Source organism: Puma concolor, chromosome B4 (genome assembly GCF_028749965.1).
Source record: "Puma concolor isolate L17-30 chromosome B4, mPumCon1.1.hap2, whole genome shotgun sequence".
Lineage (NCBI taxonomy): Eukaryota > Metazoa > Chordata > Mammalia > Carnivora > Felidae > Puma > Puma concolor.
In genome coordinates this window covers 25,686,037-25,973,983 of record NC_141673.1, presented here as the reverse complement: position 1 = coordinate 25,973,983, position 287,947 = coordinate 25,686,037, and the positions used below count along the sequence as shown (strand labels likewise).

Below are 287,947 nucleotides of genomic sequence, written 5' to 3'. Positions count from 1 at the left end.
TGGAGGTTCTTTCTTTGGGGACCTCAGTTTCCCCATCTAAAATGATTGGCTCAGGCTACTTCAGAAATTGTAGCGCAAAGATTCTTAATTTTTTTTAATGTTTATTTATTTTTGACACAGAGAGAGACAGAGCATGAACGGAGGAGGGGCAGAGAGAGAGGGAGACACAGAATCCTAAGCAGGCTCCAGGCTCTGAGCTGTCAGCACAAAGCCCGACGCGGGGCTCGAACCTACAGACTGTGAGATCAAGACCTAAGCCGAAGTCGGGCGCTCAACCGACTGAGCCACCCAGGCGCCCCATCTAGCGCCAAGATTCTTTAGAAACAAAATACCAATAACGAATTCAATATTGAGCACAAATGATATTGAGTACATTCAATACTAAGTACATATACTAGCGTTGTGTCGTTGTGTAAGCAGGGGAGCGAGGAGAAGGTATAGAAAAGTATAAGGTTAAATCTGCTCTCAAGAATTTAGTTGAAAAGTTAAAATTCGAAACGTAAACACTTAAAATATATTAGAAAACTAAATCGTGCATGAGACTTAAAATTGTTAATTAATGAGGCGCCTGGGTGGCTCAGTCGGTTGGGCGTCCGACTTCGGCTCAGGTCACGATCTCGTGGTCCGTGAGTTCGAGCCCCGCGTCGGGCTCTGGGCTGACAGCTCAGAGCCTGGAGCCTGTTTCAGATTCTGTGTCTCCCTCTCTCTCTGCCCCTACCCCATTCATGCTCTGTCTCTGTCTCAAAAATAAATAAACGTTAAAAAAAATTGTTAAATAATAAAGAAGGATATTTAATGAATATTATTTATAATTTTCCAGTGCTGATTTTATGATTTTACATAATATGCTTTTAAACCTGTATTCCCATCAACTAACATTCTCCTTGATTCTCAACTATTTGAGATGAGAAATTCAGTACATGGGCACTTCCTTCACCTCTTCTCATTCTTTCCTCTTCCAGAATCTAGTCTGCCATATCATTTCTTTAAAAAGGTCAAGGTTTGTAAGATTTACATTCAAATCTGTAACTGCAAGCTTTCATAATTGTCTATAAGAATTAAAAAATTGAAACAATATTATTTCTTGAAAAGACCAAGTAACATGACTAGACCCAGAGAAGGGATTTAATTATATGCTATTAAATCTTCAACCTCAAAGCAGAAACTTCCAAATATCAGGATCAGATTTTTTTAGATTCCATCAATTCCTCAAAATCATGTCACATTTGAATTTGTTCAGCTGTGACTTTTCATGCACTTTTTTTTTTTCAGAAAAATTCCATGTGATACATTTCTATATACCTATGAGCTTTTTAAAAAACAATCATGGGGGCGCCTGGGTGGCGCAGTCGGTTAAGCGTCCGACTTCAACCAGGTCACGATCTCGCGGTCCGTGAGTTCGAGCCCCGTGTCGGGCTCTGGGCTGATGGCTCAGAGAGCCTGTTTCCGATTCTGTGTCTCCCTCTCTCTCTGCCCCTCCCCCGTTCATGCTCTGTCTCTCTCTGTCCCAAAAATAAATAAACGTTGAAAAAAAATTTTTTTTTAAATAAAAAATAAAAAAAAATCAAAAAAAATCATGGCCAGTTGGGGGGGTTGGAACCATAATCATCTGGGTGCACCTGGGTGGCTGTTGAGGGTGGGACTTCAGCTCAGGTCACCATCTCACAGTTAATGAGTTAGAGCCTACATCGGGCTTGATGCTGTCAGTGCAGAACCCACTTCAGATCCTCTGTCCCCCCCTCTGCACCTCCTCCACTCACACTCTCTCAAAAATGAATAAGCATTTATAAAAATAAATAACCATCTTACCATTATCTCACCTCAAGAAGTTAATAATTTTTATATAATCAAATATCCTCTGAGGAGTGTTTATATTTCAGCAATTGTTTCATAATATGTATTTTTAAAGATGTTATTTTTTAAGTAATCTCTACATCCAATATGGGCCTTGAACTCACAACCCCAAGATCATGAGTTGCCTGCTCCACTGACTGATTCAGTCAGGCTCCCCTACAATATTTTTACTTTGTCCAAATAAGGTCCATATATTGTAGCATCTTTTTTTTTCTTTTGTGTCAAAAAACACAGCATAAAATGGATTACCTTAACCATTCTTTTTTTTTTTTTTTTTGAGAAAGGGTGGGGAGGGGAAGAAAGAGAGGAGGACAGAGGATTGAAACCCTCTCTGTGCTGACAGCAGAGAGCCCTGTGTGGGGCTTGAACTCATGAACCGTGAGCTCATGAGCTGAGCCGAAGTCAGATGCTTAACTGACTAAGCCACCCAGGTGCCCTTTGACCCTTCTTAAGTGTACTGTACTTATGCTTACATACAGTTAACACTATACGCACATTGTTGTTCAGCAGATCTCTAGAAACTTTGCATCTTGCAAAACTGAAACTCTGTGTGCATTGAACAACTCCCCTTTCCCTCTATCTCCAACTCCCAGCAACCACCATTCTATCTTCTGTTTCTGAAAGTTTGGTCACTTCAGATCCCTGCTATAAGTAGAATCATGTAGTACTCGTCTTTCTGCAGCTAGCTTATTTTACTGAGCAAAACGTCCTTAAATTTAATCCATGTTGTAGCATATGTCAGGATTTCCTTCTTTTTAAAGGCTGAATAATATTCTATTGCATGTACATATCACACTTTCTTTATCCATTCATCTTTTGATGGACATTTCAGGTTACTTCTATTGCTTGGCTAATGTAGATAATGCTGCGATAAACATAGGAGTACAAATATCTCTTCCAGATTCTGTTTTCCAGTCTTTTGGATGGATCCCCAGCATACTACGTGTGTTTTCTGCTCTATACCTAGGGAGACCTTCCCTAGGGTTTCTTGCTTCTTCAAATCTTGGCTCTGTCACTTACTAGCTATACTGGGCAAGTTGCTTAGCTTCTCTAAGCCCTACTTTACTCATTTGTAAAATGGGATTAATAATATTGCCTATATTATGGGATCATTGTGAGGATTAAATAAGAGCAGGCACATAAAATACTTAACCCAGTGGCTGGTATTATTATAAGTACTCAACAAACATTAGTTTGATAAATTACTTTTAAAAAAATTTTTTAGACACAGCACGTGAGCAGAGAAGAAGGGCAGAGGCAGAGAAGGAGAGAATCTTAACTAGGCTTCACACTGAGTGAGGAGCTCGATAAGGGGCTCGATTTCACAACTGCGAGATAATGACCTGAGCTGAAATCAAGAGTTGGACACTTAACTGAGCCACCCAGGTACCCCTTGAGGCATTAAAAAAAAAAAAAAATGTATGTAGGAAATAAAATTTTCCTTTTGACTGATCATTTACTTGAACATAGAATTTTAGGCTCAAAATGAATTCTAGGACATGGAATTCTTGTAGAACCTTGGAAATACTGTTCCATTGCCTCCTAATATCTGGTATCACTGATAAAAGTCTTTCTGCCAATCTGATGCAGTGACGCTTGAACAACACAGGTCGGAGGTGCTGACCACCTCCCCTCCATGCAGTTGAAAATCCACATATAACTTTTGACTCCCTAAAAACTTAACTACTAATAACCTACTGTTGACTGGAAGCCTTACCGATAATATAAACAGCCAGTTAACACAAGCTTATATGTATTATATATTCTTACACTAAAGTAAGCTAGAGAAAAGAAAATATCAATAAAATCATAAAGAAAATACATTTACAGTACTGTAAAAAATTGGCATTTAGGGCGGCCGGGTGGCTCAGTTGAGTGTCTGAATTTGGCTCAGGTCATGAACTCATGGTTCATGGGTTCGTTCGATCCCCACATCGGGCTCTGTGCTGACAGCTTGGAGCCTGGAGCCTGCTTTAGATTCTGTGTCTCCTTCTCTCTCTCTGCCCCTCCCCTGCTCACACACTCTCTCTCTCTCTCTCTCTCAAAAATAAATATTAAAAAAAAATGTTTAATTGGCATTTAAATGGACCCTTGTAGTTTAAACCTGTGTTGTTCAAGGGTCAACAATTATTTATTCCTTTGCAAGAAACTTGTTTTTCAGATTTTTCTGTTTGTCTTTAAAGTTCTGAAATTTCTTGGGGTGCCTGGGTGGCTCAGTTGGTTGAGTGCCCAATTCTTGATTTCTACTCGGGTTGTGATCTCACAGTCCATGAGTTCAAGCCCCACATAGGGCTCAGTGCTGACAGTGCAGAATCTACCTTGGATTCTCTCTCTCTCCTTCTCTCTCTGTCCCCCCCCCCCCCCCGTGTGCACTTGTGCGCTGTCTCTCTCACTCTCTCTCTCCCTCTCTCAAAATAAGTAAATGAACATTTTTTTTTTTAAGTTCTGAAATTTCATGTAGATGTATCTTGGGCTTTTTCTGGTTGATCCTTGGTGGAATTCAACAGCATCTTTAAATTTGGAGATGTGTCATTGTTAGTTGTAGAAACTGTTCTTTTGATACTTTCCCCTATCCATTTCTGGAATCTGGATATTAGGTGACTATTTGTCCTTCTGGATTGATCTTTTATGTTTTAAATTTTTACCTGCATATTTTCCCTTTCTATGTCCGCATTTTACATTCTGAGCCACTCCTTCACCTTTATGTAGCAGTCCACTAATTTGTTCCTTATGTGGGTACAGTCAAGACTGTCTTGGGGCGCCTGGGTGGCTCAGTGGGTTGCGTCTGACTTCCGCTCAGGTCATGATCTCACGGTCCGTGGGTTCGAGCCCCGCGTCAGGCTCTGTGCTGACTGCTCAGGGCCTGGAGCCTGTTTCGGATTCTGTGTCTCCCTCTCTCTCTGACCCTCGTCCCGTCTCTCTCTCTCTCTGACCCTCCCTCTGTCTCTCTCTGTCTCAAAAATAAATAAACGTTAAATAAATAAAAACTTTAAAAAAAAAAAAAGACTGTCTTGGTAGATTTTTTTCCATTTCAACATTTTTGTATTTGATTTCAAGGACTCTTTCTTAATGTCTGATTGCTTTTTTTGTCTTAGTACCCTGTTCTGATTTTTGTCATTAGATTGATATTAGTTTTATTATTACAGAACCAAAGAAACCTGAAGAGATATGTAGAATCCATTCAAATAATACTTTCCTGCTCATGTGAACAAAAATATTGCCAAAACCCTTCATTCTGTTTTTAACAATCTAATTTGCTGTTTAGCCCTTCCATTTTTTTTTCTTTTTAAGAATTGAATACATTGAACATATGTACATGGTCAGGAGAATCATATAGGACTGCTTCCTTATGCAATTTCCAACTCCCAAAATCAATCTGGGAGTCATTTCAACCATTTAGCTGTCTATTTTGCTATTCACTAACATATTGCTAGATTACATTCTTACATTGTTTCTAGATTTTTAAAATTTTAGCTAGAAGATAAGAATTTAGGTCTTTGATAACACCACACACACACACACACACACACACACACACACACACCACATATATTCATGTTACATTCTCCCAATACAATTTACTGAATTTTCTGGTACGTATCTATTTAAGGGCCAATTTGTGCTTAACAATCTCTGAAGGACTTATTCCCCTCCTCTAGATACAGGAAATTGTAGAAATGTCTAAGAGTGCTTCATTTTTTCCCATTTAAGGACTTTTTCTATCAAATATTGTGAAATATACATATAAAACTGTCCAATCTTAAAGGTCTACAACCAAGCCTATGAGAACACTATATGTAATGGATTATTTTCCAAAAGTGGCCACAAAAAAAATTCTGGTTCCTTACACTGTTCCAGAATTTTGCCACTGTCTCATCAAGAGGTATAGTTTATTTTATCTCCCTCTGAACTTGAGAGGCCTTTGTGTCTGCCTCAATGAATAAAATGACACAGAAGCAATGAGGGTGGAACCCTCATGGATGAGATTAGTATCTCCAGAAGAGGTTCCAGAGAGATCCTTAGCCCCTTCCATTATGTGAGGACACTGTGAGAAGTCAGCAATCTGCAACCCGTGGCAAGAAGTCACTAGAACTTGACCAGACTGGCACCCAGATCTCGGACTTTAAGCCTCCAAAACTGTGAGAAATATATGTTTGTTGTTTATAAGCCACCTGTTGTTGAAAGCCAACCTCTGTGCTCCAGAGCCAAAGCATAACACAAAGACATAGTATGGGGACACAGAGGAACGATAGTTTATTACCTTGCCAGGCAAAGGAGGCTGCAGCTGGCTAATGCCTTCAAAAGTGCACACCTGCCCTTTATTATAGGAAAATATAAGATCTGGGCGGTTTTGAGAGGAATCTGGTACATGCTGCCAGCCACATTTGTCATGTCTTTAAGGTGGTTTCATGACCAGTGCTAGTGCTGGCCATCCGAGTCTCGTTACTAAGTATACATTGAGGTCAGCGAGATGCCAATACAGATACTGGGTTCCTGGAACAAAGGATTCTACAGAAAAACAAGTGAAAGGGAGGAGGAGGCTTCAAGAATGAGGAAGAGAAAAGTTTGTTCAGTTTAAAGTCAAGCCTTGCCTGGGACGCCTGGGTTGCTTAGTCGGTTAAGCATCCAACTCTTGATTTGGGCCCAGGTCATGATCTCACAGTTCGTGAGTTCCGGTTCTGTGCTGAAAGTGGGGAGCCTGGTTGGGATTCTCTTTCCCTCTCTCTTTGTCCCTCCCTCACTCACACATGCTCTCTCGTTCATTCTCTTTCTCTCAAAATAAATAAACTTTAAAGTCAAGCCCTGCTAAAGTGTTAGCATGTCCATCTTAATTTCCATCCATCTTTACATCTATAGTGGTTTCACACCCAGTCTGGTATTTTGTTACAGTAGCCCAAACAGAGGAAGACAAGCTAGGTCACAAGACTGTCTGGCTTTCCATCTATCTCTCCTCTTTCTGTCTCTCTCATCACTTGTGCCAATTGCCACATGGAAATTATCTTTCATTTCTCACAAAGAGAGGAGCCCATGTCTATAGCTGAGTAGTTTTCTTAGCCCTTCCCCCCCCCCACATAAGTTTAAAGGTTCAAAAGGTCTCTTTTGTACTGTTCTGTATCTTTTAGTCCAAAATGATACAATTGTTACAACTTCTTACAATTTATTTTTTTTATTACATTTATTTATTTTTAAATGTTTATTTTTGAGAGGGGGTGAGAGAGTGGTGGACGAACACAGAGAGAGGGAGACAGAGAATCCCAAGCAAGCTCCATGCTGTCAGCACGGAGCCCCATGCGGGGCTGGAACTCATGAACCATGAGATCATGACCTGAGCAGGAACCGAGTCAGAAGCTCAACAGACTGAACCACCCAGGTTCCCCCATTTATTTTTTTTTTAATTTAAATTTTAGTTAACATACAGTGCAATATTGTTTTTAGGAGCAGAATTCAGTGATTCATCACTTACATACAACACCCAGTGCTTATCACAAGTACCCTCCTTAGTATCCATCACCCATCTAGCCCATCTCCCACCAATCTCCCTCCAATAACTCATAGTTTGTTCTCTATTATTAAGAGTCCCTTGTGGTTTGTTTCCCTCTTTCCTGTTTTCTCCCCCCCTTCCCATATGTTCATCTGTCGTTTCTTAAATTCCACATATGAATGTAATCATATGGTATTTGTCTTTCCCTGATTGACTTATTTTGCTTAGCATTATATATTCTACCTCCATCCGTGTCATTGCAAATGGCAAGATTTCATTCTTCTTGATGGCTGAGTAATATTCTATTGTATATATTTATCCATTCATCAGTTGATGGACATTTGGGCTCTCTCCATAGTTTGGCTATTATTGATAATGCTGATAAAAACATTGGGGTGCATGTACTCCTTCGAATCTGTATTTTTTTAATCCTTTGGGTTAATATCTAATAGTGCAATTGCTGTAGTTCTATTTTTAGTTTCTTCAGGAAACATCACACTGTTCTCCAGAGTGGCTGCACCAGTTTGCATTCCCACCAACAGTGCAAGAGGGTTCCCTTTTCTCTGCATCCTCACCAAAACCTGTTGTTTGTGTTGTTAATTTCAGCCCTTCTGACAGGTGTGAGGCGATATCACATTGTGGTTTTAATTTGTATTTCCCTGATGATGAGTGATGTTGAGCATCTTTTCATGTGTCTGTTAACTATCTGGATGTCTTCTTTGGGAAAGTGTCTATTCATGTCTTTTGCCCATTTCTTAACTGGACTATTTGTTTTCTGGATGTTGAGTTTGATAAGTTCTTTAAAGATTTTGGATATTCTTTATCAAATATGTCGCTTGCAAATATCTTCTCCCATTTTGTTGGTTGCCTTTCAGTTTTATTGTTTCCTTCACTATGCAGACGCTTTTTATCTTGATGAAGTTCCAATAGTTCCTGTTTGCTTTTGTTTCCCTTACCTCGGCAATGTGTCTAATAAGAAGTTCCTGAGGCCGAGGTCAAAGAGGTTGCTGCCCATGTTCTCCCCTAGGATTTTCATGGTTTCATGTCTCACATATAGGTCTTTCATTCATTTTGAATTTATTTTTGTGTATGGTGTTAGCAAGTGGTCCAGTTTTTTTTTTTTTAATTTTTTTTTAACGTTTATTTATTTTTGAGACAGAGAGAGACAGAGCATGAACGGGGGAGGATCAGAGAGAGGGAGACACAGAATCTGAAACAGGCTCCAGGCTCTGAGCTGTCAGCACAGAGCCCGACGCGGGGCTCGAACTCACGGACTGTGAGATCATGACCTGAGCCGAAGTCGGCCGCTTAACCGACTGAGCCACCCAGGCACCCCACAAGTGGTCCAGTTTCATTCTTCTGCATGTCGCTGTCCAGTTTTCCCAACACCATTTTGTTGAAGAGACTTTTTTCCATTGGATATTCTTTCCTTTTTGTCAAAAATGAGTTGACCATATAGTTGTGGGTCCATTTCTGGGGTTTCTATTCCATTCCATTGATCTATGTGTCTGCTTTTGTGACAGTACCATACTATCTTGATGACTACAGCTTTGTGATATAGCTTGAAATCTGAAATCATGATGCCTCTAGTTTTTTCTTTTTCAGTGTTGCTTTGGCTATTTGGGGTCTTTTGTGGTTCCATACAGATTTTAGGATTGTTTGTTCTAGCTCTGGTGGTATTTAGAAAGAGATTGCATTAATTGTGTAGATTGCTTTGGGTAGTATACACATTTTAACAATGCTTGTTCTTCCAATCCATGACCATGGAATGCTTTTCCATTTCTTTGTGCCCTCTTCAATTTCTATAGTTTTCAGAATATAGATCTTTTACCTCTTTAGTGGAGTTTATTCCTAGGTATCTTATTGTTTCTTATGTATCAATTTATGAACAACTCTATGAGACAAAGACCCATCAGGAAATCTTGTCAAGATGGGCTCTTCTCTACACTGGGCTTCTGAGGCTGCTGAGCTATATCCTTTCTCAAGAATGGTTGCAACATTTCTGGTTCTGCATGCTCTTCCAGATGTTTGCCACTCCTGCACAACAGCCACTATCAACCTCCAGATGTGTGTGATTCCAAAAATTCCAACCCCTGCCCTTTGAGCTGACCCAGCTGTGACTGTAATGGAGCAGAAAAGTGGTCCATGCCAAGCTCTGACCTCATTGTAGATTCCTAAGCATAACAAGTATTTTAAATCACTAAGTTTGAGTGGTTTGTTACAAAGCAAGAGAATTAAACACTATTAATACTTTGAAAGCCCCTTGTATGTTCCTCCTTTGTATCTTCTTCCTAATCCTCTAGAAGTAACTAGTATTCTAAATTAAGTACTAATAGGGGTGCCTGGGTGGCTCAGTAGGTTAAGCAGCTGGCTCTTGGTTTCAACTCGGGTCATGATTTCACAGTCCGTGAGTTGGAGCCTTGCAGCAGGGTCTGGGCTGACAGCCAAAACCTGCTTGGGATTCTCTCTATCTGCCCCTCCGGTGCTTGTGTTCTCTCTCACTCTCAAAATAAATAAGCTTAAAAAAACTAAGTACTAATAATCCCTCACTTTTTATTGATTTTTAAAAAAGTTTTATTTAAGTAATCTCTACACCCAACATTGAGCTTGAACTGAGGACCCTAAGATCAAGAGTCACACGCTCTTCCAACTGAGCCAGCCAGGTGCCCTTCCTTTGTTTTTTAAGTTAATTTCACTACATATATCAGTAACTCTCAACAATGTTATTGTATTTACCTGTTTTCAATAAACAGGTTAAGTCATACTTTTGGGCTTACTTTTTTGTACATGACTTTTGGGATTCATTGACACTGGTATTTTGTTCCTTTTTGTGCGTTACATAATAGGCCATTGGGTGTTTGCACTGCAATTTACTTATTCATTCTCCTGTCAATGGGTATTTGGACAGTTTTTCTTTTTTTTTTTTTGCTTTTACAGTGCAGACGTGAAGACTTTAGTATGCCTCCTGGCACATGTACAAGAGCTTCTGTAGGGTAAATAAGCAGATATGTGCACATACTTTACAATGTAATGTAAATTTACTTTCTGGAGATGGTTATTATCAACAGACACTCCCATCTTCAACACACATTGTGTTGCTTCACATACTCTGCATGTGGTAATTCAACTTCAAATTCTATCATTCCAGTGTTTCTGCCTCTTTAACAGACTTTTAATCTCTTATTTCCCCTTCCCAAGCAGATGCTGCAAATCCTAGAGCATTCTGGAGGATGTGTGGTGCACATCAGGCTGCTCCTCAGCTTTCTCTACTGTAGGCTAAGTCAGCCTTCTCAGGTTTGCTAAAATGATCACCACTAATGTGTTTTCCAGCTTTCAAATTTTTGTGGCTTTCATTTATTTCTCTCCCATTATTTTTGTCTTTATGAGATAATGCCTTGAACAAACTTTTGGCTGTTTTAATGATGTCTAAGGGAGTTAGAATTAAATGTATGTGTTGGAGGCATGATCTTCCACCATGGATTTTTAAAATTTGTTTTTCATTTCTAAATATTGTTTTGGCTTGCTTTTATAATTTACTTGGTCTTTTTTGCTATTCCCTTTTCTTGCTTACTTTTTGGTCCTATTTTTTTTTTTTTCCCTTAAAACGTATCATAATTATAATCTGGATGTGACAATTTTAGTATCTCATACTGTCTTTCAGGATCTATGTGTGTTGCTTATCTCTGACTTGTTCAAGTGGCTTGTTTCCTTGTGTTTGGTAATTTTGTCATCTCATATATGGGTGAGCTTAATTAGGGGTGAGGTTCTAAATTACAGGTCAGCAAACTATGCCCCAAGGGCCAAGTTTGGTCCATTACCTGCTTTTTAAGTGTTCTACTACACTACAGCCAGGCCCATTCATTTATGGACTGTCTATAGCTGCTTTTGCACAATAGAGTTGACTAGTTGCTAGACACAGGATGGCCCACAAAGTAAAACAAATATTTACTTCCTGGCCCTTCACAAAAAAGTGTTGGCACACTTCTGATTGTGTTGGCACTTCTGATCTAAATTATGGATATTTTGGGGGGGGGGGCCTGGGTGGCTCAGTTAAACGTCCATTGTTGGCTCAGGTCATGATCTCGTGGTTGGGGAGTTCATGCCCCCATGTTGGGCTCTGTGCTGAAAGCTCAGAGCCTGGAGCCTGCTTCAGATTCTGTCTCCCTCTCTCTCTGCCCCTCCCCCACTCACACTCTGTCTCTGAAGAATAAATGTTAAAAAAAAAATTACGGATACTTTTTCCAGAAAAGATGTGTATTTGCTTCTGCCAGAACAGGGAGTGGGGTAGGGGGTGAGGGGCAGAACTCAGGACCTGCACCAACTTTAGACTTCTTTGAAAATTCATGTCAGACTCATGAGCCCAGCAACAGATCAAAGGCCTTCATGGTACCTACTGATTCCACTATATTGCTAGAAGCAGCAATATGGTATCTTCTCTGACTATATTGTTCTGATATTAAGACAGTAAGGATCTTTTTCATTTAAAGCGTGGATCCTTTCAACCTAGAGACACATATCCCTTCGTGGACCTTTTCTTGTATTATCTAATAATTGCCTTACCTCAGGCCTTTGTTTTCTTTAACTCTTGTTATAAAATGTTAGGCCTCCTGATTTGATTCTCTAATTTTATTTTTTCTTACTTTATCTTTTGGTTATACTTTCAGGGGGAGTTTCTCAAAAACTTTATCTTCCAACCCTTCTAATGAATCACTTTGGCTATCATTTTTAATTTCCAGGGACAGTTACTTGCCCCAAATTTCCCTTTTCTTTAATGTTTATTCATATTTGAGAGAAAAGAGAGTGTGAGCGGGGGAGGGGCAGAGAGAGAGGACACAGACCAAATTTCCCTTTTCAAAGCATCCTGTTCTCATTTAATGGATACAACATCTTTCAAAATATTACCTCTGGAGGTGGATGTTTTTCTTTAAAAATTTTTTTTAATGTTTATTTTTGAGAGAGAGAGACAGAGCATGAGCAGGGGAGGGGCAGAGACAGAGGAAGACACAAATCTGAACCAGGTTCCAGGCTCTGAGCTGTCAGCATAGAACTCACAAACAGTGAGATCATGACCTGAGCTGAAGTCAGATGCTTAACCAACTGAGCCACCCAGGCGCCCCTGGAGGTGGATATTTTTCTGATCCCTGGATTATATTTGCCTCCCTTGGGACCTAAGAATGTCTGTTCTTTTAGGTACTGGAGATTCTCCTCAATTATCTAGTGATCCTGGTTCTAAGTTCATATTTAATAGTAGGCACTAAAGACCTGAATAGAAACCCTACGTATATGTATGTATGTCTGTATATATGTGTGTGTATATATGTTTATATATATACATATATATAATTTGGAAATTAGTTGGCTTCACTGAAGAGTGATAAAGTAGCAAAGAGGCTTTTCATCAAGGTACAACCAAAAGTGAGTACCTGGAGATCTTTTCTCTAAGGGCAATTAATTTCTCTGAAGAAAAAAAATCCTGGCAGAGAAGCCTATTCCAATGGCCAGCATTGTGGGAACATGATTAGGGAGCCCATATTCAGAATGCAGATTTTCACTTAATCTGTATTTTCAACCCTTAATATAACTAATCCAAGCTGTTATCCCTGGTACCCTGGAAATCCTCGGCTCTTCCAGTTCATTTCTAAAGAGAATTAACCTCTACCTCCTGCTCAAAAAGCTGGAAGGACAAAAGTGGTCACTTGACCTGAGGGTAGAAAAAGATAATTCAATAATTCTGTACACAGACCTGCAACCAATCTTTTCTTTCTTTTTTTTTTTTAAATGTCCCAAGCATCATCTCTGAATATGAACACCAGTTCTTCCAGATACCGAGCATCTTTTCTGGCTACTGGCATCTTTCTCAGTGAACTGCCTTTTGCAGGCACTCTGATTAGAGCTTCCTTGATTCCGGCTCTGCTAATAAGTCAGTTAGTCTCTCTCTACCTCCATTTTGTTTTCTAAGAATTTACTGAATTTGCTTTCCTTTGATTTCTTGTTTCCTGTTTCATTTCTCATTGTGTGGTTACACTTTACACATTGTGTTATTTTACTAAGACTTCAGGAGAGAAAATAAATTAATAGTTAATCTGCAGTTTTAGCTGAAAGTCTTCAAACTGAGTTGTAAATAATCCTAAAATACTGGATATGGAAATGTTTTCCATGCATTTCCCTTCCTAGAAGTACTTTAATAAATTCTGTTAGAGATTTCTTAACAGAACAAACAAATGGATGACCAAACACTCTGAAATCAAATAAATCGACATTTTTAATGGTCACATTTTAATAGAGTTTTAAAAATACTTCCAAATATAACTACAAATTTATTCAGGAAAAATACCTGAAAGAAAAATGTATCTTAATTAACCATTAGTATATTATTTTAAAGAATTATTTTCCTGAATCCTTGGCTTATTTCAATGGGTTTATAAAGATATAAACCTACTGATTTTTCCATTTGAATATTTTATACTAAATGTAGTTTTTCCCAGTTGATAATTATAAATAAAACTGTTGATAAAAATTACATTTACAATAGGGGAAAAATTTTCCCTTAATAAGTTGGTAAAGACTGAAAGTTGATACTTTTAAACTTCTGATTTACTATAAAGTAACAATTAGTAAAATCCACATCCTCCCCTAAATTCAGCTTTTCTTCTGTTGCAAAAATCTTTATAAAAATGTACTCTGAGTGCAATAAAATCTCCATATTTTTAAAAAATCAACAAATAGATAAACCAAAATTCATTATGACAATCAGAGCAAGGAAAGATTTAACAGTTAATCAGGTTTGCTGAGGAAAACATTACTGTGGAAGGCATCCAGGGAGTCTAAAATGGTTTTGTTGTGGCAACAAGGCTTCAGGTTGATGTGCATACTCTTGTTAAAATAGCTTTCCCTCCTTTAGGGTGAAATATCAAATATCAGTGCATATTCCTTTACATGTTAAAAAACGTAAATTTTTGAAAATTACCAATTTGCTTTAAAATAATTGTTTAACTCACCTTGAAAACACAGATTGGCTATGAGAAATCCATTATTTAACAAATTGGGTATTTCTAAGGCCCTAAAAGAAACTGGCTAAAACTCACGGAAGGGTCAGGAAGTTATAATGCAGGTCAGGAAAGAGGGAGAGAAGTCAAATGCCATTTGTGGAATGGAAAAGCAATAATTTTAATATCCATTTGGAAATACTGAAACATTTGGGGCTCAGTCTCTACTACTTTAAAACATAGCAGTAAACCAAAAATATTAAAACATGAACCCTACCTCATTCTCAAAAACAATTTTCTGCTACATACATAAATAAAAAGTGCTTGTAACTAATAATATACAACACTAAAAAAAGTCTTGAGACATAAATGGCCTATGTCTCATTGCCAGCAATGAGAGTGGTATATGCTAAAGGTTCCATAATATTTACAAAAGACAAAAAAATATATATATTCAGTTATTATTTCCTATGGTTCTAATGTTACCATTATGTCACTGAGAATAAAAGAATCTTCTTTTACGTGGTAATTAAAACAGATTATATATTAAGAGTAAAATGCAAGGAAATCCTCCTTAGGTATTTCTGACAATTAAGTGTTTGTACTAGTTCATAATGAAAAATATGAATAGAACACAATTCTGGAAAAAAAAAGACTAATTTATTTGTTTTATAAGATAAAATATAATAAGAGATCTTAGTGTAGATGCCAAGAAGTGACAGCTTAAGGTGTCCTCTTAACCAAGAATAAATTCATAATATTTCTTATTCACTTAAATAAGGCAGGAAAGGAAATTTTGATTCCTGATACCTGCCCAGTCACTTCAAAAATTCTTAAGAAGTTAAAATAAAAACACCTTGGTTTTTGGTTACTCTTTAAAGTCAAAATTTCCAGATACCCTGGAAGTAACTAGTTTAATTTGGTGTCATTTTGTGTTCCAGGAAAGAACAGTAAGTTTACACTGATATCTCAGATTTCAAATGCTGTGACCAATTATTTGTGAGTTATAATCTGCAGGTTCCATTTTTAAAATATGTGGGATGACACTGTCAATTCGTACATTGCCAATGAGGCCTTTGAAAAACAATTCTTCAGTGATAGTAGCATTCATCAATCGCAAAGCTGGTAATCTAAGTAGTAGTCTGGACAACCTGAAAAATAAAGGGGAAGGAAAAAACAAGGGGTAAATAAAAAAGAGATTTAGTAGAAAACTAGGAGCAATTTCTGCATGTACCTGGTTGAAGTCTAATTTAATAAAGATCTAATTTTCACCAGTTAAAATAAAAACTTAAATAAAATAAAAACTTAAATAACTTAAAATAAAATAAACTTAAAATAAATAACTTAAAATAAAACTTAAAATAAAAACTTATTCTCGGGGTGCCTGGGTGGCTCAATTGGTTAAGTGTCCGACTTTAGCTCAAGTCATGATCTCACGGTTTGTGAGTTCGAGCCCCGCGTCAGGCTCTGTGCTGACAACTTGAAGCCTGCTTTGAATTCTGTATCTCCCTCTCTCTTCCCCATCCCTGCTCATGCTCTGTCCTCTTTCTCAAAAATGAATAAACATTAAAACAAAACAAAACTTAAGTATTCTCAAGCCTCAGAATACATGACAATCATCTGGCTATAAGTGCAGTCTGACAGACTTCACTGGAAAGCCTTGCTCTTAACTGCTACACTGTGTTGCCTCCACTTGGTCATATGGACCATGGAACTAAGTTATTAAAACACAGATCACATTATACATTTAAGGATGGCTTAGAAACTTGGGGCACCTGGGTGGCTTGGTGGGTTAAGCATCCAACTCTTGATCTCGGCTCAGGTCGTGATCTCACAGTTCGTGGGATTGAGCCCCACATTGGGCTCTGTGCTGACAGTACAGAGCCTGCTTGGTATTCTCTCTGTCTCTCCCTCTTTCTCTGCCCCTCCCCTCCATGTGCATATTCTCTCTCTCTCAAAATAAATAAATAAACTTAAAAAAAAAAGTGGCTTAGAAACTCAGTTGAGGTTATAAGAACAACAATATTTTGTGTTATCAGGACACATGGGGCTCAATGGTAATCAAAAAGACAAATGGAAATGGTAAAGCAGGCAACAGTTACTACTGGGAAGAGCACAGAATATGGAATCAAGACCACTGGGTTCAAATCTTAATTCACCTGCTCCCCTACCTCTGTGAATGTGTGTTAGCCATCTCTCGGTGTTATGATGAAGATTAATGAAATGATCCCTGCCAGTTTCTATGCTATTGAGGATCTTAAAGGCAGGCCCATACCTTGCATGAAGGCATATTATAAGTTGAAAACTGCTGCTAATTTATTATTATTTTTAAGTCTATTTTTGAGAGAGAGCATATGCATGTAAGTGGGGGAGGGGCAGAGAGAGAGGGAGAGAGAGAGAATCCCAAGCAGGCTCTGTGCTGTCAGCACAGAGCCCCATGTGTGGCTTGATCTCCTGACTGTGAGATCATGACCTGAACTGAAATCAAGAGTCAGACACTTAACTGACCAAACCACCCAGGTGCTCTGATAATTTATTATTTTTAAATAAATCAGAATGTAAGAAACTGAGAAAGAGTTCCAGCGATCAGTCAAAGCACCTGGAACCTAATGGAAGAGAGGTCAGCAAAAACTATATGTCAAAGAGGAGGAACAATTTAATTTGTATAATGAGGTATAAAACAAGTTTTGAAACATTAAAAAACTGAAAGCAATCACAACAAAACCTACAACAACAACAAAAACCATTCCAAAAAGCTTGGGTATGTTTATCCCGCTCATAGTCTAAGGTCTTGTACCCAAACATTTGAGACCAACTGAAACCAGGATTAAGTCACCTTCCTGTAGCCAATACTCTCCTCCTCAAATTACTCAGTTCCTGTTTATTCCCAACAGCTGAGCTGCAGCAATAAAGCTGGTAGGAAGCAGGGTAGGAAAACCGGTTAGATAAACTAAAGCTGATTTTCAAGGTGGAACTGGCTTATAAATCCATTACACACTATCTATAAAATGTTATTTTATTTTTTAAAAATGTCTATTTTTGAGAGACAGAGCACAAGTGGAAGAGGGGCAGAGAGAGAGGGAGACACAGACTCCGAAGCAAGCTCCAGGCTCTGAGCTGTCAGTAGAGTCTGATGTGGGGCTTGAACCCTGGACCGCAAGATCATGACCCGAGCTGAAGTTGGACACTTAACCAACTAAGCCACCCAGGCACCCCTGTAAAAAATTATTTTATGCAAAACATTCTTTTATTAGTTTGAAGCATGTAAAATTAAGACTAATATTAGTAAACACATTTATATAGCCCTTACTATAAATATATATACTATATATTATATTAAAAGATGTATACTATATATGTAACATACTATGTAGTAGGCACTGTCCTAGGCTATTTACATATATGAACTGATTCAACCACTATACCAATTGTAAAATGTGGGTACTGTCTACATTTAATAGAGAAACTGAAACACAAGTTGAATAACTTGCCCAAGGTCACACAGCTAGGGTCAAGAGTCAAACCCTGCCTGGTATTCTGGCTCTGAAAGCCATGTGCTTCACTACTGCTCTCCAAGATTGTTTCCTCTTCAAAAACGGAGTTGGATCTTCCAAAAATTTTTTTCAAAGGACGTTATCAAGAAATACCTTGGTAGAAATATCATAAACCAAATTTCTAAATTACCTATAAAATAGTCGAACGGTGTTTTTATTCATTCATTCCTATTTTTTCCCTTTTACTAATAAAATCCCTTATTTCAGTTGAAGAAAACAGAGTTTGGGCACTAGAGTTATACAACCTGGGTTCACAGACAGGCCCTGCCATTTATGTGTAACCTTGAGTAAGTTATTTAACCTCTCTCTTCAGTTTTCTTATAGCATTGTAAGAATTGTGTGAAATACTACCTGTTAATCACTCACAACAATGCACTATTGCTTTTAAAAGCATTAGCTATTTCAAAGGTCCATGGTGACCAAAACACTGAATTACTCTTGGGATGGAAAAAAAAAAATAACAGATTCACAAAAAATTTTAGGATGTATTTAATTAACTAATTTAACTTGTAGATACCTGTAGGTGTCATCTGGGTATGTTTTGGTTATATAATCTTGGAATTCCACATATGCCTTTTCCTGAAATTTCTCAATTTGTTCCATGTTTTCTAGGCCTGGATGATCTGAAACATCGAAGAATATATTGTTACCCTACTTTTAAATGCTCATTTAGTAAGGTACAGAGCGGGGCACCTGGGTGGCTCAGTCAGTTAAGTGTCTGACTCCTGGTTTTGGCTCAGGTCATGTTCTCAAGGTTTGTGAGTGTGAGCCCTACATCAGGCTCTGTGCTGACAGTGTGTAGAACCTGCTTAGGATTCTCTCTCTGCCCCTCCCGCATGTGCTCTCTCTCTCAAAATAAATTAAAAAAAAAAATATTGAGAATATTTAATAAAATAAAATTACATTGTATCAAATCTGTGTTCTCTCAAACTTAAGGAAAATGAAGGTGGCAAATTGGTTGTGATTAAAATGTAGATATATATTATTAACTTACGTGAAACATTATAAGAAACGGTTTAAAAAAAAAAAAAAGCTTTAATCATCTTATTGGAATCACTGAGTGTAAAAAGCAGGTTTTCTCAGATAATTTTATTATGATGCACAGGAACAGAAATACATACCAAAATAAAAAACAGAGTCTAAAAGAACAGTCACTTTTCCTTATTCAGAAATTGATCATTGAACTTACTGTCATTTTACCATATGTGAAAGCTACAAACTGTCAGGAAAACAGGAGACATTTTTCTACCTGTTGGTAACTCTAATCAGATGTTTAGAAGTTTAACCCATTAACAAAACAATACTCATCTTTCATTTGCCTATTAGCGATGCCTAGCAAAATATGCCAAAGAATTCAAATGCTGATGTGACCATAACTATGTCATTTCGATGATTTCTTCAACTTTCTCATACTTAGATAAATGTCTAACATCCATAAAATTCACTGATTTAAAGTGTATAATTCAATAGTTTTTAGTATATTCACAGTTAGGCAACCATCATCCCAAAACATTTAGAACACTTTAGATTTTTGTTACCCCAAAAGAAACTCTGTGCCTGTTAGTAGTCACTTTCCATGCTCCTCGCTCCTTAGTCCCTGGTAACCACCAATCTATTTTATGTCTCTACAGACTTGCTTATTCTAGACATTTCATAGAAATGGAATCATATAAAATGTGATCTTTTGTAACTGGCCTCTTTCACTTAGGATACTGTTTTCAACCATGGTGTAGCAGGTATCAGAATTTCATTCCTTTTAATGGTGCAATGATATTCTGCTGTATGTGGATATGTAGATGTTACATTTTGTTTATTCATTTGTTGATGGACACTTGGGCTGTTTCCACTTTAACTGCATCATTTTACATTCCCATCAGCAATGTATGAGGGTTCCCATTTCCCCATACCCCCAGCCACTGTATGGTAAATAAGAAGTAAATGTTTATGTAGTACCTGGACTGAAGAGTACTATTGCCTTCAGGTAGGCATATTCATATCCATCAATGCAGAGTTTAACCATGCTGTTGCAGAACTCCTGTAGTTTAAAGATGTGCTCCATCAATAATTTTCTTCTTTCTGTTGACATTTTATCTTTAATTAAAAACAAACAGACAAAAGCTTCTAGTTTTTGGCTAAAATGTATATCTATTTTTACCCAAGACATTTCCTTCTCAATAATTTCCAGTTTTGAATACAGCCAATCTATAAATGTTTAAAATTCTGTATCACTGCAAAGATGAAACTAATTAATGATCTTCAGATAGTGCTCATTCAAGAAAAAAACAAGCTGCTAGTAAACAAAACAAAAACCTCAACAAATTTAGTGTTTCCTTTCAAGATACATCTTTGAGAAGATAAGCTGTAAAGATAACCTCCTGAAAAACTGGCCTACAAGACTCAGATCTTGATAACAAGATTTAATTTAAGCTTAGAGTTTTTAAAAGTTACCAACACTACTAAAGTAGAAACAAATACTTAGCAAAAAACACTACCAAGACCAAAAGAAAAGTTGAATAGTTTTATAAGAACTTTTAAAATTTATAGTGTTTAAAACACATCTGATTAGTCAACCATAGCTTTAGTGAAAGTAGGCTGTGTATAACTCATTACAAATTCATGAGAAATGAATCAAGACCAGGAGTCCATAAGTAAGATAGGAATGTAGTGCTACCTTCTAGCAGGATCTACTGTTGATGACATTAAGGTGATTTTTCTGCCCTCAAACAGGAAATGGAAGATGACTTAAAAATAATGTATGGGAATGCAAGCTGCTGCAGCCACTCTGGAAAAGAGTATGGAGGTTCCTCAAAAAACTAAAAATAGAACTACCCTACGACCCAGCAATTGCACTACTAGGCATTTATCCATGGGATACAGGTGTGCTGTTTTGAAGGGACACATGCACCCCCATGTTTATAGCAGAACTATCAACAACAGCCAAAGTAGGGAAAGAGCCCAAATGTCCATCGATGGATGAATGGATAAAGAAAATGTGGCATATATATATACAATGGAGTATTACTCAGCAATCAAAAAGAATGAAATCTTGCCATTTGCAACTATGTGGATGGAACTGGAGGGTATTATGCTAAGTGAAATTAGTCAGGGAAAGACAAAAACCATATGACTTCACTCATATGAGGACTTTAAGAGACAAAACAGATGAACATAAGGGAGGGGAAACAAAAATAATATAAAAACAGGGAGGGGGACAAAACAGAAGAGACTCATAAATATGGAGAACAAACTGAGGGTTACTGGAGGGATTGTGGGAGGGGGGATGGGCTAAATAGGTAAGGGGCACTAAGGAATCTACTCCTGAAATCATTGTTGCACTATATGCTAATTTGGATGTAAATTTTAAAAACTAAAAAATAAAAATTAAAAAAAAAAAGTACACACACACAAAAGAGTTGGCACTCAAAAAAAATAACTAAATAAAAATAATGTAAAACATGCTAAGGAAATATCACATGACTCCCAATTTGTAAATTATTCCTGAATTCGAAAAGCAGTTCCTCCCATTTGAGGATGGGGCATGCTGGTGGTTAGTCACAAGCCAACCTGAAGTTAAACATTTGTAAATCAATGACTGCCTATCTCCTCAAATAAATGAAAGCTGTAATCATCTTGGCATCAAGAAAAGGAAAGAGAGTCAAGATTGTTCTGGGACTGTTTAAGTGAGAGAATATATCCCAATGAATAATTTTGTTGTGCTGATTTGAAAATATTTTTGGGTGATTAATGGATGAATTTATCAAAATGTAGAAATTATCTCAAGCAAAAAGGGGGCTGGTACCTAAAACATTAATCAGATATTTAACTTCTACTTTATAAAACTGATGCTCTCCCCTCCTCTTATCTCCTAGAAAAGGAAATAAATAAAATGCTCCTTACCTTGAAGGCTACCGTGAAGACAATTGACAAACGTTGCTAATATAGTTGCCACGTTCATCACTTGCCAGCACTGGGCAAGACCAAGAGTAAAAAGTTCATTCCAATACGCTTTCACCAAAGATATGCTATTTTCTTGCCTATTAAAACAAACACAACACATATCAGATATTAATATGTATTTTATAAACTTTACAACTGATTCATCTATTTAAAAATAAAATATTACTTAACTAAAATTATTCTAGAAGGACCAATTGGGCATGGACCTGGTCAATTCTGTCTTATATAATGAATAGCAACTGATGAGGAAGGCTTATAAATTTAAATATTAGCTAGCTTACTAATTAATCAGCCAGTTTATAAGAACAGTTGTAGGTAGTATTGCAAACTAAAAGTTAGGGCTTTAATCCCACATTTCATGGAAACAGATGGAATATAGATTATTTTTAAAAATATTAAAAGCAAAAGCATACATTTAAAAACTCTCCCAAGTTTTCTTTCGGTTTAAATTCAGGTAAGTGCTTTTTTTATGTAAGGGTAACTAGAATGATTTGATGATAGGTAAGCAACCAACTTCCTGGGAGAAATGGTTTGTTCTGTATGTTTCAGATAGGATATTAGTATTCCTATAAATGAGATACCTAGGGGTGCCTGCTCATGCTCTGTCTCTCTATTTAACAAAAATAAATAAATGTTAAAAAATTTTTTATTTTTAATTTAGTTTTATTTACTTAAAAACAAAATTTTTTTAGTATTTATTTATTTGTGAGAGAGAGACAGAGTGTGAGTGGGGGAGGAGCAGAGAGAGAGAGGGAGACGAAGAATCCGAAAGCAGGCTCCAGGCTCTGAACTGTCAGCACAGAGCCCGACGTGGGGCTCAAAGTCACAAACCACAAGATCATAACCTGAGCCAAAGTTGGACGCTTACTGACTGAGCCACCCAGGTGCCCCCCAACTGCAACTTTTTTTTAAAATGAGATAACGAGGATTTTACTAAGAATAATGAAAATAAGGTCCTTTCCTGAACTTCTGAATAAGAAATTTCAAGAGCATGAGAGAGTAGAAAAAAATATTGGAATAGAAGTCAACCAAGGTTTTTAAACCTACATCATCCACTGATTATCCATTTGAAATCTGGCTAATAAGATTCTCAGGTCTCAGCTGCTTAATTATATAAAATGAAGAGACACTGTATGTCCTATATACCCTGCTCAGTTACTACAAGATGCAAACTTAAGAGTTAGGTGAGTAGGGCATAAAATAAAGTATATGCCAGGTAGTATTCAAGGCACTGGAAAAATAGCAATACATAGGATGGATTAAGTCTGCCTCCACGAAAAAGATAAACATAGTAAAGAAATATTATTTCACATATTTTATATAAATATTATACACACATGCATATAGTTATACACACATTAAGTTAGTTTCAGGTAATAAAAATTCTCCATTACTATAATAGGATGATGCATCAAAAAATGGGGAGTGTTCAGATAAGGTGGCTAGAGAAGGTCTGTCTGAAGGGCTGACATGTGAGTAGAGAAAGCTGGGAAAGAACTTAAAAAACAAAAACATGTAGGGCAGTGCCAATTTGTTTTGCAAATCAAAATTTATCTGAAAGTGAAGTTTAAATAAAAAGAAAATCAGTATTTTCAAATGTCCATATAAAAAATGATGTAAAATTTCAATCTTAAAATCGAACAAAATAAAAGAGAACAAAATACTATTTTCATGTATCAGAAAACAAGGATAAAAATCCAGAATTGAGGAGGGTGTGAGAAAATAAGAATTCATTCTCACACAAGCACTGCTGATGTATTAACTGGCTCAACATCTTTTTGGGGGACAATTTAATAGTACCTATCTTTCAAAAAAATAGAACCTATTCTTCTATAGGTTCAGCAACCTCTTCGACTCAGCAACTCCTTTTGTAAGAACATATTTTACAGAACTACTCGAAGTAGGCAAAAGTATACATACAATGCAACAATGCTTATTGTAGCAGTGGATAGAATAACAAAGAAAACTAGCAAGAACCTAAATGTCTACTAATAAGGAATAAGTACGTAAATAATAAATCCTGTAAAAGGGAATACTAGGCAACCACTAAGAATAAATTTACATGTGTTGACATAGGAAGAAATCCATCATCTAAGTGTAAAAAGAAAGGCAAAGAATATGATATGTAAGTACGTATATGATTATTATTTCCGCACGGAAAAGATGCGGTAGGATGCCAAACTGTTAATATTGGGGTTAGTTATCTCTGGAGAATGAAATTTTACTTTATGTTTCTATATTCCAGTATTTATTTTTTTGTTCATTTATTGATTTTGAGAGAGGGAGAGAATCCCAACCTGACATGAGGCTTGATCTTGATCCCATGAACCATGACATTATGACCTGAGCTGAAATCAAGATTCTGATGCTTAACCAACAGAGCTACCCAGGCACCCCCTCAAGTTTTATCTTTATTTATTTTTTAAATATTTATTTTGTGAGAGAGTGCATGTGGGGGAGGGGCAGAAAGACAGGGAGAGAATCCCAAGCAGGCTCTGTGCTCTCAGCAGAGCCCAATAGGGGGGTTGATCCCACATGCCATGTGGAGTTGGGTGCTTAACTGACTGAGTCACCAAGTGTGCCTGACTCTGAAGATTCCAAGAGGAACAGTTAACCAAAGTAATTAGTGGACACAAGAAAGGAAAATGAATACAGCCAACAGACCAAAAAAAAAAAAAAAAAAAAATCAAAGCTCTTACTGGCCTGTGCTACACCTAGTACTAAGAAAGTACTTTGACATTGTCGTAGGAGATTCAGAGAAAAGGTTAAGGAGTAACTTTGTAGAGGGTGAGGAATAACAAAATTGTTTTGAATACCTTAAGGGAAAAATGATGAAAAGTGGCAATTGAGAAATAAGCCACATTATTTTGTTTCCAAAGGAAAAGTAAAAGAGCTAAATATGGAGATTAATTCTGCAAAGATATCTATATTTACATCTTCATCCAAAACAAAACCCAAAATATCCTTGTATAATAGTTAGCCATGCTTTTCAAATACGTTTTCAGAAAGTTCATTAGGAAAGGAAAACAGCAAGTCCTCTTTAAAAGGAAGGTTCCTGAAAGAACGATGGAAAATGAGCACTGATAATCTACTTTGCAGCAGTACTGCAAAGTACTGGGTCAGGTAATTTACATTCATCACTCTCAGCTAAGTAGCCTATCCAGCAAGAAAGCATTTCTGCTTCTAATTTACAGATGTAGAAATGGAGCTGTTAATTAAGTAGCAAAGCTAGCAGATAAATAAATCCAGCATTTGAACCCAGGTGTTCAAAGTCTATGTTTTTGTGTAATTCACAACAAATTTTAGCAAGTAAGATGCTAAAGTGCAATTTCACAGTAGACTCCCCATTTATAGCTAATATTTTGTGATGGTAAGGGCATGTTTGCTGTCAACTTTCTTCAGTTAAAAACAAATGATTATTATAATCACATAATAGTACCTATTTTCAAAACTTCTTTCTTTTGAAAAGCAAAAGGAGCTGGACAGAAGTAATTAATGTATCAGGTACACCGAAAGCAATGCCTGTGTTGATAAATAAAAACACTAGGTTGCATAACAGTAAGTGGGTCAACTTCTTTTACAAATAGGTAGAGGTACTTGTCTCTAACTATTGTATTATACTGTTAAGTTCATTAAAATATGTACATAGTACTCATAATTAGAGATCAGATCATCGTTTACACTATTTATTTTGATAAAGTAACAGGACTTTGGAAGTCACTTATGCCCGGGGCTAACATAACCATTTGTCTTCTTCACAAATAAACCCAAGGCATTGTACTTTACCTAGCAGCATTTGTTTGAAAGGAAGGCATGGTCCTTAGAGAAAAGTAGTCAGTGATAGGGCAATAGAGCTGGTTTTAAACCCCCAGCCATAGTAAACATTACTTTGTTTCAGTGGGATTTAAAAAGATTCAACTTTAAGGCTCAGCATTTAATGGAAGGTTTCTTGAGTTATTCAGCAAATAAAATCTCCTATAGCAAATAGTGATGGTTTAGAACTTTTGGTTATGTGACAAGAATCTAGGTAGACGGGACTGCTGACAAATCTTGCCAAGCGCCCATAACTGAACCTACTACTGTGTAGTCATCTAAATTATGCAGACAGAAGTGAAAAACAACTGAATTCCTGTAAGTTCTGAGACTTCAAATCTTGTAACAGAAAAGTAATATCCTTGTAAAGCATAAAGTACTATAAAATACAAACAGAATTAACCACCTACTGTTTAAGATTCTTGAAACTACTGTTCCCTTCCATTCAAGTAAGTTATCAACACAAACTCAACTTTTAGAAAATGATTAATGTTGCTTATCTGTTTCTGTCTGTATAATTAGGGCTTTGTTTCCAAATTTTGTGTCTATAAATAAAAATGCAACGAATGTCAGTTTCTAGGAGATTCAGAGTAGCGTTTATTACCACACAACAGGATTTTCCACCATTAGTACCTAGCCTTCTTCCATCTGATTAAATCAAATTACAAATTATCTAGATGTGTATAGTTAAGAGTTTCTGTAGCAATTAATGGCCTCAAATACTATACCAATGGTTAATTCTAATTGCAAGGAATCCTGTGGCTGTTACATTGAAACCAATTTTCAGTACAGGTCACAGGGAAATGTGGCTGCCAATATAAAATTGTATTATGATTGGAAATCTCAGGCTTTATTTTTGGTTTCTTTAACATTTGGAGAATGTTTCCATAGGATAATCAAACTTAATTTAACAGAAGTACTTAAGATCAACAGTGTTATAAGATCAATGGTGTTATGTGTAAATTTATATATTTTAATTTTTTGTTAAAAAAGACTGAAGTAATTCTGAAAACTCTGTTATTTTGAGAGAAAGGGCTAACAATAGTTTTAAAGGTTAACCATTTAAATCCGGCTTTCAATCTATGTAATTGTATTAGTTAAGTACTGTGATTTAACTTATGGTATATCCAACACTAAATTATAAACCAAATTATGGTGGGGTTTCTATGTATGCTTTTTTTTTTTTAAATCTTTATTTATTTTTGAGAGAGAGCTTGTGAGCAGGGGAGGAGCAGAGAGAGAGAGGGAGACACAGAATTGGAAGCAGGCTCCAGGCTCCAAGCTGTCAGCACAGAGCCCGACGCGGGGCTCAAACTCATGAGATGTGAGATCATGACCTGAGCTGAAGTTGAACGCCCAAACGACTGAGCCACCCAGGTGCCCCTCTATGTATGTTTTTTAAAGTCATGACTGAGATATGCTTCTTAGTTATATTAAAAAATATTCTTTAAGAATTAAGGATGGGAAGTCATTGCTCCTATTTGGCAAATGGGAGAACAGATGTATAGGATATGAAAGTGTATTGTTCACGAAATCATATTGGTGAGTAAGGTCCTGTGACTAGAAAAACACTTTTTTAACTATGAGCTTATTTTTCCATGGTCTCTTTGTCTCTTCATACTAGTTACTTTAAAGCAATCTAAATAAGCCTGGCAAATTTTAGGTAATATTGATGGAATACAGATTATTGATATGTTCCTCAGTGGTAGGTACTTCTAAATTATCAGAGTGGTACTATGGGGTTTACATTTTCTTCCCCTTCCCCACTTTTTGTAACCACAGTTGAAAAACAACTTTTTTCTACTTTTAAACATATACACTGTGTGCAAGTTTCAGCTCCTTATTAACATGCCTGAGATGAACACTAAACAGGGGGTGGGAGGGAAACAACAGCCCAAGACATACCTACAGCCTCACAATCTTCAGGTCAAAGATGGCCTATTTCAAATGCTGGCCATGATTTATCAGCTCCACTGCACACATTTCATTTGAATTATTAACTCAAATTATGAAACATGGATACCGTTCCTACATAAAAAATAATATAATACTAATTGCCATAATTTGTCATATAAATAACAAAACTTTAAGTTATAATGTTATATCATTTTCTTTCTTTAATGCAAATCCATCCAATAAAAAAGTTCTTGCTTAGTGTATATTTGTGCTATAAAACCACATTTATACTCAAGGACTTTAAAACACTTACCCTAGAGCCTGGAAGGAAGGAATCGAAAGTGCCCAATGCATTGATAAGAACAGCAGTCTGGAAGCAGACTCCCCAATGTAGTGCACATTCAGGTACTCAGGCATAGGAGAAGGCATGGTGAGCTAGCGTGAACAGGGACTGAGGTAAATGATCTTACGACAGTTCTAAATTATAATTTCTTTGAAAAATATAAACATATCACGTAAGTTTGATATAGTCACCAAAGGCAAATCTTGAAATAATCCAAGTCACTGAATTTTACAGCTAAAAACAGGATTTAGAATGAGTAGATCATAGCTGCTAACAAAGCAATATTTAGACAAGCAGAATCCTACTTAATATCAATCGTGATATTCTTCGGTTGTGTTTTTATTAAAAAAAAAATTATGTTTATTTTTAAAAAAAAATTTTTTTTTTTCAACGTTTATTTATTTTTGGGACAGAGAGAGACAGAGCATGAACGGGGGAGGAGCAGAGAGAGAGGGAGACACAGAATCGGAAACAGGCTCCAGGCTCTGAGCCATCAGCCCAGAGCCTGATGCGGGGCTCGAACTCACGGACCGCGAGATCGTGACCTGGCTGAAGTCGGACGCTTAACCGACTGCGCCACCCAGGCGCCCCTTTAATGTTTATTTTTGAGAGAGAGGGACAGAGTGTGAGCAGGGGAGGGGCAGAGAGAGGGAGACACAGAATCCCAAGCAGGCTTCAGGCTCTGAGCTATCAGCACAGAGCCTGACATCCTGACGTGGAGCTCGAACTCATGAACCGCAAGATCATGACCTGAGCAGAAGTCGGACGCTTAACTGACTAAGCCACCCAGGCGCCCTTCTGGTTGCGTTTTTAAAAGTTACTTTCTGTCTTGGTCTAACAATGTGCTTTTTTTTTTTTTCTCTTCCTTTATTAATAATGATATACCACAAATTCAGTTGAATGAGCAATCTTGTATGTTAAATATTCCTTTCATTCAGGCTGTGGGGAATAACAAATTTAAATCTTACACAATCAGGAGAATAATAAGTGAACTGGGCCTGCTGGTGCCATCTGGGCAGTGCCTACTCCCAGATAAAGGGCAAGCTGTGACTCGAATTCCATACACTGAAAACATATGTCAGTTTGGGCTAAAGACTGCCTGCTCTATTTTTCAAAGAGCAGGTTCTGTGTGAAATCTCCCCACTTAATAACTACAGGTAAAACAAAATGTGTCTGTGGCTATAATACAGTCAGTTTGTACTGCTGACCTCAGGTAGTGATTTTATTTTATTTTTTAAAGTTTATTTATTTATGAGAGAGAGAAAGAGAGCGAGTGAGAGTGCACGAGCAGGGGAGGGGCACAGAGAAGAGGGAGAGAGAGAATCCCACGCAGGCCCTGCACTGATAGTGCATGACCTGAGCCAAAGTCAGATGCTTAACCAACTGAGCCACCCAGGTGCCCCTCAGGTAGTTATTTTAAATGTACGCCAACTGTAGAAAATAAAGATCCCACATTAAAACACTTCTAGGGGCGCCTGGATGGCTCAGTCGGTTAGGCATCTGACTTCGGCTCAGGTCATGACCTCACGGTCTGTAAGTTCGAGCCCAGCGTCAGGCTCTGTGCTGGCAGCTCAGAGCCTGGAGCCTGCTTCAGATTCTGTGTCTCCCTCTCTCTCTGACCCTCCCCCATTCATGCTCTGTCTCTCTCTCTGTCTCAAAAATAAACGTTAAAAACACACACACATTTAAAACACTTCTAAAAGTATTTTTGAAAATCTTGTTAAAGAGCACTTTTGGGGCTCCTGGGTCACTCAGTTGAGTGTCTGACTCTTGATCTTGATTCAGGTCATGATCTCACGGTTTGTGGGTTCAAGCCCCACGTCAGGTTCCGTGCTGACAGTACAGAGAATGCTTGGGATTCACTCTCTCCCTCTCTCTCTGCTCCTTCCCCACTAGGGCTCTCTCAAAATAAACTTAGAAAAAAAAAGAGCACTTTCACTGCTATAAATGAAATGTAATTTCACCCATAAGAAACACTAACCTAAATTTCTATTACTAAGGAAAATCCTCTATGCTATAGACAGTCTACTCTGTAGACAATTAAAATTAGTGAGATAAACTGAGATGTAATAGCATTGAAAAAAAATACCTCACAGACATCTAAGTAGAAACAACTGTGAAACAGTCTCTAGATGACCCAATATATGTTAAAGAGAGAGGGACAGTGTGTGTGTGTGTGCACATACATACATATGTATATACACAAAGGACAGAAGGAAATCTACCACACACTTAACAGTGGCTACCTTGGCAGGGGTGGGGTAGGTGGATGTACCCATATGTATTTTTCTGGGGAATGGATATATAACTTTAATCAGATTCTCAAAGTTGTCTGTGATCACAAATGATCAAAAAGTTTTCATTAAAATGATATAAAAGTTCTCCATTTTTATAAAAATGTAAAAATATGAACTGCCTTTGTTTATTAGTATCAACAATTGTCTTACCTATTTATAAATGGTGCCAACTAATAAAACAAGAGAAATTAACAGTTGAAATTCTATGCATGGGAAGAATGAATTCATGTATGTATGTATGTATGCATGTCTGTCTGTCTGTATTTATTAAAAAAATATTTTAAAGTAATCTTTATACCCAACATGGGGCTCAAACTCACAACCTTGAGATCAAGAATTGCATGCTCCATTGACTGAGTCAGCCAGGAACCCCAAGAATATTTTTTAAATGCTTGAGAAATGTTTACTGGAGTAGTCAATTAAAATGCCATTATTTAAGACAATTCTTAAGAGAACTGTAGGCAAGCAGATATTAAACATTTTAAATGTAATTATTAGGATGCAACTGTTTCTACACATAAGTATATAAAACACAAACTGGGAACTATCATACCTTTTCAGAATTGCCCAAGGTGATTAGGGGGGGAAAAAGCCTGAAAGATTAGGGGAATTACCAATGATTACTAGTTTTAGGGGGGGAGGTGTAAGATGCAAAACAGTAATTGTTTAAACAAAACAAATAGATTAAAATCACTTTAAAAAAGGTAAAATAGTTACAGTATTAAAATTAGATATAAGGGCTAAAAGATACAGATGTACCTTGATTGATACAATAGTGGTGGTAATGTTGAGAATTTTCTGTGCTTTAATCAGAAAATTGAAATCATTTGCAATATAAACTAGAGGAATTCACTATTTAAAGTACTGCCATGTTGTGTCATAAAGAGAAGACATATCTTATATCTGTTTCACATACTTAATTTTCTTAAAGCAAGATATACCTCTAGCATTATGAATCAGTCAGTTATGGCTGAAGAAACAAGAATTTATTTGACAAGTCTTTTAAATTGCAAAGACAAAGATATCTTCCTCTATATAGAGAAGATAAGTTTCTACTACAAAGATGTTAAAGAGATTCCCAAAAATGCCTGTGAAATTTTAGGTTTATAAATGAATCATACACATTGAATTTATTCACATTTAATATATTGAGATGATTTTTAAAAGTGTTGACATCAACTAGGCTACTCATTTTAGAAGTTCCTTGTCTACAATTATCTTTCTAGTAGTTTCTGTAATTCTGATAATAGGCTAAATGATAGCTTTTAAATTTTTTTTTCAACGTTTTTTTATTTATTTTTGGGACAGAGAGAGACAGAGCATGAACGGGGGAGGGGCAGAGAGAGAGGGAGACACAGAATCGGAAACAGGCTCCAGGCTCTGAGCCATCAGCCCAGAGCCCGACGCGGGGCTCGAACTCCCGGACCGCGAGATTGTGACCTGGCTGAAGTCGGACGCTTAACCGACTGCGCCACCCAGGCGCCCCTAAATGATAGCTTTTAAAACATCGTTTGAATTGAGTTAGGAGATCTGAATTCTACTTCTCAGCAGTCACTAATTAGTTGTGTGACCCTGGATTACACATTATAATATTATAATTCAGCAACCACTCACTGAGATCTTGACAACCCCAAGATCAAGAGTCACATACTCTACCAAGTGAGCCAGCCAGGCACCCCAACTGAGATTTCATTGTGAGGTACGAAGTTAAGTGCTCAAGTCTCAATATAAGAATAAAATGGAAACAAAATGAGCTATAGAAAGGGCTAAAAAAGGGATGGCACGCCTAAGAAATGACAGGCAACAGAATCAGAATGTGGAACGTCCTAAAATGTCATGAGCTTGGCTCTCAAACGGGTAATGGGAAGCTAAAGAAGGCTTGCTGGGTAGCAGAGTAACATAACCGGATTGATTTTTAACACACATCACTTTGCTACCAGGGCACAGGACAAGATGAAGAGACTGGAAGCAGAAATATTACTGTAACAGTTTAAGTAAGAAATTTTAAAAGGCCTTGAAATATGGTGATAAAAATGAAGAGGAAGGGAGAAATTAAAACAAAAGAATAGTTAGGATTCAACTAGGGAATGGAGGGGAGTAGGATGGGGGGGAGAATGATGATGACTCCTAAACATCAAACATGGTGACCAGAAGGATTGTGATTTTCATACTGAGATGATACAGAGCAGAGAACAGTTTTGAAAATCACCTACCTCTGCCTCACACACTTATTTCTAACTGCAAATTCTATCCACCTTGATTCTTTGTGTAATCACAATGCAAGAATCAAGAATAAAGTACACGAGGGGCGCCTGGGTGGCTTGGTCGGTTGGGCGTCCGACTTCGGCTCAGGTCATGATCTCACAGTCTGTGAGTTCGAGCCCCGCGTTGGGCTCTGTGCTGACAGCTCAGAGCCTGGAGCCTGTTTCAGATTCTGTGTCTCCCTCTCTCTCTGCCCCTCCCCTGTTCATGCTCTGTCTCTCTCTGTCTCAAAAATAAATAAATGTGAAAAAAAAAAAAAAAGAATAAAGTACATGAAATCACACCAAAAACTGAGTTTAATAAAAATGTTAAATATTTCTATAGTCTTAGATTCTCTGGAACCAAAATCCAAGTTGCATTATTAGACTATTTCTCCTTTCTGTTTTGATTGCTTTGAATAAGACTCTGAAAACCTCCAAATCGTTTTTCATTCACAAAATGACAATAAAAATCCGAACCTTCACAAGGGACTGTGGTCAAATTTAACAACGCACACATAAAAGCACGCTGCAAACTACACAGTACATAAAAATGCAAGTCAGGAACAAAATGTTACTTAGCCCAGATATTAAGAGATTAAGTGAGTTTCTGATTACAGATGTCAGGTTTTGAAACTCATGACCATAAAACCTCAATGAGAAAGCCAACCATGACAAAGTGCTGAGCTGGGAAGTGTGGGAAAACGGAAAATCTGCAAACAAGACTTTCACAAAGTCTGCAAACAAGAATCAGAGAAAAAAGGAGCTGTTTTTTGTCTGGGGAGCAAGAAATTTCACAGTGCTTATTCTGAGGATACTGAGCACAGCAGGTCAAAAACTGCACAGAAAAAAAACCGATTCTGGAGAGAGGAAAAAAAAGTTCTAATTTGCCTAATTTGTCTGTCCATATCAAATATTTGAAAGAAAAATTTTGAGGACCAACAACAGTAAAAAAAGGACTACTTCTACATTTCTATAAACTTTTTCCTTGTAATCTTCCTCCTTTTACCCACCCTTTCTTCCCATTTAAATCCAAAGGTAGAAAATAAAACTAAGATGACAAAAGCAGGTATTTTATTTAGAATAAGAAAGAGCAATGGGGGGGGGGGGAGCTGGGTGGCTCAGTTGCTTAGGCATCAGATCCTTGATCTCAGCTCACTTCATTATCTCATGGTTTGTGAGATGGAGCTCCAAGTCAGGCTCTGTGCTGACAGCGTGGAGCCTGCTCTCTCTCTCAAAAAAAAAAAAAAAAAAAAAAAAAAAAAGAGCAATGTGGAAAAAATCAGTTTTGCTTTGCTCCACCTTTGTCCATAGCTCCTACCATAATTTTTTAAGGATAGCATTGATTATTCCTATTGTAATTTTTAATAGTCCCCATAAAAAGTTTTTGTTTACAGTACAAATAAAGCATTTCTAATTTTTTTCATATAGATTATCTTTGGTAAAATTTTACATGAAGATTGGTTTCACTGATGTTTTACTGATTATATAAAGTTACAGCAATTATTAAGTCACTGTGAGTTTTCTCTGTGGCTATTTCTAACCAAATCAAATTTTATAAATGTAAATTTTAAAATATGCAGTTTTAGCCAATGGTAGATTTTTGTTATTTCTACCAGTCACACAAACATTTATTTGATAACTGTGTATATTTTCATTAGAAATCCATGGAAATTTATAATCTACAGTAAAGTTGGTAGCAATTTCTTTCAGATATTCCAGGACTTGCTATGACTGCTTTAAATCACTTTGCATATGATTTTCTAACAGTACTCATAGCTAGTAAAGATAAAGAATGGTTAAAATGGAGGGATCAAAACATCAAGATCTTAATGTAGGGCCTCAATGGTTAGTATTGCTATAGCTGTAGTCCCAACATTATTTGCATGACAAATCAAACACTACAAAATTATTTTCTAACATTCTACATGTATTGTTTCCATCCTACATGTATTTAGGAGAGTAAAAAAGGAACTACAAATGTACCTCCTCCAAAATGGTTAAAAGCCAAAAGTTAAAATGTGTTAACTAATTTTTACCTTCTTAAAATAATACTGAAAGCTAGCTAATTGGGGCAATACATAATAATGGAGTTCTCTCTGGGTCTTACATATGGCTTTGCACTAAAGTAGTAGGAGGTGGGCACTGAACAAAACCAGGGTATTCAATACATCATGAATGACAATACTAGTGTTAACAACAACAGCAACATCCAAAATTTATGTCTAAATGTTCTAAAACCTAGCTCTTATAGACTTAAAATCATGAAACGATATTATAACCATGATTTATAAACAGGATGCTTTAATGAGCTATTATTTTATATAGTCAGATGTGTATGTTTTAGCTGCTATTCTGAATTTTATCAGGAATATTTCTGACTTTAAAAGCACAACAAATATACTTTGATTTTTGAAAGGAAGATTAAAATCAAAATGGTAACACAACATAAAAATTACATAAAAAATATATGGAAATACCCTGAAAGCTACGTGTGAATCGCTGAGAAGTGGCCCCTCTTTTTCGATGTAATTTATGTTTGAGTCTCCGGCAATTAGGTGTATGCTTCCTTCCATGCCTTCTACTGCGTTCTGACAGGCTGTGCTCTCTCCAGGATTCAATGCTTTTGCAAGAGTATCAAAAGCCCTGTAAGGAAACATCAGATCTGTGAGCTTGGCCAATCTCCACAATAAAATAAAAATTCTACATAAAATTCTGGAATTAAGATTTAGGCCTTAAAAAAATAGTTTAGAAAACAAACCTTTGGAGTAGCACTGAGTACTCTATTTCAGTGATAGCTATGACTGTCTCCAAAAGCAACAAATTAAACTTCAATATATATACTATGAAAAACTATATTAATGTATTGTCAGAGAACTAAAGTCTTTAAGAAATCTTACGTAATTATGAGGAAAAAACCTTATACTTTGGTCTAAAAATATGCTTTTATGTTATATGCTTTTATGTTATGTTATACATTTGACAGTACAAGATATTAGCCCGTTTACAGTACTTATAGAAGTTATTTAGAAAGAACAAGGGCAAGAACTTATGTCAACTTTACTATATTCTACACGACACAAAGTTAGATTTTATTTAAAAATTCGGAGAATATTTTAAAATTGTGTTAACACAGCTACATCTGAACTGTAAGAATTTGAGATTACGATGGCAAATAATGAACTAATGTTAGCAAATAATTACTTAAAATAGCCCTCCATATTTTTCAACGAGAGTCCTTTTAGAGTTTCTTAAGATTTCAGGTTCAACAAAGTACTTCTTGAGACTCTTAAGTGCAATTTCCTCAACATTTACATAACGAGCAGTGTAAAAAAGCCTGAAGAGATCTGGGTTCTACATCTCATGTATTAATATCAAGAGAATGAAAACCAGAATTCTGATACAAGTTTCCTGAAGCGTAACTTAAAATTGTAGTTTATTCAATGAAGTCATTTATTTATTTATTTTTAAGTAAGCTCCATGCCCAGCGTGGAGTTCAATGCAGGGCCTGAACTCACAACTCTGAGATCAAGACCTGAGTCACCCACGCACCCCTCAATCAAGTCTTTTAAATCTATTTTCATCATTAGAAAGTGGTGGGGAAAATGAACATGACTGCCTGGGGTAAGACAAATGTTTAAATACACAGAAAATAAAATAACTGAAATGTCAGACCCAGATTATCATCTTTAGTAAGAGAAAAATTCCTAAATTTTAGGATTACATTTCTAATCTTATAATATTCATTTACTGCTCATTATTTAGAATGCAACCTGCTAGATAACATTTTACACAGAATGTAGTTCATTCAGTTAAAACTTACTATGCTTTAAATTTTCTAAGTCTAATAGAAATATCTGTTTTCTGAAACTTCTGTAAACAGTATTCAACATAAAAATATTGTGGGGTGCCTGGGGAGCTCAGTCCATTAAATGCCCGACTCCCGTCTTCAGCTCAGGTCATGACCTCGTGGTTCGTGAGTCTGAGCCCCACATTGGGCTCCATGCTGACAGTGCGGAGCCTGCTTGGGATTCTCTCTCTCCTCTCTCTGCCTATCTCTTCCTCTCAAAATAAATAAATAGACTTGAAGAAAAACATAAAAATACTGTAAGAAATACTAATAATTAAGATCAAAACAGGGGCACCTGGGTGGCTCAGTCGGTTGGGCGTCCGACTTCGGCTCAGGTCATGATCTCGCGGTCCGTGAGTTCGAGCCCCGCATCGGGCTCTGGGCTGACAGCTCAGAGCCTGGAGCCTGTTTCAGATTCTGTGTCTCCCTCTCTCTCTGACCCTCCCCTGCTCATGCTCTGTCTCTCTCTGTCTCAAAAATAAATAAATGTTAAAAAAAAAAAAAAAAATGTTTTTAAAAGATCAAAACAGACCTTACCTTGAAACATCACCATTAGTCTGCATTTCTTGATGAAATTCACACAAAGAGGTATCACCATTACTTAAGCTTTCAATCATAGATATTTCATTACTATTCTGAGAAAGATCTTTACTTTTTCCAAGGTTTGCTAATGATGTAACCACACTGGCCAATGTACTTAAGTCTCCCTGACATGATTCAGCCTTAAAAAAACAAAAAACAAAAAACAAAAAAAAAAAAGATTAAAATCTGCAAACTGGTATTGGTGAACATTTGAGTCTGAAATACCCAATTCTAGATTATAAAGTGCCAAAAGTAAAGAACTCTAATTAAGATGAATGAAACCTAGAAAGTAAAACCAAAGAGCTTTGAGGTTTTAGAAACTTTTGAGGAAAATATAAATTTAAAAACATCAGGTACATTCCCTAGGAAATGTTTATACACAAAAATTACATTAAAACCAAAAACTGTACTTAATGACTAATCTATTCACATCAACAATCCTTTCCTCTGTAAAAGGATACTAGATGATCTTTTAAGTTCTTTTTAGTATTAAAATTCTGACAATTTCCAGAATTTAAACTATACAAACAAAAATTGTATAGAATGTATTAAAATTATTACTGAAAAGAGAAAAAAAAGTAAATGTATTATTGAACAGAATTCCTAGAATACCAACTATTACCAGCCACTTTGTTAAATGTGTTAAACACCAGGGACCAGGTAGGTGAAAAATCTCTTTACTAAGATAATATTGGCTTTTGGTATACATTGCATATTTTCCCATTTGTCTTTAGTTTTTATTTTTGTTAATGACGTATATATTCTTTATTCACTAATTAGCTATAATTATTTTGTCAAAAAGAATTTTCTTTCCTTAACTCTTTGACTATCCAGAGATATAATTTCTGTATGAAAAGCAGGTAAGTGCTTGATTGTTCTTCCTTTTATCAATTTTTAGAGCAATGAATCAATGCCCTTAGTAACCTCTAATGGTGACAGATGAATTTTAAGTATCATTTTAAATTCAGAGATTTTTATATATTTGCTATGTTTAAATGCATTATTTTTTCCAGTGTTCAAATTATCCCATCCTAACCTAATGAGAGTCCTTTCAATTGCCTTCTATGGCCTATTGACAGAATCCTTTAATGAAATTTTAATTCTTCTTTTATGGTTTTTAGTTTTAGTGTTTTAATCCTAAGAAAAGACAGGTTTCCTTGATGTTTCATGTTATATCAATTCTTTATGTAAAATTGATTTTGGTGAACAGAATGACACAATTTTTGTGTTCCCTAAATTAATGAATGGTCCCAGAATCATTCAGAGTAACCTAACAGTTGCAGAGTTCTTAAATGGTTACTACTCATATATGTATTTTATTTAAACCTCAAAACAACCCTGTGAAATAGGAATCATCATCCCTTTATTACAGACAAGAAGAATTATCCATGGTCACTCCAGTCTGATGGAGAAGACTATGCTCTAACCACTGTTCCAGGCTTCTTAGAACATAAGTAAAAAGAGTTAACATTTTTAAGTGTTTTTTCAACTAAAACTTCAACAATTATACATTCTCTTGTATTTCATTACATGTCTATCGAGCTAGATTTTTAAGTTTTTGCCACTGAAGACTCTTAGGCAATGTGAAAAGACCTCATCTTGTGACTTGCTGGTTTTGAGACTGCTTGTCAGAAACTTCTCACAGAAGGTTGTTATTACAATTTTAATACAAAGACATACAGAGAAGTAGTGTCTGGGCAAATAGTAATTTCTCAACAAAACTTAGTTCCCTTCTTCTCCTAAAAGAGTTAATCATGTCAGTGCAATGGTAACTACCATCCTAAGCTTGAATCATGTGCACAAGGCTAAGTGCAAAATATATGGTAAAAGGCCAAATCTCTCCAGTCAATAACAACATGCTACAAACCCCAACCTGTAAGGTCGACACTCCTATTGGCCCTATTTTACAGATGAGGAAGGAAAGTAAAACACTGAGAGGTCAAATAACTTGCCCAAGGTTATGCACCTACTAAGTGGCAGATGAAATTTGATTCTAGAGCTCAAGTATGAAGAGTGCCTTTAAAGTATCAAATAATAAAGGGGCCCCTAGGTGGCTCAGTCAGTTAAGCGTCTGACTTTGGCTTAGGTTCTGATCTCCTGGCTTGTAGGTTGGAGCCCGGGTGTTGGGAGTCTGTGCTGACAGCAGGGAGCCTGGAGCCTGCTACGTCCTGTCTCCCTCTCTCCGTGCCCCCTCCTGCGCTCAGGCCCTGAGCTCTCTCAAAAGTAAATGAATGTTTAAAAAAAAATTTTGAGGGGCGCCTGGGTGGCGCAGTCGGTTAAGCATCCGACTTCAGCCAGGTCACGATCTCGCGGTCCGGGAGTTCGAGCCCCGCGTCGGGCTCTGGGCTGACGGCTCAGAGCCTGGAGCCTGTTTCCAATTCTGTGTCTCCCTCTCTCTCTGCCCCTCCCCCGTTCATGCTCTGACTCTCTCTGTCCCAAAAATAAATAAACGTTGAAAAAAAAATTAAAAAAAAAAAAAAAATTTTGATACTTTTTAGTATCAAACAACAAATGTATGATAAATCTGGCCATAATTAGGATGACCAGATCACATTACAGGCTGAGAGAAATACTAGTCGTAGGCTCCCTAAAATCTGTTTATAGACATGAGTCTTCAGGAGAAATTTTTGATTTTTGTTCTCAGAAGGGTTTCTGAACACTACAGAAACTCTACGTGTTCCATCTAAATACACAAACTTTTTTTCCTTTAGACAGACCTCTTGCTCAATAAAGAGGCGTCCCAACCTCTAAGAGAACCCAGATAACTTAGATATATAATGAGTGCTCTTGGACTTCTATTCCTACTCTTGACTCAAGTCAATGTTTTGAATAACGCGTGCTAGAAATTTCCCTTTACTTGAAATATTTTAAGTATTTTGTTACTATAAAATCTATAGGGCAACATAAAAGGAATATTACGAATTTTGTACTTAATATAAATTATTCTTCTGAGGCTTTCTATTTCAAGGTGAAAGAAGCCTAGAAGACTTTTGTCTGTCACTCTCACATTGAAGCTGTACTTGTCCTCCTGGAATAATGAACATTTCTACTGATAGTTATTCGTATACGAGGACCCACAAAATGGAGGCCATACTGGTCACAAATCTAAACCCAAGTCAGCATGCACATATAGAAACACCTGTCAAGGAAACCTAACATACACCAATCACGATCTTGCAACTCTGCCAAGTTAGCTCTCCTCACCCTAGAAAACAAGACCCACTAGCCTTAGTAGGAAACCTTCAACTTCCTAGGCAATAAGGCCATTTCCACATTCTGCTTCTAATGCTCTGTAAAACTCATTCTTGTCCAAAATCCCTTGGCAAGAGTGCTCCACTGTTTATGAGGCACTGTGCTCTGCTGATCTATGGATTCTTTTGCCTTGAATAAAGGCATCAAACTTGTTCCTAAATTGTTTTAGTTTTGTCATTTGACACTATCAAATAGTTGATAATTTATGTTAAAAAAAAAAAAAATTTGTAATAGGGAATATTTAAGACCAGATCAACTGACCAAATTAATGGAAATTAAGAAAAGGAAAAAATATTAAAAGCTTAAAAAAAATTTAAGCTTTGAATTAATTGCACTACACACACCTTATCTGGTGTCATCAGCACAGTTGACTCAGTTTTTATTCCAGACTGGTGAATATTCACAAACATTCCTGAATCTAACAGTCCTGCTGACCTGTAACAAACAAGTATAAATTTTAGCCTTAGTTTCACTGGGAAGAAAAACAAATGACCAGCTACTTAATGTGGTTGTTTTGTGTGTGTGTGTGTGTGTGTGTGTGTTTGTTTGTTTGTTTTTTTTACTATACCTTGCAGTTTCACTATCTGTTACAAAAGTTGGAGTTGCAGCTAATGGGCTTCGAAGGTCTTTTCGGATGTAGATTTTTTCTGTTGAAGCGGCACAGTTGGAAGATTTTTCTCGAGATACTTCAATGGGTTTTCTTTCACACTGAACAGCTACAAAAATGCATTAAACTATTACATCACAATGCAGAATTTATAGGCAATTTTAAATGTAACCTTTAGGTCAGCAATTCTGCTCATGGGAGACAGTTACCATAACTGAACTCTAAAGACAATCATAATCTTTAGAAATTCTTTCCAAGCCCAACAAAGTTGCTTCAGAATAGTAATTTGCATCTCTCATTCTCTTTTCTCTTCCTGATACAGCTGTGGTAGAAATGTAGAGAAACTCTTATTTTTTAAAAGCTCACTGTCAAGAAGGAAAAACTGAAGTCAGGAGTCTCTCACCTATCTATATGAGAGTTAAAAATATTTAATTAAAAACAAGACTAATAGAGAGCCACAAAAGACTAAAATTAAATCTTATTTTAGTTAAGGGCAGGGAGATTTTTGAGAACTAATTCAACTGTTTAATCTTAATTTATAAAATATAGGTAATATATTTCACTTATTTATAGGAATTTTATTTCATAATACCTAAGAGACAGTATAATGTAGTTGTTAAATGTATATTTTCTGAGGGAAAAAACTGCCAAGATTCAGATCCAAGTTTTGCCACTTATTAGTTGTGTGACCTTGGGCAAGTTATTAAATCTGTTTACTCTGATCAAATGGAAAATGCGTAACAGTTGGTACGTACTGCAGAGAGTTCTGCTATGAGAATAAATAAGTTAACTCATATGTTATACACAGAGTTAGGCATGGTAGGAGCTCAATCAATATCAGCTATACCTTTTATCATTTTAGGAGTTTAATCAAAAGCTAGACTGGTATCTAGTTAGTTGTGCTTTTTTTTAAAAACACCGTATTCAAACATACATACATACATGCAAAGCGGATAGGAACTCAACATCTGTTGAACGAATAAATATTACATGCATATGTACACATTTCTATGTTGTTAGTTGGAAAACTGTAAATGAAAAAGCACATATATTTGACATACTGTGTTAATTTTGACATACTTCTAGTTTGCCTGAACCCTTAAAATTATTCTCTCCTTTAAAGCTAATACATACAGTCTTGTCTCATTCCAAACGCAATACATCTCTGTAACCTGCAGTATTGACAGCGATTTCGATGGTGTTTATTAATAATACAGTCCTTTGATCCTCGACATGAATAAACTAAATTTTTTCGGATGCTTCTTTTAAAAAATCCTTTGCAGCCTTCACAGGTTACTGCTCCATAATGACGCCCTAGAAACAAGATGTTTAAGAAAACACAAAAGTCACATATTTTAGAACAGAAATGGAAGTAAGCCCATTTCTTCCCTTTAAGTAACGATATATGTGATGAGACAGAGATTTTTGAGTTTCTGACATGAAAAAAAAATTTTAAGGAGTTACTAAACAGAATGAAACCACCATATTCTTTGATAAATATATTAACCAGTATGAATTTTTAATTTTGGTATTTTTTTAAGTTTATTTATTTTGAGAGAGAGAGAAAAGAGAGCATGAGTGGGGTAAAGGCAGAGAGAGAGAGGGAGAGAAAGAAAGCCAAGCAGGTTCCGCACTGTCAGTGCGGAGCCTGATGTGGGGCTTGAACCCACAAACCGTGAGATCATGACCTGAGCTGAAATCAAGAGTCAGATGCTTAACTGACTGAGCCACCCATATGCCCTATGAATTTTTATTTTGTAAGTAACCTTAACAACAGTATGGAAAATTTCACAAAGAAAAGAAGCAAAACCATCCATAACACCATGATATGTAAAAACTATTTTCACTTCTGAGTCACTTACAAATTATAATTCTCATATATTATATAAAGATATTTTATTCTGAAAACTATGCTCTAAAACAAGCACACTAAGTAGTATTTGAGCTAATCTCTTCTCATTGTGGGTTCCATTTTTTAAATTTCTGGAGAAATGTTATACTTTGATTAACCTACCATTTTATAAATGATTTCTTTGGCACAACATTTATTTATTTATTTATTTTATTTATTTTTGCAGAGAGAGAGAGTGAGAGAGCGAGGGAGCATGAGTAGGGGAGGGGCAGAGAGAGAGGGAGACACAGAATCTGAAACAGGCTCTAGCCTCTGAGCTGTCAACACAGAGCCCGATGAGGGGCTCGAACTCATGGACAGCGAGATCATGACCTAAGCCAAAGTCGGATGCTCAACCGACGGAGCTACCCAGGCGCCCCTGGCACGACATTTATTAAATTGAACATACTCTTGGGAAAAGGTGTAGTGGAGACTTTTGTAATGACGCTATGGAAAAGATCAAAGATTACAAAAAACAAATGAGGCCCTTAAAGTATATCCCACTGGCACATGGGTGCTTTCCTAGCATAAAGTAACAATAAACATAACTAAAATGACATAACCCTGATATTAGACTTGGAGAAATGTCCGCTCAGCTGTGCACAAAATTAAATAAAGGGTAACCAGAAATTTTTCATCTCAGTAATTCAAGTTACTCTCTATCCCTGGACTAGCAACAGGACTCAACAGGTAAGGTAACAACTTAACATTTATATTATTAAGGACCACAACTCATTTTTAAGCAATTCCTTTGACAAACCGGTTTTATATTTTTAAAAAATTCCACTTATTCATTCAGTTTACATTTTAAAGGAAAAACTGCTTTTCCTAATTCTTCAAAATATGCATTTTATGTCATTTCAAGACCAAGTCAAACTGCATTCAAGTGAAAAAAAACCTTAGGTGAATAAAAAACTTGGGGATAAAATCGGTTACATTTCATAGGCTTCAAATATGGACCATAACAATGACATCCTCTTGGGGCGCCTGGGTGACTCAGTCTGTTAAGTGTCCGACTTCAGTGCAGGTCATGATCTCTCCATTAGTGGGTTCAATGCCCACATCAGGCTCTGTGCTGACAGCTCAAAGCCTGGAGCCTGCTAAGTAAGGTTGTGTCTCCCTCTCTCTCTGCCCCTCCCCTGCTCAGCTCTGTCTCTCTCTCTCTCAATAGTAAACATTAAAAAAAAAAAAAAAATGACATGCTCTTTTTACTTTCAGAAGAAGAAACGTGGTAGTGTGGTAGTTACAACACAATATATATAGGTTATTTTTAAATGTTACCTGATGCTTTGTCTCCACATACTACGCAAAGATCAAAAACCTTATTTGGTCCTTGGTCTGGAGAAGAATTATCTGTTAAGAGCTAAAGAAAGCCCCCCAAAACAAAAAACAAAACAATAGTGTGTTAATAATGCTCATAAGTAAAAAGTAGAAGAATATTCAGTCTTAATTATTGCTTTCTTTCAAGTTATTCTGAAACTTTGAACTCTATTATACATACATATCAATTAAACTATTCTTATTTTTCTTTATGTAAGTAAAAATATCAATGTTATTAGACACAAAGATAAGAAGAATACCTTTTAAATTTACTCTATAACACTCTAATTTAACAGACTATTAAACACACAAATAAATGCAGGAGTATTTAACGTATCTTACCCATTAGGCACTTATTATTCATTCAACACATCAAATGATTGCAGAAGCTATCAGCCCCATCATGACATCTGTCTTTGAACAGCTCAGAAATTTCCCGTATGACTGACTAAAATAAGCTATAACAGCATAAAAAAGATAACTGATTTTTAATAAATAAATATTTATTTTGAGAGAGAGAAAGAGAAAGGGACAGAAAGAATCCCAAGGAGATTCCATGCTCTCAGCACAGAGTCGGATGTGGAGCTTGATCCCGTGAACCCTGAGATCATGACCTGAGCCAATATCATGAGTCAGATGCTTAACCAACTGAGCCACCCTGGTGCTGCTGAACCTTTAAATGGAAAAGGGGTTAAAGTTTTTGTTAAAGTATTTACTTATAATTATGGAAATATGATTGATTTATGAAATATAAAATTTTCATCAATGAGTTGTCTAGGATTAGGTGGAGTGGTTGACAGCATGGGTGGTGGAGTCTGGTAAATGGCAGAAGGTCAGTGAGACTGAGTGGGGAAGCCTTGGGCAAATTACAAACTCTCCTTAAATTATATACAGGGCTATATATCACTAGGTATAGCTACTATGATGCTGGCAAAGAAATACACTAGTCTCTTCTTTTAGATTTATTTTCTAGTATTTTCATCATTTTCTTTCAATCTTTTGGAATGTGAATGAATTAATTTAATCCCAAAAATGTGATAGGGCATTCCCTATGATAGTGGCATCATTCTTTTAAAAAAATTTCTTTAATGTTTATTTTTGAGAGAGAGAGAGAGAGAGAGAGACAGAGAGAGAGAGAGAGAGGGAGAGAGAATAAGTGGGGGAGGGGCAGAGAGAGAGGCAGACAGAGGATTCAAAGCAGGCTGGGCACTGACAGCAGAGAGCCCCATGTAGGGCTCAAACTCACAAACCGCGAGATCGTGACCTGAGCCAAAGTCGGATGCTTAACTAACTGGGCCACTCAAGTGCCCTGGCATTATTCCTTCTTATATCACTATAAAAATTAGTCTTCAACAGAAACGTAAGAAAAAACCTTCTGGTACTAGCTGTCCCTTGAAAACATCTATGAAAAGTATCACTCCTTTCCTTAATAGCACATCTACAGCAAATGGTGTTAATCTTTTATCCTCTATTATTCTTATGGGTAGAAGAAATATTGAGAGATTAAGGGACACTAGATCACTAGATCAGAAATCCAATCTTTTTGGCCCAGGGGGATTCTATCCTATACCTGTTTCTCTTTCTCTGCCCTGAGAGGTGCTCCATAAAGTAAGCAAAGTACCAATATTATCTTTTCTTCTGGAAACAGAATTTTTCTTTTATTTTAAGAGTAACTTTACAGTGGAGAAAAGTGACACACACTACTTCAGCCAGGTGGTCAAGATCAATGTCACCAGTTATCAAACATGATGATACTAAGTACACTTGATACAATGTGATGAAAATGGCACTCTGTGATCCTCCTTACCCAAACCAACAAGCCCAGTCTAACCATGAGATGTCGAAGTCCCATAGCAGGGTCACCTATAATATACCTGAACAGTATACCTCAAAACTGTCAAGGTCATCAAATACAAGAAAAGTTTGAGAGACTGTTACTGCTAACAGCAATCTAAGGAGACATGATGATTAAATGTAATATGGTATCCTGGAATCAAAAAGAATATTAGGTAAAAATTAGGGAAAGCTAAAAACATTTATGGATTTTAGTTAATTATCAAAATTAGTTCATTATCAAAATAAAGGTATCATATTAATATAAAATGTTAATAGGAGAAATTGTGTGTTGAGAGGTTATAAGAGAACCCTGTACTTCCTGATATTTCTTTAACTATTGGGGAGTCTGGGTGGCTCAGTTGGTTAAGCATCCGACTCTTGATTTCAGCTCAGGTCATGATCTTACAGTTGTGAGATGGAGCCCTGTACCCAGCATGGAGCCTGCTTAAGATTCTCTCTCTCCCTCTGCCCCTCCTTGCTTGTGTTCTCTTAAAAAAAAAAAAAAATCTGTTAACTATAAAACTTGTAAAAAATCAATTCTGTTAATAAGGAAAAAAAAAGGTATTCATAATGTTATAAACTTTTTGGGACTTCTGTCTTGTTGATAAAATAACTTCTTGTAAATCCCATCTATTTTTTACCTTAGCCATTCCTAAAATTAATACAGATGATGTAATAAGAAGAATAATAGAATCAGGCAAAATTTTGTATTTTATGAATTAGTTTCTCAATCCTAAAAGGAACTTTCCTTGATTAGGTTTTCAGCACAAAACATGGAATTCAATTTTAAGTGGGTACTCCACCAAAAAGTCTCCAAAGGCAAACTTAGGGGGTTGCTGAATTTGTATTCAATCATAGCAACCAGCAGTGAAAACATCTATATAACCACAGGTATGCATTGTATATAAGCCTTAACTGGCTCTTTGAAAAACAGTGCATAACTTGCAAAAATTAAAATGATGTGAAGTTAATCTAGACTACTGACTGACTTCCAGTGTTAAAGCAGACCATGAGGGTAAACCACCTGTTACATCAAGGAAGACATAGATGACAACCAAGGAGGCACAGTGACAAAGCTGCAGCCATAAAACCACCTTCTTGATCTGGCAGCTTGTTTGAGGCCTAGGCAGTGTGCTCCTGGGAAGTGCTGCTACCACAGAAGAGGCTCTTGATTTGGCAGTTTCCTAACCGAGCAGAAGCAGCAGGTCTCTTAGAAGCCAGTTCTGCAGCACATCCAAGTGGTTATTCTTGGAAACTGACCTAGAGCTGTTTCTTCAGCCTTCCCGACAATTCTATGAGTTCTCCATATCCTTTATTAAACCCCTCCCTGGACAAACTAGCCAGAGTGAATCTTGCTGTATGTAAGAGCCCTCCAAAATACACGGAAGGGAGGGTGTGTGAGGAAAAGTACAGTGGCATATAGGAGAGGGCAGTCACCACAGATAATGTGCACACCATGTAATTTTATGCAAGATTTTTTTTTCTATGGACCATGCAGGATATAAAGTCTTAACACCAGGACTTACACTTATGACATGCTTTTAATTCTTTCAAGTGTGATGAAGACACTGTAAAGTTATTTACCTGGAGATGTTGTGCAGACAGATCAGGAGTTGTAAAAAATAACTGATTAACACCTGCTGCATCTGGAGTAGTGAGGAATACTTTCCCTGGAGTGGAATCTTGCCTGGCCAGAATGACTTTGCTTGGAGTAGAGCCATCATGATTTGTCAGAATGAACTGCTTCCCTTGTGTATTATGATCAAGTGCTGTCACGATCTGGATTTTCTGGCCAGTTTGCTGCTCGGTAACAATCTAACACAACCATGTCATATCAGTAATCGATTCGACTTAATCTTTTTTTTTTTTTTTTTTTTTTAACTATAAGGACACAATTTTCTCCTACCTTCGGACAATGTTAGAAAAGTGTAACATTACTTATATATTCAATACATTACACATAGACACACACCTTTTAAACTAGCAATTCTACTCCCACAAAATCCTATCCTATAGAAAAACAAATGTGCAAATGAAGGTACAATCACTATTCTGATTCGTTCCTTCCTTCTCCTTCCCACCCACCTTCCATTTACACAAACCTATATTGGGTGCCTTCTATTTGCCAAGCACTATTTGTTCTGGTCCTGGAATACAGCAATAAATAAAACAAAACCTTTTTTTCTCATCAAGTTTTTATTTTAGTGAGGAAAGGCAGATAAAAAACAAGCAAATACTGTTGTCAGACAGTATTAAGTGCTATAAAGAATAGATAAAACAAGGTAGAGATGGTAAGAGTCACTGATAGAATAAAAGCCATGAGGAAATGACATTTTTGCACAGACCTAAGTGCAGTAACAGACCAAAGCTTAGGACTAGCTAGGGGTAATGCATCCCAGGTAGAGAAAAAGAAACATGAAAGAAGGCTGTGGGGCAGGAGGAGTGTATCTGAGGCAAGAGGCACTACAAGGGAGCTATGTGAGTGAAAGAGTGGCAGAAAGGATTATGGTAAAAGACAGGATGTGAGAGACAGCAGGAGCCAGATGGTATAGGGCTACACAGGGACTCCAAAGTCTGGATTTCCTCCTGTGTGAAATGGAGATCCACCTTCCTCTGGAAGGTCAGAGAGCAGAGTGGCAAGATCTTTTTCAAAGAGGGTGTTCTAGATTTAGTGTGTAGGCTAGCCTGTGAATGTTGAAGAGAAGAATACTCAGACACCGGCAATATCTGGAAATTATATATGGGCAGAGATGCTGGTGGGGAACAGGGTAGCAGCCAGGCCAGAGGAGAAAAATAATTGGATTTGGGATATTTTATGAAGGGAAATGTGACAGGATATGCCAACTGCCTGGATGTGGAATATGAGGAGAGAAGAGTAAAGGATGACTATCAAATTTTTGTCTGAGCACATGAGAGGACAGAAATGCCATCCACTTAGTTGGAGGAGTCTGGAGAAGTGCAAGTTCGTGACTAAAGAGAACTAGCCAGTGTTGAGGGCTTTGGTTGTTGAGCAAATATTTTACAGAGTAAACTCATTAAGGCAATTTAATCCCTTGATTCAAATTTAAAATGGCAAATTTGGTTTGTTTCCAACTTTTTCTCCATTTCCCTGAAATTATTTTCATCAAGATTCTTTTCTATGCAAAATTTACAACAAAATGCTGAATTACTAATCAGTTTTTGTCTAGGGCAGATTGTACTGACTATAGCTGCTGCCAACTCAAGTTTTCTTTGTTGACCGTTATTTCTAGCATGTCCTATTTTTCTGGGTATACTTTTCACCATTGTCAATTTTATTTTACACATAGATTATTTACACCAAGTCTAGTCTCCATCTTATCCTAACAATTTTTGCTATTTCCTTAAAAAAACTTTTTTTGGGGGGTGCTTGGGTGGCTCAGTCCGTTAAGTGGCCGACTTTGGCTCAGGTCATGATCTCTCTGTTCCGTGAGTTCCAGTCCCGCATTGGGCTCTGTGCTGACAGCTCAGAGCCTGGAGCCCGCTTCAGATTCTGTGTCTCCCTCTCTCTCTGCCCCTCCCCTGCTTGTGCTCTGTCTCTCTCACTCTCAAGAATAAATAATAAAACAAAAAAAAATTTTTTTTTTTTAAGAGAGAGAGACAGAGAAAGAACACAAGAGAGACAGAGAAAGTATGGGGTAGAGGGAGGGAGGGGGGAGGGAGACAGAGAGAGAGACAGAGAGAGAGAGAGAGAGAGAGAGAGAGAGAGAGAGAGAGAGAGAGAGAATCTTAAGCAGGCTCCACACTCAGTGCTGAGCCTGATGCAAGGCTCAATCACACAACCCTGGGATCGTGACCTGAGCTCAAATCAGACGCTCAACCAACTGAGCCACCCAATTTCCCCAAGAAACTGTATTAAGATCTATTGGTCTATCCTGCAATTTGAATGGATCCTTTACTTATCAGTAATTTTGTAACATCACACATTGGTCCACTGATTTATATACATCTTTTATATGTTGACATGTTTCATCATACAATATCATCACATGTCATGTAGCCTCTGGGGAAGAAAAGGTAACTAATGTTCCAGTATTATTATGAAAACAGTTTTGACCTTGCTGACTCTCTGAAAGAATCCCTAGATGATACTTTGAAAACCTCTGGGTTATGGTACCTCTTCCTAAGAAATAGGGCATAAGATCTGTTATTTGACATGGATCTCCTCCCACTGGTCCATTAAGACTGGCCTCAGATTCTGTACCTCCAAAAATATTCCATGACCAGATCTCCACAACCCTCTGTGACTCTTCATTAGCTGTTTTTCTTCTGTGCTCCCATAACACCGTATACAATAATCTATTACAGCCCTTACCACTGTATTGTGACTGTCAGATGATTCAGCTATCTCTTACTAGATTTAAAAATATCTTAATGTTGAGGGTATCTTTTATCTCTGTACCTCTAGAACCTAGCATATACATTTGATGTAAATAGGTTGATGGATCAGCAAATGAACTATAAATCACACATACCTCTCCCATTTGTTGTTCAATAATTTGATGTGCAATTTCTTCTATGGTTGCCATGTTCTAACTGCCAGAATGTCCTGCCAAGATAAAAAGACACTTTTCACAAAATAAAACATATTTACCGAAGAATTTACAAATGAAATCACATGCTGGTGCCTGGGTAGCTCAGTCGGTTAAGCATCAAAGACTCTTGATTTCCGTTCAGGTCATGATCTCACAGTCATGAGATCAAGCCCCTTAAGATTCTCTGCCCCTCCCCGGCGTGTGGTTCTCTCTCTCAAAAAAATAAACTAAAAACGCAACCCTCCCAAACAAATGAAATCACATGATAGCTAAGATCTGCTTCAAAATAATCCAGTTGGGGTGGGTGGTGGTAGGATGGAATAAACAAAACAAGGTTGGCCATGAACTGACAGTTGCTGAAAACTGTTGTTTATACAGGGGTTCATAACAGTATTCTCTGTTTTTATATATTTTGAAAATATCTACTTAGAAAAATCATTCAGGGTGACTGGGTTAAGTGTCCAACTCTTCATTCTCAGCTCAGGTCATGATCTCATGATTCATGAGATTGAGAACTGACTTGGGCTCTGCGCTGACAGTGTGGAGCCTGCTTGGGGATTCCTCTCTGTCCCTTACCTGTTTGCTCGTACATGCACATTCTCTCTCTCAAAATAACAAACTTAAAAAAAAAAAAAAGATTCAATACCAAACAATTTCACTTTTCAAAGATATTGAAGCCTAACCAGGACAACTCTACAAATCAGGAGTAGTTTATTAATTTAAATAAGGTAACCCTATCTGTAAACAAATACATCATGGTAACCACTTAACATACTCTTTTTACCAATACATTGTAATAACTGGCATTCGTTCAAAAGGAAAGAAGGTTTCTCTAGAATCTTGTAACTGTTCTTCATTAGTGGAAGTTTCTTATATATTAAGGTTAATTTGAATTTAATGTAAAACTTTCTCCAAATGGATCTGAGAGCCTGAAAGATCAGTGGGTTGACTCTGATTTTTGCTCTTTTTCTGTATCAGTAGATAAGAACACAAAAATTATTTCTCACTTTATCACATTATATAATGTCTGTCATAAATTCACTAATAGTCTACAATTATAAATAACATTAATTGCCAAATTATCTGAATTGTTTTTCTTTCAATTACTTTAAAAATTTTAAATGTTTTGGGGCGCCTGGGTGGCGCAGTCGGTTAAGCGTCCGACTTCAGCCAGGTCATGATCTCGCGGTCCGTGAGTTCGAGCCCCGCGTCGGGCTCTGGGCTGATGGCTCAGAGCCTGGAGCCTGTTTCCGATTCTGTGTCTCCCTCTCTCTCTGCCCCTCCCCCGTTCATGCTCTGTCTCTCTCTGTCCCAAAAATAAATAAACGTTGAAAAAATTTTAAATGTTTCAATTAGCTGTGCCAAAAGCAGTATTTAATATTTAGCTTCATTATTCAACTATCTCTTACTAGACTGAAAAGCAGTGGCCTCAACCATTCTGGGACCAACTGAGGAAACAGAGCTGCTCCTCAGGTTTGTGTCCTCTGGGGCCAGGGTAGCAGTGACAGCCCTGATGACCTCTGACCCATCTTTGAGGTCTTCCTTCCTTTTCCCTGAAGGATAACTTATGTTTAAAACTGAATAGCTCTACTGACCCATCCAGGAGAATCCCACAAGTTCGAGAGCTTTTCTTCATTTCATCCCATATATGTCCCCCTCGGTCCAAGCTGTCTACATTTCTGCTGATATAAAATTCTCAGAAATCTTGTTGCCTTCCTTGCAATTCATGGGGCTTTAGGCCATCAGATATAAGAGTCCTATACAGATCTCTCCCGAATAACCCCCATCTCTATTCCTGGCTTCTGTTGAGATGGCTGCCTGGATCCATAAATCACATGTCCCTAATTCTCTTTAGCAAATTGTTGGTTGTCCAGTCATACCCAAGAGAGTCTTTTAAGAACACACTTTCTCTTTTTTTGCAATATGGATAGGTTATTTTTCAATTCTTTAAGTCCTGATTCCATTTTTCTAAACAATTCCTTCTTCAATTTACCTCTTTCCTCTCACATTTTACTGTACGCAGCAAGGAGAAATGGCCATGTCTCTAACTAACACTTTGCTTAGAAATCTCCACAGATAAATAGCTTACAAGTTCTGCTTTCCACAGAACGCTGGAACACAAGGACAAGTTCTTTGCCCTTCATCATAAGGTTCATTTTCCTCTGGTTACCAAAACTGTAACATGTTCCTCATTTCTGAGCCCTCACCAGAAGCATTGTTAATGTCTATTATTTCTATCAACATTCTATTTATGAAAACTATATGTGTATCTCTAAGATGATGGCAGCTTTTTCCACAGTTCTCTTTTTTTCTGAACCCTCACCAAAACTGCCTTTGATATTCGTATTTCTATCAACGATCTCTTCAAAGCAATCTAGGCTTTTTCTAGCATGCATCTCAAAACTCTTCCAGCCTCTACCCATTTTCCAGTTCCAAATTTTTAGGTATTTGTTATAGCAGTACTCCACTTCCCAGTACCAAAATCTGCACTGGTTTGCTAGGGCTGACTTAACCAAGACTAACAGGGCTAATTTTGGCTGGGTGGTTCAAACAACAAAAATTAATTTTCTCACAATTCTGGAGGCTAGACATCTGAGACAAGCCGTCAGTAGAGTTGATTTTTTCTGAGACCTCTCTCCTTGTCTTCTCTTTGTCTCTTCACAAGTCTTCCTTTTGTTTGTGCCTGTGTTGTAATCTCTTTTAATAGGGACAACACTCATATTGGATTAGGGCCTACCCTAATGACCTCATTCTAACTCAATTACAAAGGCCTCATGGCCAAATATGGTCACATTCTGAGGTATTGGGGGCAGGACTTCAATATGAATTTTGGGGGGAGACAATCCAGCCCATAACACTTAGACACAAATCTAACAAGAAATGTGCATGCTATATGTAAGGAAAGCTTTAAAATGACACCTAGAGGGGCGCCTGGTGGCTCAGTCAGTTAACCATCTGACTTCAGCTCAGGCCATGATTTCAAAGTTGGTGGGTCCGAGCCCAGCTTCAGGCTCTATGCTGACAGCTTGGAGCCTGGAGCCTGGAGCCTGATTCAGATTCTGTGTCTGTCTGTCTGTCTGTCTGTCTGTCTCTGCCCCTTCCCTGCTTGCGCTGTGTCTTTTTCTCTTAAAAATAAACAAACATTAAAAAAATATATTAAAATGATACCTAGAGAGAGAAAAAACTAGCTGAAAGAACACAAAAGAAAATGTTTATAGTGACTATCTTCAGGGAGAACTGGAAGTTTGGGAACAGGGATGGAATGCAGACTTTTCAGTGAGTGTCTGTTCTTTTTAAGTTTTACTTATTATTATTATTATTTGAGTGAGAGAGCAAGCATGTGTGCTAACACAAGTGGGGAAGGGGAAGCGGGAGAGGGAGAGAGAGAATCTCAAGCAGGCTCCGTGCGCTGCACTGAGCAGGGCTCAATCTCAGGACTGTGAGATCATGACCAGAGCAGAAATCAAAGAGTCATACACTTAACTGACTGAACCCACCCAGGCACCCCAGTGTGTATTCCTTTCAAATTTTAAGTATTACCACAAAAAAATGAATTGTAAGTAGGAAAAAAAAAAAAAAAAAAAGCCAAACAGTTTAAAGGAATCTTGTCTAGAAATCCTAAAATCAAGCAGCATTATCGGCACATCAGACCCAAAGAAGCTAATTCATAATGAAAACTTACCATGATATCATGACCGGAGCCAAAATCAAGAGTCGGACACTCAACCGATTGAGCCACCCAGGTGCCACTAAATCAACTATTATTTTAGCCAAAAAGACCAAAGACTATGAGGGTATATGTGATACACATATATGCCTGGTATATATGCCTGTAAATGTTCATGCTTAATTGTATACTTTGTCATTAGCAGCGTTACAGGTAATACAATGTTAAAGGATTTGAATGCTGATACTCTTGAAACAGAATTCTTGAATACTGAATTCAGGGATATTTGGATTTTTTTTCTGTTTCAGAAGAAAAGAGCAGGAAATGGCAATGGATTCCTAATTTTTGGAGTTAAAAACTTCTAGGAGAATCTGACTAGGAGAATCTTCAGAAAAATATACACACACATATGTATTTGGTAGATTCCGATTTGTGATTCACCATATCAATTTTCTACTTCTTTCTATATAAACTCTCTGCATTACTGCAGTAGCCTAGAACCCTTATCTCCTACTGTTCTATAGATCCATATAATCCAAACTGGTTTGCAAAAGAATGCTTAGGGAAAGTTTTTAGAATACTTACCTCAGTGATCATACACCTTAATTTGTATGGAACGGAACACAAATGAGAGGAATTTAGGGAATAGATTTGACCAGAAAGGTGGAGTAAGAACAACTTTTTCCCTCTGGACCCTCTCCAACCAACCATATCTTCCACTGCAATCTCAAACTATTTACCTTATCCTACTTGTAAAGCCTGTTAGGTGTCTGTCAAGCTGGTTCATTAAGATTTAAGTCTAGAAAGGCACAGACACAGGATATAAAGTCAAATCCATAATCCCATTTTCCTTATTACTTACTTCTCTCATTAAACTATCCACTAATATAATACATCTTTATATGCAAATAAATCCATGAAATAATTCACGTACACCCTACAATCTTGTTGATCAAAAATTTTTTTTCCACCATTTACAAAAAGGATGCAGACTATCTAAATTAATTACATAATTACAAATCATATCCAAGTGTATTAAGTTTTACTAAAATTCAGAGATTCCCAGAGGTTAGTATTTTATTCACTCTGATAAACAAAAGTATTAGCAAGGGGGAAATGATGAAAATTAGTAAGAATTAAATAGTTATTTAGCATCAAAGCAAGGATTTATGACAATGTATTAGTCACTTTGGTTGTGATAAAAGCTCAACTACTGCTAGTTTAAGCAAAAAGGAAATGGCCGGGGGGGGGGGGGGGGGGGGGGGGGACAGGACAGACACTGCTAGGATCCAAGTGGAGCGGACCTTAGGAAAAACTGGAGTTAGTTTCCTGATGCTGTCAGGAATCTCCTTATCTCTATTTTTTTTTTTCCCCTTATTGCTGTCCTTATTCTCCCTATGTGGCTTCTTATTTTCTACTTTGTAGTAAAGCACCAGGAAAGTAAAAGTAGTCTTCTCTAATTTCAATTTTAAAATGCTGGTAATAGATTCTGATTGGGCCAGCTTAGGTTATATGCTTATCTCTGGAATTAATCACTGTAGGCGGGCCAGGAAGAAGGAAAGGAAGGCTAATATGATTCTAGCATTGGCAGCTTCTACTTTTGGAAGGTCTAGTTATCAAAAGATGAAGACTAGTTGGGGTGCCTGGGTGGCTCAGTCGGTTAGGCGTCTGACTTCGGCCCAGGTCATAATCCCGTACTTCGTGGGTCCAAGCCCTGTGTCAGGCTCTGTGCTGACAGCTCAGAGCCTGGAGCCTGCTTCCGATTCTGTGTCTCCCTCTCTCTCTCTGCTCCTCCCTCCTTGCACTCTGTCCCCGTTTCCCAAGAAATAAATACTAAATAAATAAATAAAATAAATAAATAAAGACTAGCATAGACATGGCTCCTGATAAAATCACCATGAGCCAGGCAACCACCTCAATTTGTTTCTACTACAGACACACAGAATTCTTCAACCAGAAGTCCACTGAACACTACACTACTCAAAACATTTAATTCAGCATTGACTCCAATTTTCTGTTGTCAGTTGGATAAATCCCAAAAAGGAGAAAGAATACTTACTCTAATAACATATTGTCAAAAGTTTTCCTTTCGGCTACTTCCAGATTAAAGTCCTTCTAATTTCTTGCTCTGTGAGTTCTTCAGTAAAAGACAAATTTAGTTTTATAGCCATTTCTTTTTTTTAATCTTAAAAAAAATGTTTTTAAGTTTATTCACTTTTGAGAGAGAGTATGAGTGGGGGAGAGGCAAAGTGAGAGGGAGACACAGAATCCCAAGCAGGCTCCGGGTTCTGAGCTATCAGTACAGAGTCAGATGTGGTGCTCAAACCCATAAACCGTGAAGATCATGACGGTTTCATGAGCTGAAGTTGGATGCTTAACTAAGCCACCCAAATGCCCCTATGGCCATATTGTTTTAAACAATCTCCAGAGTTTCTAGAGAATTCATAAAATTTTTGTTGAATTTTTTCCCAACATCCCCAATTTTTTTTTGTTTGTTTGTGTTAAGCTGGTAAAAAGGCATAAGGAGTGAGGGCAGGGCAGCCTTTGAATCCTTAATATTAAAAACGTGAGGCCTGGAGTCTTCAGGACTGGAGGGTGTTAGACTAATGAAACAAAAAGATAACAGGAGTTACCGGTTACCCTGATGTACTGATAAATGGAATCTTTCTGATGAGAGACTACTGACAGAGTTATGAAAAGAATCAAATTAGTTTTGGATTACCAGTCCAGATTTTATTCCCAGACTTATTTTTTTAAACAATTTTTTAAAGTTTATTTATTTATTTTTGATAGAACGAGAGTGAGCAAGGGAGGGACACAAAGAGACAGAGAGAGAATCCCAAGCAGGCTCTGCACTAACAGCATGGAGTCCACAAACTGTGATATGAATCAACAGTTGGATGTGTGGTGCCTGGGTGGCTCAGTCAGTTTAAGTGGCCGACTTCAGCTCAGGTCATGATCTCACCGTTTGTGAGTTTGACCCCACATTGGGCTGTGTGCTGACAGCTCAGAGCCTGGAACCTGCTTTGGATTCTGTGTCTTCCTCTCTCTCTGCCCCTCCCCCGCTCTCTCAGTCTCTATCAAAAATAAACATTAAGAATTTACGTAAGAAACAAAATTTTATTTACAACTGATTTTAACTATGCAAAAACACACAGGGACTAAAAAGAAACATTCTCATATGTTTAGGTGAGATTTACAGGCCACTTATTTTCTTCTGCTTTTTGAATGGGTATCTATGGTTGTAATCGGAAGCATTCTCTCATTTTTAGCCCATCGTACCTTGTGCCTATTTACCTTCTACAGCACCCTGTCCTTACTTGCATAGACGACCCATCTCTAATAGACTTCTAAGGAAAAGAACCGTAGTTTCCCTTGATTTCGGCTCAGGTCATGATCTCAAGCATTCATGAGTTCGAGCCCCACATTGGGCTCCACGTTGACAGTGCAGAGACTCCTTGGGATTCTCTATCTGACTCTCCCCACTCTCTCTCAGAATAAATAAATAAACTTAAAAAAAAATGGTAGCTTTCAATGAACTAATTTTTTCAGTGAACCTCTGGTATTTAACAGTGCCCAGTATTCACATCTAACTTCAGAAAGTATTTACTGAAACACATTTACCAGGCACTATGAGACTTTGGGACTCAACAGTGAACAAGCCTGAAAAGATCTCTGCCCCACAGAGCTTATATTTTAGTGAGAAAACAGATTTTAAAAAATTATCATGAACTAATGCTATGAAGCGAACTAGGAAAAAGTGATAAAGAGAAAAACAAACAAACAGGAGGAGGAAGTTTATATAGGTAATAGTGTCCTAGACCGCAAATCAATAGATCAGAGCTTCAATCCCATTATTACTATTTATTAAATGCGTTACTAAATGTCAGTCACTGTGAGGCTCAGTTTCCTCACAAATGAAATAGATTCAATACAATCTACTTTAAAACGCTGTAAAACGTCAGTGTCAGGGAAAATATCTATACCAATGGTTAACAGTTTCTTTAAAGGTAATAGGTATTTCCTGAAAGTTAGCTGAGTGAACAAAGTGCTCCATAAATGAACAAGAGGAGCTCAGAACCACTGCACTAGAGATGGAGTCTCTGGAAAAACCTTATCGAAGAGACATCCGAGTTAGGCACTGATGGTTAGGTTTGTTCACCAGCCCAAGGGACAAAGCAAGAAGCTTGAGGATGGGGTCTTCACTTCTCTAGAGCTAATTAACATACAAAAGACAAAACAGTCTTACATTTTTGGCCCTGATTGTTTTTTCAATTTACCACGATCTCACTTCAACTTATCTTCACCACAGAAGAAAGCAAAACATGAATGGTGCTATCCTTCTTCCATTCAGATTCAAAATTTTTAGTGTGTGCTCTCTGACTACATCAGAAACAGTTCATTCTCTCCTCACCAGCCCCACTACCATCAACTGAATGTTAGGCTGCTGTCATCCAAAGCACACTTTGTGCTGTGAGCCACTTATGGGTGGGGAAATTAATTTAGTAGGTCAGACTTTAAGTTAAATAGAAAACAGTGCATCAGATATAGTGACGGTAACAATGGTCTCAGGAAGACTTGATTTCAGTTTAATCTCTGAGTGTGCTGAGCTATGGAGCAAAATGTATTTCCTTCTGGGGGATGTGAAATTTGAAAATATGATATAAAACGATGATTTTTTTTCCTGTGGAGTAGATCTTTGAAAATTTTTGGAAGTTAAGGTTTCTCTCACCAGAAAACACATATTCACATTCACCCACACTACAAAGGAGTATGCTGAATTTCAAGGGGGTCATAAAACTTCAGTAGCCTAACGGCCTTCAAGTTAACCCTTCTGGTAAAATTGCAGCTACTGTTGAGTTTCCTGAACACATATTTAATATATGACTTTGGGGCGCCTGGGTGGCTCAGTCGGTTAAGCGTCCGGCTTCGGTTCAGGTCACGATCTCACAGTCCGTGAGTTTGAGCCCCGCGTCGGGCTCTGTGCTGACAGCTCTGAGCCTGGAGCCTGCTTCCGGTTCTGTGTCTCCCTCTCTCTCTGCCCCTCCCCTGCTCATGCTCTGCCTCTGTCTCAAAAATAAATAAAAACATTAAAAAAAATTAATATACATGACTTTGTGTACATTAGCCAAGAACCATCTTTGTGTAGATTTGAAGTGCCAATGAGGCATAAACTATCTGTGGGTCAGCACCTCTGACAAGCAGCAATATTAAATATCTCAAAGCTCACAGAACTGAAATATCCTTATTCTCCTGCTTCGGAACCATCAACGTCTCTTTAATGGCCAAAGGATGAAGTTTCGGTCCTTCTATTTTTTCAGTATTTATTACACCTCTGAAGCATGCCTGCCACTGTGGACGTAGAGGGTTCCTTTATAGTCTGACTTCCTCATCTTCCCACTTTAGCCCCTATCCTCCCAAGAGGGGCGTCTCTTCAAGTCAAAGTGGGATGTTCTTTGTACCCACCATTCCAAGTTCCTCTTCCCTCACTTAAATACCACCTGGCCTTTCAGACTCGGTTGAAATTTTTAAAAATCCAATCCTTTGAGATGGGTTCAGCATCGATTTTGAATGCTAAAGCTCTTAATTACAATTTACTAACAGACTTTTTTTAACTTCTGATATCATATTCAAAATTTATGTAAAGATGCATTTTCCCAGCGCTTTCATAAAAGATTTCCAGATTGCAAAGGGTACTACGAATCAAAAAAAAAAAGGTAATGATATTTATATTATCAATTCTTTATGCTGCTTCTTTTGTCTTTTCTATTCCCCAAGGGCAGGAATTAAACTCGTCGGGTGACAGAAACACCAACGGTACCATATCTTGGGAATGTTTGGTGCCTTTGATTTGTGTCTCCCTCAAAACCCTTCCAGAAGACTGAAATGCCTCTACCAAAAAAAAAAAAAAAAAAAAAAAAAGAAATTCGTTACATTTATATGCGATCCACCTTTTTTATAAGAATGGAATGATCTACCAACTGGGCACAAGCAAAATTTTAAAACTGTCATCGTGTACCAACCAACCATACAACAGACACTGATGAAAAATGATCAAAATCAAAGGCCTATTTAGAACATCCAGAGGAACAAAAGCCCCAAAGGCCTTAATTTCCAGTCTTTTTTGCTTTTCCTTCCCATTTATTTATTTTTTTAAAACAGGCCGACCTACTCAGTGAAGGTTACGAGACAACTTGGCAACAAAGGTTACGAGACAACCAACCTGGCGACATTTGTAATTGTAATCATAAAACGGCACGTGCGGGAGTCGGAGGCAGGGGTTCTCAACAAAAGAACTTAGAAGTTTAGACTCGCCCAGGGCAGTGAGGCCCCTGGACCGTTCCATTTTCCTCAAAAGATACGAGTCCAAAGACAGCGGCTGCTGTCGCCCGATTTGTCGTGAAAGTTGAGCAACCCGTTGCTCGTCCCGTGTAGGCACGAGAATTACTAAGCGTCCTCCTAAAGGAACGGAGGCCTCGGCTTGCGGGCGCTCGAGCCCCCGCTGCGACCCCCGGGCCCCGCCGCGCCGCGCGGCTCTCCAAGGCGGGGGGGAGCGGCGGCGCCAACGCCGAGACGGAAGCTTTTCCTGTAGGTGAAAGGTCAGAGGCGCCGCAGGAGGCGCCGCGGGAGAGGCTGCCGTGCTCGCCGGGCCGCTCGCGTACTTGCCTTTCGCGCCCCGACCCCGCTCCGGGCTCCGCGCTCCCGCGCCGCACCCCGGCCCCGGCTACTGCCTCAGCCTCCCGCAGGGACCCACACGTTCGGCCATTCTGCGCGCCCCGAGCCCAACCCGAACAGCCTGCCGCCGCGCTGCCGGGCGGGCCGGCCCTGCCGGCCGAGGTCAGCGGGCTGTCGGGGGAACAAGGGGTGCGTCCGTTGGCTGTTGGGAAGAAGGGACACCCCATCCACCCCCGTCCCAGGCGCGGCCACGGCTGCTTTTCTCCCCACCCGGGACTTCTTACCGGTGCTTCTCCGACGAGCTACGTCCCGCGTCGGGCTTAGACCGGACAGTCCCGTTGCGGTGGTTGCTTGGGGTTCCGGGAAGAGACAGGTTAGAGAAAGCTGAAAGGGATGGGGTAAAGAAAAGTGGGGGCAGGGAGCTTTCTGGGTTTGTGTATTTGGGGGGGGTCAGAGTTCGTGACCCCTCCCTCGGCTCTGCGGTGCGTGCTCCCATCCGCGCCTGCGCATTACTAGTGGAGCAGCAGTAAGGAGGTCGTGACGTTCCCTGGGTGGAGGAATGAGAAAACCGAGCCTCTGAAAGTCCACTGCCCTCTATCAGCTGGGAGGGAAACTGCCCCGCCAGAGCGGCCCTATCAGGGACCTTCCGAAATCGTGTGCCCTTAGCATCCCAGTTTGCCAAAGGCGGTCTTTAAAGGAAGTTTTGAGACTTTTCAGATTTGAGTAATACTAGATAACCTTATCAGTTTTAGGCGGTTAGAAACTTGTGGAAAATTGGACTCTGTTTTAGGGTATCTCTTACCTTAGACTAAAGTTTATTGGAAGAGTTAAGTCTGGATAGGTTCCAATAAAATATTTAAAATTCCCTTAAATAAAGGAAGCTAGGGTAGAATGCTCCACAGTAAGGCAGAGATTTACTATGAACTCTTGTGGGTAAATAGGTATAGTGGCTAAATGGGGCAAGAATTATCACTTAGAATGTAAACTTCTTGAAGGCTGGCTTTTTTGTTCGGTGGTGTATTTCCAAGCATTTAGGACAATAGCTGGTGGTCAATAAAGATTCATGAAACCAAGAGGCGTTGACAGAACATCATGACAGTGACCACCTGTGGCACTGAAGTGTGGCCGAAGAGCTGTCCTGTGTGTAAAGCACCGTATGGTTTGGACTTGAGAGAAAGGGTCTTTGAAATTTCTTTAGTACCGACCAACATTAGAAAAGCAGTCATGGGGGCGCCTGGGTGGCTCAGTCGGTTAAGCCTCCGGCTTCGGCTCAGGTCATGATCTCACGGTCCGTGGGTTCGAGTCCCGCGTGGGGCTCTGTGCTGACAGCTCAGAGCCTGGAGCCTGTTTCAGATTCTGTGTCTCCCTCTCTCTGACCCTCCCCCGTTCATGCTCTGTCTCTCTCTGTCTCAAAAATAAATAAACATTGGGGCGCCTGGGTGGCGCAGTCGGTTAAGCGTCCGACTTCAGCCGGGTCACGATCTCACGGTCCGTGGGTTCGAGCCCCGCGTCGGGCTCTGGGCAGATGGCTCAGAGCCTGGAGCCTGTTTCTGATTCTGTGTCTCCCTCTCTCTCTGCCCCTCCCCCGTTCATGCTCTGTCTCTCTCTGTCCCCAAAATAAATAAACGTTGAAAAAAAAAATTTAAAAAATAAATAAATAAATAAACATTAAAAAAATTTTAAAAAAAGCTCTTAGGTGTATAAAAATATATCAGATGGAATTAAAAATTTTTTGTTTAATATTTATTTTTGAGAGACAGAGAAAGATAGAGTGTGAGCAGGGGAGGGGCAGAGAGAGAGGGAGACAGAATCTGAAGCAGCTCCAGGCTCTGAGCTGTCGGCACAGAACCTGGCACAGGGCTGGAACTCACAAACCACGAGATCATGACCTGAGCTGCAGTCAGATGCTTAACCGAGCCTCCCAGGCATCCCTGGAATTTTTTTTTTTTTTTTAAACAAGAAAACAGGGGCACCTGGGTGACTCAGTCGGTTAAGTGTCCGACTCTTGATTTCAGCTCAGGTCATGATCTCACAGTCCATGAGTTCGAGTCCCGTGTGGGGCTCTGTGCTGACAACTCAGAGCCTGGAGCCTGCTTCGGATTCTGTCTCCCTCTCTCTCTGCCCCTCCCCTGCACATACTCTCTCTGTCTCAAAAATAAAAACATTAAAAAAAAAAATTAAAAAAAAAAAAGAAAAGAAAAGCAGTCATGGATTCAGGCCAGAAACCCAAGTCAGGAAAAACAAAAGTGCGCTGGGAAGAACATTTCCTCTATCATTTCCCTCTGGAACTAGGCGGCTGGACACAGAAAAATTCCCCAAGAAGAGGAATATGCTTCATGTCTCAGTCTCTGAAAACAGGTCTGTGTGGTTCATCTTTAAATATGTGACTCTAGGGGCGCCTGGGTGGCGCAGTCGGTTAAGCATCCGACTTCAGCCAGGTCACGATCTCGCGGTCCGTGAGTTCGAGCCTCACGTCGGGCTCTGGGCTGATGGCTCAGAGCCTGGAGCCTGTTTCCGATTCTGTGTCTCCCTCTCTCTCTGCCCCTCCCCCGTTCATGCTCTGTCTCTCTCTGTCCCAAAAATAAATAAACGTTGAAAAAAAAATTAAAAAAAAAATAAATAAATATGTGACTCTAAAAATACATATGGCTTAGGGGCGCCTGGGTGGCTCAGTCGGTTGGGCATCGGACTTCGGCTCAGGTCATGATCACACGGTCCGTGGGTTCGAGCCCCATGTCGGGCTCTGTGCTGACAGCTCAGAGCCTGGAGCCTGCTTCAGATTCTGTGCCTCCCTCTCTCTCTGCTCCTCCCCTGCTCATGCTCTCTCTCTGTCTCAAAAAAAAAAACAAAAAACAAAAAAACATAAAAAAATTAAAGGATTAAAAAAAAATACATATGGCTTAAAAGACATCATCACACCAAAAGTAGATACAGTAAATTTATTTTGTATAAATACATATTGACATTATTTACAATACTAATATTTATTTATAAGGGATCTATATGTGTACGATAAGATCAAACTATTACCACTTTAAGTAAAACATGTTTCTAGAAACTCATGTTATTTAAAAAAACAATATAGTATTTCAAGATTGGTTCTTAACATGCTACGACCGACTCATACAAAAGAGAAAGTTGTCCCTCTTTCTCTCCCCTCACCAAGGGAATTTGATATAGAGACTTCTTGAAAATTTTCTATTATATAATATCTTTAAAAAAATAAAATCCTACTAGAAATTATCTTTCTTATAAAAGGGAAAGTCATAGATGATTTTCCTTTACAGAATATTAAATGTGGGATAGGCCCCAGAACATTTGTATTTTGAAAGCACTTAAAAAAATAAAAACCAGAAGGGATCCATTTGGAGTAATTTAATTCACCAAACAAATGCTGAGTGTCCAGAGCACGCAAGGTACTCTGCCAGATGCTGAGGAGTCTCAAAATCTCAAGAATAGAATGTGATAGGCACCATAAAAAAGTGTGTTTCCTAGTTAAAAGGCTATAGAGGCATAGGAAAAGGAGAGACTAGATGTGGTCTGGAGGAATAGTGGGGGGGGGGGGATATGGGAGAGGACTAGGACCAACTGTTGCAAAAAGAAAAGTCTTGGATAAATAGGCAGAAGTGGGTTGGGAAGAGAATGAGAAGTAAACCTTATAAACAGAGAAGGGTTGGGGTGGGTTTAGCTGGAGTGTGTGATACCTGAGGAAAAATATTCTATGCCAAGCCACTGGAAAGCCATTGGAAGTTGCAAAGACCACGGATGAAACTAGGTTAGAGCTCCGCTTAGAAGACGGCTCTGGCAGAGTTGAAAATGGGACCATGAAAAGATGACACTGGAATTAGAGGAAGAGTTACTCTAATCATTGGGAAGAGGTAACAAGGACTTGAGCCAGGGTCTGTGCAATAAAAGTGATGAAGATGGAAAGGACCCAAGAGCAATAGCAGAGGGTCTTGTTGAGACTTAGAAGCAGATTCTAGAGCCTAGAATGGTGTTTTTCCATTACAGAAGAAGATAAACAGATCTGAATGAAAAGAAAATGAAGTCTTGTAAAGTTTAACATGCCTAAAAAGGACTCGTGTAGATGTCCAGCAGGTAGTTGCAAATATGGCCTTGCAGGGTGGGGGAAAAAGTAGGTCTAAGATCTGAGTTATAATGAGGCCATTGGGAGGGCTGTGTTTGAGTTGTAGATGACAAGAATCCAGTCCTCACATTCTGTGTATTTCAACAAATATTTTGTCTTAAAAGACACAGGATAGGTATTTTGTGAGGCCTAACAGGAGAAATAGGATTTATCTCTCTGAAAATCTCAATGACTACATTTGACTATGGTAGATCTCAGACTTCAAAAATGGGAGTGCAAATGGATGCATATTCCCAAGACATATCAACATATGTTGTAGTAACATTTACATTTTAACTAAATTTCTAAATAGCAGGCTTTCCCTATTTCCTGCCAACATCTGGCTAACAAAACTATACTGTGTGTATTTTTCTAATGTTTATTTATTTTTGAGAGAGAGACACAGAGTGTGAGCAGGGGAGGGGCAGAGAGAGAGGGAGACACAGAATCAGAAGCAGGCTCCAGGCTCTGAGCCATCAGCCCAGAGCCCGACGCGGGGCTCGAACTCACGGACTGCGAGATCATGACCTGGGCTGAAGTTGGATGCTTAACCAACTGAGCCACCCAGGTGCGCCAAAACTACACTTTAAAGTTATCTTCCTTGGGTGGAGCTAGAATGTATTATGCTAAATGAAATAAGTCAATCAAAGAAAGATAAATAACATATGATTTCATTCATATGTGGAATTTCAACGTTTATTTATTTTTGGGACAGAGAGAGACAGAGCATGAACAGGGGAGGGGCAGAGAGAGAGGGAGACACAGAATCGGAAACAGGCTCCAGGCTCCGAGCCATCAGCCCAGAGCCCGACGCGGGGCTCGAACTCACGGACCGCGAGATCGTGACCTGGCTGAAGTCGGACGCTTAACCGACTGCGCCACCCAGGCGCCCCCATATGTGGAATTTAAGAAACAAAACAGATGAACATATGGGAAGTGGGCAGGGGGATGGTGCAGGGAAGAGAAGAGAGGGAAACAAACCACAAGACTCTTAACAGAGAACAAACTGAGGGGAGGTGGGTGGGGGATAGGCTAGATGGGTGATTGGTATTAAGGGGGGCACTTGCTGTGATGAACACTGGGTGTTGTTTGTAAGTGGCGAATCACTGATTTCTATTCCTAACACCAATATTGCACTATATGTCACCTAAAATTTAAATTAAAAAAAATTATGTTATCTTCTTCATTTAGTTGTTTCATTACTGTTTTATATTAAACAGAGTTGCTCTGATGATCTCATTTTTAGGAATGCTACTACATACTCAAAGAATCAAGCTTTTGGTTGAAGAGAGAATTAAGTATCTTGGGCAGAGGGTAAATAGGAGGATACGGGGTACATTAGGGAACAGGGGAAAAGAGGTGGGAGAGAGGTTCAGAAATGTGGGATGATGCCCCAGATAACCTTTCTCATTTTTCTAGGACTCTGGTGGATCCTCTACATTTACAGCTTCACAGCTAAAGAGGAAGCTTGATTGAGGGGACACACTAAGAACACCAGCCTTCCCCCAGTTTAACCTGGCATTTCTTGCCTAGGTTACTTTTAGTGCCTTTTTGCTTAGCTTTACAAGTGTTCTTCTTTCTCCTCCTTATGAATAAAAGGAGAAACTTGAACAGAGTGTGATGGAAACACATGTATAATAAATACATGTTGGGATTTGGGCACTGTGTATATTTTCTCATAGAATGCACCAAATAATACCATTTTTTTCCTCTAAAATGTTAGCTATCAAGAGATATTTTTTTAAAGTAGCCTGACAACAAAATGTATATAATTAGGTTTCTCAGTTGATATTGAATGAGCCAGATTAAATAAATAATTGAGCAGCTTTAGTATGTTATGAAGGATTGATGAAGGGATAAGGGAATGTAATACTATTCCACATTTAAAATACCTTTTGGGGGGGGGGTGGTAATCTGATAGCTTCCTCAAAAAGCTATATGTATTTTATATTTTTCAAAACCCTCCATGGGGCTAAGCCAATAGGGAGTATAATCATACAGGAGTTTCACATACAATCAGAATTACTAGAAGTTTGTGCAGTTTTTTTGTATTTAGATTTATAACTGGTTCTTGAATGAGCCAGCTGTTGGAAGACAAAATAGCCTGGCTGGTATTTTTTAGATTCTGAGGTTTAAGTCAAACCTTGCAGTCAGAAGTTTGAGAGCTCAAGAGGAGGGGGGAAGAACTCCAAATAACTTGTCATGTGCAAAGTCCTAGACCCAAAGAAGCAGAAGGAAACACTTTATAAGGTATAACCTTGGTCTCTAAAAAGGATACACTAAAAACTGCAAGGATTTTAACATGGAAGCCTTATTTATGCTGTCTCGGTTAAAATTAGTGAGCTGCAAAGAAGTATTAGTTTACTTACTGTGACAGAAAGGCTGGGGAGACAGTGAGGATTGTGTGTGAGGGTGCAAGAGGGTTTAAAACGATTCCACAGCATGAAACAGCCAGAAAAAACTACAGCAGCCAACTCTAGATTTAGTAGAGACTCTGGTGCTGGAACAAACAACATTCAAAAGGCTTCAGAAAGGCACTCAGTAATTCTCTTGACGAATGTAAATATCACACCGAATTAGGAAATCCTTTATATAAAAGCAGTAAGGAAAATTCCTGTGCCCTTTAAGATAATTTGTATTTAAAGTTCAGTCAATAAGTGTAAATTATGAACATCAAGAATGACTTTAATCACTGTGTGAATTTCATTTTTCAAACTCTATTCATCAACAATTTTATGTACAAAGCAGTTCACGTTAGTAGTAAGTGCACCCGAATTATGAATATAATTCTTTCCTAATGAGGTGTGCATTGGCAACTGGTTACAGAAATAAAGGATTTGTTTTAATTACCAGGGAGGACATAACACAAAGTAGTATTAAATAACCTTTAAAAAATGAATACAATTTCAGTAAACACTGGCTTAGAATATGTGCTTTTTTTTTTGTTTGATATGGTAATTCCAGTTCATTTTTTAAAGCACAACATTATAGGAAATGGAACATTTAGATGCAACCACCACCACTGACGGGCTCAGAACACTTATAATAGCAAAGGATATTGTGGAATATGATGCTTACCATATTTTGCTTTAAAAAAATAATACAGTTATGTTTCTAGCTTTAAAAAAAGGATTAGACTTAATAGAAAGACCACAGAGTTAATTATTTGTATTCCTCTGCAAATGAAAACATCCTCTTTCCTACTACTCATAGCTCAGTTCAACGAAAACTTTCAGAATCTATCCCTTTGCTATAATTCCTTGATGATGTAACATTATCTCATGCCAAAAGAGGTATAACAGAAATACTCTAGATAATTTACTGGAATTTCATTTCACAGTTGCTGAGGTAGAAGTTGGCCACGTGTTTTTCCATTAAAAGATACAAAAATTCATCTAAGTTTATTGATTCAAAAACATACATTTTTTTTTCTATCAGCAGTTTTATAATAATTTCTAAACCAAACACTGCATGGAAATTTTCTCCTTGATGTGTATTTTTGTATTTACAAAGACTTATTACCTCAGGTGAGAATGTTACAATGAAACACTATAAACACATGGAGAAATCTGTGTCACAAACGGTTAATACAGTATACAGTATTAAGATAAGTTTTCTGGTTTCTAAAGAAAAGGTACTTTAGAATTCAGTGTGAGTCTCAGAAATAATTCTGACAATTAAGTAAACATCAAAATTTAATAAATAACACACATGAAAAACCAAACACTTAAAAAAAAACCCCTTATACCCAACAAAATAATTTCTAATATTTGATGAAGATTTTGGCTGGATTTTCTTGGCAGTGTTCATTTATATACAATCTTTGTACTGCATTTACTCCATTCTGATGAAATTCCACCACGTGAAATCACAGAAGAGATGAAACCAGTATCACTACAATATTGTGCCTTCCTGAAATGCTTCTATCCACCTATTGGTAAGAGAAATTTGTTAGAATTACAAAATGCAATCATCTGGTACACGTTAAGACAATATACATAATAGCTGTACCTGTGGATCCAATTACCCTGCCTGTATATTTAAGATCTTTCCTATACTATTGGGGTGCCTGGGTGGCTCAGTCAGTTGAGCAACCAACTTCGGCTTGGGTCATGATCTCGCATTTCGTCAGGCTCTGTGCTCACAGCTCAGAGCCTGGAGCCTGCTTTGGATTTTGTGTCTCCCTCTCTCTCTGCCCTTCTTCCGCTCACACTCTGTCTCTCTCAAGAATAAGTAAACAATTGGGAATGCAAGCTGGTGCAGCCCCTCTGGAAAACAGTATGGAGTTTCCTCAAAAAACTAACAATAGAACTACCCTATGACCCAGCAATTGCACTACTAGGCATTTATCCACGGGATTACAGGGGTGCTGTTTCGAAGGGAGACATGCACCCCCATGTTTATAGCAGCACTATCAGCAATAGCCAAAGTATGGAAAGAGCCCAAATATGTCCATCGATGGATGAATGGATAAAGAAAATGTGGTGTGTGTGTGTGTGTGTGTGTGTGTATATACACACATATATATACATATATACACACATATATGTGTGTATATATGTATACACACACACATATGTATACACATACATATATGTATATGTATACATATATACATATGTATATGTACACACATGTGTACATATACATATGTATATATGTATATGCATACATACATATATGTATGTATATACATACATACATATGTTTGATCAAAATATGTGTGTGTATATATGTATATACACACACACACATACATACATACAATGGAGTATTACTTGGCACTCAAAAAGAATGAAATCTTGCCATTTGCAACTACATGGATGGAAACTGGAGGGTATTATACTAAGTGAAATTAGTCAGAGAAAGACAAAAATCATATGACTTCACTCATGTGAGGACTTTAAGAGACAAAACAGACGAACATAAGGGAAGGGAAACAAAAATAATATAAAAACAGGGAGGGGGACAAAACATAAGAGACTCATAAATATGAAGAACAAACTGAGGGTTACTGGAGGGGTTGTGGGAGGGGGGATGGGCTAAATGGGTAAGGGGGACTAAGGAATCTACTCCTGAAATCATTGTTGCACTATATGCTAACTAATTTGGATGTAAATTTAAAAAATAAAAGAATAAAAAAAAGTAAAAAAAAATTTTTTTTAAAAGAAATAGACACTTAAATATAGAGAACAACCTGGGGGTTGGTTGAGGGGAGGTGGGTGGGGGGGGATGGGTTAAATGGGTGATGGGTATTAAGGAAAGCATATGTGATGAGCCCTGGGTATTGTATGTAAGTGATGAATCAACTAAATTCTACTACTGAAAGTAATATTACACTGTATGTGAATTAACTGAATTTAAATAAAAACTTGAAAAAAAAAGATCTTTCCTATACTAAACTAGAATTCTGTGTATATGGAATTATACTTTATGTGGTAATATGGCCCAAAATCTGGCCTGACTTCCTTCTCTCTTAACTCCCTGGGGATCCGTAATTGAAACCTATTTTAGTATTTTCAGTGAAAGAGAATCTATATCTGGTCTACTTCCAGTTGATCAAAATTTTGTATGCAATATAAAGTGTCTCAAAAAGAAAATGTGTCTCAGAGTTTCATAGAAGTCTTCCCAGCATTCATTAGTCTCAAAGTTTATCTGACAATACCCACAGTTTCAATTATTCAGAAGACACTTGGAGGTAGTCACTTTGTACCTCCCTAGGACTGTAATTACTTCTGTGAACATCTAAAATCACTCAGTTAATAGAAGCAGCCTATAACAGATATAGCTCAAATTTCAAGGACAGAATTTTCAAAAATTTAAATGCAAATGGCATGTTATATCATGATAAAGAAACTTTTAAAGAGTTAAAAATTTTCATTAAAATTAACACATTTTAATATTCTATACTATGCAAAAAAAACCCATTACATTAGTGACTTCAAAGAGAAACCTGTAATTTATCCTGTATTAATTCTCAATTACAAGAGGGCAGATTCCCTTTACTTAACTACATTCAATTGTCTTAAGGTTTTTCTACCTTGTTGACTTAATGATATAAACAAAAGATGTATATTCAAAAGCAATAATTTTTATCAGTTTGATGATGAATACAGATAAAAATCATGAGAAGTGTAATACCTAACAGAATATTAGAGCAATTACTCTTTTACCCAAGTAGTTTTTACAGAAAAAATAATGGTTAAGTGACAATTTTAAATATTCTTCAATTCAAAAAAATTTATTTATAGTAATAGATATACATAGTAGATGTCCTAACATAGACTGGAAAAAAGAAAAAAGTGTTCCAGAGTATTTGCAACATTGTACCTGATTAATATGCAAGAGCATATGCAATTCTGGTACATTAATTCTAACTGCATTAAGAAAAGATAAGCCTTGCTGAATTAAAGCATTCTTTTTTTTATCTGCATGCACCGTTTTAAGCCTATGGAGAAAACATAAGCACATCTTAGTGAAAACAAAAACATGTAACGTGTGAGACCAAAATAAAAATCAAGTGAAAGATTTGGTTAAAGGTTATCTGCTCTATTTTGTTTACAAAGGACCTGGGTTCCACAGAGGTATGCTTCTCTATGTCAAACCACATCACGACATCAAAACAAATGTTCTTGTTGGAATTTTGAAGAGATTGTTTAAAAACCTTTACCATCTAAAATGATATCCATTTCCTTTTACTCAGTTATTGGGAACAGCATGGGAGCCTCTTAATGTGTTTGACCTTTTTCCCAAAGAAGTAAGTTAGCAAGCAGCTGTTTAAACTCCTGCTGTTCCATGGCACAATTGAGTCACTGGATTGCCAAAGTCCTGGAATGTTTCAAGAGATGATCCTCACCCTCGCTGAAGGAGAGGTCAAATGCCTCGGCTTCCTTTCCTTGCAGCAGAGCAGTTTCATGCTGCTTCCTCAGAGGTCAGTATAGACAAAATATTTTGGACAGAACTACCTATTTTCTTTTCCCCTCTGCCTCCTGAAAATGTTCCAGATCCTCTTGCCCGTCCTTAAAACAATTCTAAAGAGTTTGAAAAATATGTTAAATCTTCCTAATTTGGATCTTGGATTTAAATTCTTAATGAAAGTAGGTTATTTTAAAATCAATCATGTAACAACTTGAAACTCATGTATAAAAGAAAAATATGCCTAAATTACTTACTTCTGAGCTGAGTGAGCATCATCTGCTTTGAACAAATAAAATAACATGTTTTTGTGCAGCAACTGGAACACTCTAGACTCTGAATTCTCATCTTTGACTTGAGTGACAGTGAATCCTAGTAAAGGCTGACTCTCCAAAGCTGCCACATCCTAATTTAAAAAGACACAAAGGGAGATGGGACTTTAAATGGACACAAAATTCAGATTTGCAAACTCTTAAAACTATACAGCTTTAATTTTATATGCACACTATATAGAAAACAATGATAATTCTAACAACTTACTTACTTTTCACTTATTCAACAATATTAAGATGTCCCCCCACCCCTGAAGCTACCCCATGAGCCAGACACTGTGCTAAACAGTTTTCCTTAGGTTCACACTCATCTAAGTTCACATATTTCCCCACAACCATGGGAAGCAATTATATTACTTTCATTTTATGGATGCAGAAAACAAGCTCAGAAAGAAAAGTGATTTACCCGGTCCCACTAAGGAAAAGCTTGGCTCTTAGAGCAGTGGTTTTTATAGCCAGCCAGGAATTGTTTCTAACCCAAACAAAGTCTATCTTATCGAAGTTTGAAGCCTGATCAATACAATCTGGGAATAGTCAAGGGACTGTCTTCCATGAGAGCTTGGCAGAAAGGGTAAGAACCTTTGCCTTTAATGAAGTTGTTAGTAGTCACATGACACCAAAAAAAGTTACATCTTAATACTATGGAAAATTCCTAACATTTTTTGAGTAAGAGCTCTAGGACATTGTTGACATTAAAGGTAACAGCAAAAAGAATCTCCCCCTCCAAAAGCAATGCAAAACAAAAAAAATACACAAAACGAATAGATCAAACAAATATTGTGATTATTTCTAATTGGCGTTATAAAACCAGACTCCCAAATAATTCATCTTTAGATTTCAGATCTTACCTCACTTGCAGCATATGTATACAGCACTTTATTTTTTATGACAAACCACAAGTGTTTCCAGGGTTTTTTATTGCCCTTTGATCTGTACAAATAGCCACTCATGGAAGAATCTTCTGTATTTGCTGATACCTAGTAAGTAAACCCCATACATAGTTTAATGGTTTTCAGACAGCAACAAAATGTAAAGTAACAAAACTGCTTTTGATCATTGGTGCTGAAAGCAATAACCATAATACTATAATGTTTCAGAATGAAATTGTTTACGTTCAAAGTCTGCTACTGTACAAATTGAATACTGCCATTACCATGGGCATAAAAACCCCTTTCGTTTAGAAGCAATTCCAGCATTCTGCTTGGTTTAATTGTGCTTCCACGTATGTATTTCTTTGTGGTGCCACCTGTGTTTTCCTGGTTCCCAGAAGAAGAAAAATAATTCTAAAGATCAGAAATGCTTTTTGAAAGCTGCATTTTTGGGAACCGTGTATGTTGTTCTTCGTATTTTGCAATGTTAGGGAAAATTACTTAAACCTTTAACTCTTTCTGAAATAGCTCTTTGGACTTATAAAAACTGTATTAGGGGCACCTGAGCGGCTCAGGTCATGATCTCACAATTTGTGAGATCGAGCCCCATGTCAGATTCTGCACAGACAGCACGGAGCTGGCTTAGGTTTTTCTCTCTCCCTCGCTCTCTGCCTCTCCCCCACCCAGACTCCCTCTCTCTCTTTCTCTCAAAATAAATAAATAATTAAAAAATAATAATAAAGTTTATATTAAACAATAATATTTGATCCTCCTCATAAAATTTGTAAGAAATTAATACAATTCATACACGATTAAAGGCAGACTTTAAAAATTCATAGAATCCACTTGTATTTGTTTTCTGTTGTCACATACAAATTACCACCAACTTAGTGGGTTAAAACAACATACATGTGTTGTCTCAGGAGTCCGGGCACAGCTTAGCTGGGATCTCTGTAGGGCCCCAGTCAAGGTGTTGGCCAGCACCAGAGTTCTCATCTGACAGCTGACGAGGGAAGGGTCTACTTCCAAGTGGATTCAGGTTTTTAGCAGTATTCATTTCCTTGAAGTTATGAAACTGAGGGCCCTGGCCTCTTGCTGGCTTTTGCCTGGGGCTCATCCTCATTTCCATGCCACACAAGCCTCCCAAGACAACTACTTACTTCTTCAAAGCCCACATGAGAGAAAGTCTCTAGAGCCCATCTACAGCAATATGGAGTCTTCCATAACATAACATAATCATGGGAGTGACATGCCATCATCTTCCCCATATTCTGTTGGTTCAGAGCAAGTCACAGGTCCTTGCCCCACACAATGGGGAGGAGACTGTACAAAAGTGTGACCATCAGAGGAAGGGATCATGGAACCACCTTAAAAGTCTGCTCACCATTCTACTAATAACACAATTCCTAAATTTGGTCTTATATTTCTCTCTTGTTCCTATGTTAAAAACAAAAGTTTCAACTGCCAGATTATAATCATTGAAACCTTACTACCTTTTGGCCTAGAGATTAAAACATTTTCATCCTTTTATGAAGCAAACTAAGTTTTGCTCAGACCAAAATTTGAGGATCAGAAACTGATCCTTAAAATCACCATAAATAATAGAATTTCCATTTACCTCTCTGTTAATACAGTTTTGTTTTTTAATGTTTATTTAATTTGAGAGAGCATGCATGCAAGCGGTGGAGGGGCAGAGAGAATCCCAAGCAGGCTCCATGGGATCTCACAAATTGTGAGATGTGACCTGAGCTGAAACCAAGCCACCCAGGTGTCCCAGCTAGTGGGAACTTTAATATTAAGTGCAAACAAATTTATATAAAAAAATAACATCCTTGTAGAAGATTACAAATAATTTTTTTTCAATTAGAATGTCTATGTTCAAATGAAATTTTGCTGGAAATGTAGTTATATTGGGATGCTACTATGTACTTAAGTGTTACTATCATTGCTCAAAATATTTTGTATGTTCCTTTTTTGGAATATTCTTAAATTAGTTTTTTAGCTATGAAAGAATACCAATCACAATCCTGAGTCGAGAATAGTCCTCTATTATCTTTTTAAAAATAAAATTGGTCTTAACCAAATTAATCATGTGATTCATAAAACTTTCCAACGAGATATATATATATATATATTTTTTTTTAAGTTTATTTATTTATTTTGAGAGAAAGAGAGAGAAAGACAGCACAAATGGGAGAAGGGCAGAGAGAAGGAGACACAGAATCCCAAGCAGGCTACTCAACATCAGTGCAGAGCCTGATACAGGGCTTGAACTCACGAACTCTGAGATCACGACCTGAGCCAAGATCAAGAGTTGGATGCTTAACCAAATGCACCACCCAGGCACCCCTGATTTGATTATTTAAAACATAAATCAAATCTAACTCAAGAGACATAGCCTGCCATTACTGAGGGTACTGAGAATCTGAATGTAATTCTAAAATAATGAGTTTCTGAAAATGTATTGAACATTTTTACTGGAATAAAAACACTTCCCAATCCTTAAAAAGTTAAACATAAAATTATCATGTGACCAAGCAATTCTACTCCTAGGTGTATAACTAAGACAAATGATATTTATAATAACCCAAAGGCAGAAACAACCCAGATGTCTATTAACAGATGAATGGATAAATTCTGACACATACATACAATGGAGTATTATTCAGATATAAAAAGAAACAAAGTACTGATAATGCTATATAACTTAGCTTCTAAAATATTGTACTAAGTGAAAATAGCCAGATACAAAAGGTCACATATTGTAGAATTCCTTTTTTTTTTTTAATGTTCATTCATTTTTGAGAGAGAGAGAGAGAGAGAGAGAGAGAGAGACAGAGCATGAGTGGGGAAGGGGAAGAGAGAGAGGGAGACACAGAATTCGAAGCAGGCTCCAGGCTCTGAAATGTCAGCACAGAGCCTGACGCGGGGCTCGAACTCACTAACTGTGAGATCATGACCTGAGCCGAAGTCGGACGCTCAACCGACTGAGCCACACAGGTGGCCCTGCAGGATTCCTTTTATATGAGATATCTAGAATAGGCATAGAGACAGAGAGCAGATTAGTGGTTACCAGAGAGGGTGGAGAGAAGGGACAAGGGGATTGATTATTTAATTGATACAGGGTGTTTTTATGGGGCGATGAAAAAATTTTGAAACTAGAGCAATATGGTGGTTGCACAATATCGTGAATACACTAAATATCAATGAATTGTATTGCTTTATTTTTTTAAAAAAAGATTTTATTTATTTTTAAAGTAAACTCTACATCCAATGTGGGGCTCAAACTTATGACCCCAAGATCAAGAGTTGCAGGCTCTACCGACTGAACCAGCCAGGTGCCCCTGAATTGTATACTTTAAATGGTTAATTATAAATTAGGTGAATTTCAACTCAATTACAGATAAAAAGACAAAAACTACAGCTTCCCAAGTACAACACTTGTACTTTTATAGCACTTAATCAGATAAATTAATTTTCCCAATTTGATTTCAAAGGAGCAAAGCAGTGGTTCTCAAACTTTAGCATACACCTGAATCACAGAGAATGCTTATTGAAATTTCTGATTCTGTAGACCTTGGGTGGGGCCTAAGAATATCCATTCCTAGTAAGTTTCCATGTGGTGCTGATGTGCTGCTCTGGAGGACACTTTGAGGACCAGTGGAGTAAAGGAAGAAATGGCTGCAGTCAGGAAGTAGAGGTTTGACAGCAGAAGGTCTGTTTGTATGGCTGGTTGGAAAGATACACAAAATGGGGTTGGAGTTAGGCTGGCTCTAGTCAAGAGCAGAAAGAGTTTTGCAACCAGTCCTGTAGAGTTTAGACTGACAAGGGGAGCAAGTGTAACAACTGTATCTGTAAATTGTGACATCAGCATGGAGAGGCAAACAGTTATTGAGAACTGAAAATTACTTCAGTTTGTTAAGAACCTTAAAGTTCTGAAAGTCAGTTTAGATTTAGGAACTGAGTGATGGAAAGGATAGTTGAGAGTACTAAATCCCCTTAACTAGGGTGGCTCAGTCAGTTGAGCATCTGACCTCAGCTCAGGTCACGATCACACAGTTCTTGAGTTCAAGCACAGAGCCCACTTTGGATCCTCTGTTTCCCCCTCTCTCTGCCCCTTTCCCGCTTGTGCTCTCTCTCTCTCAAAAGTAAATAAATATTAAAAAATAAATAAATCATCTTAAGTAGTTTAAGAAACTTGGCAATTAGAACTTTAAGTCCTAGTCTTACTATTTCATGAGATTGGCTATAAATCATTTCCTAGTGTTTTAACTGCCATGATGGAATACATTCCACTTTATATAAAGAACACAATCTTGGTCAAATTTTTAGAGTTGTCTGCTTCCACATTCCACAGAACACCTCCAGAGTATCCAAGGAAGAGAACAAAATTCAAAATTCTGCTGGCCAAAAAACTGGCCGGAAGTGGAACTAATTAATAAACTAATCAAAATGGTGATAGATATGTAGTGCTGTGTGTTACATGACACTGGCTGACTGAACACTTGAATTTGAGGAGATGGGATAGGATATTGGTGATGCCTGTGGATTACACCACTGGCAGTCTAACTGTGTAGACAGACTATCCTAACTTTTTAAAGTTTTCTTTTAAGTTGAAAGGAAAGACAATTTACTATCAGTGCAGCTGTATATAGCCAATGAATCCTTACAAATAACAAACTGTGCAGATCAGGAAATGCTAATAAAACACCCCAAATATTCTATAGACTCTTCCCTCTGGTAAGGGTTTTCCTCAAAGTAATTTTAAAAATTCACATGTGTCTAAATTATCTTTTACTTTCTATCATTGCTATAAAATGTTCTCCAAACCTTTCAACTGCCATTTTCTAAATGACTCAGGTCATATGGGAGACCAAGCAAGAGAGTGAGGCATCAGCCACATCCATCACCAGTATTAAAATGCCATGTCTTAATAGTAGTGGGAAATGACATCTTCCTTTATGAAAGAAAACAGTGTATTATATGCATATGAATAATTCAGCCTGTATCAGGTTGCAAGTTTAATGGAAACACTTACTTCCTTGAGAGCAGCTGGGATTTTTTTCTGTTTCCTCCCTGATGGAATACTATGTAAGACTGATGATAAGGCACTTGAAGGAGATTTGTGATTTCCAGGAGATCCAATCTTAGGAGAATGCTGGTGATCTAAAACAAATCAGATGCACTCATGTAGCCAATGGTAAGCATTTTGCAATTCAAGTTAATTCATATCAATAAACACTGTTGCATAAAATATCCATGGAAGGATACTTGAGAAACTGTGGACACTGAGACCCCTGGGAAAAAAAAGATGGCTGGCTGAAAGCTGAGTGGGAGAAAGACTTTCTACTGTCTAGGAATTTAAGCTTTTTCAGGTGTGAACCATGGTAAAGGAATACCCTTTTGTGCCTTCACAATTCTGAAACATGTTAATATACTACTTAATGTACTAACCATGTCAATGTACTAACTGAAATTAATTCTATAAATTTTCTTTAATGTTTACTTTTGAGAGAGAGAAACAGAGTGGGTATGGGGGAGTGGCAGAGAGAAAAGGAGACACAGAATCCCGAGCAGGCTCCAGGCTCTGAGCTGTCAGCACAGAGCCCAACACGGGGCTCAAACTCACAAACCGTGAGATCATGACCTGAGCCGAAGTTGGACACTTAACCAACTGAGCCACCTAGGTGCCCCCTAAACTAATTCCATAAACTTCTGAAAAAAAGCTCCTGACTTAAAAAAACCCCAACAACCTAAAAGCACTGTTTAGTATTGAGATATATGTTGAAATAAGAATATTATAATGAACAAAATGCTAGAAAGGGGGCTATAAGACAAGATAAGGAAGCCATTATATTTGACTGTAGAAGTTCAGTGAAAGCTGGGAAGAGAGTAAGATGTTTGAGTTGGCCATTAAGGTATAAGTATGAGTTTGCCAAGTCAAAAAGAGGAGGAAAAACACTCCCTGAAGGCAGCATAAGCAAAAGCAGAGGTATGAAATTAGATCATCTATTTGGAGAATAATAAAGCTGAGGAAAAAAAAAGGCTGGTTCTAAGGAACATGGACTGTTGTTTAAGTCATGGGAAATTAATGGTCTTTTAAGCTGGGAAGTGACATGAGCAGATTGAATTTAGGAAAAAAAAAGTCTGGCAGCAGGAAGGAAGAAGGATTTGCAGCAGAAAACCTGTTAGGAAACTATTACAGTAGACCAGATGAAAGATAGGGCTGAAATGAAGGACAACCTTTTTGCAATTTAGATCCTATAGGTTTCAGGAATTTAACCAAATCTCTCTTTTCAAAATGTAGACCTGAGCAGTCCTGCTAGCTGCATTCATCTTAACTGTGGGAACGGATACCTGCAAATAATGAGTAGGCAGATATGAGTTATCATTTTGTATTTGGTGAAAAGCTGAACATGTAGATATACCACAAAATCTCACCAAATCAGTCCAAGTGGTTAGAAATAAACTAACAAAGTGCCACCTAGTATATTTCCATAGAGAATTATTTTACAGATAGACAAAAATGATTTGTTAATGAGCAGGCAGTTGTAAAACTGAAAACTTCAAAATTACTTGAAAGTTAAAGTTCCCTTGTAACTGTTTTAATGCATTTCATCCTGTAATTGCATTTCTACAATTAGTATTCTAAGAGTTAAGAAAGCTTAATTGAATTAAGAAAGCAAAATTCTTTTTTTTTTAATTTTTAATTTTACTTTTGAGAGAAAGAGAAAGAGAGCGAGTACACATGCATGCACGGGTGTAGGTGGGGGAGGGGCAGAAAGAGAGAGGGAGACACAGAATCCGAAGCAGAATCCAGGCTCTGAGCTGTCAGCACAGAGCCCAGTGCGGGGCTCGAACCCACGAACGTGAGGTCATGACCTGCGCAGAAGACGCTCAACCAACTGAGCCACCCAGGTGTCCCAAGAAAGCAAAATTCTTAATATTTTGAGATGAGTATCACCAATCATCTTGCTCACTTGTCTAAGATGATTCTTTCGGAAGGTTGTTTGAAAGCATCTGGGAATAAAGGAATTTGTTAAATCTACTTATATATTACCTAGTTTCTGCAGTTCTTGGAAACAGTGTTCACATACTCTTGCTGGTTGATTTTTCAGGTAATCTAAACCATACTTATTTGATGAACAAGCTTGGCATACAATCTGAAAACACATTGGAATTATTTCATTTAGAATAACAGTATCAAACCATCTAGTTTGCTACAATTTATAATGCTGTCTACCTATAGTGTTTTCTAAACCTTTTCACAACCACTGACTCTCAATTACACCGCTATGGAGTTCAGGCCCGTAGTGAACTCACACACTGGAAGATGAAGAGGCCACAGATTATTATGACTGTGTGCTAAGTCCATAAAATAAAATGCTAACAGTGTTAACGTGTGCAAAATATTTGGAGCCATGTATGGCAAGCACTAAGTCCTCTGGTAGCCATATTTGTCATCATTGACATTGCCCCTGTCATCATTCCTGCTGTAACCACAATCATGTCTGCTGCACTTCTACCAAGCATTTGGCCCTGTACGAAATGCTCTCAAAACAGACCTTGTTTAATCTTCACGGTAACTGTCTGACGTCATTGCCATTTATGCTCATTTTACTAATGAGGCCATGAAGGTCTAGAAACGTCACTGGTGATAACCTCAATACTTAAAGTATCTCTATTAAATACTTAATACTTAAATAATATCTCTATTAAATACTTAGTATCTATGTAGTTTAAACAAATATCAGTAAATATGGGAGTCTATTTAACTGTGAATTTTATTTTAGTGAAAATTATCTATCATTGACGTTCTACAATAACCTTGGTAGACAGCGTAACGACTGACCTATGCCTAAATATTTAGAGAAAGTATCATCCATGATTCAGTATCTTTTTTCCCCCTGCCATGATTTACAAGAGGAAATATGCTTCCTCACTATGTACAGCCTGGAGCTATAAAAATTCACAACGGAGATGGGTGTCATCTTCTCCAACCTTTCCGCAGGCTCGGCAGTGGTGTCGTCGCCAGGTCAGAGTAAATTCACTTGTGCAGATCATACACATTGTGGCTCTGGTATCAGGGATCCAGATGGGAGCCTTTGATCCAAGAGGACTAACTTCCTCTTTATTTTCTGCATCAGCCTGGGGAAGAACAACTTTTCATTATCTCCATGCACATTGAGTGCTATAGATTCAAGTCTTTTTTTTTTTTTTTTTTTTTTTGGGCAATGCTGATGGAATTATCAAGGATGTGGGACAAATCATGGGCCATTATATTTTTCATGTTCTCAGGATATTAAGATTAGCTATATTCTAATAATCCTTTAATGCAAAATTAACTTAAAAAGACGTCTGTGGTAGTGCCATGACAGCTGATTAGTTTCTTCCTTAAATTATGTTATTTCCCAAATTTTTTACAATGAAGTTTTACAACCAGAAAAAATAAAATGTGCTGTGTGTTATCACAGACTTAGTTAGACATTAATAGGATATTTAGTTCTGAAGTTATACACACACATGTATCTTTCTGTGAAATGCATGTTGCTTTTCTAAACCCCTAGAAAAGTTTAAGGCAAAAACTGTTTGAAATGCACTGAAAAAAAAAAATAAGAAGGAAAAGACAATACCTCATCAAGACTCCTACTAGGACAGAATGTGATTCTTTTTTTGGCATACTCTTCTATTGACCTGGAAATCGCTTCTAGCCATTCATCCCTTTCTGTGGCAGAACTGTTGGGGGCAAAAGAAGGTTCCATCAACCAGATGTCAGCATTTATTCTTTGCCTTCTTCTTACTTCTTTTCCTTCTGCCATGGCGACAGATTCCACTACCCTCCAACAATGCTAGTGGCGGGCAGCAGCTCGGAGATTTTTTTGCACAAATAATCAGAGCAGGCATTACAGCACACATGGCATTTTACCAAACACAATGTTTTTTTTTTCCCCAATGTACTGCTTTATACTTTTGAAGTCTCTTAAATTTGGAAGTTTTTTTGCTGGCTTAAAAGCTAGTCATACAATTAATAATTAGGGTTATTTCCATAACCTGAGATATTATCCTAGAATTTAAAATTTTTCCAAGGAATCAAGTTTCAAATCCAAACTTACAGCATAGCATACTAGCTATTTTTAGGTTATTAATTACTAAAAATTTCTACAAAGGATACTGGAGTAAAGGAAACATGTATCTGGCATCATAAACAAATGTTTAGGAAGTGTTAACAAGGAAAATAACAACTGTAGTTGTTGTTAGGGCTCCCCTAAACTCTTCATGTTTTTTGTTTCTACCCTCAGGTCATCAGGAGCCACAGGATTCAAATCTAGACAGAAATGGGCCAAACAGGGGGAAAACTTGTTCAGAAAAAGGCATTCTCGTTCTGCTTTTTTTGCAACTACACCTCCTCCAAAAAACTCTGATGAGTGGCATTAGCACATTTAGTTTTGTATACTCAAGAGTGAGAGGCACATTTTAGGTAGTGCGTGTGTGTGTATACATAATAATCTCTCAAAATAAAATCTACCATTATAATGGGAATGGGACTGTGTAAGGAAATGTGTGTTTTAGAGAGGCATATGAAGTATGTATATAGGAGTAAAATGACCTGATATCTGCAATCTGCTTTGAAATACTTTAGGAAAAAAAATTTGTGGCAGAATCTGGATAAGATTTGAATCTGGGTGAGTGAATATGGAGTTTCATTGTATTATTCACTCTAATTTTAAGAATATTTGAGCTTTTAATTTAAAGTTTATTTATTTATTTTGAGAGGCAGTGCGCGCATGCACATGAAAGGCAGCAGGGGAAGGGCAGAGAGAGAGAGAGAGAGAGAGAGAGAGAGAGAGAGAGAGAATCCCAAGCAGGCATCGCCTGGCTCCATTTCACAAACTGAGATCATGGCCTGGGCCAAAATCAAGAGTCAGATGCTTAACTGACTGAGCCACCCACACGCCCCTAAATAATGTTTTTATAATTAAAAATCCCATTATGCAAATGGTATGAATGGGCATATTCTGTTGTATTTTGCTGAGCACAGAGCCAAGTCAAGGAGATACTAAAAAATCACTCACCTTCCCCATAATAATTATACTCAGAAATGTACCTTCCTACTAAATGGCTTAAGTGTCATTTAGAATATACACTCACGTGGTTATTAAAAAGTAGAAATCCACTTTTAAAAATAAAAATTTAAAACCAGTATAGTTCTCAAATTTTCATTATATATCAGGAATAAAATAAAATAGAATAGCTCTTATTTCTCTAATCCAAACAAAACTTGCCTCACTTACCTCTACTGCTCTACCATTACTGCCCCAGCTAGCTGCCATTTACTTAACGGTTACTACATGCCAGCCAACTGTGCTAAATGCTTTGCAAATGTCATTATATCTCACCCTCAGAGCTACCCCATGGACTATATTACTGGATCTTACACTCCTTGTCCCCAACCCCATCACTCCCACCAATCAGCATCATTTACAGATAAGCAGTCTGAGGATTTGAAATGTTAGGCAATTTTCTTTAGCCAACAACATGACTTGGTATCAGACCCAAGTGTGGCTAAAGATTGAACCCTTCACCACCATGCCATTCATCTCTGTTCTCTGAACTAAGTTCTGAAAATACATGCTCAAGCTTCCAAGGAAACATTCATAGAATCTTACTGTCCCTCCTTTTCTCTTCCCTTCCTCTACTTTTTAGTGGAAGAGGTAAGAGAAAGTAGAGAGGCAGATGGCTAATTTGAGCTTTGCCGTCTGATTTTTCTGGAGCCCTGGGAGCATGTGGAATGTGATTTGACTGTGCAAATCATATCACATATGCTGTTCTTTCATTTAATCATTCCTGGCTCTCTCTTGTGTGGGGATCTGCCAAAACAATGTTTACCAGCTCTTGATAACACATTTTTCACAGACCACACACATTTGTCTGCAGTACTGAGTAGAGACATTCTAGCCCTTCTTTTGTAACATGGTTAGCAGAAGAATCAGCATCTTCCTCAGTTAAACCAACTTAAAATGCAGTTAAACCAAGTATTCTTTTCTTTATGGAATGTGCCTATTACCTAGAAAGCAAATTTGTATTAAACAAGCACATTCTCCCATTGACTGGGATGAATTTCCAAAGGGAAAAACCTCCAATAGAAGAGATTTCAGGTATGTTAAGATCTTGCCATGCTATCTAGTACCTGTGTAACTGTGGAATGCTATTCCAGCGTCTAAAGTCCACATCACTTCATTTCAATTCATCTGAGTAGCATTTAGCAGGAGCCTGCTGAAGGCCAGGTACTAAGCTATGAACTTACATAGCATACAAAACACACACTTGTAAGGGCTCATATCTAATTAATTGAGTTGAGACATAAAAACAAGTAATTACCACATTATACAATAAAGGCAAAGTAGATGAGTAACATAGAAGCAGTAAACTACCTTATTCAGGTAGCAGGAAGGCTCTACAGAGGTGATGACTAAGTTAGGACTAGAAGAATTTAGGCGTCGACATAAACTCTGCAGTGTCTCTGTGCATCCTCATTTGCCCTCCTAGCTTTGCTTATCTTCTCTAAGCTGATGACTCCCAAATATATGCCAAGTCTGGGCCCCCTTCTGACCTCCAGATCCTTACAGACACTGTCTCATTGATGGCTCCGTCTTGATGATTGATAGGCACCTCACATTCAACATGCACTTCTGAAACTATATTCCTGATTGTTCCCCCAAAGCTGCTTTTCTCCCAGTGTTCCTTAACACAGGGAATGACACCACTATCCGACACAGTGTGCAAGCTGAAGACTCGCTCTTAATGCCTCTCTCTCTCAATCCCCATGTCCACTTAATCACTTTACTTCCCCTCCCAAACCATTCTCCACCCAGCAACCAACTTTTAAAAAGGCCAATCTGATCACATCAATCCCTAGTACAAACTTTTCAGTGGTTCATCATCCCCTAGTACAAGCTTTTCGGCTCAAGACCCAAATCCACAAGCTCTTTCCCCTGTCCCTCCAGGCTTACCTTTGATCACTCTCCCCCTCATTCTCTATTTTCATGCCATTCTGGTCTTTCAGTTCTTTGAATATGCCATGCCCCTTTCCACCTCAGCACCTTTGTACACATTACTCCTAATGAGAGCCTCCTTTCCCCTTTGCCTTGCTATCCAACTCCTACTTACCCTTCATAACTCGGTGGACACAGCAGGTCTTTCAGGAAGCTAACCTTGACTTCCCTTTCTCTACTAAAATTAGTTCAAGTTTCCTTGTTTTACAGCCTCATAGTATCTGGTAGTTTTCCTGTGCAATACTTAATCATAATAATAACTGATTGTGTTGACATTTTGTTAAGTGTATGTCTTCCCTAATGGACTGCAAGTTCAGGAAAGGAAGGGCCCTTTTAATTCTCCACTGTATCCTGATGCTTAAAACACTGCCTGGCCCAGGGAAGAGGCTCCATATTACTTGCTGAATGAGGGAATGAATTCCAGGCGGAAGCAGCTGCCTGTGCAAGGCAAAAGGATGTGAGGTAGGCTGGCATGCATGGAGAATATGTAGATCCATCTGGCAGAACATGCCATGTTTTGGTGGGGGTGGAGACAGGGAGAATGGATGGAAATCAGGCTGGTGAGGTAGACAGGAACCAGATCACAGGAGACCTTCTCAACTCCTTCCTACATGTTACAGAGTACCCAGCTCTCTGTGGTTGGGGGAACTCAGAAGAAGAGCATGGTACACTGGTGGCATTCAGTATGTGTCAGTTCTCCTTCCCCCAGGCCACCTTAATCCTTCCTTGGAAACTTACTTTCCCCTTACCTAGAACTTTCCAGTTTATCATTTCTCCTGCATAACCCACATTCAATCCATCAATAATCCTATTAACTCTGATTCTGAGCATTTCTACCATTCTAGTACAAGAAAGCATCATCTAGTTTCCTGCCTGGTCTCCCAACTTCTACACTAGACTATAATGGTTTATCTTCCACAAAGAAGCCTGTGTCCTCTTTTTAAAATATACATTAGATCATACCAACTCTTAGCTTAAGATACTCGGATGGTTTCCCATCACACTTAAAAATCCAATGACCTTATTAAGTTTTAAGATGCCCAAAGAAAGATTTACTATCATTTCCTGAACAATTTCATTTTTATTTATTTTTTAATGTTTATTTATTTTTGAGAGAGAGAGAAAGAGACAGAGTGTGAGCAGGGGAGGGGCAGAGAGAGAGGGAGACACAGAATCCGAAGCAGGCTCCAGACTCTGAGCTGTCAGCACAGAGCCTGATGTGGGGATCAAACTCAAGGGGCCTGAACTCACGAACCATGAGATCATGATCTGAGCCGAAGTCGGATGCTTAACCGACTGAGCCACATAGGCACCCCAACAATTTTTAATAAAATAGAATTTTGTTTTCACCAAAGCGTGTATGTGTATGTGTGTATTATATATATATATATATATATATATATATATATATATATATGCACATATATACATGTGCATATATATATGTATATATTTAATTTTAGAGAGAGAGCATGGGTACAAGTGGGAGGGAGGGGGTGGAGAGAAAGAATCTTAAAGCAGACTCCATGCTCAATGTGGAGGGAGCCTGATGTGCGGCTCAATTCCACGACCCTGGGATCAGGACCTGAACTAAAATCAAGAGGTGGATACTCAACCATCTGTCATCCAGGCACCCCAACCAAAGCAGATTTTTCCTTAGGATATTTAAGTGTAACTGAAAACTTGACTTTCCTGTAGGTAAAATTTCTCTGGATATTTGAAAATAAGTTTCTTGATTTTAAGAACCAGGCTTAAGTATTTGTCAGGAGCCTGTTGCATAGGGATGTGATGTTCTTTGCACTTTTGTTCAAACTCAAACTCAAACTCAAACTCAAAAACAAAAAAATCCCAAAAAAACAAAAGTCACAGTTCCAGGTGATCAAGAGTTTACCATCACTTTCCAAGTATTAATCTGGAGGATGCTTCAGGTACCACCTCCGCCCCAACACCCACCCTGAAACTGCTTGCTCTGGTGGGTAGCTGGGAAGCATGTCACAAAATCCTGGACAAACCCTCTCTCTCTTCTGTCTTCCTTAGATCTAGTGTCAGGCAGCAGTGGTCATTCCATCTCAGAAGGGTGACAATGACCCAGGGGGTTGTTCTTGTGGTCCTGATTATGGGAAGTCAGACATCTGGTCTGAATCTTTGATATCCATAGACATAGGCAGTAATATAATGGTTAAAAACATGATTTTCAGTGTCAGATATACCTAGGTTAAAATTTCAGCTTAACTGCTTATTAGTTCTATAATCTTGGATGTGTTATTTAACCTGAGTCTGCATTTTTCTCATCTGGAAGGTCAAGACAACAACACCTACTCCACTAGTTATAATGGAAATTAAAAGAGAAAATAAATATAAAAGTTTAGCATTGTGCCTGGTGTAGAGAAATAAATGGTTCCAGTTAGAACGCTCGCTGCTACTATCCAGATGCACCAGTGGAGCATGGCTGCTGGTGTCTCTTCCTGCACCAGCCAAATCCTGCCAAACATCCACTTCTGCCACTTGGCCAGTAACTCAGTAATGTACATGCACGAGTGATACAACTTCTGGTTTCCTTGGCACTTGATTTAAATAGTGGTTAATATTTTTTGATTTACACATAAGTCACTGCAGGTTCCAGTGTGAAACAATGTGGTATCATAAATAAACAACAACAGATTTAAAAGTAAAAAATTTTCATTTGTATTCTGCCCTTGCCAGTTATGTATTGTTTTTTTTTTTTAGTGTTTATTTATTTTTGAGACCGAGAGAGAGTGTGCGCGAGCAGAGCAGGAGTGGGGGAGGGGCAGAGAGAGGGAGACACAGAATCTGAAGCAGGCTCCAGGCTCTGAGCTGTCACCACAGAGCCTGATCTGGGGCTCGAACCCACAAACCTCGAGATCATGACCTGAGCTGAAGTCGGATGCTCAACCGACTGAGCCACCCAGGCGCCTCTCCAGCTATGTATTATTAAGACAACAATTGACTTTTTCTCTTAGTCTTCCTCATTTTTATGAGATGACATCCACCTCGTAGATTTGTTATGACCTTTCAATGTTATATGAAAACTTCCTAGTGAATTATAAAGCACTAGATGTCTTTAAAAACATTAGGTGCCATTGCAAAAAGATTTGAAGTATTCACTAAAATAAATAAATAAATAAATAAATAAATAAATAAATAAATAAATAAAAATTAGCAAGGCACTTTCAGCATTATTATTCTTTTCATAGGAACATTTTTATCTTTGTGCTTCTAACACATTATTAGATCACCTCTCAGACATTTTATCTACATGATAAACCAAAAGTAAACTGCATGGTTTTAGGGAAGAAAAAGAAATAAGCCTAGTAGTTAACCTAAATGTAAAAGCTATTGGAGATGTATGACTCTATAATACCAGCAAATGTTCATGTATACATGTTTTAAAATTTTACCTGGCTGAAAGGATAAAGGAACGTTCTACACTTTCAATCTTTAGTTCATTCTGATACGCTTCTTGGGTAGGTTTTCTGACCTGAAAGAAAGCAAGACAATTTGAGCAAACTCATCCTATTGCAAATCTCATCTCTGAAGCATAGCTAAAGTTGCTCAATGCTCTTGGTGCAGTCATCAACCACCAACCCTCATACCCAGCTTTATCTCCCCCTGCTGTCCCTCATCTACTCTGTGCACCAGACAGAGTTAGATACCTGCATATGCATAGGCCCAACTTTCCCACCTTCAGGCCTTGGCTCCCACCTTCAGGCCAGTATACTCGCCTCTACCTGGAATGCCTTCTCCACATCTCAGTATGGCCATACGTGACCTACTCTTTAAGGCTCTTGGCTCTTCCTCCAAAGACTTCTTCTCTGTTTCCTAGCTGCCACAAATTCCTCCACTGAGTCCCATCGAAAGTTGCACATTCTTTATTTTCTGAACTCCCCCATATTTTAATTATGCCTTCATTGGTTATTTGTACCCTTATAGGTATTTACGTATAGTGTATTATCTCACCTCTGGGTGAGGCAGAGACAAAAATCATGATTCACTTCATCTTTGTAGTTTTCACCAAACTTATTACCATGCTTTGTTTATAGTAGTTCTCAATAAATACCTTATGAATAAATTAATGTGTGAGTGAACAAATGACTACATAAATGAATAAATGAACATATAAACAGTAACACAGGGAGAGAGAAAAATTAAGGATGTGAAAAAGATGATTATCTTAGGGCTTCTTCTCTAAATATACTTGGGTTAAGAAAAGAAGTATCTTCTAACAGATACACAGACCTTCATTCCAGCCAATGAGAGCATGTTGTTCAGTTTATACATCCCAGACTGCACCGGTGTTGTATACAACAGGGCATCATTAAACTGAAAGCAGAAATATTTTACAGGGTCAAGTAAATAAACAAATTTCAGCTACAGAGACATTGGCAAGACACTGAAATAAAAAAGAAAACACTACTTTTTAATTAAAAGCTCTTTGAATAAAACACATAAGCGTGCTTATATAAACTATAACCACCCAGAATGCTTTATTAAAATTATTATTATTAAAATACAATTTCGGGGGTGTCTGGGTGGCTCAGTTGGCTGAGCATCCGACTTCAGCTCAGGTCATGATCTCACAGCTTGTGGGTTCGAGGCCCGCATCGGGCTCTGGCTTGGAGCCTGGAGCCTGCTTCAGATTCTGTGTCTCCCTCTCACTCTGCCCCTAACCCATTCCCATCCTGTCTCCATCTCTCTCAAAAATAAATAAACACTAAAAAAAAAAAAGACAATTTTGGGGCACCTGGGTGGCTCAGTAGGTTAAGCATCTGACTTTGGCTCAGGTCATGATCTCACAGTTTGTGAGTTCAAGCCTGGCATTGGATTGTCTGCTGTCAGCACAGAGCCCGCTTAGGATCTTCCCTGCCTCTCTCCTGCTCACTCTCTCTCTAAAATAAATAAACATAAAAAAAAAGAAAAAAGGTGGGGCGCTTGGTGGCTCAGCAGGTTGAGTGTCCAACTTCGGCTCAGGTCATAATCTCATGGTCTGTGGGCTCGAGCCCCACATCGCACTCTGCAAGCTGGGAGCTTGCTGTGGATTCTGTGTCTCCGTCTTTCTCTGCCCCTCCCCCACTCACACTCTGTCTCTCTCTCAAAAATAAATAATAAACATTAAAAAAGAATTTTAGGGGGCGCCTGGGTGGCTCAGTCGGTTGAGCGTCCGACTTCAGCTCAGGTCACGATCTCGCGGTCCGTGAGTTTGAGCCCCGCGTCAGGCTCTGGGCTGATGGCTCAGAGCCTGGAGCCTGCTTCCGATTCTGTGTCTCCCTCTCTCTCTGCCCCTACCCCGTTCATACTCTGTCTCTCTCTGTCTCAAAAATAAATAAACGTTAAAAAAAAAAAGATTAAAAAAAGAATTTTAGAAAGAAAAAAAATAGAAAAAAGGCATTTTCTAGAAAATGTACTCTTTTCAAGTTCTGTAACAGATACAATATTTTCTGAATTCTAAATCCCACTAAAGTATTACAATCTGACTAAATAATTGATTGAATCAATTTTCCACATTAGAAAGACATAAACTAAATTCAAAAAGGAAATAATTTCTGGTTATGCATGCATCACAAAAGACTTTGTTTCCTACATTTGAAATGCAAATAAGCAAGACAGTCAGTCAAAAATCCCACTAAAGCTATATGAATGTGTTAAGCTTATCTGTCATGTACAAATGTCTCCTTCCATTAGGCGATTATCCCTTCCTCCGGCTCATCAGAAACACACATGGCCACTTACCAGGAAAAACACTCGGGGCTGCATGACTTTCCGAGACAGCTTCATCAGAGTTCCCTCTTTCAGAAAAACCTGATTCATCCAAACAAATACGCATTTAATCCCACCATCATAACACAACTATGATAAATATCTAATTTGTTTTTCAACTTTCTTTACCCCGAATTTTTTTTGGGGGAACAGGGCTGGGTGGACATAGTTGCCATGTCACTTTTTACAGTTATGGTTTCTTTTTAAGCTGCTTAAGGAACTGGACAAGCCAGCAGAGTTTCATAAATCCAGTATTGGTCCCAGGGGTACTATGTGGTCTGAAATGTAACTGACTGAGCGTGTACTTGATCCTAAGGCATAGCCAACATCCTGACAATTGCACTTTGTAATTTTCCTGAACTCATTTCCTACGCCACTGTTGTGCTCTATGAGGAGCACCAAAATACCAATTTTCTCCCTCCCCTCTTAAAGATTTTAAATGAAATTGTCTTTAAAGCTGTGTGAGGTCAGTTAGTATTACACAATAAAATGATCCTATTTAATCAGATACTCTGTGGGGTTCCTTGCCTTTCTCCTAATTGAATTGAACTTCTTGTCACAGTGACTTAAATCATGAATGTTTTGAATGGATAGAATGAGCTTGGTTGATCCAGATTGAGTCAGTGAAGAGTAACAACAACAAATAAACCTATTTTCGTAACTGAAATGAAAAATAGCTACAAACAGTGTCTAAATACATTGTATTAAGTTTGCAAAAGGCAGTCTAAAAACACTTACTCGTCCAGGTTGCACTATTTCATGGTGTCCATTTAAGCTGTATTGAATTTGCATAAGTTTCTGAAAGTTGTCCTACAGAAAGAGAATGTATAGCATATGAAAGGCCTGGGCTTTTAGGTTCAATAGTATAACAGCTACTGACATCAAGACACTTACCCCTTGCTTCATGGTGTCATTGGCGTGGTTGGCTACCTCAATAACAACAGCAAGGGCATCTAAAATGTATAGGAACAGAAGGGACATCAGGTTATTCCAATGAATGGCAACATTAAGCAATTCCAGAGGGCCAGATAGCAAGTTTATAGCAGCAAACCCTGGAGGAGCTTGGGTCTGATGAGGGCAATACCAACGAAAAACAGTACTCATGAAGAAAAATGAGCCCAATACTCTAATGAGACATTATAGGCTGTATGTGTCAATAGTATAAATGTCAGGGTTGCTTTGTGCTAAGATTTGATTACCCTATTGAATGTTTACAAGGATAAGGAAAGGATTTCACCTGGAAGTTAAAGACCATTCCAGTATAAAGTGCCTTGGGAGAGAAGTACCGTGGCACAGGGGACAGGAAACCAGAACTATGAAAAGTAACGATTTAAGAGGTTCAGGGCTTCGCTGCCTTCTCTTGGTCTGATCCCAAGGGGAAAGAAATACCACAAAGAAGCATGTGAGGCTTTAGGAAATTACATGCACTATTTTGTGAGCTGAGTAATTTATCTGTGTTTATTCTTATTAACCCCTCGCCTTTAACAAAGTGTTTTTGAATGCTCTAGTCTTGTCATCTTCATAACTAGATATAAAGGGGAAAGTCTGCACTTTGTCTCCTTTTGGGCTATAGTTGTTCTTAAGACAGTAATGCTTCCCTACAGACATGGGGACATATGGAAAGACAATTTTTGGTTGTCACAGTGACTGGGAAGATCCACTGGCCTTTAGTGGGTAAGAGCCAGGGATGCTAAGCATCTTGCGAGACTAATTACAAGTTCATATAAAGAAGGTTATCCGAAATGACAGTAGCACTCCCACAGAGAAAAAATGGTAGAGTATTATTTATTTTATTTTATTTATTTTTGTTTCTTTTAATATGAAATTTATTGTCAAATTGGTTTCCATACAACACCCAGTGCTCATCCCAACAGGTGCCCATCTCAGTGCCCATCACCCGCTTTCCCCTCCCTCCCACTCCCCATCAACTCTCAGTTTATTCTCAGTTTTTAAGAGTCTCTTATGGTTTGCCTCCCTCTCTAACTTTTTTTCCCCCTTCCCCTCCCCCCTGGTCTTCTGTTAAGTTTCTCAGGATCCACATAAGAGTGAAAACATATGGTATCTGTCTTTCTCTGTATGACTTATTTCACTTAATGTAATACAAAAACTGGTAGAGTATTAGAGAGGGAAGTATGTCCCCCTGAGGCTGGTGTGGTAGTGGCAATAATCATCAACAAAAGAACTATAAAAAAGAAAAAAAAAGAAAAAAAGAAAAGATCAATTTCTGGCAAGAGGTTGAGGTTTTTTTGGTCCCATTACTGTAACCTACCAATAGATTCTCTTTCTGGTGTTAGCCTTAGAGGGTTCTACATTCTTCAAACATGTATTATTATCACCATTATCAAAGAAAAGCAGTACTTCCTTATAGATACCCCAGGCATTTATCAGAATTTACTGCACATGACACTCAGCACAGCAGACATTCAAGAGTGATCCCGGACACATTCCCTTCCTTCTGGCCCATGTGAATTCCCAGTGCGCAGGGAGAAAAGGTTTAGGATTTCACAAGTGGATACAATGATAAAACGGCTGCTATCTGGTCACCAGGCCTCCAAGCTCTACCTTCTCCTATCCATTTTGCAATTCTATTTTCCCCATGTCACCCCTTTAGGGATCCCTTTAACTTTTCTGCCAGCCTTCCAAAGGCATATTTGTCTCATTTTCTCTCACCTCTTGGGCAATCTCATCTACAACTTGTCACTGTTTTACTGCCATGCTTCTGGCCACACAGTGCACTTCACTGTTCACTGCTTCTTTGAACCTATGTCTTTGCTGAAGGGTGTAATTTCCTTTAAGCAAGCTCCTTCATCTCTGGTGCTATATTTGTTTTATCTGGAAAATGGAGCTAATAACTCACTTTCCTTGAAGGCAGGAGCCCTGGGAGAGATGTTTTGAGGCACTAGTCACTAAGTTGTGGCTAAAATTTTCATCTTCACGAGCCAGACTCTGGTCTGGAATGCCTGCTCTCCCTCTCGTCCACCCTTCAACTCATCTCCAGCCCCACTTCTCTCTAAGCAAAGCACTGTCTCTTCAATCTTTGCATCTTCCCCACTCTTTGAAATGATTCTGTACTGCTCACTACATCCTTACTTTAAATTTTTTTAATCTTTATTTTTGAGAGAGAGAGAGAGAGATAGTGTGTGAGTGGGGGAGGAGCAGAGAGAGAGGGAGACACAGAATTCGAAGCAGGCTCCAGGCTCTGAGCTGTCAGCACAGAGCCTGATGCGGGGCTTGAACCCACAAACCATGATATCATGACCTGAGCCGAAGCTGGACGCTCAACCGACTGAGCCACCCAGGCGCCCCACATCCTTACTTTAAAGCTATCTGTTTTGTTCTTTATCTGATGGGTATTACGGACTTTACTCTTCAACTAGATTACATGTTCACCTAAGACAAGAAGCACACCACATACTCCACTCCAAACTTTGCCTTTTTTTTTTAAAAGCACCTTTAAAAGCAAAACACTTGCAAAGAGAAGATGTTAGATTAGAAGTAAAATGATTAAGAGAATGAGTAAGAATCTCCACAAAATGGGATAAAAACCTATTCAGCTTTGTAATCTGAAAATGTTAAGGATGTATAAGAATTGTAATCAGAATTCATAAAATTAATGGAGTATGGACATGGACTTCAGATTAGAGCCAGGGATATACCTATGGCATTTGAAAGAGGTACTTTGGGGATAAATAGAAAGAAACACCAGTATCTGGAACAGAATTAATCCTTGTGTATGTGTGTGTGTATGTGTAAGAGAGAAACATACATACACATACACACACACACACACACACACTGTGGATTAATCTGTGAATATCAATGAGTCCCTTGTATTGTAATGGAAGTTTTCCTTTAAGTGCTACTAGGGGCGAGGGGTAGAAGGGTGGTAAGGCAATTGCCCAGCATCAAGCAGTCTTAGAATATGCTATTTTAGAATTTATCCCTGATTTGTGTAGTTGATCACTTCACAGAATCATGATTTTAAAGCCTGAAAGGACCTTGCAGATCAACTGGTTCAATCCCGGCTTTTCAAAGCAACAGACACATCTACAGAAGGTGAATTTTCCACTGGCATGGAGTGACTGAGCATAGAAGGAACCTTCCTTATTCTAGAACATGCGGGGTCCTCTCTCAGGAGGCCAGCTTCTGTGGCCAGCTATAATATAAGAACTTCTACAACATATAATACCACAAAAGTTATTTACCTTGAGTGTCTCTGAAATCTCCAGAGTCCTCTAGAAGATTTTTCAAATAATCTAGAAAAGGAAAAGGATTATAGTATTTAGTAAAATAAAGCACTAAGGAAAAAAGCATTTCATCTTTCTTATTCAATACTTTAGTCAGTTTTGTTGGTTAATATATGTGCTAGTTCAATGTGCACTAACTTAAAAAAAAATTTTTTTTTAATGTTTATTTCTGAGACAGAGAGAGACAGAGCACCTGTGGGGGAGGGGCAGAGAGAGAGGGAGACATAGAATCAGAAGCAGGCTCCAGGCTCTCAGCTGTCAGCACAGAGCCTGATGTGGGGCTTGAACTCACAAACCGTGAGATCATGACCTGAGCCAAAGTTGGTTGCTCAACTGACTGAGCCACCCAGGCGCCCCAATGTGCACTAACTTTCTAAAAATGTGAAAGAATAAAGCCCCAAGATGCATTTGAAATTAGAACACAGGCTCAGAGCTAGAAAATCAGGGGCCACACTGGTCATTTTCTTTTCTTTTTTAATGTTTATTTTATTTTGAGGAAGAGAGAGAGGGAAAGAGAGAGGGAGGGAGGGAGGGAGGGAGGGAGGGAGGGAGGGAGAGGGAGAGAACGAACCCCAAGCAGGCTCTGTGCTGATGTGCCCCACTGCGTGGGGCTCGATCTCATGGCCGTTTGACCACGACCTGAGCTGAAACTAAGAGACGCTTAAATGACTGAACCACCCAGGCATCCCCACACCCGTCATTTTCAAGATGAGGAATCAGGTTATGTAACAGGGTTTCACTGAAGTTACAACCTCTAGCTAAGACTAGAATCCAGGTTTCCTGATGCCCAGTTTAGCACTTTTACTCCAATACACATGAAATGCCTTAATCTCAAATCAGCTGTGTGTCCAGCACAAAATTCTAAGCATTAATAGACTGAATACCTAAGGGATTTGTCAATCTGAGAGTCTAACAATGCAGAGAACATCAGAGGAATACACTACATATGTCTAGAGCAGTGGTTCTCAAATGGGGGTGGAGTTTGCTTGCAAAGGGACATTTGGAAATGTCTGAAGACATTTCTGATTGTCACAACTGGGCAAAGGGGGTTCCATTGGCATCTAGTGACTAGAGGCCAGGGATGCTAAATATCCTACAAATGCACTGGACAGCCCCACAATAAATAATTATCTAAGCCAAAATGTCAATAGGGTTGTAGTTGAGAAACTCTGGTCTAAATGAAGATGTTTTTTAAATAAGCTATGTGGGTATACAGTTCTTATAATACAGAAAAAAAAATTAAGGCAATAGGTTATATTTTATAAGTCTTTAACACTAACAGATGTCATGGGATTTCAAGGTACTTCAATCTCTGTTGAGAAATGTTGGATGATTTCAATTATCTCTCAAAACAAATTCTTAAAAAACAAAACAAAAACAAAACCACACATACAAACCACCACCCCACCAAAAAAATTCTGTTCCCTGGAATTTAAATTCACCCCACTACATGGTCTCTATGGACTTTTGTGATTTTCTGTCTCGCTACTGCTTAACACAGGCCCTTTGTCCTTACCAAAGTCTGATTCTGCACAATGCTTGAATACTTCCCATGTGGTCCCTGGCTCCAAACTTTTGTCTCTAATGTTCCCTTCTACTGAATCCTTTTCTCTGTCTCTGCACATAAAAATTCTCCCATTCTTCAAGGTTCATCTTAAATTCCTCTTCTCTTACCAAACTTTCCATTTGAAAGAAATATTCTCTCCCTTTGAATAATGTATTACACAGTAGTTACTCACTTTATGCCTTTTATCATTTTCTCATTAGACTCAAAGCTCCTTGAGGGCAGGAGCCATATCTGATTCATCTTTCTATCCCTCATAGTACATAGCCTGGGTCTTTGAATACCAGAGACAAGAAATGCTTGATGAATAAAAATATAAATAATTTTTTTAAGACAGGATTATGTTTAGGAAAAAGGCAGTAAAGGCTGAAACCTTTGTTTCAACTCCTAGTGCCAGTGGGAGTTGAGAAAATAAAAAGAGGAAAGGCATATTAAGAGACTGAATGCATTTTTATCAGAATCAATCTCCATTCAGCAACATTATAGAACTGGTTAATTTCATCTCATGGATTTATGAAGTCATGCTCAAAGACACAAAGGGAAACCTGGATGTTAGTGTCAGCTTTTTTAATTCAATAGCTGACACAAACACACACACCCAATTGCTGAAACTCTGTACATCTTTGAAACAGTGATCCAAGAACTCGTATGAGTTTAGACATGTACACTATAAATACCCAGCTCTGGCAATAAGCCATGGGGAGATACTGTGTATGACGACATTAAGCTTCTATGCACCATCCCTAGCAATTTAGCTCTTAAAGTAATCCGAAAACAAGTTGGAGAGTATGGTACCAATCAAATAGATTTAAAAAACCCACAAAAACTAACAAAATGCACTTACTACACATTACACTTAGCCTCACCTGGAGATGAAAAATTAATCTCACTCTGACCCCACTCAGAATGCATTCCATTTATAAGCTGTGTTCAGTGGGCCCAAATATTTAACTTTCCTATGAGTAACAAGGCTGGGGAGAAAAACCTACTCTTCTTCTTACATCTTCTCAACACCTGGGCTATCGCATTAATCAAAAGTGATGTCCCTTAGAACCTCTAGTTAGTGTAAGAGTGTAGAAAAGCAAGCAGATTTATTTAAATATCAGATTCATGGCAAGTTCCTACTTTGTCTTCAATTTTTGTTCTTTAATACAAAAGTATGCCCAAACAAACAGAGACATTTCTCTAAACCAAGAGGGCTCACTGGAAGATGTCCGTATTAGGAAATCCTGACCTCCGAATCACAGGGCTGAGCTTGATAAGTTTGAGTTGCATTTTCTTTCCCTGAACTCAAGCTCAGCTGCTGTCCACCAACCTGAACTTGAGGCACAGAATGGAAATACACAAACTGGCTGAGCAGAAAACCCACCACTAGAATGCTGCAAAATCATGCTTTTAACCAAGGATGGAATGGAGTTAGGTTTACTTTCCTGGCCAACTAAAAAAACAAAACAAAACAAAAAAACCCTTAAATTTCAGCTTTCAAAATCCAGTTTTCCAAAACTGAATTTTCCAAATTCAACTTTCTCATGGATCCATCCATCCATCCATCTATATTTTCAGGGCACCATGTTGCAGTATATCATCTTCACAAGTTTTTTACCTTTTCAAAGAAGACCAGACCATGAATCCCCTTGGTTAAGAATCACCCAGTGCCTTAACTGCAAAATGAGAAGAATGTGGCTGTTCAGCCTCTGAGTCAGATGGGAGGAGCACTGAAACCACGAGCTGCCCTAGTGACTGTTATGACCCAGGTGAAACCCCAGAACAGAGACCAGACAGACACGCTTGTGTTAGTCACAGGGAATTCTTACTACGTACCATTTAGAACCTAGTAATCTGCATGAGCTTCATTAGAAACAATGAGAACAGAATAGTCATTTCAATTTGCCATGTTACACTTACAGTATCCCAAGATTTTCCTACTTTTGCCAAACCAAACTAGGCATTTAAAAAATTTTCATTAATAAAAATGCTTCAAATGCTGCTAAGGTTATTTATAACAAAGGAAAAAAAGTTGGTGCAGTGTGCACGGGCACCACAAAATGTACTTTCTGGCCACCAGGTGGCATCATTGATTAATAAAAGTTAATTAACCCCTATTATTACCATTAGAAGCACAAAATTAGCCAAAACCTAGCATGTACCTCAAGAGATATACAAGTTAACTTTGTTCTCATCTATGAAGCCCAGAGTGAAAGGATAAGGACACAACAAATACTATATGTTGTGAGAGGTCTACGTTTTCTGTATATATAAGCCTTATCACCCCCTGATTACCTAATCAAAAAATAATCAACTTAAAGCAGAAAACTGTTCAGAAGTACACTTAACCTTTCCTAAAAATGAGTCACTTGTGGGATTGGGATTCTGGGACATTTTAATTCAACAACACCCAGTTGGATTCCTGGACTATGTGCTGAGAAACGGCTGGTGGCAAAGCACAGAGGAAATGAACATACAAGGACAGTGACATTCCAAAGTCAATCTGTTTTGAACTTGAGAATGTGTCTTACTTTGTACTACCCACATTTCTTGTTTCCTCCTTAAATATGCACTGAAATCAGTGACACATCCAGAATTATGGGATCCAGAGAAAAATAAGTCTAGTCAATAAGCTTCTTTGCCAAAGTTTCAAATTTTAAAGGCAACCAGAAATTATCCTGACTTCTGAGACAAATAAATTATTTTAAATACCAAAAATAAAAGTCAAGTGTTACGTTGCAAGACATACTGCTGCCATCTTCAAGGCAGCTTGGTGAAGTGGTCAAGGGCACTCACTGGCAGTGTGAGAATAGACTCTTCATCGTCCAGCTATGTCTAGCTGAGGCTTTTGACTTTGGCCATGCCCTGTAGCATTTCTGTGTGTCAATATCCACATACATAAAATAAGTAGGGTGGACCAGACTGGAAAACTGTAATGATTATCATTCTAATGTATTATGAAGCACATTTAAAAAAATATTCTAAAATGCATTATAGGAAATCTGGAAAATTAAACAATGGAGAGAACTCAAACCACGCACATCTGTTAAATAACTATTATGGAGGCGCCCAGTTGGCTCAGTTGGTTAAGCACCCAACTTCGGCTCAGGTCATGATCTTGTGGTTTGTGAGTCTGAGCCCCACATGGGACTCTGGACTGACAGTGTGGAGCCTGCTTGGGATTCTCTCTCTTCCTCTCTCTCTGCCCCTGTCTTGCTTGTTCTCTCTCTCAAAAGAAAATAAAAATAAACTTAAAATAACTATTATGATTAAAAATATTTCCTTGTTTTTATAAATGCTTGATTTTAATTTTAATAATATATAGGATTTTATAGCCCATTTAAAATCTTTTGGCCCACATATTTTTTTCCCATAGGAATAGCTGAACAACATCCTGTGACAGGGATGTTATTCGGTGCTTAGGTACTAAAGGTCATTTAAAAATTATCTTGTTTTGGCTGTTCTAAATAATATAGTCCTATATCCTAATTTGCCCATAATGATGCTGCTATACACTTGTTGCCCTTGTCTAACTATAAATAGTGCCTTTCACTCTTTGAATAATAAATTGTCTAATCATTTTAATTATAAGTAACACTGATCAGTATCTTCATATATTTGTCTTTTTTTACATACTTGAGATTATTTCCTGATCAGAGAAAATAAAGTTTTTTTAAAATACCTGATATATATATATATATATATATATATATATATATATATATGAGAGATCCTCCCTAAAGGGATACACCAACTTAAAATATCATTATAAATACATGAGAATATCAAATTCACTAATGATCCAGTTATATGTATTGTAGTTTTTTACTGCTGATATAGTAGGGGGAATTAAAAACTTGTTTTAGGGGCGCCTGGGTGACTCACTCGGTTAGGCGGCCGACTTCGGCTCAGGTCATGATCTCGCGGTCTGTGAGTTCGAGCCCCGCACCGGGCTCTGTGCTGACAGCTCAGAGCCTGGAGCCTGTTTCGGATTCTGTGTTTCCCTCTCTCTGACCCTCCCCCGTTCATGCTCTGTCTCTCTCTGTCTCAAAAATAAATAAACGTTAAAAAAAAAAAATTTAAAAATAAAACTTGTTTTAATTAATACTTATGATTTAGAGGATGTTAGATATGCCACTGTGTATTTATTATGCATTTTCTTAGTGAATTATTCCTATGTTTAGTCTAGATATCTAAGGGAATTTTAATATTCTTAGTGAAAAAGCAATTTCTTTCATATTTGCTACTAAGATATTTTCTGACATATTGTTTATCTTTTAATTTTGACTGTTTTAAACCTCTATAATGCTTTTATTATTTAGAATAGTATAAAGGTATCAATATTTTCCTTTATAATTTCTTTATTTTTCTGGGCTTAGAAAACCATCTCTCCTCTTCTCCCTATCCTTAGTTTTAATAACCAATTTTATTTTTTTACCTTCTTTCCCCCTGTAGTTTAATGCTTTATATTTTTTATTTTAATTAAGGCTTTCTTTTTTTTTTTTTTTTTTAAGAGCAGTTTTACGTTCACAGTAAAGCTGAGAGGAAGGAACAGAGATTTTCCATACACCTCCCACTCCCACATGCACAGCCTCTCCCATTAGCAACATTCCCCACCAGAGTGGTACATTTACTACAACTGATAAAGCTATACTGACACATCATTATTACGCAGAGTCCATAGTTCACTGTTGGTGTTGTATATTCTATGGGTTTAGACAAACATAAAATGACATGTATCCCTGATGGTGGTAATGTACAAAGTATTCTCACTGCCCTAAAAATCCTCTATGCTCTGCCTATTTAATTTTGATTTTAGTGTATTCACTAATGTATGAATCTCAATTTTTTCTTTCTTAAAAAAAATTTTTTTTAATGTTTATTTATTTTTGAGGGGGGTGGTAGGGAGAGAGGGAGACACAGAATTTGAAGCAGGCTCTAGGCTTGGAGCTGTCAGCACAGAGCCTGATGCAGGGCTCAAACTCACAAACCATGAGATCATGAACTGAGCCGAAGTTGTATGCTTAACCGACTGAGCCACTCAGGCGATCCATTAATTTTTGCTTTCTTCAGTCTTACACTTCCTATCTTGCCATACATTACATTTTTATAAACAGGGTCATTTTAAAGTTACCTCCTTATTCTATTAATAGAATAATAATTTTCATTTTTCAAATGTTTATTTATGTTGAGAAAGAGAGCATGTGCATGCATGAACACATGCAGGAAAGGGTCAGAGAGAGAGAGGGGGAAGAGAGAGAATCCCAAGCAGGCTCTGCATTGTCAGATCTCATGAACCAGGAGATCATGACCTGAGCTGAAACCAAGAGTCGGATGCTTAATCAACTGAGCCACCCAGGCGCCTCAATAATTATTACTGTTCAATTAATAGGTCTTTCTTTTATACATATATATAATTTTCCCCCCTTACCTTCCCCCAGGGTCTTCTATTAAGTTGCTCAAATTCCACGAGTGAAAACATAGATATGTCTTTTCTCTGACTGACTTATTTCACTTAGCATAATACCTCTAGTTCCATCCACATTGTTGCAAATGGTAAGATCTCATTCTTTTTCATTGCTGAGTAATATTCCATTATATGTATGTATGTGTGTATGTGTGTGTGTGTGTGTATACCAATCTTCTTTATCCATTCATCAGTTGATGGACATTTGAGCTCTTTGGATAAATTCCTATAGTGCTACTGCTGGGTCATAAGATAATTCTATTTTCAAATTTTTGAGGAACCTCCACACTGTTTTCCAGAGTAGCTGCACCAGTTTGCATTCTCACCAACAGTGCAAGAGGGTTCCCCTTTCTCCACATCCTCGTCAACATCTGTTGTTGCCTGAGTTAATTTTAGCCACTCTGGTGTGAGGCGGTATCTCAATGTGGTTTTGATTTGTATTTCCCTGATGATGAGTGATGTTGAGCATCTCTTCATGTGTCTGTTAGCCATCTGGATGTCTTCTTTGGAAAATTGTCTATTCATGTCTTCTGCCCATTTCTTCCCTGGCTTATTTGTTTTTCAGGTGTTAAGTTTGGTAAGTTCTTTATAGATTTTGGATACTAACCTTTTATCTGATATGTCATTTACAAGTATCTTCTCCCATTCTGTTGGTTGCCATTTGGTTTTGCTAATTGTTTCCTTTGCTGTGCAGAAGCTTTTTATCTTGAGGATGTCCCAATAGTTCTTTTTTGCTTTTATTTCCCTTGTCTTTGGAGACATGTCAAATAAGAAGTTGCTGTGGCTGAGGTCAAAGAGGTTGTTGCCTGTTTTTCTCCTCTAGGATTTTGATGGTTTCATGTCTCACATTTAGGTCTTTCATTCATTTTGAGTTTATTTTTGTGTATGGTGTAAGAAAGTGGTCCAGTTTCATTCTTCTGGATGTTGCTGTCCAGTTCTCCCAGAACCATTTACTGAAGAGACTGTCTTTTTTCCAGTGGATACTCTTTCCTGATTTGTCAAAGATTAGTTGGCCATACATTTGTGGGTCTGATTCTGGATTCTCTATATTATTCCATTGGTCTATGCGTCTGTTTTTGTTCCAATACCATACTATCTTGATGACTACAGCTTTGTAGTACAGGCTAAAGTCCAGAATTGTGATGCCTCCAGCTTTGGCTTTCTTTTTCAACTTTACTTTGGCTATTCAGGGTCTTTGTGGTTCCATACAAATTTTAGGATTGTTTGTCCTAGTTCTAAGAAGAATGCTGGTGTTTCAATAGGTCTATGCTTGCAATGGGATTATGTGCTTTTAATTATTGACGTTGTAGGATATGTATTGGCTGATGTTTCCCTCCCAGAATATTCTTTAATGATGTACTCTATTTTGCTAAACTGTGGGCTTCATGAAGACAAGGAGCTTGAATTATCCTCGATTCCAGTACCTAGAACAAGGTCTGGTACATATTCAATAAATGTTTCCTGAATTTATGGTGGACTAAATGATACTCCATTTAGGGTAACCACTTCTTGCTTTCTACTTTACTAAGCAGTTGAGATAATACCTTGAGGGTCTGACTAGTGTAAAAGTACTCAGGCCCCTACTCTCATTCTCTTGCCTCTCAAATATTAATTCTATTCTGGTCCTTGAAATGTGGCCCCGGGCTGCCTCTTGTACATACAGTGCTTGTCTGAATTAGAAAAAGTGACCTTTCTGGGCTCTCAGAAAGCAGCCCATGCCTTTCTGTGAATTAGAAAAGGCCACCTCTCCTGGGCTGATGCACTCCCACCCAGAGCACACAAGATGTCGAGCAGAGTGCAGGCTGGACCTGGACATCAGCCAAAGCCCTTGTACAGGACATAGCCAATGAGGCAGCCCTGGTCTATGCTAGACTTTGGGTCAGGGCCCTGTTCCTGAGGTGGCATGCCCAAAGGACTTACAAACTAAATCTAACTCCACGGGCTCATCTTACGCAAAATTGTGTAGCAGATTTTACAATGGACAGAATCTTCCTGTGGTCCCTTTTTATTGGGACAGACTGGCTAGGCATATCCAGGATGCCCTTAGAGGAATCCAAACGGTAGGAAGTCTCTCAACAAAAGTAAACATCCATTATTTTGACTTGGTTGATACTGCTTTTTTCCATGGATACATTTTCCAGCCCTTAGGCCTGCCAGTTTACTAGGTGACAATCTCAAAGGTACAGAAATGGTTTTGGCACAGTGAAGTTTCATTTACAGAAGTTCTTATCCATATTTGGTCCTTACCACCCTAATTATCAACAAAGAACAAATTTAGGTTTAGGGAACTAAGTATATTTTATTTTATTAGCCAAAGAATAGCCAAGAAAAGAATAAAGCAAATACAAACACTAAAGTGAATTCAAGTTTGAGTGAATTTCAGCATTTTCTTCAATGGGAACAGTTCCCGATGTAAGCCCATGACTAACAAACACTAAGAGGAAAACTCAGTCAGCTTGCTGGATCTTTGGCAAGGCAAGTTTCAATGATAGAGGCATTTGGCTATCTACAGGGAATCTGAGTCAAACATACACAGAGAACTAGAACAAAGAATGACTTTACAATGATGTCTGTGGGTACAGTTCTGGGGATCTACAAACTTGGATGGGCAAAGAACAAAAAAACAAACAATATTTTCACTAACTTCGACATGAAATACAGAATTTCCTTCTATTGTGAATGTAGGCAACAAACCACAGTATTACCAATGATACCAATGACTTTACCACCAGGGAAGTCACATAATTTTTTATTATCACATCACAGTTGTTGCAGATATCTCAAAATACTGTTTACCATCACCACTATATCAAAATCATGGTAGTTCTTATATCTACCACCAGATCTTTTTAATGCATTACTAAAGTAGCACATGTATTACTATGTAACACTATAAAACTATTTTAATAACTGTATTTCAGGCTAATTGGTTCCTTTTAATCTTATGTATATTATTCTGTAACTTTAAAAAAAGTATTCTAAGAGATCCATAGACCTCACCAGATTACCAGAGGGATCCAGGCATAAAAAAGGTTAAGAACCTCTATTCTGTAGAGAAAGTGAGATTACATTTAAATGCTATAATTTAGGGGTGCCTGGGAGGCTCAGTCGGATTGAGCATCCAACTTTTGGTTTCAGCTCAGATCATGGTCTCATGGTTTGTGGGTTTGAGCCCCATGTCAGGCTCTGTGCTGACAGTGCGGAGCCTGCTTGGGATTCTCTCTCTCCCTCTCTTTCTGCCTCTCCCCTGCTTGCTCTCTCTGTCTCTCTCTCAAAATAAATAAATAAGCTTAAAAACATTCAAATAAAAGTTATAATTTAATAGAACAGGCAGATGAAATGTGCTTATATCCTAAAGTCTTTCCATAGTACTAAATATTTCCACAGTACTAAGATATTTCATGGATAGAATTTATTAAATACCATCTCTCAAAATACCTTGTTCACAACCATAATTAAAAAATTAATTGTAACATGTTGAGAGTTGAGCTAATAACAACAGGAATTCTGAATATTATCACTGCCTTACATCAGGGTCTTTGGGTTCTTCAGAAACTAAATTCCTTGGCTGGTGATTGGGACAGCCCCACCTTTCATCACGTTCTGCCCTAGAGAAAGTGTTAGAATGACTTTGAGGAAGACAATTAGCCCTGGGTTATAAAACAAATATTTGCTAAGCAGAAGTTTCATTTTTCAGTAAGAATTTTTTAAAAGTCATGCATTAATTTGACTGTGATCTTTTGTTGAATCTGCTTATTAGTCTGTTCATAGCTCAAATTAATAGCTTCAGAACACTATAACAGATGTTTTTAATATCCCATTTTCTACCAACATGGGAAATCCTGGATTTCTAAAACCTAGAGGGAGTTAATACCATCCCAGACTAAAGGCAAAGATTACAGGAAAAGTAATATAATATGTCGTTAGTCACTTATAACATAAATATTTAGAACAAGATCAAAGAAAACTACCTGATCCAAATTTAATCAAAGTTCAAAGGACTGTTTTTTCCTCCTAAATATAGAAATGGAAAAGATATTTCAGAGGAATTTTTAAATTATGTTTTTCATTTTATTTTACTTTCTCAACATGATCCTCACTGATTTAACTTTTTTCAACACCAATGTAGTAACTTTCCACAAATAAAAGGTTTTTTTTGTTGGAAAAATTTATACTGCATATAACACAGAGACAAAAAAAACCTAAAAGGATCTATGATAGTCATCTCTGGATGGTAGAAGATAAAGAAGAACGATGTTTTATAATACTTATGTATTTTTTAATAGGCACAAAAGACCCTTACAAAAACAAATCCTCAAAATATAGTCACTCAAACAAATGACGAGATCAGTTTAATTTTCAGGACTCGAGGAGAGGACGCTCTTGGTGAAAGCCTCAGTGGTTGGGCATGGCCCCAAAGAGGAGGACTAGAAGCTCCACCAGAGCAAGGACCACCTTGGTGTTGGCCAGTGTATACAGGTGTCCGGCTCAAGTTCAGTCCATATAAATATTGATTAATGAAAGACAGAATCTGGCCTTGAGGACATCTTTCAGTACAGAGTAAAAAAACCTATTGCAGTTAGAGCAAAGGAAAACAAAGTTTGGGAAATTCTGGGTTATAACATGTGGCCTTTGTATTGTGAATAATAATGTCCCCCCCCCTCCATTAAGACTTTTTTTTTAGAGTGATTTTATGTTCATAGCAGACCTGAGAGAAAGGCATAGAGATTTCCCATATACCCTCTGCCCCAGACATGCACAGACATTCCCATTACCAATATCCTCCACCAGAGTGGTATGTTTGTTAGAATAGAGGAAGCTACATTGACACATCACAACCCCCCACTCCTCCCAAAGCCGATAGTTTACATTAGGATTTACTCTTGGTGTGGTATATTCTATGGGTTTGGGCAAATGACAGGTATCTGCTATTATGGTAGGATAATGTAAGTTTTCAACTTTCCTGGGCTCTCCTCCCAGTTCCTGGCAGGGCTGCTAAAACCCTTGTGATTTTCTAAGTGATAAGAGCACTAGGAGCATCTTTTGTTCTAACATCTGGCCTCTGACCCTAGTTCTGACAGAACTCCTAAATCCTCTGAAACTTCCTAGGTGATAGGAATGTCTTTTGTTATAATGAGCTGACTCTGGGTGGGCTCCTGAATAGCTCCTAGATAAGGGCTGGTCACCAGAAAGATCAAGCCATGATTATAAGCTTGAAACTTTCAGCCCTACTCTCCATCCTATAGGAAGGGAAGAGGGCTAGAAGTGGAGTTAATATTGGATCATGACCACATGATGAAGCCTTCATTAAAATTCTGAAGTATAGGGGTTAGAGTTTCTGGTTGCTGAACATGTGGAGGTGCTGGGAGAGTGGTACCCAGAGAGGGCATGGAAGCTCCAAGATCCTTCCCATATACTTTTCCCTATGCATCCCTTCCATCTAGATAGTCACTTTTTTCCTTCATCATACCTTTAAAAAAATTATTTATTTATTTATTTATTTATTTTTGAGACAGAGAGAGAGAGAGAGAGAGAGAGAGAGAGAGAGAGTGTGCAAGCGAGTGGGGGAGGGTCAGAGAGAGAATATCAAGCAGGCTCCGCACTGTCAGCATGGAGCCTGATGTGGGGCTCAAACTCACAAACCATGAGATCATGACCTGAGCTGAAACCAAGTGTCAGACACTTAACTGACTGAAGCCCCCCGCTTTTACCATATCCTTTAAAAATAAACCAGCAAATGTAAATAAGTGTTACTCTGAGTTCTATGAGCCATTCTGGCAAAGTAGTGAATCCAAGGAGAGAATCAGGGGAACCCAGATTTATAGCTGGTTGATCAGAAATACAGGTGGGGCGCCTGCGTGGCTCAGTCGATTGAGCGTCAGACTTCAGCTCAGGTCATGATTTCGTGGTTCATGAGTTTGAGCCCATTGGGCTCTGTGTTGACAGCTCAGAGCCTGGAGCCTGCTTCAGATTCTGTGTCTCCCTCTCTCTCTGCCCCTCTCCTGCTCACGCTCTGTCTCTCAAAATGAATAAATGTTAAAAAAAAGAAAAGAAAAGAAATACAGGTGACAACCTGGGACATGTTGAATGGCATGTGAAGTTTGCAGGGGGGTAGTCTTGTGGGATGGAGCACTTGATCTGTAGAATCTGGCACTATTTCCAGGTAGATAGTGCCTGAATTGAATCAAATTGTAGGACACCTAGCTGATGTTAAAGATAATTGCCTAGTATGGGACTAAACTACACATCTGGTGTCAGTACTGTGAGTGTGGTGGTGGTGGTGTGTGAACAGGAGAGACACAGGAGTGGGTTTTTCCTTTTGGTATCCTTGGAAAAGAGATTAAGTGACAATGTGCCAGGGGTGGTGGTGGTGATAAGAGGTAGCATGACCAGAAGGAAGATACTGCCACAATTTCACAGGAGTTTAGGAAGGCCTGGCCTAGAACAAGGGAAATGGAAACAGCAGGAATCAGAGGCAAAGGAAAACTGGTCAGCATATCCTATGAGAGAGAAAAGAAGAGGAAAGGGAAGTATTTCAGTCCTTTCCACAATTTTGTGCTTGGGTAACTGGAAGAACGTTTCAACTCTTAATAATTTATTGACCTACTCATCCATGAAACATTAATTGACACCACAGCATGGGGATTCTCAACCTTATAAAAAGGAACAATGTTTAACTCCCTAAGCCTTTCAGCTCACTGAGTTCCTGTTATGTGCCAGAGTCTATGACAGACACAGAATCAGGATAATAAAGACGGTCTCAACACTGAAGAGATGAGGAAGGAAATAAACAGAGGTAAACAATTAATGTTGCTCCTACAGTAGCACCTGTTTCTTTCCATTACTTCTTCACTGCTGCCTCAAGACTCTCATGCTCCTGGGGCACCTGGGTGTCTCAGTCGGTTAAGCATCTGACTTCAGCTCTGGTCATGATCTCACAGTTTGTGGGTTCAAGCCCTGCATCATGCTCTCTGCTGACAGCTCAGAGCCTGGAGCCTACTTCGGATTCTGTGTTTCCCTCTCTCTCTGCCCCTCCTCCGCTCACACTCTGTCTCTTAAAAATAAATAAACATAAAAAAAATTAAAAAAAAAAAAAAGACTCTCAGGCTCTTAACTGCAAACAGGTTCTGGGCCCAACATAGATTTCAAGATCTGACTAGATCCACTTGCTTTGAGTGGCCAATATAAAGGTAAAATTTATAAGTTTTCCTACTTAAATTAAGTAAACCAGTTACTTTATTTTACCTTTTAAATAAAATAATTCTAATATTAAGCATTTATTATACAACATATGCATTTTCTTTAATCTTATTTTGAGTTGAGTTAAAAAAAAAAAAGTACTACCAGGAATTTAGTTGAAAGTGCTTTTCACTATGCTGAAGGAAGACAAAGCTAAGTCAAATATCCAACTAAAAGCCAAATTATGTCCAGGAAGAAAATTCTGCAAGACAACAGGATGGTTGTCTGACTAGTAGGGGCAGGTTGCAGTATCTGGGGATTTCCATCCACCTTTCTTTAAAAGGATTCCAAAAGAAACTATCCTATCTTATCTGTACTTCATCTCTACATTTCTCAGTCTTTCCCTCCTGAAACCAAGGGGGTCACATATCTATACTGAGTCAGGCAGGGATCCTTCCCCTAGTCTGCCTGAAACTCATTACTAAATCAAAGTTGTTAAAAGTTGCCCCAAATAGTCTTGCTGTTCCTCTCTGTTCCTATATATTTTGTGCTCTTGGAATTACTCCAAATTCTAAAATGAAAATGAAAGTTATATAACCCCACAAGGTTGTTCAAAGGATTAAAACACTGAGCTTGTTTATCCAAAAAATGAGGATCCCGTTTGAATAGATGCAAACCTAAAGATTTAAAATCCAACTTCTAAAAATTTAAGTGTATAGACAGGGAGCACTTTGATAGCAACTGTAGAAATATCTTGCAAAATAGGGAGTAATCAGAATATAACAAAAATGAGTACCGGAAAATCAAAGTAAAAAAAAAAATTCTTTTTAATGTTTACTTATTCCTGAGAGAAAGACTGAGTGTAAGCTGGGGAGAGGCAGAGAGAGAGGGAGACACAGAATCCAAAGCAGGCTTCAGGCTCTGAGCAGTTAGCACAGCACCCGATGCAGGGCCCGAATTCACAAACAGTGAGATCATGACCTGAGCCGAAGTCAGACACTTAACCAACTGAGCCACCCAGGCGTCCCTGGAAAATCAGAATTTTAAATAAAAATATAAACAAACCCTTAGCATCACAGCCTCCATATGTCCTTATAGGATTCTAGGACCATGTGTATACTTCAGTACTATCTGTGTAGTTTGGGGAAGGACAATTCACCTCTCGGAATATGTCTTCCATTATTTTTATTTTTTATTATTATTTTTAAAAGGCCTAAGTTGGGGCGCCTGGGTGGCGCAGTCGGTTGAGCGTCCGACTTCAGCCAGGTCGCGATCTCGCGGTCCGTGAGTTCGAGCCCCGCGTCAGGCTCTGGGCTGATGGCTCAGAGCCTGGAGCCTGTTTCCGATTCTGTGTCTCCCCCTCTCTCTCTGCCCCTCCCCCGTTCATGCTCTGTCTCTCTCTGTTCCAAAAATAAATAAACGTTGAAAAAAAAAAAATTAAAAAAAAAAAAATAAAAAATAAAAGGCCTAAGCCTATTTAAAGTTTATTTTGAGAGAGAGCGGAGGAGGGGCAGAGAAAGAGGAAGAGAGAGAATCCCAAGCAGGCTCTGCACTGTCAGCGTGGAGCCAGATGCAGGGCTCAAACTCAAAAACTGCAAGATCATGACTGGAGCTGAAATCAAGAGTCAGACACTTAACTGACTGAGCCACCCAGGAGCCCCTAAATATGTCTTCCTTTAGGAGAAGACATCATCTCTGAAATTCTTTATCTCAATGTCATCCTTTAGGCTAAAGATGTTTTAGCTTAACGGGATATTTTAAACCTATCTTAAAAGCAGCCAATATTATTTCCTGAATGGCTTCCAATGTAATCAAAACTGATCCAGAGAAATTGAAGTGCACTAAATTATTGGTAAAAGACCCACTCCTTGACCTTGAGGAGTTCATAATCAAATTACGGAACCAATTTTCAAATTACAAAAATACTAGCAAATTCACAAGGCACCAAATACAGTAGTACCCCTTATCCATACTTTCACTCTCTAAAGTTTCAGTTAACCAAGTCAACAGCTGTGAGTGTAAGGAGGCAGAAGATCCTTCTAACATGTCACATAAGGTCAACAGCAGCCTAGGGATACACAGTGCCTAATGTCATTCATCTCACTTCATCTCATCATGTAGGCATTTTTTCATTTCACATCATCATAAGAAGGGTCACCATAGTATAATAAGATAGGAGAGGAAGATGAGGCACCCAATCAGTTAAGTGTTTGTCTTTGGCTCAGGTCATCATCTCACGGTTTGTGAGTTTGAGTCATGCATCGGGTGAGCTCGATCCCTGAATCAGGTGAGCACGAGCCTCACTTCGGATGAACACGAGCCTGGCTTCTCTCCCTCTCTGCCCCTCACAGGATTCTCTTTCTCTGCCTTTCACTCATTTGCACTGCCACCCCCGCCTTTCAATTAAAAAAAAAAAAAAGATATGAAAGAGACCATATTCATTTAACTTTTATTACAGTATATTGTTATAATTATTCTATTTGCTATCATAAAATACATGAAATCTGTTCTCTTAAAAAATAATTTTTAAAGCTTACTTTGGCTGTTTCATCACTTCTCAGTTAAAACCAAACTTCCATGAATCATAAATTAAATGTATAACTTTACTTAGATCAATCATAGTGTGGGGGGAGAAACATTTTTACATTAAAATTTCAGAATCTTGCTCTATCCTTCTCTCATTTGAAACCACAGTAGTCTTTTGCCACTAAAAACACTCCACAGCTGTAGAAACAGCCTAAGCCGTTTAACAGCTTCATTTACGACACAGCATTGAATTTATCTAGCAAAAACACAACACATGCATTGGTACTTCCTTTTTGTCCTGTGTTTTCTAAATCTCTGCCAAAAGCAGAGGAAAGAAAGTACAAATGGACAGGATATCCTCAAATTATTTGGTTTGCCTTATGGCATTCCAAAGAAAAATCTAGTGTTTGATTCACAGTTCGAAATTCAAACTGCACACTTGAAACACCTAGAGTGGCCAGTTCCAGATGCTGAGGGCAGGCATTCCTCAACAGCACTTTGTCTTTTAAAAGGCAACCTTGGAAGGCTTTGCCTAAAGGAATATCAGGAAATTCTGGCTTTCCAGGACTCACACGTACTACATCCGATATAGTTTTTGGCTCACAAGAAAGGATTTAGTGAAGGAAAGGAGCATGTCCACTCTTTCTTAAGAATACCAACAGGAACCAAGTACCTCAAAATCTATTTACATGAAATCACTACAGACTGAACTTAGAGTTGTGGTGGAATTTTGATATTCTTATCCATTTGACACAATTCTTAATGCACATAATATATATATACTAAGTTGCTGCACATCCAATTATTTCACCAAATACTCCAGGGGACCTAGCAGAATGTGTCAGACACTAGACTTGGTGTGAGACTGTACTAGCTTTTCTGTGACACCAAACCACTTATCTCTATTATTACATCTATGTAAATAATACCGTGATATATGGATGGCTACGGTGAAGACTTGGAAGGGCCAAGGAATATAAAGCCCTGAGCACAGTGTATACCTTCACTCAAATCATAGCCTCTTGGCTTCTTCTTCCCTTTTTTTTTTTTTTTTAACAGTTATAGGAGTAAGCCAGATAGACACAGCCCTGTAATCTTGAAGCTTACAGTCTACTAGAAGATATAGATAATGATCATGAGAACAACATGATGATGATGACGATAAGGATACTACTATTATTAATAGCAGCCGATACTGGTTTAGAACTTAGTATGACCAAAGCACCATTCTAAGCACATAGTTCATTAATCAGTCCTTACAACCCTCTGAGGTAAGTGACCAGGGCAACAAATATGTGTGAGTGACTCCCTAAACCTCATTCTTGAGCAGCTGGGAAAGGTCATTCTTGGGATTAATAATATTAATCAGGTAAAATGTCACAGGGATGTGGGGTTGGGATGGTATGATGTACATGTAAGAATAATGCCCACGCAGAGAATGCATGCAGGGATGATCAAAGAACTGATCAAAGAACTGGTTGGTTGGCAAACTGTCAGAGAAGCCTACCTGTCAGCAGCAGCCTGTACTGGGGGATCCTCTGAACTGGCTTGAGTAGGTAGTGCTTGAGGGCCAGATTAGCACAGCGTGGGCTCATCTGAAAGGAAAAGGTATCCAAAGTCAACAGGCATTCTTCTAAAAAGCATGGGACCCAGATTCAAGTGCCCAGGAAGCCAAACTTGAGGTGGTCATCAACTGTGGAAGGGGATTCATGGAAAAGCCTGCTGTAACTTAAGGCTCAGCTGTTATGCTAAGAGTGAAACCATAGCCCACTCAGCACCTAGCCCACCCTTTTCTGCAGGTAGGTCTCTGAAGTCACAGGCTCACTGCGATCATTTGTTCACGGCCCTCTCACAGACAGTGGTGGCTGCAGCCTGTGCTCTAGATCAATTAGAGAGCACCACACTCTGCAGCTGCCACTTAGCAGAGCCTCTGCCAGTGTTTTCACAAGCACAAACCCAACGAGCAAGAGAGAAATGCATGGCACTGAAGATAAGGTGACAGAAATCAATCTACTGGGAACTGGATTCAAATAATAATCAGAGTCTATGGTCAATGTACTTACGATAACAACAAGTGGTAGTGGGGAGAATTGCAGAAGTGAAAGATGACCTGAAAAGTAGCCTAGCTATGTGTATCTTCTCTAATAAGCCCAATGGATGTAAAATTTCTTTCTCAGATGAATGGCCATAAAAGACAGCTCCCAAATCAGTGTATATAGAAACTTTGATTCCGGAGCCATTTTGATTTGATCAAAATGACAACTGATTCTGCCTTGAAAGCTCTTTTCCTAAGTAAGTACAACAGACACTTCAGCCCAACCCTGGGCCTCCCACACATTCTCCGACACAGGAATTTACTGTGAGGTGGCATCAAAATGGCTGAGTGAAAATGTTCCTGCATCCTAAGATGCTCTGCACTTCTTCCCCAGCTCAGGTGGGTGGGGAAGAGTTTTTTAAGATTTGCTCAGATTGTTTCATCTTTTTCTAGATACGCACCTCTAGGGTCTGGTACACAGAATACTTACAAAATAATAATGATATTGCATTTAAGAAAGCATCTACCATGCAAGCATCATTAACCAAGACAGTTAATTTTCCTGTCTTATGTTTTCTTTTGCTGCCAAGACAACAGAACAATTAATTCTCTGGACACTGATGAAACCCTGGGTCAATTATCAGTTGCCATAGCTACATAAATCACACTTCCTTTCTTAACAACATGAAGACATCAGGAGAGGAAAAGGAAAAAAAAACCCAGAAAAAAGACAACAAATGATTTTAAAGTTTAATTACGTGTCTAACGTAAAAATAAGAAATCAGCAATATCATAATACCTCTAAAACCTTTGCATGACTGGAATTTTTTTTTAGTTTCAAAAGAGAGAAGTAAGTATTCAAACATATAATAATTCACATTTTATCCAAGACTGGGGGAAGGACTTAAACACAAAAGCTTTGGCTATAAAACGTTATTAATTTTTCCTAACTTTGACATTGAACCTGTGTCATTTATTTATCTAAAGGGAAACAAATTATATTTCCTACCCATCATTGTAGATTAGTTGTTAGAAGAAGAAAAGGAAAGGCTGAGTTAGAAATAAGAAATGTTTCTAGAATAGTCAAATCCATGGAGACAGTAGGTAGAATGGTGGTCACCGGGGGTGAGGGAGGGGAGGATAGGGAGTTGTTTTAGGTATAGTTTCAGTTTTGCAATGTAAAATGAAGAGTTCTAGAGATTGGTTGCAAAACAGTATGAATGAACTTAACACTACTGAACTATACACTTAAAAATGGTTAAGATGGTTGTTTTATTTTGTGTGTATTTCCTCACAATTAAAAAAAAAGACCCATTAAAGTATTCTAACATGCAATAAAAGATTTTCAAAATTAAATCTGGTACATACTTTTTCACCTTTTAATTTGTTTAATTTCCTCTTTGATTCTGAAGGAATTAAATATCAGTATCTTTTTGTTTTCAACGATGGCAAATTATTACAGCTTTAAAAACAACAAAAGAAGAAAAAAGGGTTCAACATTATATGGCAGCAAAAATACCTCAAATTCTCTAACAACAGCAGCAAATGCTGGGTTCTTCTTGCACTGCTCATCCAGCAAAGCTATATTCTTATCAAATTCTTTGATGTATGTGGAGTACATTTTTAGATATGGTCCCTTCTTTACAAAGATATCAGCAATTCTGTGTTGTTCAGTCCTAAGAAAAGAAATACACAAAATATAAAAAGAGTCATTAGTGTATCCAAAACATATCTAATAAAGAGCAGAGTCCCAAGTCTAAGCCATCAGCTTCGCCTCTTTTCTCTTCTTGTAAGATATTTCCTATCTCCAAATGCCTACTCTTCACCATTCCCACTGCCGCCATCACATCTTGCCTGGACTTTGCCAGCCCTCTGACCGGTCCTCCTGCTTCTACCATCTCATCCTCTGTGCAGCCTGAGAGTCTAAAAACAAATATTACTCATGTGACTTCCAATGGCCTCCTAGGGGACTTAGCAGAAAAACAAACTCCTCACCTTGGCTTACAAATTTGTAGCCTCATTGGTCCAGCTGCTGCCTACTTTTCTGACTCATTTCAGGCTTCTCTCTTTCTTTCACAGTACTCTCCAATCACACTGGTCTTCTTTATATTCCTTTGACATACAGAGTCAATCCCACTTTGCAAACTCTTACAACAACATGGCTTTGCATGCCTGGAAATATGGAGGAACCCTGGCTGGCTCCTTCTTTTTGTACAGATGTCACTTTTTTTTTTTAATTTTTTTTTTCAACGTTTTTATTTATTTTTGGGACAGAGAGAGACAGAGCATGAACGGGGGAGGGGCAGAGAGAGAGGGAGACACAGAATCGGAAACAGGCTCCAGGCTCCGAGCCATCAGCCCAGAGCCTGACGCGGGGCTCGAACTCACGGACCGCGAGATCGTGACCTGGCTGAAGTCGGACGCTCAACCGACTGCGCCACCCAGGCGCCCCCAGATGTCACTTTTAAAGTGCTTTGCCTTTTCAGAGGGTCTTCTTGGCCATCCAGTCTTCACTTGCTAGCACGTCATCTTATTTTACATCTTTCTAGATCAGAAGTTGCTTTCATCTAATGTTTCTTGTCTATTTTTCTGGCTCTTCCCCCACTGAAACATCTACTTCATGAGAACAAGAGCCTCATCTGTTTTGTGCAATGTGATATTCCCACCATGCTTAGAGCCCTGACTAGCACACAGTAAGATACTCAAAACTTTGTTGAATGCAGAAATGAAGTATTGCAACAGCTGTTATTAAAAGCCAATGCAAAAATAAATGTTATTTCAGAAAGCATACTAAAACCAAAGACTATGTCTTAACTTGAAGACCCCAGAGAGAAAAATATTTTAATAAGTAGAAAATACCTTATCCAAGGATTAGAAGAGTTTTATGTCAGTAATAAGTGTAGCTTTTGCCATAATTACTGTTTTAGCTGTCCCTTTCATCAATTCAGTCTGTTTCTTAAATTAATACTTTAATGCAGAACATCTATAGATCTAAACTTGGGAAAACTTTTAGCACAAGCGAAAAATATATTTAAGCCTCTTTATAACGCTTGCACAAATATACATATCTGTTAAAGGCAATGCAGGGTAATTTTAAAGATAATTTTTACAAGAAGAATGACAAAGTATGTATAGGAAAACTCTGTGGAATCACATTTTATTTCTATCATGACCTTAAAAAATACCTTTCAGTGATTCCTCAGTTCTTAACCCTTTGTTATTTTACATTCGGGCTGCAGCTAGGAATTAATCACTTACCTAACATATTTTGCTAACAGGCACAGGCATATTTCTAAAACAGGCAAGAGGTATTTTTCTTGGTTATATGTAAAATAAAGCTTACAGGGAAATTTTGAATTTTGTGCATAGCTTCAAAGATGTCACCAAAGTTTCTGCTTACTCTCTACAACCCAAGGAAGTACTTAACCTTTTGGTATTCTTTTCTACAGTCTACAATAATATCATATACATGTAAATTTTCTAAACCAAATAAACCTATTATTCCAGTGAATGGTCTCTTTTCCAAAATGCAAAGACAGATTCATGAAACTCCAGAAAAGATAATAAAGCATTTAAAAACATTTCAGTGTGAATATATCAACTAAACTCCCTCAATCTCAAAAACCTTGATTATCAGAGGTCTCCCACAGAAAGTTAAATTGGCTAAATATGGGTCCTTCTTGCTTTTGAGGCAACATTACCAAAGAATTTGAACAGTTTTAGAATTGAGCTCAGTGCATCAAGGTTGTGAATTTTGGCCACCTAAAATGACCAATCTACAGGTAACCACCAAGAAAATTTAATATATTGAAACAACTCAATGTAAGGAATACCACCTCTCTGTCACAAGCAGGGCCCTTGTGGCCTCGTCTAAAATTGGAACTTAGGGAAAGCTGGTCAGTCCATTTATACCAGTTTGACATCCTTTCCTCCAGTTCCTTCAGGAGATCCCGGTTGAGCTCATACAGTTGAGGCAAGTAGTACAGGATCTGATTTAGGATCCGGTCCTCAATCACGGGTTTCCCAAGTTGCCTGGAAGCATGGGCCACTGCATCTCGGAAATCCTATTATAGTTCAAAGAAGGAAAAACAACATACACACACATATAATTTGATGTAAAGCTTTTCATCCCAGTGATTCTCTTTTCTACAACAATATAGATCACAAACTGTATTTTCTGATGTGAAAGTGCTATGGCTTGGAGCGAACAATCAAGAAAGAATTCTTGTGGTGTCTCTGGTGCAAAAAGGGTGATTTTATTAAAGCACAGGGACAGGACCTGTAGGCAGAGAGAGCTGCACTGGGGCTATGAGGAGTGGTTGATTTATTTTCAAGTAGGGATAGCAGTTCTCTAAGGAATTTGGAAGTAAGATTTCCAGTACCTTGAAAGGGTAGCTGTTGTGAGGAAAAGGTCATTTACTACTATTGTCTAGTAATACCTTAGTCATGAGACCCTTCATGAAGATGTATATCAGTGGGCCATATGCTTGGAGGATGACTGCTAACATATATCTTGGGGGGTGGGTAGAGATAAAGGAAGCTTCCAAAGGAATTTTTTTTTAACGTTTATTTATTTGGGGGTGGGGGGGAGAGACAGAGACAAGACAGAGAGAGAGAGAGAGAGAGAGAGAGAGAGAGAGAGAGAGAGAGAATCCTAAGCAGGCTCTGCATGGTCACAGCAAAGCCCAAAGTGCAGAGCAGGATGAAGGGCCCGAACTCACAAACCCTGAGATCATGACCTGAGCCAGACTGAGTCACTCAGGCGCCTGTCCAAAGGAATTTTTATCCCTTAAAAGAGACTTACAGGCACCTAGGTGGCTCAGTCAGTTAAGCTTCCGACTTCGGCTCAGGTCATGATCTCACAGTCTGTGAGTTCGAGCCCTGTATCGGGCTGTGTGCTGAAGCTCAGAGCCTGAAGCCTACTTCAGATTTTGTCTCTCTCTCTCTCTCTCTCTCTCTCTCTCCCCCTCCCCCACTTGCACTCTGTCTCTCTCTCTCAAAAATAAATAAAATAAACATAAAAAAAAAAAAGAGAGAGAGACTTACAGGATCCTGGAGGTCAGGCTAATGTCAAACTAAGGCTGCCTTTTGTCCTTAGCAAAGTATTAACATTGAGGCAGTTGAATTCCTATAGGAAGGTCACTCTGACTGTCTCAAGGACTTGTCAATGGCTGTAAGTTTTAAGGAAATTTAATTTTTTTCATTTGCCTTTGTTCTCCATACCATTTTCCATGTAGAATTACAAATTGAAAGTACGCACTTCCTCCTATCCTACTTAGCTAGACAGGAAAAAAAAAAAAAACACAAAAACAAAAACAAAAACACCACAACAAAGTGGCTGGGGTAGATATTTGGTCTTAAAACAGTCGGTGTGAGATTTCTCTTACATCTTTTGGTCTGATCTTCAAACTCGGTAATTATATTAAATCTGGAAACTGTATTCCCTTTAAACTTATTCCAATACTGCTATATGAACACAATCCATTCATTTTAGAAGTCCCCAAGAGATCTTAATTGATTTTATTCTGGAAAGTCCCTTTGTTCACTTTCAGTAATTATTTCCCAACAAGAGCATTCTAGGTAAGGCATGTGGAGGAGAATGGCACATTTTTAATAATCAGAGAATACTGGATCCAGTATTACTGTGTTTCCTTGGGCTAGCTGCATTTTCCTTGTCTGCTAAGTGGTTTCTGAGACTTTCACAATGCGCATCGCTAGATAACACACTTAAAGCTTTTTGCAATGTGTTTGGCACACAGAATCAACAAAATATTTTAACCATGGACTCTTCTATCCCTCTAACCAACTTACCAATAAATTCATCAGGATTTAGATCTTTCACAAAACAAAAAATTTTCTCCTTACATTTTCTTTCCTGTCAACTTTTCCCTAGAAAATTATTTATATACCATGTTTTTAAGACAAGTCCACACCAACCTACCCTGTCATTCCAGTGGACTTGGAAAGGGTGGTGGTGTCTGGGATCCTATTTGTCTAGTTTCACACTATCTTGAGGTCCACCCTCTGGGGATAAGTAAAACAATAGTGGAATCTGTTCCACAGCCCTAAGGACTCAAAAACAAAGATTGTTCATTCTTAGAAACAATCTTTAGGTTTAATTAAAACCTTAAAGCAAAGCTTAGGCAAAACAGACTCTATACTAGGTTTCATCTTCCTTTACCTTTATTTCTAACTATTTTTCCTTCAGGGATTCACTGGGCAAATCAAATACATCAAAAAAAAAAAATACCCATTTCTCCCCTGATCCCTTCAACCACTTGCCTCCTGTACATTAACCATAGGCATTTCTTATATTTCTTGTGAAAGACAAAAACCTTATATAAATTTTTTTTATATAAAAACCTTATATATAAAACCTTTTATATAAAAACCTTTTATATAAAAACCTTATATAAAATTTAAAAGTAATGAATGGATTCCTTGCCTAAAGGATGGTTATTTCAGACAACTCAAATCCTCCTGTGCTAAACCAGTGCTAATAAACCCTTCACTTTAGGCCTCAGGATCTGGGACTATACTTTATTGGCCCAACAGTCACAATACTTGGCCCAAAGGAACCCAGTACTTAAACTAGTAACTAAAGAACTACTTTTACAGCTAATTACTGTAATATAAAGATGGGAGTTTGTAGCTCGCATAAACTCCAATTCAGAAAATCACACAAAACATCTCCAGAAACCAAATGGATATTGGCCAAATTCCACCTCCCAGCAGCTTGTTTCTATCAGCATTCACATTTACTAAGACAAAATAGACCTTTAAACTTAATGCTTTTGAAAGTCATTAGATTTTCCACCAGGCACAACAGAATATATTTACATGTCAGTCACAAATTATAACACAATTATAACAGTATTCAAAGCACAGTTAAACATCTTCCATAGTAGTCTTTTTTTTTTTTACCAGTTTAATAATTAATATAACTTAAATGCAAGAATTCCTTGTTCAGCAAAGCAATAAGCACTGCCCTTTCTTCTGGTAGAAGACATAATGAGTATATTTGTCCCTTGGCAGCAACATGACTTTTATTTTCCAGTTGGAAGATACTTCCTCAGTCACAACAGTGACAGTAGCCGTTAGTGGCTAAGTAGCTTAAGGACCCTCTTTGACACAGCTTTTGTCAGACTCTGCATTCCATATGTCTGCAACTATTGCCAAAAGGAAAACTTGCTTATTTAAGACACATTCAACAGAGACCAGCCAAATTCACACTGGGCTGACCAGTAAGATGGCCACCTCTAACTGGAGGTGTCTGTCACATACTAGGCAAAATGTCACTTTTTCCAGTACTACTGGATGATTGTAGGTAGCTCTGAACGAACTTGTGGCCCATACTGTCATTGGCAAAAGAGGACCATTTAATAGAGACTATAGGAATTTAGAGTTTCTATCCAGGTATCTATTACAAATTATTCCTAGGACCCAGGAGGTTACATATTCTAAGCAAGCACTACCAGGGCCATCAACTTGTCTTCATTGTACCTTTTTGAAAGCAGAAAAGGGTACCCCTTACTCCAGGCCAATGCAACTCACACCAAAGACTCTACTTGCAACTCATGGCCTTTAATTATACACAGCAGCTCTGGCCCAAATCTCATCCCCTCACCTTTTGGGCCACCATCCCCTAAAAGCCATGTGCTATGGCCCCAGTGCCAGATGTAACTAATTCACACAAGAACTACACACAGAATCTTTCACTTATCAGCTCTTCATGAACCTCAACCATTTCCAGAACTGGTGCCACTAGAAGGAAGAAAACATCTTTTTTTTTTTTTTTTTTTAAATAAAAAGGATGGTTACAACATATGTCTGGTTATTTTTCTAAATGCTAACAGCCAGGATAATTTGGGAAAGTGTGATGACACTTAGGAGCCAGAGGCAAAACTATTTTTGGGCAGAAGAATTTAAATTCTCCAACACCTCCTTGACTAAATCAGTGAGGATATAAGACCACACGACTGGCACTTCAAAAATTAGATCCAGAGTTTACTTTTCTACACTGGAAAATCTGGGTAATTAAAATGAAAGGGGTATGGGAACCAGGATATAAAAATGTTAGGCAGGCAATAGAGTTTATTGATACCGACTACACATACTTTGGTCTATTCTTTCAACATAAAACCCACCAAAAATTCTGTATGTAAAACTGAACCATCTAACAGTCTAGTTTCTGATTACAGTAACCAAATGCATGTTCAACTTGGCATTTTTAGAAATAGGCTCCTGAATTATAAAGTGTATCATATTATTAGTAATTCCTAGAAAACCTACAAATGAGAACCAGATCAACTTTTAAAACACAGTGAATATAAACCACAATTTCTTTATCCATTCGTCAGTTGATGGACATTTAGGCTCTTTCCATAATTTGGCTATTGTTGAGAGTGCTACTATAAACATTGGAGGTACAAGTGCCCCTATGCATCAGCACTCCTGTATCCCTTGGGTAAATTCCTAGCAGTGCTATTGCTGGTTTACATACACAATGGAATACTACGTGGCAATAAGAAAGAATGAAATATGGCCTTTTGTAGCAACGTGGATGAAACTGGAGAGTATTATGCTAAGTGAAATAAGTCATACAGAGAAAGACAGATACCACATGTTTTCACTCTTACGTGGATCATGAGAAACTTAACAGAAGTCCATGGGGGAGGGGAAGAAAAAAAAAAGAGGTTAGAGAGGGAGAGAGCCAAAGCATAAGAGACTCTTAAAAACTGAGAATAAACAGGGTTGATGGGGGGTGGGAGGGAGGGGAGGATGGGTGATGGGTATTGAGGAGGGCACCTTTTGGGATGAGCACTGGGTGTTGTATGGAAACCAATTTGACGATAAATTTCATATTGAAAATAAATAAATAAATAAAACCTTACATAAAATAAAAATAAATAAATAAAACAGTGAGTTCCTTTGAAGTATTAACATACTAGCCCTACAAGCTCTGATCACTTGGGCAAGACTTAAGCAAAAATCAATGCAAATAAAGTCAAGTATGAACATCTAAAGCAATGAAGCACAAAACAGATGGTCTTATTCTTAGGGTCAGGATTTACATCTCCAGTGCCAAAGAGAAGTAAGTGACTTAATGAAGCTGTCCTGACTGGGTGTCTTGACCTGAGGGTATGACTTAACCACTATGATGACACAGTGAATTACAAAAACTAAATGGACATATCGATAGACAGGGAACTCTGCAGGGCTCCCTGCCTTCAAAAAGGGCATTAAGAAATACTTCATATTAAGCCAAAGCAAAGCAGCTGGGAAGGTCAGAGAGCTTTGATAAATATGCAGAAAGAGTGTGAAACTATGAAGTAAATGTAGAAGGGGGAGGAAGTCCTAACATTAACAATTTGATTTTGTTTTTAAATTAAAATATTGACCAATGAAATGATTTCTCCCTCTCCCTATGATCAGACTGATCACAATCAGGTGATTGTGTATAATTATCAATGCACGCTATAAACTATATAAAACATGACTGAAATCAATCCTTTATCTCCAGTCTCTAACTCCCTTAACAACAAGTAATCATAATGTATCCTAAGTGAAAATATGTAGCTTCATTCTCATCTTCAAAAGATGCAAAACTAGAATTTCTCTGATTTCTTGGGCCACTGAAAGAATTCTGAAAACAAGCTAATATATCCAAAGATATACTACTACCCCCTATACAGCATGTAGAAATGTCAAGTTAATAATTTTTAATCCATTTCTGAACAACTGCCTAAGTTCAAGGTCTCAGACCAGAATTCAAAGTATGGTTTTGCCATTTAGCAGCGGGTTACTTTCGGCAATTAGTTTTCTTCATTTTAAAAAACAGAAATAACAAGTATTTGATAGGGTTGTTATGAGGATTAAAATAGACAATTTACATAACACAGCATGTTTCAAGTCACACAGAGAGTGCTCAACAGAAGGCCATTTATTTAAGTAAAGGAGATTTGGTTAATTTAAGTGATCACATGAATATCATTTAAGGTCAACAAGTCCTGGAAGCTTGGAGACAGAAGGCTGAATCAGAGGCATATAACAAGAAGCAAATACCAAACCAAAGTAAGGAAACCAAACACCTCAGCAGCAGGACAAAGGGGCTCTTAATGAACTTCATTCAGTGAAGGACAGTCCTAACAAGAAGGAAGCTGCTCAAAAAGTGAAGGTTTGGCAGCCATGTCAATAGATGCTAAAGGAGTATTCGTTACAACTAAGGAACAAATTAATGATCATTAAATCATTAACAAGACTCAAAAAACAGTCTGTATTCAGTAGAAAATGATGAAGTTAGGGGAGCCTGGGTGGCTCAGTCGGGTAAGCATCCGACGCTTGACTTTGACTCAGGTCATGATCTTATGATTCATGAGTTTGAGCCCCAAACTGGGCTCTGTGCTGACAGCTGACAGCCTGCTTGGGATTCTGTCTCCCTCTCTCTCTGCCCCTCCCCTGCTTGTTCTCTCTCTCTCTCTTTCTCTCAAAATAAAAGAATAAAAAACAAAAGAAAAAAAAAAGAAAATGATGAAGTTATTTAAGATAGGAAAAACTGGAGGCTTCTATGAGAAAGCCTTCTATTCTTTCTATGATTCATTTAAAAAAAATTTTTTTTTTAACGTTTATTTATTTTTGAGACAGAGAGAGACAGAGCATGAATGGGGGAGGATCAGAGAGAGGGAGACACAGAATCTGAAACAGGCTCCAGGCTCTGAGCTGTCAGCACAGAGCCCGATGCGGGGCTCGAACTCACGGAGCGCGAGATCATGACCTGAGCCGAAGTCGGCCGCTTAACCGACTGAGCCACCCAGGCACCCCCCTATGATTCATTTTTTAAAAAATAAAAGATACATTCTAGTTACTAACAGACATATGAATGTCCAAATAACTGCCTCTAACTCTATAGATTTTAATGAGAGTCCTTAAATTTTCAAGGTAAGTGGGTCTCAACCTTAGGAAATCAGTGGAGCAAAGATGCTTCATTACTAGTATCATTTTATTACTTAATCAGCCCATCTTTGTCAAAAAAGACCTCAAAGTCTCTGATCATTCTCTTGTCAAAAAAAAAAAATGTTTTTAAGTCATCCTATTTGGGCATTCATAAAATAAATTTATAGCTGTTTATTAAAATAGTCTCCCATCAAAGGGAAAATAAAATAATAAAAACAATGCAATTACTATTATTATTATTCCCATTTTCCAGAAGAAGAAACTAAGGCTTGACTAATTTGTCTAAGAGCACATAGCGGCAGGGGCAGAATTCTTAACCCCTAAAGAATTAGTCACACTCATGCATTCAACAAATGTTTACTAAAAGCCTTCCAATGAACAGGAATGATGGTAGGTACTAGAGAGATGATCCCTGCCCTCAGCTAGCTTATATTTTAGTAGAGTAGACCAAAAATAAACAACTAAACAAACAAATACACAAATTATATTAAGTGTCAAGAAGAACACAAAGGGAAAGGGAAAGAGAAAAGGATAGTCAAGAAAGGTCTCTATGAGGAGGTCACATTAAGCCAAAACTGGAAGGATAAAGAAAAAACTAGCTATGAAGAAAATGAAGACCAAACGTTCTGGGAAACTGCATTAGAAAAAGCTGTGAGCAGGAATAACCTTAGCAATGAACTAAGAACTGGAAGGAGGACTGTATGGCCAGAACATGGTCAGTGAGTAAGAGAATGCCCCTCTCTTTCCCCAGCATCTCATCTTAGTAAGAGGCCAAATCACATAGCATCTTGTAGGCAGGGGGAACCATAATTTGATGATCCAGCAAGACAAAAGGAACACTGATAATAATTACTATTAGTTATTAGTTATTAATAGACAATAGACAATAACCAGAATTGTCAAAAGCAGACTGGGACATAAAGTCATCCTATTTACAAGCCTTGGTAAGTAACATGGACTTTATTCTTTTTAAAAAAAATTTTTTTTAATGTTTATTTATATCTGAGAGAGAGAGAGGGACAGAGTGTGAGCAGGGAAGGGGAACAGAGAGAGGGAGACAGAACACAAAGCAGGCTCCAGGCTCTCAGCTGTCAGCACAGAGCCCGACGCAGGGCTCAAACATGTGAACTTTGAAATCATGACCTGAGCCAAAGTTGGATGCCCAACCGATGACTGAGCCACCCAGGAGCCCCGGACTTTATTGTTAATGCAATGGGAATCATTTAAAGGGTTTTAAGAAGGGGAGTGACATGTTCTAATATAGATTTTAATAAAATCACTCAAAATTTTGTAAGGAAAAAAGATTGTATAAGAAACAGGTTGGGAAAAGGCTGAGAATGGAAACAGGAGTGAGTATCTGTTAGGAGGCTAGAATGGTTGTCTGTCTGCGTAAGAGATGATATTCTGAACTAGGTTGGTGGCAGTAACAGAAACAAAATCAGTAGGTTTGCTGACGGGTTGGTTGGAGAAGTGGGTGAAAGAGAGAAAGAAAGAACAGATTCTACTTTTCTGGCTTTTGCAGTCATAGGGATGGCACTACCATTTTGTAGTTATTATTATTATTTTTTTAATGTTTATTTATTTTTAGAGAGAGAGTGTGTGCTATGTCAGCGCAGAGCCTGATGCGGGGCTCAATCCCACGAATCATGAGACCATGACCTGAGCCGAAATCAAGAGTCGGACGCTCAACCAACTGAGCCACCCAGACTCCCTGGCACTACCATTTTGAAAAGGAAAATACTGGTATTGGGTATTGGCTGGGAGACACTGTGTACACTGGGCCTTTAAAAATACCTATTTTAAAGTCCAGAAGCTCATGGAACATACTGCAGAGCATACATCATAAAAAAGATTAGTTGTAAAGTCTCGCCACTGCTGCTACAGGCCCAAATTTTCCTCACAAACATCAGGCAGATGAATCAAAGGCCTCAATTGGATATTCCTTCCAATGTCATAATAGCTTGAGTGATAAAATTCTTTAGTTTACACTTTAGATTTTATAGTTAAGATATGAGCTGTATCACCTAGGTCAGCAAATTATAAACAAAGAAATGTCGGTAAACTACAGTAACATATTTAAATTTTAAAAATATTGGACATAGTGGACAGTGCAGATACTGAATATTTCTGTCATCTCAGAAAGATCTATTAGTGCTATTCTAGAGTCTCTAATACAAAAAACTATTCATAGGAGGGGTGCCTGGCTGGCCCAGTCAGCAAAGCATGCGACTTTTGATCTTGGGGTTGTAAGTTCGAGTTCCATGCTGGATGCAGATAATACTTAAAAATATAAAATCTTTAAAGAAAATTATTCACAAGAAATCATGTATAACTGAAACAGCAGAATAGCTTCCCCCAAGCCACTTGGATACCTGGTTCATTTCCAAAAAAAGTATCCACTGGATTATCTAAAGCCTATTATTTAGGTATTGTAAAGCAGTCATATTCTAGGGCATAACACAGACACTGACTCATTTATATGAAATCAGACAGTAAGTAATGCTCAGGATTGAAACTATCCATGTGTTACCTTTGTGGGGCACTTTTGGTAGAGGGGTAAATATGAGCTTTAACAGTGTGGTGGGGGTGGTGAAATGAAACAAGACTCTTGACTTCACCCACATTATGCTGGTAACAATCCTCTCCTAATAACGGCTCTCACCTGGTTAATGCTTTGCTGTTAAAATTCCCATTAGAGCTGGGCTCTGCTGAGTTAACATTTACACATACCAGATAGGACGTTAACAAGACGTAGGCAGATGATCTACTCTTACCCACGCATTAAAGGCTTAGGAGGTTTTGAAAATGTACAAGCCAAGGTGGGTTTTGGATGATTCACTGCTCAACACCAGCTGGGGAAGAGGCCAAGGCCATCTATGAGATTTATCAGATCTGAGATGATATGGGAAATCCTTTGGTCTGACTGTCCATTTTTACAGTGTTTATGATTTGTTCCAAAAGTATAGAGATAAGAACAAGATACACTGTTTTAGGTAATCAAATAAAGAAACTAATGAAGCTCTTAATTGGTTCTCTCTACTGCAATCAGAACTTCATTACAGTGAAATTTTAGGACAGAGGAAAAAAGGCATTTGGAAGGGACAGAATTATAAAAAGATGAAAAAAGCGGTTAATGAAAGTCAATCTAAGCACCTACGTACACTGTGCAAAATAAAAGGCTCTTTCACATACTTTATTCCACTGATTCCTCACAACCAGAGAGAGTGATATTTGTATCTTACAAATAAGGAAAGTTAGGCCCAAAGGGTAGACTACTTTCTGATATTCATATAGCTGTTAAAAAACAGAATCTACATAGGCAGAATAGATGCTGATATTTTTGCCAATATTCTCAAAGTGTGGTCCTTTTTATTATTATTGGTCTGCAAAGATATTAGTTAGAAGCATAAATAAGGGATTGGACACTTTTATGTCACTTCGACATGGCCATGACATTTGTATCGTATTTTTAAAACTTCTGATCCAACACGGATTGGAAATATTTTAGATCCAGTCTCTCACCACATTATGAGAAGCACTACGCTAGACTATAGGCACTATGAGGGCAGGGACTCTGTTGTTCGTCATGGAATCTTCAACATGTGTTCCATGCAAGATTTGTTGAAATAGTGCACTGAATTTCCAACTCCAGTTTTTCTGACTCCATAGCATTTTTTTTTTTTTTTGCCTCCATGAGCTTACCAATTAAATTGCAGATGCTGCAAATTTCCTTAGAGTGGTCTAATTCTGTTTACACGTGTCTATCAGAAAATATGTCAAATAGGTACAATTTGTTTGTCCTACAGATATGTTAAGCTTTCCAGAAAAAGGAGTTTAGCTTTTTTCCTTTTCCCTCTGCAATGGTTTAAATACAGAGGTTCAGTAAAAACTAGAATTCATTCAGTTCAAAATGGAGTTTATTTTGAGAAGTTATTTATTCATCCTGTTACATATTTGAATTTTTTTTAATGTTTATATTACGCATTTGAAATGGCAATATACTTCAAACTCAATAAATTTATTTGGGTGACCAAATGCCGTGCTACAATTTTTAAAAAGTGAATTACAAACAGAACTAAGCAATACAGTCAAGATTTATATAAGAAACTATTCACAAGACAGTAATTTCTCAACGTTTATTTATTTTTGGGACAGAGAGAGACAGAGCATGAACGGGGGAGGGGCAGAGAGAGAGGGAGACACAGAATCGGAAACAGGCTCCAGGCTCTGAGCCATCAGCCCAGAGCCTGACGCAGGGCTCGAACTCCCGGACCGCGAGATCGTGACCTGGCTGAAGTCGGACGCTTAACCGACTGCGCCACCCAGGCGCCCCACAAGACAGTAATTTCTCAAAACAAATCAGTAATGTTAAGAATTGTTTTAGAAAAGGTTCCAAAACTGGAGATTCTTCACACAGGATTTAGAGCTCCAGGTTTCTGTTGTACCAAGCACAGAGCACAGAGAATCATTTAGTGAATGTGAATCAGGCTTAAGTGCACCCTACTTTTCATGTTCACATGTATCTTTTAAGTGGAAAACTGAAAATAATGATACTTTTAGAGATATTAATGGGTGTGAACCTACCATTTCTCAGTAATTAAGATGAAGATGATGTTAATAATTATACCATCTAAGTAAATTTTCACTTCAGTTGCTTTCTTCATTGTTTCCTCTACCTTAACCCTCTTTTGTTAAGTCTTAATAACTTGCCAAAATATAATTCAAATAAAGTAGGATTAAAAGCGCTTTCACTGCTAATGCATAATGAAACTTGTAAAAACTTGCAGGTGCAAAAGAGTGCATGAGAAAAATGAATATGCTGTCAGACACATCCTAATTGTTTCCCAACAGGTTTGTTCAAGTTGACAATTATAAAAATGGAATACAAAACTTTAAAAAGTTAGTTATAAAAAGGTCTATTTTAAGAGTCTATTTCTGGGAGCTTATTCAGATAAGAGAATGGTTTTGAACACTGAGCATGACATTCTTTATACATTGCTAGTGCAAAGTTCTCCTTATAGACATCTTCTGCAAATGCCCAAGAAGAAATACTCTAAAAACTGTTATGAAGACAGAAAGTTTAAAGACTTTGGAAATATGGATATAAAGGCCCTGGAGCACTTGGGTGGCTCAGTCAGTTGAGCATCTGACTTCGGCTCAGGTCATGATCTCATGGTTCGTGGGTTCAAGCCCCGCGTTGGGCTCTATGCTGACAGCTTGAAGTCTGGAACCTGCTTCAGATTCTGTGTCCCTCCCCGTCTCTTTGCCCCTCCCTGTCTTGTGCACGTGTACTCTCTCTCTCTCTCAAAAATAAATAAATAAACATTAAAAAAAAAAGGCTCTATTTTTCGGAAATAATCTCGGTATACTACCTACCCATTAGAATACATACATTTTACAAAACATCTACATTCACATATATGTATGAATTTAAAAATGTAACCATATATTAGGAAGCACATATATATATACACACATTAACTTAAGTATATTTAAGTTATGCTGAAAATTTTTTGACATAGGGAAAGACGCAAAAGAGGATAGTCTCAGACTCTAAGAAAATATTTGCAGATACTTACAATATGCAAAAGTTTTAACACATCCACAAACCTGTAAAAAAAAAAAACAAAACAAAAACAATAAAAGAAATGTTTTCAATGAACCAGTAGGGAAACAAATGGTCATTTGAATTATAAACTGAATGAATACCTACACTTTCTCTGAGCTCATAATCTCCTTGGCAATATGATGGACTTTACTTTTCATTCCAGTATCTTCATCCTGTGGATAAGACTACATTAAGAAAGCATAAACTCATAAAAGGATAATGAAGATTGGGTTTGAGCTGGTCAGATGTAAATCCAAGCTCTGATACTTATAGGTTTCTGATTAGAACACATTTCATACTGCATAACATCTCAAATGGCAAATGCGGAGCATGAGATGTGATTATTAAAACATAATACAGGAAGTGCTGAGAGCTATCGGTGATCCTCACTGTCACCAGCACAGGACTGATGGGACTGTCCTGGGGAGCCTGAGTCCTGGTGGAGCACAAATGCCAACGGTTCAAAACTGACAAGTCATATTCTGCAGGAGAAATGACCCTTACAGATATCACATAAACATGAGTTCTTCCCAATATGTAACCTAGGAATTTTTCTACTACCCTGAATTTCTCTTCATCATCTGCTGGTAATCATGGCATCTCCTCACAAACATTCATTGCTAAACATATACCCAGACATATCTTCCCTCCACTCCCTTCAAGATTTAACAAATCGCAAACATTCTGCAATATCTGGTTTAAATCTGTCTATGAAACAAATGGTTATATAACATTAAAGTTCCACTCCACCTCCAAGAGTAAATACTAATCCTGCAGTGTGCATTTGTCCCTTCCATGTTTTCATTTTAGTACAGAAGAACTTAAATACAATAGAAAAAAATCCTGGGGCACCTGGGTGGCTCAGTCAGTTAAGCGCCCAACTCCGGCTCAGGTCATGATCTCGTACTTCGTGGGTTCGCGCCCTGCATCGGGCTCTGTGCTGACAGCTCGGAACCTGGAGCCAGTTTCGGACTCTGTGTCTCCCTCTCCCAATCTCTCTCTGCCCCTCCCTGGCTCTCACTGTCTGTCTTTCAAAAATAAATAAACATTAAAAAAAAAAAAATCCTAACCTTTCCATTAGAAATACTGTTACACAAAAAACATTCAAGGTAGGCTATGAAACGAATTACTTACAAAAATAATCTTTAAAGACCAACAGTTATTAATTCAGAATGTACTAATACTCCAGCCTAGTTAGCCTAGGATATTCTGCCTTGCTACTTGACCTTAGCTCCTAAACTCTATCTTTACTTTTTTATTTTATTTAAGTTTATTTATTTATTTTGAGAGAGAGTGAGGGGGGGAGGGGCAGAGAGAGAGAAAGGGAGAGAGAGAATCTCAAGCAGGCTCCTTGCTGTCAGCACAGAGCCAGATGTAGGGCCCGATCCCACAAACTGTGAGATGATGGCCTGAGCTAAAATCAAGGAGTTGGGCACTTAAGCCACTGAGCCACCCAGGCGCCCCTTAAACCCTATCTTTAAAGGAACAATTAGACAGATGAATTTGACTTCCATTCCCATTATTATTCCTCTTTTCTTATTTTTTTTTAAAGCTTATTTATTTATTCTGAGAGAGAGCAAGAGAGGGGGAGGGACAGAGAGAGAGAGGGAAAGAGAATTCCAAGCAGGCTCCCAACTAAGAGCACATAAGCTGATGCGGGGCTTGAACTCACGAACCCGAGATCATGACCTGAGCCAACATCAAGAGTCAGATGCTTAACTGCTTGAACCATCCAGGTGTCCCTTGTTCCTCTTTTCTAAGACCAGTTGTTTTGGTCAACTGAGCAAGATCCAGCATAAGATACTCAGCTCCATTCACCTACCTTTTAAACTACATATAGCTAACATTCCTCAGGAAGCAGTCTTAAGCACAGCCTGATCTTGCAGACTATGTATCAGTCATGTGCTAATAACTATCACTATGTACACACACACACACACACACACACACACACACACACACACACACACACACGTGAGGATAATTGTTACTTTGAAAAATTTAGCAAGGTAATACTTTTCTTACTATTATAATGGGTTTCTCCATATCATCTGTAGCTAGAAAGTTTAATATTTCAAAAATACAGTTTAGGGGCACCTTGGTGGCTCAGGTCATGATCTTGCAGTTTGTGAGTTCGAGCCCTGCGTCAGGCTCTGTGCTGACAGCTCAGAGCCTGGAGCCTGCTCTGGATTCTGTGTCTCCTTCTCTCTCTGTTCCTCCCCCTGCTCGTTCTCTCTCTCTCTCTCTCAAAAATAAATAAATATTAAGGAAAAAAAGAAAAATATAGTTTATATTTTGAAAACTGAAAGCCAGAAGAAATGCATTAAAAATGAAAAAAGAGGGGGCGGCTGGCTGACTCAGTGAAGCATGCAACTCTTGATCTTGGGGGTTGTGGGTTCGAGCCCCATGTTGGATACAAAAATTACTTAAAAACAAAAACAAAAACAAAAAAACAACCAACCAACCAACCAACCAAAAAAACACCAGAAACCTAAACCACTGAAAGATCTAAAGCTTTCACTGAGCACTCTTATTTTCAAGTGATGTGAGGTCCCTTAAAGATCAAGAGGTGCTTTCAGCAGTAACTTTCAAGAAATGCATGCTATAGATGGTAAAGCATTTCACTAGCAGAGCCACCTGAAATGTGTACCAGCTTTATACAAAAATTTCAAGTAGGTGTACTTTATTTTTGACATCTACCATTTATTTCCTTTCCTCTTTTTATGGCTCTGCCCTTATTAAGTCTCTATTCCAGATTTTTTTTCCTCTTCAGGACCCTGCTCTGCCAGGCCTGGTTTAGAGAGAATTGTGTGGTGATTCCATGACAATAAATGTTTATCCCCAGACAGATATCATTCTTCTTTCTGTTCCAGCATGGGACAAAAATACTTTAGCTTAGAAAAACAACAAAGGTGGGCCTGACATTCCTTATCTGTAAAGCTAAAGTGTTGAACTTGCAACTTTAAAATCTTAAGATTTAAACGTTAAGTGTCTCAGGGGTGGCATGGCAAGTCAGTGAGACAGGGTGGCAGCGATTCAGAGGTAGCACTGGAGCTGGAGACTATGAAGCAGGTGTTTCCTTTCTAGAGACTGAGACTGTAAACTTTGGGGGGGAATATAGTGAGTACTGGCATAAAAACAGATGTAGGTCACAGGGAAAAATTAAGAGAAGTCCTTAAATTTTGTCAATGGATTTTTAACAAAGTTGTCAAGACAATTCAGTGGAAGAAAGGATTGTTTGTCCCCGCCCCCCAACAAATGGTTGAAAATTGCTGGACCAATTAGATGTCCATGAGCAAAAAGATGAATTTATAATCTACCTGACACAAAGATGTATCACAGGCTTACACATAAGAGCTAAAACTATAAAAGGTCTAGAAGAAATCCTTTTAGGTTTAGGCAAACAGTTTTTAGATACAACACCAGAGGCATAAACCATAAAAGAGAAAAAGAAAACACTGATAAACTAAACTTCATAAATTTAAAACCTTTATGCTTGAGGGGTGCCTGGGTGGCTCAGTCGGTTGAGCGGCCGACTTTGGCTCAGGTCATGATCTCGCGGTCCGTGAGTTCGAGCCCCACGTCGGGCTCTGTGCTGACAGCTCAGAGCCTGGAGCCTGTTTCAGATTCTGTGTCTCCCTCTCTCTGACCCTCCCCCATTCATGCTTTGTCTCTCTCTGTCTCAAAAATAAATAAACGTTAAAAAAAAAAAAAGAAATTAAAACCTTTATGCTTGAAAAGACACCATAAAGAAAATAAAAAGATAAGCCCCAGGTTCTGGGTCCAGAATACACAAGATGTGAATAGATATTTCACTCAGTATGTAAGAATAGCCAATAAGTATATGAAAAAATGCTCAATATAATTAGGAATATGCACATTAAAATGACAGTGGGGTTCCATTCCATATCCAAAGAACGGTAATAAAAAAATAAAAAAAAATAGTAGGGTGCCTGGCTGGCTCAGTCAGAAGAGCATGCAACTTTTGATCTCAGGGTCATGAGTTCAAGCCCCACACTGGGTATAGAGATTACTAAAAAAAAAAAAAAATAAACTTAAAATCAGAAAATAGCAAGTATTGGTGAGGATGTGGAGAAACTAGAACCTTTATCTTACTGCTGGTGGAAATGGTAGCCTTTATTCATATATTGTGATTGAGGGTTTTAGTTGTTTCCTAATATCACTCAAGGTAGAATTCCTATTTCTTATCTTTCTTGTTATTGAGATCACTCAGAGAGAAGGAGTGATCACCATCCTTACTCCATCATTTAAAAATCTACAGTAACAGATTATCCATCATTTGATAGCACGGTTAGTAGAAGAAAACAGCTCTACCCTCAGCTGATTCATTGCTCTACAACCAAATTTGAAAACAAACTGATCATCAGAACCCCCAAGCAGCTCTTAAGTTTCAAATTCCCACTGAACTGTCTTGGAAATTCTGATTCTATAGGGGCAGGAAAGTGGTTGTCAGAAGAGGAAATTAAGGATAAATTTTTAAAAAGCCCTAGATTTTAAGAAGTAAATAAGGAGAGCAACCAAATATCCAAATAGCTATACCTATAAACACCCATGAAATATGCTAACATCTTGAAAGAGAGAAAAATGTACAGTTTAGGAAAATATTCACAAGGAATAAAGCATCCAATGACCTTCAGTCATTCTTTGAACAAGTCATCAAGTATCTGCATACTAGATACTGTAGAAACACACTCATCAAAGCCAGAAACCTGGACTCCTTTCTTCTCCACCTTCTGTGATCACAAGTGAGTCTTCAAGTCCTATCAATTTATCATTCTGCATATTTCTTTAAAGATTTATCAATCCTTACCTCTTCTTCAATACTGCCTCCTTATTTCTTGCCTACACTACTGCAGGAACATAAGTACAGTAAAACCTTGGTTTACAAGCATAATTCATCCTGGAAATATGCTTATAATCCAAAGCACTTGTATATCAAAGTGAATTTCCCCTTAAGAAATAATGGAAACTCAGATGATTTGTTCCACAACCCAAAAATATTCACATAAAAATGATTACAATACTGTAATACAAAATAATAAAGAAAATGCAAAATATAAAGAAAAATAAACAGGGGCGCCTGGGTGGCTTGGTCGGTTAAGCGTCTGACTTCGGCTCAGGTCATGATCTCATGTTCCGTGAGTTCAAGCCCCATGTTGGGCTCTGTGCTGACAGCTCAGAGCCTGGAGCCTGTTTCAGATTCTGTGTCTCCCTCTCTCTCTGCCCCTCCCCTGTTCATGCTCTGTCTCTCTCTGTCTCAAAAATAAATAAATGTTAAAAAAAAAAAATTAAGAAAAAAAAGAAAAATAAACAAATTAACTTGCACTTACCTTTGAAAACCTTCGTGGCTGGTGTAAGGGAGACAAGAGAGAGGAGGATTATTGTGTAGGACGACTTTCACTATCACTATCGGAATCTCTGCTACCTATTGGCTCAATGGAATCTTTTTCTGCATGGAGCTATTGTATACACTCACACGTATGTTTGACTACAGTACAGTATTATTATTAATAAACTCTTGTCATATACTATATTTCATGTAACTGGCAATAAGGCAACAAAGGAAAGGGTTTATACCTGCAGGCAGCCTGACCTAGAATGAAGCAAAGCATTCCTAAGCTTACTCTTATATGGAAGAGCAAAGGACTGTCCATAGGTGCTTTGAAGTGACAAAAATTACACTAGTGCCATTTGTGGGCACCTTCCAATGTTCTGAAAAATCAGTGATTTTTGCCAAACACCGCGGCCTGAGACCGAACATTCAAGCATGGGAGACAATCACCCACAATCCTGCAGTGAGAGCGAGAGAGCGAGAGCAAGAGCGAGAGAGACAGAACCACTGGCTTGGTTGTGATCATGTGACATTCAGCATCACATACTACTTGTATTGCAAGATATCGTTTATCAAGTTAAAATTTATTAGAAATGTTTGCTCATTTTGTGGAACACTCACAGAACAAGTTACTTGCAATCTAAGACTTTACTATGGTTTCCTTGGCTCTAGATTTTATCCCACTGCAATCCAGTCTCTATACTGCCACCAGAGTAATAGTTCTTATTTATTTATTTATTTATTTATTTATTTATTTATTTATTTATTTATTTAAATTTTTAAAAGTTTAAATCCAAATTAGTTAGCATATGGTGCAACAACAATTTCAGGAGTAGATTCCTCAGTGCCCCTTACCCATTTAGCCCATCCCCCTTCCACACCCCTTCCAGTAACCCTCTGTTTGTTCTCCATATTTAAGAGTCTCTTATGTTTTGTCCCCCTCCCTGTTTTTATATTATTTTTGTTTCCCTTCCCTTATGTTCATCTGTTTTGTCTTTTAAAGTCCTCATATGAGCGAAGTCATATCAGTTTTGTCTTTCTCTGACTAATTTCACTTAGCATAATTCCCTCCAGTTCCATCTATGCAGTTGTAAATGGCAAGATTTCATTCTTTCTGACTGCCAAGTAATATTCCATTGTGTATATATATATATATATATACCACATCTCCCTTATCTATTCATCCATTGATTGACATTTGGGCTCTTTCCATACTTTGGCTATTGTTGATAGTGCTGCTATAAACATTGGGGTGCATGTGTCCCTTCAAAACAGCACACCTGTATCCCTTGGATCAATACCTAGTAGTGCAATTGCTGGGTTGTAGGGTAGTTCTATTTTTAGTTTTTTGAGGAACCTCCATACTGTTTTCCAGAATGGCTGCACCAGCTTGCATTCCCACCAACAATGCAAAAGAGATCCTCTTTCTCCACATCCTTGCCAACATCTGTTGTTGCCTGAGTTGTTAATGCACAGTAATAGTTCTAAAATGCATTTTAGGGGTACCTGAGTGGCTCAGTCAGTTAGGTGTCTAACTCTTGATTTAGGCTTAGGTCACACTCTCAAGGTCCTAAGATCAAGCCACACATCAGGTTCCATAATGGGCGTGGAACCTGCTTAAGATTCTCTCTCTCCCTAAAAAAAGTGGGGGGTGGGGGGGCACCTGATGGCTCAGTTGGTTAAGCATCTGACTCTTGGTTTCAGCTGAGGTTATGATCTCATAGTGTGTGAGTTGGAGCCCCACATTGGGCTCTGTGCTGACAGTGTGGAGCCTGCTTGGGATTCTCTCTCTCTCTCAAAATAAATACTTAAAAAAAAAGACTCCCTCTCACTGTCCCTCTCCCCCACTCAAGCTCTCTAAATAATAAATGAACAAATAAATAAATAGGCTGCCCTCATAAAAAAAATAAATGAATAAGAAAATATTTTAAAGAAGGCAAATATAATTACCTTAGGTCTCAGGTTGAAACACATTAGGAACTCCCTATCACCTATGGGCAACAAAGGCTCAAATTTCCTTTGCCATATATCTAAAACACTCCACAGTGTAGTCTAGTTATCTTCACTAGTCCCTCCCCGCTCCCACACACTGTATACTCTCTACTCCAACCAAATTGGAACCATCTTGCAACCCCAAGTATGCTCTGCCCTTGCATGTCTGTCCCTGTATGCCTTTCCTTCTGTTGTGATTTCCTTCCTCATCACTTCTCCCCTCCGCAAAGATTTCTGCCTGTCGTATTCTGACTTACCCTTTAAGATGGCACTCAAAGGTTTATCCTTTATGAAGGCTACCTTGATATTCTTTCCCTGCCACTGCCACAGTGCCGGTTATTCTCTTACTCATGTAGATTTATAGAACTTAACCCAGTGGATTGTGTTTACTTGCTGACATTTTTGATTCTCTCTAGTTTAGGACCTTATTTACCCTGTATCCTGCACCTAGCACAATGCCTATGCACTGTGCAACTGATATGCATGAATAAGCAAATATGTCCAAAGGTGGCTGCCACCTTCTCAGAATGTAAGAATGGAGCACAGTGCTTTTGAATGTGTATTGAGTAACATGAAAATGTAGACTCAAACCAACTAACAGGTATTATAGATATTTCATCATGTAAAAAACAAGGTGGGGGGTTGGCCTAGATGTTTAAGGCCTTTTGCAATTCTAAAATTCTAGGAGTCTATGTATGTATTCTATTGTCTATTTTACCTTTTAAACTAGGAAAACTACAGAGCTAACAAGGGATAGTAACTACTAGAAAATGATTCAATGGATTACATTCATCTTCAAAGTAGACAGAAAGTCAAAGATAACTAAAAACCAGAACAAAATAAAAAGTTTTGGATTATCTTCAACTTGTAAGAACAATGACTAATTCTGACCCAAGTCAAACAGTGATGGAAAAATACACCCCACTGTAAAACCTCAAGAGAGAGGCCATATTTGGCATCTTAACTTTTCAGATAATGATAGTCCTCATTTCAATTACATCACATTTCAAAGCAGATTGCTTGTTAAATAGCTGCATCTCCTAAAAGCACACTGCTGTGGAAGCTGAAACATTAGCCACAAATGAAATTACTTTGTGAAGATCATAAAGTAAGTCAAACAAATTCAAAAACAGAACCTTTGATTTGAAACCCAGTTTTCTGTTCTGATCTCTTGATAACAGCCCACCCAGCTTTGTAAATTCTTAACTGTGTTCTCCTTTATTAATATTTGTTTGCAAGCAAAAATGTGGTGAAATTTGCCCATTACTTTTTAATAGAATTCTTAAAAGGCCTTTGTCATTCTACTCAAGGGCTCTACTAAAAAGCAAAAACCTGGGGCACCTGGGTGGTTCAGCTGGTTGAGAGTCCAACTCTTGGTTTTGGCTCAGGTCATGATCTCAGGGTTGTGGGATCAAGCCCCCATCAGGCTCTACACTGAGTGTGGAACCTGCTTGAGATTCTATCTCCCTCTGCCCCTCTCCTTCCTGCTCCCACACTCCCTCTCTTAAAAAAATAATTAAAAAAATAAAATAAACTGAACAACCAGATCTGTCTGAGAAACATGTTTATTATTAATTTCATTAAATTATCTCCCAAATGAGGTAACACCATGATTAACCTCTAAAGGACAAAGTTCTCTTAGGTTTTCACCCCACTCTTCATAAAGAAAAATTTTAAGGGGCGCCTGGGTGGCGCAGTCGGTTAAGCGTCCGACTTCAGCCAGGTCACGATCTCGCGGTCGGTGAGTTCGAGCCCCACGTCGGGCTCTGGGCTGATGGCTCAGAGCCTGGAGCCTGTTTCCGATTCTGTGTCTCCCTCTCTCTCTGCCCCTCCCCCGTTCATGCTCTGTCTCTCTCTGTCCCAAAAATAAATAAAAACGTTGAAAAAAAAATTAAAAAAAAAAAAAAAAAGAAAAATTTTAAAAAAGGGGCATCTGGGTGGCCCAGTAGTAAGGGTCCGACTTTGGCTCAGGTCATGATCTCACGGTTCACGGGTTCAAGCCCCACATCAGGCTCTCTGCTCTCAGCACAGAGCCTGCTTCAGATTCTGTGTCTCCCTCTCTCTCTGCCTCTTCCCCGCTCTCTCTCTCTCAAAAATAAACATTAAAAATTTTTTTTAAAAAGGGTAATTTTAAAAAGGAAGAGATAGGGATGTCAACAATCAGGAAAGGTGAACAATGGTGAATATTCTAATCATAATGAAGGGAAATGAACAGATCTCATTTTCAAAAAACCATTTATTATTTTTTTGACATTTTGTTGTAAAATTTATTTACTGATTTTGAGGGAGGGGGAGGGAGAGAAGGAGGAAGAGAGACAGAGAGAGGGGCAGAGAGAGAAGGAGACACAGAATCAAAGCAGGCTCCAGGCTCTGCGCTGTCAGTGCAGAGTCCAATGTGGGGCTTGAACTCACAAACTGTGAGATCATGACCTGAGCTGAAGTTGGATGCTTAACGGACTGAGCCACCCAGCTGCCCCTCAAATAACCATTTATTATTAAGCACTGAAAGTAATGGCCAAAAACCATAAAACTAAAGACTTGGAACAGAAAAAAATAGAGATTACCATGGCTATTCACTACCATCCCAAACACATTCCACTAACATCATTCAACTTCTATGGCTTATCCCAAGTTTTAGTAAAGACAGATTTTGGTTAAAAGAACAACAACAACAACAACAAAAAACCAAAAAACACCAATTCAGGGAGCTCCAAGGCAAGTTACTTAACCTGAATAAAAAACTCCTTTTCTTCATGTGAAAAAAAGAATAGTACGTATGTCAGACCTATATCCTAGTATGTTTTTATTTATTTTTTTAATCTTTTTTTTTTACATTTATTTATTTTTGAGAGACAGAGAGAGAGAGACAGCGTGAGCAGGGGAGGGGCAGAAAGAGAGAGGGAGACACAGAATCAGAAGCAGGCTCCAGGCTCCAAGCTGTCAGCTCAGAGCTTGATGCGCGGCTCAAACCCACGAACCGTGAGATCATGACCTGAGCCAAAGTCGGACGCTTAACCGACTTAGCCACCCAGGGGCCCCTCCTACTATGTTCTATGTTTTTAAAGATTAAGTGTAATACCTGCACTCACAGTACAAAGACAAGCACAGGCACACAGGTGTTAAGATTCTTCCCTGTCTGGTAGCACTTTTACCTTTCCAGGAGTATCTTTTTGAACATGTTTGATTTCTCTTCACAAAGTTAAAACTAGGGCATAGTGGCACATATCCTTTATTTTCTCTTCCTACTGAGTCTGGCAATTTCGTAAGGAAATATTATTGTCATCGAGACTTATCAGTTATGTGCTCATTATCTGTCCATGGAATATGGCATCTGTTATGGATTGAATCACGGCCGCCAAAAGATATGTTGGAGTCCTAACCCCTAGGACCTCAGAACATGAACTTATTTGGAAATAGGGTTGTTGCAGATGTAATTAGTAAGTTAAGATGAAGTCATACTGGACTAGGATGTGCCCCTAATCTGATTGGTCCTTATAAGAAGAGAAGAGACACAGGCACACATGAAGGGAGCACTCTGTGATGATGGAGGAAGAGACTGAAGTAATATAGCTATAAGCCAAGGATTAGCGAGGATTGCAGGCAAGCCACTGGGAAATAGGAAGGAAAGAGTCTCTCCTATAGGCTTCAGAGGGAGCATGGCCTTGTCCACACTGTGATTTTGGACATCTGGCCTCCAGAACTGTGAGACAATAAACTTCTGTTGTTTTAAGCCACCCAGTTAGTGATATTTTGTAACAATAGCCCTAAAAACCAATAAACCTATCACAATCATAATCACAATCATAGAAGTGTATTATACGTGCCTAATGTGCATAAACTTTCTTGACTTCAGAGTGTTTTTACAATTATTAGCCGGTATGTTACAACTATGTATCCTGTATTATCTTCACAACAACTCAGGGGAGTATTATTGTCTCAGTGTGTCAATTAAGAAATTGAGGATCAAAGAAATTATAAAAGAAGTGGTCTTACTATGCTTCTACTCCAAAGACTTTTTCCTTTGGAAACTGCTACCACCTTCTTTACTTGGTTGTGAGAAAGCCAAATTTGTTTCCTCTTCTTGGCTGATGTATATAGGACTACACCACAGGCACTACTCTGTACAATCTTCCACTTAGCTTTACCGTTTTCCTTTAGCAGGATTTTTTATTTTAATAGATTCATTAAAATATTCACATTCCATAAAATGAATTTTTACTCTTCTAAAGTATAAATTCAATGGTTTTCAATATATTCAGGGTTATGTACTCATTACCACAACCTAACTTTAAAACATTTTCATCACCCCTAAAGGAAACTCCATGCCTGTAAGCAGTCACTCACTCCCCATCCTCCCTTCTGTCCAACCCCTGGCAAGCATTAATCTACTTTGTCTCCATGGATGTGCTTATGCTGAATATTTCATGTAAATGGAATCATAAAACATGAGATCTTTTGTGACTGACTTCTACTCAGCCTATTTTTAAGCTTCATCCATGTTGTAGCATGCATGAGCACATTTTCTAATTGCTAAGTAATATTCCACTGTGTGGATACAGTACATTTGTTTATACATTCATCAGTTGATAGATCCATTTATCAGTGGAAGGGCACTGGAGTTCCTTCCATTTTTTTTGCTTATTATGAATAATGTTACTATGAACATTCTTGCACAAGGTTTTTATGGACATATATTTTCATTTCATGTGGGTATATACCAAGGAGCGGAAATGCTGGGTCATATACTAACTCTAAATTTCACCTTTTGAAGAACTGCCATTTGTTTTCCAAAGAGGCCGTATGTGTCATTTTACATTCTCACCAGCAGTGTATAAGGCTTCCAATTTCTCCACATTTCTGGCCATTTGTATATCTTCTATGGAAAAATGTCTATTCAGATTGTTAGCCCATTTTTGTAATTGGGCTATTTTTTATTATGATTGAGTTGTAACAGCTCCTTACATATTCAGGATATAAGTCCTTTATCAGAGATGTGTGCCAATATTTTCTCCTCTGTGAGTTATCTTTTCATTTTCTTGATGGTACTGTGTATAGCACAGAAGTTTTTAATTTTGATGATGTCCAGCTTGTCTATTTTTCCTCACATCACTTATATCTTTGTTGTTGCATCAAAGAAGCCTCTGCCTACCCAAGGTCATGAAGAGCTATTCCTGTATTTTGGTTATAAGGGTTTTATAGTTTCAGCTCCTACATTTAGGTCAATTAGACATTTGAGTTAATTTTTGTGTATGGTAAAAGGAAGAGGTCTAACTTTATTCTTTGGCATGTGGATGTCCAATAGCTCCAGCACAATCTATTAACTCTTTGATTTCTTTAACTACATATTTTGACTTTTTGTACTACATACATTTTTTTATTGTCACTTGAAATCCATTGTGATAGGAGATTGGTGCAAATAAACTAAATGACTTAAAATAATCATTTGACCGTGGTCAAATGGCTAGTAAGTGGCAGAGCTGGACTGAACCACAGATCTTACAATGCCAAATTTCATGTTTATTTTAGAACATATTACTGCCTTCTATGTAAACATGCTTCAGATTTATTCATCAAAGATAAGAAAAGGCAAGCTTGAAATTATATTTGGTTATATAAGGAATGACTGGAAATACTAAGCACTCAATTTGTGTAAGGAACTGTTTTAAACAGTGTATCATCTTTATTCATCACAATAATCTTAAAGAATAAAAACAAGTGTAAAAAAAAAAGAAATAAAAGAAAAACAACTATCTACCCTACTCCCTCTTCTTCCCACAGATGAGAAAACTAAGGCATAAAGGTGTTAAGTAAATTGCTCAAGATCACAGAGTTGGTAAGCAGTAAGAATGCAGGCAATCTGGCTCCCAAGACCGTGTTCTTCTTAACCACTTTGAAAGCAGATTACTTAAGAGGAAAGCATTCACCAGGCTATGCTTAGATGGATCAGCAACTGTCTAGAAAGGGAGAGTTAGCTCTTTTTATTATTGCCATTGCTGACTCAAGCTTGTCATGATGGCTGACACTTCAAAAAGGGAAATCATTAATACACTAGAATCAGGTATAAAAAAATCTTATTAAGTGTCCGTGATTAACTGAAGAAATAATCTCATCAAAAAAATTTTTTTAATGTTTACTTATTTTTGACAAAGAGAGAGTGAGAGAGTGAGCGTGTGAGCTTGGGGGGGGGGGGGGGGGCGGGCAGAGAGAGAGATACAGAATCCGAAGCAGGCTCCAGGCTGTCAGCACAGAGCCTGACGTGGGGCTCGAACTCATGAACCGTGAGATCATGACCTGAGCTGAAGTCAGACACTTAACCAACTGAACCACCCGGGCACCCCAGAAATAATCTCATTTTAAAAACAGAAAAATATTTAACAGCAGTGTGGCACAACTAAAGACAAAAACTAATAATATAAATACCAGAAGGTAAAGGAAAGGCCAGTACAAATACAAAGGAAGGAACTCTGGAAGTCTCCAATGACTACAAAACAAATGAGTCAACCAGGCAGTGTTGTGACCGGATGTGGTGGAAAGATGCATAATACAAAAGGGTTAGAGAGAAATCGTTCTTTTACGCATATGTCAGTGAGATCCCTAGTAGAATGTGGATACCGCTTTTGGTTACCATACTTCAAGAACTATGGGGAGAAATCAAAAGGGTTTGAACAAGAGAAATAAAACAGATGCAAACAATAGGAAACAGTACTTGTTAGAAAAAGAAGAACTTGCAGCTTATCAAAGATAGTAAAGGTTGATTTAATTATAGTCCTTTGAGAAGAAGACCATTTTCCAATGGGCTCTTCCCCAAACTCCGAAGGATTTGGATCTTTCCAGTCATTTATTTCTCAAATATCACTTTCTTAGAGGCTTTTATTCTAAGTAGCTTCCTCAGTTTCTAGCACATTGCTCTGTTTTATTCTTTTCACAGCATGTAATTATCTGAAAATCTCACTGTTTTCACGCATATATGGCCCCTCTTGTCCCGTTAGGATGTAAGCTGTTCAAGAGCAAAAACCTTAAGCACTGCTTTATGTCTTGTACATACTTTTTATGTCTGGTATATCTGGGAAGTAGTATTTTATAAATACTTGTAGAATCTATATCTTTGAAACAGTAACAAGGAAAATGAGCTTTCAAATCAGAGATGGCAGCTACCAGTAAAACATAGGAGGAGTTCCTTAATGATCAAAGTAAAACGATGCTGTGGGCCTATAAGAAGTCACTCAATCTGTCTTAGGTATCTTACAAACTCAACTGCCTTAATGCTAAATAATTTCTAGTGGTTACTCCCAACTCTTATGAGTCAGTACTTTGCAGCATGAAATATTGCAAGAAATAATCATTGAGTTCCTACCATGTACTGAACAGTGTTCTAAGGCTTTACACATATCAGATCATTTAGTCCTGACAATTACCTGAGATAAATTCTGTTCTTTTCTTCATAAAATGGAGGCTCTTTAGCTTAAAGAGATTAAGTAATTTGCCCAGTTATCTACCCTGCTCCTAAGTATTGGAGCTGGGATTTAAACCAAGATACTCACATAACTTATGCCATTCATTTAAGGCTGAAATAAATTTAAACAAAGTAAAAATATATTAAACAGGAAACAATGGATTGATAAATTATGGCATAGAAGTTGGATGACAGGGATTTTCTTCTCTATGGTTTGATACGCTTGCTATGCGGATCCTTTCAAATTCTATTTTGCTGTAACATTCCAACACATTTTAGGGTTATTGTTAATATACTATTTTTCCCCTTGTAAGTATGTCTTTATTAAAAAATATATTTAAAATGAAGCACTCATGTCAAACTAGAGAAACAATATAATAAACCTCCATGTATTGACATATCTTAAATAATTAACAACACATGGACAATCTTGTTTCATGTATAGTGTAAATACACAAAAACTGACTCACTTCAAAGGAAATCCCAGTATGTTATTAACAAGTCTTTACTCTATCTCTGAAAAGACTTCATTAAATCTGAAATGCATCTAATTCCTTTCTTTCAAGTAGACTCACTTGGATTCAAGGAACAATCCTAAGAGGGGATTTTCATTATCAAAAAGAAAACCAATGGACATTGCCAAAAATAATTTCTCAAAAATTACTAGTCTCTAAGTGATGTGCATTTAGAAATATGATTATCTTAGGCACTATATTATACCAAGAACTAAATTTGAATTAGAAAATGTTTTATAAAGGGGGCGCCTGGGTGGCTCAGTCAGTTAAGCTTCCGACTTCAATTCGGGTCATGATCTCATGCTTTGTGGGTTCCAGCCCCATGTCAGGCTTTGTGCTGACAGCATGGATCCTGCTTCAGATTCTCAGTTTCCCTCTCTCTCTGCCCCACCCCTGCCCCTCCTTCTCTCTCAAAAATAAACACTTAAAAAAATTAAAAAAATAAGAAAATGTTTTATAAGTTTTAAGAAAAAATTAACTAGGGATTTTGTGCCTATCATGCTGATAAATATTATCTCCAAATTACATGAGAGACCAACAAATACAAAAGTAGAAACAATTAAATACCAATATATACCTGTTTGTCTCCCAGGTCAGGGTCCCCTTTACTAGAATCAGAACTGACATCATCTTCGTCAGAACTGTTGAGGTCTTCTTCCTCATCTGAAGGAAGTTCACCAAGACCAAGGTCAAGATCATTGTGTCCCTCCTGGGATGTTCCAGAACTGTTTCAATAAAAAGTATTGCATTAGTCACCTTTAATAACAAGGAATACTACCAAAAAACAAACATGATCAACCATCTTATTCCAGGTATACCTAAGGGATGTAAACACAGGGATGGAAATAGCCAGACCAACCAAAATTCCCCTCTCTTTCCTATCTCAGCTGTCAAAAACACAAACTCATCTTGAGATTAAAATAAACATCTTGAAAAACATGTATCTTCATGATAGGAAGGTGGCTGAGAAGCAAGTTTTCTAGCTGCCCTAATCCTATGCTTCCATATCTCCTTACTCGAAAAGATCAGGTCTCTCTAACCCTATAAACCAAGAAGCCTCATGGGATATGGACTGTATTACCACAAAAGGGCACTCACTGGCAAAACAGGAACATTAGAAAAGGTGGTGTTTCCCTGGGTCTCAGTTTTTGTTTATTTGTTTGTTTGTTTTAAAGCAACTAATAAATCTACCAGAATTGGGAGGTAATGACGGTGAACACAATAAACCACGCATGTGCTATTATGAACATGTGCCCAACCTCCCTGATTATCACCAATTCCTTTTATGTAACCACATTGTAAGACATGGGAAGGGACAAGGATGTTAAAAATTCTTGGGCTCTGATCCAGACCTGCTAAATCAGAAACTCTAGGGGTGCAGGGCCCCTAGGAGATACATGTTGGAAGTTTGAAAACCACTGTACCAGCTCATTTACCAACTCTGCCTCGCCAGCCTGACGTCATCAACATTTCCCATTTTGTATTGAGACAGATCTCTTGAATCTAAGAGCTATTGTTGCAATCCAGTCTGTAGGGGGGAATTCCACAGCAAAGTTCTCCAGGAAGACAACAGAAATAATTCTTTCTAACTTTGGTTGTAAAGGCTCAGGAAGAAATTATCTGTAGCAACTGCTTTCCTGTCTGCAGTCTATAAGAATATCTGCAGAAGAGTCAGTAAAAGATCACAGAAAATCATCAAGAGAAACATTCACACGGAATAAAGAGAGTTGCATTTCACCCTGGCAGGCCCCTTTACAGATCAAGGTCAGGTCATTCAACTGCCAAGGCTCCTACAAGTTATGAAAGTTTCTAACAGGAATCTTAAAAGCTAAAGATGAATTTTCTGCCAGTTCCTGATTACACATTGTAGGATACAGACTAGCCTCAGATGCCATTCCTGGAACTCAAATGTTACACAAACCAGTTGGGTGAAGGCAGAATGCCAAAAGGAACACCTCCCTCTGCCAAAGACAGGGGTTCCTTATTATTCAGTAGCTAGAGGGCCTCAGAGAATCATATTGCAGCCTCAACTAGGTGGGTGCGCGCCTTATCATAGCTCCCCATGACATGGAGGAGACTCACTCTCTAGGGAGGAGGTGGGGGTGGAGAATGGAAGCTTTCTAGTCAGATCACTGGCAAGATTCACTGTCTCTGGTTGCAGGGACAGGAGCCCAACCCAGCTGGGTAATTAGGTGATTTAAATTAGCTAGCATAAAATAAAGTTAACAGGATGCAGAGACTGCAGGATCCATCCATACAAATAAAAGAAAACGTACCTTCACTTCTTTTTATCTTAATTCTTTATCTTTCGTCCTCTAAAACCCTGTTACTCATAAACACATTCAATCTATGACCAGCTTCAGCATCACCAGGAAGCTTTTCAGAAATATAAAGCCTTAGGCCTCACCCTGCTGCAATGAATCACAGTCTGGTTACAACAAGATCCCAGTAATTTGGTTTTTTGAATCAGTGCACTCTTTTAGACTCAACAGTATCAAAATTTTGAATAATCAGTAACAGAGCTTGTAGCACCTGTGAGGAAATTAGGTTTACTTTGTCTGAAGAGAGAGCTGAGAGGTGCTTCCTGGTCCAACATTTGGAAAGCCATTATTAAGGATACAGTAGGAAGCTAGTAGCCACAATTGTTAGGGATATAAATATTTACAACAGTTAATTTAAGGACAAGAAAAAAAAAAGCTTTAAGTATTAAAAGGACATGGATCAAAACGTAACTGCCATAAAATGTTGGGAGTTGTTAGTTCTGAAAGTTGCTTTCCTACAGAAAACCTTCCCTGACCAAGCCCTCCCTAACCACATTGGTTTACTTGTCTCTTCTGAATCCTACACCATCTCATTCAACTGCACCTGGTGATATATTTGTTTCCCTCCCTAAAATGTAAACTCCTAAGGACAAGAAAATGGTCTTTTTCAGCTGAACCCCCAGGATCCTGCTTGACACATAATGGGCCCTCAGTAAATTTTTAGTGAGTAAACAAAAATTATATTAGAAAGCAAAGAGTGTCAAATTTCAGACGTTCAGACGGTAAGTATTTATGGCAGTGATCATAAAGAAAGGTTTGGGGGGGAATACTGGAATAGTGTATGGTTTAAAGGAGAAGGGGCATCCTAAGCATCATACTCAAAGGTGTGGAAGTGGGAATATTTGTTTTCAGAAAACAAAAAGAACATTCAGCCTGCAGCAGGAGTCTCCTACACATAATGGAAAACAAGCTTGGAGAAGATAACAGGTACTAGCCTGTCAAGGGTCATGAACAATAGCAGAGTCCATACTCAGCTTGTAGGCCTTCAACAAGAAGACTCAAATCTTCCAGTAGACCTCAAAGATTTCCTTAATCCATACTTCTCTCCCATTAATGACAACAGAAAAGAGAACAACATCCCTTCCATCAACCCAGGCCTGTAGGCCCAGCCCATGCCCCAGTCCCCCCACCCAAACAGTGAAAAGGATAGCCCTAATTAGCATCAGTGAGGTCCCCCTGATCTCAAAAGATTAAATTGAAGTAAAAGGAGCTCCCTATATATCTGGAAAGTAAATGGTAGACCATTTACAATTTCTGAAGCTTGCAAGGGAGGAATGTGAGCAAAGCAAAGCAAAGCAAGGTTTTAGGAAGACTAATCTTGTAACTCAATGGGGGCTGAATGGGGCGGGCACAGGGACAGAAGTGGATAGGGATCTGAGAGGTAATTTCAACAGTATAGACAGCCTGAATGAGGTTGGCTACATCAGGAATTAAGAGGAAGGGCTAGATATAAGAGTTAAAAACTTCATCAGGGCTATGGTAAAGAGGTAGGGGAAAAACCGGAGTCTTCCTTCAAGTCACCAGCAAAATGAGGGGGACATCAATTGAAACAGAAATTTCTTAACAAGGGATATGATTTTAAAGAAAAGATAATGGGTTTGGCAGCAAAATCAGGAAAGATGGCATTTAGCATCCATATTTACACGTTTGTGTCTACATGTTCAAACAGAGAAAAGTTGTTGATTAATCTATTTTCCTACATAATTCTTAGCAGCTTTCAAATCTATATAGATAACTTTAGATCTCAGATAATGAAATATGGACTTCTTACTGATGCCAGTCATTGAGTTGGGGCTCATCTATTCTTTACATTTCCTTCCCACTGTCAGGAAGATATCGTCCTAACACTGTCAGCCTTGCGGGTTAAAGGAACAGGACATAGTGTTTCCTCCACAATTTCCTGCCTGGTTATTTCACAATTTGATAATCGAAGTAAAAGGAAAGTAAGCTGCAAACACAACCCAAAAAGAATCAAGACTGGGCTCTACCTCCCCAGGCCATCCTTTCCAAGTCTGGATGAGGTAAGGGCAGAGAAAAGTAAAGCCAGAAGTAAATTCCCACTGATTAGGCAGCTGTCTTCAATTCCACACGTCAAGGATCTACATACACATTTGGATCTGCACATCTGATTACTTAACGCCATCACTTTTTAAAAAATTACGTATTTTGGGGGGCACCTGGGTGGCTCAGTTGGTTGAGCGTTCGACTCTTGGTTTCAGCTCAGGCCATGATCTCATGGTTCGTGGGTTCAAGCCCCAAGTCAGGCTCTGTGCTTACAGTATGGGGCCAGCTTGGGATTCTCTCTACCCCTACCCCAATCACACTCACTCTCTCAAAAATAAACTGTAAAAACAATTTTTTTAAATTATGTATTTTTTATGTTATTTGCTATATAGGCACAGTACACCCTCCCCTGTAAGTACATGAAATTTCTCTTTTAGGTACGATATCACACGAAGGAGGGTTTCTCTTTTAGAAGGAACTGTCTCTTTAAAAAGACTCATTTAATCTATCTCCCCTAAGAGTTTTTCAGAACATAAAACTGCACAAGGCCGAGCCAGACATCACCAACAAAACATCCCTGTGAACCTCCATTAACCTGAAAAATTCCAGCAAAGGGAGGGGAGAACAAGGAGAACAGAGAAAGGAAAAGGAGAAGCACAGTGAACTGAGGAGCACTTTCAAAGCATTGAATCCTGTCCTCTTTGTTGATGAATCTAGTTATCTTCTTCCTCTCTTATCTGAGCCCCCGAAACATAGAATATTCCATGTAATTCCTCCTAAACTTGAAGAAAAATGTTATTCCAGTGTCCTCACCTTCAAAGTTTCTTTCTAATTTTCAAGTCACAACATGTAAATCTGAACTTCTGAGATCTTTCTCTTCCTCTTTCTACCACTCCTGGACCAAACTGAGCAGAACCTGCTAGTCCTCAGGATGTTGTTATAATTCTCCTACAAATGCTGTCTCATTATGACTTAGTGATTATGTGTTTCCTTTGGCTGCTTTCATATTCATCACAGAATGAACAGAAAAAACTACTGTTAAGCACTTGAAGGATGAACACTACATAGAAACATAAAAATGTTTTTTTAATAAATTATGTATTATTACATGCTAACTACATAATATTGGTTCACAATTTTCACCAGGAAAGTGTTTACATTTAGTTTCACCAGAAAATGTTCTACTCTGTTATTTCAGCTCCTTTACTGAACTTTTGATTTAGGGGTCGGGTTGAAAACCATAAATCAAATCAATAAAAAACGGTTTAGAAACCACTCATTCTTGTTTTCATGTCCTCTTTTCAATTACCCAGTACTTGGAGAATTTTCTCCATTTTCCACTCAGATGATTTTCCTGGGAACTATCTTTAAAATGAGTAAGTTATCTCTCTACTACTCTTAGGGAATATGGCACAACTGTAAATGGGTATATGTGGCCATTTTCATCCTTGAATAACGAAAGATGCATATATTTGTGGCATGTTTTTAGGTTTTCCAACTGTAGGCTCTTGCACAATTATTGTTAAGTATGTGCAGAGCCAGGGTGACAGAGCATAAAAGCCAAGAGATAACACTGAGTCTGCAGCAAACTTATCTGACCTCAACAAAAATCAGGTTCTTCAAGTGTGACCTCTACATGCTAAGAGGCAAACCAGATCATCTGCTAGGTCTTCTCTATTCCTAACTGCTTTAACTAAAAAGAAACGTCAATGGTTCAGTAATATGTAAGCCGTGGATGGCTGATGTTCTAATTATAGTGTAACAGCAGAAATCCTTCCCCTCAAAGAAAGGTATATACATTAGTTTTTAAATATATATTAATCTTTAATCTTCTTTTGAGTGACAGACTAAAGGTTAGAACATACCTTATTTTCATTTTAAACATTAATGGATTTTATTATCTTGATTTCAGTAAAAATAATCTTTAATTTCACACATGTATATAATGCATTAACTTTCTTGAATTAAACACTTTGATTAATAAAACATACAATACAAATAAAATCACTACAATAAGGGATAGCACAGCAGGAGTATGTTACCAAAAAAGGAAAGGAAATGAAAAAGAAACCTGCAGCATAAAATGCATATGGTTAGTGTTTTACTCTTTGGGTCATGAATTTAGAGGTGTTAACAACCAAGCCTTTAAAACTACCAAGCTGGAATTCTATGGCTTCAGAAAAAAGAAACCACAGAGAAATACCCAGCTTCCTTGAAATATAAACTGAAGGATGGTTTAAAAGCTGATTTGAGGTGACACTGTCAGGAAAGAATACCAGGCTTTAGTGATGCACTTTGAAAAACATGCCCACTTCATTTTCCAGGGGCAACATTAACCTTTTAAATACCATTTCCATTTCCTTCCCTAGATACGCATTTGTTACTAGGATTCTCTAAACTGCAGACTGACAATTAAAAACAAAATCAGGATCAGTACCCTGAGGCTGCTATTTAAGATACAGTCATTACAGGACTACTCCAAAAATGGTTTAAAAGACAAATGGAAAAGGGTTGCCTGGGTGTCTCAGTCAGTTAAACATCTGACTCTTGGGGCGCCTGGGTGGCGCAGTCGGTTAAGCGTCCGACTTCAGCCAGGTCACGATCTCGCGGTCCGTGAGTTCGAGCCCCGCGTCGGGCTCTGGGCTGATGGCTCAGAGCCTGGAGCCTGTTTCCGATTCTGTGTCTCCCTCTCTCTCTGCCCCTCCCCCGTTCATGCTCTGTCTCTCTCTGTCCCAAAAATAAATAAACGTTGAAAAAAAAAAAAATTTAAAAAAAAAATAAATAAATAAATAAACATCTGACTCTTGATTTGGGCTCAGGCCATGATCTCATAGTTTCTGAGATCAAGCCCTGATTGGGCTCCGCACTTGACAGCACGAGCCTGCTGGGGTTTCTGTCTCTCCCTCTCTCTGTCCCTCTCCCGCTCGTGCGCACATGCACGCTCTCTCCCTGTCTCTCAAAATAAAATAAACTTAAAAGAGAGAGAAAAAGAAATTGTAAAGGGATTGTTCAACATTCTATAGGGGCCACAGAATAACCACACAACTTGTTGACTATGCCACAGCGAACAGCACCATACTATTAGGCATCTCCCACAGCACTCTGGGTTGTGGGAGAACTCCTAGCCTGTAAATAAGGATGATCATGCCCTCCAGGGTTCCTGGTGCAATCCTGATGTCATAAGAGGAGCCTGAGGCTGATCACAGTCCAATAGGCACTCTTGTCACTCTAGCTTAGCTGGGAGAATCTGGTTCAATCATGAACTGCTCCTAGGTGGAGAGGAATAGATTGTGATAAAAATGTCTCCTGATACAAGCACTAGCTAAAATAAATACCAAACATTTAATTACCAGCAATTTTGCTTTCTTAAAATTTGGTTTGAGAATGATTCCCTAAAATACTTTTCAAGAAATGTGGACCAAAACCTTTTTGTTAATACATACAGAAAAGCGTTCTATTAAGCTTAGAAATGTCTTCTCCAAATAAAAGAGCCCAAATGTCCATCGATGGATGAATGGATAAAGATGTGGTGTATGTGTGTACACACACACACACACACACACACACACACACACACACACAATGGATTACTACTTGGAAATCAAAAAGAATGAAATCTTGCCATTTACAACTACGTGGATGGAACTAAAGGGTATTATGCTAAGCGAAATTAGTCAGAGAAAGACAAATATATGACTTTACTCATATGAGGACTTTAAGCTACAAAACAGATGAACATAAGGGAAGGGAAGCAAAAATAATATAAAAATAGGGAGGGGGACAAAACATAAGAGACTCTTAAATATGGAGAATATAAGAGGGTTGCTGGAGGGGTTGTGGTGGGGGGGGTGGGCTATTTGGGTAAGGGGCATTAAGGAATCTACTCCTGAAATCACTGTTGCACTATACGCTAATTTGGATGTAAATTTAAAAATAAAAATAAATAAATAAAATATATTAGATGGGGGTGGGGGGGTGGGAGAAATGCTTCCAAATAAAATATAGCAGGTTGCCAATCCAGTTTTGTCATTGTAGCAAAGTTTATTGTGTTGAAAAATAAAACAGTTTTCAATAAAGTTAGGGTTGACCCAACATCCTTTCTTCCCTTTATGTAACTCATTAGTACCACACAAAGGCCACTAGAAATAAAGGGGTTGGGAGGGCTACATGAGGGTGCTTCATATTTAGACACACATACACACACGGATGCTTCACATTTACACACACACATATTTACACACATTTTTACATATTTTTTAAAAAATATAAAACTGCTATGCCATTTATTTCAATAAATGTTGAGGACTTATTATGTATCATATTATTTTAGAGGCTGGATGAAGATAATCTAATAGAATTAGTTAATATTCAAACTGTAAATTCTATTGGTTGCTTCTCTTTTTACCTGCTGAGTGAAACTTTTCTATACAGATAAAGGCAGAAGGAATTAATACCACAAGAATTAGGATAAAGGCAGGGACTATTTTCTGAAGAGTACAACTAAAAGTTAGTGCATGCTAAATGTTAAAGTCAGTGCACAGACATTAAGGGCTACAGAACCAGAGAAATAGATACTTCATGCAGGCTGGGGCAGTCAGAAATTTAAGGCACAAGCACATGAAAGACTCCAATGAATAAAGAGGAGCAAAGGCATCCTAAGTTGGAGGGAAGGGAAGCAGTATAAGCAAAGGCTTGGAGGTAGGAATTGAAGTGTTGTGGAAGGTGCTGGAGGCAGGGTGGTGGTGGGGACTTCTGTGTGATGAGAGGCTAAGAGTGTCTACCAAATTAGAGACAGATCCCTCTCTTGGAGGGCAGCCATGGCAGAAAAGACAATCATCCATCCATGATAGTAAATGGGGATACCCACTCCTCTCCTTGGCTTTGCCAGGTTCTAACACTAGAGTAGGGAACCTAGTCGGGGAGCTGGGCCAGAGGAGTGGGACTCATTGATGAAGACATAAACACCTCATCCTTTGACTATCTTCTTAATCAGGATGACCATGTGTTTTTCTGTCTACTATACATGCCACATTGCTCCTGCCAATATCTCTTTATCATAATCCTAACAGCCACTGAAAAGGTGGTGGGCCTTTTGGAAAATATGATCATTCCCTCTGCCCATGCTCTGCTCTTGATTGTGAGTTCAGTATGAAACTACTATGGTATAATACCTATTGTATTCTGTCTTGACATCCATGGAAAACGAAGAGGATGCCAAACGGCCTGACTGCAAGTTGCCTTTCCTATTCTGTTCCCACAGATAGGGTGCCCTAGCCAAACAACCTTTTTTATCACAGGGGCAGTTCTGGCTACACCTGAGTAGAGGATTTTAGTTCCTTGCCAACATATGGAATTATTCAAACCAGCCAATCATATCCTCCCATGGGAACCAAAGGGGACCCATTATCTTGATACTGTATAGCCTGCTTTCCACGGCCCCTGGTGACTCATTCTGTTCCCAAGTGCAAGCTCAGTGTGGGCCTATATGGAGGGCTATGTCCTCCTCCCCTGTATATGTGACCAACCAATTACTGTCTATCTCCTCTGTCAGGTGTCATGCGTTTGACCATCTCCATAATGGAAGGACAGAAATCCCTCCCTTACCAACAGGGTGAATAAAAAATGATTAAAACATCAGTAATTAAGTTATTAATTAGATTATAAATTAAACACTAAGTTTTATTAGAAATTACATAACATATTATAAATAAATGTTAGATAACAAATTATTAATCAATTATTCATTAAAAATAAACCACCGCAGAGGGTGCCATTTTCTGGGATCCTTAAGTACAAAGCAGTTGCACTGGTAGTTTTGGATATAATTATCCTAATAAATCCCATTGAAGGGTGTATCAAGTTAGCTTCATGTACACCTAGTTATATTTAGTATATGCATCTGAAGTCTGTCATGATAAACTTCAGCAATTTTCAAATTAAAGGTATTAATGCTATGTGTTACAGAAATGACATATTCCATGCTACAGAATATTAAATGTTACATTAAATACAGACCCCACTATAATAAAGTAGTAGGGAATTACAAGGAAACCAGTAGTTAAACTCAAGAGACATCTGCTTTCAGTCCCAGATCTTATTTTAGCCAAGCCTACTTGAGTGTTTCCATTTTCTAATAGGAACTACAACCTGTAATTGGGATTTCCCACTGCCATGGGGAAAAGGATAGTAAGCTTCTTGGGAACCCATAAGTAGTCAAAGATGAGGAGGTTAAACTGTCACTCATGAACACATCAGTTCACTTCCTTATTTAAAACTAAACATGAACAATTCTACTTATCATTTGTCTTCTTCAGGTACTGTCCACAAAAGAACTGTCCTAAAAATCTACTCCAGGCCCCCTATGAATCATCAATAATCCCAAAGACTCATCTGGAACCCATTTCTTTCTCAGAGCGTGCTAAGGACACAGTCCTATTCTTTCAAGACTTGAGAGGCAGTAGAGGGCATCAGGAAAGGACATGGGTTTTCTTCCTCCATTCTTCCTCCCATGCATCTTTCTACTAGTTAAATTATTAACTTGTTCTGTGTTTCCTTTTTCCTTCCTTCCTTCCTTCCTTCCTTCCTTCCTTCCTTCCTTCCTTCCTTCCTTCCTTCCTTTCTTCCTTCCTTCCTTCCTTCCTTCCTCCCTCCCTCCCTCCCTCCCTCCCTCTTCTTTCTTTCTTTCTTTCTTTCTTTCTTTCTTTCTTTCTTTCTTTCTTTCTTTCTTTCTTTCTTTCTTTCTTTCTTTCTTTCTTTCTTTCTTTCCTTTGCTTCCTTGATTGGAAAACCAAGAAACATCTTAACATTTCTATCAAACTTGTATAGATAGCATCTTTGAAAGCTAGAGTCAGGGCAAATGGAAGGGGAGTAAAAATAAGCATGCCATTTTAGAAGTGAGATACACAAATTCCCTTTAGACAGGGTCAAAAGCATTTCATCATAGCTTCATACATTCCCAGGAGCAAAGAGGAAGCAGCAGTGAAGCGAACAAAAAAACACCTAAACCTAAGACAGACTTGCATTTGAATCTAGGCTCTACTTCTCACCTGGCTGTGTGTAAATGGCTGCCTATTTAGGTTCTTTTATTTTATACTTCTCTAAACTATAAAACAGATAACACTACTGGCTATGAAGATTAAATCGGATAATATGAACATGTCTGGTACATGCAACGGACAGGAAATAAAAGAGAATTTTTTTTTTTTTTTTAAGAGAGAGGGAGTGGGGAGAGGGGCTGTGGGAGAGAGAGAATCTTAAGCAGCGTTCAATCGACAACACAGTGCTCAATCCCACAACCCTGGGATCATGACCTGAGTTGAAACCAAGAGTCAGACACTCAAGTGACTGAGCCACCCAAGAGCCCCGAAGATAAATTCTTAAAAAAATCAGACATGAGAAGAAGTAGAACTTAAGTGGAATGGCAAAAGGAACTGGAAGGTTTTGTTCTTGTTCATCCTTGGTAACCTAGAATTTAGTATGATACCTGATCTCTCTTTCCTGCATGGATGAATAAATTAGTGGACTTTATCCTAATATCTCACACAAAAATAGTACAGTATGAACAGACAAGTCCAGTCTGCTTCTTTTTGTAAGGCCCATGAGCCAAGAATGGTTTTTACATTTTAAATGGTGAAAAAAAAAATCAAGAATAATGTTTTGTGATATGTGGAAATACACAAAACTCAAATTTCAGTGTCTACAAATAAAGTTCTATTGGAGCATAGTCAAGCACATTTGTTTTTGGACTGTCTATGGCTGCTTTCATGCTATATCCACAGAGCTGAACAGTTGCAACAGAGATTACATGGTAAAAATATTTACCATCTGACCCTTTGTGGAAAAAGTTGGCTGACCCTTGCTTTAGTAGATTACCCAGAAGGAGCAGAATATCTGCTTTGGAGCAAAATGGCCTCTGTTTTTTTGTTTGTTTTTTTAAATGTTTTTATTTATTTTTGAGAGAGTGAGAGACAGAGCACGAACAAGGGAGGGGCAGAGAGACAGAGAGACACAGAATCCCAAGCAGGCTCTGGGCTCTGAGCTGTCAGCACAGAACCTGATGTGGGGCCTGAACCCACAAACCATGAGATCATGACCTGAACTGAAGTTGGACACTTAACCAACTGAGGCACCCAGGTGCCCCCAAACTGATTCTGTTTTAATCTTAGCTCTTCCACTTACTATCTAAGTGAAAATGAGTGATAAGCTCTTAACTTCAATTTGCCTCAGTTTCTTCATCCATAAAATGGGGATAATAATAGTGCCTACCTGAAAGGGCTTTATGAGAATCAAACAAATTTATATGAATAATGTACTGACAACAATGCCTGGTATTTGCATGCATGCTCTCTCACTTCGTACATGTAGAGTGTCATCTGTAATATTAAAAAACCAATTAGTCCAGATACTTAAAAGTCTAGACTTGGGTAAAAAAATGACTTCAGACAGAAGCTTCTGCATTATCAGTCATGTGAAACAGCTCATCATCAGTGTACATGGCTGAGTAAAGAACTCCTGCAATGAGATCATATGAGCCATGATTTTGTAGCAGGTCACCCCTACTCTTGTTATAAATGTTTTACTTCACTGATTCTTTTTGGGAGTTTATTACTTGTACAGTAATATCCTGAAGCTTGGAATAATCACACTTTTACCCATATCACAACACTGTTTCCTATTTCTAAAAGAATTTCAGTCACCACCTAATTTAGAGGTGTCCTATTAGATCTCAAGATACTTTTAAAAGCACCTTTCTAAACACTAGCTTTATCCCTCTTTGGTAAATAAAGATCACAATGAGCAACACAGGCTACAAAGACCTCTGAAAGTTATAAAAAGCACATGTCACTTATGCATTGAAGTTGCTGATTCTTTTAGTTATGTGAACTTTACTTTGTAATGTAAAGCAAGGTACCTGTATTTCTTTTCTAATTACAGATGTTCATCCTACAGCAGAAAGTCTAGTAGACAGCACTTCAAAACCTTGATCCCCTGCTCTGAGCCACTAGCTAAAGGCACCAAAAAAGGAGAGGAAGGAAGTAAGGACAAAGTAAGGTACCAGAAAATAGTAAGAAAAGAGGGAAAGAGGAGAGATACAAGGAGCAGGTAGAAAGACAAAGCGTTATCCAGGAACGTGATCCACTCTTCCATCTGTGACATGTGCCTGTACTACCCTAGCTGTTCACTGAGTTCCTGGTGAGTTAAGCTTTGTGTTAGGCACCGAGGTAACACAAGAAGGAAGACTTCCTGCCTAGGGGAAACAGTTCTGACAGCCTTTGCCTTTCTCAAGTACCTCCAAGATAAGGCCTCCTGGGAACAGAGATTAACTACCCCTAAAATTTCCATTTATTCTAAAACTTTCCATATCAAAAAACAAAACAAACGAATCCCCAGAAAACCTTTTCTCTCAACTAGAATGGAGGGGGATAAGGAGAGGGAAAGGAAGGAACATTTTACTTTTCGCTTTATGTACATTTAACTTTAAAAGAAAAAAAAAAAGGATTCTATGTAATGCTTATAATTTAAAAACTTAATACAGAAAATCCCCATTCTCCTTCCCCCAAGCTTACTAATTTCAATTATTTCAAGCATTCCTCATATACAGTATATATATACATACATATATATATGTGTGTATATATATATATATATGTATATATATGTATGTATATAATAGGAAGAAAAGATCAAAGATAAGGGGGAAGGATGGGCTGGAGACAGCCATCCCTATCTAAGCCTCCTATAAAATGCAAAACAAAACAAAACAAAAATCAGACCATGTTGACATGTAAATTACAGCAGTAATTTTCAGTATACTTCCTGTAGACAGACTATAAATGAACACACTTCCAACCCTCTAAATTGTCTACCACCTGTCAAGGAAAATGATAAATTCCCTGTATGGTAAACCCAAGGAAGAAAGAACATCTTTACCCTAACATCAGGTAAGTATAGTAAGATAGAAGCTACTGTAAACTCCAACAAACCCTACTCACAGTCACAGATTTTAACTTATGGAATCAACCCACAGGGCATTAGCAGAAAAGCCAGCAGACATATTTACTGGAGCCAAGACTTCAACAAGCAGGCTGAAAAGACAGTAATCTGTAGAGTACAGGAGAGTATGCGAAAATACTTTGCTCCTTAGCAGTGGGAAGGGCTCAGTAAGAATTAAAGATGCTTAGAATTACTACTATTGAGAATCAATCTAACAAGGCTACATTCAATGGAACGGTTAAGATCTCATGTTAGCCAACTGTACAAAACCATCAACAGGTAATCAAGTAAACACTGGGTATGAAAACATACTTAAACTAATTTTACCATCAAAAAGCCCCTGAACCTATTAGAGCTAATGTATTTGCTTACTTTCTCAGTGTTTAAATTTTGCTCAACAAAGAGTTCATATATTTTAATGAGACCAAAACTAATTTCTTTAATAGTCACAGAAAACTTTCACCCTTCAGACCTTTATTTTATATTCTTTGCTAAAACCCTAGTACCAATTCTCATTTTATTTACTTATTTTTAAATATTTGTTTAATCTTGAGAGAGGGAGAGGGTGGGAGAACAAGCACAGGAGAGGGAGACAGAATCTGAAGCAGGCTCCAGGCTCTGAGCTGTCAGCAGAGCCCGACACAGGGCTCAGACTTACGAACTGTATGATTATGACCTGAGCCGAAGTCAGACGCCGAACGAACTGAGCCACCCAAGCGCCTCCCAATTCTCATTTTAAAAGTTTCTTTTATCCTTCCCCAAATATGGTACTTAGCATATACTTGGTATGCAGTAAGCACCTGTAATTGGAAACACAATTTAATATAACTGGAAACACAATTTAATACTAGGATGAAACGTGTAATCTATTAAATAGCTTTCTCAGGTTATCTGTACAAGTTCACAAACATATCCTATTATTTTATTGGTCTTCTTAATAGCTAGAACATCAGCTTTTATCTGTTGTATAGTGAGAACACTAAAAGATAAGGGTAAAAAGTTTTCTTAAGTTAACATTTTTCTACAAGATTTCATAGTTTAAAAAAAAATTTTTTTTTTAACATTTATTCATTTTTGAGAGACAGAGCATAGTGGGGAAGGGGCAGAGAGAGGGAGACACCGAATCTGAAGCAGGATCCAGGATCTGAGCGGTCAGCACAGAGCCTGACGCAGGGCTTGAAATCATGAACTGCGAGCTGAGCCAAAGTCAGATGTTCAACCGACTGGGCCACCCAGGTGCCCCAGATTTCATAATTTTTTTTGTTTAAGATTCTTATATTTTTCTCATCTGGATACCCAACTACTCGAGATTGGTGTTGATAATATACTTTATTTGCAGACAACAGAGTTTAAATAACATATTTCGGCAGACCAGATGTTCAAATCCTAAAATAATGATATGGGTAATTGACCCCATAAGAGAAAGCACATTTTCTATAGCTAAATCACTCTAATCATTTCCTCATATATATAAAAATTGCACAAGGCCTTCACCAAGCTCTTGATTTTGGGACATCCTAACAGTTTGGCTAACTCCTTTGGGTACCTACAAACCACTTAGATTTTTATTTTTTAACTTTCAGTTTTCTTACTACATGTAAGACATAGAGACAGATCTTTCATTTAAGAAGAGTTTTATAAAAATATTTTTTTTAGTATTAAATTATCTGCATTTTCTGAATCGCACATCACATCACGATAGGCACCTTAAGATACATACTTTGAGAGACTGTTAAAAATTGCTTTTAGATTCGTGTGGGAATTTAGGCCTATGGCTTCTTTCTGCAGGTTTGTAACATGACCAGTGGAATGAGTGGAATGGAAAGTTTCTTGCTTAACAATTCTACAACATGTAAGGATGCTCACTATCTAATAAAGACAGACTCATGTGAGGTCTTTTAGCCCAATTTCTCTTCTTCAAGGGAGCTTTGTTTTAGCAAATAGCAATAATTTTCCAAATCAGTGTAACAGCTTTCCAAAATTAACAGATGTTTCCTGTGCATTCTGGAAGCCTAGTCAGTGGGACACTGGTTTACTCAAAATGCAGCTGGATTCTGACCTCACACAAGTAAAAGCAATATATAACCTGACAACTATTTACTCAGATGTGACCACTTATTTTGTGCCAGGTATCTGCTGAGGCCAGGGACACAAAGATGCTTATAATATTTATTCTTATATTTCTTATATATTATGTTTCTTTTTTTGGAGAGAGTGGTAGGGAGAGGCTAACAAACTGCTAGGATAGAATAATAAAGTAGTGCTGTGCAAAAGCAGACGAAGGAAAGGGGTGACCTGTACTGCTTGGTATACAATCAATACAGTAGATGGTAGCTATTACTTTTATTACACTGTAAACAGGGTATGTTAGGTAACATGCTATGGAAGGGAGTGGCAACACAAGTATCCACAAATTCACTTCCTCAGTCTTTCAAGAACTATTTACAATGTGCCTATTATACGTCAGGCACTGTTCTAGGCATGGGGGAGAAAGTGATGTAACAAAGTTAAATGCCTCACTCATTCATGCAGGTTGTATTTTAGTAGTGGAGAGAAGTGGGAAATAGATAATATATTGATGGGAAAAGAAAGTGTTATTAGAAAGAAAAACAGAACCGGGTAAGTGGGACAAGGGGATAGGTAGAAGAGGTAGGGGTATTTTCTTACCTTTCCTACACTAGAAAGGGAGAGTTCCGTGAAAGGTAACATTTGAGTTAGGTCTAGAAGGATGAAAGATAATCTGTCTGGAGGAGGGTGTGTCAGGTAGTAGAACAAAGCTATGAAAGAGAACAGGGTGCTTAGGAATGTTGGTCAATCTTATACAGGTAGGCAAACTCATGACATTACAAAGGCCAACTGGGGCCAGACCACAAAAAGTCTTATTTACTAAGGTAAAGAGTTTGAATTTTATTCTCTAGGGAGTAGGGCACCAAATGATGCTTAATTATGAGATAATTCTTTAAAAACAATAAACCAATGGGGCGCCTGGGTGGCTCAGTCAGTTGAGCGTCCGACTTCGGCTCAGGTCATAATCTCGCAGTCTGTGAGTTCGAGCCCTGCGCCGGACTCTGTGCTGACAGCTCAGAGCCGGCGGCCTGCTTCGGATTCTGTGTCTCCCTCTCTCTCTGCCCCTCCCCGGCTCATGCTCTGTCTCTCTCTCTCTCTCAAAAATAAATAAAATTTAAAAAATATACACATTAAAAAACAATAAACCAAAAAGTCTCACTTGAAAATGGGCCAAAGAAACAGAGATTTCACCTGAGAGGATATATAAATGGCAAATATGTGCATGAAAAGATATTTAACATCATTAACCATTAAGGAAATGCAAACTGCACCACAACGGGATGTCACTACACACCTATCAGGATGGCTAAAAATAAAAGTGGCAAACACCAAGTGCTGAAGGGGGTGTAGAGACACTGGACCACTCATACACTGCTGGTGGGAAAGTAAAATGGTACAGCTACTCTGGAAAACAGTTTAGGAGGTTAGTTTAGGAGGCAGCACCTCCTAAAACTAAACACGCAATCACCACATAACCTGTAATTGTACTTTTGGGTACTTATTCCAGGGAAATGAAAACATATGTTCATACAAAAACCTATACATGAATGTCGATTATAGCTTTATTTTTAAGAGCCAAACAGTAGAAATGGCCCTTTAACTGGATGTCCTTTAACTAGAATATTACTCAGCAATAAATGGAAAGAGCTATAGAGACATACAACAACTTGGATGAAATCTCCAGAAATGATGCTGAATGAATTATGATTCCACTATATATAACATTTTTGAAATGACAAAAAATTTGAAATGGATTATTGGTTGCCAAGGTTGGGACTGAGATGGGTGAGAGGTGGGTGTGGTTATAAAAAGGTAACAAGGTGGGGGCGCCTGGGTGGCGCAGTCGGTTAAGCGTCCGACTTCAGCCAGGTACGATCTCGCAGTCTGTGAGTTTGAGCCCCGCGTCAGGCTCTGGGCTGATGGCTCAGAGCCTGGAGCCTGTTTCCGATTCTGTGTCTCCCTCTCTCTCTCTGCCCCTCCCCCGTTCATGCTCTGTCTCTCTCTGTCCCAAAAATAAATAAACGTTGAAAAAAAAAATTAAAAAAAAAAAAAGGTAACAAGGGGGATCTTTGCAACGATGGAATTGCTCAGCATCTTCACTGTGATGGCAGACACACAAACCAACATGTGGCAAAATTACATAGAACTAAATACATATATACATACTGAGTACACGTACTGGGGAAACCTAAGTAAGATCAACAGATTGTATCAATGTTAGTATCCTGGTTGTGCTATTTTACTATAATTTTACAAAATGTTACCATGAAGAGAAACTTGTAAAAGGATACTAGTTTTTCTCTGTACTCGTTCTCTTTTTGTTTTTAATTTTTTAATGTTTATTTTTGAGAGAGAGAGTGCGTGCGCACAAATGGGGGAGGAGCAAAGAGACAGGGAGACACAGAATCCGAAGCAGGCTCTGGGCTCTGAGCTGTCAGCACAGAGCGCGATGCGGTGCTCAAACTCACAGATTGCGAGATCATGACCTGAGACGAAGTTGGATGCTCAATGGACTGAGCCACCCAGGCGCCCCTCTTTCTTTTTTTTTTAAAGAGAAAACTTTTTTTTTTTTTTTTTTTGATAGAGAGAATGAGCTGGGGAAAGGGTCAGAAGGAGAAAAAGAGAATCTTAAGGAGGCTCCACCCTCAGTGAAGAGCCCAACGTGGGGATTGAACTCATGAGTCGTGAGATCATTACCTGAACCAAAACCAAGAGTCAAAACCAAGGGACACTTAACCAACTGAGCCACCCAAACACCCTGCCCGTGTACTATTTCTTACAACTGTACATGAATCTACAGTTATGTCAGTAACACTTTCAACTTAAAAAAATCATAAACCAGATTAATCGTAAATTCCTTGTGAATAGGAACTCTCCTTAGTTTCTCTGATTTCTTGTCTAATTCCCCTATCCCCGCCCCCCATTTCCAAATGTTGAGACCAGCCTGAGAGAAGGACATAGTAGGAGGTAATTATTTGGTTTCTGGTTTATCCAAGGGGAATTAAGTTTATTAATTTCTATAAAAGTAAAATTTATATTTTACCAAAATTCTCTATATAAATTCTATAAAATAAAATCTAAAACACCAACTGTCTCTGAAGTAGTTGATTATCTGCTATGGAATAAAATGACTTCAAAATATCCCCGTTAGCAGTTAAAATGTCACTATGTTTACATGGGAATCAGATGCCTTTTAAATCAACTGTCATTAGGTAGGAGTCTTTGGGAATCAGAGTCATGGAAAACTGGCAGATCGAGGCCAACAGGATTTCAGCAGGCTCCTATAACAAAAGCCTTCAGAGCATGGCACTCCACTATCCCCTCTTCATCCTGTTTTAGCACAAAACATTTGAAGAGGAGAGGCAGGAAACAAGTGATATAGGGCAGTGAAACATGTATCCACATCTGTAGACTAAAAAATCCATACTTACATGCTCTTTGGTAATGAGACATCCTCACAATGGAGCCAATTGGGGAGTTATTTCTGGATAGATTAATTAATTTGGATTGAGAGAAAAAAACTACAAATATATCAGAAGTCTGAATTATCAGAAGTCCTATAATTCAGTTTGAGTTATTTCATACACATGTATCTACTTTTCATACCTAAGTATAGGTCTTACTTACCAGGCTTGCTTTGGAGAAGCCATAATTAGCACTGTAATTATTTTACACGAGATACAGTGTTAAAATGCCCAGCAGGGTGTACACAAAAGGAATTTAAATATGTTTTCTACATGACTTTCAGCATTTATTTGCTTAAAATAAGACTAGCTAAATTCAGTTGAGCCTAGGCAGAATGAATACAAGATACCAAATTAAAAAGTCACAGAGGCATCATGATCAGTGTCACCTTGGAGGTATATTCCACAAGCCTCTTGGTAGATGAAGCCAGTGACTGTGACCTATGTCAGCAGCCCCAGAAATGATGCTAGCAGTGCTCATCTAAGATTTTCTCTCAATCTATAGCCTAACTGAATGTGCTCCTTGTCCAGTTTCCAGGTCTTGCCCTCTCATAATTCACAAGACTGCAGAAATCCTATCTCCTCCAATATTCAACCAGAGAGTGTATCACCTGCCTCTTTGGGGGAAAAAATCCCCTACCATTCATTTAAATCTGTTTTTTTTTCATTACGATAATAAGGATATATTATTATAAAAGGTATTTCAGCCTTACAAAATTATTTACTTTGGGGATCCATAAATAGTAATTAACTATTAAACTACAGTGTTTTAGAGGTCAGAAAGTATTTGACAAAGAATGAAATCAGGAATAGTGATAATAGCTAAAAAAGTAACTTTCACGTAAATCAGTGGGAAAATATGAGACATGCATAGTCCTCCCAGTGTCATTAATTTCCCCATAAAATGGTACTAAATGACAGGAACCCATTTTAACACCACTACCTTGACTAAATGCAAATATGGCATGAATAGTTCAGTTTCCAAACACTGAAACATCAATTTCCTAACCACAAAAACTTTCCAACCAATGAGCTCTTCTAGCATGAAAAATCTGGAGCCTCTGAAAATGCTCAGTGACGTCTATACATATCACTGCAGGTGTCCTTGTGTTTTCCTTCTAGACACTGAACAAATTTGGGACAGAAATACTTTGTCCATCAAGGTTTCCTGGAGAGAAGATTCACAGACCTCTACCGATATCAAACATAAAAAGAAAAAAAAAAAAAAAAAAAGGCAAAACCAATGCCTCACAGCACAGAACAATATGAACATATCCTGATTTAAAATCAGTATGTCTCAGGAACTTGGTTCCATATTGAGTTCACCTACACAATACCTGCGTGCCCTTGGGCAAGTTACTTAAAACTCATTAAGTCTTAGTTTCCTCATCTGTAAAAGAAGATAATATCTGCCTTATAGGATAGAAGGGACTATGAGAGAGCTCCTAGCATGATGCTTGGCATAGCAGAAATACTGAGTAAATAGTAACTATTACTATTTAGTATAGAGTCTGTGCTATTTGATGTTAAGATCATTTCTTATCCTTGATATTAACTGGTTGATAGACTTTTGGTGAGGTGGGCAAAAAACTGGATTGATGGGGAGTCAGATAGTGGAGGGAAGAAAGTTTTGTTAACATATATTAGTAGCACAGATATTTGTTGGCTAAAAAGTTTCTGCTTAGTTTGAGCCCTTATCTCTCTGAAATCACCTGAAATCATCTTAAAAACACGAGCCATATAATCCTGTGTTCATAAGCTGTGTGCAGCCCTCCTTCCTAATAGGGATAACAATATCTGTCATAACTGAAGAAAATAGGCAATGTCACAAGCAAACCTAAACCTTTTTTCAACAACTAAGATCACTTGAGTTTTCTAAATCTTGCTGACTTTCACTGCAATGGTTCCACAACAGCATTAGAAGGGGCAATGTGGTATTCTGAAGCAGCAGGTTGGAGTCTTGGTTTTGCAATTTCCCATCTCTGTGGCGTGGAAAAAGTCAGCATGTCTTGCTGGGCTTGGCTTCATCAGTGAATGAGGAGATTGCACTGGATGATTTGTGATGACTCTTATTAGTTCTAAAATTTACATTTAACCTAGAACCATTAAAAGACATATATGACTTTCCAAATTTCTCAAAATACCCAAAAGGTCCCCATTTAAGTTTCCTCACCCAAACGTGATACCAAATAAATCATATCTGGACTCATGAATGAGCTCATTATTCATCCCTCCCTCCCACCCCAAGTACTTCCCACAACCTAAAAGGGCAGTAGTGAGGAACTGTGCTTTTCCCTCATGTTTCCATCAGTGGAACTATGCAAAGAAAATTTAAGAAATGAAACAGCTACTCATTTAAATTGAAATATCTGTTTACTTGTGACTGCAGATACATCTAAAGACCAAGAGAAAAGACAGAAAAAAAGTCACCAATTATTCCTTCTGTATATATTACACCAACTTTCCTGGACTTGAAATTACAATTGCCAAAGAGTTCAAATCGGAACTACTTTTCAGATGACGAAAGAAAAAAGAACGAGCTATTCTAAATTTATCAAAAACCAAATCTATTCTTTAATTCCTAATGTTTCAGATGATACTAACATATGCCAAAGTATATCAACTTGTCAAAAATATGTTACCAAGAAACTGACTTCAAAAAAATATATGATCTAAGTAAAACAAAGTTTTCTATGGAATCCATGGGAGCTCAAGAATAAGCAGTTACACCATTTCAAACAGAAAAAGGCTAAATGTGTTTGTTTTCCTTTTTATTTTTATCCAAACATTCAGGGGGAACTGATTTTCTTTGTTCGGTGTTTATTATTTCACCTTTCCTGAAGCAGAAACCAAAATACTTTGATAAATGGGAGAGTCTGGTAAACAGACACTTGGACATTAGGGCTCAGAATCACGAATCTCATTGTATTTTAATTGTCCATTTTTCCTGAAGTCACCATCACCGTGATTCGATTTCTTCTTGTATAAAAGGGTATGATAACACCAAATACAACCTTACTCCAATGCACACTTATATGGAACCAAAATGGCTCTATAATACATGCAAACAAGAAGGGCTGAGAAATGCAGAAGACAGCTGTTCTTCCTGGAAATACTATCATCACACTTTACTCCACTGGTAGTCTATTTGGTCAACCCAATTTTTATAATTCCAAAGATAGCTTATCTCTGTCTGACGTCAAAACTACTTGCAAATACTTTTTTTTTTTTTTAACCTTCAGAGATCCACAAACACGATTACCAGACTCAGACTAATCCAAAGTAGTTTTTCTATACCACCCAGAGGAAACTAGGCAGTGCACTTCTTGAACTTAACTCAGAATTTAATTAAAAAAACATCTACTTTGTAGCTTCCTACACCCAAATGTGCTACAACTCAAACTGCTCTTTGAGTTGTGGCACACTTTGCTACACTTCGCTACTAATATAGTTTCAAAAAAGTATTAAAATAAATAGGCTCATATAAACACGTCTACTTTTTTAATAAAGGGCTTGCCCTAAATACCAAATTAATCTATGTAATTCCAGGAAAAGATGATGCATTTAAAAGAAATGTCTGGAAGAACACAGAAAGCTTACAAAAGTAATATACAAAGCACAGGCATTACTTACGAATACCTGAAATATGAATACACTCATCACCCTACAAAAGAACATGAGCCTAGATTTGGAATTCCCCTGAACCACCTGGAGGAATGGTGAGCCAAAGTTCATCTTCTCCACTTCTTCATCCTGTTCCTTCCTAATAAGTTCCTCAACACACTACCTTTTACACCTCCTTGAATGTATCAGCATTTAAAAGTTACAAAAATCTTATTTTATTGTTCTGTTTTGGTATTGCCACAATTTCATTTGCTATTAATTTCCATTGCACTTTTCACATATCAGAAGCTAAATAAGTTCTTGTGGGCTGGCTAGGAACCTAAGACCTACTCACAGTTATTTCTATTGCAAAAATGCATTAAGTTCCAAACATCCTATTAACAGGCTTAATCCATTTACAGATTGATGGATTACCAGATTATCTTTACCAATCAGGTCCTTACAGGAATTAAAAATGTTTAGGAAAACAATGAAGGCCATCCTTGTTCCCTCCCCACAGGTGTCCTTTCCCAAAAGGTTCACACTGAGAATGTTTTTCTAGGAAATAGGTCAGAAGCTCATTTTGCAAAGCAATTTCTGTCTCACTGATATAATTGATTATTAACTTTTAAAAAGCAAAATTATGATATCCTTGGCTAAATTACAAAATTTTTAGATTTTTACTATTCAAAAATTTAATAAAAATCTAGCAATGGAATACCAATCATCTCTAAAAATAATGCCACCCACCCGCCAAATGTGCAAATATCATCTATCTCAACACAATGTATTTTTACCATGACAGGATATTTAGGATATTTGTTCTTCTATCTCTTGACTAAAAATATGCATCCAAAAGTATAAAGTGACATTCCACCACAGAAAAGCATAATGTTTGATAAAATATCACTTATCTGTTTTGGCAAAAAATGAGACCAAAGTGACAGCGCTGGAAAAAATACTGCAATTTCACTAATTGCTAATAATTAATTTGAAAGGAAAAAAGAAAAACTTTATTGCCAAGAAATAAAATCCAATGCTTCTAGCTGCAGTTTCAAATGCAGGGTAAGTATGTAAACAAACAGATTTGCCAAAATTGTGAGGTTATGATTCCAACACAAGAAAGCCAAAGTTAAAGAGCCATACAAATGTTTGATATTTCCTGAGCTGATGATGCTGTAAATAACTCCCAGTAAAAGGCTTCTGTTGAGATACAGGAGTCCTAACCCTTACCCTCTAACAGTGCATAATCTTATCAGTGCTACAATAAGGTGGAAATGCTTATTAGGGCTATTAATTTATACTTTAATCATTACATTAAAATCCAACACTACCACCAGATGGTAAATGCAACCCAAGAGAGACTAGGTCTGATGATTTACAACACAGAAGCCATAACAGGATTTTAGACGATTTGTCATTTGGCCAGCTCATTAAGCCCAGTTTTGTGCTTAAAATGGGGAGAAAACAAACAAAAAACTTAATACTTTCCTTCATCAGAAATGAGGGTCTACTGATTAAGAAGAAATTATTTTGAAGTTTATTTTATTTTGAATCTTGGTGCTTGAGGAAAACCAAAAGATAAATCCAAACCTGTCAAGTGATGGGGACTTCTGGGCAAAGTTTCAAGAACAGCCATCTACATTGGCTGATTCCATTTCCTCTCTTTGAAATCCTCCTCAGTCTGCAATCTGGCTTCTTCCTCTAGAGCAACACTGACACTGTTCTTATCAAGGTTAAAAAATGACCTCCTAAATGCCAAATTCAATCTTGTCCATTTTTATAAGCCTTGGGTCTAGTCTTACCACCTTTGTGAAGTCATCTTTATCTTAATTTATTTTTTTAAGTAATCTCTACACCCAACCTGGGACTCAAACTCACAAACCTGAGATCAAGAATTGCATGCTCCTCCCTGACTGAGCCAGCCAGGTGCCCTGTGAAGTCATCTTTAACACCCTTCTTGGGATATAACTCAAAGTTTGGAATCACAAAACCATGCTGCCCTGTAATTGTCTGCTGCCTCACTGGACAGAAACTCTGGGGGGTAGGCACTCTCCTTTCACTTTTGAAGGCACAGTGCTTTACACACGGGTCAATATTGTGGAATATATAAACTGAGGGCTTGCTAGGTTACCCAGGAAAACTCAATAATCATTCATTTTCTTTGAAGTGCTTATAATAAGAATTAAACAACAGAGGAAAAAGGTAGAAAGGTTCCAGGGAAAGTTTTTCTTGGTTAGAGAGTTAAGAAATCCACTACAATTTCAAAAGGAAAATTCCCATATTGGCATACTATTATTTTGCTAATTTGTCTATAACTCTTTAATATTAACAGCCCAAATTTACAAACTTTCCTATGAAAATCAAACTTCTTAAATAATATTAATAAAGAAGCACTCATTAACCTGAATGCCAGTGAGACAGAAAGGCCTCCTGCCTGCTATGTATTTGAGGATAATCATGTTTGAAACATTTCAGCCAAGAGAGCTCCTAACTATACCCAAAAGGCACCAGAATACTCCAGAGTTTCTCACAATCTGGCTCCCAACAAAACTGCTTTTGAGAACCCAGGGCAGTAAGCAAACGGTGACCCATCTGGGAACACCAAAAGCTACAGTTTCTACGGCCAGGGGTATTCCCTTCACCCTCCTTTACCTTCATATTTGGCTATTCACCCTTCTTGGCTGCAGGGCTTCCCAGCACCACTCCTCACAGCAGCCAACTCCCCTCCTCCAGTTTCCTCTACTCACTCTTGCCTGAGGTCAGAAACCCAATTAGCAGAATCCTGCAGTGGAGAATGGGGAGGGAAAGAGAGGAGGGATAGGAATAGTGAGGAGAAAGGAGGGAAAGAAAATCCACTGCACTCTAAATCCCAATCACCCAGCCCTTCCCTTCTCCTTATCACTCCCAATGCCTTACAGTCTTTCTCAAAGCAAACCCAGCCCCCGATTTCCTCATTCTTTAGTCACCTCACCCTTTCCATAAACACTGCCTCTCAGACTCAGTGGATTTGCTTCTCTGACATGGGGGTACTCAACTCCACCCTGGCCAATGCTCCTGCCTCAGCACAAAGAGAAGCTGAGAGGAAGAATTCACCCAGGACAAGGGAAGTGGAAGCCAGTACAGTAATGGTTAATATAATTTGGGTGCTAAACTGAGTCCTTTACCAATGTTTCCAAAATTGTTTCTTTGGACAATACACTCTAAGTTCCAAATTACAATTAACTTTTAGAATACAATCGTATTTGTAACTGGGAACTGTATACAATAATTTCCTGATAAATGACAAACATGTTATGAATTAGTAAATATTAAGCTGTTGGATTCATGAAACATCTGTCTTCTAAAGAAGGTGACCATAGCTTGGCAGTGTCTGTTTACTAATCCAGAATCTGGTTGATTATATATGTGGACTCTGTAAAATTAGTAAGTCTCTGTGAGCCAATCTCCTCTGAAAGAGCCAGAATCTCTTCCCTGAGGATCGAGAAACTGTTAAAGACACTTGTCTACTCTTTCCAGCAGAACGATCTTACATAGGGTTAATAATGTGTTTTTTCTAATCATTTTAGAACTTTACTGGGTTGGACTTTAATTACTGTAAGGCAGAGGTCTATATATTTTCAACAGCTAGATTACCAAACAGGATTTCCATTTGGATCCACTCAACTCACCTGAAATGTATGTCCCACTTCTCATTTACCTTATTTTAGGGTGTCCAGGTATCCTCCTCATGAGGGCTTGGATTTTGCCTTCTCTGTCTATTCAATGTTGTTTACAAAAGGTACAACCTCCCAGGAAAAGCTGTTAGTCTGACCCTATGACTGAAGGCTTTTGATTCAGCTGGCACATTTCAAGAGTCTCAAGCCTGGCTCCCTGCTCCAGGCCTAAACAAAAATCTCTGTGGAAAGCTAATTCAAAAGCAGAGCTCACTCACTCTTCACCAGACTGCCCTACTTGACAGCCTGTAACCTGTCCAAAGCCGCCCTCAGTTTCCTGTGGCCTTGAGAAAGAACCCTCCTTAAGAATGCCATCCAGCTGCACAGGCTGGCTGTGTACATTAACCCCTTCCAACCACGTTTCCCACCACCACCAGAGCAAAGCGCCCTGCGTACGAAACAGCAGAAAAAGGCTGAGTTCCAGAAGTTTACAGCTGGTGTTAGCAATAATGACAGATCCTTGAGATTTAAGCCTGAGGGCCAATGGGATGGCCAAACCTCCAGTTTCAAGAAAAAAACTTCATCTTAGGTAAGGACAGTAGTATACCATAAAGAAGCCAAATTAATTTCCCTTTCTCACAGACACACTATTCATTATACAAAAGAATATTAAAAGGAGGGCAATACCAACAAAACTGTTCCATGGACAGAAGAGGAGGCATGAGAATACTTTTTTTTTTTAAGTTGGGATACTTAATTTCAATTCTCTGTCAAAATATTTATACCAAGAAAAAGGCTTTTGCCTAGGTACTAACGTTCAGAGTAGACAGTTGTAAACAGAATGTAGTCAGCTATGAGAAAAGTTAGGCAAGGGAGGCTAAGTCTTTCATGGGTCAAAGGAGGAAGGACAGGGTTTATCAGTAAAGAAAAATGTTAGGAGAGCATCTGTAAGCTAAAAAAAATTAGAACAATTTTACTTGGTACACTAAGATTTTGCTTGACATTTTTATTTATTCAATTCTCCTGATAATCCTTTAAGCCCCTACTACGTGCCATATGTGTTAACATTTCTACAAAAGTCCCACTGTAGATCTGAGTATTCAAAGGCTTGAGGTTTAAATATAAGAACACGAAGACTTCAAAAAGGGTCTATGTGCTTTTTGTTAAACACAAAACACTTTAAATGCAATGCAAAAGCCCCTCTTTGTGACTACAGAGAGAAAAAAGCAGCTGCAGTGGTAGTGTTGTGGGTTGGGTTTTTTTTGGTTTTTTTTTTGCCTCTTTTTTATTCATTTTATCATCCAACCAACACCTACTCATTCCTCCTCAGCCCCTTGGTTGACCTCATGAAGGATAAAAAGGTATGACTCAAACTCTTCTTGGAGCTTAAAACTAAAAACAGAACATCAGACATACCAATAAATAATTACACCATAAAACACACAGAGAAAGGCTGTAAGGATACCACAGCATAAAAGGGAGATCAGAATAGGAAATAAACACTTGCTACCAGGTCTGTAAAAGCTTCATGAAGCCAGTGGTTGCTGAGCTGGACCATTAAAGATGGTCAAGGTTTTAATAAGATGGATGGAGTAGGTAGGTATATCAGAGGTAGCATGTACACATACAAAACTGAGAAAGAAAGGATAGTACCTTTCCACTTCCTGCATTTTTCCTATCTCCATATGAAGTCAGCAATTAGTCCTCAACAAGCAAAATAACTAATATCAGAGAGGAAATTTTGCAAATTTAGAGGTTTTAACTGACAAGGGCACCATAGGCAAACACATGGATTTCAAACTTTACAGATTCCTACACCTAACAAATAAACCTCACTGAACTGGCCAATTTCCTCTCCTAGTTTCCTGCTATGACTTCTAAGTTGGTGCTTTGGAGGCCCTGCAAACTCGCTCTTCTAGGTCTCTCTTGTACTATCTACACTACCACTGGGTCAAATTCTTTGAATCAGCTACTAAAATAACTCAACTACTTCAAGCTTGCATTGAAAACATCCATTCTGGCTATATGATAAAAGAATACTGTAGTTTGGAATAATTTAATATATGCTTAACTAAGCCACTCTCTCACCAAGTGATTTTCCCCATCTCACAGGGTTGGTGCAGGTTAATTTCAGTTAAAGCGCAGTGCCTGTCTGGCACCTAAGTGTTACCTGGAATGCTGATGTCTGGGTTCAAGTTGCAGCTGGCCATCTGAAGCTTCATATGGCTCTTCTACCTCATACACATTTGCATCGGTGTCCTCCATGCTTCTGGAATTTTGCCATTCTAACTCGGGAGTTTTCCCTACAGCCATAATAAATGGCAAGTTCTCATACTCTGGTATTTCCTCATAATGGCGTATATTTTCATACTCTGGTGCATAGCCACTTGTAATAGATTTGCAAGGTGTCTGAGATGATGACTCCCTGGAGAGCATTTGGTCATCCAAAGACTCAGATCTTGGTCCATTAGCTGCACTGGTCTGGCCCCGAGACTTTTTCCTCTTCTTCTGGGATTCTAGGCTGTAATTATCTGCAGAGTATGCTTTGATGGGCTTACTTTTCTTTTCTTCTACCAACGTGCCATGCCAATCACTTTCAATCCCTTTCCGCTCCCCACCTGAGAGGCTGCCTGTGGTTGTATCTCCAACTTGGCTATTCTTGAACCAAAATTTCTGGAAGTCACTCTTCATGAAACAGATGGACAGTTTCATGTTCAGCAACTTCTTTAAAGAGTTCTTCTTTTGAGAGTCTTTGCAAGGCTTAGTGCACCTCTCCACATCCATAGCAGATAATGATTTCGCTCTAGGCTTAGTCGTGGCAGTTGAAGGCTCACTATTTGATGATATGGTGACAGATTTTAAGGATTCTGGGTTCCCCGAAAAGGGTAAAATAGGATGAGGTAATTTCCACACTGGCTTTTCTGAAGTCTGTTTAGTCATATCAAAGGAGGACAACATACCATGGTTTTGGGCACACAAATGTCGAAGGTGATTTCTTTCTAGACCCTTCTCTGAATTGTTTTCTTCATTTGAGGGATAAGAAATTTTCTCCACCAGCTCCTCTGAGGCAGCTTTTTTAAGTACTCCTGCAGCAGGCAAGCTGTGTCTCTGAGGTTTTTTGGGGACAATTCTGGAGGAACTTTCACCTTTTATTATAGATTCTTTTTGCATTTGAGGGGCAGACGCTTCCAGGTTACAGGCAGTAGGCAAATGTTCATTGCAAGTTAATTTGAGTTGCTTAGGCAGGCTCATAGATAAAGTACTGCATCTTATAAAACTGGTCCCTTTGTCCATAGCAAGTGACATACTGGAACCATCTACTGTCTTGGTGTCAGAACTCAAATTACAATCTGTTTCTATTTTGTCAAAGGAAGATGTTTCATGACACATAACTTTCTGTGGATTGAGTAAATTTTGTCTGTCACTGTTGCAGTACACATTCAATTCACTTTTATTTCCTGGCTTCACTTTGTCCACCTGTTCCTGGTTACACAAAACATTCTGATGAAGAACACCAATTTTACTGTTTTTCAAACCAGCTTCTAAAGGACAAGAAGGGTTACTGTCTAAATTCTCTGGTTCTTCAGTACTTTCACTAGGAACATCTATATACTTTTGGCGTAACAGACGAGCAGCCCGTGTCTTTCTGGGCTTGGGAGTTGGAAATTTGGGGGTATATGGTACTAAGTGAATTTCTAAGGGACCAAGATCTTTGACTTCTGATTTCTTACTAACTCCATCTGAAGATGGAAAAGTACTTCTTTTATCATTTTCCAGAGTTTCTCGTTCAGATGAATGAAAGCAACTGTTGCTTTTTTCACTGCTATGCTGATAAGTTTCATCACTAGGAATCTGTAAGTGGCAGTGGTGATGATCAGGAACTTTTTCAAGGCTGGACAGGGAAGGTGACAGGTCTGCAAACTCAATTCTGAATTGTCTGTTGGAATTATAGCCATCAGTCATTTCTGGGCTGTCTGTGGAGCTGTGCTTCTGTAGGGAAATAAAAGGTGATGCTCGTTGTGTTAAAACATCTTTAAGCTTCTCCTCTAGGATGTTTGCCTTTAAAACTACTGCATTCTGGCTCTTGACTTTTTCAAAGTTAGAATCACATTTACTCCTTGTTTTTATAGCTGAAGAGGACTCATCAATTTCACTATTTTCTAAATTTTCATGCATTTCCAGGGGCTCTAAGATAAGCTGCTTTACACACACATGTTCTCTATTCCCAAGTTTATGGATACACTGAGAATTACAGGAGCACATTGGTAAAATATAATCGCTGCTCTGATGCCCTACATTTTTACAATTAGAGTTGTCAGCATTTTTAGGTAATTCCTGTTTATGCTCTTGCAGGTTCACAATGATTTTCCTTGATGGTGACTGCCCGATGTCTCTAACAGGTGAGCCTTTCAGAACCTTTGGTTTCGGGGCTATTGCTGGTTTGGTTTTCTTTGTTGACTGTGGAACACTAGAAATCACAATATCAGGTTTAGGCGCAACAGGAGGTGGAGCAGGCTTATTATTTGCTACCACAAGCTTTGGCTTGGGGGCCACTGGTGGCTTCTTAATCTCTAGAAAGGAAAAAATAATAATTTGATGACAAAAACAAAAAACAAAACCCAAAAGATGATAAATGATTAAATTTGATAACATTTTTACTTTTTTTGACAAAATGGTGAACTTACATTTTACTAGGCAGATTATGTTAAAGAGTCAACGTTACTCTCGAAAATTCCTTAAATTGTCCTTCAATTCCAATATACAAAGCTTTGGGTAGAGTGTACATTTCTTATCAAGTCCAAAACAGTTTTTCTTCTAACTCTAGAACAGATTACCATATCTTCAGTAGACACTAAATGAGATCATTGGCTTCTGCTTTTGGGACCCTTATAGAAGAAAAGTACTTCATTTGCTGAGTGCTAAGTGAGTGAATTTGCCTAAGTTATATGTAGATAGAACTCTTTAAGTTTGCCTCTCAGTAAGCAGTAGTATTCTTCAACTTCAATGATATACCATAGAGTTATATAAATGCTTTTTCTCAAGATTCTACCCCACTAGAACCCCAAAACTATCTTAAAAAGGAATACAGAAATCAAAAATTTTCCGAACTTAAAAACAAAAGTAATTCTTCTGTATTATTGGATTCATTTTAAAGTTGTATTTCTCTGTACAGAAATTGTCATTGGGAATTTTCATTATAATCCTTCCCAGAGCTTTATTTTTTAAAAAGTCATGTGTATAGGTTCTACACCACATCTAATCAATCAGAGATTCTAGGAATACAGCCTGGACACGTGTATTCTTTTAAGTTCCACATGTGAATATACTGTGTACCCTTAATTAATAATGACTACTGTAGTACATTTAAAAGATAACCACACACACACACAAAAGATGACCACAATTTCAATTGTAGCAATCCTCCCTTGACACTATATAAAAAGTACTTAATAAACACCTATTATACAATGCTAGGTTTATACAGACCTAGTCCTATCCTAAAGGTACCTAATAAAAGCCTCACTCAAAAGACCTATAAAATAAAGATATACAGAGCCCGAATATCTGTATTTTTTTTAAAGTTCTTTAGGTTTTTCCACCTAAACTATCTCTTATCACCTAGTCACATTTCCCCAAGGAGACCTAAAGTAAAAATATTTTATCTTATACTTCTTACACTGCATGTTTGTTCCTCCAACAGGATCTAATGTCTAACAAAAACTTAATTTACTAAACAAAAACCATAAATCTTTCCGAATAACTGTTGGACATTAAGTACTTGAATACACAGAGGCTTTGATACTTCATTTAGTGATGATTTTCTTTTCAACAAAGGAAATTAGTCACGACACTTGGGAAGCTATGACATGAAAGTGTGGGGGTGGGTAGAGAGAGAGGGAGAGAATAGGGTGCTCTACTTCCTTTTACCAATCATTTTCCCAAACCAAGGTCACACAATGACATATGCCCTCTCATTCAATTCCTGGTATAATGTCATAATAAAGAAGATAATAAAAAAATACTTCCAAAATAATTTAATACAAATTCCCAAAGCTACACAATTTCACTTAGCTATTTAATACACATGCTATTACTTTTAAGTAGAAAAAATTGTACAACCATTCAAAACCTAATGATAAACCTTGTTATAATAGTCTATTAAATTAAACTCTTGACCTATTAAGTCTTAAGGGAAAGTACGATTGCCCTAGGCCTCTTCCCAACCTCCCACCTTACCCAAGGTAATGAAAACTGACAAACTGTCATGTTGATTTCATTTTTGTAACCATTCTTAAAACATCTTATCTTTGGGATTTTTGAAGGAATTAAAAAAAAAAGTCAGTTTTGCAAGATGGAAAGAGTTCTGGAGATTGGCTGCACGGCAACATGAAGGTATTTAACACTACTGAACTATACACTTAGAAATGGTAAAGATGGAAAATTTATGTGTATTTTACCACAACTAAAAAAACCAAACAAACCCAAAAAACAAAAATCCAGTCTCATCAAACTAATCTTTTACTTTCTTAATCTTATAGCCTGTCAAAAGCTTCAGGGCCATCTAACCAATCAATTTTTGCTTTTTAGTTAAATTGTTTTTTACTCTTTGGTAACAATTTCACTATTTTCTTTAAATGTGCTTTATACACATTATCAGCATATCAGCATATTATACACATATCAGCATCCAAGGGCCATAAATACCTGTTCTCCGTTAGTTTTGTAGAAATTCAAGCAAATACGTATGAGTGGTGGTTGATTCCCGACAAACACAGCATAGCATATGTACCTAACACTTTCAATGCTCACTCACTGAATTAAATAGATGACTGTGAACATTAGCTTACCACTGTTAACTATGTATTGGAGGAAGCAGATTAACATAACTCAGCTGGCTAACCTAATTCTGTGCCTTTGTGAAGATCTGGTTGCCTCAGTTTCCTTACTTGTAAATCAGATTTGAACAGATTTCTAAAGCCTATATGATTCTGAGATTATAACTTCTGTGATCCTTGCTTCAGGAGAATCCTTATATTCTCTAGTCCCTTATCTTTATATGATATTTCTTCAGTAGGACTTTGTCAGTCTTCACCATTAGAAGGCAAGCTCCAAGAGAGGCATTTTGACATAATGCTCTATCCCCAGTCCTGAAAACAGAGCCTGGGAATAGTCAAAGCTGCCACATACATACCCTTCAATAGGTCTCAGTAACAGACAATTTCTTTAAAAAAAAAAAAAAAAAATCAATATCCATTTAAATGTAGAATAATATTCTGAAAAGTTAGCAGGAATCAACTTCAGTAGGATTATTAAATGAGTTATTAATCATTAGTAAGAGCAAATATTTAAGTCACTGGTATAGCAATATCCAAAATCCTTTTAATTTATTAATTTTTTAAATTAAATTATTTAATTTATTAAACTACATTTATTTAATTTATATTATTATTATTATTATTATTATTATTTTTTAGTGGCTCTATCTCAAAAGAAACACAACTCAAAAAATAACAAGTCATTATGGCCTGCTCCTATGTCACTCTTGAAATAAGTGCATGATGTTTGGAAATGAACCCAGCACCTTTGGATCTTAATACTGTAACAACATTTAGACCCAAAAGTGTAGAGCAAAGCAGCAACTCTTTTATTTACACAGCTGTTTGGCTTCAGGGAAAAATAAGGTAAGAAAGTAAAGCACTAGTACCATTTTACTATTACAAACATACGCGTCATCTGTTAGACACAGATGGCTGTGGTTCACATGTGCACACCTTCTTAGCTATTGGCCAGCCCAAAGGCAAAGCACATTAATGAGGCTGTATATGTTTTAAAAGATACAAAATATACACTGATAATTATCTCTCCCTTTTCATATACTGACTAGAATAATTCTAAAGTCTCTATTACGGGCCTACTCTTTCACAGATGCAGAAAAACGAAGAAAGCTCTTCTTCAGGATACATATAACTTAGATGTTCTACATTTATCTTATTTTTAAAAAATGAAGCCAAACCATCCCAAATACATCAGATTAGATTTAATGTAAACAAACACCCCCTCCCCCAACTGCAAATAACACTCTTAATGTTTTAATTAATTTGATTATTGTACCAAAAAGCATCATAAAGAGCTTACCAAAATGATAAACACATAATTTTATAAGAATGGAAACAAAACCCCAGTTCTCTTCCATATTCTCCATTTAGACGTGATAAAGAATAAAAAATCTTAACAGACAAAAAGATAGTTAATGTTCTCAGCAAGCCATGGTAAAAACCAAGTAACTCAGCTAAACACAGGAAGTGTTCTTTTAAACACCACAAAAATGTCTGTGGATTAATTGTAAAGTTGATAAAATATAAAAGTAGCTTGCATTATTCTAGGGTAATTCAAATGAAAGAATCAAACTTCCAGACTGAGCCCTGAATCAGATTTACATACTTAAATGCTTCTGGACCTGTTCATTATAAACTGTTAGGACTAGAATTGAAAACGATACATTTAAGGTATGAATATTTTAAATGTGTTTGAAACTCCAAAGGAGGTGAGAGCTAAAATGGCTGGCAAGACTTTTAAATTTCTAAACATTTTAAATTTAAGTGGACTGGGTCAGTAATAAAAATTAAAAGGTGAGGTACAGAAATTTAAGATGAAAATAGTTCACCTCAAGTACGTAGAAAGTCTCCGCTTGGTAACGAAAAGAGTTTATAAACCTTTTAGTGTATGATAACATATCTCTTATACATACATGTAACATTAAATAGGAAAGATCTGCAATATGTTCAGGAATACTTCACTCCTTGCTTTCTTATCCTATTGGCTAACTTTTTACCTGGTTAGCTGTAATCTGATTACACCTAGCAATGCAACACTCCAATATATCTATGATTTAAAAATAATACAAATCAGAACATTGAGAGTGCTGTTTGACAGCTTCAAGTTGCAGAAATTTAAAACAAATGCCATGAAAAGCAAAGAAAAATTGATCATACTTAAGTGCTGATTTTAGAAGCAGCTTTGAGGGGAAGCCTAACACTATTGTACTACAAAATTCTTAATGAAGCGTATTTCTTTAAACATGGGCAAAAGCATAAAGAAAAATCCGCAATACTTAATGCATTATTAAGTTCTGGTTTAAAAATTAACCTATAGTCTTATAAAGTGCTTTTTTTTTAAAGCGCTTTTAACAGTAATTAGCAATTACTTTACTAATCATGTTGGAAAATAAGAACTGTCCCTTAAGACTGTTTAGAAACACAACGCCAAGAAATGCTCAAAATTCACACAAAGGTAAATTACAGGCTTTGTCATCTGGATGAAGAGAAAGGACTATGGGAGGCAGACAGAAAATAAGGCTTCGACGAACAGGTAGAAACAGAAAAAAAACCCATAAAAACTGGGTGAGGTGAGGAAAACATTGCTATCGACAATTCTACTCCTCTGCTTCTCAGGTAACAGGAAAAACCACCAGGAGAGGAGTCACAGTGTCTAAACCTCCGCATCTAATAAGGGTCAGGGTTTCCAGTTGGTACTGGGTTCAAAGGGACTCAGAGCGGTGGCTGAGTTCAATACTCCGGGAACACTGCCCTTTCCTAGAATAACTGATTTCTTAACATGGGAATCTAAACTATTTTCACACGCAAAGCCAAAGTCGCCCAAACTTTGGGACACACGAGCAGATGTTTCCCTCTTCACATTTAGTGATTCACCTGGCGCAGAGCTCCCAATGCGGGTCTCCGTTTCAAGGGGGATCCCAAGAGAGACACGATTTCTAACCAGCCCCTCTGGTTAGGAAGGGTCGAAAATATTCGGCAGCACACGCCGTCTGCTCCGTATTTGCCACAGCCCTCGGGAAAGGCAAGGGGAACACCGTTAATCCACCCGTGAGGAGAAAGTTGCTCCAGAGCCCAAGACTAGCAGCGCTCGCTAGAAACTTTCCAGCGGCAGCGCGAGCGCCGTCACTTACCCGCGGCAGAAGTCATGATTCCCTGTGCAGCTCGCTTCCCCGTTAGCCCCCCTCAATCCATGCTCCTCTTACAGTCCATTGTTTCAAGAGTTCTCTTCAAGAACAGAAAAGCTTCTGCCAGGGGCCGCATTCCGTCCGAAGGTCCCGCGGCGCAAGCAGAGCGCCGCACAAAGGACGCGACCGGCTCCAGGGACCCAGCGGCGCTCCCGGGCGCGAGCCGCAGGCGGCGGGCAGGCGAGCACGAGCGCCTCCCAGCAGAGCTCAGGGAGGACGGCCAGGCACGGGCACGAGCAGGGCTCACCGCGGCTTCGCCGGCGCGCGCCCCACTCCAGCTCCAGAAAAAAAAAAAAAAAAAAAAAAAAAAATCTGTACTTCAGGCGCCCCCTGCTCGTCGCAGCCGTAAAAGGCGGACAATAGCTCCAACCTCCTCCAATCAGTGGGCTCGGGCTTCCTCCCGCTCCTGCCCCTCCCACGCACACGCTCATCCTTTGCTCCAATAAGTGGCCCTGAGAGGGGGCGTGCGCTGCGAAGCATTCTGGGAATTGTAGTTTTCTGGACAGACGGGACAGTCGGTAGCAGACGCCGTGGTGCCGCCTGTTCTCCCGCCTTCATTTCCCATCGTGCTGAGGCGGGTGGCATGGCGGAGAAGGATGACACCGGACTTTGACGAAGAGGTGGTTTTTGAGGTAAGGGGAAAATGGCGGTGGATGTGGATTGCCTTTGTTTGAGACGGACAGGGGGGAAGGCGAAGGGCCGATCCCGGGACAACGGATTGGGTGACGCTCCTGCCCGCCTAGGTCCTCGAATCTCGGCGATTTCTGGGCCTAGTGTTGGTGGCAGCCTGACAGGTGTAGCTCCAGGCACCCTTGCCGCGGCAGCCTCGGCCTCAGGCCCGCCCAGAATTCCCAGCTGGGGCTCCGTTGCTAGGCCGGTGGACAGGCGCCCCCTGCTTGTTCCTTCCCCGGGGATGGATATGCTTGCGGGCGTACTCTGCCCGAGCGGGGCGGGGTCCTATCGTGCCTTTTGGATACTCCTGAATACAACTTAGCCTCCCCCTTTTTCGTCCCCGATCTTTTGGGTCAGTATCCAGAAGTGCCTCAGGTCATCCTTCACGGTCGAGGCGTGGCCCTCGTAATGAAGGCAGCAGGTGCCCGTTTTCTAACACGTTTTAAAATCTATGTGTGGGACCTACTGCGAGTATTTAGGACCGAGGCACATCAACATCTAGGTCTAATTCTTTTGTCCTTTGCTGTTGCGCTAGGTGTAGCCCGTTCTTCTGACTCGAGGCTCTGGGTGTGAGTGCTTTTGTGTGGGACTATTTTAAGACGTTCTCTGCCATCTTGAATGAAACACACACGCGCGCGCGCGCACACACACACACACATACACACACACACACACACACTCACACACTATGGCGAGTATTTTGTTGCCACTTATCTATCAGATGCAGGAGAAAATTCACACCCGTTATAGATACATTGCAAATATGTATGCTTTATGTTCACTCATCCAAATAGATTGTAAGAAATTTTTAAAAAGAAATGGCCTATTCCATACAGTGAGAAAGCGAGGCACTAAGTGCAGAATGATAAATGTTGAAATATGTATAAACTGCCGTTGGAGGATTGATTTGGAAACAGGAGTCTATTCTTGTGGCCTCAGAGAAGCTACACCCAGTAAATGATACCGGAGATAAATCTTGAGCTATGAATCGGATTAGACAGATCGAAAGGAGAAAATGCATTACCGGGAAAGAACTGAATATGCCAAGGTTAGGAGGTGTGAAAGTACCTGGTGTGGATTTTTTTAGGGGCATGAGTGGGAGGGTCGCTATATAAAGTGGCTTCATGTGGCTAGAATGTAGCAGTAGTGAAAGATAGGGCCATTTTATCAAAATGAGGAGTCATTTGGAGGAGTCATTAGGGAAGACAAGTGTTTGAATTTTGGAAATGAGAGAAAAAATGATGGAATAATGGTTTGGACAGATAATTCTAAGGTAAAATCAAGGAAGCAGTTACAGATTGAATGTGGGAGCTGAAGGAGAGACAAAAATGTAGGTTACTCAGATTTCTAGGGTAAAGAAAACTGGGCGGATGTTATTTTTTTTTACCCTATTTTCTTAGATTTCTGAATATAATAGTAATGAATGCCCAAAGAACATTTCAGTATAGAAAATAAGCCACAAAATTAAAATTATCTGTTAATCTACCAGCCAAAGATGGCCCCTATTAACGTTATAGTATTGTGTTCTTACAGACTTTTTTTATGCAAATGTATGTTTAATGTGTGATATTTTTTAAAGCAAAATGTATCATACGTAGAATTCTGAATGTATTTTTCACTTAAATTTATCATGAGTCTAACTATTCATTACTCTTTGAAAATATTGTTAATAACATAATATCCCTGCATGCATGTTTATCATAATATAACCATTTTCCCATTATTGAATAATTATATGGTTTCAAAATAACCATTGTATCAACACTGATATGATTCCATCTTTAACTGCAACTCTGGTTTTTCCTTAGAATAATTTCTAGAGGTGAAACTAATGGGTCAAAGGATATGACAATTTTTTAAGACTTATATAGAAAGGTTATACTAATTTATGTTTCCATTAGGAATAAGAGCATTGATTTCACCAAATCCTCAGCAACAGCCTTCTTAGTTTCTTTTAATCTTTGATAATTTGATAGGAAAAATAGCATTCCATTGTTCTAGTGTATATTCAATGCATTTATTGGGACCATTTTTATTTCTTTACTTGCCTGTTTCTTTTTGTGTTTTTTTGTCCATTTTCCTATTGGATGCTAGCTTCTTAAAAATTGATTTGCATGAGTTCTTCATATGTTACTTAGACCTTGTAAGAAATTGTAGAAAATTTCTTCCAGTTTGCTGTTTAATTGACTTGCCTTTTGTCATGTACATTAATCTTTTCTGTAGCATAATAGTAATGAGGAAAGTGTACAAATCATAAGTGTGTGCAGATTGATGAATTTTAACATGTTGAATACACCAATGTAAGCAGCAGCAGCCAGATCAAGAAACTGAACATCACCATCACACCAGAAGCTACCTCTTATTTTTGTCAGTTCTGCCCACTTCAGATATAACCATTATTCAGACTTGGAATAACGAACTTAATTTTGTCTATTTTTATAGTTTATACACTGTGCAATTCTATTTGTATATCTCTCTTTTGGCTAACTTTTTTTCTTTCTGGTTTTGTTAGATTCATCCATATTGTCATGCGAGCATTTGTTATTTCTCCATGGTATTCCATGTGAATGTATGACAGCTTTTTAATCCATCTTACTGTTCATGGTCTTTGAGTAGCATCCAATTCGGGACTATTATGAATAGTGCTGCTTAGTATGTATGTTTTGTTGAACGTATTTCTTTATTATTATTACTATTCTTATTTTAAGTTGGGGCAGAGAGAAAGGGAGAGAATTCCAAGCAGGCTCCACACTGTCAGCCCATTGCAAGTCTCGAACTCAGGAACCATGAGATCATGACCTGAGCCAAGATCAAGAGTTGGATGCTCAACCAACTGAACCACCCAGGCACCCCTTGTTGAACATATTTCTGTTGTATATATATTTAGAAATGAAATTGCTGAGTCATAGGAAATGTATATGTTTACCTTTTGTAGGTACTGCCAAATATTCCAACCCAGTTATACCAGTTTATACTCCTACCAGCAGTCTATAAGAGGTCTAGTTGCTCTACATCCTCACCAACACTTGCTAATATCAGTCTGGTTTTTTTTTTTTTTTTTTAGTGTATTTATTTATTCTGAGAAAGAGAGACAGAGTGCATATGTACACTTATGCACCTGTACCTAAGAGCTGGGGAGGGGCAGAGAGTTGGAGGGGGAGAATCCCAGGCAGGGTCTGTGCTGTTAATTTGCATTTTCCTGATAAGGAAGTTGAGAGTCTTTTTTATATGTTTATGACCCCACCCATTGTTTATCTACTTTTGAAAAGCCAATTCAAGTTTTTTGCATATTTTTCAATTGGGTTATCTCTTTTACTGATTTAAAGGAGTTCTTTACATATACCTGATACAAGTCCTTTGTTGGATATATGTACCTCAGATGTCTTATCTCAGGATATTTGTAGCACTCTCTTAATTGTGCCTTTCAGTGAACAGAAGCTCTTAACTTTCTTATAATCCAATTAAACCATCTTTTGTAGTTAGTACTTTTAAAGAAATATTTGCCTACTTTAAGGTTACAAATGTATTTTCTCTCAAAGCTTTATTTTACCTTTTGCATTTAGATCCGTCATCCACGTGGAACTGATTTTTGTATGGTATCAAGTAAAGGTCAACATAATTTGTTTTTCAAATAGATGTCTGGTTAACCTGGCATTTACTCAACTGACCATTCTTCCACTGAACTACCATGTTGCCTTTGTAATAAATTAGGAAACCTTGTATGTGTGGCTCTATTTCTGGATGCTCTCTTTTCCATTGGCCAATTTGACCATTCTTATGCCAGTAACATTATTTTAACCACTATAACTTTATAAAAAATGTCTGATCGGATAAACCTTTCAGCTTTATTCCTTCAAGGTTGCTTTGGCTATTTTTGGTCCTTTGCATTTCCAAGTAAATTTTAGAATCAGCTGGTCAATTTCAGTTAAGAAAAAAAAAAGGCTGAGATTCTGATTGGGATTGCTTTGAATCTATTGATTGATTCAACAGATTCAATTGATTTGGAGAGACTTGACATCTTTACAATACTAAATCTTCCAATTTGTGAACATTTTTACTCTCACCTTCTAAATGAGGCAGTTTCTCATCTCTGTGTTCTAGAACTGATTTTACAAACAGGGAATATAGGGGAGAAAAATTATTTTCCCTCTACCCTTCTACTTCTTGGCTGAGAACCCTGTATTAAAAGATACATTAACAGAGAAAAACAAACAAGTTTATTAACATGTATACCTCATTTGTTCATGGGATATATTGTGAAAAACCAGAGCTAGACAATATTTAAGCAGTAAAAACAGATTTTAATCCTGGCTATCACAATAGGTGAAAAGAGACCTCAGTGAGAACCAGACTTAGTTGCAAATATAGCCTGGGCAAGAGGGAATTTAATTACTAAGAGGAAACACTGGGATAAGAGGGGTTTTGGAGAGCCTGGGTGGCTCAATCAGTGAAGCGTCCGACTTCAACTCAGATCATGATCTCGCTGCTTGTGGGTGCGAGCCCCTCATCGGGCTGTGTGCTGACAGCTCTGACAGCTTGGAGCCTGGAGCCTGCTTCGAATTCTGTCTCCCCCCCTCCCCTGCCACTCACATTCTGTCTCTCTCTCTCTCAAAAATACATAAACATTAAAAAAAAAAAAAAAAAAAGAAAAAGAGTGGTTTTGGCTAAACTGATCTAATAGAAGAATTCTTGCTAAAGACAGGGGTGGGGTGGGTGGGGGTTGGACATCAACCTGGGTGGGTGATAGAAAATGAGGAACCCAGTATCTATCAAGGTTGTTATGCTCATGAAGCTGAGAACACATGATCACGATCATAAGCAACAACGTAAGAGTCAGGAAACCATCACATCTGCCTCTCGATAACCCACAAAGCTGGTACAGTGGTACTGGAATTCAGAATCTATCCACTGTCTCTACCGCAACTGCCTCTGCATTACCAGAAAGCTGGTAACACATATTGGAAGAAAGGAAAGAAGGAAGGAGGAAGAGAGAAAGAAAAGCCCACTTATATCTAGAATCCTAGCTGCAAGATAATTTGAGAAATCTTACATTTAGCTTTCCTGTCTCTTAAACCTCTCCTACCCTAAGAAAATTTGACTGGATATTTTTGGTGTATTTGTTTTAACACTGTTGTTTTAATGATTTTTAGAGTCAGAAGTCAAACGCATTTATGTCTTAAGACTTACTCAGGGGGCGCCTGGGTGGCTCAGTCGGTTGAGCAACTGACTTCGGCTTAGGTCATGATCTCACGGTTTGTGAATTCGAGCCCCACGTCAGGCTCTGTGCTGACAGCTCAGAGCCTGGAACCTGCTTCTGATTCTGTGTCTCCCTTTCTCTCTGCCCCTCCCCCACTCATGCTCTGTCTCTCTTGGTCTCAGAAATAAACATTTAAAAAAATTTAAAAAAAAAGACTCAGAATGTCATATGCTACATTAAAATTAAAATTTTAGGGGCGCCTGGGTGGCGCGGTCGGTTAAGCGTCCGACTTCAGCCAGATCACGATCTCGCAGTCCGTGAGTTCGAGCCCCGCGTCGGGCTCTGGGCTGATGGCTCAGAGCCTGGAGCCTGTTTCCGATTCTGTGTCTCCCTCTCTCTCTGCCCCTCCCCCATTCATGCTCTGTCTCTCTCTGTCCCAAAAATAAATAAACGTTGAAAAAAAAAATTAAAATTTTAAATTTTAAGTCAAGCAGAGTTTTGGAAAGTACTCCCAACTATATCCTTTCCCTACTTAACACTCTTTTTTAAGTGCCTTGATTTAATATCAATTTCCTGGAGTATTAGTAACTCTACTATCTTTTCTTATAATATTGACCCAGAGGTCATCTTTGAGTGCTGCTACTTTGGGAGGACCAGGGCTACACTGAAAGATGATGTAGTAGAGAATTAAGACAGAAAAGAAAGAGTGAGATTCCCAGGTCCAGGTCCCAGTCCTTGCCCCAGAATCTGACCTTCTTTTTATCAGTACTAGACTCCAAATATACCTTCAAAGTTAATTCCGTTATCTTGGAACCTAACAACCCCAAGAGGCTCCAGTGGAAAGGAGTGGAAAGCATAACCTCAGACTTGGACCTCTCAGGCAGAACAACAACAGGACAAAGTTTCGAAAATGATGAACAGCATGTCTAACATGGGTACTCTGCAAAATAAATACTGAAATGCCAATATCATCATTTTACTCTGTAATTGTTATCTGTAAGATCTTTTGAGAGTATGTAGCCTCTATTGGCCTTAGGCAGGTGTTATAAAGTTCTGATGTTGCTCTTTTGTAGCTTTCAGATTTTTTCATTATAAATTAATTGTAGAACTTTGAGCCATTCATCCTTTTTTGAATCCTTCCATGCCCAGAGGAAAGAGTACCTGAAAATAAGAAGTTTTTATCTGAAGGACAAATATTTCTACCTCTTTACATTATTTGTAGTGTATCTAAACCATTTCTTTGTAACTACACTATAGGGACAAAGTTGTCCTCAAGGGACTCTTTACTCTTTCATATCTGTCCACGATAACCCTATTTCGGTGGCTGAATTCTTTGGTTTTTGTTGAAACTCATTCTCTTTTCCTTTGTTCATGACTGGGAAAGCTAATTTTTGCACCTCTTATCTCTATCTCTTTCCCTGCTACGTACTTCTCAGTAAATTATTAAATGTTAACTCTTTGTTGCCATTATGTTCAGGTGTACCCCTCCCCCTCCCCACACTAAGTCAGATAAATGTGAGATGGCTCTCATCCAATCTCTCACACGTAAAAGTCAGTTTAAAAAATCCTTCCTTACTTGAGAGATTGTCCTTTCTTTATGTTATTTTTATATATTTTAATTTTAAAACTTTTAATTCCAGTATCCTTTCTATATTTGAAGGTTAAATACTATTTGTAGATTCTTTCTATTTGCATTATTGATTTGACTAATGGAAGAAAATTGTTTTTTGTCTGTGAATGTATATATTGACAGTATTTGGTATTTTGATAATGGAATTGCTGTCTGGAATAATTATAAAATTTAAGGTATTGTTGTGTCATCTCATTTTCACTTAAAATTCATCTTCAGTTTTCTGTGGTACATAAAATTCCACAATTGTATAAAATACTCTACTTCTAAATAGTAGCTGAGCTTGGAAGCATAGCAAAACTCATGCTTTTATCACTATCTGAAATTGAAAGAATACTTATTAATGAGTTGTTAAGTTAGAACCCTATTGACATAAAAGATTAATCATTAAGGCCAAAGCTAGTTTATTACCAGATGTGCAATAATAAATTTGTTTAACACAAGTTGTAAAAATTATTCTTGGGGAACAAGTCTTTGCTTTTTTCTGTCTGGGTGATATTCCTTCCATTTTGGCTTCACATATCCACAGATCTCTAATGAGGATTTTAACATTTAAAAAAGTAAAATAAAACCAATGAAACAACAGATTTGGGGCAAAAAAAAAAAAAAGAGTTTAACATTAAAAAAATTTAAAAAAAAATTTTAATGTTTATTTTTGAGAGAGAAGTGGGGGAGGGGCAGTTGAAAGAGGGAGAGAGAGAATTCCAAGCAGGCCCTACCTACACTGTCAGCACAGAGCCTGACATAGGGCTTGAATGTACAAACAAATCATGACCTGAGCTGAAACCTAGTCCGATACTTAACTGACTGAACCACCTGGGTGCCCCAGTGCTTAAATTATTTTTATGGTTGTCTTGGTATTTTTACACAGTTCTATTAAAGGCTTTCTTTTTTTTAAAGTTTATTTATTTCATTCTCTACACCCAGGATGGGGCTTGAACTCATAAGGTTGAGTAAATAAGAGTCAAGCCCTTAGAGTTCTCCATTAATTAGGAAATACAGGAAGAGATTCGGCTCATTTCCAGTCCATTTTTAGATCAGGAACTCTTACTCAATTTTAGTTTTCTTGGTTCTGTACCAGTGTTTCTGTAGTTCCCAAAGTTGGGATTTTGTTGATTAATCCACACCATTAATTTCATGTCTCTTTAACAACTTTATTGAAGTGGATTTTCTACTTCTATATAGATCTTGCCCTATCCTTTTAGTTTCACTCTTCCTTACAGATTCTCCCTTTCTGATGAAAGTGCATAATACATCATTTTGAGAGAAAAATCTCTCCTTTCTCTCTTAAGGGAACCACAAATTCTTTTTCTACTCTTTTTATTATCATTTGGGATAAGGAAAAAAGACAATAAGGTTGGATGTGATCTAATAATATCCAGACCTCATTCTAATGTTTATTGCATGCTCTTCTCACAACATGTTGCCTGTGTGTTTGACTTGGTTCTAATTTTTTTTTTTAAGTAGTTAAAAATGAGTTTTACTTCCTCACCTTGCTTCTGCCCTGCATCCAATAAATGCCCATTATATGCCAGTTCATTAATCAGATACTAAATGATATTAAGGGTAGCATCAGAACTAGGGAGCACTCAATCCACCATTGCTACCTTCCTTTCTCTTAGTTAAGACCAAGTCATTGTCGTTCTTTATATTTAATCAGTTGAGTGTATAAGCTGTGCAAGTCAGTTTTCTCCCTTTGCATCTCTTCAAGCTTTTTTTTTTTTTGATGGATTTTGTTTTGTATTATATACAATCGTACTTAAGTACATTTGTGCTATTGTATGGAAAAAATGTGAAGTCACTCTTTTTAAAACTTTTTGTTGTGTATAACACTTCATATGATTAATTGGATAAGATTGATTTTGATTGGAAAATCTTAGAAGCCTGCAACCAGGAAAATTTATGAATATAAGTCTTACCTGCTGCTAGTTTACAAAAAATTTTTAAGTAAACATAATTATTCAGTAATATCCTTTAAAGGCGTTTAAAAACCCCTACTCCTTCTATTACTTCTGCAGTTACTGAGTGGTAGTGAAGGAATTATGTTGAGGTTTTTTTCAAAGAGCTGCTTCTGATTGGAAAATGCTTAGTAATGATGAAGACACACCCTCCAGTTCAGTGGCCATTTTGTAGTGTGGTTCTTCTGGAGAAACAAGTGGGAACCATCAAAGAAAGAAGTGTATGGATCAGAAGAATATGGGCAAAAGGCAATAAATTTTTCATCTAGGTCAATTGGAGAAATTATAACTATGCTGTCCGTGAGTAGTTTAATTAGTAAGACCAATTTTTCTGGATGCTTTTAGCTTACTTAATCTTTTTGATTTCTGTGATTAGATTTGCTTTGCTCATATTGAGGAACAATTAAATTAATGCTTGGATTCAGGGCTTTGGGTATAGTAATTTAGAAGTTACGTTGAAATATGTAAACTACAAAAAGTATTTCCTGTTATTTTATAAGTAATTTTGCAAGGTACTTTTTATGGTATTATCTATCCAAGGTTTAAGGTTGGGGGTAGGGGAAGCAGTGAGTAGTTATTTTCAAATTAATGCTTTCTGATTGTGTACTGATTTAAAGATGAGTGAAAAGTCTGTAGGAATTCAGTATATTGACAATATAATTAATTGTAATGGGTAAATTTATTTTCCTTTATAGAGTTTGTAAATTATGACAATTTTAGCTCTTTATATCTAAAAGCATTTTCATTAAAAATAGAGAAAACAGCTACCTTGCATAATTTGGTAATGACAGTCTTCCTCATCAGCTTATTTTGTGATGTTCTGCAGTTAGCCTGGAAAGAAATAAGGAAATAATAGCAACTAACAACAGGAATTCCTCCTTTTCCCTCATAATTTCCCAGAAAATTGCTGTTTTACATGTAATAATTACATTTATACCTATAGCTATAAGCTATATTCAAGGAGAAAAGACTTCTAAAATATTTTTAATAGCTAATAAATAATTGTTTCCAGGCAAATATCCTCCATCAAAGCCCTTAATTATAGAAAATCTTTTTTTCATGAAGATTTTGTTTTGAATAAAAGATCTTTTAGAGATTCCTTTGGCATGGCAGAAACTTTTAAAAATATATAACTTACATTACAGTACTTTCTTTTCTGAAGAAATTAAAAAACAGATATAAATCTTTAAAGAAAAGTTACCTGTAAGTAATTTGATAGATTGCTTTAACAAGGGACTGGAAACAAAGCCTTCTAGGTAAGCACAGGTTTATTATAAATTGAAGTCTTCATTGACAAAGTCACTCCTACATTATACACTTTCATATCTCTGTGCCAATGCCTCCTGTCTTCTACTGCCTTCTGTTAGTAGCTAACTGCCTTTTCCTACTGCTTCTTGTGTTTAATAATGGACTTAAAGAGATCAGATGACATCTGACAGCAGTTAGCATTTGATATTTTACTGACATTTTAAATAATGGAACTGTGTAATAGTTGACTAGATGATTAATTTTCATATAGACAAGTGCACAGGATCATTCTATTCATTTGCTAAACTAACAATTCGACACCTTTTTTATTAGGCCTTACACTGGGCACCTTTTTCCGCACAAATAACACATGAATGTATTCTCATTATGAAAAAGTCAAATAATACAAGGAAAGCATCAGCCCTCCCTTAATCTTCATTTTCTTCCTAGAAGTAACCACTCTCCTCAGTTTTCTGCCAGATCATTTTCAGTGCAATTATATTCATATATACATATAAGCAAATATATACTCATAATACACATAGAAATGTTGTATAAGATCTATAGGATCAATGCCTAGTAGAATTGCTACATCAATGGATATATTAATATTTTTATATACTCCCATTAATGGCATCTGAAGTATCTTTTTCCTTATACCCTTACCAACAGTATACATGACCAAACTTAAGCATTGCCAACTATCAGGTTGAAATTATATCTTTGTTTGAATTTGCATTCCTTCAATCAAGGGTAAAGTCTAGCATGTTTTTATTTGTATTCACCCATTTGTGTATTTTTTTTCTTTGAACTGCCTCTTTATATCCTTTGCCCATATTTGTAGTTTTTAATATTTTCTTATTGGATTATATGGTTTTATCATAAAGAAATTAGTTTTATCATATGTTGGCCATATTTTCTCTTAAGTGTCATAAGAGTTGTTTTAAAAACTCAGTGAGGGGGCGCCTGGGTGGCGCAGTCGGTTAAGCGTCCGACTTCAGCCAGGTCACGATCTCGCGGTCCGGGAGTTCGAGCCCCGTGTCGGGTTCTGGGCTGATGGCTCAGAGCCTGGAGCCTGTTTCGGATTCTGTGTCTCCCTCTCTCTCTGCCCCTCCCCCGTTCATGCTCTGTCTCTCTCTGTCCCAAAAAATAAATAAATGTTGAAAAAAAAAATTAAAAAAATAAAAATAAAAATAAAAACTCAGTGAGATAGCCTTGAGAATAATTTGGAAGAATAAGGTACTGTTGTTTTTATAGTCCCAGGATTCTTTGCAGCCAATTTCAAGGTTTGTGTAATCTGAGGTAAATACATACGAATTATAACTTATCTGAAGAGAAATGATTGGGAATAAAAGTAGGTATTATCGGGAGAATTATGCTTTGTTGAATTTTCTAACTTAATCTGTTAGATAATTTTTAAATTACAAGTCCAGTTTCTGGTTAAAAAAAACACAACTATATAAAATACTGTATTAGACTGAGTTAATGAATTTATTTACTCTAAATTAGTTGCAACGTAGTGAAATAAATAACAGTTTTGGCTCTCTGTTGGCTTGTGTAGATTCAAATTCTGGCTCTCTTATTTCTGTGACCTTGGCTAAGTTACATGTTCTTTCTATGTCATAGTTTTTCTCTTTTCTCAAACGAGCTCTGCCTCATAAAGTTATCATAAAGGTAAAATGAGTTAACACATAAAATGCTTAGAAATGTGCCTGGTACTTAGAAATAAACGTAGGTAATCAGTAAATGTTTGGTGCTGCTGTTTGGGGATGAATTAGTGGGGGAGAGAATCAACCCAATAGATGTGAACTGACACTGATCATTCTCCTGTGAGAAGAAAAGTGCATCTCAGTAATATTGAACAGAATCCACAGCCTCCACTGACATTTCCAAACCAGAGATAAACACTGTTGGAACCTATGAAATGAGCCGGTGGAGCAGGTCAGGGACCGTTTCCGGACTCCCCCCTGCTTGTGGCCCCCATAGCCTGTGGGAAACTGCAGCACTGGAATACTTGCTTAATTTTGTTTGTGTGATCTTGATCATGTTTGTGCCTGCTATGGCTCTATCACCCTTGGTGAGTGGATTTCTAAATTGATAATCTATCGCCTGTAGATTATTTTTCCTCTTTGCATTTATACCTGAAAATTTCCCTTTGGTTTTTGCTTGAATTATTCCCGATTGTACTTTGTTAACCCTAAGATAATAAGTATAGAACTCTTTTAAGAATGAGTAAACAGAAAAGTCATGGAGCCTGAAACAATTCTATGAAGATTTGGAGTTGCCACACTCCAACAAAGTATATTCACAGAAGGGGAAAAAAAAATCCAGATTTGTGTTTCCAGATTAAAGTGGCTATAGTTCTATGAAACCTAAAGCCACCAGTGAAGGGGGAATAATTTAATAATTTGAGATGAGGACAACCTGAAGAGAGGAAACAATACCCCTGAATTAAAAATTGTACCATGCAGGATCAGCATTTTGGACCTTAAGTGAATAAAATCTGATAAATAAGTATGTTGTTAACCATGTCTTTTACTTTCTGTATTCTGATGCATTGATCATCTCAGGACCTTACTGACCCTGGAGGGATTGCCGCTCCCAGAGTTAACCAATTCCTAAGAGATAGCAAACCGTTCATCTAGGTGACACACCTCTCACCTGGCCACGACGCATCTGCCCTAATCATCACAGGGTCAGATACCAGACCTCACTAGGGACAACCCCTATGCTTCAGAGCCTGCTGAAATTATGCAAACTAGCCAGTTTTAAGCCTGCTTCCCTTGCCTTGCTCATTCCTTCCCAAAGAAACCACAGTAAAGGCCGTGATCCATAATTTCCTCCCTCTCCCCTCCTGACCAACCCTGGTGCTGCCCACCGTGACCTCCCCTTCCTCATGGCATGGCCTGCCTCCATCTTTTGAGATCTATGAATATAACTGTCTTTCCAATGGCAGTCATCTCCTGATCTGTTGGCCTTACCTGAGCAATGAAACTTATATTTTAAAACAATAAGGGATACCTGGCTGGCTCAGTCGGTGCAGCATGCAACTCTTGATATTGGGGTCGTGATTTCAAGCCCTATGTTGGGTGTGGTCCTTACTTTAAAAAAAAAAAATAAATGAAAGAAGACTTCTTCTAGATACCCTTTTTCCTCAGAGACAGTTTTATGTTATTATTAAGGGTGTAGGCTTTGGACTCAGACCAAAGCTGGTTAGTCTTACACTATTTAACTTAGCCACGTTTTTGACTTCATATGCCCTAATTTCCTTCTAAAATGGTAGGAGTAGTAATAATTTCGCTTTAGAAGTTTGTTGTTGAGAGTAAAGTATTATAGGGGCGTCTGGGTGGCTCAGTCAGTTGGGCGTCTGACTTCGGCCCAGGTCATGTTCTCATAGTTCGTGGTTCGACGGCTCAGAGCCTGGAACCTGCTTCAGATTCTTTGTCTCCGTCTCTCTCTGCCCCTCCCCTGCTCACACTCTGTCTCTCTCAAAAATAAACATTTAAAAAAAAATTTTTTTTGGGTAAATAAAGTATTATAAAACATCCTTAACTTCATGCCTACCATATAAGCAACTCAAGAAATGTTAACTTTCTTTACTATTACTCTATTTTCCAGCTTTGGCTCTACTCTTTTCTGAAATACTGGCCTCTTGTAAGGCCTTCTTATCTTCTCATCCTCTGTATTACCTCTAGCTGATCTCATCTACTCAATATGTTCCCATACCTGTACCCTACTATGTGGGTTTACCACCATACCTATTTGCTAAAAGCTCAGATCTGTGCGTTCAAACTGGGCCACTTTCCTGATCTCCAGATATTTTAGGTCTAAATTATTCACATTTGAGTATCTCATAGGCTCCCTCTTCAGCCTTGTTGTGCTGCCACTATTTTATATTTCAGTGAATAACACCATCTAATTGTCCAAACCAGAAATCTAGGAGTCACCTTGCCCCCCTCTGTTGCCAGCCACTTTCAAGCATAAATGGGTAGTAAATTTGAAGAGACGGTATTCACAAACTAAAGAGTGTTTATTACATTTTGAGAAAGGGAGTAGGGGTGAAGGGTAAGATAAAGGTATTTCTTATTTTATATCTTTTTGTGTTGTTTGAAATTTTTATTTAAAAATAGCAATATGGTCAAAAAATTTTTTTCGTGAAATTGAACAATTGAATTTCCTTTTATAGCATAAAAACAGTTAACTTTTTCTTAAATATTCCCAGAGAGAAGTTAATGGCAGAAAAGTCCTATAATTCTAGTGCCAGACATATAGAAGGTGCTCAATAAATATTTGATTAGTGATAAATGAACAAATTGATGGTTGGATTGCCATTTGTTTTCCCTTTCTAGCTAAGTGATTTTTCTAGTGGAATGCCGCCAGCACTCAGTCAGTGGCATCTAGAAAACAGCAGATAGTTGGTGAGAAACCAGAATCAGAATTTGACCAGTAGTTGTTGTAGACTACAAAGGCTTTCTAAAAGTGTGTCTGCGAACAGCTCCTTCTGGGAAAGAGAAGGAGAGAGTCCATAGGGTACATAAGAGCATAAGAGTTAGTGTGAAAGAGCATCTAAGGTTCTTAGCCTGACACATGTGCTTGGTTGTAAGCCTATAGCATTGAGATGTGCCCATAACCAAACTTTGCTCTTGGTGGCTGGTTAAAATTTCAATGCATAAATTCAGATGTAGTTATTTTGAACATAACTCATTTCACTCTTAGAATGCCTATTGAGTTTTAGATTACAAGTCATGGAAAAATAAATAATTTTCCATTTAGGTGTTTGGTTTTTAAATCTATCATTCTCCCAAAATAAGAAGTGAGGAAAACAGCTGTTGGGCTACTTAAGTTTTGTCAATTTTTCAATCTATGATTGCTCATATTCTAAAACAACATTTCTCAACCTTAGCACTATTGACAGTTTGAGCTGGATGCCTCTTTGTGGGGCTTCTCCTATGCATTGGAGGATGTTACATAGCATTCCTGTTCTCTGCCTACTAGATGCCAGTAACATTCCTCCCCTCCTCAGTTATAACAGCCAAAAATATCTTCAGACATTGGAGTTGGGGGATGGGTGCAAAATCTAGTTTGAGGACTACTGCTCTATAGGAACGTACTGTTTGGTTTTTGTTTATGTTTTTTAACTGTCTTAATGGTATTTTTAAAACATGGCTCCAAAAATCACAAAATTGAGACTTTTTATTCCACAAACTTTTAATTAGTTTGTGGAAGGTAAATATGAATAATTGACTTTGACAGGTGATTAGTCATTTTTTTGTGACTAGTAAGTCACAAGACTGGTAAGTCTCCACTAAGACTGGTTACTTAAAATCTTATTGTTAGAGGATACCTTTGACATTTGTTATCCTTGGTGGGAGTATTGAGTGACCTGCGCATTGTTGTAGAAAGTTTGCAAATCCAAATATTTGCCCAATGTTATATGAATACTTTTTATGAATACGTAAAATATCACATACATATGTTGCAGTGGGTTAATTGGTGCTAGTATAATTAACTCAGAAATTCATTTAAAGATGAAGCTAAATTAACATTTGCTTTTTGTCATATTCTCTTTCAGCAGATATTAGAAGGACCACTACCATTATATGGAAATTTGCAAAGACTTGAGTGTTCTAGTCTAAAATTTAATAAGCTATTCTTTTTCCCAGAGTAAAATAATAAATGGAATTTTCTCAATTTTACATTTTTCTGCCATATTATTTTCTTAAATCTTTTATGCCAGACTCTAGGAAAGCCTGGCATCTGATTTTTTTTAACTTATGATGGACTTTTAAAATTATACATAAAAGGAGAGAATAATACAGTGAAAGGTCTCTATACCCACGACCCAGCTTCAGCTTGAACAGCTGTTAATATTTTGCTAAACTGTCTTATATGTTTCTCTCCCACCCCCACCTTTTTTTTTTTTTTTTGGAGTATTTTATGAGACTGATGCGCTGCCCACTGTGCCAAGAGGGCCACTTTCTTGGAGTATTTTAAAGCCGATCCCAAACATTACCTGATTTTACCTGTAAATTCTTTAGTATGCATCTCTAACAGACAAATGTGCTCTCTTCTTTTTTTAAATGCTAACTCCAATATAATTATTTAATAAAATTAGTAATTCCCTAATAATTGTCACCAGCCAGACCTAACGACTGGACCTTTACTATTCACCTGCTTGTACTCACTGACCTTTGTCCCACAGTTTTCCTTACGCTCTTCTTTCCAGCTTATATCTCTGAAGTCAGGCAAAAGACCAAGGGGCATAGCATCCTGTGATAGAAACTGGAACTACTCCTTAAGCAATAAGGACTGCCTGGACAAACAATTCTAGCCAGCCCAGACCGCCTAGACCAGTTTGAATTGAGCCCCCAACTCATGCCTATGCAGGTGGACCATGGATGGAGTGACCCATAGAGTGACTGTCAGTTACCTTTACCTCATTGTAATGACAAAATCTCTGCCCAAGGAGAAGCACAAGCCTCATTTACATAACCTAGGGTACATGTAAAGGCATGTTTCCTTAGGATGCATGTGCCACTTGATGCTTGCCTCTAAGTGATGACAAGGCTCCCCTATCTAAATATTCATTGTAATCCTTAATAAAAGAAACCCATTCACCCTTGCTCAGGGAGTTAGGCTTTGGAAGTTATTCCCCATGCTGTCCTTATTTGCTGCAAATAAAGTTTCCTTTGTGTGACAACTTACCTGTTGTAGTTCTATATGTGACTCATCAAGGAGCAAACTCACGTTTAGTTAGATTACAGTATCACCTAATATCTAGCCTGCATTTGGATTTCCTCGAGTATCTAAAAAATGTCTTTTTATAGTTGTTCAAACCAGGATGTAGGCAAAACTCATATGTGACATTTGGGTGATATTTGGATGTCCCTTTAGTCTTGAGCAGTTTCCTCCACTTCCTTTATTATATGGCTCATTTGTTGAAGAAACTGAGTAATTTGATATGTAGAATTTCTGTATTCTGGCATTGGCTGATTGCATAGGATAAGATGGCATTTGGTTTAGCATAAAATTATAATATTTTAACATACCACTTTTTTATCTTGTTCTCACAGAACATCATAGGGTTTTTTTTTGTTTTTTGTTTTTTTTTAATAATGTTTATTTCTTTTTAAGAGAGACAGAGTGTGAGCAGGAGAGGGGCAGAGAGAGAGGGAGACACAGAATCCGAAGTAGGCTTCAGGCTCTGAGCTGTCAGCACAGAGCCCAACGCGGGGCTTCAAACCCAAGAACTGCGAGATCATGACCTGAGCTTAACGCTTCACCGACTGGGCCTGAGCCACCCAAGCGCCCTGATGAGTTTTGTTTTACCACTTGAACAAGTTTAAGAAAATAGCATTCTTATTTTGTACTTAAGGAAGCTGGGACCAAGAGAGGATTTTCCTGAAACATGGCAGCCTATCTGGAAAGTATCAAAACACTCAGTATTTTCTTTGGTAGTTGAAAGCAGTGGCCTTATCAGAAGTAGCATAGAAGGAAGCTTTTTAGCAAGGACCTCACCTGTTTTGTTTTGTTTTCTTCCCTATGCCTAGATATTGCTTGGCACATAGAAAATGTTCCATTAGTATTTATTAATGAATGAGTTGCCTAATTTTGCCATTGTTGCCAGGTTGACTATTCTTACTTTGGCCTAGAACCTGGAAGGTTACAACGTATTCTCTCTGTAAGTGTTTAAAGCAGTTCAGAAGAGAGAACCTAATAATAAAAGTATTTTACCCATCACCTCAATTTCTGCACTAGTTTGTCTTCCTTTTTAAATGCAAACCAGCAATAATGGTACTGGCACTTATGCAGAATGCACCACAAATCATGCAGAAAGCAAACAATGCATTAAATGGGTGGTTCAAGCTTTATATGCATCAGTGTGGGATCTGATATCTTTAATGTGTGGGTGGGCATGAAGGGCAGGTAGTCATGGACTTAAATGAGTCATTTTCTTGAAGTGCTTGTTCAGCAAAAATGTTGGGGTTTCCTGTCTATTTTTGTTTACTTTTCTTACAAAAATATGTTTCAGCCATCACAACAATCTTAGCACAACCAGAGACTCTTGGCTGTCTTTCATTTAGCAAAATTCTTTCTGGTGCTATGATGTGTGTTTTCTGTCAGGCTAAAATTTACAGGAATAGTGAACCACAAGGATTTCCTGGGGAGAAGCTCCCACATGCTGTGTCTGAGGTTTCTCGTATTTCTTTTGGCAACACTATCATTCTACAATACTACAGAATTATAGTTTGAGTCCAGTGCTAATAATTTTTTACAAGAAAACAACTTAACTGAAATATTTATGGTTCTATTTTGCTTGAACCAAGGAAAAAAGTTATAACCAAAAATTACCTATCATCACCTACTCTACCTTGCCCTCTACAAAAAAAAGTCCCTTTCTGAGGCTGCCATCAACCTATAATAATATTTACCATATGAAGCATAGAAATTTCTATGTATTCATTTATAAACTTAATACCCCAACCTACAAATACAGTGATTAGGGCTGTTGCAACATGGAGCCTGATCTTGTCGTAAAAGAAGAAATACATTATTATATATTAGGCCGTCACATTTTAATAACTAACATATTTGCCTTTTTCTTTTTTTTCAAGTTTTTTTAAAATTTATTTTGAGAGAGAGAGAGAGAGACCAAGAGCAAGCAGAGGAGGGGCAGAGAAGGAGAGAATCCCAAGCAGGCTCTGCACCAGCCGCATGGACCATGATGGAGGGCTTGATCTCCAAACCATGAAATCATGACCTGAGCAAAACCAAGAGTTGATAGCTTAACCAACTGAGCTACGCAGGCAACCCCATTTGCCTTTTTCACTTCTCACTCGTGCATAGGGTAGAAAAAGCTTATCTATATGGTTTCATGTTCCACATTAAAATCAACCTTTTCTAAACTATCACTTGTTGAGTTTTGTTATGGGTATTCTTTGGTAATACAATTGTCAGAAAAGACTTAAAAAATATTCCCTTTCTAGGGGTGCTTGGGTGGCTCAGTCAGTTAAACGTTTAACTCTTGTTTTTGGCTCAGGTCATTATCTCATGGTACAAGTGATTGAGCCCTGCGTAGCTATTAGCGCAGAGCCTACTGGAATTCTCTGTCTCCCTCTCTGTCTCTGCCCCTCCCCAGCTTGTGCTCACGTGCTCTCTCTCAAAATAAATAAATACACATTTCAAAGAAAAAAAAGAATCTGGCTCTCTCCTGTTAAGCCAGGTAGTAAGGAGGTTTGCAAAAATGTAAAACAATCCATCTTGCTCAATACCTTTCTTTTTCATTTTGGAGAAATAGTGTTCTCATTAAAAATTACATTATTTACATTAATATTGTAATGGGTTTACTGTTATCTTAAGTAAATTAATAAATATTTTAATTTTTTTAGTTTTAATTTCTAATATGATAAATGTTGTTGGACATCCACAAAAACTCTTTGGGGCTCTCAATAATTTTTAAGATCCTAAAGAGGTTTTGAGACCCAAAAAAAATCTGTGAACCGCTAGTCATGATCTGGTTTTCTGAGATCTGTCAAATAGTACACAGGTTACTTGGCAGTTTCAGAGAAAATGTGATGGTAATTTTAGCCCCCAAACACTTTTTTTAAATTAATAAAATAATAATTTTACCAACAATCACTTTGCACTCTTAAAATTTGCTCAGTTGTGCTATGAGGTCTAATTTGGTCGGTTCATCTTAGTTAATGTTCAGTTTGTTAACCAGGGGATCTTTGTTTTTCATTTGCGTGTTATCATTGGTTAAATACTAAATTTTATTTTGGCTCTAAAGCGATTGAAGCATAAAAATAGAAATAAAACAACAAAATTAAGGATGCAACTCAGAATACTAAAATAAACATTATGAATAAGAGCTTTAGAGTACATACAGTCTGAGTTTATGTTTAGAAATGGTCTGATTTGCAATAGCAGTCTAAAAAAGTAAAGTGTAAATAAGAAATACAATGGTGCCTGGAATTATATTCTGTCAGACCTGCAGTACCTTCATCCGTAGTCTCCAAGGATTGTCTACTCTGAAATTTTGTCTAACTAGTTACACAAAGCCATGAAACAAGGCACAGTGATAGTCTTGGCAGGCCAAAATTTTCCAGAACTGTAAAACAGTGCTTTCTAGGGTGAAAGTGATGAATTCTGTCACTAGAGATGGGGAAGAAACCAGAATTACTACAGCATCATTCATAGTTGCATTGCTCATATAAATGGATGTCACACCTTTGATAAGAACGTTGTGAAACCAACCAAAAAGTTAATGAAAAGTTTTACATTGCTAGAAAAGGCAGAATAAGGTACTGACAGAATTACTGTATCAAATGACACCTCTGGACGTTATTGGTATTATTCAAGGTACATGATTAATGCTGCTATTTTGCAAAAAGTGAAATAGCAAGTGTTCCAGATTATGGTGTTTCCAACTGAGTACATATGCTTTAGTTGATGTGCAGAACACGTATGGAGAACAAAGTATTCATTGTTTCTCTTCTATTTAATCACTTTAAAAATTTTCCATTTTGTTATTTTGTGAGCTGTGATATGAACTGGAAAAGGAAGGGACTTTGGGGTCAGTGCTGACACTCATCAGCTAAGTGTGGAGTAAGAAAGGTATTAGAATTTGAATGAAAAAAAATTTAGCCCCCATCCCCACCCTGAAGCCTGTTGCCACAGAACAGTTAGCAATCAGAGTGTGCCTCAAGGTCTTGACTGAGCCTTTAATTAAAACTGGGGTCAGCAAACTAATGCTTTTGGAGCAGATTTGTCCTCTGCTCCTGCCTGATTTTCTGTGGCTGGTGAACTAAGAGTGGACTTCATGTTTTTAAATGGTCGGGGGAAATATCAAAAGAATGATATTTTGTGACATATGAAAATTATAAGAAGGTCAGTATTTCCATAAATAAAGTTTTATTGGAGCATAACCACACTCGTTGTTTTATGTAGTGCTGTGGCTGCTTTTGCACCACAGCAGCAGAACTGATTAGTTACGAGACCATATGGTCTGCAAAGTGTGAAATATTTACTGTCTGGCCTTTTACAGGAAAACTTTGATGACCCTGGAATTAGAGTAACTCTGCTTTGATCCATCTTATTTATTGTTCTTCCCCCATGGGAGTTCACTTGAAGAAAGAGTTCTGCCTTAAAAACAAGTTGTGTTGTGTTTTTGTTTTTTTTTTAAGTATGTAAACTTTTCAAAAGGTCAGCCCAACCGAACAAGCATTCTTGTTCTTTTGCCACTATGGGGACAGAGCAGGGTGGGGTTCACAACTCATTTTGAAAATATTTGAGTAATTCAAGGCGATATTTGAAGATCAAGGCAATATTTGAAGATACATTACGGGTGATGTTAAGATTAACCGTTTGTGCCACCAAAGGTTTTAAGTCTGGTAGAGAGATAAGAACATATCCCTCCTTTTATTATAATTTTTTTGTATACTTTTTCAAAAGAGTATTAAATGTAGCTTTAAAAGGAGGCATTTTACTTATCTTCTATTCTGGCAAATTGATACCCAGCAAATTGCTACCAGTACAAGCAAATTCCCACTCTGCCTCATTTTCCCAAACTCAAGGATATATTCCCTAGAAATATTGGTCTCACTTAACTGCCTCTTCTGTTTCCGTAGTATCCAATACAATTCTGCAATTATTAATTTGCTTGATATTTCTATACTAAATTATAAGGAAGTTTCCCTGGTGTCTTTCTCTCTAAACATAGGAGGGACTGTTTGTTATTTTAGATAGTATAGTATAATATTTCAGAGTGTTGGCTTTGGAATCAGACCTATCCTGCTTTCTGTATCTAACAGAGTGAGTCTGTTTCCTCATTTATGAAATGGGTATTAACAATAACAATGATCATAATACTTTTTAAAGTTTGTTGTGAACCTTAAGTGAAATGATGCAAGTAGAATGTTTAGTTAAGCTTTTGCCACATGATACTACATTAGCTGTGTTGCTGTTTACTATTGTTTTCATGGTGGTTGTTATTTTATCTCTACTACCTAACGTAAGGTCTTTTTTAAAGTATTAAATATTTTTGTTGAATGGAATCAGGGTTTATTTTTAAATTTTTTTTTTTCAACGTTTATTTATTTTTGGGACAGAGAGAGACAGAGCATGAACGGGGGAAGGGCAGAGAGAGAGGGAGACACAGAATCAGAAACAGGCTCCAGGCTCTGAGCCATCAGCCCAGAGCCCGACGCGGGGCTCGAACTCACGGACCGCGAGATCGTGACCTGGCTGAAGTCGGACGCTTAACCGACTGCGCCACCCAGGCGCCCCACAGGGTTTATTTTTAAACATGTCACCAACTTTGTGCTTTAGAGAAGACAAAGTTAAAATTAAAGCTTGCTATTTATCCAGAAAGAATTGTGCCATGTATTTTCATCCAACAGTGATGCTGATGCATCTGATGATTGGAGTAATTTTGTTTGTTTGTTTGTTTGTTTTGTTTTGTCTGTTCCAAAACCTGTGCTCTTTCCACCTGGCTTATATATAGTTGAAGTGTAATTTGAGTGATTACCATGGACCAGGTACTGTTCTAAGTGCCTTGTATGTATTTAGTCCTTGAAAAGACCCTATGAACAAGGTGTAATTATTATTCCTATTTTAAGATGAGACAGCTGAAGCGAAGAATTTAAACTGTCATAGGATATTCAACCAATAAGAGGCACAGTTGGGATTTGAACCTGTAGTCTATCTCCAGAGTTTGTGTTCTTAACCACCATGTTCTAATGCTTTTATTAGCCACAGAATCTCTTGTTTGCCTTATGGTTGTATGTGAGATACAGCTTATTTTAGGTAATTTTCTTGGAGTTTTAAGATTGTTTACAGTGGCAGACATATGGTAGGTCATACATACTTTTGCTTGAATGAATTAGTGAATATGATAGTATAAAATTATAATTAATGTAGTATAATCATTGCTTAATTCTTAGCTTCAAGTAATAACTACTTTTCATTGTAGGCCCTCTTAGGAGCTATCTATAGTCAGGCTTGGCTATTTTGAAGTAATCTACTCTAATACTACAAATATTTGGGCAAAGAAATTGCTTTACAAATCTATTTATATTCCTAAACCCATTTTTTCTTGCTGGTACCCACTCAGAAAAATCTGTGTTTAGAGTTTTTCCTTTTTTGGGTCCCTCTGTTGAATTGTTGATTTTTTTTTTTTTTTTTAATGTTAAATGGCATTGTGACAGATAATTCACTTTTTAATAGATGAAGCCTTAAAGAATTGGGGCATACTGGTCATGATAGTGAGTTTCCTATTGAATTTGACCTCTAAGCTTTTTAAATAGCAGTGATCTTGAAATTTGCTTTATTTCATATGTCTTTTTCAGAATTCTCCACTTTACCAGTACTTACAGGATCTGGGACATACAGACTTTGAAATATGCTCTTCTCTGTCACCAAAACCAGAAAAAAGCACAGTGACAGAGGGACAACAAAAGCCTCCTGCAAGAGCCCTGCCAAAAGTAAGAAATCACGCTCATTCTCTCTGATTAATCTCTTGTTCTTCACCTCACTAATTATTCAAAGTGCCTTTACCTTTACCCTTGCAAAAACAAAAAAAACCACATAAGTACCTCCATGTCTTCCTCAACACTGGTTTAAGATATTATGTTTTATTTCATCAGTAGTACAAAACTGTTTAGATAAACATAAATCCTTGCTGTTTTGGACTATCTCAGTAACTTCTATAATAAATGGAAATTAATATGGTTGAAGATTAAAATATATTGTTTATTCAAATATTGAAGTTGTTTACAGGGAACCAGAAAAATATACTAAAGCCTTAATAAGAATTCAACCAGTAGGACTCATATTAATTGAAATTTTTTTCTTTTCATATATTTTTTTTTTAATTTTCTTTTTTTTTTTGAACGTTTATTTATTTTTGGGACAGAGAGACAGAGCATGAACGGGGGAGGGGCAGAGAGAGAGGGAGGCACAGAATCGGAAACAGGCTCCAGGCTCTGAGCCATCAGCCCAGAGCCCGACGCGGGGCTCGAACTCACGGACCGCGAGATCGTGACCTGGCTGAAGTCGGACGCTTAACCGACTGCGCCACCCAGGCGCCCCTCATATTTTTTAAAAGAGAGCACAATTAACGTCACTCCTAATCAGGGAAATACAAATCAAAACCACACTGAGATACCACCTCACACCAGTCAGAGTGGCTAAAATGAACAAATCAGGAGACTGTAGATGCTGGAGAGGATGTGGAGCAACGGGAACTCTCTTGCACTGTTGGTGGGAAAGCAAACTGGTGCAGCCGCTCTGGAAAACAGTGTGGAGGTTCCTCAAAAGATTAAACATAGATCTACCCTATGACCCAGCAATAGCACTGCTAGGAATTTACCCAAGGGATACATGAGTGCTTGATGCATAGGGGCACTTGTACCCCAATGTTTATAGCAGCACTTTCAACAATAGCCAAATTATGGAAAGAGCCTAAATGACCATCAACTGACAAATGGATTAAGAAGATGTGGTTTATATATACAATGGAATTCTAGTTGGCAATGAGAAAGAATGAAATCTGGACATTTGTAGCAACATAGATGGAACTGGAAAGTATTATGCTAAGTGAAATAAGTCAGGCAGAGAAAGACAGATACCATATGTTTTCACTCATTTGTGGATCCTGAGAAACTCAACAGAAGACCAGGGGAAGGGGTAGGGGGAAAAAAAAGCTACAGAGAGGGAGGCAAACCATAAGAGACTCTTAAATACTGAGAACAAACTGAGGGTTGATGGGGGGTGGGAGGGAGGGGAGGGTGGGTGATGGGTATTGAGGAGGGCACCTGTTGGGGTGAGCACTGGGTGTTGTATGGAGACCAATTTGACAATAAATTACATATTAAAAAAAAGGAAGAAAAAATCAAAAAAAATAAAAGAGAGCACAAGTTATAAGAAAGCAAATTGATAACATATTTCACAAACAGTTTCAAGGGTATATGATGGAGTGGGTATATTTACCTCAATTTCTGATGCCCTTTATATCTGTGTAGTATCTTTTTTTTTAATGTTTATTTATTAATTTATTTTGCGAAAGAGAGTGTGGGCGGGGAAGGGGCAGAAAAAGAGGGAGGAGAGCATCCCAAGCAGGCTCTGCATTGTATGCACAGAGCACTACATGGTGCTCGATCTCATGAACCATGAGATCATGACCTGAGCCAAAATCAAGAGTCAGATGCTTAACCAACTGAGCCACCCAGGTGCCCCTGCACAGTATCTTTTTATACAATAAATATCTCAGTTGACTACAACATTGTGAGGCTAAGATACTAAAAAGAATCTCCATTACCATCAATTATGTTCTGTAAAATGCATTTAATAGATTCATTTATGTTCTATTAGCCATATTTATTAAAATAAGAAGATATTCCAGTACATTTCAGTTTTAACAAAAGGAATTCTAATTTAATAGGAAAAAACCCCAGATTACCTCATTTCCTAAACATTCTAGTTTAATCATTGTTTTATTACAAGACATCATTATTTTGGGGAGGAGGATTTTAAAGTTTTCAATTAGTTATTTACTCTGTGGTGATAGGAGAGAAGTATCTTTTCTCCTGTTCTTAGAAAAATCCCTACAATGTGAGATGACCAAGCTGGTCCCATTTGTCAGAGCAGAATAAATACTGGAGAAATGTTTTTTTGACTGACACTTACAGGGTGGGAGTTAGGGAGTTAGAGCTCACACAGATCAGAACCAGTTTGCTATTCCTCTGCACTTAAACCCTTTTTTCTCCCTGACCCTTTCAAATGTGGATGTTCCTGGGAAGAATTTTGAAAGCAAAACCTAAGGATACAGCTAACAGGTTATTTATAGATTAAGACTTGGATTTGAGATTACTTGGCCACAAAAGACAAAAAATGGGCCAAAGGATAGTCTTAGCCAGGATATGGGCATTGGCCTTTTTTTGTTGTTATGCAAAAACTTGGGTTTTATAGGTTTTAATCCTTTTCATTTATGATAGGTATTTTTACATATAGAAATGTTATTATTAACTTATAAATAAATAAATAAAATGAGAGTTGAAAATTTCATCCCTCAGAAATTAAGGACCAGTAAAAAACATAGCCAGAGAATGCGTTTCAAAATTACCACAGGTTGTGGCACCTGGGTGGCTCAGTCGGTTAAGTGTCCGACTTTGGCTCAGGTCACAGCTTGTGGGTTCGAGCGCCTCATCGGGCTCTGTGCTGACAGCTCAGAGCCTGGAGCTGGCTTTGGATACTGGAGCCTGTTTGGGATTCTGTGTCTTCCTCTCTCTCTGTCCCTCCCCTGCTTGTGCTCTGTCTCTCTCCCTCTCTCTCTCTCAAAAATAAACATTTAAAAAAAATTAACACATGTCCAGAAAGTTCCTTTAGCCTTCATATTACACATTTCAATTGTATGAGCTAAATTTTTCTAAAATGGAGTTTTTCTAAATCTGGGGCAGCTGAATTTTAGAAAGATTTGTTGTATTACTTAGTTCCTTCTCAGGGGATATATTTTTAGAATTGCCCCCAAAGTTCTGTTCAAGCAGTGAAGTACCGATTATTTTCTTTTGAAAGCAGATTTTTTATTATTATATGAGACGGTGATGAAGCTATATTTAGGATTAATCACCCTTTTTTCACTTTTATTTTTTAATGTTATTGTTAAGTACTGACTGAGTAGCTATATTGGGATTCTCACTGTGAATATTTATTCTCTGTATATTTTTCTAGTTTCTTTTCCTGTGATTATTCTTAAACGTTCCTCCCATAAACTTTGAGCATCAGGCCTCTTTGCTTGACCTGTTTCTCTGAGTGATCTCATGTACTTTCTTGCCCTCATTGGCCACTTACATGCATTCTGTCTTCTCTCAGTTCTGGATGCTTGTCAAACATTTTCACCTGCCCTATACCCCAGGAAACTCAGATTCAGAATATGTAAAACAGAACTTTTTTCCAACTCAGCACTCCCAAAACAAACAATATTCTTTCCATATTCCCAAATTACCACTCTGTTATCTTAAGTTTCCTATCACTCCCACATTAATTTGGTCACTAAATGATAAGTCAACTTCTTATGTCTCTAAAATCCAACCCTTATTCACTACCATTTTTTGTTACCCTGCTTTAGGCCTTTATCATTGTTTAGCTGGACTATTAAATATCCTTCTAATGATACTTCTTGGCTACAATTATTTCCTCCTAGTACCATCTCTGTGCTGTAGCCAGTTATTTTTCTAAAATGCTGATATTTATTGTTTCATATCCTTGCATAAAAATCTTATGCAAGGTGCTCCTCATAGCCTACAGTATAAAGTCTAAACTATTATGGCATATAAGACCAAAGTTCTTTAAAAACCCTCTCAGTGTTCATTACTATTCCCTTCTTCCCTTGGGTCATAGCCCAGACTATGCCACCATGACCATGGCAAGTGGTTACATGGCTGTCCCCTTTACTCATTCTGTCCCCTTGCCCAGAATGTTCTCCCTCCTTTGTTAAAATTTCTGCTCATCTGTTAGGGTATAGCGTCAGTGTTAACACCTATCGACATCTTTTCCCACACTTTCCGAGACTTTACATTGATTTGTAATTATTTACTTTCTCTTCTAAGTTTTTGAAAATAGCAGTTATATGTATTTATCTTTGTTCCTATGACCCTTTTTTAGTACTCAGGATATAGTAATCACTCAATGAATGTAAACTGCATTTACTCAGATAATAGGCTATTAACATTAAGGTAAATTGAATTTTTGGTTGGTTCAATAATAAAAATTATTTCAGTATGAGACACTTTTTCTAAAGTTGATTAAAATATCTTTATGCCCTAGCATTGTGGAATGAAAATGTTCTTAGTATTTGAGAACTTGGAACACCCTGTGGTTTTCATTAAAATATATACTGTCATCTTGACATAGATAGTATATAGGGTACCGAAGACAAATGAGCTGCATCAGGATAACTTCTGAGTGCTCTTTTAAAAATCTGCTGTTCAGGGCACCTAGATGGCCCAGTTGGTTAAGCATCTGACTTTGGCTCAGGTCACAATCTTGCAGTTTGTGGGTTCGAGCCCCATGTCTGGCTCTGTGCTGACAGCTCAGAGCCTGGAGCCTGCTTCAGATTCCGTGTCTCCCTTGTTGTCTGCCTTTCCTCTCCCCCTTTGCTCACGCTCTGTCTCTCTCTCAAAATTAAATAAACATTAAAATTTTTCAAATAAATGAATAAATAAGAATTTTTTTTTTTTAAATCTGCTTTTCAGGTCTCATCCAAACCTAATGAATCTGAACCTTTGGTTTGGGGACCCAAGAATATGTTTCTAACTAAAATCTCTAGGTGATTCTGATGTGCAAGTAAATCTGGGAACTATTAAGGAGCCTGAGACATACTGACAAAGGATATAACCAAGATGATTTTTTTCCTCCCTTTTTCTAGTAAAAATTTTGGTTAATTAGAAGTAAGTTATTTGCAGTTTTTCTGCTGTGTGGGTGTGGTTTAATGTATCCTGTACAATCTCATTAATCTCCTTCAGCGAAGCATCCTGTTAAAAGTGGCTGAAACCATCAAAAGTTGGATTTTTTCTCAGTACAATAAGAAAGATGACTTACTTCACAAGTTGGTAAGTGTTTGCTCTATTTCTTTTAGTCAGTTTTCAGGACTCCAGTTTATTAATGACAATACAATGAATCAGAATTTGTTTTGCTACTGATTTGGGCAGTGATTGATTCTAAATTCTGAGAAGTTCTCTGAAAGGAGACTGCCTGCTTCATAAAGTGTTTAAATAAAGTGTGTTTGTATCACCTAAAAAAAAAAAAAAAGAAATTCTTCAATAACTGTGGATCTTGAATTTGGACTGTTTAGTATTATTTCATAGCTCTTCTAAGAGGTTATTAGCCATTTAGAATAGAATATTCTAGTTGTTATTGAAACCTTATTTGTTAGATTACTAATTTCCTGCTGCCATCTTCCTCCATTGACAAATATTCCTCTCATTAAGGAAGAGAGTATATCAATTAGTGGGACCTTCTTTTTTTTCATTAGGAGCTTGACTGTATCCTTTTTTTCTTTTCTTTTCTTTTCTTTTTTTTTTTTCTTATTGACTGTCTGTATCTTTATGCCATAGTCTATGATTAGAGTTTGGGCAAAATCAAAGTGGTTCCCCCCCTAATTTATTTATCATTAATCTATCATTCCCTGACAACTTAACATGTAAACTTTAGTCTCCCGAGACCAATAATCACAGAATTTCCCAGAGACTTGGAATTGTGACCATTGAGAGTCTCTCTGATTCCTGTGAGGCTTGCTTTTTTTTCTTCCTGCTCTCTGCTGTAGTATATCTGGTATTTGACCTGTGACACCCCCCCACCCAAGAGGGAATGCTTCAACTTTGTACATCTTAAGCAAGGCAAAATCCAGGTAGTATAGCTAAAAAATTGAAGTAACGAAGTTCTCATGGTTCTCCTAAGGAGCGATCAAGTATGGGTAGGCAGATTTCAGGATCTTCTGCTGGCCTGTGACCTTAAGATGATAATTATCATTCTTGTAAATTACCATTTGTAAGAAGATGTTTACAAAGTGCTTTCACATTTTGATTTGCTACTTCAAGTACTGTAAAGTTTAGTGCATTTTGCCATTTGGAAGTGGTAAGATTTCCAAATGTCTGAGATTCAGATAGTTCAGTTTGGTTTAAGAATACTTAGTGAGTTGTTCAAGAATGTTCAGCTAGAAATTGATAGAGTTAGAATTTGAATTCAGGTCTCCTGTTTCCAAGCCCAGGTTCTTCATTATAACATAGTACCTCACTGGCTTGAGTGTTATTATGCCTTGACTGACTAAAATTACTTTTTTAGCAATCCAAATGGGCAAGTTCTCTGTTCAGGGTTTCATCTTTGTAGGTATGTTGAGAAGGTCAATGAAGTGTCTTGTCACCTACGTAGAATATCATCTCTATCCAGGTGGAGCCATCCTCATTCTTCAGTGATACTAGGATTGTGGTAAGGTATACGGATCCATATACATTTTTCTGTGGTTTAATCATAGTGTGCATAGTCCTGATCTTTTCATTCTTGGTTCTTTGTCACTGGCCACATGTTTCACTGTAAAGTGCCAACTTCTGTATGCATCCCTTTTGTGCCTACATTATAGAGAACTGTAGGAAGTACTTACCAAAGAAATCATTTAATAGTAATGGAACGAGGAATTACCCCGTTGGCTTCTGGCATGAGATGCTTGACTCTTCCCTTTGTCAGACATACTTAAAATTTTATTAGCTATACAGATATTGAACCAGTCCCTTTTTCCTTTTATTAAAATACTGACAGTTGCTCCATGATATCTGAACCTTTTCCTTTTTATTAAAGTACTTCTTAAAGATTTTTAAAAAGTTCATTTATAACAACTATAACGGTAATGGTATTAGTACTTTTGAAGCACTTTTTAGCCTGTAAAGTGCTTTCACACATGTTACCTCATTTGATCCTCATCAGCTCTATGAAACAGAACAATGTATTAAAAAGTATAGAAGATCGTTGAAATATATTGACACATCCATAATTCCCTTCTCCATGCCTAGGGGTAAAAACAGAAATCTGTCTATTCTTTTTTAGCTGTGCTTCTCATACCCTTTCATTCCATACAGGCAGAAATCTTCCTGAGTTACCGTCTCATACATTTTCCTGTTTAGATCCTTAAAATATCACCATTACCCATTGAATCAAGTCCAGTTCATCATGTTAGCATCAAAGAGTCTGCAAAATTTGGCCCCAAACTACCTTTCCAGCCTTACCCACCAATTTGTTCATCACCCAACCCAGTCTTCCTTTTCTTTTATTCCATACCTGTTCTGCATGTCTGTGTTTGTGCTATTATACTATGGTAGAACCCTTTCCGTTTTTCCTCTATTACTGTAGTCTGTTCAGTAAGCAGTCCTAGCTCTTCCTTAAGGCCTTTCCCACAAACTTCAGTCTATTGGATCTCTTATTTTCTTCAACACTATAGTAACAATTATCGGCTATGTTTTAAGTTTATATATTGTATTATGGTGCTTTTCTTTATTATGTTTTAATTATTTCATGTGTACTAACAACATTAACAGCTAAGACTTACATAGTACTTAATTTGCACCAGTACTTACTATGCATCAGACACTATATATTGTACAAATATTGACTTATTTAATTTTCATAGTAGGTACTATTGAAGTAGGTACTATTCTTAACCTCATTTTGCAGATGAGGAAACTGGAGCAGAGAAGTTAATAACTTAAGATATGGAACCAGGATATAAACCTAGGTACTAACTAGGTCTCAGCACTCAAACTTGTTAAGGGTGAGCCAAAGTTCACCTAGTGCACTTCCCCACAGCACAGAGCATCCGACCATAAAGATGATAATCTAATATCTAGTCAATCAGTATTAGTAGCTTTTAAATTTCTTCGCTTGTTTGACACTTGGACCTCGGTCCAAATAAGGCTGTTGTGAGATGTTTCTTAATATAGCAGGTGTCTATTTTCCCACTAGTTTGATTGGCATATTGCAACAGTTTCCCTATTTTCTGCAGTTCTCATTTTTTTTTAATGTTTATTTATTTTTGAGAGAAAGAGAGACAGAGCACGAGCAGGGGAGGGGCAGAGAGAGAGGGAGACACAGAATCTGAAGAGGCTTCAGGCTCTGAGCTGTCAGCACAGAGCCTGATGTGGGGCTCGAACTCATGAGCCATGAGATCATGGCCTGAGCCAAAGTTGGACACTTAACTGAGCCACCCAGGTGCCCCTGCAGTTCTCATTTTTATAATTAAAGAGTAATATACAATTTTATAATTTATCCTTAAGAAAAAACTTAATTCCTCAGTGTAATCTGATTTAATTTTATAGCTACTGTGATCAGAATATAGTTCAAGTTCTTCCTTTGTAGAGACAGTCTAGTCACTAGATAATACTGCTTTAATTATTTAGAGTGTCTTGGTCCCTTTCAGGTTCATTTGTATTTATAGGTAATTGTAGGTAGTTTGTCACATTCTTGAATCACATATTCCTAAAGCTACTAGTACTGCCTCAAAGCACAATGGTTTTGGGGAAACATTATCCCAGTTTTGCAAACAGTTCTGATGCTAAGGATGGTGTTAAAGAAAGTGTACCTGATTAAGCAGCATATCTGTACAAGGGGCTATGAAGAGGGAAAGCTCCCATTCTGTGTTAATAGCTTTCCCTCTCTTTGTGAGCCTTAGCCTTCCTTTAGTTAGGCTTCTTTAAACTTACCCAAATGTAGGTACATTGAGGTCTCATAAAAGGTAGGATTTAAAGCTTTTATAGCAAAAACTTGATTTTTAATACTTAATGTTTTAATATCTCTCTGTGTGTGTGGAATCCAAATCAGATAATAAGGCCAGTGTGTGAGGATTTATTTCAAAGATTACTTGAAAAGCTGCCATGCTCCTCCTTTTGCCCTCCTCGCTTCCACCCCTTCCCTAACAGTAGTATAAAGTGAATTGTGCTCTTCTCTTTGTGAAAGTGGGGTGGAATGTCAATTAATTGGTTCCTAAGCTTAGAATCATGATTCTAAGAAGAGTGAAGAGACACATGGAAAGATGTGCAGCATCCCTAATCATCAGGGAAATGCAAATCAAAGCCATAATGAGATGTCACCTTACACCTGTCAGAATGGCTGATATCAAAAAGACAAGAAATAACAAATGTTGACAAGGATGTAGAGAAAAAAGAACTTTCAGTACTGTTGGTGGGAATGTAAATTGGTGTAGCCACTGTGAAAAACAATATGAACGTTCCTCAAAAAATTAAAAACAGAAATACCACACAATCCAGTAGTTTCACTAATGGTTATTTACGCAAAGAAAACAAAAACACTAATTTAAAAAGATAAATGCACCTCTATGTTTATTGCTGCATTATTTACAATAGCCAAGATACGGAAGCAACCTAAGTATCCATCAATAGATGAATGGATAAAGAAGAAATTATAGATATAGATATAGATATACATATATATGTATATATATATATATATATATAGAGAGAGAGAGAGAGATAATGAATATTACTCAGCCATAAAAAGAAGAATGAGATCTTGCCATGTACAACAACATGGATGGACCTACAGGGTATTATGCTAAATGAAATAAGTCAGACAGAGAAAGATAAGTACCATGTGATTTCACTTATATGTGGAATCTGAAAACCAAAAGAAACAAAACAAAAACAGACCCATAAATACAGAGAACAAACATGGTTGCCAGAGGGGTGGGGTTTGGAGGGATGGGCAGAATGAGCAAAGGGGAGTGGGAGGTTCAGGCTTCCAGTACGGAATGAGTAAGTCACAGGGGTGAAAGACACAGCATAGGGAATTCAGTCAATGCTAACTGTAACAACACTGTATGGTGACAGATGGCAGCTGCACTTGTGGTGAGCATGGCATAATGTATAGAGTTGTCAAATCACTGTGTTGTGCACCTGAAACCTAATGTAGCATTGTATGGTAACTAGAACTCAAAAAAACAAAACAAAACAAAACAAAACAAAACAAAACAAAACAAAACAAACCAGAGAGAAAGAAAGGAAGAAAAAAGAAAAGGAGAGGAAAGAGAAAAAGAAGAGAGAAGAAACAGTGGTTCAAATATGAAACAAAAGTGATACACAGGCACATGCAAGGTGTGTCAGTAGATGGTGAAAAAAAAAAATAATGCCAGGCTAAAGGAAGACCAGTGTTCCAAATGTTCTTATTTTATATAACTGAAAATCAATAAAGGGGTGCCTGGCCGGCTTAGTCAGTAGAGCATGTGACTCTTGATCTTGGGGTCATGAGTTCAAGCTCCACATTGGACATAGAGCTTATCTAAAGAAAGAAAATTAATAAATATATCCATATGGGACTAATATTAAAAATATTCTTCTCCTTCTCTAAAAGGAGTGTACGTGGTGATACATAACCCACAATCAAGGACATGCTCTCATAGTTGGATATATGGATCACTGCATTCCTATTAAGTTCCCATTATGAGGAGCTAGGGCAGGGTAGGCTCTTGTGTGGGAATGATTAACTGGCTAAGAAGAGCAAACCCATTGCCTTCAAACCCTGGACCTAATTGGTTTTACTTTAACTGCTAAAGGCCTTATCCGGTAAAAGTTCTATTTTTCTTAAAATAGGATCATTCTGTTCTTACATGTAATGCATAATAAAACTTCAAATTTTCTCATACAGCAGGCTATATGTAGGAAAGTATAATTGACTACCAAAGACTTAGGATTTGAAATCAGAATTCTAGAAGTTACTTAATCTCTTTGGGCATCAGTTTTCTCCTCTATAGAATGGAGAGGAGGATGAAATGTACATCACAGGGTTACTGTGAAAGTTAACCTATGTACTCTTAACATTGCTACTTCATCTCTCACCCTTTTTGTTTTGTTTGTTTGTTTGTTTGTTTGTTTGTTTGTTTGTTTGTTTGAAGTTTATTTATTTAAGTACTCTCTACACTCAACCTGGGGCTTGAACTCACAACCCCAAGATCAAGTCACATGCTCCTCTGACCGGGCCAGCTAGGCACCCCCTCATCTCTCACCTTCTTACCATACATTGTATGGAAAGCTAAAAGCAGTAACTTGCAGTTCTAGAGAGGCTTTTGCTCTTCCCATCCCCGTCTTCCAACTCTTTCATCTGGTCAGTTCTTGTTCATGCTTTAAGACTCAGCTCAGGCAGGCATCACCTGTTTTCCTTTCTCGGACTTCATTACAACTTTTGGTTCTTCTGTGCCATTTTCATAATCCCAGGTATACCTTATTGCACTTCTTTGCACATTATATTGTAACTGTTTCCTTTTCAGTCCTCTTCATTAAACCGTTAACTCTTTAAGAGTAGAGACCTTGTATGTTTTGTTCATTTTTTGTGCCTTTGGTCTCAAGCATGGTGCCTGGTATATATAATATTTCTTGATAGATGGATAGAAAGAAAAGAAGAAGGAATAAATGAGCTGGTATATGTGAAAGCATTTTGTAAACTATAAAGTGCTATGCACATATTAGCGAGGTTTTGCATTACATTCCTTAATGTTGTGTTTGTCCATTTTTAGAAGGCCTTGATCCTGCTGATGTAATTCTTACATTTTGGCTATATTGTTACAGTATCCAGGGACAACATCTTATGTTACAGGATTATACTTTCCATGCTCTGTTCCAGCAATTTAATTAATTAGGCTTAACTAGACAGGCTTATTAATATGTAGTTACTACACATTTCTTTATTAAAAATTTATATATCACATCTGGTGGCTCAATAATGTCCATTGCAATTTTTATTGTTTCACATTTACAGTGAAACTGAAACCCCATATACATAATACTAAAGATAGATTGGACTGTTGTATCTTCTTGGAGGCTATACTGAAAATATATATAGTACCCCTAAATTTTGTTAGTACATTAGGAGCTTAGCATTTCATACAAAATTATGTGTGTATTAATGCCTCTCTTCGGGTTTTTTAATGGCAAGGATATTGGATTCCGACTCGACTCACTACATACCATCCTGCAGCAGGAAGTCCTGTTACAAGAGGATGTGGAGCTGATTGAGCTACTTGATCCCAGTATCCTGTCTGCAGGGCAACCTCAACAACAGGAAAATGGACACCTTCCAACGCTTTGCTCCCTGGCAACCCCTAATATTTGGTACTGTCCAGAAAACATCTATCCTTTGCTTTCATATACAGTATTAGCAGAGGAAATCCACTATGCTCTCTATTGTAAATTATAAACATTCCATACATTTTAACATTGTAATTAATGATAACCCAGAAGTTTAAAAAAAAAGTACCTTTCTAAAATAAATACTATTTAAGGTGAAACTGGAAAAACATCCAATTATTACATATTTTTAATTCAATCTAATTAGTTCTGTGTTTAATAACCCAACAAGCAGGCATAACATGTGCCCCAAGAATCTCTCTTACCCATACACCTATACACATGTGTGCATGCAGTCATAGCCACTCGCTCTTTTATGTTTCTTTAAAATTAATAGATTATATCATAAACACATTGTAGAGACATCAAAAATAGAATGGGATGTGGAGGTAAACAGTCAATTCTTGCTTTGTTGACTGAGAAGCCGTAGGAAATATAGACTGACAATTCAGTCCTAAAACTTTTCTTGAAGTATTTGGGTCTAATACAGAAGTCCCAGGCCATGAATACCAAAAAGAGACTTTATATATATATATATATATATATATATATATATATATATATACACACACACACACACACACACACACACGTGTATATACATACATATATGTGTATATACATGATATGTATATACGTGTATATATATATATACATACATACATACGTATACATATACACACACACACACAGAACTGAACTATTAAAGTATGAGTTTATTAAGTGAACAAAATCATTGCTTGAACTATTCAAGTTATATAGGTGATTACATAACATTGGCCTCAGTGTTCTGGATGTGTCTTTCTTATAATATTGACAAATGCTTCATACTGTAAGGGATAACAAAGTATGTTTTCCAAATTTGTAGGCACTCAGCATCATGATGGAGTAAAGCATCATCTTATCCTTTACAAATCTAAGAATGCAAGGAGCTGCTAGAAGGAACCAAGGGTTTTAAGAATTTTCTAGCTTTAACTTCTAAGTTTGCTTTAGCCACAGGTGTGATTAAGCAACACTGAGGCCTGTAAATACTTTTAGACTTCATTATTCATGCATGAAAGTATAGGGTAAGATTTTGCTTTATGATGTTACCAATATCACCTGAAAGTAAAGGATTCCAAGGGAAATTAGAACAGGTAAATATTTATTAGGAAGCATTCTTACATGTGACTTTCTTTTTAATTTGATTATAACTGTCTTTAAGTATTATTGATGTTTTTTTAGACATCCTAAGAGACATCTCCGTATATTCACCTCTTTCTTATTACATTTTTATCAAAGCCTTCATTGCTTAAAAGATGTATTTTAGTCTATATACTTGTAATTTGCCTAGATTTAAAAAGTTTCATATATACTTTTACTTTAGTTAAAGCAGTGAAAAAGTACAAAGTATGTGCATATTATCAGCTGCAGTATGTGTATTCCAGATTTATGATGATGATTATTAGATAACTTGAAACAATTACTCAAGTACATATTATTTCTGATTGGAAAAATGCTTATATTTTCTTGAGATATTTGTTTCTGTGCAAATAATTAAAATCTGACTTTTGGGAAAAGAACTGATACTATCTTAATATTAAAATGTACTTTAATGTTAAAAATTAGTAACAATTACTTTTACTTTTAAATTTGTAAAATTGGATTTTAGGGGCGCCTGGGTGGCTCAGTCGGTTAAGTGTCCGACTTCAGCTCAGGTCACGATCTCGCGGTCCGTGAGTTCGAGCCCCGCGTCCGGCTCTGGGTTGATGGCTCAGAGCCTGGAGCCTGCTTCCGATTCTGTGTCTCCCTCTCTCTCTGCCCCTCCCCCGTTCATGCTCTGTCTCTCTCTGTCTCAAAAATAAATAAACGTTAAAAAAAATTTTTTTTTAATTGGATTTTAAACTCTGTACTTGGTTTTTAGGTTAGAAGAGTCCATATCTTTTTTTTTTTTTTTTTTTTTTAGTGTTTATTTTTGAGACAGAGACAGCATGAGTAGGGGAGGGGCAGAGAGAGAGGGAGACAGAATCTGAAGCAGGCCCCAGGCTCTGAGCTGTCAGCACAGAGCCCGATGTGGGGCCTGAACTCATGAACCGCAAGATCATGACCTGAGCAAAGTTGGACACTTTAACCAACTGAGCCACCCAGGCGCCCCAGAAGAGTCCCTATCTTTAAACAAAAAGTCATTTCAGAGGACACCTGTTTCTTACGTCCTTTACAAAATAGCTTAGATTTTAATACCTAAGACACCGTTGTTTAGTTGCTAGATTTTTAAAAAACTATTTCACATTACTTATTTAAATGTTATTTTTTAAAGTCATAGTTTACAAAGAAGCTACTAGCATTTTGTCTATTTTGGTAAACCTGAATTATGGACTAAAGTAACACATCCTTCTCTAATCTGATGGGTATCATGTTTCTTGGTTTCTGTGTTATAGGGATGTCTCAGTGCTGTTTGCCTTCATTAGTTTGCTCATTATGCTTCCCACTTGGTGGATTGTATCTTCCTGGCTGATATGGGGAGTGATCCTGTTTGTTTATCTGATTATAAGAGCTTTGAGATTCTGGAGGACAGCCAAACTACAAGTAACTCTAAAAAAATACATTGTCCGTTTAGAAGATACGGCAACAAATAGCCGAGCTTTTACTAACCTTGTGAGAAAAGCTTTACGTCTCATTCAAGAAACTGAAGTCATTTCCAGAGGATTTACACTGTGAGTTCATATTTCATTTTATTTTTTAAATAATTCTTTTCTACTACATAGTTAAATTAGAATATTTATTACCTATTTTCATTTCTGTGTTGCATTTACAGAAAAAAAGTAAGTTTTTTCTTTAGCACTTATTAAAGTCTGTTAACTGTGAAGGAATGAATACATTATATGCTAGATTTAATATGTAGTATGATTCTGCTTATCTACTTTGAGAAACCAAAGAGCTTAGAGAATCATAATTATTTGTGTTATGTGATTTCTTATGAGTTAATATACAAAAAGAGCCTAATATTGAAGCTGGCATGCAAAATTACCCAACAAATGTTTGTTTCCTTTGTCCCAGACATTCTCTTTCCTCAGTTTAAATGATAGATGTATCTGACTTGAATTCATTTTGAAAAATGTTGCCATGCATTAATAATATTCTTTAGGTAAATGTTAGCAGATATTATGGCACTGATACTCTCAGTATATCAAACAAATATTCACATTCCCACAGGAACTTAAATACTCTCCACTGTAGTCCAGTCTTAATTAAATATTAAGGTATAGGATATATAGGATATTTATTCTGTTATTAAAAGGATAGTTAATGTTTATTGAGCACGAATTATGGTCCAAATACTCTGCTAGGTAATTCTGTATACAACTAAAAGCATACAATTACATATGGTAGAACAAACGTTCAAGTCCATTCCATCTGACTCTAGAGCTTGTTTCCAGTCTGCTAGGCTGCCTGCTGAACACTAACAAATGACAGTAGTACTATAGTATGTTTAATCATTTATTTAACTTACATAACTTTCCAGTCTGTAGGTGGGAGAAAGTAAGTATATGATGAAGAATGATTATTACTCTTAATTACTTATATCTGCAAAATCACGAAAAGGGAGAGCAGAAGAACCTTGGGTAGTAATCTCGTTCTTCACTCTGCTGTGCTCTAGAATAGCACTTAAACTGTCCTGACAGAAAAGCCGTATCTGGAAAATAACAAAACAGTAAAGCGAAAGAATCTCTAGTAGTCACTCATTCTTTACTCTGTTGTGTTTTAGAACAGTGTTTAAACAATCCCAAAACAGGAGAGAGATTTTGTAACTTTTTTTTTCTGCTTCTTTCAAAATGTAATAGTTCTCCGTGTCTGTTAATATTTGTCCTTCTATTATAAAGTCTATTTGTTGATAGAACATAGCAAATATTAAGTTGTTTGAGCATTAGATTTTAAAAGTTGAAAACAATGCTAAGTAATAGCTCCTTTTCATTCTTGATTTGTACAGTATTTCACTGAGCAGACTGGTTAAGCTAAATGGCTATGTGTCCAACTAATGCTTAGGCACATAATAGAGGATTCTGTGCTTTTTGTCATTTTCCAACTTACATTAAAAACTATGTCTAGAATTGTCACGAAGAGCTAAAATGGGCCAGCTACACATGACTTACATCCGGATTATGATTCCTATCCATTGACATGCAGTCAGGCAAAAGAAATGTTGGAAAAAATTGTTTGACTTGTCTCCATCTAACTGGATAATGGACTGAGAAAAATTACGAGTAACAATAAATCTTGAATCATAACTTTTTTAGAAATATGTTCATCTTTAAAACTGATTTATTAGTAAAATGGAGCGCACACAAGAGTTCCATATATTGAAAACATGTGCTGTGTTGTTCTGCCTTAATTTGTCCTCTCTAGCGAAGAATTTAACCATTCTTTGCCTCATTCCCTTATTTTAAATTAAGCCTATCAGTCATTGTCCTCTGTTGTTGTTTTTTATAGATTTTTAATGTCTGAATACATTATGGTTTGGTTAACATTTTAAAAGTTTTGATTTAGATATCTTGTTTTGCAAATTTGTGGTTATATTGTAAGAAATTTATAAATTCCAATATTTTGTATTGCTACTGGGAGAGGTTACTGGTTAGGTGGAAAAACTATTATCCAATAGCTATGTAATATGAAATCATTCTATGTTTCATTTATCAAAGCATGATATATTATACATCATTGTTGCAAATAGGTACTCCCCATTTATCTTTTGGAAAGTACTATGAAATGTGCTTCCTCTTGAATAGTTTGGAGAGTAGCTATGCTACTGCCTAGTAACCCTTCCTTTGCCTTTCTACTTGCATTCCCCTGTTGGCCACTGGTCCTGTTATCTCTCTGCGTCCCCTACTTCATTTTGAGTAGGTAAGTGCCAGTGGCAGCAGGTGGGTAAGTCATTTTACCCTACTTTTATGAATGTACAGAATGTATTTCTATACAGTATTTCATTGTTCTGTACAAGTGACCAAAAATATGAGTGATGAACATATGTAAATGCATATTAAGAATGTAAAAATTTTCATACTTACTGTAGATACAGGTTTTAAAAACTAAATGTAAAGCAGTACCACTTTAGTATATTTTACCAGGTAGAGTGTCTGTATCAAAAAGTTGCAATGTCTTACCTAAGTATTCTACATTTCTACCATATTTTGACTACAATATATTGTTTCCCGTATCAGAAGAAGCCTTTACTCTTTGAGATTTTGATTTTTCATTTGTCTTTTTTGGAGGGGGGCTATACATGTATCAGGGAAATGGCTATTTATGAGACCTGAGCTGGGATATTTACAGTCTTTTTCTAATAAAAACCATGAAAAAGGTTTTTTTCTAAGTTGAATAGAATTGGGGATTTAGAAAACAAAAACTTTAGGACACCTGTACAGTTGTATCACATTTTACTTTTCAAGTTTGCTTGACAGGGTCAGTGCTGTTTGCCCATTTAATAAAGCTGGACAGCATCCCAGTCAGCATCTCCTCGGTCTTCGGAAAGCTGTCTACAGAACTGTAAGAGCCAACTTTCAAGCAGCAAGGCTCGCTACCCTATATATGCTGAAAAAATATCCTTTTCTGTCTTCATGTAAGAATAAATATGCTTCCAGAGTCCTGAATATATAGATAGTATAGCTGCATCCTGTAAAAGTTAAGTGTGAACTGAGATTGCCTGTTTTGGAGCTAATTTCCATCATCACTTCTATTTTAAAACTGGAAATGCAGTCTAGGGGGAATAACAATAACAGACAGGAAAAAAGGTTTTCTGTTCTCGTGTGGCTCAGTTTTAACTGAGGAAAAACTTGAAGGCCCTCCCTCTACTGGTCCAAAGAATAAAGTCAGAAGAACCTGGCTTTGCTAGGTCTGACATTTTTAAGAGTTACTGGACACACAAATTTGCGTCATGACATGGAAATAAACTGGTAACAGGAAATCCTTCCCCTTTGAAGAAACAGAGGCTCTCAAGTCAGATTGGCTAAGTTTAAATTTTGGCTCTATCAATTACTGCCTAGGTGACCTTAAGCAAGTTTCTTAACTTTCTGTACCTTGTGTTATTCATTTTAAAAATGGCAGTAACAACATACTCTTCCTTTGGTTTTGTTGACATCAAATAAGTTAGTGCATATAAAGTGCTTAGACAGTGCCTGGTGTGTAATAAACACTCAGACTGCATGACAATAAGTCAGTCACTTACATTTACTAAATCAGGAAATTAGTTCTGTTAATCAGTAAATAAAGGTGTGTAGGATCTTTATTTCAGTTAAGATTCATAGATAAGTTAAATTGTGAGTAAATAGAGTACAAAAATACTTCTTTGTACCTTCAGTATTTGGGGTACTGTAGCATGGATAAATATGCTTTAACGTTTACAGAGTGCTTTATTATGTCTTTGTATATACCTTTCCAGCTAGATCTTATCTCCATTTTATGAAAAAACTAAATAAAATCTCCATTTTGTGTGATTTGCTTGGTGTTACACGACTAGTGAGAGGTGAAGTTGTGTCTTAATAGGACTTATTAAGTGTCCTTAATAGGACTTATGACTTAAAACCTTTTCAATATGTGTGTGTGTGTGTATATATATATATATATATGTATGTATACATACATATATATACACATATATATATATACTCTTTTAACTGTATGACTTCTTTGGAAATTAAAAGCATTTTATTTTTAGTCATGAACTTGTCCATTCAATTCCCATGCTGCCTGAATACCCATCTGCTATGTGCTAGACTTTTGAGTATACTCAATAGATTAACTGGAATTCATAATACACTAGAAGTGCCCAGGGTACCTTCCAACATAGTAGGACAATGTACTTGGCCTAAGGGGTCAGAGAATGCTTTCAAGGAGTTGACCTTGAGGATAATAAAAGTCTGCATTCAAGTATAATGAAGCAAAGATAGGGGAAAAAAATAGGGGTATGGTAGTATGGCATGTGAACTTCAAGTAGTTACTCATTCAGCAAGTATTGAGAATAAACTCGGTGCCAAGCAATATGCTAGTCACTAGATATATGATGGTTCACGTAATAGACACGGTCCCTGCCTCAGAATACTTCTAGCTTGACAAACAAGATCATTGTACTCATGACTCTTACCTTCTTGTGGATGAGGTAATGAATAAAAAAGTGAGATTTTCACATATCTGTTGTATAAAAACCCAGCAGAATAGGATAGAGTGATTGGTGAGTTACTGCTTTTGATTGGATGATAGGGGAAGGCCTTCCCAAAGAATTGACATTTAAAATGAGATTTATGGGGTGCCTGGGTGGCTCAGTCGGTTAAGTGTCCGACTCTTAATTTCGGCTCAGGTCATGATCTCACAGTTTTATGGGTTCGAGCCCCACATCAGGCTCTGCGCTGACCATGCAGAGCCTACTTGGGATTCTCTGTCTCCCTCTCTCTCTTCCCCTCCCCCACCCACTCTGTCTCTGTCTCTCTCAAAATAAATAAACACAAAAAAATTAAAATAAATAAATAAAATAAAATGAGATTGTAATGAGGAGAAAGATCATGTTCCAGTTTGACGGACCAGTGAGTATAAAGATCTTGTGACAGGAGTTATTTTAGCAGGACTGGAGGACAGCAAAAAGGCCATCATGTCTGGAGCACAGTAAATTGGGAGTTGGGGCATTAGGTGACATTCAGAGGTAGGCAGGAACCAGAACATATTTACCACACAAGAAACCTTAAGGAATCAAAATAAAAAAGAATCCACCAACTATTTCTTCAAAAAGACCAAACAGTATAAACCCTCACATGTCTGGTCAAAGTAAAAAGAGTACAAATATACAAAATTAGTAACAGAGCTATAACCATAGATATGGAAGAAATTAAAATAATTATAAGGAGATTGTATATACAACTTTGTGGCAGCAACTTTTAAAAAAGAAAACACCTGGGAGCACCTGGGTGGCTCAGTGGGTTAAGTTTGACTTCAGCTCAGGTCATGATCTTATGGTTCATGAGTTTGAGCCCCACATGGTGCTCTCTGCTGTCAGCACAGAGCCCACTTCGGATCCTCTGTCCCCCTCGCTCTCTGCCCCTCCCCCATGCATTCTCTCTCTCCCTGTCTCTCTCTTTCTCTCTCTCAAATAAACTTACAAAGAAAGAAAGAAAGAAAGAACGAAAGAAAGAAAGAAAAAGAAAGAAGGAAAACACCTGATTTTATGTAAACAATGGAAAATTTGCAGGTATAGAAAAGTGATAAAGTTCTTGATGCACTACTATGGAATGATATCCAAATTGTTGAAAAAAAGAATGAAGTGCACAGCATTGTTCATGCTACCCTTCGATTACGCGTAAAAGTGTGTATGTATACACACATACACATATATATGAGACTATTTGTATATATGGGAGATTATAAATACATATGAGGGAATATGTGTATGTGTATATATCCACATACATATTTATATTTGGATTTGCTTTTATGCATGCATAAAGTATCTTGAAAGGTGCACAAGAAGGGGCACCTAGGTATCTCAGCTGGTTAAGTGTCCAACTCTTGGTTTCAGCTCAGATCATGATCTTCTGGTTTGCGAGGTCAAGCCCAGCATCCAGTTCCACGCTGACAGTACAGAGCCCTCTTGGGATTCTCTGTCTCCCCTCTCTCTTTCTGCTCCTCCCCTGCTCATGCTCTCTTTCGCTCTCTTTCGCTCTCTCTCTCTCTCTCAAAATAAACTTAAAAAAAAAAAGAGACACACAGGTTATCTTGAGAGATACTAATCACAGTTATCGTCTGTGCCTTTAGCTAGGGGAATGAGGTAGCTAAGGGACAGGGGTAGGAAGCAGTTTTTACGGTGCCCCTTAATACCTTATGAATTTTTTTATACCTTATGAATTTTCAATCCTGTGAATATATTACATGTTTAAAAATTAAATGAATAAAGGAAATTTTAACTACCAGGTTCAGATGGTTTTATAGTTTTTTTAAAAAACTATTTCAGACCATAGGAAAGGTTAGGAAGCCTCTACTACCTCATTTTATTTATGAAGATTCTGTAATTGCAATACCAAAACATGTATTATAAAGAAGAAAAAACTAGACCAATCTCACAGATGGAGATACAAAATATTTAAGTGAAATATTTATATATTTGCGATAGCACTATATTAAGATATTATATGATCAAATAAGAGTATGCTGGAAATATAAAAATAGTTCAGTATTAGGAATTGTATGGATATATTCTTTTTTTTTTTAATTTTTTTTTTAATGTTTATTTATTTTTGAGACAGAGAGAGACAGAGCATGAACAGGGGAGGGGCAGAGAGAGAGGGAGACACAGAATCTGAAATGGGCTCCAGGCTCTGAGCTGTCAGCACAGAGCCCGACGCGGGGCTCGAATTCACAGACCGTGAGATCATGACCTGAGCCGAAGTCGGACGCTTAACCAACTGAGCCACCCAGGCACCCCAAGGAATTGTATGGATATATTCTTTATAAAAACTGTTGAAGGCGGAAAAAATCACATATTAAGCTGATAGATGCCCATGAGGAAGAGAAAGAGGAAACAGGCCAGTAGTCTGAGTGGGACAACCTAGATAGAACAGGCTTAGTGCTAATGGTGTTCTGCAGCCTGTGCACTGGGAAGAAGAGAAAAGTATGTACTGTAGTGTAGAAAGGGCCTGAGCCACGATACAGCGAAGTACACAATACAGTTTCAAAAGGTACTTGTCAAAAATAACTAAGTTAGCACGTTAGCACTTGTAAAGAGTTGAACTTTTAACTGTTTAGAGATGAAGGTATTTTATTCACATGTATACTAGTAGTAAGATACCTGAGGTTTGTTAATATAGTAGATTTTAAGATTGGTTTCTTTTTTTTTTAATGGATATTAATCACCTCCCGTCAAAGTTCAGGATAAGATGAGTAAAGGTAATTTGGGATGATATGACTGTACCCTTTATACTTTAAATGAAAAGGCCTTAACTTAATTTAACCTACCCCCTGAACTCTGAGAGTGACAATGTAACCAACTACATCTGTGTGGTGCCTTTTAAGGAGCTGGGCCTGGGCCTTAGTGAAGAGCAGATTTCAGAAGAGGAAGCACATGACCTTACAGATGGCTTCAGCCTTCCTGCTTTGAAGGTACTCTGCCTGTGGAAAGGGCTGAAGAAAAGACAGTTGCACTCCGATTGTGCCTGTGCTATCTGAATGTAAATGGGACACCGGTCCCTTGCTGAACCGTCATCATAATAGCCTTCCTGATGTATGTGATGCTGTCTTTAAAAGTTGAGAGCATCATAAAGATTGAATGAGGAGATCCTTATATTCTGATATCAAAATACTTAAAATTCTTACTGTAAGCATATCTTGCCTTAAATCAGAGTTATAGATAGTGAGTTTACATTAATAGAAAACCAGCATGAGTGACTTTATGACTACTTGTTTTAACAAACATGGGTAAACAGCATATAAGATCTGTACCTTCCCTTGGAAAATCTACATAAAAGGATATATTTGACTATATAAGAATTAAGCTTCTAAATGAAAAAAATTGCAATGATTTTTAACAAAGGTAGATAGAATTCTTTCTATATAAAGAGCACTAAGTTATGTTAAATCTAGACAAGATAGGTGGTGCATGAACTGGTTTCACAAAGGAAGAACTAGAAGTGGCCAATTCAGTTTCAGAGCGTCTGGATGGCTCAGTCAGTTGGGCGTCTGACTCTTGACTTTGGCTCAGGTCGTGACCGTAGGGTTGCGGGATTTGAGCCCTGTGTCAGGCTCTGCGCTGAGCATGGAGCCTGCTTAAGATTCTCTCTTCTCCCTCTGCCCCTCTCCGCCACTCATACATGCTCTTGCTCGCTCGCTCACTCGCTCTCTCTAAAAAAAAAAAAAAAAAAGCCAATTCAATCTCGTTAGTAATAAGTAGACATTTTGCCAAGGTTATTGAAAGTTGATAATATTCATTATCTGTGAAGATCAGTAGTCACACACTATTAATAAAAGTATAGATTGGCTCACTTTAGCAGTTAATAAATACCAATCTTCAGAAAGATACTGTATTCTTCAGTAATCTTAAGCTTAAAGATAAGTAATCAGAATATACTCGAAATATGTCCATGATATTACTACAACAGCAAATATTGGAAACAAATTAAAAGCTAAGTAACATGAGATTGGCAAATTCTTTGGGATTAGTAGTCGAAAAATTGTACGATGGAAGAAACAAAATAAAGCAAGTTAGAAAAACAGTGTATGTGGTAAGATTCCAGTAGTAATTTTATTTTTATTTTTGGCTTTTTGAGAGAGGGATAAAGAGGGCACAAGTGAGCAAGGGGCAGAGAAAAGTGGCAGAGAGAATCCCACAAGGGGCAGGGAGAGAGAAAGAGAAGTGAGGCTCACCTGAAGCGGGGCTTGAGCTCACCCAGTGCAGGCTTCAAACTCAGAAACTGAGATTAATACCTGAGCTGAAGTCAGACGCTGAACCGGCTGAGGTACCCATGCACTCCTATGTTATTTCTTACCTATTTTCTAAGCCAAAATAATGGTATAATTTTGAATCCTAAACTCTGGATGTATCACTGACTCATTTCTTTGGACTTCTACAGGTCCATTATTCCTACTGTCTTCTTTCCTACTTTGTGTCAAATTTGTAAATAATTCATCAAGGAATATTCATTTACAATAGATGTATCTCATTATCAACACTACTTTTCTGGGTTAGAACTGTTCTAAAATATATACTGGTATTACAAGCTATATTGGTATTAGAAGTTCCCACATGCCATGACTACATAATTTGATCAAACATTCTCAGCCAGTCTTGAGGGTTAGTTCAAGCTCAGCCGTCCGTATTCATTACTTAGGATAAAGTGAGAAATTTAACCAGAAGTTAAGATAAACAAATTATTGGTTTGTTTTGAATTTTGATCAGTTTTTTTTATTGATGTAGTCCCGTTTTCTTTCTAGGTTTTGTTTCAACTCTGGGTGGCACAGAGTTCAGAGTTCTTCAGACGGTTAGCCCTATTACTTTCTACAGCTAATTCACCTCCTGGGCCCTTACTTACTCCAGCACTTTTGCCTCATTGTATTTTATCTGATGTGACTCAAGGTCTACCTCATGCTCATTCTGCCTGTTTGGAAGAGCTTAAACGCAGCTATGAGTTTTATCGGTACTTTGAAACTCAGCACCAGTCAGTACCACAGCGTTTATCCAAGACTCAGCAGAAGTCAAGAGAACTGAATAACGTTCACACAGCAGTACGCAGCTTTCAGCTCCATCTGAAGGCATTGCTGAATGAGTAAGTTTAGAAGCCAAATAAGAAAATGTACCCATGTTCAGCAAGCTTCATTCTCCTGCCATTGTGATGATTGGCTTGTGTCCTAACTGGAAGGTAGCAGCAAAATTAAGACATGCAGCATGAAGGATAGTTTATAGCTATGAATGTAGCAGAGAAAGAATGATTTGGGGAGTCATTTGTCGTTTTCACTTTGTCTGATTTCAGCCCAGAACCTAGAAACATAGGACAAAAGCAGGTGTTCATTCTGTTTGAGAGCTGAAATGGAGATGTTTATGAAAACTGAGCTTGTTTTAACTCTTTTTAAGTGGGGCTCTTAAACTGGAGCCTGCGGTCTAAGAAAAGTATCTGCCAGCACTGGAACAGTAAGTTTTAAGAGGTATTGTTATATATAGTTGAAGAATAACATATTGCAATTTTTAAAAATAAAGCATATTTGGACATTTTCTACATCAGAGGACCAACTTTTTTGGCCCCAGTTGAATAGTAAAGTGCAGGGTCCATAGTTTATATTTGTTTATCTTCTACTTTGCCTGGTATTATTGGTACTCTGCCTTGGTCAAATGTAGGATCCAGTCACTCCAGTGAAATTTTTCTGTAACGGATACTTGCAGTGTAGGGCTGGATCAGATGGATGGTTGGGTTCATGTTGTGTTGGTAATCAGGAAGGTCATAGGAACTTAATGAGTTGATGAGATTGTAGTTGATGTACTCAACCCTGGATACCAGGCAAGAAGTAGAAGGGGAGGGCAGGAGTCCGTTTTGTAAGATCAAAATAGAACAAAACAAGTCAAAAGCATTTGAAGTCTCAGTAAAATCAAAGGGCTAGTTCACTGGAGTGAGGAAGGATATGATGAATAAAAATAGGAAATTAAGGTGAGAAAAACATTTTGAGAAGGTAAGTTTTTACCCATCTGTTTACTGTCTGAGCTGGTCTCTAGCTGCTATTCTAAGAAAGCAGATGAATGAATGCTAACCTGACTCAGTCTTATCTCCCACAGGGAGTATGGGAGACAAGGCAATCTCTACTTGAGTGGGCAACAAAGGTCGGGCCTTTGTCAGGAAAAAATTTCAGTGGAAAGGTTGTATTGGGCAAAGCTAGAGTCTCTAAAGAATTAATTTTTGGCAGTAGAATCAGAACTACACAAGACATAATGGAATGCATTAGAGTGAGGGAGGATGGCTCAGGGAAGAAAGGCCGCACTGGATGGACATGAACAAGAGGGGCTTTGTGCCTCGGGCAGAGATTGTGGATTATGCATGGGAAGGATGTCTCCAGCTTAAAAATGAAATATTCTATATATGCTACTATACGTCACCTTTCAAACAGTATACCGGTCACAAACCATCATCTCTGATTTGCTCTATAGCACAGCTACACAAAATTTTTTAGAAGTGTTGTCTGAACACTTCCAAAAACATTTGTTTTGTGTTTCACTCCTCCTCCTCACTTGTCCCCATTGCTTTTCCCAGTTGCTGATACTAGGGCATTAACCCTTTAACTGTTCTCCCTGCCTCCAGAGAGCTCCCTGCCAGATTAATGTTTCTGAGGCATATATTTGCTTTCTCCCTTAAACATCTTCACTGGTTACGGAGTACAAGCAGCAGAGACTGAAGTCTGTAAAACATTCTATTGAGAGAATTTGCTATAACTCTATTATAGTCTGCTTTTCAGTCCTTCTCATTCTTTTCCTTCAGTCCAAACAAACTGCATAAATGCCTTTTCCCATATACCATTTAGAATGAACTTTCTCATCTTTTGTACATGTTCACATTTTATCCATCCTTCAATGCTTCCTCAAAAGTACCTTTTCCTTAGCTGTTCCCTGTCTGTACCCATAGCTGGTAGCACCTTCCCCCTCTTCTGAATTCTTATAACACTATCTTTCTGTGGTATTATACTTTGGGGCTTAGCTTCAGCCCATATTTACAGCTAACAGCTGTATAACTCTGGGCAAGTTTCTTTAACTCTCTGGACCTAATTCCTCATCTGTAAAATGGAAATAAAATGTTAGTTATAACTTTTTATGATATTGTATTATATTTCTCTATAATGCATAATTTCCCTGATTTAGCTATTTTTCCTATTAAGTATGAAATGAGGTTAATTTATCATTTCAGCTCATAAAATGCCTCATATATGTAAAAGAAATATTGTTGAATAAATAGGTGATACTCTTTATAAGCTTTTTACAACATTATGATAAAATACACGTAACATGAAATGTATTATTTAATCATTTTTAAGTGTACAATTTAGTGGCCTAAAAAAGTAAACATACATTGTTATGGAACCATCACCACTTTCCGTCTCCAGAACTTCATCTTTTAAGCTTATTTCTTAAATAAGTCCTGTGAGTTATAAATTTTCCACTTAATATTTTAGAAATCAGTTTCTGTTTTTCTTTATTACTCAGGGTAATAATTCTTGAAGATGAACTTGAAAAGCTTGTTTGTACTAAAGAAACACAAGAACTAGTATCAGAATCTTATCAAATCCTAGAACAGAAGTTGAAGTTGATTCAGCCCCATGTTCAGGCGAGCAACAATTGCTGGGAAGAGGCCATTTCTCAAGTGGACCGACTGCTCCGAAGAAACACAGATAGGAAAGGTACCAATGAGTGCTTCCTTTCATACACACTTGTCAGACATGCTTACTCCACTCCAGTAGGGTTTTATTAGGTAGATTTCTCATCTCCACGATGAAAGCGACATGACAAAACTTAATTTACTAAAAGAAAGTTGAACTTATACATACAAACTGACACTGAATATATAGTCTGGCTCTTACTTTGTAAACAGTAAGTGAATATATTTTGAAAGTTCTCTGAATCGTAAACCTCCTTTTCAAAAACTTCAGTGAGGGGCACCTGGGTGGCTCAGTTGGTTAAGTGTCTGACTTTGGCTCAGGTCATGATCTTGCGGTCCGTGAGTTTGAGCCCCGCGTTGGCTCAGTGCTGACGAGCCTGCTTCAGATTCTGTGTCTCCCTCTCTCTTTGTGGCTTCCCCACTTGTGCTCTGTCTCTCTCTCTCTCTCTCAAACATAAATAAACATTAAAAATAATAATAATGAACTTAAATGAAGGGATAGATTTTAATAGGTAGTATTCCATAATTAGAACTTTTAGAAACTCTTTTCCCATTAGTGTAATAATGAGTTTGATAGTTAGGGGCCAGAAGTTGAATCTTGCTTTTAAGATAAAATACTTCAGCCATTCATAAATGATAAATAAATGCTATAATAGGTGGCACTGCATACTTGTTATTAAGAGTCTAAAATGTATTAAATGCCATTATTTAATGGTAACATTGGAATGCTTTGTATTGCTATGCAAATGGGCAATCTTGAAATTTTATGCGAAACTGCTTTAATTTGACCCATTTTTACTAATCACTAATTCATTGTAAATATTTGGCATATTAATTTCTGAACTTGTGCTACCAAACAATACCATGTTTATCCCTTGGACCTTTATGATAAAGTTAATCAGATTTATGTATAGAAATTGTATTGCTGGCAAAGATGATTAATGCTTTATCATCCTGTTAGTCATTTTTTTGTTTCCAGCTAGATCTGTAATACTTCAATGTCTTTAAGAAGCTGAATAAGTCTTTACATAGGGAAAGTATTAACTTTATTCAAAGGAAATGTTAACATGCTAATTACTGATACATCACCAATAGATTTCCTTTATATCTAAAATGTAATTGGCAAGTAATTTTTTTCTTCAAAGGGTAAATTTGCCAAGGATTTTTAATATGTGCAAATATTTATGCATGTTAAACTTTCTGATGTGACTTAAGTCTAGAGCTTTTGAGTACATTTTCTTCAAATGGAAACATTCAGAACACCACTGGGTATTAAAAGATACATCCCATTCATCCCTTCCCTTAGCATACTCTGAGATGCTGAATCTTAGTCACTTAAACATAATTGTCAAAACTATCTCCAAATCATCGGGCTGGTGATAAGTCATTATGTTCTCCATATGTGGCTTTTGCTTATAGGTGATAGTGATAAGAATTAAGATACAAGTCATTTTCAAACTTTTCTCCGTAAAACACTTATAGTGGCCATGGCTATACAACTTTGAATAAAATATTTATATGATATTTTTTAAGAAGCAGGTGATTTATTTAGCTGTTAGCTGGTTTTTTTTAATGTTCATTTGTTTATTTTGAGAGAGAGAGTGCTCACGCATGCATGCTCATGCAAGCGAGGGAAGGGCAGAGAGAAAGAGAGAGAGAATCCCAAGGAGGCCCCTGCAGAGCCCACCACAGGGCTCAAACTCACAAACCGTGAGATCATGACCTGAGCCAAAATCAAGAGTTGGATGCTCAACCACCTGAGCCACCCAGGTGCCCTAGCTGTTAGCTCTTTTTTAAGTTATTTTAAAACTACAGAGGTATCACCATAGCTCACGGTACCCTTCATCCATATTCCTCAGTTGTTGACATTCTGCCATATTGGCCTTACCTCCTTATGTATCCATGTATAAATTCTTTTGGTAGTATTTTTTTTTTTAATGTTTATTTATTTTTGAGAGAGAGTGAGCATGAGCAGGGAGGGGCAGAGAGAGAGGGAGACCCAGAATCTGAAGCAGGCTCCAGGCTCTGAGCTGTCAGCACAGAGCCTGACATGGGGCTCAAACTCACAAACTGCGAGATCATGACCTGAGCTGAAGTTGGACGCTCGACCGACTGAGCCACCCAGGTGCCCCTCTTTTGGTAGTATTATTCTGAACCATTTGAGAGTAAGATGCAGACATGAGACCACATTACCCCTAAATTTTCTGTTTGCATTTTTGAAAAATGGACATTCTCCTACATACCCACAATATACCACCAAAATGAAGACATGAGCACTGATATAAATTGCTTTCTAATCCACAGATCCCATTCTAATTTCACTGATTGATACAATAGTAATGCTATATGTCCAGATTACACATGGCATTTAGCTTTTATGCTCTTCATTCACTTTAGCTTTTCTTGTCTTTCATGATAAGTATTTTATTAAAAAAAAATATCCTGAGGTTATATAAATATCCTTTCTTCACCAAATATTTACTCACTATTAAGCATATACAATCTATATGATGCACTAGTATTCCAGATATTTACTCACAAGATATAAAAATTTAATGTTCACATGAAAATCTATAAACAAATGTTTATAATGGCTTTATTCATAATCACTAAAAACTAGAAGCAGACCAAGTGTCCTTCAGCTGGTGAATAGATGAACTGTTCTATCCATCCACACAAGGAATAGTGCTCAGCAAAAAAAGAAGAAATGAACTACTGATACATCAAGACGGAGGAATCACTAATGCGTTGTGTTAATCACTACATAGTCTATGATCCCATTTAAATGACATTCTTAAAACAGTAAAATTTCATGGGAACAGCAAACATACCAATGGTTATTGGGAGTTGGATATGGAGAGATGAATAACATAAGAAATGTTTTGAGGTGAAGGAACTGTTCTCTATCTTAGTTGTGGTGATAGTGGTTATATGACTCTAATTTGTCTAAACTCATAAAATTATATACCAACAAGAGTGAATTTTATTGAGTAAAAGAAAATAGCTTAAATGTTTTCCCCCCACTAGTTTTAGCATCCATTTGTGGATCTTGCTTGAATTAGATATTATTGTGATGGTTGCCAGATGGTAATTTTCTAATTCCATTTTTCCTTTTATACTTACTAGTTGGCATTCTATTGTGAGCCAAAGCATCCCCCTTTTCTGCTTATTTATATCAATATGAATGTATGGATTCTTATTTTATTCTGTGGATCATAATTTGTTATTTTGTTGCTCAAATTGTACAAAGTTTGACCAGAGGGAACCCATTTAAAGTTTGTGTCATTTTTTGATCACTTCTTTATACTTTACTTGCCCCTAGCCCTAAGGGGTGCCCCTTGTGGGTGCTAAGTATGCTCACAGCCACTGGGATGTTCTTGTTTTTACCAATTTTCAGTGTAGAGGACAGTGAAATATATCTGTGTATATACTTATACATACATATTCCTACATCTGTCCATATATGTTATAAACCATGGGTTCACATCGATACCTCCAAATCAGTTCCATGGTTCTTCCTGTACTTCTCCCTCTGTATATTTGTACCACCATGAGAAACTTGGCTCTCATTATCTTCGGTATTAACTTACTTATTCAATGCCTTGTATGTAAGCAATCACCTGATAATATGGACTGTCTCCTAAGCCACATTGCTGCTGACTCACACCTAGTGAGAGTCCTTCCCATCCTATCTCATTCCAGTCCAGCTTGCTTTGTCCACACTAGCCCTTGACAGCCAGGAGTCTCCCCTAACTCTGGTCCCAACCAGTTATCTGTCATTACTTTTAAAAGGTAGAAATCTAGATGTCTAAAGCCTAATTCTTTTTTAAGTTTATTTATTTTGAGAGAGAGAGAGAGAGGGACTGAGTGAGCAAGCATGGGCAGGGCCAGAGAGAGAGAGGGAGAGAGAATCCCAAGCAGGCCCTGCACTGTCAGCACAGAGCCGAAGTCTCACGAACCGTGAGGTAATACCTAAGCCAAAACCAAGAGTCGGACACTCAATTGACTGAACCACTTATGCACCCCTAAAGCCTACTTCTTTTTAATGTTTATTTATTTATTTTGAGAGAGAATGAGTGAGCAGGGGAGGGGCAGAGAGAGAGAGAGGGAGACAATCCCAAGCAGGCTCCACACTGTCAGCGTAGAGCCCAACACAGGGCTCTAACTCACAAACAGATCATGACCTGAGCCAAAACCAAGAGTCAGATGCTTAACCAACTGAGCCACCCAGGTGCCCAAGCCTACTTCTTTTTAAGTAGAGAGATAATGTTGGAAGGTAGAGAGCTAGGTATGAGAATATGAGAACCCCATGGTTAGATACCAAATACCAATGTTAAGTAATTAAAGTTAACACCTGGGTGATCTTTTCAAGCTATGACTTGTGAAACCCATTTCCAAGTCTAACTTCTGAGAGTAAAAATAATATAAGGGAAATGTAAGATTGAAGTTTATTTTTTGTGGGGAAGAGTGATGGTCTGTCTTGAGATTTCCCATGCCATGAACAAAAGTTGATTTGTTTAGCGAGTATTTAGAGAGGAAGTACCTGTTGTGAACCAGATACTATGGTGAGGTGAAGAAGGGAGAGGAAAACAAGTTTCTCCTCTGAGAGTTTAACTTACATTGTAAATCTACCGCTATTACCATTGTTAACTTTAACATCCTTAATTTTTTTATAAATTGAAAGTTATAATTAGAATGCCAGACTATGAAATTGGCAAAATATTAGTACTAAAAATGTTTTTTTTTTTTAATTCGATGTTCACTCATTTCTGTGTGGCTTATTGCTTTTTAAGGCAAGCCTGAAACGGTGTGTGAAAACCCACATTGTACTGTGGTACCTTTGACGCAGCCAACTCTACACATCGCGGACAAAGATCCAATCCCGGAGGAGCAGGTAATGGTGATAATTGCTGTTTTCTTCCCCCTAAAGAAGAGTTTCCCATACAGAGTTTACCTATCTATCTCTGTAAGTGGTGTGGATCATTACTGACTAAGTTGTTAAATTTATGTTTGTAATGAGCTTCAAAATTACCACACAATATATTGAACTGATAACAAATCATTAATTCTTAGTACCTTGAGTTTGAATCCACTGAATCTACCAGCAAATTTTTATAAAGATTTTTTTCTTTAATATTTTATTTATTTTTGACAAAGAGGGGTGAGGGAGAGAGAGACAGAAAGAGAGAGAATGAATGAATGAATGAGTGGAGGAGGGGCAGAGAGAGAAAAGGGGACAGAGGATCCCACGCAGGCCCTGTGCTGACAGCACCAAACCTGATGCGGGGCTTGAGCTCACAAATGGTGAGACCATGACCTGAGCCAAAGTCAGACTTTCAGCCAACTGAGCCACCCGGGTGCCCCTACCAGCAAGTTTTCATGTTATTTGTATCTTACTGTCTATTTCTTAGACACTTAAAAGTGATTAAATACCTTAAAAATTAATGCATTGGCAAAGGTGCCTTCTACAATACTGGAAATGTGAGTGGTGGTTACCAGACTGTATACATATGTAAAAATCCTGTACACTTAAGATTTGTGTATTTGGCAGCATGTATGTTATACCTTGCTTAAAAAAACCAATTTTTCAATGATTTCTTTCGATACTGACAAAGATTTATTTTGTTTATCCTAAGGAAAACTTTTTTTCCTTCAGTCATATTGTCTACTCAGCATTCTTAATTGCAAAGGGAGACCAATCTGTTTAACAAACAAGAAATTTGTTTAAAAAACCAGGAGGTGACTGACAGAATATCTCTGAGGGCCTCATAGTTATGTTTGAACTAGGATGGGGTAAACAGCCCAATTTACTCAAAAGAACTGTTCCAGTTCCAGCAACATCATTGCCCAGTCACTGGTTGCAGACATTGTCACTCGCTCCATCATTGCTGAATAATAAAAACTACCTTCAGAACCTCTACCTCTGGAAACTTGATCTGCCACCATTCTTGCCAGAGTGGATTCCTTAAAACGCCTGCTTCCCTTGTAACAAACTTCTGGGTCCGATCTGATCTATATACATATGATTAGAGGATCCCGAGTCATTTGCCTGAATCATAACTGCAAGGGAGGCTGGGTAAGCAAGGGGCCTCGTCTGTGTCTTAGTGATAAGAAGAACCATAAGATGAGGTATTCCCCAATTCTAGGAATAGTGTTCAAACCTCCTGGGAAGTCAGAAAGAACCACAAATACAGCCACAAGAAGGCTAATATACCTGACCACTTCCCCAAACCACCAGCCCTTCTAATTTTGATTTGTTTTGGCAGAGCTAATAACTATAATATTAACTAGATCTACAGGATGGTATCAGAGCAGAAAAATAATGATTGAAGTTATTAAACTTTCTTATCCACGGTCCCTTTCATTATCAACTGCTAAGTTTTTTTAAGACTTCAATTTACCTATAATAATATGTTTGCTTTGTTTGCCCACCTTTGCTTTAGTGACCTGTGCCAAGAGTCTTCATTGTTTAATCTTGGAGATGAGTAGGTACAAGGTAATGAATGCTACTAGAAAATTGTCTGCTTGAAGTAAAGTGCTTTTTCTTTATTCATTTTCAGGAATTAGAAGCTTACGTAGACGATATAGATATGGACAGTGATTTCAGAAAGGATGATTTTTATTACTTGTCTCAAGAAGACAGAGACAGACAGAAGCGTGAGCATGAAGAATCCAAGAGGGTACTCCAAGAACTAAAATCTGTGCTGGGATTTAAAGCATCGGAGGCAGAAAGGCAGAAGTGGAAGCAACTTCTATTTAGTGATCACGGTAAGCACTGACTTCAGAGTAAAAGGTTATTTTAATGAAGGGGACTCTTTTTTCTTGAACTACGACTTTTATTTTAGCTGTAATTCTTACAGCTTTAATTTTAGGGATCTCTCAGCAAGTATAGTGCTTTTTCTTCTAGACACAAAATCAATATGATCAATAAAAGACTAGGTATATAATCAAATTGGGAATATGAAATCAAGCTTTTTCATCAGTAACTTGATGTTTTACTAAATTATTTTGGAATGGCAGTGAGTTGAATAAATATGTTTTCAAATTTAGTGAATTTGAGATTCTAAACTCTTCTCTTTATGTGGATACTATCAATACTTCAGTGAAGCATCAGATTAGTGAATTTGAGATTCTAAACTCTGTTCTCTTTAGGTTGATATTATAAATACCTCAATGAAGCATCAAATTAGTAACTCCACGTTCATCATTGAAACAAGTGGATTAAGACCTAGGCCAGTTAGCTACATCATTAAGGTTTCTCAGTTGGTTTGAACACGTTAAGTAGATGGGACAAGAGGAGGTGCTTCTGCGCAAGCTGTCTCCGTACTTCAATATTGACAAAATTGGATGATTTGACAATACTGACGATTAGCATTAAACTCCTTTATGTTTGCCACTCTTTTCTTTGGTTGGACTTCATGCGAGGTGAGGGAAGGAATGAGGGTATCTTGACAGTATCAGACTAGCTAATTTCTAATTGAGGAATTAACTCCTGTAGATTTCCAAGAGGTAGAGTGCGATTCCTCTTCCATTTTAGAGTACTTACCTGAAACCTCAAAATCAACTGCCTTCCTTTCCCATTCTTTTTTTCATTGGGAGTATATAGATTACCTGTACTTCTGGAAATTTCCTCAGATTTCTCTTTTCTTCTCTTAGGAGTCCTGCCATTGTCCCATGTCCAGATACACCTTTGTTGATTTCATCCTTCCTCTTCCCACTGGCCCCCTTTATAGCCCAGATCCTTATTAGATTATGCTCATACATTGTAATAGCCTCTTAACTGACTTCCATTCTTTTTTTTTATGTAAACTCTACCCCCAACATAGGGCTCAAATTCACAACCCCAAGATCAAGAGTCACATGCTGTACTGAGTCAGCGAGGCGCCCCAGCTGACTTCTATTTTCAATACCTTTTTCTTCTAAGCTTTCCTTAGAAGATAGCTTCTAAGCTAGCTTCTGTCCTTGCAGGCTGCCTCCAGATTTTTCTCAAACAGTACAATGATAATAGCTCTCTGCTTTTTTTTTTTTTTTTTTTAATTTTTTTAATGTTTATTTTTGAGAGAGAGAGAATGAGAATGAGTCGGGGAGGGGCAGAGAGAGAGGGAGACACAGAATCTGAAGCAGGCTCCAGGCTCTGAGCTGTCCGCACAGAGCCTGACAGGGGCTCGAACCCATGAGCCGTGAGATCATGACCTGAGCTGAAGTTGGATGTTTAACCAACTGAGCCACCCAGGTGCCTTGATAGCTCTCTATCTTTAAAACCTGCAGTGGTTCCCCCTTTCCCACTCTATTAAATCTAAACTCTTTTTCCTGGTTTCAAGCCTCTCTATCATATGAATCCATCATATTTAATTACATTTATCACTCTTTCTGATATGGATATCCTCCTCTGGTTATATTTATCTAATTAGACTGTGGTCCCACAAACTTACTATTTTTATTCATGAAAAACATTCATGCTGCGGTGCCCGGCTGGCTCAGTCGATAGAACATGCGACTTCATCTTGGGGTTGTGAGTTCAAGCCCCCACATTGGGTGTAGAGTTTACTTTAAAAAAAAAAAAAAAAAACCAACTTAAAAAATAAAAACATACATGCTGATCTCTTTGCTAAGAATTCTGTCTTCTCCACCAAGCTGTCCTTTCTACCAGTTGCTCCTCCATGAATCCTCTGTTCCAGCCCTGCTACCTCTCCCACCACTACAGACCCTCACACCAGAGGGGCCCTGGAGGGAATTGTAACCGTGTCTTGAGCAGCAACATATGTACCAGATTAAAAACTTCCCAGGTGCAGCAGTAAAGAGTTCCTGCAGCCTGCTTGTTCATATTTTGGGTCTGCATGAATCAGGGATTGAGAGTATGGTTTTAGGCACTATTGTTTTCTGTGCATTCAGTGTTTTTGTCTCTATAATGAAATTACAGTCTCTTTCAGTAGGAGCTTTATTATCCCCCACAGTGTTCATTCAGCAAATTATTCATTCAACAAGTAGTTACTGAGGCACTGTTTACTGCTATATCCCTAGTGCATAAATCAAGAGACAAAAATCCCTGTACTCCTGGAGCTTTACATTCTAGCAATGTTAACACTTGATCCTCCAGATGTGCAGATTATATTGCCCTATTTAATTAGCAATAATCAGGGATATCAATCAACATCTAATACATGTTGCATTCTTTAAGAACTAGATTTATTGCCTAAAAATGTAATGAAGACTGAGAATAGCCTTGTATATACATTTGTATCCTTTCTATTGTTTAGTATTTTCTCCATATAGCTTTAAAATTATCCTACTGACAGTATGGGCAAAGATATAATGAGAGAAATGTGTCTTTTTTCAGGTATATGCTTTGGGTAGCTACGTTAGAAACCGCAGTATTGCTGATTTTGTTTGTGAAATAAGTAAAAAGCTGCTGATACCATAAAATGCTTTTTCCGTGAAAAATTTCAGTACATCTTCCAGAGTTGTTTTCATCTCTGCCTACAGGGGTAAAGTCCGCATGGAATTAGAGAGGGATATTCTACACTGGAACCTGCTGTGGCCATTGTTTTCTGTTGTTGCTGCTTCTCTAGTGGAGTTACTGCAGCTTAGGGATCTGTTTCTTGGAAATGGACACCTTTTACAAATTATTTTTTAAATAAACGCGAGATCTTCAAGAAGCACTTGTTTTTCTTCCGTCATGCTTCCTAATATATTGTATTGTACTAACCCCTCATACTGGGAGGAGAGACTGCCTAGCAAGCAACCCACTGCCTACTAACATCAAGAGGGGCTAAATAAAACTTCATTTTCCTTGAAAGGACACCTTCTGCCGTATGGATATAATGTTTATGTATTATGCTTTGTACAGTAGTTGATCTTGAATACAGATTTTATTTTGTTTTATACTTTTATGTGACATTACAAAATGTGTGGAAGTTATGGCTTTACTTTCATCCGGGTCTTGTTAGGTGGTTGGCAAGCGAATAGGATTGTGTGCATTTTTTTTTCCCCATACTGTTTTCACTTGTAAATATATATGTGTTAAAGATATGATTATTATCTGGATTACTTCAGGCCTTTTATCTGACATATTATCAGTAAAAATCATGCTGCTTATTCTTTCATAAGATGGTTCTCAAACTTTAGTGTGCATCAGAATCAAGCGTAGGGTTTGTAAACACAGCCAGTCCTCATTCACAGTTTGCCATTCAGTAGGTCCTGGTGGGAATTTGCATTTCTACCAAATAACTGATGCTGTTGGTTCGGGGACCACACTTTGAGAACCACTGCTTTAATATTTTGAATAATACAATGTGTGAGGTGTTTTAAAATCTTCATTAAAACCCCATCTCATTTCATTTCTTAGGCATTTTATCTCTTACAAAGTTCTCTGGATTTATAAATGTATATAGATTTAATAGAAAGATTTATTTAGCTTTTATTTATTGTTCTTTATTAGAAAAATAACGACTGGAAGTTTAAATTAAAGTTCAAATCATTGTTGGGTCCTTAGTTATTATTTTTCTTTCTTTTTTTTTTCTTTTTCTTTCTTTCTTTCTTTCTTTTTTTTTTTTTTCTTTGAAGCTGTGTTGAAATCCTTGTCTCCTGTAGACCCAGTGGAACCCATAAGTAATTCAGAACCATCAGTGGATTCAGATATGGGGACAGTTGGTAAAAATGATACTGAAGAGGAAAATAGTAAACCCTCCACAGCTGACAATGAAATAAGTAGTAGGACTGAGTATTTATGTGAAAACCCTCTAGATGGTAAAAATAAAGACAATTCTGCAAATGAAGTCTTCCTCCAAGGAGCTGAAGAAAGAGTGTGTTCCCAATGTGAGAGTGAAGAGGAATCTCGGCAGGCGGACGTAGGGAGCCTGTCCACTGCCCATCCAGCTCCCGGGGACTTATTACAGCCTTCCATTAAGCAGAGGCTGGCACGGCTCCAGCTGTCACCGGATTTTACCTTCACTGCTGGTCTTGCTGCAGAAGTGGCTGCTAGATCTCTCTCTTTTACCACCATGCAGGAACAGACTTTTGGTGATGAGGAGGAAGAACAGATAGTACAAGAAAATGAAAATGAGGTACAAGAGAAGTAGGAACCAAGATTTACATGGAGGATTTTAAATTATTGCTTTTATGCAAGTGTTTTAGCTTCAAGGCTAGATAATCCACTAGAAAGGGAAAATGAGTGTTAAGTTTACTATATATAAAGCTAAGATGTGAATTTACAGCAAGAACCCTGGTTTGAACAACTGATCTGAAAATAGTAGTTAACCTGTAAATGGCAAATCTTTTAGGAAAATAAGAAAGGTAAGGGCTCTTTTGAATAAACTGCTCTTTTTTTTTTTGCAGCACAGCTGATCGATCTTGGAAATTCTTTAGGTACTTTTAATAAGAAACACATTTATCATTTCTTGCCAGAATTTGCTACCATAAAATGACTGGGATAATTCTGTTGCAAGAACATTAACATTTAGTATGACTCCTTTTTACTGTATTCTTGCAGTTCATAGCTGCAGCTATTATGTTAATAACAACTTGTTTGTATTTTATTTTTGTTTATACCAGTCTTAAAACAAAGATACAGGTTCTGAATAAAAAAAAAAATTGACTTCATACAATTAATGTGTACTGGGGTTTGGAACTAAAAAGTAGTTTCAAAAATACTGGGGTTATGACATTTTTTTTTATGTTTCCTTGTTCATATGTGTATTCGGTAGTTAATTTTAAGGTGCCCTAATAATCTTTAAAAGAAAAACATTGTACTGTTTTAAAAATTACCCTTTCAAATATATTTTGTGTTTTTCTTCTGTTCTTGTTATAACTAATAGAGATGATGTCAAAGTCGGATCCGTATAGTCCAAAGCCCCGTGGGCACCTTTGCAGAAAGTTCTTTGTATCTATTTGCCTACAGATAATTGGGTGCCGTTAACACAAGCAGATCATTTCAGCTGATTTCTAGCCTGAGGCTATATCCTCTCCACCTTAATGAGATTCTGGAAACATCCTGCCTGCTTCCTGGAAAGCATCCTTGTCTCCTCAGTACTTCATTTACAACTACCTCTTAAAAGAGGTTGCTTTCCAAATTGTCCAGTGTCATGATTGCATTTTCAAAATGTGATATTTTCAGGAGTATATTGTTTCTTGAAACCTATAGCTCCTACGCACTGACATAGTTTATAGACATTATTTGGGGAAAGTATAGGAATAATAATTTATGCTGCTGTCCTAGAAAGGAAGTTACACAACGAATATAGATTGTCTTTAGAATTAAGAAACACATTCAGATTCCTGTAAACTTAGTACTTTGAGTCAGTAGATTTATGTGTACCGAGGAGATTTTTATTTAATTTTTTCCAGTAATCTTAGGAAATTTATTTTTTATCCTGAGGAAAAACTTGATTCTGCTTTGTATGAAAAGTAGAGATCCTTTGTACTATAAGTGATTCTGCCTATTGCCCAAAATTCTGGGACTGTCCATAATCAAGCTCTTAGAAATATCACAGGGTGGGCCCAGTTTACCACTTAGAAGTAGCTAAATTTCAAAAACAAAAATCTTGTTTTGAAACTGACAATCGTATTCATAAATAATAATATTTTCTTTTTAGATTACATAGTTTGCCAAGTCTGTTTCCCCTTGGATTTAGAAGAAGCAATTATGGGAACACTTGGTAATTGTTCCCCTAATCTGTGACCTTACACAGGAAGAATTAGAGTTTAATAATTTTTAATTCTTTTATTGTATTATTTTTATTTACACCAGCTTGGGGAAAATGTCTTCATAATATTTCATCAGTTTTATTCAATGCTCTCTAAGCATTGAAAGACTGATTTTGTTATAAATTTTTAAAAACTAATTTTAATGAGGAATTCCTAATCTTCCAATCTGATCTGTTTTATCTGCAAATATTCTTCTTGTTGAAACCATAATATAAGGATCTTGGGACTTTAATTGAAGGTTCTTTTTTTGTGTAGTTTTTAAAATGTCTTTCATCTTATAAAATATTGCTGAGATAAAATAGTATCTTCCCTGTGAATATTCCTAATGTTCTCTTATAGTAGTCTAAAAGTCAGTGTTTCTCAGTTTTTGTTTTTGTTTTTTATAGGACGCCTATATTAGAATAAACTGGAGGTCTTATTTTTAAAATGCAGATTTGGGGCCATAACTCCCAGTCATTCTTAATCAGTCATTTTGGGATGAGACCTAGGTGGTGTGTATGCTCAGTCAAATCTAAGAACCTCTGTCTAGGACTTTGTTTTCCTTGCCATGGATATCTTAGGAAATTAAAACAAATACGCCAATGTGACATAAGTAGGTATTCTTATTACTTTTCTAAGAATATTTCACTTTGTATTATCAGGCTTTTGACTAGTTTTAATAGTTGACATCCTGCATCTAAAAGAAGCCCGCTGGGAAAAATATTTTGTGATGCAAAACTTGTAATTATGCTTTCCAAATTTTACAGTGATATTTTGACAGGATAATTCTTGTTAAGAGTAATATCCTGACAGCTTTTGATATGAACATTTCCAGAGTTTATTTTATCAGGACAGAGCCGGTACAGAAACTATTTAGGGTCACTCTTGAGGACAAAATTTTTACACTCTGCCTACAGTGAGGAAAGTCATGGCAGTAAATGACCTAATAATGGTTATCATACCTTAAATTCTTATTTTTTTTCACCTGTCATTATTAAAACCCGCATATCGGGACTATCTAGGACCAGACTCTTACTGGTCTTTGATTTGTGATCTTTGGCTTATTTTTTAAGTTGTCTGTATTATCTGCCTTCACTAGTTAAGTCTTCTTTAAAATTGTACTTCATTAAAATTGTATGTTTGAATATATTTAATTAAGAACTCATGTATTGACTCAGGTTTGATTTCTGAAGTTATTGGAGACAAGTCAGGAGAAACACATTTAAGGCAAATTGCTAAGGAAATTTAAGAATATGGTTTTAAGGCTTTAATACAAAAAGGCTTTAATACAAAATTAAACTTTAATCTAACTTTAAATCTCAGAGCCATCATTTAAAAGCTATGGGTGCAGTTGACCTAATAATGTCATGGGGAGTTTTTCCAGCAAAAACCAAATTCTCTGGATTGCTAAATCATGTTGGTAAATTCTTACTCCTCAGAAATAGTTAAAAAAGAAGTGAAACTTTTGAGGCTGAAAAACAAGATCTGGTTATAATTATGTTAGTAAAATAGGTCAATTTTCTTTAAAAAATGAATGCTAATATTCTGATTCACATAATAAAGGTGGTGAATGTTAAAGCATAAAAAATTATGTTTTGATACATTTCACAAAATTATAAATCAATGGAGTGTTAATTGGAAGGGAGCCTAGGAGTCATTTCACTCCGGTGACTTATAGTGACTTATACACTATAAGTAATGTAAAATATGAAGTATTTTGATAAATTATTAGAAATCATGTGGGAGGAAAAATTCAACTGATTTGGTTTAATCATAGGACATTGTTTCCATACCCAAAAAAAACAAGGAAATAAGAACTAAATGCCATGAGACTATGCTATAGCTCAGCAGACTCGTTATTTGAACTAAAGTAGATAGCATGCTATGAATGAAACACAGACAAAGCAAAAATTGATTTATTCTTCCATTTCTGTTGATCACAACATGTCTCTGTAATTCACACTTATAGTAGAAAATGAAGCTGTAAACATACTAGAAACAAAAATATAGGAAAAATACCATAAGTACAGTAACAATTTATTGACAGGTAAATAACTGACAGTAATTATTGACAGGTGACTAACTTGCATGAGTTAATTTTTCATGTAACTGAGGCAAATCCATTTAATCATAACAGTTTTTAATAATTTAATAGGAGGGGCACCTGGGTGGCTCAGTCGGTTTAAGCATCCGACTTCGGCTCAGGTTATGATCTTGAGGTTTGTGGGTTTGAGCCCCATATCGGGCTCTATGCTGACAGCTCAGAGCCTGGAGCCTGCTTTAGATTCTGTGTCCCTCTCTTGCACTGCTCCTCCCCTGCTCATGCTCTCTCTCTCTCTCTCTCTGTCTCTCAAGAATAAGTAAAACATTTAAAAAATTTTTTTAAATAATTTAATAGGAAAATTTTTAGAATGTACTTTCTGTACTTTTTTCTAGAATATTTAGGATATAATTTAACTTTTTCTCAGTCATCTTTAAGGATATCAGTTCCTCTCACAGGGTAATAAACAGAAATGCACCCTCAGGAGCAACTGAGATACATAATGTTCTATGCCCCTTTACCCCGTGACCCTGCAGAACTTTGCTTTTTGAGCTAGGTCTGGTTTTCACAGTTTCTCTATCTTCCCTTAAAATCAGCTGTCACTTTTTGCTGCTGTCTTGTGTGCCTGCCTCTTGCACTAGGTCCCCAGTCTGCTGCTTCTCATCTGCTGTGGGCTGAGAAACCAGATTGCCAACCTTGCTAGAATTGTGTCTAAAATAAGAGTAGACTGAAAGAAGGCTAAGGGACTTTTCTGTCAGTTATGTGCATGGCCTTTGTGGTACCTATTTGGCTGCTTAGCATACTTTTGTTTGCCTGATCACTCTTTACTAAGAACTTGCTAAAAATACTTGGTTGAATATGTGATTGCCGTATATTTAAAGTATTAATTCAGTTTTTATGTGTTGGTGTTTCTAGGACTTTCCATTAATGAATTCAGCTATAAAAGAGAATTTGATTATTATCTTTGTATAAATCATTGTGTATATTTTAGGAAAGTGTTTTGTTTTTGTTTTTGTTTTTTTGGTTTTTTTGCTCATTATTCCTAGTATAGGACACAGACTGAAAACTTAAACATTATAAATATGACTCCAACTCTGTCCACCAAGATTTATATTCTAGAACTATAGGTTTGAGACTAAACATGCATGGCTAATTTAGAAAGAACTGGCTAACTGGATATTTGGAGAATGACTCATTCTAGATATCCCAGTTTTCTATAGAACTTAAACCTCTTTAAGCATTAAAATTTTTCAGAATAATTTCTGAAGGTGATCTTTTTAAAACAATATGCGTTGCTATCTTATTAAACAATATATGAAAATCATTTAAATCTTTTTTGATGTCAAAATGATCATTATTAACAACAGTTATTCTACTGTGATAGTCTAATTAAGGCACTGAGAGCTACATGCCCTTTTACTAAATGGCTCCATTCTGATGTGCTTTTTTCATTTTCTTGTCTTTGTTTTCTGATAGCAGTTCTCATTCCTCCAGTTTCTCCAAATACCGCTTAAGTGTGCCCATAGCAATGGCCTTTCTCCACCTTCGTTATGCTCCTTCTAGTCTGTTTTGGTTTCGGAAACCAGGTAACTAAAACAGCTAGAATAATGTATAAAGTAAGAACAAACTGACTCAGTGAAGACCTAAAAACCTGGATTATACTTAAATGCATGGATTTTGTGGGTATCTATTACTACCTATTTCATTGCTATCTTTAAGTGAAGTTACTAAATTAGGTACCTGCTCTCAAAATAGAAGAGCTGTTATTGTACAAAAGGAATGATTGTGTTTCTATACTTTACCTTCTCTACATTCTATTCTTTAATTTTTTGGCTCTGATTAAAACCAGCCAACTCAAATTAGCATTTTCTACAGTACTTTCTAGTTGAATCAGATACCACATGTTGCTAAGAATTTCTTTGGCTAGGTTGGTTGTTGTTACTTTGGTTTTGTTTTTAGAGAAATGTATTTTCATTTCTGAAACAATGAAGTAGGTTGAGTCCTGGAAAATAAGAAAACTTTCATAATTGATATCCTAGAGAACTGAAAAGTAATAAGGTCTTTAGACTCTAGGCAGTTTTACCACAAAGAATTTATTCTTTGATGTGCAGGATTTTAACACAACATCTTTATTTTTATTCAACGCAATGTATGTTAAAAGTTTGCCAGAAGTTATCAGTGTTAGAGCTAATGATGTTGACAGATGTTTGAATGACTAAATACCCAGTGTCATTCTATATTTTGCGTGTTTAAATTACCATTTGATGTTAAGCAAACATGATGATTTTTCTCTCTTGAATGAAAAATAAACACGAAATTCACATGTTACAATGTTTGCAAGTAAAATTCAGATTTGTCTAGAAAGGGATACCCTCACCTTGAATAACTTAGTTTTATAAACAGGCTGATTATGTTTTAGTCCATACGTTGATTCATCTATCCATCATATACAGGGTAATTGGAAAATCAGTCTATGGCCATGACACAGCTTAACATTATTCATATGCTACTGGGAATTGTGATATAATATTCACTTAAAAATAGAGGATCCAAACCCGTTTCTTTAGTTGAGACTGCCATTACAGAATAATTATGACGCCAACCCCTGGTTGGTGGTACAAAGAGAGAAATTCTCTTTGAGTATAGTTGTAAGAGGAAAGTGATTCTACTCAGTATAATTGCTATAAATTGAAAAGAGGATGAAGTGATTACAGGATTCGCATATACAAAGGTATAACATGAATAAATTCTAAAATGTGTGATCAATTAAAATGCATATGGTATTTTTTAAATGCTGTACATTTTAATATATTTTAACCTGTCAGCAGTTGAGTTAATTTGTTTCATCCCTGTTTACTGAATTTCATTTGGCACATATCAAACATGTTATTGAAACAGGACAGTATTTAAGTTGTGTATACTTCTGATACACTGTTTTTCAAAGTGGGTATATTCTATGAGCCATTGTTGTAGAAATATGTATTTCCCATCATATTTGTATCTTAAGAGTTTCTCAAGATAAAGAATAATTCTATTGTTTTGAACTTTACATTTTTCACTTTTATAGCATTTCCTAAAGGTTGGCTACCTACAAAATGAGTTTATTTCATCTTTGAAATTTTTTCTAAAACTAAAGCATGTCTTTCACAAGTTTTTTGTTTTTTATGATATCCTAAGAAGTTACATATCCTTTACCCCTCCCAAAGTAAATTTTAAAATTAATTCCAAGTTTAAGTCAAAGTATTTTCTGCACAGTACTGGCATCTGGCAACGTACAGAAAACTCCAGAAATGTTACTCCCCTTCCTTAAACATTGTATGGTCTGGTACAGCCCTGGAGGTCCATATGAGTGAAAAGCCCAGAAGTCACCTGAGCTGAAAGCACTCCCAAGGAGTTTCGTTTTGTTTGGGTTTGTTCTAGGTATGGTCCCAGGGATCCCAGATCAAACCAGGCCCCTGGGCCTATCCTAGAACCAACCTAAACTCGCGCATCATTCCCGGAACATCAAGAGTGTGAAGACTGAAGATAACCTGAGGCTGACTAGACTTCCTACGTTCACCAGAACTCACTTTTTTGTATGTGTGCCTACATTTTAGCAAAAATTGGTTCATTAATCCTTCCAAAATTAGAGGAATGACAGTGGGTAACAAGATAAAGTCTTACCAGACTTTGACATTACAGTTATCACAGTAGAAATGTGATCTATAATATGGTTATTATTAATTGCTAGTAGGAGAATTGTTCTTGTAACTTATCAGATTTCTATTTTGTGGTTAAATGACATTGTCACACAAAAAAATTTCTCCCCTAAATTAATGGTTTCTTTTTTCTTTGGCTTTGTCAAACACTTTCTACTCAACAATATGATTAACAGTCTTGTTTAATTATGCATCATCTCTGAAAGGCATTTGGTCTTTGCCCTCTGACTCCAATGCCGAGTAATTTTAAAATCTTTTTTCTGGAGACCAGTGCCTTTTTTCTTGTAATCTGTTGAATCCACCACACTGCTTTGAGCTTGTTTTTTAGGTTCAGTTCTGGGAAGAACAGCATCATTTCAGACTCATTGTAGAGGCTACATTTCAGAATCTGCTATGGTTGATAAAAAGCATGATAGAGTGAAAATGGATTAATACTTTACAGATTACTGAAGTGTTTTGCAGAATAAGGTTTTTATTATTATTATTTTGTTGTTGTTGTTGTTCCCTGCTGCTCTGGGTTTTTAAAAGATTGTGACCTACTTGATTCATCACATGGTCTCCTACCATAACTGTGACATTGCTGTTTTATTTCGTTTGAGGACAGGATTTCTGAAAAGGCATGAAAAGACCCCAAACCCAAAGGTTATGATACACAATGGAAATGTATACTTTTGGTAATACTGGCATTTCAATAGGTTTAGACCATGTTTGAAATAATTGCAGACAAATCAGGGATTCCAACTGTGAAAAGAGCCCAAAACTGTGCTGTTCCTCCAAGCCTTGTTACCAGAAAAATTGGATCACTGAGTTATCCTTTAAAAGAGGACTGTGAGTTTGAGGCTCATTCTGAAGAACTGAACCCTGGGATTAGATCTGTACTGCCTTCATCACATAGATGCTTCATCCCATGGCTTCTATTATTTTTGCCTTTTAAATCATATTTTGATTACCCTTCTCAGTGTTTTCTTTTTTGCACAGTGTTTCTTGTTTACATAAATCAAAACTATACATGTTAGTACTGTATATGTATGTATTTTTTTGATAAAACGAAACCTTGGATCTAAAGATCTTTGGATTTTGATTCCTTTTAATGTCAAATGATTAAAATGCTTTTACTGTCTTATAAATTCACTCTTAATTTATGCCTCAATTCTTCCAATTAATTTTTTCTAATGAACTACATTACAGTTAAATAGGTGAGCCTTATATCAGTTTCTTCCAGAATTTATGACATTTTGCATTCACCCAAACATGACAGTGTTCTAACATCAGCAGTCTTGTATCCATGCACTGATCTGTAAGCATAGGTGACTATTTCTTGACATAGCCTGAAATGTATGAACCCATCTTATGTTTATGTTCAGTAAGTGTTCTCAGTATTTGAGGAGCATTTGCATTCTCTTTTGACATTGTTAATTATGAACACCTAAAATAGGAATGTGAGAACTGTCTTACAGAGTTCAGGCTTGTTTACATAGTAAGTTTCTAAAGTCAGTCTTCACTCCAGTCTTAACACTGGAGTGTGTTAAACTGTATTTTTTTAATACCATTTAAGAATATCCTTTATTTTAATTTTTACTTTTTGACTACTTATATTTTATGTAGAACTGTACATCTCCTGCCCTACCTAAGATTTTCTCATCAATACTTTCTTTGCTCGCTTGATATATCTTACCATACTGAATTTTTAAAGGATTTTTACAAAAACCAACAGTAGGTTTGTATATGTCTGTATTATTGTTGTTCCTCCTAAGCTTAACTAGTCTCTAATAAAATCTGTACTTCTTTGTGTCTTTTGTGTGTGTGCCTTTTTTTTTGATTCTGATGTTTGCCACATGAATTAGCCAAAAAGTAAAAATTCTTTTTCTCTTCCTTCTGTCTGTATTTTTCAGAATATGTTAACAAAACCACAAAAGACAGTTTTCTAGGAAAGCTTTGGATTCATTAGTCTAAGTTTTGTTTGGTCGGTCATTAAAGTGCCTCACATGATATTTTATCAGAGTGAAACAGCAAATGAATTTTAAAAGCTTGCTTTTCACCCTTCTCAGTGACTGTCAGCCATTGGATACATTCTAATCATGTTATATTTGTTGACTTGTACGACCTTTCTGACAGAAAATACCTACTGAATTAAGAAGGAAGCTAACATCCAATGGATCATACTTTGTCCTATGTAATTGAATGAACTATTTGTTTATACATTTCTAAGCTTAGCTACAGCCTTGGGAACATTCGTGGTAGCTCCAGAATGGCTCTGCAGACCGAATGCTGGTTAAAGAGAAAGTGGCCTTCCTTGAACAACTTTTATTTACTTATTTCTTTTACTATTACAAAAGTTTTATTTAACAGAAAAGTTCAATATGAAAATGCACATGACCTGATTTTTATTTATTTTATTTCAAGTTATTTAAATTCTAGTTAGTTAACATATATGGTAAAATTGGTTTGGGGATAGAATTTAATGATTCATCACATACAACACCTAGTTCCCTCCTAATGCCCATCACCTGATTACTATCACCCCGCCTGCCTTCCCATCAACCCCTCAGATTGTTCTCATAGTTAAGAGTCATATGGTTTGCTTCCCTCTCTTTTTTCCTCCATTCATCTCTTGTGTCTTAATTTCCACATATAAGTGAAATAATATGGTATTTGTCTCTATTTCACTTAACATAATACACTCTACCTCCATCCACGTTGCAAATGGCAAGATTTCATTATTTATGATTGCTGAGTAATAAGACCTGATTTTTATACTGTATTAAAACAAGTTCGGGGGGGGGGGTGTGGGAGCAGTTGATTTCTTCTGGTGAATATATCCATTGTTTATTTTTTCAATTACCACCATTCCAATATCATTCTGTTGCCCAATAGCCATTTCCACACATTAATCTATCACAAGATTCATAAAGGGATCGAATCCCTACAATATTCCTTGGACCTACCACCATTTAATTTCAATGATAATTTCTTATCCATAAATTTTTTCAACCCTGAGGGTGAGCTTTGCTCAGGATGTCTACTCGGCAAGTTAAAAGATGCCTCCAAACATTTGAACTGAGCTTTTAAACTACCTCTTTCCAGAAAAGATTTGAAGCAAGGAACACACATTCATAAAGGCAGTTCTTGAAATTTGGCCCTTATCTGGGATTTACTAATTAAAAGTGTGAGACAAGATAGAATATATTAGTTACTCTACCGGATCCTGAAGTCATTGGGTAGGAAATATCCTGTATGATAATCACTCTTTGTCTTCACAATTTGCTTTTGAAGGTCTTTAGCAGATGTGCTATAGCCATTGAAAATAAAGTTGGCAAATACTAATTTTCCCCTAATGTACATCTGTAAAAATTAATAGAAGAGTTTCAGAATCTGTTCATGTGAAAATCAGTCCTACTTATTTTTTAAAAATTGGTTTTTTCTTTATTTGTTTTTAATTTTAACCAAGCTCTATGTCTAACATGGGGCTTGAACTCATGACCCCAGATCAAGAATCACATTCTCTACTGACTCAGCCAGCCAGGTGCCCTAGTCCTACTTATTTGAAGAAAGACCTTAAATGTGTTCTTATGAGAAAATATTTACATTTATACACAAAATAATATTAGGCATCAAACATGTCCCTAGAACCTGAATACATTGAAGGTCAAGAAACCGGCTTAGTTTTCTCACTCAAATTTGTACATGTGAAGTGTCAGAACCAGTATCCTCCCCAATTCTAAAAGACTTCTTTATGATAAGCTGCCTGTGGATACATTTCATTTTACAGCTAAACTCTAGGGGAGAGTACAGAGCCTTTGAATTTAGAAGTCCGTAGACTTGGATTATGGACAAAACAACGTCTCTAAAACTCACAGAAATCATTTAACTATGTCAAGGCACCGTTTCCTCTGTTAAATAAAAAGCATTGGGGCGCCTGGTGGCTCAGTCGGTTGAGCCTCCAATTCAAGACTTCAGCTCAGGTCATGATTTCACAGTCCTGGGATTGAGCCCCTAATGGGGCTCTGCACTGGAATAGAGCCAGTTTGGGATTCCCCCTCTCCTTCTGCCCCTCCCCGCCACACACGCGCACATATGTTCTCTCAAAAAGAAAAAAAAAATCATGATTTGTGAATTGGACTAGCCCTCTAAAATTCTTTTCCAGGGCTAAAATTCTCAGATTCTCTTTTTCCTAACAAAGAGATACAACTCTACTGTGAAAAGCCAAGGTTGTCATTCTTTTCCAAGGTGCAAGAGGACTTATATTTAGGCACAGGTGAGCAGCCTACTAAATATTCAACCTTAAGATTAAGAGGCTAAGAGGTGGTAGGGGTGGAGAAGATAGTAGTTGAAAAAGTATAGGTGGTTCCAGCTCAGAACTTAAACTGCTAAGAACTAAGTATATCTTACGTCTTAAAGCAGTCTAATACTAGTACGTGAAAAGCAGGGTATAAGAACTTAAAAGGAACAGTAGTTCCCTATGATTGCATGTTACTCCTTTCCTCTTAGATGGCGTAATCTTTTCATCATGAAGGGATGTCCTATTACAAGGTTTTCTCTATAGGAATAGAATTTTCTGCTTTATCTTCATTTCAGTAGCAAAAGAACCTATCTCTTGTTTCATATCTTGTTCCTTGATCTGAAACACTTTATTCTTTAGCACCCATGCCTAGCTATTAGCCATGAATCCACTTATCTTGCCTGAACTTAGAAGATTAAGCTCTGACAGGTGGGTAATGATGGCCAATGACAAAGCTACTGTGCAAAATATGTACACTGGGATCTGAAGAGTTGAACAGTGTTAATCTCTTAAACAGTGACATAAGGGCAACTTTTAGCCAGTTTTTTCACCTCAAAAAGTGTGAAATACATATGGGGGAAAAGTGTAATTTAAGAAATTGGTAAGTTGAGGATATGTAGGATTTTGTTGCAATTTTGGGCTTCTAGTCACACACAGGCAGAAAGCTTTTCATTTTGTGTATATTCAAGCCATCCCCTCTTAGGCTAATCCTGGGGTCTGGAGAAAAAAAGAGACAAGGCTGCAGTGTTTATTAATTCTTGCAGAAATAACTTGGTCAAAATACAGAAAAATGTTGAACTGGAAAAAACCTTAAGTTTGTATATGTCCAGAGGCCAGTGTAGGACCAGGCTCAGTACCAAAATTCAAAAATTATCCTTTCTGAAATCATATTGAGTTGAAGTTCAGTTGAAATTGAAAACCTAGAGTAATCTAATCCAGAGGTGCCCAGCATTTTATCAAGCTAGGACCCCTGATATTATTTTCCCCATGGGTAACATGTTTTGAATAATTTTTTTATCTAGCACATAACCTACATGAATTGAAACTCTGTAAGTTGCACTCCCTCCCTCATATTTTAACTAAGGCTATAATGGCCATTCAGTTTGAGTGTGTGCTGCATGCCAGGCACTATTCTTGTGCTCAGGGCAGAGCAGTGAACAAGGTGAATACTAGAGGGGAGAGCCGGACAATATATTGGGAGTTAGATGGCGGTAAATGCTCCACAGAAAACAAAGCCAGGGAAGAGGAATATGGAGGGTGTAGAGTGCTTTTTATACAGGGCAGTCACGTTTGAAGGGAGTGAGGGAACCAGCCACACGAAAGCCGTAAGTGAAAGGGCCTTGAGACAAGAACAGCAGAGAAGAGGTAAGTGAAACTCCTTGAGAAAGGGGCTGGCTGGTCGAGGAGGGCCTTGTAATGTATATGCTTTGCTTTGAGATAGGAAGCCATTGGAGGGTGTTAAGCAGTAGACTGACAAGACTTGACTCAGGTTTCAAAAATATTAAGTTTAAAAAGCATTCTTCTGTGTGGAAGTCTGACAAGGATGGGGAAAGGGACATCTGTTGGCTAATGCAGTAAGCTATGTGACGGATGGTGCTCATTGGTAGTGAAGGTCTTGAGGAGCAATCCAAGTCTGGATATATATGTTGAAGATAGAGCCAATAGGATTTGCAGATGCAATGTATGTGCAGTACAAGAAAGAAGTCTAGATGATTCTGAGGTTTTTGGCCTGAGCAACTGGAGGAACAGAGTTGTCATTTCCTGAGATGGAGCACCAAGTGAAGTTTGGGTAGAAATTGAGCTGGTTTGGGATTGGTTAAATGTAAAATAGTTATTAATTGGGGCGCCTGGGTGGCTCAGTCAGTTAAGCATCTGGCTTCGGCTCAGGTCATGATCTCGTGGTTTTTGGGTTTGAGCCCCGTGTCAGGCTCTGTGCTGACAGATCAGAGCCTGGAGCCTGTTTCGGATTCTGTGTCTCTTTCTCTCTCTGCCCACCCCCCGCCACCTCCCACCATGCTCATTCTCTGTCTCTCTCTGTCTCTCAATAATAAATAAACGTTAAAAATTTTTTTTAAATGAAATACTTATTAATCATTAGGTGGAAATGCTGGATAGGCAATTGAATATGTGAATCTAAGTTCAAGAGAAAGATCCAGAGTAGGAGATGTCAGTATTTTGGGTGGTGTTTAAAGTTGTGAGCATAAGTCAGAGGGGTCAGCACACTGAAATCTTTGGGGAACCTATGGTTCATAGGCCAGGAGATCAAAAGGAACCTAAAAAGGAGACTGAGAAAGAGCAATTAGTGACACAGAAGGAGTGGTGTCCTGGAAGGCGAATGAAGAAATTATTTTATAGAAGAGGCAGTGATTAACATATCAGTTGCTGCTAAAAAATTGAGAAAGATGAGTCCATTTGTATATATTTTTTGGAAAAATGTCTGAGTTCAAATCCTTTGCCCATTGTTAAAATAGGGTTATTTATTTTTGTTGTCCTTTATATATTCTGGATATTAATCATTTATCAGGCATATGCTTTGCAGATATCTTCTCCCCTTCTGTGAGCTGTCTTTTCACTCATGATAGTGTCCTTTGATACACAAACATCATAAATTTTGATGGAGTCCAGTTTATCTATATTTTCTTTTGTTGCTAAATTTCCTTGACTTTTCAAAAGAGGCAATAGTACCACCTGATTCATAGGATTATCATGAAGATTAAATAATACGTGTGAAGGCGTGTAAAGGGACTGGGACAATGTCTGCCACATAAGGAGCATTCAATAAATACATTATTATCCAGGCTAAGTCTGTAGTATAAAAACCAAGGGTCAGGGGCGCGTAGGTGGCTCAGTTGGTTAAGTGTCTGACTCTTGATTTCCGCTGAGGTAATGATCTCACAGTTTGCGAGTTTGAGCCCCGTCTTGGGCTCTGCACTGACAGTGCGGAGCCTGCTTGGGATTCTCTCTCTCTCCTCTTTGTCCCTTCTCCCTCTCTCAAAAATAAATAAGTAAATAAATAAATAAATAAAGCATAGGGATAGAAATACAACATGTGACATAGAAGCCGAAGAAGTAGAGGGTTTCAAGAAGAGCATGATCAGTGCAAAATGATGCAGAGGTGTCAAGAAAGATCCAAAGAATAAACTTAGACTTGGAACCTACAAGTTCAGACAGTGGGGTGACAGAGGCAGATGCCAAATTATACTGGATTGAGAAAATCTATTAGGCCCTCTTTGATCTTCAAGACCAGGTCTGCTGTTTTGGCCCTCACAGTGATCCAACCAAAACTGACCCTGTGGGGGCTGCTGAAATACAGTGGGGGGAACACTTGGGTTGGAGTGAGAACAACTGGGTTAAAATTCCTGGTCTTCTACCACTTGACACCTGTGGTCCTCTCTCCGAGCTGCAGGTCCCTCGCTCTTAGAGGACAATTATTCCTATTTTACAGGGTCAGTAACATGCTTACATGAAGACTTGGCATAATAGTAATTCTTTAGCTATTAGTGTTATAATAAATGGTTCTATTCTGATTCCTCATTTTATTCTAACATTCTAACTCAGTAGTTCTTCCTGAGTACCAGGTTTTGTGGAGTATTCCCACTTTATAGACACTTGGCTTAGAAGTTTGCAATGACAGTAAGATGAGATTAATACATGTCAAATGCTTATGATGATTTGGATGCTTATGATGATTTGGGCTACTGTTGTATTCTTGTTTTTATTCTTATTTATTTTTTTATTTTAGAGAGACAGAGAGAGAGAGAGAGGGCATGAGCAGGGCAGGTGCAGAGGGAGAGAGAGAGAGAGAGAGAGGATCTTAAGCAGGATCCACACTCAGCTTGAGCCTGACACGGGGCTCAATGACACGACCCTGGGATTGTGACCTGACCCAAAATCAAGAGCTGGATGTTCAACTGACTGAGCCACCCAGGTGCTCCAAGGGCTACTCTTGTATTCTAATGGAAATTTTTTGCCAGATTTTTAGTAGTGCCTCTGTCTTCAAGTCTGCTTCCTAAGCCACGGCATTTCTCATAGTTTGTGAGTATTTACCTAATCTCAGCTGTTGCCATAAGAAGCTAGTGTTTAAATAGTGTTATTAACCACATCAATGGATCTTTTTGTTTATTTTGGTTGGCTATAGACATGAAAATCCATCTACCTGAGTTGTGAGTGCCCTGAAGAAGTCTGAGGATTTCATCTGCTGTTCAGTAAACAGAATATGGGGCTTCCATTGAGTTCCTACAGCTACCAAAGCAAAGATGTTTTCTATGGAGTAACAGTCAAGTCCTGACTTTCAGGGAAGGATGTAAGACATATTTATTTAGTCTGGTTTGTACCTTGTTGTGTGCCTCCTATTTATTTATATTTCTTTTTGGTTTATTACATATCCCAAGATATCTTAGGAATGAATACATCTTGAAAATATAATAAAAATGAAGTCTATGAAGAATACTTAAATAACCATTCAAAAAATCCAAATGAGCTATGACTTTACAATATCTTGTTTGTTAATAATTAATGGTGAACAAATGGAAAGAATTTTTAATTCAATACACATTTACTGAATGGTCTTCATACTAGACACAACAATTACCTTTGTGAAATAAGTATTCTTATGTTATAGATGAGAAAAGTGGCTTTCAAATAAGTTCAGTGTCTAGACCAAGAGCCCAAGACTCTTAGCAAGAAAAAATAATAGATTAGGTTCTCCAAAAAGGCTTTTTTACTTCAAATTAGGTGTTTTTTCTATGTATTTTGTCCATTTTATCTTCTTTTCCGGCATAGGTCATCACATACAAGAACACACATGCACATAAATGCATGCATGCACACAAGAATCCTAATTTCCACTTCAAGAAGCATAATCCCCTCAGTTTGTATTTAATTTAATCACTAGATTCCTAAAAGAAGTCAATTAAGTAGGCAATTAATTTCCTCTGTGCATTGTTCATTCACATATTAAACTGGTAATCTCATTTAAACATTTGCTTCCTCCCGCCCCGACCTGTCCCACTGTCCTCAATGTTTAAGTTCCCTATACTCATCAGATCAGTGTGAGAATCTTTGCAAAAACCCTTTATAAACTGAAAAGATATACTAATTATCTAGTGGGATCTAGTCTGTCCCATTTAACCTGGCTGGCTATGCTGAGAGGTGAAATGTTTAAACCACACTGGCTATATCATTGTTCCAGCAGTTGAATGCAATTGAAAGACTTGTCCAAACTGCTCAAACCAAGCAAACAGTCCCTGATTTGCTCTCTCAAACTAAATATATTAGCGTTGTGGTGACCAAATATTGACCTAGTGACTAAATGAAAGGAGAGGTTCTAACTACCCTCTAAAGCACTCATCACTTACTCTTTCTTTTTAGTAATTTTTTGTCAAGTTAGCTAACATACAGTTTATACAGTGTAGTCTTGACTTCGGAAGTAGATTCCCATGATTCATCACTTACATACAACATCCAGTGCTCATCCCAACAAATGCCCTCCTCAATGCCCACCAGCTATTTTCCCCGCTCCCCCCCCAAACCTCCCACGTCCATCAACCCTCAGTTTGTTCTCTGTATTTAAGAGTCTTTTATGGTTTGCCTCCCTCTCTATTTTGTAACTTATTTTTCCTTCTATTCCCTTATGGTCTTCTGTTAAATTCCTAAAACTCCACATATAAGTGAAAACATATGATATCTGTCTTTCTCTGACTGATTTATTTCACTTAGCATAATACCCTTCAGTTTCATCCATGTGGTTGCAAATGGCAAGATTTCATTCTTTTTTTCTATCACTAAGTAGTATTCCGTTGTGTGTGTGTGTGTGTGTGTGTGTGTGTATACATATATATATATATATATATATATATATATATATATATATATCACATCTTCTTTATCCATTCATCAGTTTATAAATATCTGGGCTCTTTCCATAGTGTGGCTATTGTTGATAGCGCTGCTATAAACATTGGGATACATATGCCCCTATGAATCATCACTCCTGTATCCTTTGGATAAATTTCTAGTAGTGCTATTGCTGGGTCATAGGGTAATTCTATTTTTAATTTTTTGAGGAACTTCCACACTTTTTTCCAGAGTGGCTGCACCAGTTTACATTCCCACCAGCAGTGCAAAATTGTTCCCCTTTCTCCACATCCTCACCAACATTTGTTGTTTCCTGAATTATTAATTTTAGCCACTCTGACCAGTGTGAGGTGGTATCTAATGTGGTTTTGATTTGTATTTCCCTGATGATGAATGATGTTGAGCATCTCTTCATGTGTCTGTTAGCCATCTGGATGTCTTCTTTGGAAAAGTGTCTATTCATGTCTACTGCCCATTTCTTCCCTGGATTATTAGTTTATTGGGTGTTGAATTTGGTAAATTCTTTATACATTTTGGATACTAACCCTTTACCTGATATGTCATTTGCAAGTATCTTCTCCCATTCCACTGGCTGCCTTTTAGTTTTGTTGATTGTTTCCTTTGCTGGGCAGAAGCTTTTTATCTTGATGAGGTCCCAATAGTTCACTTTTGCTTTTATTTCTCTTCCTTTGGAGACATGTCAGGCAAGAAGTTGCTGTGGCCAAGGTCAAAGAGGTTGTTGCCTCTTTTCTCCTGTAGGATTGTGATAGTTTCCTGTCTTACATTTAGGTCTTTCATCCATTTTGAGTTTATTTCTGTGTATGGTGTAAGAAAGTGGTCCAGGTTCATTCTTCTGCATGTAGCTGTCCAGTTTTCCCAACACCATTTGCTGAAGAGACTGTATTTTTTCCGTTGGATATTCTTTCCTGCTTTGTTAAAGATTAATTGGCCATACATTTGTGGGTCCATTTCTGGGTTCTCTATTCTATTCCATTGGTCTATGTGTCTGTTTTTGTGCCAATGGTATACTGTCTTGATGATTACAGCTTTTTAGTACAGGCTAAAATCCGGGATTGTAATGCCTCCAGCTTTGGTTTGCTTTTTTCAACATTATTTGGGCTATTTGAGGTCTTCTGTGGTTCCATACAAATTTTAAGATTGTTTGTTCTAGCTCTGTGAAGAATGCTGGTGCTATTTTGATAGGGATTGCATTGAATGTGTAGATTGCTTTGGGTAGCATTGACATTTTAACAATATTTGTTCTTCCAATCCACGAGCATGGAATGTTTTTCCATTTCTTTGTGTCTTCTTCAGTTCTTTCATAAGCTTTCTATAGTTTTCAGCCTACAGATCTTTTACCTCTTTCTCACCATGTACTCTTAAGGAATCCTTCCCAATATGCTTCCAGATAGCAACTCTCATTCAAATAGAGACCAGAAAAGGGATATGTGTTAGTAGAGTGAGGAGACCTCCAAAACACTCTCTCCCAAGAATCCTAAAATGTCTCATTTACATGAAAACAAAGAGAAGGCCATTTCTACCCTATCTGCCCTTGTACTGCATCGTAATGCTGCCAACAGACACTTCCTATTCTACACTTTGGACTATGAGTCCAGGCACCTGGGCTCCGATCTCAGCTCCACATCTCAGCTTTGTAACCTCCTTGAACTCCCTATTTAAAAAGAAACAGCATCATCACCTCCTAGGATTGTTGCCAGGATTCACAGCAGATATTCTTTTCCTTGTAGAAGTCCTGCCTTTTGTCCTTGCCAAAAGCTGGGGCAAAGGCTTGGTTAATAAATGAAAGGCGCAAAGCAAAGTAAAAATATGTTTGTCATTCCTGATGGAAGGAATGGTGAATGTTCATTCACTCTATCAAAAATTATTTATTGAAAATCTATTTGGGGGGTGCTGGGGTGTTCAGTCGGTAAAGCATGCAACTCTTGATCTCAGGGTTATGAGTTCGAGCTGGACGTTGGGTGTAAAGATTACTTAAAAATAAAATCTTAGGGGAGCGCCTGGGTGGTTCAGTCAGTTAAGCATCTGATTTCTTTCAGCTCAGGTCATGATCTCACGGTTTGTGAGTTCAAGCCCTGCGTCAAGCTGTATGCTGTCAGCGTGGAGCCTGCTTCAGATCCTCTGTTTCCTTCTCTCTCTCTGTCCTCCCCTATTCTCTCTCTCTCTCTCAAAAATAAAATAAACATTTAAAAAAGAATAATAAAATAAAATCTTAGGGATGCCTGGGTGGCTCAGTCAGTTAAGTGACTCTTGATTTCAGCTCAGGTCATGATCTCATGGTTCATGGGATTGAGTCCTGCATCGGGCTCCATTCTGGGAGTGGATCCTGCTTAAGACTCTCTCTCTCCCTCTCCCTCTCCCTCTGTCCCTCCTCCACTCGTGCACATGTGCTCTCTCTCTCTCTCTCTCTAAAAAAATAAATTAATAAATAAAATAAATTCTTTTAAAAAAGAAAAAAGAAAATCTACTATTTTTCTGGGCACCTTTCTAGGCACTGGGATGCAGGAATGAACCAAACAGACAAAGTCCCTGCCCTCATTGTGGGGATCAGATAATAAAACAAGTAGTGATCAGTGCTATAACCCAAATAAAGCAGGTAAGGAATGGAGAATGAAAAGGGATCTTTTAGACAGAACAGAAAAGAAAGGCCACTGAGGGAGTATAACCTTTGCCTAAGACCTGATTACATGAGAGAATAAACTGTGCAACTATCTGGAGAACAACCAGCAAAGACAGCACCATGTGTAAAGGCTCCAAAGGGGAACAGCAAGGGGGGCAAGTGGGAAAGTGGAAGAGAGGGAGGGTCAGATTACACAAAGACTTGTGGTCCAGAGAAAAGATCTGGGATTTTACTTTAAGAGTGATGAGTACCTATTAGAGGGTTCTCAGCAGAGAAGTGCTGTAATCTGATTTAGGTGGCTTTTTTTTTTTTTTTATGTTTATTTATTTTGAGAGAGAGAGCAGGGAAGAGGCAGAGAGAGAGGGAAAGAGAGAGAATCCCAAGCAGGTCCCACACTGTCAATGCAGAGCCTGATGTGGGGGCTCAAATTCAAGAACCACGAGGTCATGACCTGAGCCAAAATCAAGAGTCAGACACTTAACAGACTGAGCCATCCAGGTGCTTCTCAAACTCAAGTTTCTGCCCCCAAGGCTTATGTTCTCATTTCATCAAAATTTTGATCACTATTCTAATTTTTGTAATGGTTACTAAGCTGTGTTGGCTTTTAAAGTACAGAAGCATTATAGTCTTCCAAGAATGGATAAGGAATAGCTATCTATTGGGGTTTCCCTGATTTTGAAATAACTGTTGTGATATCAGATACTGATATGAAAATCAGTAAGATTTTCATACTTCTTTTGTAGGTATTGGTTTTACTCCCATGGTCTTTTGTAAGAAAAAATTGCTTCTTTTGGTTTGTAGATAAAAGATATATAAGCACCTGATCAAATATGCCTCTAAAATCAGAAACTAGAAATGAGAAAATAGGGTGATTGGTTGCCCCTACAACAAATTTGCTGGTAGGATTTGGTGAGGGAAGTTATAAATTTATCCACACTAAGAGAGAAGTTTCACTTCCCTTCTAATCTGTGATTAGCCATCCTCTATAACATTGCGACTTTTCCCTAAAGTCAGCATTACAAAATCTATGTATCTTACTAGTAAGTTTGATCACTAGTTCTTAAACTAACTTTGATAATCACATGCTTTCCTGACTTGCCATATAGTCATAGGAGAATTTCTTTTTCTTTTTTTTTAAGTCAACTCTTTTTTTTTTTTTTTTTTTTTTTTAATGTTTACTTATTTTTGTGAGAGGAATAGAGCACATATGTGCACTCAGGCCTGAGAGCTGAGGAGAGACGGGGGGCGGGGGGGGGGGGTGGAGAGACAATCCCAAGCAGTCTCTTGGCTGTCAGCACAGTACCTGATTTGGGGCTCAATCCCATGAATCATGAAGTCATGACCTGAGCCGAAATCAAGAGTTGGATGTTCAACCGACTGAGCCACCCAGGCGCCCCAGTCACAGGAGAATTTTCTGCATGCAACTTTATTTTAAAAAAGAAAACTCTAACCCCAAAGTGGGGCTCAAACTCACAACCCCAAGATCAAGAGCTGCCTGCTCCACCAAAGAGCCAGCCAGACGACCCATGCACGCAGCTTTATAGGATAAGACTCCTAGCCAAAAGAACCTGCATTGTAATTCCTCAGAGTCAAACCAGACATGCCTAAACAAGCTGCTTCTAGATATTTTTCTTAGTTTTCACTACACCAGATTCACATACTTAAAATTAACTCTAAAGGTTTCAAAGCCATGTCTTAAGTAGGTGCTGGATTTGGAAAGAAAACAGAATGAAAAATTCAGTTATTTATAATTGCCTAATTAGTTGGTTTTATTCAGGTTAATTCTTTTCTTAAACTCTACACAGTATTTTTTTTTCCTTGGAGGAGAAATAGGAGCCCATAAAAATAAGTAAGTAATTATGTCTCCAAGGCCCATCTTTTATGGCTCCTCCTGCATAAGGTGTTAAGACTAAAGCTGTTTGCACCACTTCTCCCTGCCTAAGCCTCATTTCCTCAATTCTGCTACCCAGTCTCTATGTTACCAGGCAGGGAAACATAGTGACACTGTAATTTACTTAGAAATGTAAAGAGCAATTTCACTCTCAATACTTCACACAGTAAGACCCCAGACAGAGGGGTCATACAGCTTTCCCAACTAGAAGCATGATAGGAAGGAAGCAAATTTTCAAAATCATTCAACTCCCAATGGCTATGCTTCTCCATTCATATTACACTTTGGAATTTGGATATGCACATACTAAGACTTTTTCAAAACTAGAGTTCATGGCTACACATATGATCTTTGAATGTATTTTGCATGTGATTGAGGTTAGGCCAATCAGACTTTATCTCTTATAGACTGCATAGGAAATATAGTCAAACTTAGATGGACAGGGGGTGCCTGAATGACTCTGTTGGTTGAACTTCCCACTCTTGATTTCGGCTCAGGTCATGATCTCAGGGTCATGTGATCGAGCCCTTCAACAGGCTCTGCACTGAGCATGGAGCTGCTTAAGATTCTCTCTCTCTTCCTCTGCCCCTCTCCCCTTCTCGTGCACTCTCTCTCTCTCTAAAATAAAATAAAATTGAAAAACAAAACAAAGAACTGAGTGGGACAGCACTAAAAACTGATGCCATCTGGTGGCAGTGCACGTGACTGCTGCTGAGGTCCTTGCAGCTGCCCTTGTTCCTAAGGCAGCCAGCCAGGGTCTTACAAAGGAGCTAATGAAGTCTGTCTTTGATTCTGTGGATTACCCTAAATCCTTCAAACACCACTCCCCTACCCCTTATATTAGTCAGAATTGGTTTCTGTTGCTTGCAACCAAAGATCCTTAATAAATTAAAAAATATATGCCTTCATGCCCATAAAATAGAATGAAAGGTAAACTAGAAAAACATCAGTTTCTTTCACTGTCACTGCCTCTTATTATTCACTGTGTTTATGATTAGAAGTTACACTTAGAAATTCAGAAAGAAAGGAAGACTTTGAACTTTGGTACAGAATAGTTTATGCAGGAACATTAGCTGGCTGAACCCAACAGTTTTCTAGTTCGTGTGCTCTTAGTATAGCTCTACATGAGACCTAATTCATATTGTCTACAGCAAAAATAATTTTTATGACTCTTAACCTTGATCTATAACTACATTCTATCCTTCTTGGTATTTCTTTTTCTTTTTTTTTTTCTTTTGAAGGTGGCATGGGGAAGAGGTCCTTTAAAAAAAAGAAAGCTATATGAACTAATTACAACTCCATTTTAAATTGTACAATTCCGTGGGTTTTAGTATATTCACAGTGTTGTACAACCATCACCACTATCTGATTCCAGAACATTCTCATCCCCCTAAAAGAAAGCCCATCCCCGCTGGGAGTCACTCCTCATTTCCTCTTTACCCACCTCTGGAAAGGATCTGCCTATTCTGGACATTTCATATATGTGGAACCATACAGTATGTGGCCTCTTGTGTCTGGATTCTTTCACTTAGCATGTTTTCAAGGTTCGTCCAAGGGGTCTTTTTAAAACACAGCACTTGGGGTGCCTGGGTGGCTCAGTCAGTTAAGTGTTGGACTCCTGATTTTGGCTCAGGTCATGATCTTGTAGTTCATGAGATTAAGCCCCACATCAGGCTCTGCATTGACAGTGTGGAGACTGCTTAGGATTCTCTCTCTCCCTCTCTCTCTCTGCCCGGGCCCATCTCATCTTTTCTCTCTCTCTCTCAAATAAATAAATAAATAAATAAATAAATAAATAAATAAATAAATAAAATATTTTTTAAAAAAACCCACAGCACTTAATCGGGACTTCATCAAATACAAATACATATCAACAAAAATACTCTTGCTGGATGTAGGGACCCACCTGGGATCCTTTTAGATTTTATGAGAGCATATGATTTTGTATTCTAATGACTTGTTAGGGGATGGGGGGGAGAAAGGAGGGAAGGAAGGAAGGAAGGAAGGAAAGAAAGAAAGAAAGAACAAATGAATGAGTGAATTCTTACAGGTAACAGTCTCCTTAATTAAAACAAAACCCAGAGCTTTTAAGCAGCATGCTGGGGCCACCCTTTTCTGTTGTCCCTCTGTCTCACTATCACTCTTTTTCCTTACTGTATAGTGTTTAGCACATAGTAGGCACTCAATATTCTGTGTAAGGAAGGAATAAAGGAGGTTTGGTGTGAGACGAGACTCTTTAGGTGGAGAGAGGGCAGGTGACCAAGCAGCTCTGGCTCTGTTCCCTAGAGTTTTCCTAGGATTATGGGCATCAACACTTGTATCACCTTGATGTCCACTAAGGCACTCCATTCCCTCTCCAACATTCTCATGCAGAGTCACTGCTCTGGATCCACTGCCTACTTCCTCTCTCACACTGTCTCAAAAGCTACCTAAAAGTTCTCCCTGCCCACAGTTTTGTCTCCCTCCAATTCATTATCTATATTGGACTGATAGTGATCTTTCTAAACCATGGCTATATACTCATGTCACTCCCTATTTAAAATACTTCAGTGTTCCTCATTCCTCTTAGGATAAAGTTCATGCTTTTCCTCCTTTCTGTACCCCTCCTCCTTGCCTTCCTCTTCTCTCCCCTTCCCTTTTTCTTTGCCCTCTTCCTCTCCCCTCTTTCTCCTCCTCCTCTCTCCTCTTCTTCTCCTTTCTCCTCCTGCTCCCCCTCCCCCTCTTCCTCTGGCTCTCCCTCCTCCCTCACCCACTTCTTCTCTTTCCCCTCATGACTCACTAGCATGATATGGCTTAGTCTCATCTTCTGCAACTATCCTCACATCTTCCCCACCTTACACTTTATGATCCAGATGGATTTTGTCTTGGACATGTTGAGTCTGAACTATCCAAAACACCTCTGAGTGGGGTGAACCAAGAGGCACAGGTATATGGGTCAGGTAAGAAGCTGGGACCAGGGTTGGAGCTCTGGGTGTCAGTAGCCTACAGGGAGTGAGTGTGTTGAGTTTGAAAAGGATTCATGGCAGAGCACCAAGGAAAGCCAGCATTCCCAGAGGAGGCCTCAACCAGGAATGCTCTCTGAAATATCTTCACTCCTTCATGATCCAGATCAAAAGAACTAAAAAGAAATGTTTCTCCTATTTGCAGATCATCCTTCCTCACTCTTATTTATTCATTTTTTGGTAAGGAGACAAAATTCTAAGCCCTGTGTCTTTTAATTCAACAATGGCTACACATTATTACTGAAGCAAGTCCCAGCAGGCAGTTCAATAACAAATCAGAGTATTTGACAAGACAGACACTCAGACACTCAGCAACTTAGACTTGAGAAATAAGATTAGGCACACTCTAGTTACTCTGACCAGACAGCAGCACTGATCCCCAAGTGATTCCCCTTCCTCTGTGTCCCCCCTCTAAGCCTCATCCCTGACAGATCACAGCTCCCTGCCTGCTTGGCCCTGATTTGTTTTAATCACTGCCTGGGGTGCTCTAGTGTTGCTCTTTTTTCTTCTTTTATTGAAGTATAGTTTATGACATAAAATGTTATATTAGTTTCAGGTTTACAACAGTGATTGGACAAATCTGTATATATGCTATGCTCACTGCAGTGAGTGTAGTCACCATACAATGTTATCATAATACTATTGACAATATTCCCTATGCTGTACTTTTCATCCTCATAACATATTTATTTATAACTGGAAGTTTGTTAGTGTTGCCTCTTAAGGTAGCCCAGGCCTGTGGAAGGACCAGGAAGGCAAGGAGGGATTGGGTCAGGGCAATTAAGTCATCTCTACTTGTCCCATGGAGTGCTCTCCTGTCAAGTGGAAGCCTAGAAGATTTGTTATTTGCAACATTAGAGCGTGGAATGTTAACAGTTCTACCAAAAAAGGATTCTATAGCTAAATGATAGGGAATTTGAACAGAATTAATTTGAGCAAAATTAAAGAGGTCTCTTTAAATTAAAAAAAAAGGAAGAAAAAAAGATTATGAATATTTACATATGAACTACCATCAAGTTTATACTTATTCTGTAGTTGAGTTTTTCAGGCTGTTTGCTAGAAAGGGCAAAGAGCTTTCTGGGGATATAGAAGGTCAGTGGTAATGGTTCCAAGAATGGTTGGTTTCTTTCCTTGAAATTATAAAAATTTCTAATAGGAAACTATGATTTTTTTTTTTTTTTTTTTTAAGTAGGCCTCATACCCAGCATACAGACCATCTGGGGCCTGAACTCAAGAACCTGAGATCAAAATTTGATCTAAGATCACAAGTCAGATGCTCAACAAACTGAGCCACCCAGGTGCCCCAGGAAACTGTGATTACTAAAATGGTATTTGTTTTACTTAAGTTATAAATTATATTTGTATAAGAGATTGATTTTTACCAGCTAAACACAAAGACTATCTGCTTCACTAACTTTGTTCTGGAGTGTCTCTAGACTCTAATTGTCTTAATTATTTCTTTCTTTCTATTTTTATTTTACAGAGACAGAAAATGGGAGGAGGGGCAGAAGGAGAGAGAGAATCTCAAGCAGGCTCCATGCACAGTGCATCCATGTTCATCAGGGATATTGGCCTGTAATTGTCCCTTTTAGTGAAGTCTTTGTCTGCTTTTGGAATCAAGGTAATTTTGGCCTCATTGAATGAAGCTTTCCTTCTACTTCTATTTTTTGGAACAGTTTGAGAAGAATAGATATTCTTTTATTTTATTTTATTTTACTCTTTTTTTTTCTCTTAAATACAGAGAACTGAGGGTTGATGGAGGGGAGGCAGTGAAGGGATGGGTTAAATAGGTGATGGGCATTAAGGAAGGCCCTTTTTGGGATGAGCACTGGGTGTCACATATAAGAAATGAATCACTGGGTTCTACTACTGAAATCAAGACTACACTGTATGTTAACTAACTTGAATTTAAATTAGAGAGAGAGAGAGAGAGAGAGAGAGAGAAGGAGGGAGGGAGGGAAGGAGAGAGAGAGAGAGAGAGAGGGGGAGAGAGAGAGAGAGAGAGAGAGAGAGAATAGATAAGTATTCTTTAAATGTTTGGTGGAATCCCCCTGGGAGGCCATCTGGCCCTGGACTTTTGTTTGTTGGGAGATTTTTGATTACTGATTCAATTTCTTTGTTGGTTATGGGTCTGTTCAAATTTTCTATTTCTTCCTGTTTCACTTTTGGTAGTTTGTATGTTTCTAGCAATTTATCCATCTTTCCAGATTGTCCAATTGTTGGCATATAATTTTTCACAATATTCTTTTATAATTGTTTGTATTTCTATGATGTTGGTTGTGATCTCTCTCTCATTCATGATTTTATCTATTTGGGTCCTTTCTTTTTTCCTTTTGAAAAGTCTGGCTAGGGGTTTATTAATTCAATTAAATATTTCAAAGAACCAACTCCTAACTTCATTGATCTGTTCTATTGGGTTTTTATTTTGTTTGTTTGCTTCTATATTATTTATTTCTGCTCTACCTTAATTTGCTGTTACTTTTCTAGCTCCTTTAGGTGTAAGTTTAGGTTGCATATTTGAGATTTTTCTTGCTTCTTGAGGTAGGCCTGTATTGCTATATATCTCCCTCTTATGGCTGCCTTTGCTGCATCCCAAAGGTTTTGGGCTGTTGTGTTTTCATTTGTATTTGCTTCCATGTATCTTTTTATTTCTTATTTAATTTCCTGGTTAGTCCATTCATTCTTTAGTAGGATTTTCTTTAACTTCCATGTATTAGCAGTCTTCCAAAATTTTTTCTTGTGGTTGACTTCAAATTTTATAGTGTTGTGGTTGGAAAATATGCATGGTATGATCTCAGTCTTTTTGTATTTGTTGAGACCTGATTTTGTGACCCAGTATGTGATCTATTCTGGAGTATGTTCCATTAGCACTCAAAAAGAACATGTATTCCACTGCTTTAGGATAAAATGCTCTGAATATATCTGTTAAGTCCATCTGGTCCAGTGTGTCATTCAAAGCCATTGTTTTCTTGTTGATGTTATGCTTAGATGATCTGTACATGCTGTAACTGAGGTGTTAAAGTCTCCTGATATTATTGTATTACTATCAATGAGTTTGATTGAATAATAGTATCAATTATATTATTATTGATTTATATATTTGGCTGTTCAAATTGGGGGCATAAATATTTACAATTGTTAGATCTTTTTGTTGGATAGACCCCTTTATTATGATACAGTGCCCTTCATCTCTTGTTACAGTCTTTGGTTTAAAATCTAGTTTGTCCAGGGGTACCTGGTGGCTCAGTTGGTTGAACGTCTGACTTTGGCTCAGGTCATGATCTCACTGTTCGTGGGTCTGAGTCCTGCATCAAGCTCTGCGTTGACAACTCAGAGCCTGGAGCCTGTTTTGAATTCTGGGACTCCCTCTCTCTGTGCCCTTCCCCTGCTCATGCTCTCTCTCTCTCAAAAATAAACAAACATTAAAAAAAATTAAAATCTAGTTTGTCTGATATAAGTATGGCTTCTCTGGCTTTCTTTTGTCATCCATTAGCATGATAAATCATTCTCCATCCCCTCACTTTTAATCTGCAGGTGTCTTTAGGTCTAAGACGAGTCTCTTGTAGGCAGCATATTAGATGGGTCTTTTTTTTTTTTTTAATCCATTTTGATACCCTATGTCTTTTGATTGGAGCATTTAGTCCTTTGACATTCACAGTGATTATTGATAGATGATGAATTTAATCCCATTGTATTACCTGTAAAGTCAATGTTCCTGGAGATTTTTTCTGTTCCTTTCTAGTTTTTGTTGCTTTTGGTCTTTCTTTCCCACTTAAAGAGTCTCCTTTAGTATTTCTTGCAGGGCTGGTTTAGTGGTTACAAACTCCTTTAGTTTTTGTCTGGGAAACCTTTTATCTCTTCTTCTATTCTGAATGACAGCCTTGCTGGATAAAGTATTCTTGGCATATTTTTCCCATTCAGCACATTGACTAAATCATGCCACTCCCTTCTGGCCTGCTAAATTTCTGTGAATAGATCTACTGCTAACCTTAATTGTCTTCCCTTGTAGGTTAGGGATTTCTTTCCCTTACAGCTTTCAGGATTCTTTCCTTATCTTTGTATTTTGCAAATTTGACCACGAAACGTCTTGGTGTTGGCCTGCTTTTGTTGATTTTGATGAGGGTTCTCTGTGGCTCCTGGATTTAGATGTCTTTTTCCTTTCCCAAATTAGGGAAGCTTTCAGCTATAATTTGCTCAATTAATTCTTCTTCCCCTTCTTTCCTGTCTTCTTCTGGGAGTCCTATGTTATGAATGTTATTATACTTTATGTAGTCACTGAGTTCCCTAAGTCTACCTTTGTGATCCAATATTTTTCCTTCCCTCTTCTTTTTAGCTTCATTTTCCCCCTATAATTTTATCTTCTATGTCCCATATTTGTTCCTCTGTTTCTTCCATCCTTGTATTCATTACTCCCAGTCGGTTTTGAATCTTGGTTACAGCATTTTTTATTTCAGCCTGGCTAGTTTTTGGAACTTTTATCTCTGTGGTAAGGGACTCCCTGGTGTCTTCTATGCTTTTCTGAAGCCCAACTGGTATCCTTATGATTGTTGTTTTAAATTATGGCTCAGGAATATTACTTATATCTGTTTTGATTAGATCCCTGGCTGTGACCTTTTCTTGCTCTTTCTTTTGGGATGAATTCCTCTGTCTTGGCATTTTGTCTAGGTCTCTGTCTTCTCTGTGTTACGAAATACTGTTATGTTTCCTGTTCCTGAGAGTAATGCTATATTAAGAAGAGGTCTGGGCTCTTCTGTCCTGGGCCTGGTGCTTCAGGAAGTGTTTCTGGTGTATGCTATGTGCACTCTGCTGTTGTGTTTTGGTTGCTCTTTCCCTCAGGTCAGTCCTTCGCAGAATTTCTCTTTACCAGCAGTGGGGCGTGTTTGGACTTTGTCCAGTGTGTTGTGAGTTTTAACTAGGTGAAATTGTAGTTTTGGTCTGCTTGTTAGAAGAGGCTAGATTCTTTCTACTACAGCTGAAGCTTTGCAGCACCCGGCAGTCGGTGAATTTGGTGAATGCAGGAGAGGGATGCTTAGTGCTGGTCTTCTGTGGGGAAGGCACCACTGCTGCTCTGGCTCTCAGGCACACTTGCCCTAGTAACAAAGTACCTGCAGAGTATAAGGGGGTCAGACTTGGATTGAAGTCTATCTGTACTTCCAAGATGTGGCCTCTTTTCTCCCTCTGGCTGTGAAGTTTATTCTCTTAGTCCTCAGATTGATTTCTTGGGTGTTCTGAATGATTTGATATTTATCTAGCCAAGGCGAGCATAGGGTCCACCTACTCTAGAACATTCCTCTCGAATAATCTTTGGTCCTGGCCTCTCACAGAGCAGCCAGTAAGCCTCCAAAGAGGCTTCATTAGAAAATGAAGAAGGAGGAAGAAATTGGAGGAAGAACACATCTTGTGCACATGCCCACAGAGATAAACAGATAGGGTGTTCCTGGAGCTCCTGTGGGTGCACACCTCTACCTCATTCTCTGTTTGCTTTCACCATCCCTCGCTGGTGGAGCACACAGACACAGTGGGACACACTGCAGATTGGCTCTGCTTCCTAGGAGAATCCATTCTGCTCTGGTGAGTCCCAGAAAGTTCTCAACTTCCCCTGCTCAAAGCCACCTCTTATAAATCCTTTTACTCTCCCTGCTGATGAAATGGTAGATCCCTGCTGAGTAGAGAATACCAAAGCTCTGATAAAATGTTCTTAATATGCACTGAAGAGAATATCATAATGCTTGTGGTTATAGTTTGCCCTAAATAGGTCCATGCTGTCTGAATGGCCTAGAGAGGCCTTTAAGTGTCAAGGGCAGTGACAAGGAAGTCATTTACAGCTCAAGAGCTTCACATTCTGGCTTCTATGGCCCCTTGTTCCATGTTGCTCCATGTTTATGTGAGTCCTAGAGAGTGAAAGCCCAATCTTCAAGCAACCAGACAATGTGTTTGTATTTCTAACCCACACTTGAAGGCCTCAGAACTCCAGCACAACTCCCTAAGAAAATACTACTGCAGTTTTAGTGTATTTTTAAGTATGAAAGAAACCCCAAAGCTTTGTTATGTTAAGTGTAATAATAAAATATAAATGTGCTAACTTATCAGCACAAATAGATCTGACCAAGCAATATAAATAAAGCAAAGGAGGGGGGAAAAAAACTTGTTAGATGCTAAATTTTCTTAAATTGATAATTCATTCTATTTTAGTCTTTCAACCTGACTAAAAAAGAGTTTGGAACAGAGTACCACATTAACATGACTTTATTGCTCACTATATAATGAGGAGTCCCCATATTTTAAATCATTGTCCTTGCCATGTTAGGGGTGAGGAGCAGAAGAGAACAAAAAATTGCACAAACCAACCCTCTTAGCATCTTGAAGCAAAGAGTCAACTCACTTTCTGTCTTGTCCTTTTAAAGTAGGAGTATGGATAGTTCCATCATCCACTTTCCTCTCTTGTATTATGACATACCTCCATCATTCTACTGATCACATCAAATCTTACTACAGTATTTGTTCTAGCTTATCTATTTCTCCTCCTGAAGACAGGGATCACGTCAGAACAGATGGAACAATGTAAAACTGTGCCCTCGCAAATTGGAAATGATTCTCCACAATCTTGTCCCTCTTTAGAGCTGTGGGCAATGCAAATCCCATCAACTAGCACATTTGTATATGAGTGAACACCTTGGGTAAAGAATTGATCCATCCCAATGCATCTACGTAAACAGCTGAAATGGATTTTCAGCTGGGTTTTCACAGTGCTCTTTGCAGGCTTTTTGCCTTTGTTACATTGTGAGGAAAATGAGGGTTAATATATTATGGACAATCACCTCCCTTCTCTGTACCACTTTGCCCAAAGAAAAGTGGCAACATTGGAACAATTCTACACCTCACATTTTTTCCTTGAAAAATAAAGAAAACAATGATTCTGCCATGCTCTGAGAAGAAAGACAGTGCCATTCCCCAAGGCCCTCAGAAAGCCATCTGGCTGCAATCTTTCCCCGCAGGTTTTTGGCCCAGAGACAAAGCACACTTGTATCAGATGGATCAACACTGTCACCCAGTGGACAAACAGGTAGGTGGGCTGAGGCCTTAGCTTTGCTCTTGGCTTGGCAGCCAGCATTTAAATAGGACCCTGTTTGTTTTAGGTGATCACAAAATAATTGTCAATATTCTCCTACCTGGAATTGGGAGGATCTCAGCTAAAAGGACTTTGATTTGGCTGTCACGGATGAATGCAACTTAAGGAGGACATACATTTTCATTTTGCCCATGATTTTTTTTTTTTTTTTAACCACTAGTAAATTTATAGGAAGCATAGACTATAACCAACCAAGCAGGTCTGCTAAGACTCACAGGCTCAAATAGGCTTGCAGAAGCAGGGAGGTATTTGATCACCTGCCAGGTACTGTGGGAAGATTTTCCTACCACAGAATAAGACTCATTGTTCATTGTTCATAGTGCCAGTGGATGTTTACTTTGAAAAGTAAAAAAAAGGTTTTTTTTTTTGGTGTATATGTGGACTGAAATCTGAGGTTATTCCCTTCACTGGAGGGAAATCAGTAGATGCGCTCTTGCTATCTGTTTTGTATACATCTCAGCAGACATGCGTGGATGCAGCCTCTGCCCCGTTTCTCTCTTCCTGCATCACTGTAGTCTTCACTGTCATTTGACGCTCCCAACAAACAGGCTTACTTTTCATGTTAAGGTGCAAGGCTCTTTGCCTTAAGTCTTTCTTGCTAAATGTGCCTTTAAATTAGTTTCTTCTCCCCAGCTGGAACCCATAAACAAGCTGAAAGCATCCATCTGGTATCACTTTCACTTCTTCTGAAGTAGTGGGGGCTGAAACTTCACTTTGTGGGAAGATGCTTTTGTAGCATCTTGATTAAAAGTAAAGTCTCTGTTTATTGGAGGGAAATCTGGATTTGAATCCTTATCCCACCACTTGCTAGCTAGCTTCTTGGCCCTGAACAGGTTACTTAATCTCCCTAAAGATTAGTTGCCATCCCTATTATCAGGAACAATATTAGCACCTACCCCCTCAGAGGTTAATTCCTGCTGTAGGGGTTTAGATAGGAAAATACAGATGAGTAACAGCACAGTGCCTGAGCACATAGGAAAAGCTCAATAGGCATTAGTGTTAGTGTTATCATAATTATTACAATGACAGCAGTCATACTTATTATTACTAAAATGCAATTTTTATAAAATATCTCTAGCCTAGCAGATGAAACCATGATATTTTTGGGGCTAGAAGGATCCTGAGAGATTATCCAGTCTATTGCTCCTCATTAAAATCATCCAGGGAAGTTTAAAAAAACATTGAAATCTCAAATAGCCAGATGAAAGAATGCTTATTATTTGAGCCCTTTCAGATGAAAATCTGGAAAAGGCAAACCTAATCTATAGCAACAGAAAGCGGATCAGTGATTGCCTGGGGATGAAGGTGGAAGAACTACAGCTAAGGGGCTGAGGGAAACTTCCTGTGGTGGAGGCAGTTCCTCAAGTATGCGCATTGTCAAAAGTCCTCGAAACTGTACAATAAAGTGGGTGTATTGTATTGTATGTGAAATGTATCATAATAAGGTTGATGTAAAGCTGATACTCAGGGCCCCTGGGTGGCTCAGTCGGTTAAGCATCTGACTCTTGATTTCGGCTCAGGTCATGATCTCATGGTTCGTGAGTTTGAGCCCTGCTTCGGGATCTGCACTGACAGGCAGAGCCTGTTTGGGATTCTCTCCCTCTATCTCTCCGTCCCTCCCCTGCTCATGTGAATGTGCTCTCTCTCTCAAGATAAATAAATAAACATTAAAAAAAAAAAAAAAAAGCTGATGCCGATCTCATCCAAAGGAATTCTGATTTAACTATTCCAGTGTGAGACCCAGAAATCATTTTTTCATGCACCTAAGGCAGGAGCCAGTGGTGAGAGCCACTGATCTAATTCAGTCCTGTATGCTTGCCAATGAGATCATCCCAAACATGTACAGCTGGTTATAGTGGAAGGTGCAGGACTAAAATCCAGGTTTCCAGATTCCTTGTGCTCTGAGCCTTTGCCTTTATTAATAACATCCCTTCTCCCTGGAACATCCCTCTCCTTCTTACCTCTCTGTATCAAAACACTTTTAGGTTCAGCTCACATCTCATACCTCTCAGCAAGCTGCAGACTGCACCACACCCCCCACCCCCCCGCCCTTGGACTAGGAGTCCCTTGGCAGCAGAGACTGTGGCTTTTTTTTTTTTTTGTATCCGCAGTACCCAATATTGTGCTTGGCATAGAGTGGACATTCCATACACATTTGTTGAACTGAAAAATTGGTGGAAGGGAATTAACATTTATTAAGTATCCACGATGTGCCAGGAATTGAAACAAACACTTTATGCACATTATCTCACTGAATTTTTATAATTTTATGAATTGGTTACATTTTCCCTTTTTGTAAGGGAGGAAACAGGCTCAGAGGCTTAGTAATTTGCCCAAGGTCATATAGCCAGCAAATAGTAGAACCAAGGTCTGGACTCAGGTCTGTTTGTTTTCAAAGTTCATGCTTTCTGTACTGTACTGGGCTGATTCAGTCACAGTAGTTATTCTGTTCAGTCTTAAAATATGGATATTATGTAGCCTATCTCCTTGATTAGGTTATAATCTTCTTAAATGCAATAATTAAATTTTAGCATTTATAATCCCATATCTACTCAGGAGGTAGAGGATTTGATCACCTCAGTGTTAACAGAGTTTTTTGTTTTTTTGTTTTTTAAGTTTATTTATTTATTGGAGAGAGAGGGAGAGAGAAAGAATGAGCAGGGAGGGGCAGAGAGAGAGAGAGAGAGAGGGAGAGAGAGGAGAGAATCACGAGCAGACTCCACACTGTCAGCACAGAGCCTGAAATAGGGCTTGATCTCACAAACCATGAGCTCTTGACCTGAGCTGAAATCAAGAGTAGGACACTTAACCAACTAGCCACCCAGGCGCCACCAGCTAATCAAGTTTTTAACTTCACTAAAGTAACCAGAACGATAGCCCAATAGTTATAAGAATATCTATAACTATTAGTCAAGGGGGTAGTCAAGGGGGTACCAAGGAAGTTTGTGATTTGAGCTTATCTATTTCCTCATTCTCTCCGTTCTTTTGTGTACTCTATGAATAATCTCGACATCATGCACAACATCATACACATATACAACATAGTAGGCTGGTTAAAAAAGTCATATATCTCAAAGTACATACCAAAAAAATTCCTGGAATGACATTGTGCCTTTGAACCAGAAGTGGACAACTGTTGCCAGTAAATTTAGATGCAGAGGTCATGTTGTATTTGAGCAATCGAAAGGGATCTGAACAACTCTAAAAAAGCAAAAAGTTGTAAAGACATTAAATCCCAAGTAAAAAATCCCTTGCTCCATTCAGCAGTATTTGTATCTGAATCAACAATTCTAAACTCTATTCCTACCACTCATCAGGAATGCCCTCTTCAAAAACTCATCAAAGACCTCTGTATTGCCAAGGCCAGTGGACATTTTCATGTTTCTTCTATTTCTTGACCTCTTTAAGACATTTTAAATTACTGAACAGTCCTCCTTCTCAAACTCTTTCCTGGGCTTTTCTGGTCCCACTCTTCTGTTTTCTTTCTCTATGTGTTCCATCCTTGTCTTTGTCATGCATAATTTTTTCTCTACTTCTTTAAGATTTTTAAAAATTAATTTTTGAGAGAGGGGAGAAGCAGAGAGAGAGGGAGACAGAGGATCTAAAGCGGGCTCTGAGCTGACAGCAGAGAGCCCAATATGGGGCTCTAACTCATAAACCACAAGATCATGACCTGAGCTGAAGTCAGATGCTTAACCACTGAGCCATCCAGGAGCCCCATTGCTACCTGACTTCTAAATATCTAAAAATCTCCATTCTTGCCTCCTGCTATTCACTCTCTTCACATACCCCTTTGGTCACTCATACTTTTAACTACTATTTCTGTCTACCAAATGTCCTCCAAAGCTAGTGGCCTCCTCTGAGTGTTGGACTTGTGGGTTGAACTGCCTACTTCTTGATGTCCCATTTTGATGTCACTCTGGTACCCCCAACTCAACATGCCCAATCTGAATTTTTCCATCTTTCTCTTCATTCTTTTTAAAAAAAAATTTTTTTAAATCTTTATTTATTTTTGAGAGAGAGAAAGAGACAGAGTGCGAGTGGGGGTTGGCAGGGGGTGGACAGAGAGAGAGGGAGACACAGAATCTGAAGCAGGCTCCAGGCTCTGAGCTGTCAGCACAGAGCTTGAAGTGGGGCTTGAACCCATGAACCATGAGATCATGATCTGAGCTGAAATCAGACACCCAACTGACCAAGCCACCCAGGTGCCCCCATTCTTTTTTTTTTTTAAGTAGGCTCTACACTCAATGTAGGGCTTACATGACCCCAAGATCTAGGGTCACAAGCTCTACCAACTGAGCCAGTCAGCCACCCCTCTTTAAACGTTCTTGTGGTAGCCTAAAGATGTCTATAAATTCTTTACCACTCTACCCATCAAGAGATGGAGGTCTATTTCCACTCCCCTTGAATCTGGGCTGGCCCTGTGATAGGTTTTGACCAAGAGTATAACTGTATAACTTTTGAGGCCAGGCCTTAAGAGATCTCCAGATTCCATATTCACCTCTGGAACATTCCTTCTCAAAATATGGACACTGCTTTGTGAGGAAACCAGAATAACTCTGTAGAGAGGCCTTCAAATAGACGTCCCTGGCCAATAGCCATTCCTGAACTCCTAAATGTCAGCAGTACTACCTGCCAGCCATGTGAATGAGGCTATTCTTGAATCCTCCAGCTGTACTCAAACTGCCCAAGCCAGTGCTATGTGAAGCATATTCCGGTCATCCCTGCTAAATCCCGAGAGGGTCATGAGTAAATATGTGGTTGTTGTTCTATGTTTGCAAGTTTTGGGGTGGTTTATTACTTGGTAATGGATAACAGATATTTCTTATCCTTGTCCTTCTGAATTCCCTATCTCAAAACAAAATAGTACTGCCATTCTTCTAACTGTCCAAACAAGAAGGTAGAAGATGTCTTAAACTCTTCCCTCACTCAACATATCAAGTCTTACAGAGTCTCGCTTCTATCCATCACTCAGACTCAGCATCCTTTTCCACTCCCACTGCTACTGCCTGATCATTTCTCTCCTGTGTAAATTGCGATAATAGGTCTCTTTGTCATTCCAATCTTTTCCAGACCATTCTGTCAAAATGATCCAACTAAAATACAAAATCTCTTACTGTCACTTCTGTGCTTAAAACCCTTTAATGACTCCTCTTCCTCTTCAAGGAGAGTTCAAATTCTTTATCAAACCTCATAGTCAGTCTTTCACTAACTTCTTTGGCTGCTAGCTTCCTCAACATGCACCCCCTAATACTGATTCATTTCCTATTTCCCAGATTCATCCTACAGTTTGCTATCCTTTTGCTTTCCAACGTACAGTTTTCCAACATGCCTTCCAAAATGCCATTTGTGGTAAATATTCACCCAGTTAATTCTTACTAGTCTTACTAGTCCAGCAAGCCACTTCTTGTCTAAATGCTCCATTGATACTTCTGACCAGGCACTCATTTCAACATGTCATGAGTCATGACTGTTCTCTGGATTGTCTTTTCCTTGAGGACAAGATCAGAGTCTGATTCATTTTGCTATCTCAAGTTATTATCACACTCCCCAGCATGTTGTAGGAACTCAGTGAATGTTTGTTATCTGAATCAATAAATATTCAGAATTGTGCTATCAAAAAGTTTCATCCTCAAGTAGATATTAGGAGCATTGGGGACTTATTTCCTCATTATTAGAAGGATTCAGTGAGACATGGCTCCTTTTATCAGATGCTCTGGTCTCTACAATTCCTGCTGAGCATACATACGAAGCCCCTTCCACACCTCCTGCCTCCACATGCCCAGGCACACATTTCTGAGGTGCTGGATATGAGCCATTCCTCCCAATCCATTCATCTCATTTGATTTCACTCTTGCCCCCCTAAGCCACTGCTTTTCCTACTCCACAATGCTATATGGCAGAGCGTGGTGCTTAAGAGTGTGCTTCCTGGAGTAAGACTGATTGGTGTGAATCTCAGCCCCACCACTTTTTAACTGAGTAACCTTGAACAAGTGACCTAACTGTCCTGTGTCTCAGTTATTCACCTGTGCTCAATAGACTCACGTGCAGAGAGCCAGCCATTTGCAATTCTTTTGAGAACTAAATGATATTCCAGGTAAATAGTGGTTGCAACACAGTAAATGCTCAATAAATATTGCTTTTTTGATCTTATTCTGACTTTGTCACTTCAGATCAGTTGAACAAACATTTCCTGAGTGTCTACTAGATGCCAGGTATAGAGGGAGAGGGGGGATGGCAGGTACTGTTTGCACCAAGGATATTAGAGCCCTTGGGATTTGGTGCACATCATTGTCTTTTTCAGTGAAGAGTTGAACTCTTCCTAACTATGGTCTTGCTCTCTCATCCACTTGGCTTGTCTGTCTCTTCAGGGGAGCCCTAGCTCCGTTCACAAGCCCATAGTCCCAGAGCATCTCCCATGAAACTAAGAAAGAAGTAGCAGTGACCATATACCCCCATAACTGGCGTTTAGGCTAAAAAAACATTTACTCATTCGTTGGTTCATTTATTCATTTGACAAATACATTTTAGATGTTAACCATGCACTAGGCCCAGTGATAGGCACTAGGGCTACAATGGTGACCAAGACACGGTCCTGCCATCAAGAAGATTCCAACTGTGGGCAGAGGAATCTGGATTCAGTGCAGGCTGGAAGGGTGGGGCTGCCACTCCTAGAACCAGTTCTCCCTGAGCTCCCAGAACCCATCCCACACACTCTGTGGCTCAGGCTACCCTTTTAGGAGCTTTGTCTACACCCTTGAGGCTTCCATCAGAGCATCCGGTGAATTCTCATTGCTGTCCAGCTTCCAAGTGCAGCTTAACAATTTCACCATTGTGCAGGCCTCATGGTTCCCTGGTTAGGTGGAATGAAAGAGAATGAAGAGAGAGCCAAGACCCTAGTCTGACCAGGCAACCTTTTTGATGGAGACTGGAGTTCTAGGGTGAACTTTCTGTGTTTTACAACCTTCCCCATTCTTATTTGTATTCCCTTTAGGGGCTCTGGTATGAGAATATTCCCTTCATTTTTATGATCTAAAAAAAGAATCTACTTTATGGAAGTCTAGGGTACCCAGCCAATTACACCCATATTCTCTTTCTTCACCGTTTAGAGTTACAAAATGACATGTCACTTTCTTGCAAGGTTGCTATCAATTCTGTTAGATGAAATATTTCTTTCATCAAAACTTACCTTTTAAACTTGTTTGTTTATATTCTACCTTTTTAGCAAAAGATGCAAGGAGGTTTATAGGAAGCAAGAATAGTATGAGAAAATTATAAATAAAAAAAAATTATGATGAGAAAATTTCAGTATCAATACAAGCTCTGGATCCAAAATAAGAAATGGATTTCAGATAAGTGGCCCATAAGTTCTTAATCTATTGTTATAAGTCAGTTTAAAACTTTTCTCTGTACTTTTAGGCCAAGTAAAGAGAGAAACCCAGTTGGGTACCAAAAATCTCATTACCGGGAAAGAGGAAACATACAGGATCCTCATGGGAAGTAAAGCTCTTCTAGCTTCTCATTCAGAAAGACAATTTTCACATCGGGCTTCATCTAGGGGAACACTAGGCCTGGGGAATATAATGTAACATCCCTCAAAAGAAGCTCAGGGCTATTTAGGGCAATGTCTCAAAAGCCCAATCAGTGGACGCAGCTCTGCAAGAGGTGACACGGCCCTGCCCTCAGCTTCCACATGCTTCAACCTGATGCAGAACAAGACCTGAACCCTGCAGAAGTTCTTTAATATGTCCCCTGGGGCCATTGCTGGGGTTAGAACAGGGAATTGGTCAGGGAGGGAAGAGCCCCACTGGGAGGGGCCCTCCATGTCACATGAAAGAACTTGGATGTGGCCTGAAAGGAAGTCCTTAGAAGATTTTAAGCAGGAGAATGATGCAGTCATGTCCATGTATTAAAAAGAGCACCCCGCAATGTGTAGGAAATATCACAGGCACCAAGACCAGAAAGCAGGAAAACTAGTCAGGCCACTGGAGAAAATCAGATGGGAGATGATGAAGGCCTGAAATAAGCAGAAGCAGTGGGACTGGAGAAAAGGCACATATAGGAAAAAAAGTGACATAGTGATACAATCAATAAGACTTAGAGAATACTCTTGAGGGGAAAGGCTATCATAAAGAAGAGGCTTCATGAGTTACTACTCAGATCCGCTGGTAGTAGTTACTAGCAGTGGAGTCAGGAAAAAGAGTTAGGGCCCAGTCTAGGCTCAGTTGAAAAGAATGATGGATCAGTAATGTCCACCATGGATGCAGAATGGGAGGATATTGGCATGCCTGGTATTTACCATTCCTAGCCTCTGGCAAAAGAGGCATAAAAATGTACTGTGTGTTTCAAAATGTGCATACTGTGTAATTCCATGTATACGAACATCTAAAACAGATTAAACTAATTTATGGTGATGGAAGTCAGAAAAGCGGTTACCAGGGGTGGGAGGCAGGGCGATTGCTGACTGAAAAGGGTCAGAGAGAACTTTTTGGGGTCCGGAAATATTCTATATCTTAATCTGGCTGGTGATTATATAGGTATACACATACACAAAAATTCATTAAGCTATATGCCCTTAAGATTTGCAACCTTTATTATATGAAGGTCATACTTCAATTACAAAAGCAGGGGAAAAATTCCTCCACAATCTTTTGTGTGGCTGAGGAAATGTATTAAGATGTAACATGCAAGTAGACATTATTCAGTTTGCCTTAATACACATGATACCCACCTGAATGCAAGGCATGCTTTTGGATCTGTTCAGTTTCCTATACACTTGGGCCATTTCTTTTATAGTCTTGTCTGTTTCCTTAGCTGAGGTCACGTGGACTATAATGACCTGATCCACGGAGGACAGCTGGGTGCTTATAAGGTGATCATACTCCAGGTCTGTCACTTCAGGGATGCTCTAAGTGCCACATTGGCATGTGCCCCCTTCCTTCCCACACAGTGTCCTCCTGAGGACCACAGGACAAAGCAGCTGGGAAGCAAACCATGCGTCCTTGCTCTCAATGGGAGGAAGGGGAAGCCTAGAAATGTAATGGTTAGAAATCATGTTTAAAGAACTGAATGGACAGAAAAAACATCACTTTGAAAAGAACCAAAGTGGCTACTTTTGTAAAGCATTTACATTTAATTCTGGACAGAATTTTATGTGTCAGCATACTAAAATACTTGTCAAAACACTGAAAGAGTTCAACGTAAGGCTTTTCAGTTATATAAGCACCTGTGGCTCTGAAACAGACATAAGCTATGTCAGTTCAGAGGAATTAATTAATCCAAATGATTGCAAATAATTGACCAATAAGGATGAGATTTAGAGCGTTAATTGCAGTTTAACAAATGCAAGAAGAATGCATTGAGACTGGTCTGTAAGATACTTACTTCATTCCCTCTTACAAGTGGGGAAAACTGGAGCTCAGGAAATTCAATAATATAACTAAAGCACACAAGTAGTAACTGATAGAGCTGGAACGTGAACCCGTGTGTATTTTTTTCTGTTACAATACTGCTGTCTCACTGACTGGAAGTGAAATATCTACAGAATACTTTTGAGTTGATTTATGTCTATTAATAGACTGGATAAATTATGTAACTCACTAGCCAGAATGGACATCAGAAAGCTAAATTTGGATCTGTCATCCATCACTAACTCTCAGTGTCACTGTAAATCTTCTGACTTTTTTATGCTTTAGTATTAACATCTGTAATGTAGGGATAAGTTTCCACAAAACTTCTGGGAGGTTATGAGGCTTGTAAAAACAAACTCTGTGAATTTTAATTACACCTAAAGAATTTTTGTGTGATGCTGAAATTTGTTAAATAAAATATTTTAATTAAGTTACTGAAAACTGGCATTCCTGGTAGCTAGGAGAGTATTTTTTATTATCATTAAAATATTCAGTGTTGGCTTCATCTTTTCTTTTTTTTTAATTTTATTTTAAAAATTTATATCCAAATTAGCTAACACAACCCCTCCAGTAAACGTGTTTGTTCTCCGTATTTAAGAGTCTCTTATGTTTGTCCCCCACCCTGTTTTTGTATTATTTTTGTTTCCCTTCCTTTGTGTTCAACTGCTCTGTGTCTTAAAGTCCTCATATGAGTGAAGTCATATTATGTCTTTTTCTGACTGACTAATTTCGCTCAGCATAATACCGTCTAGTTCCATCCACATAGTTGCAAATGGCAAGATTTCATTCTTTTTGACTGTCGAATAATACTCCATTGTATATATATGCCACATCTTCTTTATCTATTTATCCATCAGTGGATATTTGAGCTCTTTCCATACCTTGGCTATTGTTGATAGTGCTGCTATAAACATTGGGGTGCATGTGCCCCTTCGAAACAGCATACCTGTATCCCTTGGATAAATACTTAGTAGTGCAATTGCTGGGTCATAGGGTAGTTCTATTTTTAGCTTTTTGAGGAACCCCGTACTGTTTTCCAGAGTGGCTGCACCAGTTTGCATTCCCACCAACAATGCAAAAGAGATCCTCTTTCTCCGCATCCTCACTAACATCTGTCGTTGCCTGAGTTGTTAATGTTAGCCATTCTGACAGGTGTGAGGTGGTATCTCATTGTGGTTTTGATTTGTATTTCCTGATGATGAGTGATGTGGAGCATTTTTTCATGTGTTGGTTGGCCATCTAGATGTCTTTTTTGGAGAAGTGTCTATTCATGTCTTTTGCCCATTTCTTCACTGGATTATTTGTTTTTTGGGTGTTGAGTTGGATAAGTTCTTTATAGATTTTGGATACTA

General features: G+C 37.9%; 4 protein-coding genes across 16 annotated transcripts; 1 reads left to right on the top strand and 3 right to left on the bottom strand.

Moving 5' to 3' along the window:
• Positions 1–13,580: 13,580 nt before the first annotated feature.
• Positions 13,581–61,183, bottom strand: NR2C1 (nuclear receptor subfamily 2 group C member 1). Its single transcript, XM_025926678.2, has 14 exons — positions 60,940–61,183; positions 50,254–50,327; positions 47,345–47,575; positions 43,886–43,967; positions 41,848–42,027; positions 40,675–40,822; positions 40,451–40,541; positions 36,810–36,994; positions 34,903–35,068; positions 27,856–27,977; positions 21,774–21,910; positions 19,830–19,967; positions 18,394–18,499; positions 13,581–15,473 (listed from the first exon to the last, which is right to left on the bottom strand). The coding sequence occupies exons 2-14, from the start codon at positions 50,305–50,307 to the stop codon at positions 15,299–15,301; spliced, it is 1,815 nt and encodes a 604-aa protein (XP_025782463.1). The 5' UTR covers positions 50,308–50,327; positions 60,940–61,183; the 3' UTR covers positions 13,581–15,298.
• A 6,060-nt stretch (positions 61,184–67,243) lies between these two features.
• FGD6 (FYVE, RhoGEF and PH domain containing 6) lies at positions 67,244–183,004 on the bottom strand. Of its 3 annotated transcripts, none has more exons than XM_086712623.1 (21): positions 182,678–183,004; positions 174,881–177,281; positions 146,180–146,327; positions 130,395–130,474; positions 130,261–130,291; positions 117,641–117,792; positions 115,248–115,404; positions 113,201–113,288; positions 94,931–94,981; positions 91,620–91,678; positions 91,464–91,535; positions 90,699–90,767; positions 89,208–89,291; positions 88,370–88,449; positions 81,531–81,633; positions 80,899–81,045; positions 79,958–80,060; positions 77,936–78,063; positions 72,877–73,005; positions 71,954–72,102; positions 67,244–68,712 (listed from the first exon to the last, which is right to left on the bottom strand). In XM_086712623.1, exons 1-21 carry the CDS (start codon positions 182,691–182,693, stop codon positions 68,676–68,678), a joined length of 4,284 nt encoding a protein of 1,427 aa, XP_086568749.1. In that variant the 5' UTR covers positions 182,694–183,004; the 3' UTR covers positions 67,244–68,675. The 3 variants fall into 3 exon arrangements, with proteins under 3 accessions (XP_086568749.1, XP_025782706.1, XP_086568750.1); XM_025926921.2 differs by having other exon boundaries at positions 130,395–130,462; XM_086712624.1 differs by lacking the exons at positions 130,261–130,291; positions 130,395–130,474.
• A 201-nt stretch (positions 183,005–183,205) lies between these two features.
• On the top strand, positions 183,206–260,914 carry VEZT (vezatin, adherens junctions transmembrane protein). 11 transcript variants are annotated; one of them, XM_086712611.1, is made up of 13 exons: positions 183,206–183,363; positions 206,786–206,920; positions 211,958–212,044; positions 213,381–213,419; positions 218,922–219,097; positions 221,530–221,805; positions 224,536–224,685; positions 229,078–229,225; positions 231,053–231,384; positions 233,799–233,992; positions 238,764–238,864; positions 240,531–240,738; positions 260,808–260,914. In XM_086712611.1, the coding sequence occupies exons 1-13, from the start codon at positions 183,328–183,330 to the stop codon at positions 260,834–260,836; spliced, it is 1,911 nt and encodes a 636-aa protein (XP_086568737.1). In that variant the 5' UTR covers positions 183,206–183,327; the 3' UTR covers positions 260,837–260,914. The 11 variants fall into 11 exon arrangements, with proteins under 11 accessions (XP_086568737.1, XP_086568734.1, XP_086568733.1 ...); XM_086712608.1 differs by lacking the exon at positions 260,808–260,914 and adding an exon at positions 244,534–254,181 and having other exon boundaries at positions 224,548–224,685; XM_086712607.1 differs by lacking the exon at positions 260,808–260,914 and adding an exon at positions 244,534–254,181.
• LOC147578973 (uncharacterized protein C3orf20-like) lies at positions 255,505–286,208 on the bottom strand. Its single transcript, XM_086712622.1, has 3 exons — positions 285,917–286,208; positions 280,270–280,386; positions 255,505–255,732 (listed from the first exon to the last, which is right to left on the bottom strand). The coding sequence occupies exons 1-3, from the start codon at positions 285,968–285,970 to the stop codon at positions 255,586–255,588; spliced, it is 318 nt and encodes a 105-aa protein (XP_086568748.1). The 5' UTR covers positions 285,971–286,208; the 3' UTR covers positions 255,505–255,585.
• Between the last annotated feature and the right edge of the window lie 1,739 nt (positions 286,209–287,947).

Coding starts and splice junctions, on each gene's coding strand:
- NR2C1 (XM_025926678.2), bottom strand. CDS start 50,307: ATGGCAACCATAGAAGAAATTGCACATCAAATTATTGAACAACAAATG. Junction 40,823..41,847: donor GTTTGGAATGAGACAAGACT/GTATGTATTAGC, acceptor GCATTTTTGTAG/CTGTTCAGTGTGAAAGAAAA. Junction 27,978..34,902: donor ATTCACACGTAGCTTTCAGG/GTATTTCCATAT, acceptor TGTTCACGCTAG/CTCACCATGCCTTCTCCTAT.
- FGD6 (XM_086712623.1), bottom strand. Junction 88,450..89,207: donor TCTCATTGGCTGGAATGAAG/GTCTGTGTATCT, acceptor GCTTTCTTTCAG/GTCAGAAAACCTACCCAAGA. Junction 78,064..79,957: donor CCAAGAACTGCAGAAACTAG/GTAATATATAAG, acceptor GATTTGTTTTAG/ATCACCAGCATTCTCCTAAG.
- VEZT (XM_086712607.1), top strand. CDS start 183,328: ATGACACCGGACTTTGACGAAGAGGTGGTTTTTGAG. Junction 206,921..211,957: donor CTGCAAGAGCCCTGCCAAAA/GTAAGAAATCAC, acceptor AATCTCCTTCAG/CGAAGCATCCTGTTAAAAGT. Junction 238,865..240,530: donor ATCCAATCCCGGAGGAGCAG/GTAATGGTGATA, acceptor ATTCATTTTCAG/GAATTAGAAGCTTACGTAGA.
- LOC147578973 (XM_086712622.1), bottom strand. CDS start 285,970: ATGGCCCAAGTGTATAGGAAACTGAACAGATCCAAAAGCATGCCTTGC. Junction 280,387..285,916: donor AAAGCATGCCTTGCATTCAG/GTGGGTATCATG, acceptor TTGCTTTTTTAG/AGTTGTTCAGATCCCTTTCG. Junction 255,733..280,269: donor TCATTCCAGGAATTTTTTTG/GTATGTACTTTG, acceptor TAATTTTTACAG/ATGTACATTAGGGGAAAATT.